General features: G+C 46.3%; 2 protein-coding genes across 4 annotated transcripts; one reads left to right on the top strand and one right to left on the bottom strand.

The window, feature by feature from the left end:
• Window positions 1-35,265: 35,265 nt before the first annotated feature.
• Window positions 35,266-176,495, bottom strand: ImpL2 (Ecdysone-inducible gene L2). Of its 3 annotated transcripts, none has more exons than XM_075877033.1 (8): window positions 176,385-176,495; window positions 44,566-44,736; window positions 42,010-42,046; window positions 41,762-41,925; window positions 39,093-39,333; window positions 38,394-38,557; window positions 37,692-37,814; window positions 35,266-37,197 (listed from the first exon to the last, which is right to left on the bottom strand). In XM_075877033.1, exons 2-8 carry the CDS (start codon window positions 44,674-44,676, stop codon window positions 37,183-37,185), a joined length of 855 nt encoding a protein of 284 aa, XP_075733148.1. In that variant the 5' UTR covers window positions 44,677-44,736; window positions 176,385-176,495; the 3' UTR covers window positions 35,266-37,182. The 3 variants fall into 3 exon arrangements, with proteins under 3 accessions (XP_075733148.1, XP_037282835.2, XP_075733147.1); XM_037426938.2 differs by lacking the exon at window positions 176,385-176,495 and adding an exon at window positions 65,378-65,618; XM_075877032.1 differs by lacking the exon at window positions 176,385-176,495 and adding an exon at window positions 49,999-50,259.
• Window positions 62,207-184,573, top strand: LOC142775574 (uncharacterized). Its single transcript, XM_075877035.1, has 3 exons — window positions 62,207-62,492; window positions 79,093-79,310; window positions 181,313-184,573. Exon 3 carries the CDS (start codon window positions 181,345-181,347, stop codon window positions 181,762-181,764), a length of 420 nt encoding a protein of 139 aa, XP_075733150.1. The 5' UTR covers window positions 62,207-62,492; window positions 79,093-79,310; window positions 181,313-181,344; the 3' UTR covers window positions 181,765-184,573.
• Window positions 184,574-275,338: the final 90,765 nt, after the last annotated feature.

Below are 275,338 nucleotides of genomic sequence, written 5' to 3'. Positions count from 1 at the left end.
CATTTCATGGTGTGGGAGCGATCGTGATAAGGTCGCGGATTTCACGGGGAATTAGAGTCAACTCTGGGGGGTCCCTGGCCCTTGAGGAGAAGAAGCCGAGCTCGCGCAGAATATGGCGGCCCGCCTTGATGGTAGTGAGTCGGGTCAATTGCACGCGTTCCCGAGCTTCGGCGATCTCTTCGTGCGTGTTATGTACGCCAAGCTCGAGGAAATTGTACGTTGGAGTGCTGATATGGAGGCCAAGGGCTCGTTTGACCATCTTGCGAATAAGCGCATTGAGTTGATCGCGCTCAGCACGTAGCCACTTTTGTATAGCGGCAACGTAAGTAAAACGGCACCAAAACAAACGCGTGTACGAGACGCAGCAAGTTGTCTTCTTCGAGGCCATGGTGCCTGTTGGCTACTCTACGTACGAGTCGAATGGCATTCTCAGTCTTAGTCCTGAGCTTGTGTACTGTTTGGGTGTTGGTTCCGCGGGACTCGATGATCATGCCGAGGACCTTGATGGTGTCTACCCTGGGTACAGTACGACCATCTCTGGTGTGGAGGGTGATATTGCGTTCCGCCGGAGGTTTCCACCCTTTGGGCTTGGCACCCCGTCGTTTGGGCAAATATATCGACAGCTCCGACTTCACAGGTGAGCACCTGAGACCGGTGTGGTCGAGGTAAGACTCAGTGGTGTCGATAGCTTCTTGCAGGGCGGACTCAGTGAAGCCATCCGACCCTGTGGAGCACCATATGGTTACATCATCCGCATAGATAGTGTGACTTAGCCCGTCTATTTTTGAAAGTCGTTCGGAAAGCCCGATCATCACGAGGTTGAAGAGCGTGGGTAAGAGGACGGATCCCTGAGGAGTGCCCCGCTGTCCGAGCTCCACCGCTTCCGACACGAGGTCTCCTACGCGGAGGACGGCTCTGTGTCGGTGAGAAAAGAGCGTATAAAGTAGTAAAATCGATGACCTAGGCCGAGAGCTGCGATCGCTTTCAAGATTGACGAGTGCGTTATTGTATCGAAGGCCTTTTCTAAATCGAGACCGAATATTGCACGTGTGTCCCGAGTGTTTCCGCCATCTAGAATTTGATGCTTTTTGCCTCGTTATCTTCGAGGTATCGACCAACCCTGTTGAGGACGACGTGCTCAGCCACTTTGCCCACGCACGACGTGAGAGATATGGGGCGTAGGTTATCTAGGCTCGGCGCCTTTCCTGGTTGGGGTATGAGAACCGCGTGAGCTAGTTTCCAAGCATCGGGTATCTCACCCTTTTTCCATATCTCGTTGATAGTGTCAGTGAGGTAAGTGACGGAGGAATCGTCCAGGTTGCGTAGGAGCTTGTTCGTGATGCCATCGAGACCAGGGGCTGAGCGGCCATTGAGCTCATGGAGAGCTCGGCGCACATCTTCAATAGAGAAGTTGGCGTCTAAGTTAGTGTTGTCGCTGCCAGTGTAATCAAGGTGAGGGATCACAGGGCCCGTGGGAAGCGGGAGATATTTTTCCACGAGGTTCTTGACAACATCTTCCGGTGACACTGTCCGTTTAGCCGGATGAAGTATCTTCACGATCGAATGACGCTGATTTGTGCGGGTGTTGGTTTCATTGAGGAGGTGTTTGAGTAAGTTCCATGTTTTGCCATTTTGAACCTGACCATCAATCGAATTGCAAACTTCGTCCCACTGCTGTTTTGAAAGGATGCGGCAGGGATCCATCATGTTCTTGTTCAGCTGAGATATGCGTTTGCGTAACCTCCGATTAAAACGCTGGCCCTTCCACCGGGCCAATAGAGACTGTTTGGCCTCTAGTAGGTGGGCGAGACGACTGTCCATCTTTTCGGTTGGAAAGTCTGTGCTGATAGTTTTGCTTGCCTTGTTTACATCAGCTTTGAGCTGGGCCGTCCACGTCTCGAGGCTCGGTGGGGTATCGGGAGGAGGTCGTTCTGCGCGGGTCTTACGAAGGAGGTCCTAGTCGACCCACGTGTACGACTTGGTCCTCCGGCTTACTGTAGGGAGGTGTACAGCCAGTATGAAGTGGTCGCTACCGAGATCTACCACGAGGTTGGACCAGCGGGCGTCAGAGATATTCTTGACGAAGCATAGATCCGGCGTAGTATCTCTTTGCGTGGACGTACCAGTGCGAGTGGGAAAGGCCTTGTCCGTAATGAGAATAAGGCCCATGTCATTCGCATTTTTCCAAAGCTCGTTACCTTTGGGTGTGTCGTACGTGTAGCCCCAGGCGCTATGCGCAGCGTTAAAATCACCTGCAATCACTAGCGGGTTAGGCCCCGCGAGACGGACAGCTTTCTGGAACAAGCGTGTGAATCTTTGTCTATGGTGGCTGGGACTACTGTATACATTGAGCATGTATACGCTTTGTTGTGATATGTTGCCAGGGAGAATTTCGACCATGACGTGCTCAATTTCGGGCACATTAAGACTGTGAGCTGTGCAGGTAATCTTGTTAGTGACCAGGGTGGCGATACCGCGTCCTCCCGAGGGGCCGGGCAACCACTGGTATCCGGAAAACGTGGCGGTTGGTACTACAGTCTCTTGTAATAGCATGATGTGAGGTTTGGCTTCGTGGCTACGGAGGTATTGCTGCAGGAAAGCTTTCTTGTGGGTGAAGCTCCTGCAGTTCCATTGCCAGATTCGCAACTCGTCAATTGGCCTGGTCATCTTGAAGCATTTAGGAGTCGGCCTGAGCACCCGGCGGGTGCATAAGGGCCGCGTGATGCGGTGGACTGGGCACGGCTGTACGTTGCGACAACGGCTTACCCGTGGCGACGGCAGGGGCGACGACGTGATCAAGATATTGCTCCACTTGGCCCGAACGATTACCGTGTACCGCGAGAGTAGACTGAACGAGAGCCATGCTTTCGCCAAGTAAGCGAAGGCTTTCCTTAATCGCCGATAGCGTGCTCTTCATGTCGTCTAACTCTACCTTTAAAGCTGGCTGGTCATGGGCGACCGCGCGTTTCTTGGGTGCGCTCTCGCCGTCGTCGTTACCGGCGCCTACGGGTTGCGGCTGCAACGGAGTGACTGCATTGTCGTCGTTGTCGGTTGTGGGCGTAGCAGCGCGTGTGTTTCTGTCAGTTTTTAGTTCGGCAATTGCGACTGTGAGTTTGCGTATTGTTTCTTTCATCATCGCATTTTCGTGCTTTAAGATCGCTATCTCAGATGTGGTGTGTGTATCATGCTCTGGTAGTGAACCCGACCCTACCTGTGATGTAGTGTTTTCTTTTCTCCGGACGGCGTCCGCCCAAGTGAGAGGTCCCCGCTTATTCTTGTTGGCGTTGCCTGGTGATGGTGGTGCCAATGGGCTAAGCGATCGTTGACGCGAGACCCCGGTGAGACTGGGGTGAAGCCTGGAACCGGCATGAGGCCCGGAACCAGAGTGGGAGCCGGAGCGTGACCCGGGCCGGGAACCTGAACGGGAACCGTGACGTGAATCAGAACGAGACCTGGAGTGGCCTCGCGATATAGATCTGGTTGGGGTCTCACTTCGCGCGCTGCGGGAATGGGTCCGAGGGTGGCTCCGGGACCTCGATACACGCATGGTGTGGTTCCTGGGACGACTCCGGGATCGGGACCGGGATCGGCTGCCATCGGATCGACCATCTGTAGAAAGCTTCGAGGCCTGGTCGTCGTCAGCGGTTGCGTTGAACTCGTTCATTGTTTTGTAACTGTTGTGTCGCGTCGAGTGTGCTCGCTCTCATCGTCGTCGGCGCACCACGTATGGAATGTGGTAGCGTTCTTTACATTCCCTGTTGGCAGTGAGGTGGGCTCCTCCGCAAAGCTTGCATGTTGGTGTGCAGCGGTGTTCTTTTTCGGGGTTCGGCACGCTGCAGCCTCTGCACATAACGTCTCCAGGGTTCGGGCACACGTCCGCTCGATGGCCGAGCCGACCGCAGGCGTAGCAAATATCTATCTGTCTACGGTATAGTGTACATTGAAGTAGCACCGATCCGTATCGCACAAAATTGGGCACACGATGTCCATCGAAGGCCACGATCACTGCAGTGGTACTTCCGATGCGCTTGGCAGCCAAAGCTAGTGGATTGCGGTCTTTGACAATCTTCGCATCAATGTCCGCCGAACCGTCTTGCACGGGAATCCCTCGAATGATGCCTTTGCATGTAGAATGTAGTGCCGCATCGTAGGCACTAACTTCATAGGTCTTGTCAGCGATGCGGATCTCTTTAACGCGCACGTAGCGATTAGCATTTTCTCTCTTCGGCGTGCTTGCTACTAAAATATTCTGTTTAATGTTGGGGCAGAGCGTGTCTGCTTGCTGTTCCGATGGGCTGATACCTGCCGAAGTCGAAATGGCTTCAGCAATTGTCGTTGGGCCAACCCTAGCAATGTTAAGACCCCCTCTGGGCCTAATGATAATGCGGATGTCGTTCCTTGGTAGGTGAGGCATTCGGCCTGCTCGAATAATCTTGTTCTTCACATTTTCTCTGTTGCGGGGCTTGTGCTCGTTGCGTTTCAAAGCGCTATGTGAAGGCACACGTTTGGCGCCTTCATTTTTTTGCTCGGCGACACGAGGCGGTCTGCCAGCCTTGGTCTGGCGCGATTTCTTCAGGGTCAATGTCTTCCCCTGTCACTTGGTACTCCATCGCTCAGCGAGACAGTGCGGCTACGGGGCGCACTTAGAGCAAAGACGCGCCACGTTAGAGCAAAGAAGACACTCGTCATATATATATATATATATATATATATATATATATATATATATATATATATATATATATATATATATATATATATATATATATATATATATATATGTGTGTGTGTGTGTGTGTGTGTGTGTGTGTGTGTGTGTGTGTGCATTTGTTAATGACACAAAGGCACTTTTGCTGTTTAGATCTGTATTTGCGGATGTTCAGCTACATGGCAGCATCAGAGAGTAAGACTGCATTGTCGCCGTGCCGACCAGAGCAGCCAAGCTTGACAGACTGCATCACGGAAACCCGGTTTCAAGTTCTGACGAGACCAAGTCTACTGTACACAAGTTCTCTTCACACAAACTAAATGCCACTGAAGTCTCTGCTCTGAGATTATGACTGAACTTCTAACAGGGTTCCACGCATAGGTCGGCGAACTCACTCATGAGTCGACACCCTCGGACTCACTCAGACTTAGATGGAGCCACGAGTCTGAGCAAGTCCATGTGAGTAATACTGCCGTGAATCTCAGTTCGAGTGAGTTCACTTTCTTCAGTCTCAGTCTGAGTCAGTCAAAACCGAAATATATACTCCTTGAATGAGAGTGAGTTCCGCTTTATTTTGCCGAGCTAAAGTCGTATGTAGTCATATTTAGCATTAGTATTAGCCTTACCAAGATTACAGTTTATAATCACGTCTACTTACAGTTGTGGTGTAGCCAAATGGGGGGGGGGGGGAGTTAGGAGTTCAACCCCCTCCCAAATTATTCACTTTTCGGGCGCACCCCCCTCCCCCGCTACTTACCGACTTTTTTTTCTACGCTTCGCGCTGACATGATTTGGAAACTAAGCGGTGCTACTATCACAATGTCATTACTTGGTGCTTTCACAGTGAACATTCTCTGCGAACGAAAAAAAAAAAAAACTTGTGGTGTTTGGCAAGTATATGGCACTCTGCGATACGTTTGGGCAGTAATGTCGGCCGCGAGCGTTTTAAGTTGCTTCGGTATTATGCTGCAGCAGAGGTCAGACTTGGACCCGCCGGAACAGATCTCCCCGGAGTTGATCACTGCGATAACTTGAAGGCAGTTTCGCTTTAATGGTAAAAGCCAGATACAGTTCCAAGGCCTGATAGGTCACGTTCAAGCATATGACAGTGTGACTATTCATACGTGTGATAAGATATATACTCAAGCCAGAGAATAACTTTGCTATTGAACCTTCTCAAGTTCTGCTAACATCTATCTACACACACTCACACACACACACACGCACGACAGAATATTCGGTTTATCTACCAAGCCTTGCTTGTATGCGAGTGTACAATAGACTGATACATATCTTTACTATGCCCTAACGCCCTGTAGTGGTAGTTCAGTGGCTGTGGTACTCGGCTGTTGACCAGCACGTCGTGGGATCGAATCCCGGCTGCGGCGGCTGCATTTTCAATGGCGGCAAAAATGCTGTAGGCCCGTGTGCTCAGATTAGGGTGCACGTCGAAGAATCCCAGGTGGTAGAAATTTTCGGAGCCCTCCACTACGGCGTCACTCATGATCATATGATGGTTTCGGGACGTTAAACTTCAGATATCAATCAATCAAACTTTGCTCTAACGGCTAAAGGCACTCCGAAGTGTTGTGAAATGGCCACACAGACAAACGTGCAGGCCAATCACAACCTTAGAAAGGCTTACTAACATACTCGTCATGTAACTTAAGCTGAAAAGAAAACCAAGGTGGTCATAAACCACAAGCAGTGTAATGATGTATGCAGTGTGGGCAGTTGTAGTCAGTACAAGTTTTATTGTTCAAGCAGTGCGGTAAACAACGCTATGTTTAGGAACATAGTGTTGAAAAATTATATGACTAATAAGAATAAATAAATAAATAAGCAATATATATATATATATATATATATATATATATATATATATATATATATATATATATATATATATATATATATATATATATATATATATATCTGTGTTCTCGTTCCTTTCCATGCAGTGACATGGCTAGACGGGCACACCAGGCGATTTCTGCTAATGCACAACAAAAAATGCACAGAAGGAAAAAACATTGGTGGACATGTTATCATGTAAGGTTAATTCCAATGTACTTAGTAACTATAACTTTTTAGAAGAAATGAAATAAACTCTTACAAGCAATGTTTCATGCAGTAAAGAGACACATGACATATCGGAATAGTGCTGATACTCTTTTTCAATGAACACAAAGATTGACAAACGTATAGAGTAGCGGTCTTGTGGTAATCACACTTTTTGCGCCATTGCTTCAAAACATTTTTGAGTGTGTTCTTCCAATGCGTTAACGAAAAGAAGACCCAGGTACCAAGAACTTGATGACCCCTTAACTTTCGTTTTCAAAAGCGCACAAGTCTTGCAGAGAGCTCTATCCTGATATTTGGAATACACCAGCCAAAAAAACTTTTCTAGCGAGATAGGTTGGAACTTCAGTTTGTGCTTGAGGGAAAGTTGTACGAGTCGCCTGCTTTCAATAACATCATTAGAAAACATCGTGTAGTCTCATCGTCCTGCAACTCCTAGCGTCTTGGCCCGTTAAACACCTAAATACCAATGTCGTTGTCGGGAATCGTGGTTTCTGTGCATACATCATGCTCCAATCGTTTTAAAGGAGTTCCTTCGGCACACGAGTCGTATTCAGGCAGAGCAGAACTACAGCTGGGAACTGTTTCTTCGGCAGCTCTAGCTTTTTCGCCAGTTGTCGAGCGTGTATACTGGAAGCAGCGTCACCTTTCGAAAAATAGTCATCAGGCGTTACTTTACGGTGTTTCGGCGCGCCCATCGAGCCTCATAGATGCGCGCTGATTGACACAGAACATAAACTGCATTCTAATACGTGAAGACAGCGTATTTTAAGAGGATGATTTAGGCTTACTAGGAAGCGATGCACTCAACAAAGTTTGGTCATTGACATTGTATGCGAGAAAGGAGATTTTTAGCGGTGATACATGTAGGCTAGTAAAGATCCGCCTTAAACAAACCAGCGCTCGTTTCTTCCCTGGTGAAAAACATTGGCGTGTATACGTTTTCTCCACTTTGCTTCAGGTGCCAGTAAGGTCGCGCTCACCCAATATCTTACTCTGCGGGCGAATCGTCTCGCGTTTCTGATTGCACCCCTACGAAAGGCTGGTAGTTTGTGTTGCGTTGTGATGTCATACCACAAACGTAAATGAACGCGAAGGAGTTCATGACAGTAGTGAAATTCCAGCAACTTGCACAAGAATTCTCAAAACAGACAACCGACAGGTATGAAAGGTGCACAGTACAGCGTAAGTATAAACTCGTGTTGTATGCGCTGGTAGTTCTAGTCGGAGCTCACGCGTTCTGAGAAATTGATTGCGGTGCACTATGCTCTGAAGACTGAAGAAGACTGGAGCTCATACCGACATAGTGAACCGATAACTCGAGATTTTGTATGGCACGAGGCCGCTCCTGTTCACGCTGGTGTAAGTGCTACAAACATGAATGCACGTGATAGTTAGAAGAGTGCACATTGCATATTAATTCTGCGTGGTGGACAGTTCTGAGTCTGTTGACGTAAACGGAAATGGCGGCTGCGCGCTTGCAAACAACGGAAGGCACCTTGCCGCAAGACGGCCCTGCCGCGGTGTTCTAGTGGCTATGGTACTCGGCTGCTGACCCGCAGGTCGCGGGATTGAATTCCGGCTGCGGCGGCTGCATTTCCGATGGAGGCGGAAATGTTGTAGGCCCGTGTGCTCAGATTTGGGTGCACGTTAAATCACCCCAGGTGGTCTAAATTTCCGGAGCCCTCCACTACGGCGTCTCTCATAATCATATTGTAGCGATGCTGAAGCACGCAGGTTAAAAAAACAAGCGTATTTATTAGGGCGAACTTGTGTCCACGATTCTAAAGACTATGGTCGTCAAGTCCGAGTAGCCGAGTGGCACAGATCCAACTATTTTCCTCTTCCTCGTTGCCGGAGCGCACGAACGCGTGGCGCATGCCAGCCGGGTCTTGCTGGTGCTGGTGCCGCGATGACTGTGGCGGGCTACTTGAACGTGGCAAGCCTGTCGCAGCATTACCCCCCTCATCAGACGCATCGTCCCGATGCTTAAGACAGTGAAAAGATACATGCGCACTCTCACTCGTTTTTCGACGATCTGTCATGATAGGGTTTCATGCGGACTACGTGTACCACTTCCGTGGGATTGTGGCGTCTTGAACTCACGTGTCCAGTGGTTCTGACTTCATAAGTGACGTTGCTGATATGATTGAGTACTTCATAAGGGCCGAAGTATCGGCAAAGAAGCTTTTCGGAGAGTCCGCGGCGGCGCACTGGTATCCATATCCACACTTTGTCACCGGGATGATAAAGTGCGTCACTGCGTAGCTTGTTGTACTGACTAGAATCGACGTGCTGTTGGTGGCGTATTTGGTATCTTGCCATTTGCCGTGCTTCTTCGGCTCTTTGCAAGAATTAATCTAAGTCAGGTTGATAGCTGCTTTCGTCCTGTAGTGGTAACATGGCATCCAGCGGGGTGGTCACTGTTCGGCCGAATACTAGATCGAAAGGGGCAACGTGGGTTGTTTCTTGAACGGCTGTATTATATGCGAATGTTACGTAGGGTAATATTTCATCCCACTGTTTACGTTTAACATCGACATACATTGATAGCATGTCGGTCGGAGTTCGGTTGAGGCGTTCGGTTAAGCCATTACTGAGGGTGATACGCCGTTGTTCTTCTGTGATCGGTATTTGTCATGCGCATCAGGCATTGCATTAGGTCTGCAGTTAATGCGGTGCCCCGATCTGTAATAACGACGATGGGCGCACCATGCCTGAGCACTATGTTGTTCACAAAGAACTTGGCGACTTCGGCAGCTGTCGCACTGTACAGAGAGTCAGTCTCAGCATAACGGGTCAGATAGTCTGTGGCTACGACAATCCATTTATTTCCTGCACACGATGTCGGGAAAGGTCCTAGGAAGTCCATGCCGACTTGTTGGAATGGGGCATCTGGAGGGTCTATTGGCTGGAGAAGGCCGGCTGGTTTTACGGGTGGAGTTTTGTGCCATTGACATTGCCGACAAGTTTTCACGTAGCGCTGCACTGATGCGAGCAACTTAGGCCAATAGTATTTCAGGCGAATCCTGGCGAATGTTCGGCTCACACCCATGTGTCCAGATGTTGGCTCGTCGTGGCATGCGTGCAGAATTTCCTCTCGCATGGCTGTGGGCACGACTAGTAAAAACGTTTCACCATTAGGTTCGAAGTTCTTCCTGTAAAGGACACTTCCTCGAAGGCAGAACGCGGAGAGCCCTCGGGAGAATATGCGAGGGACTTGAACGTCGAGACCCTGCAGGTGTTGTATAAGCGCCAGCAAATCCGGGTCATCTCGTTGTAGTTGAGCTATTTCGGATGCGTTAACAACGCCTAGAAACGGGAAGTCTTCCTCTTCAGGTACACTTGGATCGACGGGAGAGCGTGACAGGCAGTCGGAATCACTGTGTTTCCTTCCAGATTTGTACACGACCGTAATGTCATACTCCTGCAGCCTGAGGCTCCATCTTGCTAGTCGACCTGACGGGTCCTTGAGATTTGCCAGCCAGCATAAAGCATGGTGGTCACTCACAGCTCTGAACGGTCTACCATAAAGGTAGGGTCGAAACTTGTTTATTGCCCAGATGACTGCGAGGCACTCTTTTTCAGTTGCACAGTAGTTAGCCTCAGCTTTTGATAGTTTGCGGCCGGCATAGGCTAACACTTTCTCTTGACCATTTCGCCACTGGACAAGGATGGCGCCGAGGCCGACATTGCTGGCATCGGTATGGACTTCAGTGTCGGCTGTCTCATCAAAATGGGCAAGTATCGGTGAACCCTGTAGTCGTTTTCTTAATTCGTCAAAAGCTTTCTGTTGTTCGCTTCCCATGTGAAGGGCACGTCATCTTTTGTCAGTTTTGTAAGAGGATCCGCAATCTTTGAGAAATTTTCAACAAATCGCCTATAGTAGGCACATAAAGCCGAAAATCGACGCACTGACTTCTTGTATCTGGGTGTAGGGAACCTCTGAACAGCGGCTGTCTTTTCGGGATCAGGACGAACACCACCGGAACTAATGACATGTCCAAGGAATCGCAGCTTTTCGAAGCCGAAGTGGCATTTTTTGGGTTTGATTGTCAATTTTGCTGACCGGATGGCTTCCAATACTGTGCGTAGTAGCTCTAGATGTTTGTCAAACGTTGCAGAGAATACCAACACGTCATCCAAATACACTAGGCATGACTGCCATTTCAATCCGGCAAGGACAATGTCCATCATTCGCTGGAACGTCGCTGGTGCGGAACAGAGGCCGAATGGAAGCGCTTTGAATTCGTAAAGGCCATCTGGTGTTACGAATGCCGTTTTTTCACGGTCCCGCTCGTCGACCTCTATTTGCCAATATCCGCTTTTCAGATCTAAGGAGGAGAAAAACTTTGCGGATCGCAACCGATCTAGTGTATCGTCGATACGTGGCAAGGGGTAGACATCTCGTTTAGGTACACTGTTCAGTTTTCTGTAGTCGACACAAAATCTAAGTGTGTTGTCTTTCTTCTTAACGAGCACTACGGGGGACGCCCATGGACTATTTGAAGGCTGGATGACATCATCCGAAAGCATCTCCTCCACTTGCATCTTGATAATTTCCCGTTCTTTCTGTGACACCCGATATGGATGCTGGCATATAGGCCTCGTGTCGTCCTGCGTTATATTTCTGTGTTTTGTGATTGACGTGCGCTGGACCTTCGAGGCACTTGAAAAGCAATCAGAGAATTTCTTTACCAAGGCGTAAATCTGTTTCTTTTGACTGTCCGGAAGGCTCTGATTGACGGTCACGGATGTGTCGATGTTGCAGGCCGCTGGTTGAGTGGTTTATGTCGTTAAGCTGCATAGTTCAGTCGCCATACAGAAGTCGTGTAAATAGGCAATAGCCGTGCCTTGAGCGATGTGTTGAAGTTCATTGGAGAAATTTGTGAGTGGGACATCTGCACGGCCTTTCGTCAAGTGAACAAGACCCCTGGCTACGCAGACACCTTTGTTCAAAAACAGCCCTACATTTGTATCCGCTATGCCTTCGCGGTTGTACAATGCGTCATTTTGTACGAGCACCATTATACTGCAGCGTGGCGGCACAGTTACGTCATCATGAACAACGCGTAGAGCAGTTAGGCGTCGTTCCTCAGATTCCTCCACAGATATAGCTCGTTCAGTCGAAAACTACACGCTGGACCTACGCAGGTTAATTACGGCGCCATTAGCTCGCAAAAAATCCATTCCCATAATGAGTTCCCTTGAACATTCTGGCAGCACAATGAAATCGGCGACGTAAATAAAGCCCCGTATTTCAAGTCTTGCCGTGCATCTGCCAAGGGGCGTAATAATGTGACCGCTTGCCGTGCGTATCTGCGATCCACTCCACAGTGTCACAACTTTGTTTAGCTTTTTCACCATCTTGTGACTTATCACTGAATAATTAGCACCGGTGTCAACTAAGGCATTCAGCTCCCATCCTTCCATTCTCAACCGCAAATCTGAAGTAACGTTTTCGTTGCTGCACCCATCTACCGGAAATACACCGTAATCACCCTCAAACCATATTGGAGGATCTTCGTAACTGACGTTATCAGTGGCCTCACCTCCACAGGTCGCTTGCTTCAGTTTTCCGGGAGTGGACTTGGAGAGCGATGACCAGGCTGCCTTGAAGGTCCACGTGGGCTGCATTACCGGTAGCACATAGGCGATGGTGACCATGACCGGTGTTGGCGTAGAGTTGGCGACTCCTGGCGCGTGGACAAGTACTCCTCAATCTCCGCTGGTCGATCGCCGTTTCGGGGGCACGGTGCATACGACGGGAAGCCTCTTAATCCAGCCTGTCGGTAAGGACAGAATCTGTACAAATGACCCGCTTCCCCACAATAAAAACACAGAGGCCTGCGCTCATGATCAAGCCAAACGTCCCTTCTCCTGGGCCTACGCTTTACATAATGATGTGTGCTACGTGCTCCTGGGGGCAGATAGGTAGCTGTTGGTTCTCGTGGAAGAGGTGCGCTGCGTGCCGCAGGTGGGAGAGGAGTCGTCGCCATCGCAACTGCTGCATTGCTGTGTACCGTGGGTTGTCTGATAACCTCAGAGTATGTTCGGATAGGTCGAACCGGCTGCAGCTCACGCTCTAGCTCTTGTATCACCTGCCTCAGTTCGTCACGAACAACGTCCGTAAACGGATAGTGCAGTTGGAGTCTGGGGCATTTGCAGTTTGCTCAGTTCTTCTCTAATAACTGATCTAATGAGCTCTCGCAGGGCTTCAACGTCGTTTCGCACGCCTCCGGAAAATACCTGTGCAGATGCGCAGTTAAGATTCCGGTTGTACTGCCAAACACGCTGTTTCAGTGTTTTTTTTTATTACTGTCGCTTCCGAGTAAAACTCAGCAACTTTGCTTGGAGGGTTGCGGACGAGAACGGCGAAAAGCTCTTGCTTCGCTCCGCGCATTAGATGGCGCACCTTCTTATCCTCAGCCATGTTCTAATCTGCACGCTTGAACAGACGGACCATGTCCTCAATGTACATAGCAGCACTCTCGTTCGTGAGCTGGTTCCTCGATTGAAGAGCAGCTTCCGCCTTTTCTTTCCTGTCTATGTTCGCGAACGTAGCCACCGCTTGTCGTCGAAATACCTCCCAGGTAGACAACGAGGTTTCATGGTTCTCAAACCATGTCTTTGCGAAGTCTTCCAGGGTGAAGTATACGCGACGGAGCTTGTCTCTTTCGTCCCATCTATTCAAGCTCGCCACCCTCTCGAACAGGTCCAACCAATCTTCAACATCCTCGTACGAGTCACCGTGGAATACTGGCGGCTGGTGCGGTTGGCCAATGAACACTTGTGCCGGTGTTACCTGGCTAGTCATAGTGGTGGCATCCATCGTTTGAATTCCTCTTAGTGTGAAGTGAAGAGGACCAAACTCAGGTGAGTCACCTCGAAGACGGCGACTTGCCCTCTGGTGTACAGGAGCCACTTCCACGCGGTTGATACGCTGGTCGTCGGGGCTACGCTGTCTTGAGCTCGTGGGGCTTCGATTAATAACCAGCACCTCCACCAGAAATGTAGTGATGCTGAAGCACACAGGTTAAAAAAACAAGCGTATTTATTAGGGCAAACTTGTGCCCACAATTCTAAAGACTATGGTCGTCAAGTCCGAGTAGCCGAGTGGCACAAATCCAACTATCTTCCTCTTCCTCGCTGCCGGAGCGCACGAACGCGTGACGCATGCCAGCCGGGTCTTGCTGGTGCTGGTGCCGCGATGACTGTGGCGGGCTACTTGAACGTGGCGAACCTGTTGCAGCAATATGGTGGTTTTGGGACGTTAAACCCCACATATTAATCAATTGCTGAAAGACTATTGTTTAAAAGAGCATATAGCAACAAAATCTACGAAAAAACAAACAAAGTACGTGTTTTTGTGCGTCTTTAAGTTTTCTAGCGCATATACGCCACGAACAAGTTATTTCTATGTGAGCAGACATAGTTGTCCCAGGCGCATTTTATATGTAGATCAAGTGAACATTTAGCTTCAGTCCAGTCAATCATCGTGCTTCTCTTCTTCTAATATTTAACACACTCCGGTGCCTGAGGTGGCGATCGTTAAAGGGTTCAGTTTTTGTACAGGCCTGAACAGCTGATAGCCATTCGGTATTATTAGTTCACATGACCAAACTATACAATTTCTTTAAGAAGTGATGCCTGGCAGTGAATATCTCTAATGTACCCACGTTCTAAGTACATGTTGGTCGTTCACAAGTACTTTTACCGATTCCAGGTCACTCAGTCTGTGACAATCCGTGTTTCCTCCTGCGCCTGCTCTTCCATGGGTGCTCCTGATGCTTCTGCCGCGCTCGTGTTTCTGAACGCGTCGCCTTCGGTGAACTTGTGCTTTCGATGATTGGTTCCCATTGGCACAAAGATCCCTTATGCCGACTCTTCCACGAAGTTAGTTCTCCTGCAGTCCCTTTTTAAGGGTTTTCTCGGTTTTCTCGTCTTCGCCTCGTTCACCCTATAGAAGCACCAGCATTCTCACTCTGTCGTGGTCTGGGTGGTCTCATTCGGGGCTGTGATGCTGTCTCGGCATTCCTCGCTGTCATCTTAGAGTCGCTGAGCAAGACGGAAGTGGTAGGCGTTACAATGGGCCTCCTGTTACGCCTTCCTTTAGGCGTGTTGCGAACACTGGACTCGGGTTGCGCACCCTTCTCGTGGTCTTCTACCTTCAGTCGCAGATGGTTGAACAGTTGCTGTAGCTCCGTCTCTGATGAATGAGTCTCGTTGGACCTTTCTGATGAGCTCTGACGTTTGTAGTGTTCCACCACGATATTATTGGGGTTTCACCTTGGTCATAATCTGAAGCAGCATCGCAGTATCTGAAAGGTCCGATCGTCCGAGAGCCATAAGACCTATCACGTTTATGGTCACGGAATCTAAGAGATTTCTCATGGTGGTCGCGTCAGTGGAAGATCGTACGGGCTTGAGCATTCTGAGGTTCTCCAAGTACTTCTGCTCAATGATATGCGTACCACTGAAGCGTTTGATCAGGATTTTGATGGCACCTGCATATGAACAGTCTGTCACATAAATTGCCTCGATCGTTTCGGCCGCTGGTCTATCTAAAAGAGATTTCAGGTAGTGAAATCTTTCGTCGTTTGTCAGGCCAGCATTTGTATGGACACGGTATGCTTGAAGACGTCCCAGAACGACTGCAACTGCAGCACTGTTCTGTTAAAGTGAAGCAAGTGAAGCTTTGGTAGTCTATAGAAGTATCACCGATGGAACGACTTCCTGAAGTAGTACCTGGAGTCACGTGATCGTTGGGCATCGGTAGGCCTCGATCCATCGTCGTTTCAGGATGAAGTTGCTCGATGTGATACAAAAGAAGGGACAGCGTTGCTGCTGCGTTGTCTTCATACTCCAAGACCGATATGTAGTTCTCAGCTGCTTGCTCGTCCGTTAGGGGTCCTTCCAGTTGTTCGTTGAGCACGCGTAGTTCATTGTTGCAGTTCTTCAGTAGGTCGCACAGAACTCGAAGCTCTGGGACGCTAAACTGGCTCAATTATATTAGTTGGCTTGCCTATTTACGGAGACGCGTATGCAAAGCTCGTTGGGTTGCTCGTTTTCCCTTGATACGATGCATCTTCGTTGGTTTGGAAGTTCTTTTCGTTCTCGGGTCGGTTGTCAGCAATGACTGCGCGGATGAAGCTGCTTGATCAGCTCAAGAGAAAGACCTGCGTACGCCCATACCCCTCTTGAGAATGGACGCTGCAAAGGAACTACAATCACTTGCTCGCCGTATAACTGTCGCATAATGGAATAGGCCGGGTCTCTCCAACGCGCGCCTGTATTCGATCGACCCAAACTTGCAACTTCATTTGCCATCCGGGCTCGCACGGTGCAATGACACTTTGCTGTGTCACATGAGGTTGGGTGTGGCATTTACGAATGCGTATTCTTGTCTCCTTAAAATGGCGAGCACTTCGGCATGCAACATTTGCGCCTGCCAGGAGACGCTTGAGCACATTCTATGCCACTGCCCAGCATACCAGTCTGTACGACGTATTATGGAAGCCAAGCTCGGTCAGCTAGATTCACGGCCGCTTACAGAAAAAAAGATCCTGGGACCTTCGCCGACGGTTTTGTATTCACGCAAAGCCACGACAGGCCTCTTGTGCTTCTTAAAGACCACCGGACTTCACGAGAGCTGAAAGAACACCGTGAGACCATGCTGTGTAGTCTGGAGCTGGCTATTAGTCTATTCATCCATCTCTTTCTTACTCCTCTTCTTTTCTTTCTCTTTCCTTTCTATTATTCTCCCTTTACCCCACCCTAAGTGTAGGGTAGTCAACCGAGCCAAGCTTGGTTAAACTCTCTTTTTTCCTCTCTCTTTCTCTCTCTCTCTCTACAATGATTATCTTGCCCTCACAGATTGCACGATAAAACCTCTGCGATTGGAGTCTGTCATTGCTATCTAAAGTCACAGCACAATTGTAATCTCTACCAAGGTTGCAAGAAAGTCTGCCAAAAAATAACGCGTGCGAAATTGTGTTGCCAACATGAAGCATAATTTACAAAAAATTACTCATTTCGCATCGCAAGCATGCTTGAATTCGCGCACCAATGTAAAAAAAATGTTGACTAAAAGCTATCACAGCGTCAAGGCTGCTTGACATATAGAGCTTAGCATAAAAAACATTCTCATAAGCATGCAGTCACATACATCGACAGTAAGAAAGTATTCACTCAGCAAAGTAAGCAAAGCCAAAATGTAATTATAACTGTACAAAAACATGCTGCGTATACCTCTCATTCCTCGTTGTACGCGGAGCCGTCTTTTGCTTGTGAAAGAAACTTCGCCCCAACGAGGACTAGATTAACGATTAACGAAGTCTTGTCCGATTGGGTGGGCCATCGCAATGATGTCTTTTCGAAGAATACTTCATTCAATGATATGACAAGAGACCGCTGCTTCGAACGGTCACTGTAACTGTCGTTTACTGTGTTTTACTGCGTTTACTTCTCGTTTACTTACTGTCTTCACAAGCATACGCATGAAGAGGGGGGAGATCTTCTGACTTTGATATACATGTGCACAATCTGTTCAAACTCCCACCGATAGTCTAGTCACAGAGCAAAGCTGATGCCCCCCCCCCCCCTGCCCCCGTCGGGATGGTGTGAACCCCTCCCGAAAAAAATTTCTGGCTGCGTCTCTGACTCGCAGGTGCTCCAAAGCAGTGTCGTTCATATGACATTTCAATGTTTTTCGATCAGAGGCGTCCGTTATGTAGAGAGGGGGGGTGGTGGCTTCACCTCCTGCCCACCAACTTTTCAAGTAATCTTCATAAATATATCTAATGCTCTCATCTATACCAAAAATATTCCTTACTGTTTTGCAAGCACTCAAAACTCGTTTTCGAAGATGCCACGTCAAACGGCGCCAAGAAGAGCATTGATTACATGAGATATTGGTGTAAATGAGCACCGACACTGTTGTCAAAGAAGCTAGTTCTAGTCTAACTCGCTCTAAATCACTCAGACTCAGACCGAGCCATGAGTCTGAGTGAGTCCGGGTTTTGGAAAGTTTGAGTCCGAGTGTTCAAGAGAATTGTCATAAGCGTGAGTTTGAGCGAGTCCAGCTCAGGAAAATTTTGGTTAGTCCGAGTGAGTTAAAAGCTCAAAATAAAATAATGACTGAGTCTGACATTAGTTTTTCCGACCTATGGCTCCACGACAAAGGAAAAATGAATGATGTGTGGTGTGAAAAACATGGTGATGCCAGTTGAACTCTGCAGACGGCATGAGGCTCGCACTCGAGCCCTTGGTGTCCTCTCAAGACTTCAGCCTCGAGCGTCATTCTCATCACTCTCGTGGTAGAAAACGTTGCGATGAATCGCCTGCGCAACAATTCCAAAATGGTGGTGCTTCCTGTAGACAAGGTAATGCTACAGTGCTACTTGATAACGTTGACTACCACAACGAAATGATGGCTCTAGTTTCATACATCAGGCCTTGGGAAAGACTCTACATCGAAACTACAACAGGACTTTCAAAAGTTACTTTCCAACGTATTCCGTTGCGTTCCGCCTCAGCACAAGGCCTACTTCCTACAGTGCCATAATCGTTTTGGGCTAGCTTTGTACAGATTCTAAGCCAGAGGTTCCGATGCGCCCCATCGTAGATCACACTCACTCACACTCATAGGCGTGCGCAGGGTTATCCTTCAGGGGTGGTTTCGTCGCAGCGCCCCCCTCCATAGTATGTCATTGTATGGGGTTGACTTCGCGCACCTTCTGAGGCACTCCTGGGGCGCCTCCTGTGGCACCATTTGAGGTACCTTCTGATGTTCTGCCTCGAGAACACGTACTTCTCGTTGTAGGGTTGATTTTACAAGTAAGTATACTGTTATGCCACAGGCATGGTTCTTGTTCGGGAGCGCTTCTTCCCACGATAACGAGCACAGTTTCGGCGAATTCTCCATACTACAAGCGCCACCTTCCACGCATACAGCGGTGAGCCACCGTGCAGTTTTGGGGAAAGCACCGCCTCCTCAGCTGAGCCCCCATGCAGTTCCGGGAAAGCTTCGCCTTCTCTGCCAAGCACTGAAGAACAGGTCTAGGAGAAGAGACCAAAACAATATTTTAAGGCCATGCCGGCCCCATGTTTTGAGAAATTTGCCCCAGCCGACTTCGTCGAGCCGGCCAGCTTTGTACAAACTATAACCTTGTATAGTAAACGTTCCTGACTGTTGCTGTTTTCACGACGATTGCCTCTCTATTCTGCCTCTGGGCGAAGGCTTCAGCGAAGTCTGTTCGACTGCTCGCCGCTCTTGGCTACCGCTACTATCGCAACACATGTGCACAGCGAATTACTAACATTGAACAGTGGTGATAGTGATGGGATGCCATCGAACCCGAATTCGTAACAGTGGTTGGCAGCTTCGGGATACGCTACCCCTGTCCTCAATGTTTGATGCTCTGGGACCCGCTACCCCGATCTGAACAGCTGAAAGTTGGATCGTATCCCTGGAAGTCCGAGGACGACTACCCTGATATTAGCATTTGAATACGCTGAAGTACGCTACCCTGGTCCTCAACGTTTTGCTGCTCTTGGACCCACTACCCCGATATCAATGGCTGAAAAGTGGGATCGGATCTCTGGAAGTCTGAGGACGACCACCCTGATATCAGCGTTTCGATACCCTGGAATACGCTACACCTGTCCTCAATGGTTCACTGCTGTGGAACCCGCCAACCCGATCTCACCGGCTTGGAGCTGGAGCGCATTCCTGCAGGCCCGAGGACACCCACGACAACTGTTCGATGGCAGCCACGAGTTGGACTATCGTCGGCTGCTTTTCTTGGGTAAGTGCCCAACGTTTACCGTTAATTTCACCAGACCTCTCTAGCACAGGCAGATGTTCAAAGAGTGTTTTTTGGTTTTGTTGGTTATAATTTAATATTCACGTACTTGGAACCATGAGATTAGTTTTAGATTACGGTGAATATCAGTAGATCATCACGAGGGACGAGATCAGGATGGAGATGTACCTTGTGCAGGATCTCCTTGAAATATGTGGAGCCACGGGCATTTTCACCGGCTCCGCTAAAACAAGGGAAGCGATTCTGGAGGTGATGCGGAGAGAAACTGTGACGGCCGAAGAAGCTGACGAGTTTTAGAAACTCATTTGGGAGGAAAAGCGGGAGGCCGAAGAAAGTCGCGAAGAGGGAAATGCAGAGAAAAGTCGTGAAGAGCTCGAAGCTCAAAGACACGAACAGTGGGAGGCCGAGGAGAATCGCAAAAGGAGAGAGCATGCACTCAAAATGAGAGAGCTTGATTGTAAAATTCAAGCACTTAAGTAGCAGCAAGGGAAACGCCAGCTCCACAACTTTCAGACAGGCGAGAACATCGCGCATTTTCTTGATGATTTCGAAGTTGACTACTGTAATGTTGGTGTTACCCGCGACCTTTAAGTAGAGAAGCTTGTCACCTTGTTGCCGTGCAAGATCGCGCATATTCTGCATTAATTATCTGCCGAGAAAGCAGAAGACTTTAGTCATGCTAGATATGCTTTGATAAGATATTTTTTATCTCAATCCTGCGGGAAGTCGGAGCGATAGTGACAGCACTGCAGTGCGTCGCAAGGCGCTAGAGGTTGATGCCCGCTCAAAAGAGAGAGATGATGAGGCGCACCGTGAGGCGCTGGAGGACGACGTGCGCCATAAAGCGATGGAGGCCCGTCGCGTAGCGCTTCAGAATGAGGCTCGCCGAAAAGCGTTAGAGGAAAATGAGAGGTGAAAAGCGCAAGACGTTGAAGCACATCGTAGTGAGCATGAGGTCGACTACGGAAGCCTGGGGACAAGGGCTATCCTGGAAAGGAAGAGACCCTTACAAACTGAAGAGAAACCTTCAGGCGACATGGTTAGCTTTAAATGCATCGGGACTCCGGTTCCGTCACAGGCAGAGACACTGCAGCTATAGCAACGGGCCCAAAGAAAAGCTAAGTAACCAATCTGGAGCTTTGTCTCCACAAAGTGAAGGTGGCGTACTTGCGAGTATGAATGCCAGTGCTATGAGTACGGTGATCAGTTCTGTTGGGAAGAGTAGCCGTCGAAAATATAAGGCGAAGTCGAACAACGCTAAGCGCGCAAAAGTGGCTAAACGCTATGGCTCTCGAGGTGTCATACTCAGCGTCAGGGCTGAAGCCGGAACAAAGCTCAATAAGAGAAGGTTGAGGTTCAGGCCACTGCTGAGATTTAGATCAAACGCGATACGCGTCGCAAAGAAAGGAACTTCAAAAAAAAAATTCCCACCCCGAAATCTTCGCTTGATCTCATCTACTTCAGAGCAGATACGTAACAACGAGCCCAAATATAAGTTAGTTCAGCCGCATGGAGTTTTGGCCGAGCCTTTCGAAGGCAGCGCATTTGTGAGTAAGTGCATCGAAGCTTGCGGCATTCCTAGCCATTCCAATAGAAAAAAGGCGTCGGCGTAAACGTAACGCGGTAAAGACGACTGGCGCCAAACGTGCTAAAACCGCTGTTAAGTGCCGTGACGTCATAAGTCGAGACGCTGGCTAGGCCTAGGATCGCGAAAAGGCCTAAGAAATGTTTTAAGCTCAGACTGTCACTGAGATCGAGATTAGGCGGGAAGCGCGTCAGGAAAAACCGAATTTTAAGGAAATTCAGGCGCCAGATTAATCACCTGGTCTAATCTTTTTCACTGCAGCGTAGATGCAAGGAAGTGGGGAAATGTCGTGAGCCCTTGAGCTATAACACATGCTGTTGTTTCCCACCGTGGCGAAAAGGTCGCTGGTTTACCGGCAGAGGTAAATGATGCAGGGCAGATGGCCCTTTCTTCGTGTTCAACAGCCGCGGGTCAAAAGTCGCTGCTGAGTTCGGCGAACAGGTTGGTTCGTCGTCTCTTTGTCGCTGCTGAGTTCGGCGAACAGGTTGGTTCGTCGTCTCTTTGTCACTGCTAAGTTCGGCAAACAGGTTGGTTCGTCGTGCCTTTGTCCAGACCGCGACACTAAAATGCTGTGGTGTGTGCGACTCCCCGGAGTTCGTCTGAGAAAGTGCTGTCTTGCCACAACCGGGAGTGTTTTTTGTGTTTAGTTTTGGGAATAACTTTTTTAATTCTGTTTCCAGCCGATGAGCAAATAATGCGTCTTAATTTTTATAACTTTTACTTTCCTTGTAATCAGAGAAGCAGACATTGATATGTTTGTTTAACTTTGTTTTCATAACATTTTGAAAGTTTAATTTTCGCAGATAATGCTGAGTAAAAGCCCCTGTTTAAAATACCTTCTCTATTTGGCCTTATGTGTTGGTAAGCGCGTCAGTGTAGACCAACTTTGTTTTGTGTAACGCACGCAAGTTTGATTTTCAGTCTTATTTTCTTGTTTCTTCAAGCGTGTTTTCTCTTGTCTTGATGATCATTGGCTGCGCACATTAAATTGAGAGTTTGTCGCAGGGCTAACTTTGTTATGTTTAACAGTCTGACGCTTGCAAGCGATGCCAATGCGCGTGATTCAGAAGTGCTTCGTATTCTAAATTTTAGTTCTGAGGGAAAAATCAAGTTAACCTCTGCAGCTTCGATCATCCACAATCTGCCTTAGTCACATTTGAGAATCACTCGCAAAAAAAAAACTATTCTGCTTGGTCTAGCAGCGTCATGCACTGTAAAGGCGTGTTGGCATTGTGTATTCCTCATAAGATACGTTGCTCGTGATGCTATTTTTACTAGATCAGCTCTATGTTGAGGAAATATTTTCGTTTCTGCTGGTCTGGTCATTTGATCAGCATTTAGAGGGCGCTTGCTTGGGCCAGAGTGGTTTGGCTTTGTGCTCGACTCCGTCGTTCCAGTGAACCTCTGCAAGGCTGTGAAAGTCTCGACGGGCGGAGAGAGTGGAACGACTACAGTCCTCAACGGTCAACTAGCATCCCTCCTTCCGAGCGCGAGACAGACGTGTAATTTTCCGTGCGATGCCGCACGCGGCATCGCATGGTGCGGCATGCCGCATGCGACGTTTTGGGACACACGGGGGCGAAGAAGCTATCAGCGGCAGGCTCCACCCACCTGTGGCGCCTCGGCATGCAGGGTCGAACGACTTAGTATTCTCGTAATGAGGCTCAAAACAAACAACATTACACAGCCACGTGTTGTCCCCCCCCCCCCAAATAATTAATAAATCGCATTCGTGAACGACAAGCACGTCGTAACCACGGCAACAGCTGATTATTCACGACTCCGACAGGTAGGCCTAGCATGGCGGGCGCCGGTCGTCGCCTACGCCGTTCACACGCGAGCTCATCGTCGAGCGCTTGTTTTTGACAACACTATCAAGCATTGCGCTCGTATGTAATGCGTTAGCATACATTATTACTTTATCGATGCCATCGATGTGAAGAGCAAAGGTGGAAGCGAAGCGAGCCAGCGCAGACACGCCGGTAGCTGTGTTTACCTGCGAAATGACCTTGCATCGCTGCTCACGATCTCAGATCTCCCTAGCGGTTTCAAAACGGGCGTTGTCGTGCAGAAAAAGGCACACTTCAAGTACCACTTTATTAAATGCGGAATAATATCACATCACCAGGGAAACAAACGTACTCGATGTTTGTCACGCCACCGCAGTCAGCGATGTCAGCAATCCATGCTCGCACCGCTCCATCCATAACTCGCCTGGAGCCTTAGAACACAAGTGATGGGAGCGGCGACAGGGAGATGGTGCCACTAGCATCGTGACGCCACTGGTATGCTCGCGCTGTGATTGACTGCTGCAATGCGGCGGTGCGACGCTGCGACAAAAATATCTGGCCGGTTTGATGCTCGCCGCACCGGGTATGCGGCGGTGCGACGCGAGGATACGTCACAAAACGTCACGAAACGTCACCACTCCGGCAGTCGCATCGTCGCACCGCACGCCGAATCGCAGAGAAAATCGCACGTCTGTCTCGCGCTTTAGACGACTCAAATTTCCATATGCATTGCCTGGCAGCATGGGTGCTGTTATGCCACAGGCACGCTCCTCGTTCGGGAGGGCTTCTTCCCAGTATAACGAGCGCAGTTCTGGCGAACTCTACCCCCTCCCAGTGCCACTTTCTAAGCAGAGAGTGGTGAGCCACCATGTAGTTCCGGGGAAAGCGTCGTCTCCTCCACCGAGCCGCCATGCAGTTCCGGGGAAAGCTTCGCCTTCTCTGCCGAGCACCAAGGAACAGGTTTCGTGGAAGAGACCAAAACTGTTATTTTAAGGCCGCGCCGGCCCCATGTTTACAGGATTTTGCCTCAGCCGACTTCGTCGAGCTGGCCCGCTTTCTACAAACTATAACCTGCTACAGTAAACCTTCTTACCTGTTGCTGCTTTCACAACTATTGCCTCCCTATTCCGCCTCTGCGCGGAGGCTTCAGCGAAGTCTCTTTGACTGCTCGTCGCTCTTGGCTACCGTTACCATCGCAACACAAAGCTAATTCCTAACAGGGGTGGCAGCGGTGGGATGCCATCGAACCCGAATTCGTAACAGCCCACAACGCAGCAACTTGTGCTGCCATCTCGATAACGGCAGAAAATTTGACGATGGAGTATCTTGAACAACGCGTACGCTGTTTGTTTTGTCCTGCATCCAAGGCCTTTTTACATTATGTGGAAGACTGCTCCAGCGTAATAAGAAGAAGGCGTTGAGTGAATTCATTAAGCACCTGAATGACACGAATGCAGTAATCAATGTTATTATAGAGAAAGAGCTGCTCAGTCTACTTTTTTTCTGTCGACATCCCTGTAAAGCGAGAAGGAGCAGACGTGTAGTTCAGCGTCTGCAGACATAGCACCCACATGGGTTGCTATATGCATTTTAATTTGATGAACCGGGTTTCCCTCAAAACGTCTGGGGTCGTCTCGTTGACGAATCGTGCGAAGAAGGTTTGCGAAAAATCAGAGGACTTCTCTGCCGACGTGCATGTGCATTGGGATCTCTTCCAAAATGGCTACCCTGACTCTTCCGTGCACTATCTGAAACGTCTATAGCATGTTCGCCACGCCCTGAGAACTCACGCCCAAAAACACGTGCTTCTGGGCCTTATGTTCCTGGTATCAGCGTGCACTTTGCGCATGTTTTACAACCCTACAATGTACAGGTGACACAAGTACCATCAAACAAGTTGGTGCATTCCGTCGTGAAGGTAAAAGAGAAGCTGCCAAAATAAACACTTAGCGGCGTTGTCTACATATAGCACCCCTTGCGCAGACTATAGCGGCAGTTACATCGCCAAGACTGGTAATTTACGCAAAAAAAAAGATCTCGTCCAACGCGCTGGCCAAACACGCGAAAATATCTGGACACAAAATTAATTGGGATGACGCAAGAATAACAAAAAAAAAATAGAATTGGTCATCTCGGCTTGATCTCGAATTTATCGAAATCCAGACAATTGCGCATACACTCAATCGAAATGATGGAAACGTTCCAGTTTTCACACGTTTAACCATGTTGCTATATGTCACATTCTAATACGTACACAAATCGGCGAAATAAGTCGGGGCGCGCGGCTGAAGACCCCAATGTGATAGAACTGCATCGCCGCGCCATCTGATGGGGTTAGTGCAAATGCGCGTCTTTTCATTTTCACATGCATATCTTGTTTCCCGCTTGCAGCGGACCAAGTGATTACATGTAGCGTTTCACGCTAGATGTCGCCTTCTTTCTTCAATTCGTGACGCGCTCAATTCGACTGGGGCATGGCCGCGGGCCACTTGTGCCCCCGCTCCGACCGCTTGTGCCCCCCCAATCTCCGACGACTGCACAGCTTTGGCTGACTGGGGTTCGCCCTACGCCATCTCCTGACGCCGACAAGAGCTCTCGTTGAGTGGTGCCCCGTCCTCGGACATTCACGACCGTGTCCATCTTTCCCATCTTCTCACTTCCGTATGTGGCTGTCCCTGTGCTTTTATCTTTTTTAATCCCTCCTTACCTCCATCTCTCATGAGCTAGTGTTGAGGCGTCCTCCTCCTGAGAGACAGTTACGGGGCTCACTTTTATCTTCTCTTCATTTAAGAATCACCTCCCCCACCCCTCCCCCGGCCGGTGGGGAAATGTGCACGGCTCGCTTCACAGACAACGCAAAACAGCGTTTAACGCTGCTTTTCGTTGTCTCAATTTTGCTTACTCACTCACTTTGATAACCTTACTTTGCTAACTTTGCTAACTTTGCTAGCGTTTAACGCAAATCCTTCATTCGCAAAAATTATTGTGTCGGTGTCTACGTAATCATCGTTGGTAGAAAGTGAAAAATATGCATTGTCGGCAAGCGAAAAGACAGGGTAGATGTAAATAAATCAACCACTAATGAAAAATATCAGTTTTAGTGGGGATCGAACCAACACGTTTTGCATAGCTTAATGTTACGCGCACCAGCGTTATTTTCTTGGGCACGTGTAAAGAATAGACGTAATAATGCGATTGCACCGGTTCCCCCCTGAGACAAGAGATGCTATCTTTTTAATCAGGGTATAGAGAGCAGCAAACCTTACACCACCACAGTGCCCCCGCTAAATTGAGCGCGTCGCAGATCGACGAAGGAAAGCGATGCCTTGTGTGGAACGCTGGATGTGAAAAATCAAAGGACGCGCATGCGCACTCACACAGTCAGGTGGCGCGGCGATGCAGTTTTATTGTATTGTGGTCGTCGCTCACACGTCCCAATTTATTTTGTAGACGGTTGCACATAACCTGGCTGCTCACGCGCTGATTTTTTATTTGGGGACAAGGCTCCCCTACGGGAGCCAAAACTTGTTGCTTTTGTTTGCTTTTGATCGCGGTCAGCGCCTTGTTTTATTTGTATTCAGGTCAGGACGATTTCCGACCAATTATAAATTTCGGTAACATTACCTCATATTCAAATGTGGGCGTTTCCTTTATATTCCGCTGAGTGAAAGCATTGGCGAGAGAGACAACTCTCTGTCAGTTGGAGCTAAACCCGTAGGCACCGTTATGACGATTGCCTCCTACAAAATGGGCCATAAGCAGTGGCGTAGGCAGGTGGTGCACACCAAGCCCGTGCGAGAAATAACCGTTTCCAGAATCCCCCCCCCCCCCACCCCCCTACGGAATCAAGGAGAGGACCCCATCCCGAAAAAAAACTTTTGCCTACGCCCTTGGCCACAAGGCACCGGCTGTCATTCTATATTCGTGGACCGGTCGACCTGACGTGTATCCGTATGCTTGTAATGAGTCCCTGGTGGAAAGAGTCACTGCTAAACGTGGTGGCGAATATGAACATCCGGTGACGCCGCAGAAGCACGTTTAAAGCAGCGTGGAAAAAATTCTCCCAGCTACCAGCGACCGCACATCGAATTCTTTCTTTAGTTAAAACCAGGTAATTATCAGCTATTTAAATTTCCTGCCTTTCTGCATCACATTTTTCTCCGTCTCTCCTCTCTTTTCCCTTCCCTTCAGATACAATTAAAACGTCTCCCTTAAACTCAACTATCTCACCTTTTTAGGGCTTGTCGGTACTTCAATAGCTACGGCCAAGTTTCATTTCTTTCCTTTTAATTATTAAAATTATATCGTAAACGAAGCACACGTTGTTAACGTCATAACAAGAAATAATTAGTGATCATGGGGAGAAGAAATAGGAGACCAAAAAAAAGGGCCATTTTGTAATAAACAAATAGCATGGGTCATCTCGTCCTGTTCACCTTGTTTTTTGTGCTTGTTTTTTTTTCTCCACTTACGTCGACGGCGCGAATATCTGTTTCAATTTTTGTCATTTGTGCATGAAGCCTTATTTGCTACGGCCGGCAGAACATGACGTGCAACGGAAAAACCTCGTGTTGCCGACACAATGCATGGCTTTGTGTATGGACGATGTAAAGAGCAGATTAATTTCTATCGAGCGTTCAACTGAGAAATGTGAGACACAGATTGGCATGGCGGGGCGTGCTAAAACAAAGGAGGTGCTGACGGTTCGTTTTTTTTTTTTTTTTGCAGCGAGACATCAAGACAAATCACGAAACTTGGGTGAGGCATTACGAAACACACAGCGCCTTCATTACGAATAGGACACAGAAAGGGAACCGTATGTGTGCAACATTGTTGTGTGTTCTATTTATGTGTCTTCGTCGTAGACTTGCGTGGTCTGCATGCTTCATAATACGTCAAATTTATAGAGTACTGTAACATGCCACACCCCCGCGTGTCTCCGTGTTCCTTCAAGTTCGGCTGCAAAGGTGACGGCAAGAATTGCGAGTGCCCCGCCGTGGTGGTCTAGTGGCTAAGGTACTCGATCGTCTGCTGACCCGCAGGTCACGGTATCAAATCCCGGCTGCGGCGACTTCATTTCCGATGGAGGCTGAAATGCTGTAGGCCCGTGTGCTCAGATTTGGGTGCACGTTAAAGAACACCAGGTAGTCGAAACTTCCGGAGCCCTCCACTACGGCGTCTCTCATAATGATATGGTGGTTTTGGGACGTTAAACCCCATATATCAATCAAGGACTGCGCGTACTCGAGCTTGTTCGAAAAAAGAGAGCGCAGGAAACATGTTCTTTAACAATATGGTGTAATCATCGACTTATCGGTCTTCCAGCACCAAATAACAGCGCTTAGCGACGAGATCAGCAAGAGTAGTGCGCATATACCTATAGCTCCCTCAAACTGCAAGATCCATGCGCTAGGCTTTTCCCGCAGGCATGGCACCCACATTGGCGCGATAAACTTTGGAAGCTTCCTTGCTTTTCGTTTGCACCATGTTAAGATTGCACAAGTTTAGCCTCGCCAAGGACTGTGTTGGATGTTCTGGTGGGAAAAGCTATACGGCGGCCAAGAGTAGCGCTTCGAGTGAACTTCGTTCGCAAGCACTGCTGCTGAGTCAGCGCTCGTGTGCTACTGCTAAAGAATCAGTCAAATCATCCCTCCGGCAAAATAAGTCGGGGCACGTGTGTGGTTACCACAGTAAAACCAATGTTACTTTATATGCTACCTTCAGGCAGCAGAGTTGCGGCAAGGTACGACATCTTGGGCTCTGTCGCTATGCTGAAAAGCCATTTTCTATATACGTTGTAGCCGCCCTCGCAGGACGTATCGAAAATGTTTGGTGTGTTTTTTTTTCGCTTTCTGCTTTTTGTAATGTTTGTAAAATGATTGATCGGCTAATATTTACAGGCCGGGATTTCACGTCGACGTCGATAGTTCTAGTATGTAATTACTGCTCCAGATAGTATACGGTTCCGCCGCGATGGTCTAGGGGCTAAGGTACTCGGCTGCAAACCCGCAGGTCGCGAGATCGAATCCCGGCTGCGGCGGCTGCATTTCCGATGGAGGCTGAAATGCTGTAGGCCCGTGTGCTCAGATTTGAGTGCGCATTAAAGAACCCCAGGTGGTCGAAATTTCCGGGGCCCTCCACTACGGCGTCTCTCATAATCATATGGTGGTTTTGGTACGTTGAACCCCACATATCATCACCATCACCCGGATAGGACGTCTGACAAACGCTACAACACGTGCAGTATCTTTCAATTTTCGGTCTTCGCCCTTTCATTCATACTAGCCAGAATATTCTGGTATCTCTCCGACTCGACGCGTTTAGCTGGCTTGCGCTAAGTGTGAAAGGGGTCAAATTGTAGTCGAGAGTGTTTAACCCAATGGGGATCGATAGCGATAAACATGAGTACTTGGCGTGAATGTACCCGCAATCACTGTTCGAAAATCTGAAGGATGTGAATGTGCGATTCAAGTGTGCTGTCGCGTCCAACATTCCTCGAGCTTAAGACATCCAACACAAATTCAATTGAGTAGCTAAGCCAAGCAATCACACGCGCACTTAATTTTTTCCCTTTTTCCTATTCTCTGTGTTTTTAATGTTAGTAAAAGTAAATTTATAGGCTCATGTTTACGAGCCACGATGTTACGCTGGTGCCAGTGCAACTGCAGCACCGATTATTTTATTGGAATGATTCTAGTAAAGCTGCCTGGTGGCATTTAAACCGCCATAAACCTATACAGATTGGTATACGTGTAAAGCAGCCGACACTACCCATTAACTAAGGCCACATTTATTTCTCATTTATTTTACCTATAACTTTACATGTGCGTACATAAAGTTGTGCATATGTCGCACTACCCTTTTTTATGCCTAAGGTTATTTTTGTTTGTCTTATTAAGTACACTACAATTTATTTCTATGGCAACACCAGCATTACCCAGCGATTGCAGAGCAATTGCACGCTGGGGATATGAAATAATTTCATGTGTCCAAGGAAACTGCAGTCGCTTTTTGTCACGCGCCACAATTACGACTTCTCACAATGCATGATCCAGTGGAGTCGGTAACGTGTAGAAAATTTTTGATTGATTGATTGATTGATATGTGGGGTTTAACATCCCATAATCACCATATGATTATGAGAGACGCCGTAGTGAGGGGCTCCGGATATTTCGACCACCTGGGGTTCTTAACATGCACCCAAATCTGAGCACACGGGCCTACAACATTTCCGCTTCAATTGGAAATGCAGCCGCCGCATCCGGGATTTGAGCCCGCGACCTGCGGGTCAACAGCCGAGTACCTTAGCCACTAGACCACCGCGGCGGGGCGTAGAAAACTTTGCTCGCGCCACCATCTCACCATTTTCACCGGGGCTATCACAGATCAGCGCACAAGAATCCGTCATATAGTGAAAGAACTACTGATGCGTGTTACCACATTTGTGCGATTGAATGTGTGTTAAAGTGAATGCAGGTCAAGGCACACCAGGTGATCGAAATTATACGGAGCCCCCCACAAGCGTGGCTCCTTGAGCCGCTTTGAGATGTTGAAACCTACAACAATGCAACTATTTGTTCTGCGCCAAATAATGCACCTGATCTTACACGTATCTCGAGAAGCAGCATCGAAGAAGCAACAGCAAGAATAATAATAGTGCCGATGTCGTTACGCTTGGACGGCTGCAACCTGCAGTGCTGGAATTGCCTGCGAATGGTTGGCTTCTCCGGAGAGCATAGGAGCCACTTCTGACGATGTTATAACGCTCGGCGAATAGTGTAGCTGGAATCCCTGGAGGCAGAGTGTACGGCGCCCAGAAAACAGTGGCATATTAAGTATAATTCTAGATAACAAGAAAGTCCCTGGATAAAGTCCCTTTGCCCTCTGACGTAAACCGTCTGGTGTCGAGATCTCGCATGCTCGGCGCACGCGTCCTTTCACGCCGGCAGTCCAGTCGTTTAACTTGCTTGGAGTGTACTTGCTGATTACACGTAGCGTTTTGTGGTAGGGGGTGCTTTCTTTCTTTTTTCAATCGTTCACGCGATTTATTCGATAAGGACTCGGTTGACGTGAATATAATAATAATAATTGTTGGTGTTTAACACCCAAAAACCACCATACGAGTATGAGAGATTGGAGGGCTCCGGAAATTTCGACCACCGGGGGTTGTTTGACGTGCGGCCAATTATGAGCACACGAACAGCATTTTCGCCTGCATAGAAAATGAAGCCGCCGCAGCCGGAATTAGAACCCACGCCCTTGGGGTTAGCAGTAGAGTGTCAAAACCACTTGACCCCCGCACGGGGTGGTTGGTGTGAAGCGTAAGGTGTTCGCTTAACCCGATTAATCATAACTGTTTTATTTTATTCACAAAGCGTTGCCACATACCGCATTAGTTGCATTTTGTGTACATACATTCTTTGAGGTGAAAACGGGCTGGGTACCGAATGACGGCACCGAAATTGAGGAGGCGTGTAACTGAAAAGAAAAGTTTTTCAGATTACTCTAAAAAAAATTAGATGGCCTGGTTGCTGAAATCCGAATTTCAGGCACCTCATCCGACGGTAATAAAGCTGAAGGCTGAAGTTGAAAGCCTTAAATTCAGCGTAGCTGGTGGTAGCCCTGGTGACCACCCGTCACGGTAGTCTATTCGTTATGGTGCTCGACCACTGAACCACAGGTCATGGGTTCAAATTCCAGCCGTGGCTTGAGGCCCGCGTGCTTAGATTTAGGTGCATGTTGAAGAAGCCAAGGGGGTCAAAATTTTCGAAACTCTCCATTAGGCGTCTCTAGCCCTGGATAGTGCTACGTAGACCAACTTCAGTATACATGACGCTTAAGTATGCAGATACCGTGGGTAAGTGAGTACAAGTACCTTGGAGTATGGGTTAATAAGGAAGATAGATGTATGGAGGCACAGGAAAAAACATCGGAAGCAAAGGGAAAGAGGAATGCTGCAATAAAGAAGCACTGAGCGTTATGAAGATACAATAGGTACTAAGTACTTCGAGGTCTCTGGAAAAACTTAATGGTTCTGGGGATTACATTTGCGAACTAAATGGTATGCATGAAGTCAGAGGTGCAATCAGAAATGAATGTATATCAAAGGACTATGGGATGCCTCACGTTGGGCGCTCACGGGAAGACGACAAATGAGGCTGTAAAAGGGAGGGGAAAAATGTGATTTGAAGAAAGGCTAAGGAAAATGAAGGAGAGTAGATGGGCAGGGAAGACGCTCAGGTATTCGTATAAGACGAGCGTGGACACAAAGTGGAGGAAAAGAACTTGGAGGCTCACCAGTAAATATGCGACTGGCAGTGTGGGCGACAAAGTAACAAGGAGAATGAAAGGCGCCCTGAACATTCTTTGAGTAACCATGAAATTAAGTGACTAGGAAAGCGTATTGCCCCACAAATTCAACGCCGCAAAAATTTTAGGAATTCGTCTAGTACGAGCGAAGTTGCTAAATTGTCACACGCTGCAATCGCATTCTTTCTTCTCTCATCCAGATTAAAGTGCTGGAAGGTGCGCACGGAGGTAAAGGAGGGGCAAACAAAAAACGTCACGCGCGCCTCATGACCTTGAGCATTTTTTTTTTCTTTTCTTCGAATACGTGGCTTTTTCAGTGCGATCGTCCACGCACGCGTCGACAAGGGACGGCCTCCCGTGGCGATCTCGGTGATGACCAAGCGCGCCATGTTCAAATCAGCCAATGGCTGATAGATGGACTAACTACGAGTAATTTTTGGGCTTATGTGATTTGTTGAGAGAAGGGAAAGCAAGTCTTAGCTGATTTTGATAATTTATTGTGAATTCCAGGCCGCGTGCTGCGCTATAATATTTGTCTCGCGTGTTGTCGGGAGCCTCTACTACCGATCAGCAGCGTTTTCTGACCATTCTCAAAACGTGTTGCAGGGCCCCTTCAAGTGAGAAGTCAGGGAGGCGGCGGAGAGGATTTAATGGATGACAGCAATGGAAAAGAAGCCGGCTCTCAGTAACTACACCGACAAGGCAAAGACGAAATAAAGAGGGAGAGGTTTTCATGATAATTCAAGAAGAAGCACTTTACTGTTCGAAGCGAGATCTGGTTGCCCCAGAACGCGTAATTATAAACCGACACTCAATAAAAAAGAAGAACATTGTGCATGCTGTGGTGGTCCTAACGAAACGATGGAACATGTTCTGATTGAATGTGGTGATATCCACCCAGCAATACGTGTGGGTACGAGCCTACTTGAGGCCTTGAGTTTTAGGGACAACCATGGAAAGCTGAACATGTCCGCGATAGAAGCAAGTAAGTGGTGGTAAGAGTATTGGTAACAGAAAAGTACAGATTACGGGCAGAAATTGTGGGAAGAAATGAGGTCGTTCTGCGTGAAGGGGCAGATAGATGGACCAAAAATGTATATATTTCTTTGTTGTAATAATATCAATTTAACCGAAGTAGATAAGGCTTTAGGCCAACATAGAAAGAAAGTATTCTTTTCATTTTTTTCTTCCGAGCCTGGTGGCACACAAGTCAGCACCCCCATTATATAGGGGACATTAATATAGATATTCTATTGTCAAGCAGAATGCTTGGGTTCGATTCCTGCTGCTTTCTTGATATTTATTCCTTGCATTCGTCTGGTCTACGCTGCCGATGTCAGTTTTGCTTAACGCTCTTGCATTTAGATTATGAATGTCTGTTCTAGCAGTTTCTGGGTACAAAATGTCAATAACCTGTGGCTTATACCCGCATACCGCGGCCCGTGCATTATGGGTATGTGTGACGCGTGCCTAGAGGAAAGGGTTTGACGACGTACGTGACTGGGTTTTCACGTTATTTATTGTCATGATTAACCAGACCTATTCGTCAAACCTTCTTACCCTCTCATACTATTTACTTTTGGTCTACTATATGTTTAGGTGACCATGAGAGCCCCCAAACGTCGTTACGCAACTGTCAGTAACTGGTTATATAAAACATATATATGCGACTTTTCAACATACATACCTGTACGTATCACATTTGTACATATGTTTAACGTCATTTCGTAGCGTTTCTCTCAACATAAAGTTTAAACCACCATCACCTGCCCTCCGCATGCTCCGCATGACATCGGTTCTCGTGGTACATGGGATATGTTCAATTTTTTAGTTGTCTAAGTAACTAACACAAGTTAAGTTCTACCCTGAACTTTTTATTTACAGGCACCGTAGACCGAATGTGCCTATCTGTATGTGATTTATATGTAAATGCGATTTATTGAATCTCATAAAATGAAAATTGATCATGAGTCCCCCATACTTCCGCGTGTTTCATTAGGATATCTTAGCTTTGGCGTGTAAATGGACATAAGTTATTGATTGTAAGTTAATTTTTACTCGTATATAGTGTCAAAATAAAACTAATTGCACCAAGTTGACTCTTAATTCATAATTGATTGTACTTCAGCCGCAAGCATGGGTTGTGTAAGGAACTACAAACAGTTTCCGGATATGAACTAGAGAAACCTCTTGACACGCAAAAAAAAAAAAAACATACCTAACAGAAGTTCACCATGCATGCTACCATGAGAATCTGATCTGGCCGCATGTTTTCATAGCCCGTTGACTATGTGTTCATACCTTCTGAAATTAGTTTATTTTGGGTCCAGGCAGCGATGAAAACGATCGCGATGCCATCTATCGCTCAGACACGTGTCTCACCAATGTGTAATTCTTTGTCTTTGCGCATGCTGATAAATTTTGTATTTTTTCTCTCAAGGTGAATACGACCTGAAAAATACACCTGATGGTTCCTCAGTTTCTAAGTGATTCTGAGAAGCTATTTCGACACGTCCACTTTTTTTCTTCAGGGGAACACACGCATAAGCAGAGAGAGAGAGAGAAAGAATGTAGGAAAGGTAGGGAGATTAACTAGACTATGCGTCCAGTTTGCTACCCTACACATAGAGAGGGGGAGGGGGGAGTAAAAGAGAGAGAAGGATAGACACATGTCACATCACACACACAATGCCGAGTTTCACAGGCGGTCCCTCAATGAAGTTGCTGAGAAGTATCTCAGGAGGGCTCGTGTGGCTTTCTGTGCTGATGTGCTGCGCGACCAGGCTCCTAAGACCTTTGCTTCATTAAATGGCCGGTCATCGAGTCTATTCAAGGCACGCAAAAGCAGGCATACCGAGAAGTTCCGGCATGAAGCCGCGCTTCGCTGCGCGCCATTCGCGGTGAAATGCAGCGAGCACCTTCTGGATATGAAAAGAAATCACAAAATGGCCACCAGTGCACACGTACGAGATACAAACTTTTAATAAACGCAACTGGACGAAACAACATTGATGCTCTCTTGATATACATCTATACGTATGTACACCAGTTTCTTCGAATCAAGCCCAAACTAGACTCTTTCCGAAATTTCACAGTCAGCCGCCGGGCTGGCGTATACATGAATAGAGCCGATAAAACCGCAACTTGAAAGACATCGGTCACACAAGAGTGACGGTAAAAGCGCGTTATACACGTATCCTGAAGAGGTAACAACTGCAACGACCCTGTACGAGAGCTGTCGCGAAACAAAAATAATATCGACAGGCTCTCCAAAAGCAACCTCTGAAGCATCCGTTCAGCCCGAAATTCCACACATTTCTTCACACACGACGTATCACACACCAGGCCAGAGACGTAGCCGCTTTGGAAATGGGGGAGACGTGTGGGAGAAAAGTCCCAGGGAACGCGGCCGAGGCTGACGCCGCGCGAGTTTTAAAACACAACAAGACGCAAAAAACGCGCGCATAATACTGTAACGCAGGTGGTGTGGTTCACATGAGATGACTTAGCGTATTGGACGAAACACCGCCATCGCAGCTCACGAAATCTCCGCTTGCAGTTCGCTGCCTCGAAGGTGCGAAATAGCAAGACGCTCTATAGCTGCCCTTAACGCAACTCTAAAACGGTCACGTGATTAGGCCACTGAGAGACCAACTGCGGCACGCAGGACCGTGCCGAGACGCGTATTTAAGCTTACTCGTAGGCAGAGAAGAACCGAATGGGCGTGACTTTTAAGTCCGGCCGATTAAGTTCGTAATATTCAAGCAGCAATTTTCTCTCGTCATCGGTTGCCTCATATCAGTGGGGAGCGAATGGGCTGCTACTTCGTGGTGCTCCGATAGTTTTACTACTGCTACTTCTGCCAAGGCAGCCACTGACGCGTTTGCAAACCGATCTACAGGCTGAAAACTGAGGTTAACCTTCAATGCAGCCTTATTTTTAACAGCAAAAATTTTCAAGCACCGCAGGGTTGGAAGTCAGGCCCAGCAATCATGCGCTAAACTTCAGCATGCTGGGCCCACTCTTTCCTCCCTACATTTTTTTTGTTTGTTTTGTTGAAGTTTTTTGACTTTTAAAGAAAAAAAAATCTCTTCGAATGCATGTATTTATCGTCACCGATACGCACGCCCGAGATGGCCAGATGGTGCTCTGCGTCAACAAGTAAGCGTCAACACGCTTTCGGGACATTAATAAACCTAGCGAACAAACGAACAAAAAAAAAGAACAAACGAACAAAAATGAAACATGACAAGTGCTCATTTCATTCTCTTCATGACACGCGCCACTAAGTAATCGACGACAAAATGAACTAATGTGAAATGGAACGCGAGTATAAAAGCTTAGCTTCGGCCGCTTAGTCCTGACAGGTTCCAAGTCCCCCATAATCCGAGCGCTCCCTGGCTACGCTACAGCATGAAAGACCGATCCGAGCGCATGGATTTCTGAGGTTTCTTTCTTTTTTTCCCCTCCTCTTCTCTTTGCGCAAGTGAGGAGTAGAGGCCAATTTCTTTTTGCCGGTTTCAACAATATGGGACCGAGAGGCCACTTGGGTCACAACCTAAGTCAAGCTAACGCGACAGATGACCTCGTTGCGTTGACGGCACTGTGGCAATGCCCATCGGTGCATGATTTCGGAAAGGGTCTATAGTGCAAAGCAGGCGCGAAGCAAAGCGGGCCAGCTGATGAAACGAGGTGTCGTGGGTGGGGTCGACAATAAATAGAGGGGTGTGGGTCAGTGGGGCCTGGCAGCAAGCCTTGGCGGGGTGGGCCCGGACACCAGTGGAATGTTCGACGACGCTATGTACAGCAATCCAGCCAGGTTGGAGGATGAGCTCGCATCACAACGCGGGAAGCAGCGACAACTGCGCGGTGAACACACTCCTACACCTTGTCCGGCTGCGAGAGAAAAGAGCACAGCATTTGTGAACTCTTGGGAAGAAAAGCCATACATAAAAATTCGCACAAGAACAACGTAACGCCCGAGTATAGATAAACACTTCTACTGAAAGAATTTTAAAAAATTTATACCGTGATAGCGGAGTTGTACCATTTCGTACAATAAACGTTTACTCCTCCTAACCATGATGAGGTTTTCTCTATCTCCAAGGAATCTCAAAAGTGTTTTCATTAATGTTAACGTCCTGCATTTATTTGTGCTGCCAACCTTTGTTCAATTTTTCGATGAGGATCCTTTTACACAGCTTGTCAGTTCTAAATTGTTTTGCTTGTTCACGTATGGTTGGTCCATCTGTAGAGGCTTAGAGCTACATGTTTCGCACAGTTTATCAGAATTTTTTAGACGGTTTTGCTAATTCAAGAATCAAGTCAGGCTTTTGCTGCTCGTTGCGCTGTTATATCTACTATAGGAGAGAATGGCAGAGCAAGATTACCAGTGTAGGATAAAGGAATGTCGATGTCCGGTCCACGCCATGCGAGTTCTCCGCAGTACAAGTGTAGCCTCCCATGTCATTCCAGGCAATATTCCGAATCTCGAGATCACCGTTTTCAAGAACCTGCAAAGAGTATGAATGGTCATTTAAATGTTGATACTGACTACTTGCAAGTCACAACAATTGATTTCTCAGCGCGTAAGCATGCAGAACTGTTGCTTAAGTATCTGCTGGGAAAACATCCCGCTCTTTCCTGATGGGTTCCAAGCATGCAGTTTTACAATCAGACAGTGGGTGCCACACATGCCACAGTCTTTGTCAATGTCAGGATTTCCATTCGCCCATCGTTAGGCCAGCCCCTACAACATAAATTACCAGAAAGAAAAAAATATGGCACTGGAAATACTCGACAGTGTTTATTACGTTAATGTAACGCCAGTTTACTACTCATGGAGACAAAGAAGTAGCAAGGTGCAACTAATGCTTGCAGCACCCACAAGAACTTGCAACGTCACTTAGGCAATCAAGAGAAATGCAGCATATGCATTCAATAAAGAATCGTGTTGCCAACTCATCTTGACGCGGCACCAAGTAGTTCACGAGATACATTTCATGAATAGAGATGTTCGATGAAGAGGATTACAGGCATTTATATATGTCATGTGATCAGAGACCATTCGGATACCCGCTGAGTGGTCGCACCTTGTATTTGTCGCTGTTTTGCAGTTCAGTGTCGTCGGGGCCGAACCAGGACACACTGGGTTTTGGAGAGCCGATCGGTCGGCAGAAGAGCTGCACAGTGCTGCCCATCAGCTCCAGGCGGGTGTGCGTCCACATGGTGATACGGGCAGGGACACCAGGCGCCACTGCACGAGAAAAAAAAAGAAACAGCTGTCAATGCAGTCGTGTAGCATGAAGTCCAACATTACAGCAAGCATCACTTTTCTTCACTGATTTACAGTCTGCAGTTTAATAAGATGGCCCGCATTGTTAAAGTGATTGGGGGCGGTTATACGAACAACAGAGCTGCTTCATACCGCGCACTCCTTCAGCAAGGCATCAAGGGTAGCTTAGAAGCGGCATTTCTTACATCATAGCGAATGGAACGCAACATTTGCCATAGTGCCACGCTCGCATGGCATGCTAGTCAAAAGCACTTGCATCACAAGAGATCGGAATAAAGGTGTATTAAAACTTGCTGGACTGCTCGGTAATACGTCATCTTGAAAATGAGGCTCAGCTCGGCACTCCCTCATTCCCGCACGCATTCACAGACGCAAGTTTACGGAGTGATGCCGGGAGTACTTGGGTGTATGAGTGCTCATTCCCAAGGGAAAGAGAACCAAGATGGACACTAAAGCGATCACTCCTGGGGGCGACCGTTCTAGGTCGTATACTCACCGAAGGACTTCTTGACGAGGCACAGTGGGCTGGAGTGAGCCGATCCGATCTTGGTGACCTTGACCTTGGTGCTCTTGCTGATGCGGTGATAGGGGTTCTGGGCGACGCAGGTGTACTCGGCCTCGTCGTACTGCGACGAGGCGCAATCAATGAACAGCCGCGATCTTGTGAAGCTGAGGCCAAGCATGGGCGCCCCCTCTGGGTTCACCTCCTGTTCGGTGCGTTCGCTTCCCGTCAAGTCCTGCGCAATCGAATGACAGGACGAGGTGAAAAAAATTGGTGAAACGGGTTAGGAGCACTGGAATGGGCCAAAATTATGTGCCGTCCGCGAAATGGCTAACCTAAAGTCGTTTGTATCGTGTCGCGACTGTCTGCCACGAAGTCTGCGCGGTCTCGGAAAAAGATATATGCAGCGGTTTATTTGATGTCGTGAGAGCTGGCGGTATGCATGCGTCAAGCGCACTTCTAGAAATTTACACGAAAATTGGCGCACTTGAGCCAATTTACACAAAAGCTGCAGGCTAAGTTCAGATAACTATTTGCGAATGGCAGAGGCACACTGCTGGTCCTCAATTAAGCTCAGATGAAACCAAACGTAGCTGTCACTGTCGAGCAATATTTGGTGGAAACGTGAGCCTGCCGTCACGGGCAACTCCCCAACAAAGGCACATATAGTGCGCAGAGAGGTTTTTTTAGGCACATAGCTTCTTCCACAATAAGAGCGAAGAAATGTCTATGCGAGGGGCGCATCCCATTGATATAGGCAAATTATTCCATTGTATGGAAAGATTAAGCTAAACAGAAAAGGGCACATCTCTTATTGAAATAAGGGGGCGTCTCTTCAAGCAGCCCGATATCAGCATTACTTCAGGCATACTTTTTGCATTTTTGCACAGGAAATGTAGAAAAAAATCATAAAGCTGTCACAAAAAAATTAAGGCAGCGCCCCGCTATTGTTTCTTTTGAAGCAGTCTTCAAATTCAGTCCGCAAGTAATAAAGCCTCACCATTTCAGGATTAGCCTATGTATAGTTTTCGCAGGTATACGTTCCACTCGGCCTAAAAGATGCCCCAGTATTTATAAAAGCGCACAGCCACTGTCTGATTGATAGAGAAAAGCATAATAAAAGACCGACAATGAAATTAAACGCAAAGACAATATGACGCATCGAACACACTCCCCTGTGCGTTGAAAAAAAAAAACGCGCACCGAAACGTTGGAAAATGAGTGCGTTGAGCAAGACCCCCTGTGCCCTGTGTGTCTACAAAGAATGGAAAAATACCGAAGTCGTGTTCCGCAGGAAATTGACACCATGAGGTCTGCTTTCATTTCTTCCTCTTTGTGCGCTCGGGCCACCGAAGCTATATTTTCTGTTACTCGCAGGGATCGACGGGAGAGTCGTATGTTCTCGCTTTACACCAGAAGCAGAATTCTGCTCTTCATTAAAATCCATCGGGGTCACCGTTTTGTTGGCGCTACGGCAAAAGCTCATTTATTTTTCGTAAATCAGTCGAAGGCATGGCACGCCACTTAAACTAGCGAACAACGAAGGCCCATTTCGATTGAGCAGCTGGTGCACGTTAAGAGCCCCAGGTGGTCGAAATTTCTGGAGCCCTCCGCTACGGCGTCCCTCATAATCATATGGTGGTTTTGGAACGTTAAACCACACATATCAATCGATCAATCAATCAATTAAGCATCTGGTAAACGCTCGTTCTCTGTGCGATGCAGTTCCTTGGTGCGGGCAGCGGAAGACATCGGCCACCTGCCGCTGGGAGTAGGCGCGAACCAGCGGCGGCTGCTACTTTTGAAAGAAACCCGGGGAAAATGACTCGGCTCTATTTCTTCCGGGTGACACGCGAGCGCAGTCGCATTAGCGCTTCGCAATCATCGCGCGAGGCTTTCGGTTTCCCTGCGAGGGCGCATGCATCGCGATAAAAGTAATGCGACGACGTGCTTCCCCGGCGCCCTGGAGACCGTGCTGTCCAAGGATGCCGAGGAGAAGCTGCACCGCCGTGCCTGGGGCCACGTATACACGCCAGATTAACCCAGAAAACGAACAGTGCGCCGGCGAGGGGCATGGCCGCGCATGCCTTCACGATAGCGCTGCAGCTGGAAACCGCTATCGCGACGCCTCTGCAATCCCGGGGTTGAATGAACACCCGTCGCTGCAGTCCGGCAGCGGCCGCGCCAGCCAATCTTGGAGGCGACGCACTCGAGGCCGCCGTGTGTGAATGTGAAGACGTGCAGAAATTGCGCAAGCTGATGGCGAGACTGTTCACAGCCGGCTGTTCTTTCATACCGTCCGATGAGCGTAACCGGGAAAGGCGTGATCTCTTAGTTCCAGCACCTTCCTCTTGTTTCTTTGGTTTCGCGGTCACGTAGCATTCTATGAATGTTCTCCGAGCGAGAAGAAATTACATTAATGAAGGATTTATCAAGCATAGCAGTATAATGTAGGAAAGATCTGTAGAGAGCCAAATTCATATTAAAAGAATCAAATGAATCTAACAATACTTCATCAGTTTTCTTTTTTTTTACTTCCGCATTTAATGATCCAATAGCCACGATTTCTCAAGGAAAATCTTGTCGTACTATATAGGTGAAGTGTATGCGAGAATATGGGGCGTGACAATATACGTCGTTCCGGTAAATAGTGGAGCGCTTACCTGTCCGATGCGGAGACCGTTCTTGAGCCAGTGGATGGTGGGCGGGGGATTGCCCCCAGCCTCGCATTCGATCACCAGAGACTCGGACTGGGCGACCGTCATCACGTCAGGAGGGGTGTTGCGAAGCTTCAGGTGCGACTTGCGTAGCAGGTGGCTGCCAGGACCTGCGCCGGAGCAAGTGCCCGTCAGGCAACGGCCGCCCGAAAACCAACCGGTCGGCAATCAGAAAGGGATGTTCCGACACTCACCTACTCGGTTGCCTCTCTGTGACTTGGACACGAACAGCTGCGCAAAAGAGCAGACATTGCGGTACTGTTTAGTTACCCGAACATGAAACAGTCAATGCACATGGTCGTTTATTTTTATTGAACGCTTCAGAAAGGAGACCTTCACGGGCTCTTGAACGTTTTTCTTGATTTTGTATATAAGCGACAATAACATACGCACCCTTGAAAACTGTCAAATGTGCATTGTTCACAATTTGAGGAGCCTTTCAAAAGCCTTCTATAAATTCTTGGAAAGTGCTATGGCAATGACTGAGCCCACGTGACCTCTAATGAGCGGCTTGGAATGTTCAGGTTGCCTTGGAAGCTCTGAGGCCACATAATGGTTCAAGTGCTGAAGAGAACAAGCACTTAGGGAGCGTTGCGGGTGCAGTAGTCCAGCTCTCTTGAAAGTGATAGCAATACATCTGTACTCAGCGTTCGTAGAAGAGCTGCAGGAGCCTCACTTTTTCTCCCACGTTTATCTCTCACTACGCTATAGTGGATCTTGAGTGGTACTACAAGCCAACAATTGAAAGCTGCGATCTAACTTTCATTCACATCTCCCGGATACGTGAACAGCATACTGGTTCGTCACATATCTTTTATTTTGTTTTATTAAATTTCGCATTGAGTAACATGCTCGCCCTGATGGTCCTGAGTTTCCTCGAAACTTTTCAAATTACAAGGTGAATGCCCACACTTCTTATATACTTTTGTGTGCTGTGCATGCATACAGAATCTTGATTGCGTATTTTCCTGCAACGTCACGAGCCTTCCCTGATGTTGTTTTATCAATAACATGCAAAGCGAGAATCGTGGCGCTTTGATTTGATTCAGTCCTGATGAGCACATATTCACGCGTACTCTAAAGAAGGCGGGCAATGGAAACGCCCTTTTACGTAGTGTGTGACGCAGTTTCAATGATAAGTATGCCGCGACAAACACTGATGCTGCACGTCACAGCTGATGCTTGTCAGGAAAACCACGTCATATCGATAGCTGCCGTGATGTTTGGGCTTTTAAGCCGCGCTTTTCGTGGAGCTTCCGCCCACATATAGTGGGGCCGCATTTCCCGCTCCCTCCACGCGCGCTGCGTTCAATGTTGCCTACACTGAGTGTTACATTAGTTCATGCGTGCTATTGTTCTTCTTTCATTTGTTTCATCTCCCCTTTTTCCCGTTATTCAGAGCAGGGAGAAGAAGTGAATGCTTTTTTCAAGGGTAAAAGGGAGCTGCAGTAAAGCAAGACCGGCTCTACATGGGTCACACAAATGAACGTCCGTAAGGGTACGATAGCATCAGTTAACTCCATGATGTTAATTTTTTCACGTTGGTTATGTCAGATTTATTGACGTGTGAGCTGAAAAAGCCATGATATGGCAAATTACCCTTTCATTCATATAAAACCCGTATTGTCTTTAAACGTGGACCCACACACACGCGCACACACACACACACACACACACACACACGCACACGCACACGCACACGCACACACACACACACACACACACACACACACACACACACACACACACACATAGTTCACTTAACTGTAAGTTCACTAAAACGAATATTCACAATACGGAACATCACAGGAACGCAGCACATGCCAAAGCAAAAGGGAGAAGCTTACTTTGAAAACAGAAATGCTTTCATTTTGAAATGCAAGGAGAGACTATTTCATTGGGCCAGACAGGGTAATGCTTTGGTTTCGCAAGTCATACCGCAACGGCATCGCCCACTGCCACGAAACAGTCCGTGCAAAGCTCCTTCCCGGCGGGACTGCACGAAGTTCATCTTTAGAGCTTCGACATTTGTTTCGTTATCGGTTCACGATAAAATTCCATGGTCATTCGCAATGTCTATAGTTACCTTCAGCTACTGTCCGGAAGCTGCATGATTTCGAGCTTCTCTGACAGAGGCAACCACTTCTGTTTTGTGGAACTCATACAAAAATGGGAACTGCGCTCATGTTACACGTAACGCAAATGACCGAACCATAGCGATAAGACAGACACACAAAAAAAAAAGGTGGGGAGAGAGGCGACTGCCGGGCACGTGGCTTGTTTTTGTCTCCTGCATAGAAGTTTTGCCTAAGCATGCTGCCTGCACGTGCGACGTTTGCGCAGCCGATGTTAGACAGGCTATATCGGGGCGGTACGCATCTGCTATACCAATGCTTCGGAATGCAAAAGTTCGTTGAATTGTTCTCATAGTTAGCCTGGGTCTGCGGAGTAAGTTTGCCCAAGTGGAATATTCACTATTCGAAAATTTGTTTGTCTGAAATATTTTTTGCTTAAAATGCATAGTAATACCGCAGGGTATTTTCTAAAAGTGTGTAATTTGAAATGTCCATTAAATTGATGTTCAAAAAACTGAAAGTTCACGTTATCACTGCTGGGATCGCCAGCAGTCGGGCCTGCAACTTCGTGATGCTGTCTATCGATGGCAGCGTTTTCCGCCCACACCTTCGTATCGTTACACTGCCCTGATGCGAAAATAAACAGCGTTTTCACTGTGGAAGCACCACACTCACCCCGACGGCGTTACGCTGCCGGGCCCCTTGGCCGACCAGTGACCTGCCCAGGACGACAGGCAGCAGCAGCAGCACCAGGACGCTGATGAGGCTCGCAGTTCGCGGGCGCATTCCGTTTGCCGGGATCCGCACGAGTGGCGTCTGGACGCTCAACACACAGAGGCACGCTTCCTGCGTTGTGAGAGAGAATTATTTCAGCGCTTGTCGTGATTGTGCTACAGTGGAACAGAGAATTCTATAAAGGTCTGTCTACACAGTGCGGACCTTCAGGCGTATGTCGGGCTGTTGTAGTGTGTGTGTCGTTCGTGTTTTTTCTCTCTCCTGAAAACCCTCCACGTAGTTTGAAGACATGGAACAATTGAATTGTGACCCCGTTCATCAGCAACAACTACGCCATCTCATGCTACGGGTGTGCACGCGCGGATGCTTCCACGAGGTATGGAGATGCGACATGGTTGCTGCCCTCCGGAAGCTAGAGGGCCTCGTGGTTCCTTAGTTTATATTACGTTTTGCTTAGAACTGTTCATAAAATAAAAGCTGAGTGCCGTGCATGCAGACGGGTCATAAAAAACACAGTTATCTTTTGTATTCTGCTTTCATTTGTGACCATGAACCCACTCGCCGACCAAGACAATTCATTAACAGAACCATCTGCATGGGAAACACAAACTTCGTGGCACTGTGAAAAATCTTGTTTTGTGTCTGAGACTCGTACACATTAGGCAGTATCAGTTCTCTTCTCATTCGACCCACAATATCTCTTTTGCTTCGACGGACCATCCGTCAATGCTACTCGGCCGGAGATTTGGGATCAAGAGCGTGCGCTTGCGATATTTCTCTCTGCAGCGGTATCTCTTTTTATGCGGCATAATCAACAGAAGGAGTCTGTCGTTTACCATATGCACAGCCCCGCCGCGGTGGTCTAATGGCTAAGGTACTCGGCTGTTGACCCGCAGGACGCGGGTTCAAATCCCGGCTGTGGCGGCTGCATTTCCGATGGAGGCGGAAATGTTGTATGCCCGTGTGCTCAGATATGGGTGCACGTTAAAGAACCCCAGGTGGTCAAAATTTCCGGAGCCCTCCCCCACGGCGTCTCTCGTAATCATATGGTGGTTTTGGGACGTTAAACCCCACATGTCAATTACCTTATGCACAACATATTTCATTATGCAGTTGTGATCATTTAAATTTATCGAGACTGTATCGACATGTGTGTGTGTGCGTGTGTGTTTGCGTGTGTGCGCGTTCGTGTGTTTAAAATACACAGAACATGCAATGCCTGGCATCTACCTTAACTCCTGGAGGAGATGATATTCAGTGCGTCGGAATCACTAGAGCGTTTCCACCGTCTCATCCGGTGATGTGCAGTTGATTTTTTTATTTTTTTTTGCCAAAAAAAGAGGAGGCCCAAAACGTTAGAGGGAACAAACGGATGTATCTTTCTCATCCACTGAAAGGTGGCCAACACCGCTACACGTCTCATCCGCAACACTGACGGATACACCATTACCGCGTCGATCCGTAACAAGATGCGCTATGCGACGCACACCTGTGGTGGTCGGCACTCTCTTCCCGAAGCCGCATCCAACGCAAGATTCGCATGCTGCCACGCGTAGCGTCCGGTAAACTCAAGAGTCCCACTTGACTCCGCAACAGGTAAGGCTGTCATCTTCTCGAAGCCTTTTGAATTTCGGCGCGTTCCTTGGGTTTCGAGCGTATTGTCGCGGCAGGGTGTGCGCACTCGTGACTGTACCATGAGCTCCGAAGACAATAGAACCGGTTGTTGCTGTTTTCGGCCGCAATGTGAGCAGCGTCGAGATATCGTGACATCGGCTTAAGCCGACACGCATCTCGCAATGCTTCCTTGTCATCGACCGCTACTGCGAGCACGCTTTACTCACAGATCCTTGAGGCCTACGCAGAATGCATTTTCGTCCATTTCAAAATGCTCATGATACAGAGTGCTCGAGCCAAGTTCTGTTTAATATTATTTTCTAGCTGGTACTCGCCCCGAACATTCGGATGATCGACGTTGTCATGAAAAAGCATGGGAAGTGGGTGTATACTATAGTTTGAAGTGTTAACGCAACATATATCAATAATTTTCGGTTACACTCGCGTTACGTGCGCACATCACTCACGGATTCAAAGCAGACATCAAATTTTCTAGTATGACGACAGGTATATATGTGCCATCATTGGAGGTAACCACGTGACGTCGTGACGAATATGGTCTCTACAGATAATGCTGGCTCTTATCTACGCGTACGAGTCGAAAATCACACCGACATGCGCCGAACAGAATAAGCTAAAAACGAAACTATGTGCGTTGCTTGGCCCTCAGTCACCCTGTTTTAATCCGTGCGTACTGTACATGCGCACACACATCGAGCACATTAGTCGGCCGCGACGCCATTCCCAGGTGGGTGCAGCACGCAGACTAATTAACCACGCAGATGAAACAGCGCCGACGCTGTTTACCCGAACGTGAAAAACCCGTCGAGGTATGCTTTGCGGCGGCAGCCCGATACTGTACACTTTCGAAAATAGGTCAGTAGATAAAAAGTGGCCACTGCACAGTCGGGCTGATGATCCCCGCCACTCGTAATTACCGACACAAAGCGCGGCCAATGAGCCTCGGTGGCTCAAAGCACGGTAAAAAAGAAAACTTGGCAATTTCACTGAAAAGTTCGCTATGGTCGGCGGGCGCAGACGCAACGTCGATTGACGCAGTCTGATCACACGGGGCGAGTAGTCAGTTTGAAGGTTTCGCATGAGCAATATTCTACAGAGAAATTGATGACAATAATCGCGACACTTAATGCCAACTCATTTACATAATTTCACGTGCTTTCGAGCCAACTAAAAAGTAATTATGCTGCTGTCGACTAGCCAATGAATAAAAATTTGCTACTGCAATTTACGGGAACGTGGTCAATTTCCAGTCCTCAATCCAATGAAGAGTTGTATATCGCAGCCGTCTTTTTTCTTGAGAGCAAAAATAACACGCCGTTGTATGTCTTCGTATAAATTCCACCTACTCGCAAAATATACTAGCTCAGAATAAATAACTGTTTTGAAATAACGGATAAATGTTCTTATCCCGGCTGCGGCGGATGCATTTCCGATGGAGGCGGAAATGTTGTAGGCCCGTGTGCTCAGATTTGGGCGCACGTTAAAGAACCCCAGGCGGTCAAAATTTCCGGAGACCTCCACCACGGCGTCTCTCATAATCTTATGGTGGTTTTGGGACGTTAAACCCCACAAATCAATCAATAAATGTTCTTATTTGAGCGTCTAAACAGACTTTTCATCACAATGTCACTCCCTGCGTTAAACGACCTTCACACGATCAGAAGCACTGCGTGGGCTTCAGTGACCGCAGAAGCTGTTATCTCTCGGGATGGGCAGCAAGCACTGACCATATCTTTAGTTACAGCGGGTATATGCGCGTTATATAAGAGTAGCCACAGGATTTCTGCCATGATATCTTTGAGAAGCACGGTATGTCTTGGAATCAAAATCACGCTCCGCTACACGGACATCTGTACTGGATCATTTCATATTTCATTTCGTTTTTCATCCTTAGTTTTTAGTTTTTCGTCTCATTTTCATGCTCCTCCGAATAACTCTTACGCGGTTCCTACGAAATTTCACTCAATAGAGGCTCGTTATACAATTTTGTTATGTGTACATTTCGTTTCGTTACGTTTGGTTTTATTAATAATATATAGAGTTCATTGGACTATGCCCTTCAGGTATGCCCTGCACGTCACACACGTTCTTCAACTGCACAAAAAAAAAAAAGAGGAAAGCAGTGACACACTCGCGAACGACTCGTCTGTACGCACAGTGCGGACGGAACTGATGATTTGGCTGACGTACAGTGGTGACATCAGTTCTTTTTACACGCACGCTCTAAGTAGTAGTATTCGTGCGATAAACAAATTAGTTGAATTGATTTTAATAAAGAGAAACAAAGAAGGAGAAGAAAATCTGAAAATCACAAATAAAGCTTGTGGCACAGTCCAGTGTGTTCATACAAATTTTGAAAAAACCGACACTGTATCAAAATTTAAAGCGAAACATGGCTCTGGAGGGGAGGGCTACTGCAATAAAAGGCACAAAAGTTAGCACACGCATACATCAATGCTACAGAGCAGTTATTCAACAGCGGTGATTGTCTTGAGCTTCAGTTCCCTCATCGAAGTGCTTTCATCGCGTCAAAACAGCCTCGCTTGTCATGTACATTTATTAAATTGCTCCCGACAACCATAACTTCTGAATAATGCAGCTCTTAACGTGTATAATTGGGGCACTTGGAAAGAGCCATCCTTCCTCCAAAAGCAACAATTAAAAACGTAATAAGAAAGTCACATGATGAACATGAAGCGAGCGTGATCGCAGTTTCTGCTTATCCACTGATGAAGCGCAGTCACATAACCCATGGGTGTCAACGGCATCACCATTGCACTCAGCGCCAGTTCAGTTTTGCTGTATTTGGAGAAATTCGTGGAAATTTACGGTAAATTTTCACAGCTTCAACTTGTTGCGTGTCTTGAATCCGAATGAAGAGCTGAACTCTTCTGGGGGCACTATTCATGTCCTTCATCACTATGCGCATGATCTTTTGGCTTGAAAGGTTTAAAATACGACTCACGGCAATTTGCCAAGTGCGTCCAATCTCGAACGCTCAATCTTCTGAGCATTTTCAAATAGACCAAAACGATGCAAGTGCCAAGGTTCGAATCTATGACCTACATCTCGTAAGCTGAGTGTGCTAACCATTGTGCTCTTAACCACCTCACTAAACCCTTACGACTGCATGTGGTTCATATACCTCGACCATTTCTACTGGTGATGGAGGAGTGAGCACTGTGGCGGCGTTCTTACACCACCGTGGCGCTGATTGAGGCAGTGCAACTGTGGTAAAAGCATGGGCGAATTGGTGATTTACTCTTGGTTACAGCGCAAAGGACACAGAAAGGGATAAGAGCTTTTTATCCCGTTCTCGCGTATGTGTTCTGTGCTCATTGCACTGTAATAAAGAGTGCAGGAACATTAAATCGAAATAGGGGTGCCTACTACAGAGGAAATGGGAGTGACTTGATGTACAGGGGGATGTGCGTAAGTATCCTACCTATTGCTCGTTTTCCCGTGTATATAGTTAATCACTTCAACAAGCAAAGAGAAGATAGCGATTGCAAAAACAGCAGCGAAATCAGAAACGGCAACGATGAGCAAGCGGGATAACCCTTACGCATAGTTAGACGACTGCTGTGGAGTTTCGCGCCATTTTTTTTTTGTCGTCGACCTTACTCACTGTCTTGTCTAATTACCACTTCGAGCCGTTTACAGGTGAACATATGATAATGGCAAACAGCGTGGTGTTGCATGCAGTACTGCACGCTACGCTGAGTGCTCGCGGCTTACCTGTAGATGCAGTTCAGAACTCGGATCGGATGGACCGTTCACCAGAGGGGATAAGCACCGAGTGCGAGACAGCAGCACAGGACTCGCGGCGCGTATACTTGGAGCGGCAGCGAATCGACTGGCCCGCACGACTGATAACAGAGACCTTTCAGTGGTCGCTCGGATAAAATGTCTTGAGATTGGCTTGTGATACGCACTCTATATAGTCACTTGTGTGCTATAGACGAAACTTATCCGTGGTAGCCCCTCGCTGCTACTCGGCTTGTTTAATTTTTTTCTTCTTTTCTTACTTTCTCTCTTACATTTTTTTTTGCGGCAGCAATAACGATAATTGATACACGCGGCACCCTGACATGTACGGCTTTTTTTTTTTTCTGTACACTTACAAGTCCCCTGCTCGTCAAACTGCAAACTAATTACGAATACTTATTTTTTTTTCAGTGCAATAGTTCACGACAAACGTGAATCAAGGCTTACGTTTTGTGTGTATCTTGAAATCATCCATGCTCCCCAAGCAACAACGGGCGTTGCCATGGCACATCTTCAACGTATTTGACTGAATATACGACAGAGCCCTTAATTGTTCTATTCATCGTCGGACATTGTTTTGTTGTGGTACGCCATGTAATGACGTGCTTTTGTAGCACCTTTTCTGCTGCTCCCATAGCTCTCAAGTTAAGACCGTCTGAGGTGCAACCAATGTGTGAGGCCATGCTTTGTAAAGCCCAGCTGAAGCACTTAGTTGATTATTTAACGAATCGTGCATGCTTCGGTGTGGGATCGTTACGCCATGTAGACCCAATGAATGATGCCGCTTTTCTTGCTCAAGTTGAAGGACATCTTCAGACGCGAAAGAGCGCGATGAAAGGGAACGTTGAGCCACCTGCGTTGCCGCAGTGTCAACGAGCCTTTCATTCGCCTATAGACGTCCACCGTCGCAGAGGTCACTGCGTCACAGACCGAGGTTCACCATGACGCAGCAGCGCTTATCGGGACTCCTGAGGGGCGGCGGCGTGTTCGTAGATAGGCGGCGTGTTCCCGTCTGCTACGGCACAGAAGCACGCGATAAAGACCGTCGTCGTAAGGGTTGACAACGCGAGGAAAGGTTTCTGGCCCCGTGGTGCGCGTGTGAGACAGAGAGAAGCCCTCTGGGAGCCAGCGTAATAGAATTGGTATATCTGTACGCGCTGTTTGTAAACGCGGTAACGCGGGCGATCGAAAGGTGGCGCCCGCATGGCGGAAGGCTCGCCAGCTGTTTTCTGCCAGAAAAAAAGTGAACGCTCTTGGTTGAGTGTGCCACCGATTATACGCAGAGCTCAATGAGGCCTCTTCGTGACCGATGCACTCAGTTAAGCCAGAAGCTCGAGTACACTTGTTCCCACTCAAGTACGTGTAATGCGAAAAGTGTCTATGACATGTTCAGTACACATGTACTGAACCATGAACCACAATGGAAAGAAGACCGAGTGAGGTGGAAGGGATGTTTGGTATTATGCAGCAGGGAGCGCGTCAACTACAAAGAACCGTCCTGTACACAATGGTGTAGAAACGGGTGTATGAAGGCGGTGGGCCCGTGTTTATTCCGTCCCGTTCCGCCGCCCTTCGGAGTCGAAAACTGCTGTCCGTGCACGTGACGGTCGAAACTGCGCAGATTATAACGGAGCTGCTCCTTGCGACATGCCCCCGGACAACAATGAAATGCGTGCACGAGATAGCAGGATGAACACGAAGCTGCCGCTGCGCCCAAGAAATTGGAGCTCTCGCATAGAACCGAGAGGGCGCCGTTTCTAATAGGCGGAGATCGCTGTACGTGCCGACGCCCACCAAGACCGAAGTGAGCGTCTTTTTGCGACGTTGGATGGCTTCCAGAGCATACGGCTGCTTCTTGTTGCCGATAGAAGTGCTGGCTCGTACTCACACATTTTTTTCTTTATCAATGTACTAACAGCCTCCGCTCGATTCCAGTGCATGAATGACGAGCAAACATCGCATGTAAAGGTGTCACCGAATAAACGGGCCACTTTTTACGAAGATGTCTCAAAAATATTGTTAGGTGATGAGATCATGCAGTGTTTTACGTAGTTCTATCATGTATGCTCCGTCTCCCAAATTATGGGAATCATGCGAACGAGAGAGCTAGCAATCAAGCCATTATTCTTCCCCTGCGGTTTCACGTAGGCGTCTATAGGTAGCCTTTCCTAACGCTGAGTAGCAGGCTAGAACATGGATTCGGGCCGACCACTCAGCTTTTCTGTATCAATAAACATTTCTCTCTCTCGCCCTCTCTCTCTCTCTACGTGGGTTACGCAAACTATGCTCACTAATTGTCAGGGCGCAATAAGTAGATGCCGACAAAGGTGCATCTTCATACTCTATCCCAAAGAACTTTGTTGGCGAAGGGCGTAGCTGCTTAGCGTTAATGCGTACACCATTCCGCTCTCCCCACTTTCCCATTTGGACAAAGTATGCAAGCATGGCTGCAGGAGAAACACGTGCGACGTCGAACGCACTCATCGAGAGATTACCGTCAGCAACGCTCCGCTCCTCGCTGGTCCACATCTCGAAATAGTGGCTGCGTGCCGCTGGGGAAACGCCGGCCTTGACACGCTTCCAATGCTCCGGACTGCCCCAAGGTCCTCGCCAGTGAGACATGGCTTTCGCCGTCAGTCAGTGCTGATCGATTGGCTGCTGCCGCTTTCGCGCCAAGACAGTTCTCCACCGAGCAGGTGCGCGTAGTACAGTCCACGTGAGAGCGGGCAATCGTGTTGCTCAGTGGGCCACCGGTACGTCTCAGGGTTACTGCGTTGAATTCTCGAGCGGTGTCACTTCCTTATTCCTCGACGGTGCCGGGTTGTTGTCCTCCTCGGCTCGCGAAAGCGGCTACCCATCAAAAAGAATGAGACAGCCGCAATCTTCAGAAGCTGCACACGCCGCTCTGATTATCATTATTCCTTTTTCTCTTCTTTTACAACAACGCCAAGTGCAACGGGCTGTGTTGAAACGAACCCGACGGCGCGTGTCTTGTATGGTTCTTCCCTCGTGAATTGTCCCTTTTGGCACCATTTTTCTAGCTTACAAGCCATGTCACTGTTTGTTTCTTATTGTAGACAACGTCACGCAATGCAAAGCCAATGGAGGGGTCAAGGAAAATCGCGTGTTTTAATGTGGATGACAACTAGCTTGCGTGAAAAAAAAAAGCTGGAACTTAGGGACAGAATCCCAGTGATAAGAGAACTGAGAAGGTATGCAGCAATGGAGTAGCCTGAAGTTGGGGGATGGGGAAAGGATTAATTTTCCTCCTGCCCCACGCACATATAAAATTATACATACACGCGCACATGCAACAACAACACACAAACAAAAACACACTAGCTCGCTCGCTCACTCACTCTAACTTATGTAAAATATGGTTGGACTCCTCGTTTCTGCCTCTGCCCTTACACGCAAGCCTATTCATGCTACATATGGGCCCGGGGCCCTCGGTTCCTCCTCTTGCTTTCTATGAGAAAGTGAGATAACGGGCGGAAAAGTTTACGAGTCTCCTTGCGTGTCGCAGATAAGGTGCAGCAGGAGAGGTCGATTCCGGAAAAGGAAAAGATAGCAGGTAACACGAGAAAGAAGGGGGATGACTCCGGAGTCCCTGACTTGCAAGGAATTTCGAGGCAGAAGTGGGCACAGGGTTTTCCGAAGCAGCATGATCCTTGAACACATTCGGCGAAAAGAGTGAATTCTAACAATGTTATTGCATCACTCACAAGGAACGAATGACGATTATCCTCATAATTACCGATGGTGCACCCGAATAGTAGACACCCATTAGTGACCAACGCTCGTCCTGAGGCTGAACAGGTTTGCATGGCCTTTGGTTGAGAGACTGAGTGGAATAAGCCGTGTAAAAATAAGCGGTAAAACAACAACAACAAAAATCAATTCTTTCGCAAACGATTCAGCACTCTCTTCACGTTTTTAAAACGCCAGGTAAGTTCACACTTCGCATATTTTTGCTGAGAGGGGAATTTGGTTATCAATTTTTGCTGTCACCGCAGCATGGGTAATCTGTCAGCACTTATTTCTTTTTCAAGCACCACACTGATCTTTTCAAGCGGTATTATTTCACGTTTGTGAGCTAAAAAAGCTCAAAAAATGCAAATATTCGGCCGTCAAAATGCTTCAACGTGGTAGCAAGGGAACCGCGTCAAATATTTCATAACACTTTTTGCGTTCACTTTCGCCCCAAGAATTCTAGAAGCTTATGCACATTTGTGGCTCACACATAAGGGCTGCATTGATTTTCGTGCAGTTATTTGCAGGCATCGGTTCTCGATAGCGAGCAAGAGCTCCTCTGGTGGTAATGCTGGCTGGTTATAAGATTACCGCACGTAATGCATGAATGAGCCGCGCCCATTTACGTCAAGGAGGGGCTGATGCCAAAATGCTAGGTTAGAATAGCGCTCAGTTCAGCCAGAGACAAGAGCGAGGCCATTTGGAAGACTGCTCTCTAAACAGACCGCCAAGGCCATCGAGGCATCGGGTGTCAGAAGCTCCAGATGTTTCGCATACCGTGCTCCATTACTCATCTAACCATGCCGTCAGAAATGTACCGGTGGACCTTGAATACCTCGCACGTGCGAGGCGCCCGAAAGGCATTTTGCACAAGAAGGTGGCCACAAATCACGGCCGCCATCTCTTCCGCATGGCAACGACGAGACCCGTACTATGCCCCATATATATCGCTTTACAACGAAAGCGTGGCGGAGATTCGCTGCTCACGGCTCAGACTGGTTGCGAATCGGGTGTCTTTGCGGGCGGCACTTTTTACAATGCGCTGACTGTTAAAAAGTGAACCGCGTTCTTTCAGGAGGAGTATACAGAATACTTGTTTAACGCTCTTGCGTCACCTCACCCACGCTTTCAATCTATGCAGTTTTTTTTCTACAACCTTGAAATCAAACTGCATTTTGGAAAGCATAGTAAGGTGTTCCGTATCTTACTGATCGACCTAAAAATAAAAAATAAAAATTCGTCAGCAACGTTAACGCGGAGAAGCTCTGGCAGCAATGCCAAGCTGGTATCAAGAGATCTCACTTTCGCAAGGAATTACCCTAACTCATGTAACCAATGGTGATAAGGAGACACGAATGTCAGTATCTTGCAGCAGCATGCCTGCAACTTGACCGCATTCCTTGGGGCTGTTGAAATTCCAAGATAACGTTATAACGTCTGACGAAAGCCCACATGCCTTCACTTCCTTGATATCTCTCATCGACTCTTGGTATCACACGAGGCACTGAGTAACGGACGAAACAACCTTATCTCTTCCCCATTGTCCGGTCGATTCATTTAGCGTATAATAGTGATGCTAAATTTTTATCATAAATGTGTAACGATAGCAGCGTATACTATTAAACGTGGTACGTATTGGGTGTATAGTCTTATTTCGCCAAGTAACTTTGATTTGATTGATTTGTGGGGTTTAACGTCCCAAAACCACTATTTGATTATGAGAGACGCCGTAGTGGAGGGCTTCGGAAATTTTGACCACCTGGGGTTCTTTAACGTGCACCCAAATCTGAGTACACGGGCCTACACCATTTCCGCCTCCATCGGAAATGCAGCCGCCACAGCCGGGATTTGATCCCGCGACCTGCGGGTCCGCAGCCGAGTACCTTAGCCACTAGACCACCGTGGCGGGGCGCCAAGTAACCTTGCTGACTAAAATTTCCTCATCTAATTGAAATGCCTGCTCCCAGGTTATCCTGTCTGTCGTCTGTCGTCCCTATAAGTCATGTAACACGCGTGGATGCTCTGTCTCTAAGAAAGAATTTGATTGATATGTTGGTTGTAACGTCCCAAAACCATCATATTGTCGCGAGAGCAAGGTTTCCAGCTCCAGTATCTTCTCAGGAAATTTGTGCAAAACCAACTCCTTTGCTTCTTTTTTTCTTTCTTTGTACTCTTCTACCTTTGGGTTTGTTTCTCTGGCCATTACAGAGCTTCGGCTTTTGACTTTAATGGAATGTGGGATAAATCGTGTTTTCCAGCCTGGGACAGGCGCCTACACGCTGCATTTACGGCTTACAAACGGAGCAGTCAAGGTCGCCCCCGTTCGGGATTAGAAGGGGAAAGCTTACTCGGAAAAGCGTCTAGCAAGAGGCAGGTCCGGCGCCACCGTCTGAGTCCAAGCAATTGTTAACAGGCACGCATGTCATTGAGAATGACATGGGGACGCGACCATTTAGCCTGACCGAGACATAGTGGCGGCAGGTAAACGACCATATTCTCTCGCGCTGTTGTTAGGATGTCGGGGCGCCTCGCTGTCGCATGTACACCTGGTAAGCAATGGTGTACCCATCGCTCTTAAGGACGCTTCTAGGAAGCAACAGTTAATGAAAGAACTTACGGGGCCCGAGCGTGGGAACGGCCGCCGATGGTAGTCGGCCGAAGGAGGCAGCACGGCCTGGTATGGGAGAGAGTGTCACGTGCGGAGGACTTTTCCGTTTGCGTGTTTCATTTTGGTAAGGAGGTTTTTACAAATGTAGTGCCTTTTATGAAAGTGTTTTTGTGATTGGTTGTGATGCTGCGAGTCCCAACATGTGATTGGTTTTTGTAAAGACTCTTTGTTCGACCAAGGGTTAAAAAGAGGATGTTTGAACTTGAAAAGTGAGCGGAGCGGAGTCGGGGTAAACAGCGGATCTCACCACGGGAGACCAGGCCATGCCGGCCGAGGGGTATGTCACCATTTTCTACGTTTTGTCTTTGTGACCCAGTGCATTTTGTAAATTGAAGTTGTGTTAGCTAAATAAACCCCCAATGAGTGCTCCCGGAAATCATCGTGCTGACGTCTCATCGATTGCCTCTGCGGAGTTTCACCCACACTTATTCGTCTCCCTGGTCGTCCGATGCGCCTAACTTTGAACAACCCCGACGTTTCGCTACAATATGATTATGAGAGACGAAGTAATGGAGGGCTCCGGAAATTTCAACCACCTGGGGTTCTTTAACGTGCACCCAAATCTGAGCACATGGGCCTACAGCCTTTTTGCTTCTATCTAAAATGCAGCTGCCACCGCTGGGACTTGATATACACTCAACAGCTTGTTTTTGCAAGTAGTTCATGGCGTCTGATCGTTTTACAGTTCTCATTCAACTCGCTGCTGTGACGCTGTAGGTATAGAGTTATACTGCAGAGCACGAGGTCGGGGGCGTGCTTTCCGGCTGGGCATGTGTTTCCCGTTGCTCATACCACGCTGTACAGTTCCTGAACGACATTGAACCCCGCAATGTGATGCCACTTCAGTCTTGACGTCACTCTCGCTTCAACGTCTAGGTCCCATCTATTCCTAGAGAATGAAAGAAAGTCCGCAAGCAAGTAAAATAAAGTTGTATATCTCTCCCCCTCTCATCAAGCAAGTAAAATAGTGAAGCATTACATGCGTTCGCTTCAGTATCTTTCATCTCCGCACAACGTGGCCTTATATACTGCTGGTACGCCTATAGCTGCGCCGGGCTGGCATCACCATGAAGGGTACAAGCGAACAGGTCTAGCACCTTCAGCAGCTGTTGCGAAACAACTACAGGCATGCGGCTATCGTGGTTCCGCACGTACTCTGGACTGGAAAGGGCGACTCATTCAAGCCGGACTCACTATAAGATTGCGGATGCTCTACAGGGGCTTTTGATATCGGCAAACCGGCTTGAGCATCCCCCGTGCAAGAGAGCGTACACGGTGAAATCAAGGTCGAAGGCATAATACTTTACATAGGCTAGATGTGATGCACGCTGAGATAGAATATACTAAAAGCGGCGTGGTAACACTGCCGTCGGCGCCACGGCGTGATAAGCCTTCGCAATAAAGAAACCCAGAAAAGGCCTCCGGGCCGGAATGTGAGAGATACCGACAGTGCGGTGACGAAACTTCCGATAGGTAAGCGATATGCGAAGGATGTGGCACGCCTCCTAATCTCTTTCCGTCGCCTATAGATAGCAACTCCTGAACACCACAGGTGCCGGCTTCTATGCATATGGCGCAAAAACGACACTTTTCTTTCTTGGTTGCGCTGCAGTAGTCATTTCATGAGAAGTCATTGGGTAACGAGTACCACCCAACGCATAGTAAAGCTCTCTATAGCAGGTGGTATGCGCGAAACCCATTCACTTGCCTGCAAAATTCACCAGCGAGACCCTGGTATTCCCTTAACTTCTGAGAGGATAGCAAGTGAACTGAATGGAGACACATTCTTAAAAAAAAAAGGTAGTAGTACTTGCCAACTTTGGGGTAGTAATGGTTTGTCACATATATTACAACCCTGGTAGTAAGTGCAGTTAGTAACGGGAAGGGTAATAACATTTACTACCTTTGCCGTTACTAACAGCTTTAGTAACTGATACTACCCTAGCCATTAATACCCTTAGGTAGCAAACTTTGGAGGTTTTAGAAAAAGAGAAGTAGTACGTGGTACTACCGTGCTTACTTTGCCACATTGTTTCCCCGTCGTTATTATAGGTTAATTAATGTCTCATTATTACACACTTCAGGCATATGTCGTAAACGCGAAGAGTACATAGCCGTAACAAGTACACTACACTTCTTTACTAAGTAAACGACTCACGCAGTATATATAGCCCCTACTTTAAGATGCATGTCTGGCACAGGTGAGCACTTGCTGGGTAACTTTGATCCACCTGTCATGTCAGTTTGCTGACACCGTTTGCTGATGACAGTTTGCCTACAACAACGCGTCCAGCACTTGCTTATGGTCCGTTAACTTGTACTTCTCCGTTTTTATAATAAGAGAATGACGCTTACATAACTGTTGCGTAATTTAAAATAAATGTTGTTTTATGTGTAGATAGGTGATGCGCCATTTTTGTGGTTAAATATAATACGTCGAGAGGATTTCTGTCATAAATTTTTAGAACATGTATTACTTATTATTTTAGATTAGATGGTTCATGACCGGGTAGCAAAGTGGTAGTATCGGTGGGATTGATTGATATGTGGGGTTTAACGTCCCAAAACCACCTTATGATTATGAGAGACGCCGTAGTAGAGGGCTCCGGAAATTTCGACCACCTGGGGTTCTTTAACGTGCACCCAAATCTGAGCACACGGGCCTACAACATTTCCGCCTCCATCGCAAATGCAGCCGCCGCAGCCGGGATTCGAACCTGCGACCTGCGGGTCAGCAGTTGAGTACCTTAGCCACTAGACCACCACGGCGGGGCCCAGTATCGGTGGGAGAAAGTTAGCGACGGCTGCAGTTACTACCCGTTTAATTCCAGTTACTAACGGTTGCAAAAGGTTAGTAACAGTTCAAGAAAGGTAGTATGCGTTCTAGTTACTACCTATTTGCTTGCAGTTACTACCTGTTTACTAACTTTTTTAAGACTGCATGTATTTGGATAATACGCATGTCTGTATATATAGTTCAACGTTATGGTTAAATATTACAATTTCTCTTGCGAAACTTCTAAGTTGCCGTTTTTTTTCTGAACGGACACGAGCAAGCACATTATTCCGCACACGCAGAATCACTGAGAATATCTGTGGTTATAACATAGTATTTCGTTAAAAGGAAAATTTTTTGTTCAAGTTAGACAGCCATTTGAATCCTGAGCGATGACGTTCAGGCAAATGCAGGCATAAGCTTTCAATTTTGTACATTCCGCTCCTGTAGACACTGGCGCTCCTGTAGTTGCATCTATATATATATATATATATATATATATATATATATATATATATATATATATATATATATATATATATATATATATATATATATATATATATATATATATATATATATATATATATATATATATATATTTGAAGGGGGTTGCAGGGGCCCGATGTGCCACCCCGTGGCTAAGCCATTGTTTCCCATTCGTAGCAGGTACTCGGCTGCTGACCCGCAGGTCGCGGGATCGCATTTCGGCTGTGGCGGCTGTATTTCCGATGGAGGCGGAAATTTCGTAGGCCCGTGTGCTCAGATTTGGGTGCACGTTAAAGAACTCCTAAGTAACCTGCGCTTCGCCGATGACATTGCATTGCTGAGTAACTCAGGGGACGAATTGCAACTCATGATTACGGAGTTAGACAAGGAGAGCAAAAGGTGGGTCTTAAAATTAATCTGCAGAAAACGAAAGTAATGTACAACAACCTGGGAAAGGAGCAGCTCTTCGAGATAGGTAATAGTGCACTTGAAGTTGTAAAAGACTATGTCTACTTAGGGCAGGTAATAACCGCTGAGCCTAACCACGAGATTGAAGTAACTAGAAGAATAAGAATGGGGTGGAGCACATTCGGCAAGCACTCTCAAATTATGACAGGTAGATTGCCACTATCCCTCAAGAGCAAGGTATATAACAGCTGTATCTTGCCGGTACTTAGCTACGGAGCAGAAACCTGGAGACTTACAAAGAGGGTTCAGCTTAAATTGAGGACGACACAGCGAGCAATGGAAAGAAAAATGGTAGGTGTAACCTTAAGAGACAAGAAGACAGCAGAGTGGATTAGGGGACAAACGGGGGTTAAGGATATTATAGTTGAAATAAAGAAGAGGAAATGGACATGGGCCGGGCATGTAGCGCGTAGACAGGATAACGGCTGGTCATTAAGGGTAACTAACTGGATTCCCAGAGAAGGGAAGCGGGTTAGGGGGAGCCAGAAGGTTAGGTGGGCAGATGAGATTAAGAAGTTTGCGGGTATAAATTGGCAGCAGCAAGCACAGGACCGGGTTAACTGGCGGAACATGGGATAGGCCTTTGTCCTGCAGTGGACGTAGTCAGGCTGATGATGATGATGATAAAGAACCCCAGGTGGTCGAAATTTCCGGAGCCCTCCACTACGGCGTCTCTCATAATTATATGGTGGTTTTGAGACGTTAAACCTCACATATCTATCTATCTATCTATCTATCTATCTATCTATCTATCTATCTATCTATCTATCTATCTATCTATCTATCTATCTATCTATCTATCTATCTATCTGTCTATCTATCTATCTATCTATCTATCTATCTATCTATCTATCTATCTATCTTATAGCAGCCAGGATGAATAAGTAACACAGCACACGTCGCTCAACCTAGACACTTCGCGCGCTGCGACCGTTTCTTTGCGACGTTGGAGTGCATGATGCAAAATTTCATCATCTTCGACCCCGTTGCGCGGCCGCTCCCTTTGTTGGGGTCGGAAGAAGCAACGGAGAAAATGAGGCGAAGTTAGGGGAGGAGGCTCGGTCCGGTGAGTGCATTTCCGCGAGGAAAGGTTCCAGTCACCGTGCAGCGTGCGGCTGCAGGGGGGCGCGGTAGAGGCGAGGGAAACGTTCGGCGATAATCGTCAGAGAAACTTGTGCGGGCAAAAACTCAGGTAATGGCGAGCTTCGGCGCAAAATAGAAAGAAGTAAATGACGATGAATTGCGTCAGCCGATTGCAACTGCGGCCCTGTGGGGCAAGGGTCACTCAGTTTCTTGTGTAAAGCCCTAGTGGACGCCGTTTATATCATCACCTCATGGATCTAACGGCTGCCGTGAAGAGAAAACAATCATGAAATTTGTCTGTGCACTGCAAAGAGTGCAGCTGTGCTCCAGGATATTCGCACGTAAACGTTGCACTGCAGTAGCTCTCTCAGGCCAGACCATGACTCGGGTGACAACTGTCTAGCAACGTCGTCTGTTGAACTGAAATGCATTAAAAAGTGATTACTTTGATACTCACGCGTGCTTCTTTATATAAATTTTTGTTGCGTGTGACCTAGCGGTCAACATAGTTTTGCAGTGTGAATAAAATTTTGCCGCGATAACCTGTTTTGGTCCGGGTCTTTCTCTTTGAATTCGTTCTTTAGCGTGACTTTCACAATTTTACACTAGGGGTATTTTTTTTACTTGATCGACAATACTTTTGGCAAATGCATCGCTAATGTGTTAGTACTATCCCCCGTTGTCCCCCTCTCCCACCCCAAGAGTTCCAGCAATGGTGGCAATGCACACGGCTCGTACGATAACATCGCTTGAACTTTAGAGATTACACAAAAATATAGCAATCTGGGATTAGCGAGTCAAAGTATTGCAGGGCCTCTTTAATAAAAAAGTGTGGCTTTCATTTTTGCTCTCGACACTAAAAAAGCGTGTGAATCCAGGAGGCAGGGCAGTCAGAGCAACGAGTGGGCTCTTTCCGAAACCAGGGCCGAGTTCGAGCAACACATCCTGGTAAAGGTTCGAATACAGCTTGGCTCGTGTTCTTAAGCGGCTCGGTTCTTATATCAGTGGCACGACGTGTCCTGACATGTCATAGCGTTACAGAGATCGTGTCCTGACCTTCAGTGATGCAAGGAAGCATGTCTTTGGTGGGCCTGACGTTGAGCGGGAGTGACGTAGTGAGAAAGGAGGAGTGGAAAGGTATGACGTTACAAGCATGTCACACCAGGGATAAGGCCGGTTGTGCAGGTGTACGACAGACCCGTCTGACTGTGCAATGCTGTCCGCCAGGTATGGAAATCATTCGAATGAGATAATGTCAATGGGTGATGATCGGAAGACTGAACATAGTAATGTGTTTGTGTTAGAGTCGTTAAGACGAAATCATGAGAATCTGTGAGCGTTTCCCGGTATTTAACCCATGATGAACTGAAATTTCAATGCCTTGAAATTCTGTTTCCAAAGGAGACAGTAACTACAACCCACGTGGTGCGACCGAAATTCAGCTCCGCATAGATGACGTCTGAAACATTGCGACTCTGACGTATTTTCGACTTCGGTAATTTAATCTCTTGGTGCCAGCTATTCAAAGGAAACCGTCGTTAGTGATGATGACGACTTTAACAGAAATCTTTTTTGGACCAAACTTTGTTTGTTCTTTAGCTGACTATTTATCCATCGATTTCTTACTCTCCTTTTTCTCTCTTTCTTCTGTATTATTCCGCCTTTCTCCCACTACAAGTGTAGGGTAGCGAAACGAGCCAAGCTTGGTTAGCCACCCTGCCTCTTCGAACAGTGCAGCGCCTTCAGCAAGCTGATTCTATATGACAGTACGCTGTAAAATAAAGCTAAATAAAGTGAAATTCACTTTGTAGGAGGTTCATTTCAACAAAAGCTCAATGTATCTTGCTGCCTCTTATCCCCTAGTCATCACAAATTGCGAAAACAAGTGATATACACAATAGTGCTCATTGCGCGCCAAATGCTTATTATAATTTGTTGCCTCACATAAACTGACGTATTCACGGAGTCACACGCTGCGTGGTCAGTTAGAGAAGTTTCGTAGATTTATCTGCCTAGTGATACTGAATGCACTGTTCACATAAATGCTAAAGTGGCTGTTTTATTCTGTGATATTCTGGCTTCTCTATCGTTATATGTTGGGAGGAACACATGCTGCGATATCAGTGCTCATTGTGATTTCGCCCCTGCACGTCCTCTAACCTACAAAGATTAACTTGAACGTGCTAGGAGTCGGGGCAAATGTGACAACAAGGTTGCCTTCCGCATATTCTGCTGGTTCGGTAAGCTTACCAGCGGCGTGACGATTTCGCCTAAAGAAACTGTATGGCGGCTTTTTTTTTTTACGATGCATTACGGTGTAACGTCTAAGCTTACTTAAGCAATCACCACTTGCACGGTTACTTTCACAGGCACCCATAAGAGTGCATTCGTGGGGGCACTCTAACCGTTTGAGGAAGGCGCCAAGGATGTCCCATACATTCAACAGTTCTTACACCCTGGACCGGGGAAAGTCGATGGAAATTTTATACCGAATTTTAATCTTACCTGTGCGAACCGGCTGTATATCTGGTTAAGCTTCCCCCACACTATAAATGCCGCATTTCGAGCAAAGCCTTATTCTATTATGTTTCGCAAACCAGGACGGCCATCGTATCGAACAAAATAGTTTTTGACACTCTACACCTCGTTGCCACAGGTGGTTAAAAAAAACAGATTTGTCTCAATTTCGCATAGTGTACAGCTAAACCAACATTGCTACCCTGCACAACATCTGGCATAAAAAAAACAAAAAAAACGTTCGGCTTCACATCATCTTTTTCTTGGAGTTTTTTGTCATTATTAACTTTATTACACATTATCCTGAATAGCACGCTTTTTTTTAGTGGTTCAGAACGTCAGGTGCTTTACACCAGCGTTTATTCAAGAAATCATTGATCTGAAGGAAGCGTATAGCTATATTACAATACAGCTGCCTGCGATAAATTAAGTGGTACGTGCTATCTCGGTTGTAAGAACTACGTCAGGTACAGTTTTCATGGAAGTCCTAGTAACGTTTACGCAGGTAATATACCACAAGTCATTGTTTTTCATTCACAATTCTGTTCTTATCACTCTACCCCAACAGAATGCCAACATTGTGAATGTAAATCAGGATTTAAAACACCGATGAATGGTGGCCACAACGCGGCAGATTGCAAATCAAATCAAAACCACTTTATTGCAGGGCATTTCTTGCAGAGACACTGACTAAAGGCTGGAACAGCTTGACGAGGCCTGTGCTCCGGTTCTATTCATACAACGTTTACAAAAATATGTACGATTAAGTGCACATTACATTGAAATTCGGGTTGTGCTCAATATGCAGCTAAAAAGCAGAAATAAACATGGCGTCGATTGCATCTGGTTAAAGTTATGAGATGCATTGGATATGTATATAATTAACACAGAATAAACATTATCCATGCTTATTTAATAAACAAATGGTTCACACAGTATACACCCGCTAGGTAAAGTAACCAGGACTTTGTATAGCGTTATAGATTCGTATCGAATAGCAATGCTTCAGTGCAATGGACGTACATAAACAATAAAATGCGGAAATGCCAGTAGTAAAGCAAAAATTAATGTAACGACAGCCTACAACACGCATGCTGTTATCACGTTTTATACATTCTTTCGAGCTTACATTGCTTATCTGTTCAATTTATTGTCTTTCTGTATGCTCAAAATCTGTATAGCTTCATTTGATAATAATATTTGCCCGTAATTTGTCCTAATATTTGGAGTCCGATATCGTGACTGGCCATGTTGGCAAAATAAATACAGAGTGGTGTTGAATTGAGACGAATCATGCCTCAGAGTCTGTGTGAGTGAGGCACTGGACGTCTCATTCATCGCGTGACAGCATCGCTTGAATGCCACTGAAAGACTGGACGGTTGCGGGTGGGCAGAATGAACGGGAAAGAAAAAAATAAAGACGGTCAACCTCAAAGCTGTGTCACTATGTGAACGAACGCTCGAAGGATCAGCGAACGCAACTCAGGGAAGAGGGGGGGAGCAGCGCCTGAGCTGCACTCGGAGTCCACGAGCTTCGCTATCTGACCACGACGACAACGCTCCTGACGACTAGGCAGCGGATGCTGACAACTCACCAGTGAAGCAAAGTCAAAGCACGTTCGACGAGGAAACGAAGCTCCAGTGGCAGGTGGCGACGGAAGTGTGATTCCAAAATCAGCCTTTACGAGGAAGAGCAGTCCGCGTGTGGGATGAGGACAGGGCTCAGGCACAATGCACAGGAACGCTGAGGAGCTCGGCGAAGGGACAAAGAATCAATGAGTCTCTACTCACCCGCAGCTCCGTATATGTGCTGCGCGAGTGCAAGTGCGTGCGGAACGGGCCCGCTCTTGTCATTCTTCCCCGCAGCTGAGAGAAAGAATAGAGGAGGAGGACACTTACCCTCCCCTCGCTCAACCGGCTTCTCTCTCTCCCTACAGCGCGCCCCTGTGGTTACGTGAAGAACTCCTCGTGCGACATCCAAGTATACAGTGGCCGTCAAAAGTTCCCAGCCCACTATGCCACGTATTCCTATGGCAGTGTGGCCTGGGAATTTTCGAAGGCCCCTCACGTGTCAGCCGAAGAGAGCTTAATCTTAACGGTCGATTCACATGCGGGGTTCAATGTCCCAAAACCACCATATGATTATGAGAGACGCCGTAGTAGAGGGCTCCGGAAATTTCGACCACCTGGGGTTTTTTAACGTGCACCCAAATCTGAGCACACGGGCCTACAATATTTTCGCCTCCATCGAAAATGCAGCCGCCAAAGCCGGGATTCGAACCCGCCACCTGCGGATCAGCAGCCGAGTACCTTAGCCACGAGACCACCGCGACAGGGCATTTTTGACAGCCGAGTGAGCCTGGCTGGATAACGTCTGGTGGTGCAAACGACGGCAGGGGCTGCTGATTATTAAATGCGAAGAATTTTTAGCGAACTTCGGAGACTAGGCGTATCTATCTATCTATCTATCTATCTATCTATCTATCTATCTATCTATCTATCTATCTATCTATCTATCTATCTATCTATCTATCTATCTATCTATCTATCTATCTATCTATCTATCTATCTATCTATCTATCTATCTATCTATCTATCTATCTACGACTTTTACCTCTCCCGGCCGTGTTGTTCGATAATGGTATCGATACCAAAATTGGTATGTCATAACATAACTGCATGACGAGCATAAGTCACTGGTCATAACATGGAAATCATGACATGAATGTCATGAATGCAATGATATACATTTCCTGGTATTGCTGCTCTAGCGGTGATTTCGTTCACGTGACATGCCGCAGAACTGGTATAGTTCGAAAAGACTGCATGGCGAACACGAGTGGCAGACCCTAACGTGGAAATCATGACATGCAAGTCATGTAAGTCATGACTACATGCCACGCTCATGGTGCGCTCGCGGTAGTTTCGCCAGCTTCACATATACCAAATTTGGTATTACGGGACGTGAATAGATGACGAATGCATATGACTGGTGCAAACATGATAATCATGACATAAAAGTGAAGCATCATAAAATTTGCGTCCGCCCCGTAACGTTGTGCTGATTTTAAAGTGACATATCAACCTTCCTCATTTGTGCTTTGCATATCATCGATTCTCCCAATACGTATAGGATCTGCCCCCCCCCCCCCCCCAATTTTTCCAGTTAATTTTTTTCCAGCAGCTGGTCGTGTTTCACCCTAAGCATTTGAGCACTGAAATTGTTATTGAGCACTGGAATCATCGTGCGCACTGCCGCGCGAGCGGTTTTGTGACGTGGTATTTTTTTGTATTTCGCGGGCATTTGTAATTAGCAGAAAAACTAATGCTCTACACATATAAAGTTCAAAGCTATGTAATCAGACGTTTTGCAAACTAATCTACATCTTTCTCATTTAAAAATTTCATTCATCTTCGTTTTTTTTCAAACGTTAGTTCATTAAACAGGTCAAATAAAGAATACTTCAGAACACAAAAAAATAGTCTAGCTCCAGGCAACTGTCAGCAACACGCATTTGGTCGTGTCGTAATTGCACGTGTCGGCATATTTTTAAACTCTGTCTAAAGTTATTGGGGCAACCCATATACGCGCGAAATGTGAAATGAATAACGCCGTCAGCGTAGGTATCACTGGACGGGTGTGCCTCAACCCCTAGAAGATGAGCGGCATGCGAGTTGTTGGGTACCGATACATGTGGTGAAAACATGCTATCGTGAGGAATGTGCCGGAACACTCAATTCATAGTTAGTCAACGATGAACTGCTCATACAGCGCTATGGCTTTTAATACCATCGCTGTTTGAATGGGCCGTGAACAAAAGACTGCAGAGAAGTGTTACAGCTATAGAGTTTTAAAATTTTTACAGATACGTCACGAGATGAAAAAAAGAAAAAGTAAACACATTTTAAACTTTTTTTAAAGACGAAAATATGGAACAAAAATTCACGTGCGAGATACCTTGCTCTGATGATTTGCGGTTTCTTATAAAATGCTTAAATGTCTCTGCGGAGAATGTTTGCTGGCAGTATATTCCGCATCGAGTGAGACCACAGTGGAATTTTGCGTCGGTGCAATGAAATATTGTACAATCAGGAATAATGATGTCGTACCTATGCTCGGCGAAAAAAAAAACTAAAGTAACTTGGGCACATTACATGAGCAATAGTTTCCAGCTGCAAGAAGGCTCAGTGTCCTGGCTATGTCATGATGCATCGGTCTGTGAACAGCTCATTCGCACTGCCAGCAGAGCTAGATTGATTCGGACGACCTTCACCCGTAGAGAAACTAGGAATATTGCAGTTATTCCATGCATACGTTCTGCTCAGTCTGAAAGGAAGTTGAGAAGCGATACGAGGTGAAGGGTGTATTTTCCGCAGCATATGCTTGGTAACATTTTTTCCCCGTAGATATCAAAAGGTAGCAAGGGTCTGCAGCGGGCAGAGAAAAGTATACTAGAGGCATGCCAATTGTTCTTTCAATTGTTGTGCAAGAGTTGCTACTCGAATTCCTCTTGTGGTCACATGTACACATTAGTCAGACTGGTTGACGTATCAACACGAATCGCAGAGAGCATCAAAATTTATTCATTGAAGCCATCACAACGCACCTCGCATTTTCAGTTATCCAAATGCAGTGCCATCTTTCAAGGCCTAGTAATCTTGCTCAGTCAGCCTAACAAGACCACGCGAAAAATATCGGAGGCTTATCAAGGACACCGCACCTTGTTTAAGCCGATTAACTTTCGCTATAGCTACAACACAAGAAACTTAACACGAAACTTAATTTTATTGATGAACTGTATAAACACGTGCTTCGGTTGCTAGTTTCTTTGTACCTCTTTGTGACATGTGCGATGCAGCCCCACTTTCTTATAAATGTTTGTCAACACGTTCGATAACCCCTTTAGTACTGAGTGAGAGTTTCCGGTGTATGCATATTTATTTCTTGGTCCTACCTCTTTCTTTTTGCCCTGAAGGCTTTATTCCAACGCGCAGTTGCAGTTCCAATGAATGTTTGTAGACTCATATGCTGCGAACGGCACGCAGTAGTCAAGTCAATGTAGTTTATTTTACGAAATATCACTTATTTCTAAAGCTCTCTTTAAATATGCCAGAACCCTACAATTTACTCGTAAACAACGTCAAAGGACACAATGATTCCGAATGCAGTCGTCAATTGATGGACAGTTCTTGCACCTTTTAGGCAACCAAGCTATACTGTTTTTATTTATGCCGAAGGCATACTGACAATAAGGGATAATAATTAACGGACTTTTCGGAGCCGCTCAGCTAATGGAACAGGGGAGCAAGTGCAAATCGTAGACAGGTCATCACACCCAAACACTAAAGTTTGTGAGTGAATCACGCAGTAATATATCACACCTTGCCGAGTTCACTTGATCTGAGAAGCGCTGGCACGGTGCAAACGGAAAGTTGAAGCGTCAGGCCCGCTCGCTCGTCGCGGTGGCTGTTGCGGCGTACCAACTTTTCCCATAAGCGCTTGCGCACCCGTTGGCGGCGCTAGTGTGCTTGCAAAAGGTTTATTTGTAGAAAATAGGACCTCCTTTGCAGGAGCACCAGCTCACGTTTTAATTGAAAAAGTGAGAGGCCTTAAACACGTCTTGAATACACGCCGCATTAACACAAGCCTCTCATGTTCCTGTTGTGGACAGTCGTGCAGCAGGAAACGAAAGAGCCCTTTATTGCATGATGCCGGTGTATTTGTAAAGAGGCAGGGCAGGCTTGCGCATGCGTAGTCACTGCAATGCTTGATGACGTTGCACCTGGGCACATCTTCCTTCCTTTGAAAAAAAAATAAACAGAACACAAAATGTTTAAACGAAGGCACATTGAAGAAACAATTCAAAGTTCAATTTGCACTACATCCGCGGAACAGTTTCTGTTGGGCGCTCTGGGAGAGGATAGCGTTGTGGCGATCTTCGCAGTCTTGTGCTTCGACGCAGCGCTTCTCGAGGTGCTTGCTGCTCGGTGGTGCACGGCTGCTGGCTGGAACGCGCGGTCGCTGTAGCGCTTTCTGGCTGCTGTGAGAAAACCTGCCCATTTGTTGACCTGAGGTGTTCTCTCGTGCGTCGTAGATGCTGGCCGTTCTCAGTCGCAACAATATAAGAGCGTGCTGTACTTGCCAGGCCCATGACGACTGCTGGTGCCCAGGTCTTGTTGTATCGTAAACCGATACTGTGGACCCACTGTGCCCTTCCGGTAGATTCCGCGTTGAGCTGTTGTAGAAGACGCGTTGTTTTCGCCGTATTTCGCCGAGTCGCTTTCGGCCAACTTCGGTTGGCACGGTTTGGAGTTCTAGGTGGCAGTATTGATTGATATGTGGGGTTTAACGTCCCAAAACCACCATATGATTATGAGAGACGCCGTAGTGGAGGGCTCCGGAAATTTTGACCACCTGGGGTTCTTTAACGTGCACCCAAATCTGAGCACACGGGCCTACAACATTTCCGCCTCCATCGGAAATGCAGCCGCCGCAGCCGGGATTTGAACCCGCGACCTTCGGGTCAGCAGCCGAGTACCTTAGCCACTAGACCACCGCGGCGGGGCTAGGTGGCAGTATAGTACGGGCAGCTTGGTCCTCGTCTGTCGACCCACGGGCCATTGGACAGGTGACTTTAGGCGGTCATCCCTTGGCATGTTTCTCCATTCAAGCAGGCCGCTGTAGAACTCCAGTGTTCCAATCCAGCACTTCTTCAGTAGTTTCTTTGCTTCTTGGACGGCCCTTTCAGCCATGCCGTTACCGCGAGGGTAATGCGGACTGGAAGTGACGTGGGTGATGCCCAGCTGCGTTGAAAAAATACGGAAGCACGCGCTATTGAATGGGGGACCATTATCGCTGCATATCTTTGCTGGTATGCCGTGTGTGGCGAAGATTTGCATGCACACGTTTGTCACTGCTTCTGCCGTAGTTCGATGCATCTGCTTGATCTTGAAAAAAAAAGAATAGAAATCTAAAACAACGAGGTACTCATCGCCTTCGTGGTAGAAAAGGTCGATTCCGACTACTTGCCACGGCAAAGTAGGTATATCGGGACTAAGCATTGGTAGTTTGGCGTTCCTGCTCTTGTATTTGTGACAATGTTGACACGCCTTCACTAGAGCTGCAATATCCGCCGACATGCCCGGCCAGTACATAACCGCTTTGGCTCTTGCCTTCATCTTTTCTTCACCCCCGTGTGCCGCGTGAAGCAAACGAAGTACTTCTTGCCTTTTTGCCGGCGGAATGACCAACTTCTTGCTTCTTAGGAGAAGGCCATCTTCGACGTGAAGTTCGTCGCGATAGTTCCAATACGCTCGTGCGGTTTCAGACACTTCAAGCTTGTTCTCAGGCCATTCTGTGCTTGAATATCTGCACAGTGCGGTCATTGTTGCATCCTTGAGTACTTATTCCCGGATTTCCTGCAGTTGCCGATCAGACTGGAAGAGAAGAGAGCGTGCACATGAAAATCCAGTGATTCTTTTTTCAGCTCCTTCTGGTTAGGAAAACGCGAGAGTGCATCCGCTAGGAACAGTTCTTTTCTTGGTTTGTAAATCACTTTTATAGGAAACCTCTGAAGGGAGAGTCTCGTACGCTGCAATCGTAACGGGCACTCACATAGTGGTTTCCTAAATATTGACTAGAGGGCGGTGATCGGATTCGACGATTACCTCTGGCTGCCCTAGGATGTAGTCTTCAAACCTTGCGCACCCGGCCGTAAACAATGGCTAGCAGCTCTTTCTCGATTTGGGCGTATTTCTTTTGTGCTTCGGTAAGCGAACGCGACGAGTAGACGATTGGGTGTCCATTTTGCAAAATAACTGCCCCTACCCCTTTCTGGCTTGCTTCCACGAACAACGTCAAGGGAACACCTTTCGCGAAATAGGCGAGAACAGGTGCTTTTGTTAGGCAAGCGCGAAGCGTATGGAAGCTTTCTTGGGCCTCTTGTGTCCAGACCCAGGCCGTGTTCTTCAATAGCTCCCGAAGGGGTGCAGATAGTGAAGACATGTTGGGGATGAAACGCGCCACAAAGTTCATCATCCCGAGAAAAACCTACAGTTCCTTACAGTTTTGTGGTGGTGGCACTTGCGAGATGTCGTCTACTCTACCGGGATCCAGGCAAAGTCCTTCTTGCGGGAGGATATGACCCATGTATCGAACTTGCGGCTGAAAAAATGTCACTTTTTATTCAGCTTTAGGTTGTGCTCTCTGCAGCTTGCGAACAAAGCTGCTAGATTTTTGTCATGCTTTTCTCGACAGTTTCCCCATACGAGAATGTCATCCATTACAACGGAGACACCACTCAGGCCTTCAACTACCTGGTGCATTGCCCGCTGAAAGACTTCTGGAGCCGAGGCAATCCCGAAGGGCATGCGCAGAAATTTGTAGCGGCCGTAGGGAGTGCTCATGGTACATAATAATGAACTTTCTTCGTCTAGCCTAGTTTGCCAAAATCCTGAAGATGCATCTAGCGTTAAAAAGTACTTTGCCCCATGCAGGCGCGGAACTACATCTTCTAATGTCGGCATATGATAGTGCTCCCTCTGTATGGCCTTTTTTAGGTCCGGAGGATCTAAACAAATGCACACTTTATCATTCCTAACTACTACGACCATGTGACTTACCCAGGCAGTAGGTTCAGTTACCTTTGCAATGACGAGGTCACGCTCCATTTTATCGAGCTCTTGTTTCACGCGTTCTTGAAGAGCAACCGCAACTCGCCGAGCTGGCTTGATGCTGCCTCGTGCACCTGGCTTGAGCTCGATGTGGTACAAAACACCCTTCAGCTCCCCGAAGCCTTGGAACACATCTTCAAAACCGGCACTTGGGTCCTGGCTTGGCTGGGCATCGACCGCGCGTACGCGGGATACTAGTCTTAGCGCTCTGCAACACTGCCACTCACTGTTACCGGCACGAACTTGGGTACGATGAAAAATTCCACTTGACAAGTCTGAGCCATGTACGAAGTCGGTAACGTGATTTTACTCAACGCCGTTTGCTTGTGGCCGAAAAAAGCGCGCAAGGTAATCGAGCATGGCTGCGCCGACATGTACGAAGTCGGTAACGTGATTTTACTCAACGCCGTTTGCTTGTGGCCGAAAAAAGCGCGCAAGGTTGTCGAGCATGGCTGCGCTGACTGCGTAGTTAGTTTCCGAAACGTCGCCTCAGGCATGACACAGCAGTTAGCTCCCGTGTCAATTTTGCATTAAACCGCTGAACCTGCGATAACAATTTCCGCCGACCAACGGTCCTCATTGGAGATAGCATACGATTCTAGGGCTTGTAGAAAATACTCGTCTTCAACTCCCAAAACGACCTGCTTTACTTCGCGTGTGGTCAATCTAGGCGCTCGCTTTGGCTGACGGCACACACGAGCGAAATGATTGCTTCTGCCGCAAATGTTGCAGCGTTTGCCCTGCGCCGCACATTTCCCATATTGATGTTTATCAAGACCGCAGCACGTGCAAGGCGTTGTATTTTCTGTGACTGCGGCAATTGTGAGGTTGTCCGTTCGGGCTCCGATTTCTAGTAGCTGTTCTTTTGCTTGTTTCCTTGCGCGGCACATTTACTTTTGAAAACAAGGGGTATTCTGAGAGAAGCTTCTTCTGGAAATCCTTATCTTTGACGCCGAGAATTATCCTGCTTCGAATCAGCCGTTCCTCAAGCTCACCGAACTCGCATCTCCCCGAGAGGATTCGCAGCTCCGTGAGCCAGTCATTGAACGACTCTCCCTCTTGTTGGTCCCTGGAGCCAAATCGTAATTCGTTAAAGGTGAGGTTCCCAGACGGCTTGAAATTCACCTCGAAGTTTGCTGAAATAATTCCGAGGTCTTTTTTTATCGTCTTCGCTGTCAAACTTAAAAGTATAGAATGTTCTTCTCGCGTCTTCGCCTATTGTCATCAAAAGGGTTGCGGCTTGAACATCCTTAGGCTGCTGGCTTAGTCCCGTCGCCGTAGCAAAAAGACAAAACTCACGTTTCCATGTGGTCCAATTGTAAAACATGTCCCCACACAAGTCTAGTGGCCTCGGTGGCTGCAGCAGCGTTGACGCCATTCTCGCGACGGGCGTTTGCGACGGGTCAGTGGGTTCATTCATTGCCGCCTGACGGTGGTATCAAACGAACCACTTCTGACACCATGTGGACAGTCGTGCAGCAGGAAACGAATAAGCCATTTAATGCATGATGCCGGTGCATTGGTACAGAGGCAGGGGGCAGGCTTGCGCATGCGTATTCACTGCAATGCTGGATGACGTTGCACCTGGTCACACCTGTGAACATGAGACGCTTGTGTTTGTGCGGTGTGTATTCGAGACGTTTTTAAGGCCTCTCACTTTTTTTAAGTAAAACGTGAGCTGGTGCTCTTGCACAAAAGGTCCTATTCTCTTATTCTCTACCAAATTAAAATACTGCTTTGCATGCAAATCGTAGACAGCCCATTGCACCAAAACAGGGCCAGCAGCTGGAAGAAAAATTAACTGAAAAATCTAAACGGCAACGACGAACGGAATGATTTTGAAATACCTATCCGCGCACTTCACTAGCCATTTTTTTTTGAAGCTGTGATGCCAACTAACACATATTTCTCAACTTTGTCACAAAACTGACAGGCGCTACAGCAGAATACAGGAGGCACTAGCCATTTTTTTCAAGCTGTGATGCCAACTAACACACATTTCTCAATTTTGTCACAAAACTTACAGGCGCTACAGCAGAAGACAGGAGGCAAGCTTCAGTTATTAACGTACACGTAAATTTCAAAACATGGGTGTTTAAGCTTGTTGCCCGCATTCAAAATACGGCTACATTGGCTATGAATTTATTTTGATAAAGTATAGTAAGGCCACATATAACAAACTATTTTAATTTTTTGCACATTCATGTCGACGGAACATGTATGTTGAACCTCACAGCCTCGAGGCATGTCTGTGTACTGATCGTTTCATAAGAACGAAGTTTTACCGCGACATCAGATGAAGACCGAGGTGGTAAATCCTGAATCAGCTTATCGAAATCGAAAGTGCCTTCATAACAGAATATTCTCACTGGCGAAAGCCTTCGATCTCATTTAAGCAGATCCTGGCCTATAGCGATGTTGTGGTAGAAAGTTCACGCGTACGCGCTTCTCGGTCACGATCGAACTTAATCGATATCGAATTTGAGCGGGACCATCGTCAATATCGATTGTGTTCTAAACCATCTGTGTGACAGTTTTTTTTTCTTTCTTTCGGACTGATTTTTAATAACACTATGCGGGTCAGCATGCACGCAGCGTCTATAGCTCTGCAGTAATTGAGAGGCTTTGGACACTCTACGGCACGTCATGCTTTGGAATAATCTTGCTTAAAAGCCGCACGTAATCTAAGATGCATTGGTCTGCTTTAAAAACTGACTCCATTGCCTAATTAAACTCATACCATTCAACGTTACGAGATATCACAAAACAGCCATCGAGGAATTAGAAGCAACCGTTGAGCAGCACAAAAGTATTGGTTCCTGCAGTTTTTTCAGGAAAAAAAAAGGGGGGAGGGGGGGGTAGCATAATAGGTTTCATCTCAATATTCACATGCGTAGGTAACTTTAAAGTAGTTCTGTGTTTGATACAGTTCAAAACGAAGAAGAAAAAAACCTGGTCAAATGTACCGTGTTGCAAAAACTCTAACCTTCAAAACGATGTTATTGAACCTTCTCGCGTAGTTTCGCTAGCTCAAAGGCCGTCCGAAAAAGTAGTCGCGGGAAAGTAGAGGTACAGTCCAGTCTCACACTTAGGGGAAATCTCGGAATGCGTGCCATCGTGGGGCGGCCAGCGCTGCAGCCGCGTGGGCAGAGACCCTTGAGGGCATAGTGTCGAACCACGTCGTCTGCTACAACGGCACGGGACCGCAGCAGTGTCCGCACCACATGCCATGCGGTACGACATTTGTGAAACAGAGTGTACGTCCCGAAATTCAGATTGAGCGGCTGCAGCGCTAATGTATCTGCCATCGTACGCTGCTGAGTGCCACAAACGTGGTGCATCGCGCCATGCGCCACGGTGTGTCGGCAGCCCCGAAGGATATGCTCGCACAGCGGCGCCTCGGTCGGCCAAACATGGCGGCTCCATATACGAGTGCTGGAAATTGCGGTCTTAGCGAGGTCTCCACAGCATACTGGAACCAGCCTTCGGAAGAGATTTGGTGGAAGACTGCCTGCAGACGCGCGAGACATCTGGACACATGCGAGTATGATGTGCGCTACGTAGGATAGCCTTGCAGACAAGCTCAGAGCCGACAAGACGCTACTACGTGCAGAAAGCGGTGCTGGCTGCATGGGTTTAGCATGACTGCCACCTGGGTGATTGCTGCTGCGTATCTGCTCTACACGCTAATTTATATAATAGGTAGTACTTGTTTTTTTTCTTTTGAGGAGCGACTGGATCTAGCAAACATTTGTTGTCCTGCCCAATCTTCCGGAATGGTGAAGTGAGCCTGGTGAGCGACCGATGGCACCGCTGCGAACTACGCCTGCATAACGTTAGAGCGGGGATTCACACGCTTTCGTGGCCCGGTGCCGCATAGAAACCACCGTCGAGGTAAAAGTCGGCAAAGAAGCAGTTCAGTTGATCATGTTGTGCGTGGTGGCCAGCATCGCTGTTCGTTGCCGTGGGTTTTCGCTTTTAACGATGATTTTAAAAGCACGGCGGTTTCTCGTTTAGGCCTGCGGCTGCTTGTCTCTGTGGTGAGTGCTGCGCAATAGTGAAGCACTCTGTGCGTCTGTACGATCGTCCGACCGTGAAAAGGGCGCTAATTTTCACAACTATCCTAAGGGCCCGAAGCTGAGGTAGAAGTGGATAGTCAAGCTCGGAATGGGGAAGCGCCCCACGCCTTCATCGACCGTGTGCAGCAACTGCCAGCAAGCACTTCACTGACAATCGCGACTTCTGCTATGGCCGCCGTACGAGCCACTCTTCTGTAAGCTTGTAACCGTGTTTGAATGCCTCGCCTGTACTTCAACCATATATTGAACGCAGGCTATACAAAACATAGGCGACTGACACCAGGTTCGGTGCCGTCCCAAACATCATCGCGAAGTCAGGGAGCCGATGACGCTGCCATCGAATCGCCTCGGGTAAGCGCGCCTTGTGAACGCAGCTTAGTGGCGCAGGATATCTGAGACTTTGGCTCTATTTGGTTGGTGTACGTACTGTAAGCTCCACTGTTAGGGGGAACACGTGAGATCGCAGCCGGCGGGCAGCACGGCGCCAGCTGGCGGCGAGATTTCTGAATGCAGTGCATGCTCATAAAATCGTAAAGGTTGCGCACATCCAGTTTTCATTGTGTGCTACTTCCCCTCCTGTGGGCATGAAAGTGTTGGAAAGCACTTTCGTATTTTCGCTGTGCAATTTATCTAGCTGTCACTCTGCATGCTGCTCGTAGAATTTCCAGCAAGTGCGACAAATGTACGGTTTCATTTATTGCCTCTGTTTTTCGCAGATGTTCACAGTTAAGCCTGTCATATTTTTCACATACCGCTCACTGCAACTGACTGCTTTTGATAATAGATAAGGCGATTGAAACCCGATGTAGCGAACATGGTAAGATCCCCCTTCGGCCATGAAATATCGGCTTATTAAGGAAGCAGAAGGCCCAGTTGGTATCAGTTTATTCACAGTGCGAAAACGAAAGGCGTGAAGGGCCATGGCTCCCTGGCGCTGGTCGACTGCATGGGCGGAGAAGTAGCAGACGACGCCGGGCACGCATTACTTTGATGAACAAATGCGCATGCGCCACACTTCTATATCTTCCCAGCAGTTAGCGATCCGCAGACCACCGGCGACGCACTCCCGCGTGCCCTCCAACAGTGGACCATACTGTACATATAAATGTAGTTTACTGATCGAGACAAGCGCGTGCCTAACGCACTTCTTATCAGCAATCCATAAGCAAAACCTGCTGTCAATGTTTAGTGCCGATTCTCTACATGTTTTCACCTTATACAGTGCACACACTTTGCGCGGTGCTCCTTAAGATTTTTGTTATGCCACGTACGCGAACAGTAACCCCACCCAACTTGTCTTTGCCATGTTATTCTCTCTGGCCCTGTGCGTGGTATGTATGTAATTAGCGATAACTATTTGTTGCCTTCTCATACCCAAGCGATGGCCCTACCCTGCGCATGTGGTGTTAATATGATCCGTGATATCCCTCTCACTGAACCAACATTACGGGGACGAACTGCAGTCAATTGCATCGACCAGGGGGTGCAACAAGGCGGCACTTTTCCCCTCCCTCAGCCACACCAGCATCTGTCCCTCAAAACCCCCCTTACTGCGATACAACACGGGCTTGCGCCCTCAACACGAAACCCTGCGGACTCCCATGACAGCGATGCGAGCACGATTATGTAAAATTTGATTATTTGATGATGCACCTGTAGCATATATGAACGGTCGATCAACTGCTGAAGCAGCAGTTTAAACAGCTGCCCTACAGTAATTATCTCATGTGTTCATTGCGAATGTCAGAGTGGCAGAAATCGGCGATTACCACAGATTTGCTCACGTTCGACGTCACTAGCATTGCACTGCAGAAAATAATATTCTAAGGAAAAAGGAGGCGTGCCCCTCTCTTCAGAATTGTTGTGAAAGACACGCGCAGACGAAGCACACCGGCACAGCGAAGTACTTCACAATTGCGCAGCACTGGATTGCCGAAGAGAAAATAATATATTCGCCTGTAGCACACTGTGTCCAAAGAAACTAAATGACCATGAATCATCACGAACTCGATCGCCACGGAGACGTTGAGTCGCGGTTTCGCAAGTCCACTTGTTTTCAGGACCAGAGCCGTGACGTTGATGCGATCTCTGTTGACGGCCTCGACTGCACATTCAACAACGTGGCCTGCGTCGTACCCCACCGCACCGTCCATAAGACACTGCGACCTTTCTACATACTTGTAGATGCTGGAGAAAGGCACCCTTATTGAAGTATCAAAACAAACATCCGAACTAATTATTTTTTTCGTATGGCGGGAACTACAGCTGGCTAGTGCGAACACTCACACAAAATCACTCTCTTACCAGCAATGCTGTCAGCCATTTTCGTGCTCGTCGGCCATCTGAAAAATCTCTTTCTTGAACCTGTCGATGGGGCCGCAACTACAAGTTCATAATTAAACTCAAAAACATTCGTTGCAGGCGTTAGTTGACCCTCGCGAGCAGTGGCGTACCAACTTTTTCGAGAGTTGTGAGGCAAACCTACCTCATTCCCCAGATAATATATATATATATATATTGTAAGCACATTCCAAGCATTTGATCGTTCTCACTTGCAGATACCCATCATCATCGTCCTCTCTCTTGGTGTGGTTCTGAGCCGAGCCAGACATCGCAGAATAAACGCTTCTGCTCGCCCTGCCTGCTCGCCGTACCTAGTCTGCCTGCGTCTTTCAGAGTGGTGGAAGTGCCGGGGTAAGATCCCGACGTCCTCCTACGTTCATTTCCCACCTGGAGCTCCGATCTGGTCGCCGATTGCACCCAGCCACCCACACAGGTATGCAGACATCGGACCTAACGCCTAGCCCTAACGCTACAGCCCCTACGCCGGCGGCTGCCCGCTCTTCATCTACTGTCACCAGCCCTCAGCGCGAACCGCCCGTGTTCGCGCTGAGGGCTGAGGGCTGAGGGCTCTTTCAATATATATATATATATATATATATATATATATATATATATATATTATCTGAGGAGTGAGGTAGGTTTGCCTCACAACTCTCGAAAAAGTTGGTACGCCACTGCTCGCGAGGGTCCACTAACGCCTGCAACGAATGTTTTTGAGTTTAATTATGAACTTGTAGTTGCGGCGCCCTTAGTCAAATTCCCGCCTCAGATACCACGCTCATCTTGCTATCACGCCTCCTTCTCTGATTTTGCTTTGACGGTTAACATCTACAGATACCACAATAGTTCATTTAGTAAACATATCATGAATGTTAGTCGTCGGAATGGAGATGTACCAAATTTCAACAAAGATACATCCACGTTTAACGGGGCTATGCCTGCCTAACCTCAAAAGGCAAACTCCGCAATCCCTCCTTTATCAATACAGAGCAAACATTTGATTACCCCTGTAAACGCGCGTTTTACTCTCGTGTAGTATGCCCATTCCCATGATGGATAGAACAACCATAATTTTTCAACGAATGATTGCTGTTATATTTTTTCACAATAAATATTACACTTTCTTGCATATATTCAGAATTGTGTGTATTATAATTTCCCTTGTTTGCTAATAGTCAGAACACTGTTTCTGATGTGTGAAATTAATATTGTTACATCTTATTTTATATTACTACATTTAGCTTTTTTCAACTTCTCAACTCTTTGTTTAAAATTGTATAATTTGTCCTGTTAGAGGCGTACTAGATTGTTTACACTTATTGTACGTATTTGTATTTCTTAGGGGGCCCCCAGGCACCTGCATAAACACGCCAATACCAATGTTGCAAACAAACTTCCCTTTGAAAGAACAAAATGTGGGTGATTAAAACGTTAACCTATCCCTCGTTGCTTCCTTTTCAAATGATCGTTAGCTGTATATGATTGGTGTAAACAGTCTGTAATGCACATAGCACCAGCTTGTTACGCGAGACAACAAATGACACGAAAATGATCCATCGCGTAATGACCACTTATGCATGACCACGTAAGAAAATAGGAGAATAAATTATTTTTCATGCGGCATATTGTTTGCAATTCATTCTATGGCATTTAAAATTTTGTGTGCCACAAAATCACTTACATGTTACATGACGTTACGTGCTGGAGAGCGTCTCCTTCTAAATGTAATTCAAGTATAGGCTAGCTGACAATCACATAAGCAGCGGCTACTTATAGCAGCTGGTGAGATGGATTATAAGTATAACAATATATTTTCGCTTGCAGCATAACGATGTTTAGTTGTATGTGCGCTTATACATCTCTGTTAGCTCGTACTTGTTGAGAGAAAGAAGAATAGAGAGAAATAAGCAGCGCTGCACGTGTGTGCTTTTTGGTGCACGAGATGTAATTTGAGCTGTAAAGGACAATCCAAGTTAGTGGAAGCTAACTAGCCCGACTCTTAACTAAGCCTCCATAGTGCTAAAAACCATGGTTTTTCACCTTCTCTCTGGTCCGATGGGGTCAAGTTGCGAGGCAAGCTTCAAAGCTGAGCTTCTTACTGACTTCGAGTTCACTGCTTTATTCGTGGCAACTTTATAAGCAGCTGCTATGGCTCCAAGTTACCCTAAGCAAGGCTGATCAGGTTTATCAGAGACTAAAGCGGAAACAATTTTTGGCGTTTCAGTACGGAAAAACTTAAACATCAAAACCATTCGTCAACTCATCGGCTCGCAACAGCTTCGACAGAGCAGCGGTGATGATATAACCTTTTCGAGAAAAATTGTGTTTCAGAAGCAGCAAATGCTTCGTCCGGTCTTTAAATAGTTTGCTCGTTCCCATCTGTAACTGCATCTAGAAGTCACAGCAGAATAAATAAAAACATGAACAAACGATGTGTTATTGTAAGGCCCCTGTTCAGAACTTGCGTCCTCTGCAATTACCAAGACGCGAAAGTGTCTCAACCACTCACTCAATTACCAAGACTTGCCTCCTCTGCACAAGACGCGAAAGCATCGCATAGGCGAACCGCACCGCAAATACCCTACAATGAAAGTCATCATAGCGGAAATATTGGCAAAATTTCACTGTGTTGTAGCTATAGCCTCGTAACATCTTCATTCTCCCGCAAGAACAAAATTGAGTGATTGCTGTTGTGACGAAAAACTACATCTTACTCGTTGGTTTCCCCAGCGTGCAGCCAAGAGTGACCCCTGTCGAAAGTGGGGGGCTCAGCCCCCCCCCCCCCCCGCCACTTTTTTCAGTGGAAAAAATCGCGCCCCCCTTGCCCCCCCCCCCCCCCCCCCCCCCCGCGGCTGATACGCCTATGCTCGCGAGGCTGTTCGATAAAGTTCCTGCCTGAAGCTGACAGTCAGCCTACATGAGCAGCAACTGCTGCAACCCGGTTGAGAGCGGAGTCCCCGCTCTGACGTCACACGTGAAAGGGTGCCACTCGAAGATGTCGAGGACAATAGCAGGTGAGCCTGTTCTCGCGCAGTCACGTGCTATAGAGAAAGAAGAGAAAATGCACGCATAATATCATTTGGGAGTTATCTGCATCATACGAAAGCGTTGCCTCTCATTGGAACTCTATTTCCGGGCGGAATCGGTCTTTTATCTTCTCTATAAAACTCGTCAGCGTCATGAATGTGCGCTGTTGTCGTATATAGTGGCGCCTCCCTGCCGACGAAGTCAGCTGAGCGCTTGAGGAACGATAGTGAGCCTGATTTATTTTCTTTTTTGAGGAGGGAAGCTTCTTACTGCACTCCGCCGCTGCCGTAGCTCCCTACGCCGGGCAAGCGCACTCAGCTAAACAACAGGTGCGTGCTTCCGGCGTGCGGGAGCCCAGCGGCAGGTGGCTCGCGCTCCGCCACGCGCGCCGCACGGGCGCGTTCACACTAGAGAAGTGAAGTGACAACCAAAACGCCAGAGCGGCCGGAAAACCACAGCCACGCGCGTAAGAGATGTTCACATTCGTTCTGCCTAATTCCACCACCGCTGCCATCGCTAATTCGAGAACTCAATTTTCACTGCTTACTGAGAACTCAAGTTCGTACCGAATTTTAGATGACACGAGTGAACGCACCGGCAACAACGGCGGCGGATTCAATCAGCTGTACAGAAAAGCGAGACACGTCGGGGTACGCCGAACCGCTGCTGCTGTACCGCCTAATTGCAGAGTTCTCGGCGATCATAATCCTAACCAGGCTTTCGATGAACGCATCCTCGTGGAGGCCGTGAAACCTCGTCGTGCTGCACAGATAGTTTGCGATTTGAGCCGATGCGAGCCACCGCTGACACCTTCACCGCCATGTTGAAACTGCGGCCAGCTGGTTATGTCACGTGGTTTGATCTAGCACAGCGAAAGCCGTGAAGCGGAAACCAAATGCGGTTTCGCGGGGCGGGAAAATCGGTCTCGTATCGATTTTTTTCGTTCCGGCCGCGCGACATGGTTTTCCGGAGCTTAGACGGCGAAACGAGCCAGCTTCCAGAGAGTTTTGCCACTTTCGCTCTCTTCGAGGCTAATTGTGAACGCGCCCTTAGTCGTTTCCGCCAGCAAGCTCAGCCAATATTTTCCCCATCTACTCTCCACCCTACCTCCTTCATGAACGCCAGCAGCGAGATCAGGAACGTAGTCGTTGGCGTCCCGATTCTACGGAGCTTCACTCATCGGTTCCTTTCGTACACGGGACAACTGTTAGTTATTTAAGGCTTGACGTGCTCGTCGATGGTCGTTTGTCGTGACAGGTTCATTGGGGCGATTCCGTGACTCAGTCTCGCGGATTCCTGAGGTGAGTCGAGCGTAGGCAACGAGGCATATTCGCGGCACATTTCGTGTGCTATGCTGTGTTGTTTGCTCTTCTGTAAACGCAAATGGAATTTTTTTCGAAGAGCTCGTTTTTTTGTTAGACACATCCAAATTAATCCAGCAGACGAACAGGCCTGAGAAAGCATTGTAAACATTAATTGTTGTCTTTTACAGTAATGCAGTCATTCTGATAAAATTTTAAACAAGTTCATGTGGGCGACAAATCACCCTTTCCGTTGGTGGGATCCGAACCAATTAACCAAAAAGGTGGTTTTTGGTCCATTTTATTTCATTTAAATTTCAATCATCATTATCACGCTTGAGCTAAGGACAACAATTAATATTCCATATGCTTTCCCAGGCCTATAGCTCACTGCTGGATTAATTCTGTCGTTTCTATTTCTGATTTCTTTTCTCATTGATTCGGTCGTTCTGAGCACACCAGCGAGCTCGAGCCACGATGTCTTTTAACGGCTAAACCAATAGTAATGATAAATCGCCAACTGGCGTACTCTAAGAACTTACTGTACCGCGCATTTCGTACAAACAGTGGTATCGTGCACGTTGTCACGCCCCGCCCACGCCACATGTTTTCAGTTAGGTTAATCCGCAGTGTGTGTCTTCTGCGTATAATCCTATAAGGTATTCGTGATCTTCTATGGAATAGAACCAAATGCTTTTTTAATAATTCGCGATTACATGCATAATCCTCTCGAACCAAAACCACACTTTGGAACACCTTGCATGTGAGTCAGGCGAAAGCTTCCTTCGTTCTTGCCTTGGACGAACCAGTGCTGTGGAGTCGCTGTCTTCAACGGCACTGCTTTCAACACTACAGATTGGTACGTTAAAATCTATTTGGGTCGACGAGCTTGCCCCGCCGCGGTGGTCTAGTGGCTAAGGTACTCGGCTGCTGACCTGCAGGTCGCGGGATCAAACCCCGGCTGCGGCGGCTGCATTTCCGATGGAGGCGGAAATGTTGTAGGCCCGTGTGCTCAGATTTGGGTGCACGTTAAAGAACCCCAGGTGGTCAAAATTTCCGGAGCCCTCCACTACGGCGTCTCTCATAATCATAGCGTAGTTTTGGGACGTTAAACCCCAAAAATCAATCATGGGTCGACGAGCTTAGTGCCTTTATGCTGTCAGTTATACTGCAGTATAAAAATCGCTTAAATCTTGTCCCTATCCAGTGTCACTGCCACCCGTCAGAGGCAAAAAAATGTATCTTGTTTATAAGAGGCATACAACGAGGCATAACATTTTGTACATTCGAGAAATTATAGAGAATTCGATAAGGACGCTCCAGATATGTTCGAATCAGTTCATTCCGAGAAAACCCGTGCCACACAGGCCAATTCATTTGAACCGGCCACGTGGGGCACACATTCCGGTCAAGGCCTAAGTGCAGGAATAGAGTCTGCTACATACGACTTCTTTATTTTCTCTTTCCGCACTGTACGCGTGCTTGGGAGCCTTTGAAATACTGCCTTATCCGCATCAACGAAGTTAGAAGCGGCCATCAGAGACTCCTTAGAAGATCGTCTAGCCTAAATGTCGGGCTGCGGGGTGCGCAAATGGTTCCAGGGAAGAGCTCCCTGTCGTGGCTTGCATGGTTCGAGGAAAGTAAAATTTATTCGAGTGCGCGACGGATCACGCACTCAGGAGCGCATAATACTTAACGAAAGTTGCGATTGCGAGCAGAGAGTGAGAAAAAGAAATACAGGCAGCTAAAGTACCCTGCATTTGTTGGTGCTCGGAGGCAGAAATAAAAGCGTAGAAAGTGTAGGTGCGACGCGTTATATCAAAGCTGTGGCAATTCGACATCGGGGCTGCTTGGGCGACAAGCTGCTTCATGGCGCTTTTTTTTTTAATCTCTTGCCACATGTATGACCGAGGAAAAACAAGTAAAAACGGTCACACAGGTTCCCATGGGCAAACTTCTGGAAGCTTGCAATTGCTATTTTCAAAAGCAGTCCACAGAGACTAGAAACGTTAGTATTATTGCATGCATTTTCATGGCGGTAAGATTTCCTAAGGACATGTGACATTCAAGGCTGTTTACGACACGCTTGCCGTTTCATACTCATGTTTCGTGCAGCCGTCCAGTGCAGGCAGGCTACGCATTCAGCACTCGTGCAGACTTACTTTTTTTATCAGAGCTCATTCAACCAGCTATTTATAATTCGTCTATGATGGCACTAATGTGACTAAAGTGCTAAGAAGTATTGCGACTGCAAAATTTAAGTTTATATTCGGGTTTCGAGCCTTGCGTTCTGCTGCAACGGCTGTCACCACTGATGTCTCTGATATACTGAGAGTTTGTTACAACTGAACCGCGAATAATTATAAAAAACTAAATTAGCACAGCTTGCTCTGAATCGCGCAAGGCTCAGGATATGCGAAAGACACGCATGGCTGGAACTGGCTTGGCCAGGCATTTACCCTCTCACTTCTCTCTTTCTCACCCTTGGCTATACTGCACTGCAAATAGCTATGCTTGCTGTCTCTATTTATTTATTTATTTATTTATTTATTTATTTATTTATTTATTTATTTATTTATTTATTTATTTATTTATTTATTGCCCTTTCTATATTTCTCGCTTCCTCTTTCTATATACTTTTCCCTGTCTTTGTTTCTCTCTCTCGTTCATCTCTCTCTTTCTATGCTATCTCCGCTCCTCTTCACCCTCACATCTCTCCTCCTCCCAAACAATTTAGTTTTCCCCTCTCTATACTATACTCTGCTGTACAAGGTTGTGCTATGCTCTGCTACGCTGCCTGGGTATCCAAGTGGTGAGGACGCTCGTTTTGAGATCATGGGAGCACGAGTCAGACTCTCACCTCGCCCCCAAATTTTATTTTGCCAATATTTTCTCTTTCTCTCTCCTAGTAGTAGTTCACTCACCCATCAGAGTTATTGCATCCCCCACCGGACAAATAGGCGCACGTTCTCTGGGAGCGAAGTGGAAGAGGGTGAAGATAGCACGCCCTACTTATTTTAAAATAATTTTCTATCTACGACACACGACAAACGTCAGCAATAACAGCTTTGTTGTAATATCCCTTTCGATCGTACAATTGATAGTATCCTTCCGATAGCATGACGGTTTCGGGCACCTGAAACACTCTTTTCCAACAAGGGGCTCATAGTTTGCTGGCACATAAAGTGACGTGCACCAGAGACAAAAGAAACCACCATCACACATAAGCCGTTAACTGAAGCTATCCAGTACACATACCTGCTCCGTCAGTAACAGCAAAACTCCTTTCCTCAGCTGCTAAGCGAATAAATTTGTACAGGAAGAGCAGACATGGCGTGCCTTTGTTTCCCCCTTGCTAGGAAGCGCAGCCACTATTACAAAGAACACACAACACAAGAACACACAACACAAGCGCTTGTGTTGTGTATTCTTTGTAATACTGGCTGCGCTTCCTAGCAAGATGGATCCTTACCAACTGGCCCGATACAATTGTTTATTGTGTTTCCCCATTTTACATGACTGGCAGACACGCGATTACGTTGGACGTCTGTTCAGTTAGAACGTTTACGACCACTGATGCATTACTTTTTGACGCATTCATGAGGCATCAATATAATATAAACGTGAAATACTTCCGTCGGTTTGGCGTAACGTTTAAGGTTAGAGCCTGAATGTGTAAAGACACCCATTTATGTATTCTTGACAACGCATGCGAGTAACTTCAGTTATCTGATAAAGCAGTCGTTGCGAAAATACTTAACTCTGCGTTGTTTACTCAGCCAGTTGTGGCAAATATTTTGGTAATGATGCCGCGCCAACAGCTATGAAAACTATTGAGCACACTGTTTTTTTTTTTTAGTATAAGTATACCTTTCCTACATTCCTTCTCTCTCTCTCTCTCTCTTTAGTAAAAGTACGCGTTTGTTACACTATCAATAGTTTCAGAAAACTATTGATACTATCGATATCACTTTTACCGGCATGTTTTCTTCACCAGTAGTATACAGCGTCATTAATATTTGGTGGACTCGTCCCACTGCTATATTCAGGGGCGCAAGTTCGATAAGCGGCCACTGCGGTTCCCTTTCAATGAGGGAGAAGTGCGAAGGACACATATGCTCTTATATTTAGGCGCACATTCAAAAATACCCTAGGTGGTCGAAATTAACTTCACATACAGCATGCCTGGGGTGTGAAACCCCGGCAATTACTGATATTCGACGTAAATACTTTACTCTGTGTATACAGTCTATTGATTCAAGACATCGATTCAAGAGTGGCGTTATTTGTTTGCTCTTCTTCGAGCCAAATTCTCAAATTATGCCTCTGGGTTATTTATGTTCATTCGCCGTATCACAAGAGCGTGGCACAGTCACAACCCGCTTTCTAACGGCAGTTCGGGAAAGGGCAACTGATGTTCTAGATTTCCCACCACCAACGCGAGCTCCTCGTGCCTTGACGCACGTATACGGATCCGCTATAGCGCTACCCTTGCGCGTGAATCATCGTGCGAGCAAGATCCCGAAAAAAAAAAAAACCAACAACAACGCAATTGCACGCGCAAACGAAATCACGCGTCCAATTCAGGGGGATGCTTGTGAAGTTGTGATCCCCGGTAGATGAGGTGGCTTCATCGCGTTCCTGTCAGATTAGATTCCATAGCTCTCTCTTGAATTTATTGATTGATATTTAGGCTTTAACGTCCGAAAACCACCATATGATTAGAAGAGAAGCCCCGCCGCAGTGGTCTTGTGGCTTAGGTACGCGGCTGCTGATGCGCAGGTCACCGGATCGAATCCCGGCTGCGGTGGCTGCATTCTCAATGGAGGCGAAAATGCTGTAGGCCCGTGTGCTCATATTTAAGTGCACGGTAAAGAACCTAGCTCTGGTGGTCAATCAATGAATTATGAGAGACACCGTAGTGGAGGGCTCCGGAAATTTCGACCACCTGGGATTTTTAACGAGCTCCCAAATATGAACACGCGGGCATACAGCATTTTAGCCTCCATTGAAAATACAGCCGCCACAGCCGGGATTCGATCCCGTGACCTGCGGGTCAGCAGCCGAGTACCTCAGTCACTAGACCACCGCGGCGGGGCAATTAGATTCCTGTTAGGTTGTGTTCCTGTTAGAGAGCAGGCGATAACTCAAAAAATCGGAGCACTGTCATGTCTTTTTAACCTTTTGTCTTTGTGCTGATGCGCTTGAGGCATGCATCCTATCCGACGCGGCGATGCAGTAGTACGGTACTCGACTGCTGAGCCGAAGGCCGTGGGTTCGAATCCGGCCGCGGCGGCAGGTGAGATGTAAGAGGCTGAATGCCAGAATTTCCTTGGAAGCTATATGTTAGAGGGCCTTGTACTGCGCGACGTCAGTGGACGTTAAAGGGCACCAGATGGTCGAGATATAGAGCCCTTCACAATACGGCGTATCTCAAGATCCTATCGGGGTTTTGAAACGTTAAATCCCAGTTATTATTATAGAAACCTGATTGATTGATATGTGGGGTTTAACGTCCTAAAACTACCATATGATTATGAGAGACGCCGTAGTGGAGGGCTCCGGAAATTTCGACCGCCTGGGGTTCTTTAACGTGCTCCCGAATCTGAGCACACGGGCCTACAACATTTTCGCCTCCATCGAAAATTATTATAGAAACCTCTTCACTATGAAAACGCCCTTGTGGTGCAATCTCCAGCTTGCGCGGGTGCTAATTGAAGCCGTAGTTACGTGTTTATGGGTGGTAATTAAAGCTGTGTGAGGTAGTTGTCGGGCTATAACCAAGCTTTAGGGCACCAGATTTCCCTCTTGAAGGCTTCATTTCATTACCTTATAGCTCAAGCTTCCCATAAAACTTTCTAGCTCAAGACCATATATGCTAATATTCTCAATACTACGTTTATATTAGTTTTGTTCACGATTTATTAGCAGTCGTTTCAGTTCCATTCTGTTCGGTTATACAAGATTGTTGTGAAGAGGCGAAGTACCTTGAATACCCCAATCCTAGATGTTATAAATAAACCATAAAATTGATTATTTGGAAATAAAGGACTAAACGCTGGGCGATTTTTTGAGCCACAACTGCAAAAACTGCGCGAAAAAGAGGCAAGAAACAGAGAAAGCACACACGCAAGCGCTGACTAGCAACTGAAAGTGTATTGAAAGAAACAAATATAAATAGCAGAAAAGATTAACATAAGCGGTTGGTAGTTAGATAGTCTATCTCTAGTTGGTGCAATGTGACCGAAGGTTAAAATTGCACCAACTAGAGATAGATTGACTGGGTGGTAACACTATTTTTTGTCTAGGAATAAGTTGGGCCAAGTCTGCGCAGCGGTGAATAGAAAAATCGAAGGCAAAAAAACACAAAAAAACGTGGAGTGAATGTGAGGTTAACCACCGGGAAACGTTAGTCGAACGTGGAAAGGGTGCGGTGTAGCTCATCCCCTTGTCATGTGGTAAGTGCTATGAATCACAGGGCATCGCTGAAGGCCCACCCTTCGTCGAAACTGTGCCTACAATGCAGAGATTTCAAGTGTCACCCATTACTTCGCGGATAAAAGGTGTTGTCTCGGCACAGAGATAGAACAGCGAGAGAAGTGGCTGAGGCTTTTTGTGTTCACAAATATGGCGACACGTGTGTCGCGAGACCTTCAGTCACATTGCACCAACTAGAGATAGGTTATTTAGCTGCCAAGCTCTAATCTTTTATGTGACTTTTTTGCTATTCATATCTGTGTTTCCTTCAACAAACGTTCAGTTGTTGGTCTGCGCTTGTGTGTGCCTTCTGTGTTTTTTGCCTATTTTCCCCGCAAGTTTTGTGGAAAATAAAGAAATCTATAAGAAAATGGCAATGAGTATATTACAGATAAGACCACCACAAGCGAGAGCCTATTTGACGCGTGTTACGACTGTTCCAGTGAGTCACGAACAGGTACGAAAAAAAATTGTGAAAAATTCAACCATTTCCGCTCTGCGCACACCAATTAAAACAGCGACAGTGGGGCTGTTCATTTCGTCAGACTAATGCATTTCTACATTTTGCAAGTCTTACAGAAGTGGTGTATCCCTGTTCTTGATTAAACACTATCTGTTAAGCTTTGAGGAGGTAGTATAGTTTTGTTGCATCTTGAACGTACCACTCACATACACAGGTTTACAAAGAAACGTACGCTTAAGCTGCCCCAACATTTTATATCACTGCTATGTTTTAAACACTCTTTGTGGAGCTTCGAGGTTGTAGTATAGCCACCACTTTTTGTACACGCACGCCACTTGTCGGGCTAACTATTGGCCTTCTTTCTAGTGGAAGTTGTGTGCAGTGCGACTTACCCAATTTATGTGGCACACTGTTTACCTCAAGGCGATATTCTTTTTCCTTCTTATTCTTCATCCCCCCCCCCCTTTTTTCAGTACTTAGCATTCGCCTCCAAGTTCTGATATTCAAGGCAGCGTCAGCAACATGTGAAGTTAATGAGTGCCGGTGTCCAATCAAACTGGATAGGCAACGGGCAGTGCGGAAACGCACCTGCAAGACAACTCGGTTGAAAGGAATAATCAGTGGTAGAGACAACACGTTTTCCTCAAAGAACAAACACAGTATGGTGATTTCAAACACGTATCGCCATGGTTGCTATAGTATATATAGCGGGCGGCTCGAGATTGTTATCTTAAACGCATGTTATCTCTAAACAGTAACGACACCACCGCCGCTGCGGATAGATTCAAAGATGATCCTTTTGATTGCAAGGCACGGCTGTTGGGCCATGGTTGATTAGTAACATTGCCAAAGGAGAAATAAAAGAAGATGCCCCGCGAGATATCGCACAAAAGCCCCGCCGCGGTGGTCTAGTGGATAAGGTACTCGGCTGCTGACCTGAAGGTTACGGGATCGAATCGCGGCTGCGGCGGCTGCATTTTACATGGAGCCTAAAATTCTGTATGCCCGTGTGCTCAGATTTGTGTGCCCGTTAAAGAACCCCAGGTGGTCAAAATTTATGGAGCCCTCCACTACAGCGTCTCTCATAATCATGCGGTGGTTTTGGGATGTTAAACCCCAGATATCAATGAAATCAGATTTCGCGGAAACGCCGTTCACCAGCAGGCGTATCGCAAGTTCTCTACGTGACTTCAAGTGAAAGTGACAGCCCTGCTAACACGGCCTGTATGATAGCTCAGGCACTTGCGTATACGTTCTGCTTGCGTTACGTTTCCTCGAGCACATTCCCAACCCCACCTCCTGACATCGCAGAAGGAAGAAAAAAGACGCTGAAGATACAAAAAAAAATGCGTGACGTCAGTTCAGATTATAAATTATAAATGAACGAAAAATCTAAGGGCTACATCCTGCGGCATAAATTATTTTCAGACTTTTCATATAAAAATACAAAAAAATCTGTTCAGACTGGGCTGTATATACTATTACAGGGACCTCAACAAGGTTGTACCTGTCCTTAACTTTTTTTTTCAATTCATTGCCTCCTTCACATTCTTTTTTTTTTCGTCTCTCTTGCTGTCACAATGCGCAGGCAAGCGACGGTGCCGGAGAGGCTGCAATGAGTCGCCAAGAAAAACTTAACTACATGGGACTCCGCTAAATGATCGCCCACACGAAACTGCACCCAGTAGAAGGCAACACGTAAAAAGACCACTCGCCGTTACAAAAAAAAAAAAAATAAAGAAAAAGAAAGCCTGACAACACATATACGCAATGCAAGCTTCGCTCACGTGCTGCTGTTGCCCAGTCCTGTTTCGACAATTTCTCTTTGGGTGTTCGGTAAGAGCCGCCATCAGTGTTGCTTCGACCTTGGTTGTTTTGCAGCACTATAAAAAATAAAGGAGACAATATCGAGGCCTTCACCTGGCGACAATTTATTCAGAAAACCATCCGGCACGTCAAACAATAAAACAAAAAAAGAGAGAGAAACCACTACAGGAAAGAAGTGCAGAAGTAGAAGGCGAAATTAACGAGCGTGGTTAAATCCCAGAGCCCCACGGTCGCAGTGCGCCTGCTGCAAACGTAGCCTTAGCCGTGACGACAGCGAATTGATTGTATGCGCTGTGTGCAGAATGAGAACGAACTTCATCTGGTTTCACAGCGCCCAGATTCACTCAATTAACGTCATTAACTAAATTTTCCTCAATTTCGCGCAACCACAGCGGCAGTCATTGTCGGCTCGTCCTCGAAGCTTATGCAACCTAGTGTCCCATCTTGACTTTGTACATTGTATCATCATCCTTGTCGTCATCATTATCATCATCATCTTGATCCCCAGCTACATGAGCAGCCTGTTTTGTGTCCAATGCAGGACGAAGGCCCCTCCCAATGACCGCCTACTCAACCTGTCCGGCGTGAGCTATGCATCTTGTATGTTCTATAAGTAAATTTCCCACATACCGGGAAAGAGTGCAGGAACTCCTTTTGTGTGAATATTCGTATCGCGTATCTTGTTCGTGTTCACCCATTAGCTGTGGCGCACACCCACTGTGAGAGATTGAACAAGTGTTGAGTTGTTTATAAAATAGTATGAAGTCTTAGAATAAAGAAGGTTAGCACAAATTAGGGTGATCTTATATAAACAAATATATATATATATATATATATATATATATATATATATATATATATATATATATATATATATATATATATATATATATATATATATATATATACTTGTTTTTTAAGTAAAAGGTAATAAAGATAAAGCAATACTTCACTTTTAAACGAATATAATTGTGTTGACACATTGGGATAATACTGATTGGTTAGTCAATCGATTCGTTTACGAGCGCTTGACATTTTTCCTTATAAGTGCGGAAAAACGCGCAGCGTAATCACGCTTGGTTTGCATGCTGGAGTGCTGCAGGTACGCATGCTCTGTTTCATCTGGTGGGCTCGTTAAAGTTGTGACAAGATGACAGGGCCATCGGTGAGAGAGAAGCTGCCGCTGAAAGTCGCCTCAAGGCGCCTGTCCGAAAGTGTGGGGTGGGGTGGGGTGGGGGGTTCTTGTGGATCATAGCGTTTCTAACAATATTTACTACAGGGAACCTTCGCGCTGCAATCGTCCAGCCACCACGGTAATCGAGGGTAGTACCCGGATTTGCCTAACCTTCCTGCTTGCGGCTTCGAGCGCACTTGTGACTGTTTGTTGTTTAGCTTTGGAGTTGGTTTCGGACAAAAATACTGATTGCTGTGAACTTCGTGAGCCGACTTGAATTACTGAGCCTGAAAAGGTGGAGGTGGTGAAGTGTGAACTGCTGAACGTTTACGGAGCTTCTTGAAACAAAGCGGACGCAAAGCCACATGGATCCAACCGAAGTCGAAAGAACGAAGTTTAGACAAATCCGTGCATTACACATAATTCCCATGCTGGCTGAAGGGCAATGCGTTGCAGGAAGGAAGGAAGCAACAAAAGGGAGAAGGCAGGGAGGTTAACCAAGAAGACATCCGGTTGGCTACCCTACGCTGGGGATTAGGGAAGGGGACTAGAATTGTGAAAAAGCGAGGGAAGAGAAGGAAAAGGAAAAGGGAGAGACAGACAGTAAATTCACTGCAGCATGTAGATACCGCAAATCAGAGGCGTTCACACAAACCCGTCGTCCTCAAGGAACACAAGAGGGCTTTCACTGCAGCTGCCATAAACACTAGCGCCTAAATTCCCTCTCGTGTATTTAGAAAAAACTCTATAGGTTGCGGCTGGCAAAACTTCGGAGCCTATCTCGGAGGCCCCGTTCTGAGAGCAGCACAAGTTTCATTTTCTATATGCGTCGGCACCGGCAGGCTGATCTCAATGATTACGATAGCGATGCTTATGCGTGCCACTGACGAATAAAGCAAAATAAATCATTAAATCATAGATTAAGACGCAATAGTGGTCCGATTGTTTGTCTCGGCATATATATATATATATATATATATATATATATATATATATATATATATATATATATATATATATATATATATATATATATATATATATATATATATATATATATATATATATATATATATATATATATTCACGTGACGTGGACAAGTCAAAGATGGCACGTGTTTACAGTGGAGCTTCTGCTGAGTGCATAGAGGTTGACCCATACCATCTAACTTTAGCACGAGCGCATAAAAATATGCCCACGAGCTCCAAGACAACACGACCAAATGCGGGTTGCTGAACATTACATAGACTCTGTCACTCTCTTTTTGTTCAGAATATTTAGTTAACCTTGCTTAATTACTTGTTTAAACACCCTTTCCGCCGGTGATATCCAAACTCACACTCGACAGTTGTGGGTTAGGATCCAAACAACAAAAACGGATATTTTCCATCCGACTTGCTTTCTTTAAATTTTAGTGTAATTAATTACAATAAAGTTTAAAAACAAACACACAAGTAATGTTTCCTGTGCTTTTCTTGGCCGTATCGCTATTTAATTAGCCGCATATTTTTGTATTTCACGGGTATCTGCAGTAAGCAAGGTGGGCGTCAGGCATGCAAACATGGATATATTGACTTTGAGTGTATAAAGCTTTTTTTAAATACTTATTGTTAACTCGAGTAGAAGCTAGACCATGAGGTTACATGCAAGTTGCAGATTATAATCTCAGGTGAGTCGCTTGTTGCAAGGTTGTTTTAACGAACGAGTATCCAGGGGATTAACAACAGCACTTTAAAGCAACCCCGCCACTGAGTACATCCGTCTACCTTATAAGCAAAAGTTACTTAAAGCAGATGAGTCCACTCTGAACTAAATCGACCAACAAACGAAATAATTTTAGCGTGCCATTTTTTTTTGTTTTGAAATAGATCTCCGTGACAATGCATGGTAGATGAAATCGCTAAACACTGGCGATACGTTTAGTTTCAAGCGATCAACTGTTCAATATGTGTACAAGGCTGGGGAACGAACGTGTTTTAGAGGAGCAGTGACATCAAATTTTATACTTGAGATATGGCGTCTATTGGATTGCTTATTATGCATGAGGTTTTCAGCGTGAATGAATGGCGGCCGTTACGTAGAAGTATTTTCTATTTCAAGCGCAAGCAGCACCCGAAGGCTCTATACAGCACGTTCGATCAGTAGCACTATGCGACATCGACAGTCTTTTGACGTGTTTAGCGAGCTCCTAGGCCACGCCTCAGGCGCTGAGTGACGATGAGATCAGCGAGAAACGACGACGCCGAACATTTTAGCGTTGTCACTGCAGTGCCTACACTTGTTTTGTTTTGCTTGGTTCGTGCAACTCGTTCTTGTGAATCATACGTTTTCGTTGCGCCACTTCAGGTGATTTGTCGTGGCAGTGTTCCCACGCAGGCATCGTTCATATGCGCAATTGTGACATGTCTTATCAGCCTGTGGGGCCCAGCTGTGCGTCTCCAGTTGCCTCTTCTCAAGATGATCGAACCGAAAATGATTCGCTATGTAGCGAACCACAGTGATTTCATGTTGTTTTTATCGTCGCTTGTGGACGCTGATGACGGTGGCGATGGCGATGGGCTCAGCGAAGACATGCTTACACGTGCATGCCGACGAATGTTACCTTAAACTCGCGTCCCCATTTCGTGTGGCCAGGCACGGGATCAGATTGGGCGTGATCGCGAGAGGTCACCGCGGCACCAGCGCTGAAAAAAACCCCAGTGGTCGAAATTTCTGGAGTCCTCCAGTACGGCATCTTTCATAATCACATCGTGGTTTTGAGACGTTCAACCCCAGATATTGCATTATCATTACGAATTGTTCCACATCGAGCGACATTTTGAAAGTGATAATCCACCTGCTTCATTTTCCTGTTCTGGCCCACTGCCATTTTGCGGCAGAAAAAAAAGATCAGCAGATGATATGCGAAGCTCGAATGAGAAAGGTTTATGTGTCACTTTAAAATCGGCGCAACGTTACGAGGTGGGCGTAAATTTTGCATGTCATGATTATCATGGCTGCGCCTGGCATATGTGTCCGTCATGCATTCACGTCCCGTAACACCAAATTTGGTATATGTGAAGCTAGCGAAATGGCCGAGAGCACACTATGAGCCTAGCATGTAGTCATGTTTTACGTATTATTCACGTCATGATTATCATGTTGTGACGTGTAATTTACCTTCGTCGTCCATTCACGTCACGTAATACCAAATTCGGTATATGTGGAATGAGTGAAACGTCCACGAGCTCATCGTGAGAGGGGTATGTAGTCATGTTTTGAAGACGCCAGTCTTTCTTGGGGACCTTCGACGCAAAAATTTTGGTCTGTCTGTCTGTACATTTGTCTGTTTGTCCACCCTTAACGGTACTTTAAACAACATCAAAACGATACTCTGAACGGTGGACCCCATCCGCAGCGCCCACCAATACTGCTCAAGATTTAGTGTAAATACTTATGTGATTGTCAATTAAAAAGCAATTATTGCTCATATATGAGGCACCACAACAACACGTCAACATTCTGCATGTGTGCCTTTATACTAGAACAGACATACATAAGTAATTCTAAGGACCATAGCGTTTGTCACGCTGCGCTGATAATGCAACGTTTGCACGAAACGGCAATTGTTTCCAATGACGAGACGGTGGTGGCACCTGCACGTCGCCTTGCGTTCTACACCTTATCGCATTTTTCTTTCCTCCGTGCCTTATCGCCTCGAAGACGGGCGCGCACGCCAAACACATCGTTTTCCAAGATAACTGCCAGATAGCACTCGTGTTTCACGTGTGACGTGACTCGATGCGCTCGTTCGCCTTCGCTGCGCGCTCGACGTACTCTGACGCAGTGCCTCCAGGATACCATTCACCGATTTTCTCGCGCAGAACATCAAATAAACGTTTTGTTCACTATCTCCAGACGCAAGACTATCGTCTTTCGACGACATTTGCAGTGTAACTTGCAAATACGGGGCCAATTTTTTTACATGACACGTATGCCATGATTTTCATATTGCACCAGTCATATACATCCGTCATCCATTCACGTCACGTAATACCAAATGTGGTATATATGATGTTAGCGAAACCACCACGAGCGCACCATAATCATGGGGTGTAGTCATGGCCTACATGACATGCATGCCATGACTTCCACGTTAGGGCCTGTCACTTATGTTTGGCATGCAGTGATGTCATACCATGCCAGTTTTGCAATATGGCTTGAGAAAGAAACCATGGCAAGAGCAGCAAGACCATAATATGTGAATCATGGCATTCATGACGTACATGTTATGATTTTAATGTTATTACCGGTGCCTTATGCTCTTCATGCAGTCTTGTTACGCCATACCGATTTTGGTATAGATCCCATAATTGAAACGGCCAGGACAGCTAAATGTCGTAGACAGACAGACAGACAGACAGACAGATAGATAGATAGATAGATAGATAGATAGATAGATAGATAGATAGATAGATAGATAGATAGATAGATAGATAGATAGATAGATAGATAGATAGATAGATAGATAGATAGATAGATAGATAGATAGATAGATAGATACGGCGAAAGTCACCGAAGTTCGCTAAGAAACGCTTCGCATATCAAAGGCTGTGGGGAGAGGAGGGGGAGACTTTGATTGATTGATATGTGGGGTTTAACGTCCCAAAACCACCATATGATTATGAGAGACGCCGTAGTGGAGGGCTCCGGAAATTTAGACCACCTGGGGTTCTTTAACGTGCACCCAAATCTGAGCACACGGGCCTACAACATTTCCGCCTCCATCGGAAATGCAGCCGCTGCAGCCGGGATTCGATCCCGCGACCTGCGGGTCAGCAGCCGAGTACCTTATAGCCACTAGACCACCACGGCGGGGCGAGGGGGAGACTTTGCGGGATGATCCGCGACAACCAGGCACTTATATAATCACCTAGGTTTTTCCCTCTTTTTTTTTCTTCGTCTTTTCCTTGTCAGTTTCTTTCTCTTTTTGCGAGGGACGCCACCTTTCGAGTACAGCGACGTTCAGCGCGCAGCAGCCGTTGAATAGCCTCGAAAACCCGCCCCGGCGTGACGACGCGCCCGACGGCAAGAACGCGTAAAAATTACCGACGTCCGTGTAGAGCGAGGAATCACGTCGCCGAACATATTAGCGGTCGCAGCGCTTGGGCAAGCTTCGCTATTTCTCGACTTTCCCTCTCGACGCAGCTGCAGTAAATGCCATCGAAGAAATAGTTTCAGGCCTGCTGACTGCCCCCGTGATGTGATGCGCCTTGACCGAGCGAGTGTGCATGGGAGGCTCTCAAGCCACTGCCACCGTCTTCTTCCGTGAAAACATGAAACGCCGCCGGCGAGTTTTACATGTGCAATAGCTGATGTTTGCCTTTTGAGTCGGAATGGGCAGTCGGTTTGAGGGATGTATTATTACTCCTAATTTTTCGTATGATTTATCCGTAAGTGATTTATTATTCCGCTTGAAAATAAACAATGGTATGGAATCGGTGCGACCGATCTATAAGAACAAAGTTCGATGGAAGTTATGAAAGCAAACGAGGCAGATTTTATTTACTCTTTACTCTTTGTTTACACACACACACACACACACACACACACACACACACACGCACATACTGTCCAAAAGATGCACAAAAACTGTTTCTGTTGATTTGATATACTGTCGTTTTCTCTGCTGATCAAGAGAGCGCTTTTTTTTTTTTTTTGGCCCGTGTACTTGGTTGTCGTTTTTAAGTATCCTGGCTTAAAATTAAGCTCACACACGTGAATACCATACTACAAGGAAGCGATTCATCAGAGGCTTTCTGCTCACCATGCCCGTTATAGACTGCTGAGATTGCGGGAGCATGCATGCGCTCGTCTACTCGGCACGAGATGAGCATGGAGAAACATACTTGAGCGGACACTCCCGTAAGGCCCAGCTACTGCGCTGCTTTTGGTGCCACGAGTGGTTGGTAAGACCCGGTAATGTCTTCCGCATGAATAAAAGAAAAAAATTTCGTCCAGACGCTGGGATTTGCACCCGTACCCTCATGCTCCGATAGCGAGTGTCTTTACCACTAGGCTACACACACATGCTTCCACGATGGGAGTATATGTATAGCACATCTAAATCACCCGAATGTGCCTCTGTGCAAATGCAGAAATACAACACTTTCTAGTCATAATTTGCTGTTTTCTGTTGTCAGGCACGAAATGTCCTAAGCGGGACAGGATGTAAAGCGGATATAGAAAACTGCACAAATGAATAAAACTTCTTCTTTGCAAAAAAAAAAAAATTGATGCCAAACTTTGATATTCAATGTCCTCCTGAAGAAGCTATTACATGTCTTTAAAAAATGAGTAAAAGCGAGGATGGATACGCCATCTAGCGGTTGGTCAGACTCTTTCTTTGTGGGCCGCAAAGAGGTTCCAGTGACAATCTTTATGTAGTCTATTTCTCTATGCTGCCACTGTTCGACGGGGCAGCCAACGCGCATATGCGCAATCAGTTTTCATCCGATGCAACCATCGGATGAAAACTGATGGTTGCATCGCGTGGTTCTCGGCGTTTCGCTTTCCTTCTATCACGTTTTTATTCGCTTCGGAAAGTCACAGCAGTTGCTGTAGGTATAGTCGCTGTGCTGCTGTATGGTGGCGCAGGAACTGTCATACCAGTGAAGGCATCTATTTTGGCAAGTTTTACGGCGATGACAGGTAGATTATTTTTGCCAGCGTGCTCATACTTGTTATTTTTGTCGGTAATTTCACTTTCAGACCTTGTTAGTGCTGTCAGGGTCGTGTATTTGTGCGCTACGTTCACTTGCACTGATCCTGCACGTGTTCAAATGCTTGCGCTTCTCTCGACTTTCACTCCACCATCATTCACTTGCGAAAAACCCAACCTCCTTGGGTCCTCAGCTTGACCGCACCATGTCTTAATACAATAAAAAGTGTGGGTGTTGAAACCGTGCTCGGCGAAAGCAGGAGCTGTAATTCAAAGCTGTTACTCATGCACCTCATGGTGATTTTTACGACTGTTTAGTAATAATAGTTCCTACTAACGAGACACGCTTTTCTGTTCATTTTGCCTCTGAAAGAAGGCGTGCCATTTGCGAACTCGCGATAATGCTTCTATCACAATAGATTTCTTTTTGCATTGAAACGTGATTGCTGGTTTGCTGTCAATAAATGTTGTTCCTGTACACACTCGTGAATTGTTTTTACTGGTGCCAGCTGCCAATGAATGCCTTTCGGTTCCATGTAACTGTGGGACGCACCGGTACTTTGCTCTGAAGGACGCTTTGGTGTGCTGCTGGGCGTATCGATGCGCTTAAAAAATTGGGCGAAAGATAACGAGACACCCACAGATAACGAGCCCAAATCCCGGTGTCTTTCGTCCACTTCTGCTTAAAAAAAGGGATAGCCATAAAATAAAGAATCAGCCGAGGCAACCACATAGGCGAATACGTACCCGGTACGGAATAAAAAAGGCAACAATTTTTTTTGCTACCTAAAAAACAATTTTTTTTTCGCTTCTTGTTTACTCAGCGCCATCTCTTGGTTGCCCTCGGCAGTTTTGTGCGCCACCGCTGCTTATCTTGCGTACACTCTTAAAAAAAAGTTAATAAAAAGGTAGCAACTGCAGGCAAATAGGTAGTAACTGCAGCTGTTACTACCTTTCTTTGTCCGTTACTACCCTTCTGCTACTTGTTTACTACCTACGTTAGTAAATAGTTACTACCTGCAACCGTTACTAACCTTTTGCGACCTCTTTACTACCTACGTTAGTAAACAGTTAGTAACTGAAGTAAAAGAGGTAGTAACTGCAGCCGTTACTACCTTTCTTGCCCCGTTACTAACTCTTTGCTACCCGGCTTTTCTGATAATTTCTGAGATTCTGATAATTTCTGATTCTCATAATTTATGAGAGAAATCGTCTCGACGTATAATAATTACACGGAAAAATAACGCAGAAGGTATCCATAGATAAAAAAATACATTTTGTTTTAAATTACGCAACCGAGATATGTAAACGTCATTCTGATATTGTCGAAATGAATAAGTACAAGTTAACGAACCATAAGCAAGTGCTACACGTGTCGTAATAGACAATCACAACAAACTTATTAAATTACAGCACATATTAACAAGACCGCCAGATCAAAATAACCAGACGATCACAATTAGCCTCGAGGACAGTCACAGTTAATTCACTGCGGCGTGTCTCCAAATATTATCATTGATTTGGCGCGTCGAACCCCTAAAATGATTATTACCTTTTAAATGCAGACATATTAGTCGTGTGAAGCATTCAAATGCACTGAGAATGAGTTCGGTTCATTGCTCCGGCCAGTGTACATACTGCCTTGTTATGGCCATTTTATAATAAATAAACATGAGATATAAATTTTTATAAACAAGGCTGTTTAAAGGTCTTGTGCTACGTCACCAAACACACGTAACCAGGTAGTATAATATATGGTAATAAGGGCTGCAGCGTGAGCACGAATGTGCTAGAACAAACAGACGAAAGTATAATATAGTTTTATAGATTTACATTTGTTAAAATTCATCGTGAGATGCAAATGCTCTCCTGTGCCAGACATGCCCCCGCAAAGTAGGGGCTATGTATACCCCATGCTTACTTCTTTCAACATGTATACGTAAAAAATAGTGAACTTCTTTGGTCTCTGCATTTTTCGCATTCATGCCACACCCCGTTTCTTGCCCGAATTTATCTAGTTGTAAGACATTGATTAGCCAACATTAGCAGTGGAGAAATAATATGCCAAAATGAATGAACTACGTAGCATCGGTTACTGCTTTTTTTTCTTGAAACCTTTAAATGTTACTACCAATGGGTGGTAACGGCTAGGGTAGTAACAGTTACTAACTGCTGGTAGTAACAGCAGAGGTAGTAACTGTTACCACCCTCGCCGTTACTAACTGCGCTTACTACCAGAGTTGTAACATATGTGACAAACCATTACTACCCCAAAGTTAGCAAGTTGATTGATTGATATGTGGGGTTTAACGTCCCGAAACCACCATATGATTATGAGAGACGCCGTAGTGGAGGGCTCCGGAAATTTCGACCACCTGGGGTTCTTTAACGTGCACCCAAATCTGAGCACATGGGCCTACAACATTTCCGCCTCCATCGGAAATGCAGCCGCCGCAGCCGGGATTCGAACCCGTGACCTGCGGGTCAGCAGCCGAGTACCTTAGCCACTAGACCACCGCGGCGGGGCCCAAAGTTAGCAAGTACTACCACCTTTTTTCTAAGAGTGTACTGTTGTCAAGGCTACAGTTTTCCTTCTCTAAGTTGGTTCTTTATTCCATGGGTACACCATATAGCGGTTTGTCAGACCCTCTCTTGCTGGGCCGCAAAAAGGCTCCAGTGACCACTCTTTATATAGCATATATCTCTATGAGATGAGGGTCACACACAGTGACGTCAGAGACCATGCCCGGAGTAGTGAGCAGGCCTGAACTATTTTTATAGGTGGCACTGGCTGCAGTACGTGCTTTTGCTACAATCGCTTTTCTCCTTTCCAAGTGAACGACATCGTGACAAGTGTGCTCGGCGCGAAGGGCTAGGTTAGTGCTCCGGAAGTAAGCGCGGTGCGAATCGGAAAGGGATGATGCTATGTCTGTTCCTGACGCGTCGCGTTAGGAGACCCGTGGAAGAGTCGGTGTTCACGCATGCAGAATGAGTACGATGACTTGTGTCATGTCACCACCTGTACAGCGTGGTCTCTTTTATGGGCTATGTTCCGTGAAATAAAGGGGAATCCTCTGATTTCATTTATTTGTATGCATACCAATTTATTATAGACGCGCAACCATGACCAGTTATCTTCGATTTGTGGGGTTTCCCAACACCACCATATTATTATGAGAGACGCCGTAGTGAAGCGCTTCGGAAATTCCGATCGCCTGGGGTTCTTTATCGTGCACCCAAATCTGAGCACAGCGCCTACAACATTTCCGCCTCCATCAGAAATGCAGCCGCCACAGCCGAGATTTGATCCCGCGACCTGCGGGTCAGCAGCCGAGTACCTTAGCCAGCGGCAGGGCACCACTTATGTTTACCGCTAGATAAACTTATTTTTTATTCACTGGCCGGGTCTGTACTACAGTGATGGTAATGAACGAAAGAAGGCGAATGAGTTGAGAAGCCCATTTTTGTTAGATACACCAAATGTAATGATTGATTGATATGTGGGGTTTAACGTCCCGAAACCACCATATGATTATGAGAGACGCCGTAGTGGAGGGCTCCAGAAATTTCGACCACCTGGGGTTCTTTCACGTGCACTCAAATCTGAGCACACGGGCCTACAACATTTCCGTCTCCATCGGAAATGCAGCCGCCGCAGCCGGGATTCGATTCCGTGACCTGCGGGTTAGCAGCCGAGTACCTTAGCCACTACAACACCGTGGCGGGGCAATACACCAAATGTAGCAAACAGACAATGAAGCCGAGGTAAGCATAGGAGAACTTGTCGTATTTTTTATTGCCACTTAGTAATTATGAGGTAAAAAAATTAAACGCGAATGAAAGCAACGAGCGGCCTCCGGCGCGCACAAACCCCCAACTTTCACTATCGTAACTTCGCTTATTACGACAAAGAACCAAACAATAATTTCAGTAACCGCGATCCTTGATTTGCTGCGCATGGATGGCGGAATCGCTTCACATGAGCTTTCGCGACACCCGCATCTCGTGCAATATTTCGTCCGGGTTCTCAGGGCGCACCGAATCCTCGCAAGCTCCACCACCTACGGGATTCTGTCACTTTGGGCAGGTGCGTGGGCTATTGTTTCCTGATCGACGGCAGGAAGGCCCGTAGTCTCGATCCAAGGCGGCCACTGACCCGGCATTGTCGGCATCGCGCCCACTCGCAAGGAGAGAGGGGAAAAAAAAAAAGCTGCTGCGCGCCAAAATTCTTCCTCGCTCGTCTTCGACTGCAGCGCACTCGGGCGTTATCGCCTCGATTGGCCATTTATTTTACCCAGTGTGCGCCAGTGTTACCGCTCACCGGGAAGTCTCACTTTATCCACGTCCGTGAGGGATTCGAGCGCTTCCTCAGCACAAAACTCGCAAGTGCATGGCAACCATGCCTTGTGTCAGAGAAAGGCCCGCAAAGCAACGTCATTCGGCGTAACTATATGGGGGCAGCACACATCATCTGTTACACGTGGGTGGTGTCTTTTTTTTTTTTTTTTGAAGGCTTTCAACTGGAACTGAAGGCTCACCCTTTTAGATAAAAGTAGCTGATCTATTATATTAAAATTCAGAATGCTATCTATGTCCATCTTACACCTACACCCTGTAGAGCCTGTGTTGTGGCGTCGCCGTTTATTTATTTATTTTTTGCTGACAGTTCTCATATGTATGCATCAAATGTGTTCACGCGTAACTCACAGACATCTTTCACTGAGTTGTCATTTTTCAGGGCATTTAGCTCAATTCACCGATTAATCGATAAATCCCAGCATCAAACGTTTTTCCAAACCTGCTTCGTCCCTGTGTACCGGATAACATGTTCAGACGTGCCGATATGGAGACGGTGCTAGCAGCAAGTATCGAACGTCTCGATCTACTGATTAATTAGAAAAAAATACTTAAATAGTTTGTGACGGCACTTTTCGGAGTTAACTCTCTTGTGTGATCCCTACAGCGACTGCGCACCTATGTCCGCGGTACAGCAAGCGACTGCAGTGTTTCCCAACAGCGGCCCTCCTCAGATGGCGCCTAGCGTTCAAGAGAACGAAGGTTGTTTTTGCTTAATGTTGAGACTTTGGTCATTGGAGCTTCGAGGCACCTTCAACAGCATATACTTAGCGAATAATTATTCGTGGAGCTCGAACGCAGCAACGTGCCACAATCATGCGCATAATGAGGGCGCAAATATTCGCTGGCCGAAAGGTCCGCTTTCGCACACAACCGCGCACAACGGGATTCCGCGCTGCGACTGGAACAGCGAAGACCGTAAGTAAAATTTATGCCGCAAAGCAACTTGCGCTGAGGGGTTCCGGATGCGCACGATGAACGTGTTTGTCTGCAGATGCGGCTGAAGGAAGTGTGCTGTATGTGTGCCTTGTCTTTCATTTACTTTGCATTACCGCCTTCCAGCTAAAATGGGATCCACGTGAATTCGTGCGCTTCAAGAGCGTCGTCGCGTCAGGAGCGGCAAGAGGGAGCAAAGTAAGCTACCCAACTGCGCGCACTAACAAACACGTCAATGAAGTTTCCATTTTACTCGATCTCTAGGGGTCCTTTAGCTTATCAAGATCGTGCGTACAAAATGCTCTCTTTGTTGTACTCCCTATTTCTTCATTTTTTTTTCGGCTCTCAAGGCTATCTTTTTGCGGAACGCGGCCTCCGAAGGCCGCAAAGCACGTGCACCACTCGTGACACGGTGCCCCTAGATTATCACGCGACCTCTATGAGCCTTCGCTGTCCTCTGGCCGTTTGGCTGCCGCTCTGTCACGGAAGCGCTTCATCGCTCGAGAGGACGGCCCTAAGCGACGTGCGAAGCAACGCTGAGTGACTGCAGCCTGTCGCATAGCGGAAGCAGTCTTCCGATAGCGGCCAAGGAATCTATAGCGTCGGATTTCCTACGAGCAAGACCGCTCCACTCGGCAATTCCACTTGATGAGCGTTGCCGGCATCACAATCTGCGGAAGCCTTACTCTCTTGTTACTCGAGACCACTGTTCTTTAGAATATTACTATAGCTTAGGGACGTATATATAATATGTGCCAAGCGTTTCTGAAACATTGAGCGTTTTTATCAATTGGTGCCCGTCTAGGCGTAACGCGATACAAACATTGAATTATGCAATATTCCAGAAAAAGGTTACCTAATTTAATTTGCGGCTTAATCGCCTTTCCACTGTGCACTAGTCACTGTGCAACCACTTGTGAAACCTGAACTATGTGTGCGGTGTGTGTGTGTTATCTGCGATGTGCCACTCTCTCTTTTTTCTCCCTAATTCCCCTCTCCCCTGCGTAGAATAGCGACCTGGACTTAGTCTAGTTAACCTCCCCATTTTTCCGATATTTTTTCTTCTACTATTTTAACTCGCTTTTAATTCATGCGGCATATACTTTTTGCCTCCTTGATATCTGTCAATGGAGTCTTGAGTGGAACGCTTAGCAATGTACAGCTGGCCGGATCATTGAAGGTCCGGAGATCATTGCTGATTTAATAAAGTCGCCGACAACTGCCAACAGCTTCTAAAAGCTGCAAGAAGAAGGAAATGGGCTTTAATTTGAATAATTCAAAAGGCTCTTTCTGAGTGCGTGTGTGTCGCAACAGAATGTCAGGAAGAAACTTGTACTGGTATGTGCTTTGGCTGGTTTGCGTTAATCTAAAGAAAAGAAAAAAAAAACTTTAGAACTGCCGAAAGCCTGTTCTTTGGCTTTTACTCTCACTCGTTCGATAGAGATGCGTTTAAGTGAACCATGCAAGTTATTGATTAAATTTGTACCTCTTTAACAATGACGCATTTCGAGAAAAACTTACGTAATATCCCTGGACATTCGTTTTTTTTTTTATTGTGCGGGGGAAAAAATTAAAAGAAACACCAAGATATATTGATCTGAGTGAAAGAATTTCAGGTATTTCCTGGCCTGACATCATAAGACCTTGAATTGCAGCCCGTTTCTGACGTCGAGCGCGCGTCCGTCTTCGTTGACGTTCTCCTATATCGCCAGACCCGCGCAGCATTCTTATCGCTCAGTGTCGCCTCGCCATTGCCTCTTCCGGTGGAGCCCGACCGCACCGTATCTTATCAGCAGCTGGAGGTGTGGCATCCAGTCTTCTGAACTCTCTTAACGCTTATCTATTACTCGCACGCGATCATACGAAGAGCGGACTGATAGCGTCTCGATGTCGAAGGAAAGTTCCACCGAGAAAGTCTGGTGTGGCGAGATGCTGCTGCCTGGGCACTAGTAAATTTTATAATATTAAGAAAACATCAAAATAAGACCAAGCTCGTATAGCAGTAGCTGAGTGTGTTCTGCTGCCGAGTACAATGATGAGCATTTGATTTAAGGCTGTGGTGCCATGGCGACATTCTGACGGGAAAGACGCAAATGTGGCCGTGTCTACCAATCCAGAGTGGTCGAAGTTAAACCCCCAGCCTTCCGATTTCGGCGCCTCCATAATAGTTCGTTAATTGCTTTGGCACGTTAACTATCGGCCATAACAGGCGTATTTTACCTGACGATTTCGTGCGATACTGAAATCTGATATTAAAGTTCATCCAATATAAATATCAGATTGCGTTTTCAGTAATACTACGTCAAAGTAAAAGACTTCTACATTTTTAGGCAAACGTGCATGTGTTGCCGATTTTTACCGACGTCCTACAATGATTTTCTTATGCACGCAAATACAAATATTGTTGCCATGGGGTGCGCTGCCGTTGCTGCTTCAGCGTAACAATAGGCTTGGGATCATGTAGCGTTCATCTTAGACGGGTGCGCTCATATTTGGGTGCACGTTAAAGAACCGTGGGTGGTCGAAATTTCTGGAGCCCTCCACTACAGCGTCTCTCATAATCAAATGGTAGTTTTTCGGACGTCAAACACCACAAATAAATCATCTTACAAGGAAACATGTAGAGGCTAAAAAAGCACGTTCGGTTGTGTTCGTATAGGAGGGAGGGGTTTTGCAGATACCCGAAATTGTCACTTCGCGCCCGCGTACTTCAGGGATACGGCAAACCGTCGCACTAGTGCGAAAAGTGCATGCATTTGTAAATGTTACGCTTGGTATGTAACCAGTGAGTAAGCTCAAGACACTTAATTGAGGTTCAAGACACGCTGGATCAACGTATTATTAGCGGTGCCGCAAGCACGTCTCCATCTATGCACACGTGCTGAAAATTGCGCAGCCTGATCGGTTGGCTGCGACGAAGAAAGTTCAGCTACTATTTTTTTGTCTTTTTTTCTGGTGATATCCCACTCTTGCTTGCGTTGCACATGGTCGGAATTTTGCGTGACTGAAATGTTCGCGTCCAAACTAAGCCTACACCGGTTGCACCGTAATGAATGGCCCAACGAAGCAACTGAATTTTGCGAAACCCTGTTGCATGTATAATATAGGCTGTGCAAGTAGTGTCCGTCTAGAAAGGGAGATGTACGGTATTCATGGCGGCAAACAGCGATCAAGGTCGCTCAAACGAGTGACCTCGCCGTCGAGATTGTACGATGCCAGGTGTAAGTCACACTTGAAACGGTGCCCCAGGCAACGTCCCGGCGGGTGGGCCAACCAGGGATATAGCTGAAAGTAGCATCCTGCAAAGTGATTCGTCGAAATAATGGGGTGCTGGATACAGAGGTGTTGTTTAAGAGACAGAAGATACGAGACGGCCCTCTCTCCCTTCGGCTGCAGAGGCCATCTTACTGTTCTTTCCGGTGCGGAGTGCACCCACCGTAATATCTTTCGTCTTCACCTTGAGGTTCACGTTGCGCTGAATGTCGAGAACGTCACCTCTGTGACTCTGTCACTGCTGCCGGCACACTGAGCGGTCATCATAACGCCTTCATAAGGTCTTCTTCTATCGCTTAATCCTCATAATTAATTACTCCAACGTTTCATTGTTGGTCAGCCCTGTGGCCTGCGGGCCTTCGACTCAATTGCAGAATCGTTCCCGTTGCGCTAATGCTGCTCTCATTCTCGTGCAATGTGAGCCTTTGGATAATTATGTAATACAGCGTTGAAGGATATCACGAGACGGGCTCGCAGAGTGGAGAAAACACTCGTCAAGTGGAACCGGACGGACTCCTCAAATTGTCGACAAAACGCAGCCAACGGTTGCAAAGAATTCTCACATCCATTCATGGGGTTGTATTCTATAATGTTTCGCCGTATGCATAATTACTGAAGCGGATATTTTTGTCACGAGTTATCGGCAGACAAGGTGCCCTCACGACAATTTCTTACGGACGACCACGCAAACCATCCGCCAACATCACGATTTGTAGTGTTAAAGGTGGTGCAGCAAACATGAACCGATGTTACTGAAAAAAAAAACACTAGGCAACGCGGTGGGTTCCGAATAAAGCATTTATTACGTAAAGAGTGATTTGCTCTCGAGTGAAAGTGCTGCCTTTTGGGCTGATGAATGAGGCACGCAAATGACCACAGATAATATAGTGCACTTCCGCTGCGTTCATTATTCATATAATCAGGATAATAAGAAAGCTGAAGTGAAATGAACAGTGAACATTTTCATCTTGTTTTCCTTTCAGTGCGATGAGCAAAGCCAACATTTCTCTTTTTGTACTCAGATCAACCAGTACGAATCGAGAACGTTTTTCTTTTTCCACCGTACAAAAATAAAACGCAGTTTGCCTTTTTTTTTTTCAAGTAAAAAGTTCGGCATGATAACACTTGTGCTGCAGTATGACATGCCACTTAAGAACACAGGGCTGGGGGGCGGTAAATTTTTAAAATGATGCTCATAGGCTGAGCTCCATTGCTCGACGTAAATATGGCTAATGAATTGGATATATTAAATTTTCAAAGCCGAAATGTTGTTTTAGTGGGCAGGAAAGAGTGTTCTGTGCGGTTGTCTTCTGCTCTATTTTATTTTTATTTGTTGCAATTCTTGTGCTCTACTGGGTCATTTACTTGGTTACGTGGTGGTCAGTTTAGATTGTATGTATATGGAGTGGACATGCACCTATGGACAGGAACACTGATAGTTACGAGTAGAACTATGCCTCATTTGCTGCGATGTTTTCACTCCACGAAGCGAGCTTGTGCCGTATAGGCTCGGTACTTATTTTCGCGTCGAAAATGGGCTGCAGATGTGAACTAGACATGCTCTATATCTGGCTCCAAGTATAGGAGCAGAAAATTTGTTGCATTCCGGTGCGAGTGGAGCCAATTTGCGCTCACAGTTTCGCGACTCCTGGGCACCCCGCATACCGGCAGTCTATAAGAGAGCACCGGCTTCAATGCAGGACGCCCGCATGACATTTTCATTTTGCCAGCATCCACCGGCCTTCGTATATCGAGACTAAGAAGCTCCTTGGTCGTCGCGTGACTGTCGAAACGTTGGCGCCGATGAAATCCTTCACGCTCACTCTTCCTGCTCCATCATTAGCCGCAAGTGTCCCATCAAAAAACAAGACAAAGGACATCTTCTATTTCGTGGAACATTCCGCGGTGCCTTGCCGAAGCCTTTGATCGAGAGTTCCATTGATCGAGCTAGCGACCCGCCTAACACGTGCCTTATTTCGCCTCCCCTGCCTTGTCCGCTCCAGCTGCGTTTTTTTTTCCGCACTGCAATGACACTGTCCTCCGAGGGAAACTACCTTTATTAATCCGTCGTCTTCGGGGCCGAGCCGGAGCTAAATGAGGCAATAAGCGAAGCGGCGATAGCATTCCACATCGACGGGGCCAGGTATAAACCTTTAGGACAATCGTGGAAGTTGTAGTTTCTTAGTGCTCGGTCGAGCCTATATGGAATCACTCATTTAGCGAGCGTGACATTGTGGCATCGGCACGGTGTAATTATTAGCCACAGGAAAAGAAGCGCCTTGAAGGAGAAAAAAAATAGTGTACAGCATATGACGTGTCAGCAACGCTGTGTTCACGATACCAGCGGTATCCGTCACACGTGTGCGTAATGTGCGAGGCGCAATGGTGCCTGCAGCTGGCATTGCCCAGCCTCGACGAGTTTTCCTCGCTTCCCTATTTTATGCTTTATTTTTACCGGACTCTTAGGGTTCGCGTGCTCGCGTGCCCCTCGCTGTAAACCAGTACCACGTGGGGACATTTGTTTTGTCGCTATGCCTAAGGCAGCCTCAATCTGGCAATCACGCATTTCCTCCTGAACCAAAGTAGATTCCGTTCGCAAATGTTAGTGAAGCCACCCTGCGCCGTACGGTCTCTGATTCACTGCCCGCCGCATCCTTTCAAGCTGATCAGTAGATTCTAATCGCGTCTACGCGTGACTGGGGAACGACCGTCGTGCTGAAACTCTCCTTCGCACGAGCTCTGCATGATCGACTGCAGACACTGCACGGCAGCACTATGGACGTCGACGAATGCCAGTGCATCGACCAGGGGTTTGTGGCATGATGAAAGCTTTCTGCCGGCCTCAAAGAGGGTGCTTTTTCCCAGTCAGTGATCACTGCAAACGGCATTCGTGTGAATGTTGATTGAAATGTGGGGTTTAACGTCCCAAAACCACCATATGATTATGAAAGACGCCGTAGTGAAGGGCTCCGGAAATTTCGACCACCTGGGGTTCTTTAACGTGCACCCAAATCTGAGCACACGGGCCTACAACATTTCCGCCTCCTTCGGAAATGCAGCCGCTGCAGCCGCGATTCGATCCCGCGACCTGCGGGTCAGTAGCCGAGTACTTTAGCCACTAGACCACCGCGGCGGGGCATTCGTGTGAATGTCATCCTCCAGCATACGACGCATATACATAGACAAACATCAAACTTCATGGTGGTCACTCTGGCCAAAAGCGGCGGTGCTACACTGCTTCACGGCGACCTTATGATGGCAACACATCCCTCACTGCTTCAAGGAAACACGCGTACTAGCTACGCGTACTACAGTATCTTTTCTAGTGAATTATACGTCTACGTGTATTTGCGACTGCGCTTGTGGCTTTCTTATCCGTCTTTATCGCGTCACGTGCACATGATCGGGCAGGATGTGGCATGAATCGAATGCAAGAAGTGCATACGGCGTCGACGCGATGGCAACGTTGTCACGCTCCGTGTTCATGAGCATGTGACGCAGTGAAGACATACGTACAGCAGCGGGGAGACGCGATAAAAGGTGTGCGATAACGTGCCCAGCGTGCGTCATGGTTCTCGCTTGTTTCGTGTGCCTCTCAGCTTGGCTATTGCTAGGTACGAACGCCATCATTACTTTGTAAAGTGCGCATTACATTCGTCATTAAAGCCTTAAACTGACACGATTTCCAATAATAAAAAACGGCTCTGTTTCGAACCTCTCACCTTGCGAGTATAGGCCGACCTAATGCCCTGGATGACCCTCCCTCTCACGCGTTCATTCTGTCCTAACTTCCTCCTGTCTCGCTCAATTTCACATTGTTATCTTCAAAGTGTCCGCAATGTCGGAGTTTTGCTGATCGCACTCCTACTTTGACGTTTCCTGTCAACTGACGAGTTGCACGCTCCTGTTTTGCGAACCAATCGGCTACTTCTACGTGATTGTTACGTTGAGCGCATACGTCGTGGGTGGTTGGAATGCATGAAAATTAAACGCGGAAAGTTTGTAACCGCTAAAGATTGATTGATTTGTGGGGTTTAATGTCCCAAAACCACCATATGATTATGAGAGACGCCGTAGTGGAGGGCTTCGGAAATTTTGACCTCCTGGGGTTCTTTAACGTGCGCCCAAATCTGAGCACACGGGCCTACAACATTTCTGCATCCATCGGAAATGCAGCCGCCGCAGTCGGGATCCGAACCAACTGCTAAAAAATAGACTTGCGCTGCTTTAAGGCTGTACCCTATTTCATTGGCGTTTTGGAGTAGTAATTAAAATTCTGATAAACAGATATGTAGGTCTTCAGTCGGGAGTCAGATATGCATAGTGGTAATTTTATCTACGGCTAGCCTAATAACGTAGAAAGTAGATGAAAAAGTAAGGAGTGAATTATTTTTGATTCAGGAAATCGGCGAAAGGCAGGAAACTTTGCACAAAGTAATGACGTGTTTGTATAACTCACCGCATAGCTTCAGCTTAGATTGATAGACCCCGAAGATTCTCGGCACCAGACACGTGCGTTGTAAGTCCACGCGAGTCGTTTCTTTTTTTTTTTTGTAAGTGCTCTACAGCAGTCCTCATAATCATACACTCCAAGTTAACTACACCATAAAGTTTTTGTATATGCTTCAGATGGGTGCAGACCCGTGCTTAGATCGACCATTCATTTTCTTTAAAGCTATGCGGTAAAGTCCCTCTTCTCTCTGGCAGGAGCCAAACTTGTCACGATAGTACCCGTGTGTCTGTTTCGTGTGTCGGTACGGCACCACACAATTCGATCGGCTAAACCTGTCGAATAGAGAAGTGTAACCCTGACAGGCTTCTCAGTGGTTTGGTAGAACATTTGAGTTAGACGCAAGGAAAAGATAGGCACAGTTTTACTGACGTTAGAAGCAACTACAGATGGGCGTTGTCTTAGTTCCACAGCACATTTGAGCGGACAAAGCCTGACACTCACTTGTGCCAAGTGAATGGGTTGTACCGAACTCCGAGAAGGAGCTTCGTGGACGTCCATTAATACGCGTGTGACACGACAGCTGCAATGACACAGCCAGCGATATCTGAAAAAGATGGCCGCCCTAGAGTACCCTTGAATAGCGTTCCCGCAGAGAGACCTCCCGCAGTGATCTCTGCCAAAGGGCCAGGAAGATACCGGTCTGTCTGAGACTGCGCGGCGGCATTCCGAAGCCATGCGTCGTTAATGCCGGAGGCTCCCAGTTCAACATTTGTTCTATCCAACGAGGGCGGCAGGAGAGAAGCGGCAAGTGGCTTCGCGGAATATCGTGGCCAGAGCGTTAGCAACAGCGTGCCAAGACACTGAAATCCCTACTACGCCCGTCTTCGTTGCAGCATTTACTTTCGCGGTTACACAAAGGCTCGCAAGAGCCACTACGAAGTAATTTCCGGAGCAACGCTGCTTCTTCACGCTGGCTGGAGAGAAAGAGCCAGCATGTTTTTTTTTTCTTACTTTATCGCCACCATTCCTCCACGACACTGTGCCATTGGGAAGCATGCAAGGACTCATCTCCGGAAATGACGCATTTGTTCAGTGTTCTGTGTACGATTTTCCACGGCTTTGCGGCTTTTATGTAAGGATGTGTCGACAGTCGATTAGTGCGAGAGCGCTCCAAGCTCGGCAAACCAGTGAGGACCAGATTTTTCGGAGAAACGATGAAACAAAAAAAGGAAGAGTTAGTAGCGGTGTGAGTATCTCAAATTCCAAATGTGTATCGATTGGTCATTGACATTTAATTAGAGAATCGGCTATTAAGAAGTTGTAAAATATTTGTTCCTTTCAAAGTATATTAGGGGCAAAAGTACTTATTCAAGACTCGAGCGAGACTTAATGATTCATGTTGGTACTGTTTCATAAGAGAAGTAAAGTGTTGGATTGAGCTACTTTGTAATAATTCATGGGCTACTTTAAATAACTCATGCGAGATAGCTGCCAGTATTTTGTCCCCACGTAAAAGGCCGTCTTAGCATTCCCTATAATATATATGGTGAGAAGTGAAGTTACGTTTTTTATGTGTTTCTGTGAGGTCGCAGTTTCGATCCCTGCCGCGATGGTCGCATTTCAGTGGAGGCCCGTGCACTCTGTGATGTGCGTACACGTTAAAGAATACCAGACCGTCAAAATTTCTGAGCCCTTTAATACGACGTCTGTCATAATCATATCGTGGTTTTGGGACTTAAAACACTTGATATTATTATATACTAGGTCTCTGTCATAATCATATCGTGGTTTTGGGACGTAAAACAGTTGATATTATTATATACTAGGTCTCTCAGTGTTACTATATACTAGGTTTCTCATATATACTAGGTCTTTCAGTCTCTGCTCAATGGCTATACCCGACACGTAGGCAAGGGGAAAGGGCAGCCCCCCCCCCCCCCACCTTTAAATTCATCCAGTCGGCCAATAACGCCATAGTATAGAGGTACGAGTACAAGTAGCGGCTTACGCATGTAAACAAATGAAAAGCAAACACTATTTATGGAACTATAACCAAGGACAGGCACCAAAGAACCTTTGTTCTGAATGCACGGAAACGCTCGCCGAGAAATTCAGCGTCCGGCCCATCAACCAGCACCACAATAGAAACACCACTCACTCTCATATGTCTGAGACGTTAGTGAAACCATTGCCCGGGCAGAAAAGACATACAAGTGACTCACAAGCCTACGACCCCATGCTTTCTATATATTGCCAAAGACCGTCCACAGAGAGATACACCCAAGACACTGTATACACGTAGAGCTTGGAAAGAGATCTCTAGTTAGGAATGCGACGGCTTCGATGACCCATTAACCCATTCGACCCCACTTGCGCTTATGCGAACCACACGACCCTTTGTCCGCTGCCTTGGTCTTCCGGTAGGTACCCGCGTAGTGGAAGGAGTAAACAGCGTAAACATTTTGTACGGTTGAGACACCCACCTGTTAAAAAAAGTGTTTCCGCGGCTCTCCAGTTATTCGTCTATTCCACGCTGGCGGAAGCGCCATATATAGTCGGCGAACTTTTTTATCACTCTCGGGAAAGTAAGAAGACGACCACCGTTGTTACTTACGTCGTTGTACGTGTGGTGCCACGTTGTTCGCGTTTCCGTTTTCGTTACAAAGCAGTACCACTTATCGTATATGTGGGGGCTGAAATTTCTAGGGATGTTAATAACTGCTCTGAGGTGGGGCGCTCAATGCCTACATAAACTCGCCCACAATACGGTTTCACTCATTTACCGCAAGGTCCTATGAGAAAGAGCGATAGAAGCAACAGATCGCCGCCGAGCATTGGGATAGGTGAGCCGCTCCTACATTGTGCGAGTTAATGGGTCGCTTTTTGTTCTCAAGCTTTCGCTCTGCCGTATCGGCACTTGTTGGGTGCACTCGATCATGTTGACACTGGTGAACGCGAAAGTTTTCGTAGCCGGAGCATGTGTTGGTTCGGTTCGACAGCCGTGAAAATGTACTTCACTTTAACGTTCTGTATTTGTTATTTACAGAAAACCCACTGCGGCAATCGTTGTCTTCAGAAAGAACAATCAGTGATTCAGACGTCGTATTTCTAATAAAATCAAATAGAATGTTCACCACGAGCTCCACCTTATATCAGGGCATTGCTATAGGCTCTTCTGCGCGAAACTCCTATCATATTCAACGGCTCGACGATTCACTCCACCTAGACAGCAGAGCTGGCGGTTCGTTCTCCTTCGCAGTAGCACGTGATCACATGTCTCCTCGGCGGCCTTCTTCAAAACTTGTCACTGCTCCCATGGCGTCATCTATTGGTACTTTTTCTAAGTCCGACTGATCGCACTACATCATCAAACACGTCTCCTCGGGTCGAGTGAAGCACGCTGCCGCTTGAGCAACTAACTTTACTAACTGACGCCTCATATACTGACATACTGCCCTCCGTGCCTCCGCCGACGCACGCTTGGGCTCGGGCCGGGAAGCCAGGGAAGCTTCTCCATGATTCGTGTATGCGTAGCACAGCGAAAGCTGTGGGGAAATGGCAGGGTTAGCACTTGTGACAACTTTTCGCCAAGTTTGCCAATCTTAGAGGCCCTTGGTAACCTAAGGCAAACAATGGCGACATGGCGAAATCGCGACAATATTGCGATTAGGTATCGATTGTGTTCTATACTAAGTGTCTCCTATGCTCAGTGTATTTTATACTCTGTGTCTTCAAAACGAGTGGGTGACAATATATTTTCTATTTTTTCGTAGTTTTAAACCCACCAGTAGAAGGAGCATCTTACGCACAATGCAGCAAGTATGTCCTGTTCCCGAATTCACCTTGATCCTGGAGGCACTCGCGTACTGGTGCGTCCGCCAGAAACCTGCCAGCAAAAATTAGGTCAGCGGACTGCTTCACGTTCCGCGAAGTGGTGGTGTATGTTTTTGAGCTGCTTTGCGAGTTTCCAAGCTTCTTTAAAGTTTCGCTTATGGATCAGATAATGACATTTCGGGCGCGTGTTCCGACAACAGCTCAAACTGTCCTGAATAGCTTGTCGACTTTTCACTGCGGTAGTACTCCCTCTCTAATTCCGCATGCAGAGTTCAAGTTTGTTAACATACTTTTCGGGCCGGACAAGAAGTCGGCTTCATTGGGCAGCCTTCAGAAATTGCCCTGAGGCGAAATGTGTGGCGTATACGCATGACCACACATAAGTGCGTGTTGCGGGCGTTACGATGGTTACGCAGTACATTCAAATTTATTTCCATTGCTTCGTAATTAAGTTTTTCGATTATCGGACACAGGATTTCACTGCATTGGCATTCTATAAATGTGCAGGAAAACTACGCATGCCTTCCGTTTTTTGTTCTAGTGACTGCTCGACCATGTGTCCGCTACAACCGAAACCATCAGAAACTTTTTTTACGAGGCGCTAGCATTCAGGGAAGCTGCTGGTGCATGCATGCTCTTTCTGAGGGCTCCCACGTTTAAGCGAGTGATGATACTGGCATTGAAAAACGGTAATATCATTTAGGCGTTATGGATGGTACTGTAATTCGGGATGCTATACATGATTGGAAATTTTTAATAATATGCATGCCACCGATAGGTAGGGTGGCGACATTTTTGCGAAATTTGAAGAATAATGGCGACTTTTGGCGACTTTTGGCAACTTTTCGCTCGTCATTTGGCGAATTCACTGCAAAGTCCGTGGCAATCCTGGGGAAGGGACACATCCATCTCACAGATTTGTCTGCGGAATAAGACGGCACCACTTCGATTTCTCTCCCGATCTTGCACGTAGTTGGAACTCGGGGATTAATTAGGAGGATCCCACCGCTGTCTCCAGTTTGTTGGGACCGGTTCCGGCCGGCCTCAACTGGTAGATGGACATCGTCACCAGACCCATTCTTTGTAGTGAGCGGATGTGCTCCTGCAGGACAGACAAAGGTTTATTTACATCTCATGGAGATAGAAAAGAAGAAGAGGAAGAAGAGAGTCGTCGGTCAGCCCTGAGGCACCCGGTGTCCACAGCTTCCGCCAATCGAATGGCTTGATGACCCCAGGGCGAGGATGATAGTCCGACAGGGTGAAAGGGTAAGGAAGAAGGTCGTTGACCTTGAGGGGTGCAGAAGCTCATCCAGAACAACTTCCCAGTGGCTTTGTACAACGTGCATTGCTCATCGTACTCCCTGAACTTTTGTTTGAGTGATGCCTCAGCTGTCCAGGACATTCGATGGGCCTTTGGCACAAATATTTAAGTGTGCACTTTCTTTCGAGAGCCATCCAAAGGCCTGCAGTCCTGAAAAAAAAAAACATCTGGAAGCACCTACGATGTCATTCGGCCGGCTGCGCCGGTATTGTGAAACAAGGTGTGTGAAACGTCACGATTCAGTTGCGTTGTTTGGAGAAGCGCTTTCCGAGATATTTCGTTCACTTGAAGAGTTCTTTGAAACCTTCCGTGAAAAAACAACAGCGTCTACCGCTCATCGCCTCCATTAGTTAATCTGTTCACCCAACTTTCTTATGTGCCTCGCTGTTAGTGAGACATTCCTTGGCCTCACACACCACTCGTCTGCGAATCTGCATAGCCAGTATATTGACATGAGCCTCGCCTTGGAGCAGTACTTGATACTAACTAAGCTGAATGAAATGGAAACTAACGCGGAGGCAGAATTTCACTAAATAGTTTCTCTACGCCAAGACAGAGCGGTGGAGTTCCGAGGGAAGTGCGTGATTCCACGGGTGGTAAGTGCACAGAGATACCGGCGAAACTACGATTGTAGTTGTGCGGAAGAGCTACAGACGAGCCTTGTTCATTCCGTACTAGATGAACTGAAAGCTTGCCTCATACGGCCCTTTGCAAACCATCGCAAAACAGTACAATGTTTGCAATTTGTGTTGCGAAAGCACGCCTCCAAAGACAGATTTGAATCTGTGCAGCCAGATTTCGATTTTTACCTGAGAGATATGACAACAGCTGACATCCTTACACTAAATGAAAAATCTGCAGAACTAAATGCAAGAGGACAGGTTTCCCCGCTTTGCGACGGATTCTTTAGCTGCATGTGACCAAACGTTCTTCCCGAGCATTCACACACTCCTCAATATATTGGAAACGCTCCCAGTGAGTATAGCTGCTGCAAAACGTAGCTTCTCGACAACGAAAAGAGTGAAAGCGTATTTGGAAGAACCCGACGGCAGAGAAGCGGCTTGATAGTCATGCCCTAATTTCTATTCATTGGATGCAAGTCAGTGTCGATGAAGTTATAGTTGTGTTTACGGAGAAACAAAGACGCGTGAAAATTGAATCGTGAACCACCCCTCATTATCTTCGGCGAGGCTACTTGTTCGTGTTTTGTTTTCTTTTGCACTGACCTTTACTATTTGGGTAAGCCACTAGAAATGTCCTTTTTTTTAAATTGCTTGCTAAAATGAATGTTAACGCTCTGCCTCTTTAGTGTATGGACAGCATCCTTGTTTTAGTTCTTTGTTGTCCAATAAAATTGTTTTCCCCAATGTGTGTTTTGTTGTGTTTTTTTTTTTTGCACCATAAAATTGCTTTCGCTCTTCTTGTCAAGACAGAGTGTGAGAAGTTCGGCAGACAAAGTATCCGAATTTTTTGAATAGATAAAAGCGGCTCTTTGACTAGCCTGTGTAACGCTGGCCCTCCGTGCGAACGCGCCACAGATGTTGGCGCGATGCCAAGTAAGTCACGCCGTTGCTGCGCGTTCACCTCACGCTCTCCTCGCAGAGCGAGCTGACGTCACTTTTTGTCTCGCCAGCCGTGCGCTCACCGCGGCGCCCGCAGCCGGTCGCCTCGTCCATTCACCCGCACCACCTGCCGCGACCACTGCGCCGACTCGTCGGTTCACGCGCAATAAACCTGACGCGCACATAACACACGCGTTGGAACATGCCAGAATGTGTCACCTACAAGACCTACGCCAGCCATCGCTTCGAACGAATCTCCCAGCGCTCATTGCAGCACCCGCGTTAGCGCCGTTCAACCTGTGATGCCACCCGTGCGCAACACTGCTGCTTCGCATTCCATCAGGGGTTCCCTGCAAGAAGATGGTTCGATTTCTTTATCTGGAGACTTTCTGTTTTTGTTTTTTGCCACACAGCGTGGGTGGACTACCGGTTCCCTTGCGTCCCCGCCCTTTTTTATTTCTTTTTGTCACTCGTTTTCCTGTTACTGACTCTGTATGGGCTTTCTTATTATTTGGCATATTATTTTAGAGATTATTTGGTAGGAAAAAATTCTTTCTGGTGCACACGCACTGCAGTGGCGAAGTTTGCTTTCCATCGCTGATTAACTCGCCTCTTGTGTTGCATTCCACTTTGTTCTCATTTTCTTCTAATAATTAGGCACCTTCTATAGTCACTGGCAACTTTCTATTTGCCATGAAAAGACTTTCTTTCAAATATTCTGGCCTTGCCCCCTCCCCGAAAAAATATCCTGGCTACGTAGCTATGCTATATACGTATACACTCCGTTTGGGTTCTATACAGGGCGCTCTGAAAGGCGCGCGCAGTGCTACTTGTGGTGCGACGGGCGCGCAACGTTGATCAGACATCAGCTCCTTTGACAGCTATGATGGCAAAAATTCTCGTGGCTGGCACGTTGATTCTTTGAGCAAGATTTTAAGATATTGTAGTGAGACATTCTTTTACAATGCCACTAATAATAAATGGGAAAATCTGCACGAAAGCGGCCGCGAAAGCGTCGTAAGTATAGGGTGTCCCACATCACTTGATCCAAGAATTTGAAAATGAAAGAAACTTCAGTGCCGAATTAAACCAAACACGTACTACTCGCACTAGCCTGTAAGCACTCAGGCAATTTTTATATCTCCCCATACTAATTAATTATTAAGTTTTAATTACCTATTTTTAAAATTATGGACAGGAAACCCAAAGTGTGAACCCTAAGATGTAAAGCACTTTCAGAAACCACCGACAAAATTATTCGCTGTACGATATGTCTAGCGCTGTTATTTTTTCGGTGTTGTGAAGAAAGCCTATAGTAGCACTATAGCAGTGCGCTCGCGGTCCGTAACACGGCTTCTTTTCACGTTTCGTGGGCTTTCTTTACAACGTGCAAAAAATACCAGCGCGAAACGTATGATTCAGGAAACACTTTAGTCGGTAGTTTATGAACGTGCTCTACATCTCAGTGTTCATATTTTGGGTTTCCAGCCCATAATTAAAAGAACAGGTAATTAAGAATTAATAATTATTACTTTGGCGATAAATAAAAATAGCCTGAGTAGCTACAGGCTAGTGCGAGTAGCATGCGTTTGGTTCAATTCGCCTCCTAAGTGCCTTTCACATTCAAATTCTTGGCTCAAGTTATGTGGGACACCCTGTATACAGACGGCAAATGTGCGCGTCAAGTGTGTGCAATCCACTATGCTTTATTCATAACTGTAGTGGTAAGATGCATCATTTTTTCACACTTGAAATATTATTGTGCGTGCCCACTTACTTGCAAATCACTCAGAGCATTTTTATATATATGAATGGCTCTGCGGTAATTCGCCATGGAGATCATGGTGAGTGGCCGGCGGCGTTTAATGCGGCTTCGCGCCACGGTGATTTTCAGCCGCTGAGTCTTGCGAATTGATTTGCTTGAAAGTGTCGTGGGGTCATCCTCGGATCATTTTTTTTACCACACCACTTTGAGGCGTGGGCGAGAAAGAGAACGCGCTACGATGAGAGGACGGCGCGCAGCCCCGTTTCGTGTATCGCTTCACCTTGTGGCGATCACTTCAGCCACCGTGACGTCACTTTCATCCACTACAGCCTCTTGGCTTATGTTGCTTTCCGAAACGCACATCCATCGCTATACAGCACGGCGAAGCTTTGTTTTTCACCGGTAGTCTTCGCCGTGCATCATTTTTTCTTAACACGCAGATTGTTTACCAATCAAAGAAAATGACTTCTGGATCAGCCACTCCGAATGATGAAATTCAGTGGATCACTTCCGGGGGTTCTTTCCTTTGTGGCTACAGCACTAGGTTTTAGCCAATGGAGCATGTGCGATGACGAATGCGATTTACTACGCGAGGTGAAACGAATTGAATGCTATAAGGTTATCTAAATCAAGCTTATTCTTTAAGAAAATCGGTGTTTGTTCGTGAAGTAAGCTAATTACTTTATTTGAAAATGATCTATTGCTAAGCATTTTGAGATTATTCACAAAGTCTTATATATAACAAGGCACCGCCAATTTCATGGCCGATCCCCCGTGGTGAGTTGCGCCAGTTTAATAAGGGTCAACCAATCAATCAGTCTTGGCTTGATCGTGGCGCATTCGCATAGCACGCTGCTGGGCGGCTAGATGTGTTTACGGTAATGTGCTACGTAACTCAGTTCGCCCTCGCCCCGTCGCGGTGGTCTAGTGGCTAAGGTACTCGGCTGCTTACCCGCAGGTCGTGGGATCGAATCCCGGATGCGGCGGCTGCATTTCCGATGGAGGCGGAAATGTTGTAGGCCCGTGTGCTCAGATTTGGGTGCATGTTAAAGAACCCCAGGTGACCGATATTTCTGGAGCCCTCCACTATGGTGTCTCTCATAATCATATAGTGGTTTCGGACGTTCAACCCCACATATCAATCAACTCAGTTCGCCCCTCAAGTGATGGTCCTATCATCCCCAGTTGCAGCTGTGGATGAGCATCTCGGAAGGCCAAGACATGTCCGAAGTGCTTGGGCTGGCACACTGTGCAGTGCACGGATGCTCGTCTTGCACGTCTTCGCGCAACGACGATCACGAGTGACGAAAAAATCGCCTGCCGCGGGCTGCCTGCATTCATTGCCTTTCCTTTCAGCACCGATTCTGGGTCGCGATGGGAGTGCCGCCCCTTTCGCGTTTCCTGGCGGGGAGCTGCAAGGCGCGGCGTCGTAATTCAATCGCAACCTCGCGCGTTAGTGTCGTCAGCGGCCCACTTGCAATCCGGAGAACATGCATCTCGGCACGTATACAACTGACATCACGTGCGGACGCTCGTGAGCCGGCATTACAGAACGGTTCTTTATACGGAGTATACCCCGCGCCAGCGGAGGCAGGTGACCTCCCGGGGTGGAACAATCTAGCTTAGCGACCAAGGCGCCCACCGCAAGCGCGCTAGACGGAAAAAGCAAACATGTAAAGAGGTGGGACGAGACGCTCTCGTTCAAGTCGAAGATCAGCCGGTATGGGGCCGCAGCGTCGTACTGTTATGCGGCCTAGCTGAGAGTCGCGACGCATAGCGCGCACCGGGCCTCCTGCGGGTTCAATCAGGTCAAATGTGGTTATTCAAACAACGGGCTTTAAAAAACACAATGCATCGCGCACTGTAGTATCATTTATGTTGGGATTACTCAAGATAATATTCCCAAAGCAAAAGTACAAGGCACGACATGCAAAAATGAGCTTTGCCAAGGACACTGTGGCTCTGCCATTTTTGAGTGTTTAGCCACAAAAAATTGCACTCTACACCGGATGTGCATCCCTAAATGCCGGAAAAAGTAGGAACATGCATATAAAAAAACTACGCGGTGGCTTTCTTCATTCGTGGCAAAAAGCAACAGGGTACTTAATGTTTTGATCAGTGTATCCATCAGTCGATCAATAAATGCCCTCCGTACATTTCCCCCATGAATATATAGCGGGTTGTTTATAACCCGCAATATAATATAACTCGGGGTTTACCAATCGCTGGTTAAATCAGTTATCATTCCACGAGATGGCCTTTATAGGGCGTATTTCGATGTGACCCAAGCGTTCATGTGCGAAGATGAATAAAGAGGTAGGATGTTGCTTTAAAGGATCATACAGGATGTTTTCTTGCAAAAACTATGTTTTGCGCATCAAAGAAAGAAATCAACTAAAACACCCACCCGATGCCCCCAGATGCCATTTAAGACGGAAGATAGTCTGATTTAGCGATGATTTCGCAAAATAATTTCTTTGCGTAAGTATACACTTACACAACTGCAAACTGCGTTGATAAAGTGGCTTCTGCTGTTGCTGATCAGGATATATGGCTGAGCCCTTTTTGGGCGGCTTTAAACCACCCACTCGTTATGCAGTTGACATTGCGTGCGTTTGCATACGCTTCTGAAGGTGAACATATTTGACAGAGATCCTCGACCAACCTGGCACCTGTAGAGGATTGTTGTCCGATGAAGTTTCTAGCACTGGCGAGGCTGTGGAGTAGAATAACTTGACTTCCGCGCAAGGTGTCTGGGCCCAATCTACCTTTTTCGTAGTGCAATGGCACACGCGCCATTCTCCTGCTGGGAAAGTTGTGAAACACTGCAGTATAAGGTTCTCTACACGCCTTTGGTCACGCAGACTTTTGTTCTGATGCGGCCAGTTGTCTCTGATCACACCGTGAAATTTCGCCCCTTACCAAACCAACAAAGGAAGCACTGGAAACGGAAAAAGGCGGATTCCGGCTCAAACACTGGTTTGATTTTTATAATTGTGCGCGAGGTCACGTGAGCTTTCATACCGCGCGCTGCATATATATATATATATATATATATATATATATATATATATATATATATATATATATATATATATATATATATATATATATATATATATATATATATATATATATTTTAATATGGCATTGCTTCTTTACAAGTGAAATACTATAGGAACAAAAATCACATTTCATATTGCAAGGCATATTCATTCGTACAATACATAGCATGTCTCGCGTAGTCAGTGCACCGTTCCATGAGCTCCAGTGTATATATTTTTATTGTAAATGCAGACAAACAAACATATATTCACCATGGTCAGTCAGATAGGGGCTATGGCATTCTGTTGTGTTCTAGAGAGCGGCGGTAACATATATAGCATTAGCGTGGTTGCTATATAGCACGCTCATCTTGTGCTGATGATCGCAGCAATTACACTCCATCAATTTTCACAAGTTCCGCGGGGGAAGCTCATCCTGAATACCTTGGTAGCCATGCTCAGCTGATCTTGTATGGTTATTTATGCAATCCCTCTCGTACACCACTGCCTTCGTAATCCCCTTTCAAGGAAATCTCAGCGTTGTCTTGGTGACGTAAATGGACTTTTCCGGTAGATGAAGTGTATTCTCCTGCTATACAGAACGCGTGATGCGGAGGAATACAGGAACGCAGCATGATGTTGAATCCGCCAAGCACGCGAAAATTTGTTGATAAAATGATAACAAGAACATCGCAAAACTTCATACAATTGTGATCAACCTTTTTCACGAAAAAATATTTTGAAGAAAAAATAGAGAGAAGGTGGGCTTAATGCGCCTTCATCCCATCACCAACGATAGGAGCGTCTCCACCTCGGCATGGAAAAACTGAGACGTTGACAGAGAACATGTTACAACTAGAACGCACTATTTCGTAATCACACATCGTTGAAAGCATTAAAAATAAAGGCTTCTGTACATGCTAGCTGTACCGCGCCTGCACTAGTCCACCTTCCGCATCGCCTTTGGAGCCCCGCCGTGGTGGTCTAGTGGCTAAGGTACTCGGCTGCTGACCCGCAGGTCGCGGGTTCAAATCCCGGCTGCGGCGGCTGCGTTTCCGCTGGAGGCGGAAATGTTGTAGGCCCGTGTGCTCAGATTTGGGTGCACGTTAAAGAACCCCAGGTGGTCGAAATTTCCTGAGCCCTCCACTACGGCGTCTCTCATAATCACAATGGTCGTTTTGAGACGTTAAACTTCACAAATCAATCATCAATCGCATCGCCTTTGGAAGCTGTGTCCTCCTTCCTAATCCGTAGGCAGCATGCATGTGCGTTTTGTCTCTCGCAGCAATGTGCTGTACAGTGGCGTCGAAGCCCATAAATACGTACGGCAACAAAATGTGTCGGCAATGCGAGTATTAAGTGCTAACACATTTTTTTTATTTTGATCTTAATGACAAACGCTGTGCAAGGAAAAAACATATAGCCACCTAATATCTGTACTAAATAATGGTATCTAAAACGTTTTCGCAAAAGAGAATGTTGGCAGTTGTACAAAGCTTTAAGTATTAAAAAAGATACTAAAAATTGAATGCCTTTGCAAAAGCAAGTAGAAAAGTGTTCGTGAATAGTGAATAAAAATTTGCTTCATTCAGAGCATGAGTACGAGTTCCACATAACCGCTTCCATATGACACCGCATCGAGGTAGCCGAGTTCAACGCAACTCAAGTTCGGCCAGTCTTGCTTGGCTGACAAAGCGAACGATGGCGGTTTGTGAGTGGCAGCGCCTGTCGTTGCTGAGTCTTCCGCGTCAGCATTCCTCACAGCCGAGTTAAACGAGACCATGTCCTCGGCTGCATCAGTTTTCGTTGGCGATACCGGGGCCGCATGCTATCTTTTAAAAAGCGCGTCTCAACCGTTCAAGAGCAGAGTTCAAGAGTCAGGTTATCAACGGAAATTCTATGCCCAGTCTTCGTGTACAAAAAAAGAAAGAAAGAAAGGAACAAAGAAAGAAAGAAAGAAAGAAAGAAGGAAAGAAAAAAAGAAAGAAAGAAAGAGAAAAAGAAAGAAAGAAAGCAAGCAAGCCTAATGCCGCAGAGACAGTTTCTAACTGTCAAATGACCGAGGTCACAGGTTCGATGTCCTGTCTCGTCACAGCGTATAGTCTTCCTGCAGCGTAGACGCGCGCCTTTAATAATATTAAAGGTTAATGGCATTGAAAGAACGTGTGCCATTGCTTCATGTGCCCATGAAATATTCTTTCAGGTCATGCATTCTGTATGCCATTGTAGTAAAATAAAGAAATGTAGGGGTTACACAAATATATTCTTTCTCCTGCAAATCCAGATCGTAACAAGATGAGTCGATCTACTGATTTGGGTCCTAAAGAAGCTGTGCACAAGGCATCTACAAAAGAGAATTCAGGTTACCTTTATAGAAACTATCATGTCGTTCTTGATGTGAATCAATATTTCGAACACACACACACACACACACATATATATATATATATATATATATATATATATATATATATATATATATATATATATATATATATATATATATATATATATATATATATATATATATATATATATATATATATATATATATATAGCTGAATCCTATAGAAAAGAACACTGGTTCTCGTAATCAGGTGACCAACGAGGTGAAGGAATTGAAGGTTGAAGGATTGAAGGATGAAGGATTGAAGGACTCGAGTGGTGACGTCACAGCATTCTGGGTTTAACAACAGGAGGTACGCAACGCCAATCGTGAAGTACAGTGTCTGACCACTACCTGAATCTTTCATGTGGCTCTCGGGTGTCTCAAAAGCACATATATAAAACGGCGCCTCATTTTCAACGGTTCTTTGGGTTCTTTTATATTTGAGATGCCGCAATTTTTTATCAATGAGCATGTGTCACTGTGATATGCAAGTTATGTATTTGGTTATGGCGTCACACTTCTTGTTCGAAGCCCTCTTCTCGCCATTCTTCTCTTATGAAATGTTAGGCATCGCTTCGGTCCTTGTGAGTTCCCTGCGTCTCCCACCGTGCACCGCTGTCTCCATTCGGCTGTCTGCGCTTGGCTGCTGACGTAAAAAAATGGTCCATTTTGGTTTAGACGAAATGCTGGAGGCGTGTGTACTTCGAGATGTCAGTGCACGTTGAAGAACCCCAGGTCATCAAAATTAAACCGGAGCCATCTTTTATGGCGTCCCTGATAGGATGGACGTCGGCAGAGAGCATGAAAAAGAAGCAGTTGCCCCCCCCCCTTTCCCCTCCACAAGCCAACCCCATCAGCATTCCCGCTCCTCCCAAACCGTGTTGCACCCCCCCCCCCCCCCATTAACAAAATCCCATCGGCTCCTATGTCTCGTAAAATAAGTCACTTAGTGGCGTTAAACCCCATAGTTGGGTTCTGTATGGTTCTTCCACTCGCCTCGTTTGTTGCGCGATAGTTGCTGCTGGTGCCAAAGAAGCCGAAGACGAGAAATTTTATCTGCTGGCACCTTGAGAAAATGACCACTCCAACATTATCTTAAGAGAGACGATTATTCGTTTCTCTTTTTTCTCCTCTGACTGTCGCTGCACCTCTGGTTTTATTCCCTGTCTATCCATTCAAACACTATTAATCGAAGTGCAGGAACGACTCTCTCCTTTACTCCTGGTAGGGTGACCTATAATCTAGGTCACTCTACTCCCGGTTGGCTGCCGTTGAAAAGAGCTGGCCCGAAATCCTCCTCGCCACCTCTTCTCGCCACCTCGTTGGTTCGCCGCCGCGGCTCTGCTGGCTCCCTTTCATCCCGGTTCCCGGAATGTTCGGACTCAGGCGCTGTTGAGTCGTGGGGAAGCACCTCCGAGTACGTACTTTCAATGCTGGGCTAACGGGCCATCAATACAATTCGCCCGTGCGTCCTTGCCGCTGTTGTCGCTGCCTTTGGTTGTCACCACGAAGGCCGTTACTGTAGCTTGGCTCGGCCACTGTGCAGCCACTGTCTCCTGTAAGGCATCATAATTGAACCCTTCGGGAGACGTGAGTCTTAGAGTTCTTTGTGTCCAGCAGACAGTCGTCGTTCCCGCCTCCGTAGGCACCGCTTCCGTCTTGCCGTGGAAACGGCGGCCGCGGAGCGGGTAGCAACATTAAGGTATTCGGCGAACGTTCGATGTTCGACCCAGACACCTATAAACTAACCACTATTACGGTGTACATACTTGTTAATGATGTTGTGTGAAAGCATAAACATTAAGTGTGTAGTAAAATTTGGGACCTATGCAGGTTCTAAACATTGCATCGCATTGCAGTTTGTGCAAGATTCCAGCAGGAATACTTGCGTGCAACGTTTAAATAGCCACTTTGAAATGTTTTTGCTTCCCGCGTATTTAAACCACGTGCAGTTAATCTACGTAAAACTTGTTTTTTTTTTAATTTTCTTTTGGTCCGTCTTGCATCGGCCCAAACCATGTAGTGAAAAATATTGATGCCTTCTCAGCACCTTACGATTCTATATTGGTGAACATCATACCAGCATTTAGACTTTCGACCTTCTGTTTATCAGGATTCAGTTATATGTTACACTTAGTCCACAGGTCAGTGGTTTTGATATCTTTATTCTTCCCAGAAAGAAACAGAAAACGGAGGGTACAAGTACCGAGACTGGTAGCGCTATTTCAGGGAAGGTCGGCGGGATCCCTTGAAATACCACAGCCTCCACCGCGCGCTTCCACAGGTCGACTAACATTGTGGAGCTCACTGAGACTCCCTCATGAATATGTATTTTGCACTTTGGACTCATGCGCACTAAGACTGACCAAAATTATCTTGAGCTGGACTGACTCGAACTCACATTCAGGAAAATTTTCCGGAACCATAATCACTCGGGCTCACGGCTTGATTTGAGCCTGAGTGAGTTAGAGTGAGCCTATAGAATCAGCTTGTTTAACCATGGTGTAAATGCTTTTTAAAACCAATATCTCATGTAATCGGTGTTCTCCTTGGTGCTTTTTAATAGAGTAAATTGGTGCACCAGCGATGAGTGGTTGTAAACGAGCAAGAAAATTTTTTTTAAGAGATAACATCATAACATATATCTATCTAACAAGAGCTTCCCTGGGTGAGTTGGCAAGGGGGACTTCAAGGTACCTCCTTGCGTAATTCACGCCTCTCCTCAATTAATATTGAAGCGGTGCATGAACGATACTTTTTTGGAATACCTGTGAGTAGATGTGAGTATAAACGTCCGTTCAGGTAAGTGAAATAGTAATGCAGAAGTTGAGTAGAGAGAATCATAGGTCGGTAAACATAAGTGAGCTCACTCAAACCCACTCAAGAAACCTATATTGCGATTTGGACTCACTCGGACTCAAACTTTACCTGAGCCAGACTCACTCACAAAAGTTTTCTTCAACAGGACTCAGTGGGATTCAAACTTACTAAAATATTACTCACCCGGACCCACTCAGACCGACTGATGGTTCGATCTGAGTCTGAGTGAGTTCGAGTGAGTCGACTCATTAGTGAGTTCACTGACCTACGTCTTAGTCTGTGCAAGATGACGCATGAACGCAGCAGTTTTTTTTTTTTTCTTCTCCTGATTGCTAGTGCAAAACCACTGGTTATACACGCCAGAGCGCACAAAAACACCACTGCGTTGGTTAAAGAAGCGGCGTGGTTGAGGATGCTTCCTCTTCAATGCCCGCCGCGCCAACCCTCTCCACTCCTCTCGTGGGACTAAAGCGACAATTGTGCTTCAGACACGCGTTCCGCTTGACCGCACAAAGGGGACCATTCAAGTCACGGCTGACAAGGCCGGACAAATGGATTCGCCTGCTTGAGGAAGCGGCTTGGAATAGAGCCAAGCAGCCAAGTGCCCGCTGAATTGCGTAAGCGGGCTTTCCACGCAGCATCTGAGATCGCAAAGAACGTAGTTCGCGGTCTTTGGCCTCGGTCCAGTCAGGACGATCTCGAGCGCACTGCTGCGGGATATTTGGTGTGAAATTCTTGACTTTTTTTTAGTACAAACGACTTTTTTATAACCGTACAGTGCTTTTATTTTCACTGAATTAATTAAGGATCAGGTTTGCACAACGGCCTAAAAAAGTTTGACTATTCTGGCATACTCAATAACTTCCTAATCTTGTTTGCTTTAGCGTTTAAAAAATTATTCACTAGCAAATATTTCATACTGTAACACCAGGTTACGGCTCAAAGTAAAAATTTTGCCGCGTATTTCATAAACGATTGCGAGTAACACCAATACATGCATCGTTTGGCCAACACGTTTGACACGAAACAAGGTCGAGCCGGCTGGGAATCGATAATCATTCTGCCCCAGGGCCGTATGCAGAAATTATTTTCGGGGGGAGGGCACCCCCTTAAAAGGGTCATTTTCCGCTCTCTATGCCATGGTGAAAAAAATTTCGAGAGGAAAGGGGGGACGGAGGGCATGGGCTAAGTGTGCTACCCCTTGGCTACGCCCCTGTTCTGCCCGAATGAATTAATCATTTTTTGTTCATACACAAAGCTACATTTTCTAAGGAAGTATAATCTCTCGGCCAAGGTTGTCTTTCACACTTGCTGGAGGACCGTGTATTGTGCGAGTTCAGTGCACGCCAAAGAACACAAGATGATCAAAACTTTCGGAGCCCTCATTTGCGGCCCACTTCATAATCATGTTTTTTTTTTTTTCGTGTAAAACCTCAGATGTTATATTTTATATTCAGTTAATAAAACCTTTCAGTGTTGTAATGAAATATTTACAGATAAGCGTCAGACCTCACGCTTACACTCCTTGGAGAGGTATATAGTTTCCGTTAAAATCAAGCTTTTTTTTTTTTTGAGACGCTGAATTTTTTTTTAAATCAGGCGATTGGCAGTACTCGAAGCGCCACTATCATATTCTTATGAACCGAAAGATTGCTTGTCGAAAATGAAGAAAAGAAAAAGCTCACTCTTGTGCATGGCTCCGGTTTTTACTTTCTGTATTTATTGTATTTTTCAGGAGTCACAAACTACATAGTTTGAGGACTTAATTATACACGCGAAGGCCGTACAGCAGCGGCATGCCGTACACTTTATCTAAAATATACAACTCGGATTCACTACCACAAACTCTTCGGTACGGATGAAGCAAGTATAGGTTGCGATTTGTAAAGCAGCAGGTTAGTTGGCCAGTTTGATTTTAAAAAAAGTCAAGGTACACTAAAGCTGTTCAGCTTTGATGGGGTTTCGGAGATCGCGTGTCTCCCGCCGCAGGCTCGAAGAGCAAATGCTAAAAGCGGCAAGACGGGCCCACTTTGTCCGTAACTCTCCTCGTTGCGGGTCGGTTCGCACTTTGTGACCGTCTCCCCTAACTCGAATCGCTTCTCCTGGCGATGGAGTGGGCACATACCCTTTCCACCGGATTCTTGCCGCATGAAAGTCCCAGTGCAAGTCACAATGCCCGTCTCGAGCCTCGAATTTCGGAAAACAGTGAGTTCAGTGCTCGCACCCGACGACACGCATCGCGGAGCGTGCCGAGTAACGTCGAGCAAGAAGATCCCGCACCGACTGGCAGCCACGTAGCGCTGGATTCGGTGGGCGCGGTTGTTCAACCTTCGAAGCAAGGGGAAACAAAGCCACTCTATTAAAGGACCCAGTGTAGAGAGACCGGCACGCTGCGGCAGTGTTCAGCCGGTTAGCCTGCATTCGGCTCCCGGGAGCCCTCGACTCCATGAACCAGTTTCCCGCGGTGTCCAAGCCGAGAAGAAGCTCGAGAGCGAACGCGCCTCAGCTGCTCCGGGTGCGTGCATCGCGCTCGGCGCCGAGAAGCGCGTCAGACACTCCCGCATGCCGGAAGCGAGCGCGGCCGGACTTTTCACTTTCACGGAAGCGTGAGGGCGGAGCGTTTCAAAGAGAAAGCGAAGCGTTTCTCGAGCGCCTTTAAACACAGGGCTGCGCAGCGGGAGCGCCTCTAGCCAAGCAGCAACGAGGAGCGGTGAATCCTCCTTCGGGGAATCGCCCCGCACATGGTCTCGCACATTTCACCGTTCGCCCGAGGACACCGGCGGGCGGCCAAGGCCACGGCGCTTTCTTCGGGCTCATTACTTTGTTTTTGTGCCGTTCATTATTTTCGCATTAAGGCGGTGCGCCTTTCACGCTCCTAAGAGCAAGCCGGCATTACGCCTAAAAACTGAGATGGTTTGTGAGGCACCGCAAAAGATTACCCACGCGCCTATTTGCATCAGGATCATCTTGGGCAAGCGTTCACTTTGTGCAGCCCAGATTACCACAACTACCCTGAAGGTGTTGACGGGTCGTATAAGATAATAATAATAATAATGAAACGGCAGATCCCACATACAGTGGGAGTCGATTATATGCGAAGCACGAATGATGAAGGTTATATGTCGCTTTGAAATCAGCACAGCGTTAACGAGGTGGGCGTAAATTATGCCTACATCACTTCCATGTCATTATTATCAAGTTTGCGCCTGAAATTTGTGTTCGTCGTCTATTCACGTCACGTAATACCAAATCTGGTATATGTGAAGCTAGCAAAATGGCCGCGAGACTGCCATGAGCGTAGCATGTAATCATGTTCGGCATGACACGCATGCCATAATAATCATAATTGGACGTGTCATTTACCTTCGTCGTCTATTCACGTGACGTGATAACAAATTTCGTATATGCAGAGCTAATTCATATGGAGTATTTGACGTCCCAAAACCACATATATGAGACACGCTGCAGGGAAGAGCTCCTGAAATTTCGACCACCTTGGGTTCTTTGACTTCCAATGAAATCCGAGCACACGGGCATGCAGCAATTTCGCCTCCACCGAAAATGCAGCCGCCGCAGCCGGAATTTGATCCCACAACCTGCGGGTCCGCAGCCGAGTACCTTAACCCCTAGACCACCACGGTGGGGCTATACGTAGAGCTAGCGAAACTTCCCTGAAGTTGCTATGAGCGTAGCCTGTAGTCATGGTTTACGTGACACGCATGTCATCATTATCATGCTTGAATGCGTCATTTACCTTCGTCATCCACTCAACTCCCGTAATACCGAATTTGGTATATGTGAAGCTAGCGAAACGGCCGCGAGCGCATCATGAGGGTGGTATGTTGTCATGTTTTTACATGACAGGCATGTCATGATTATCATGTTTGCACCAGTCGTATACCTTCGTTATTCATTAGCGTCACGTAACACCGAATTTGGTATATGTGAAGCTAGCGGAACGACCGCGAGCGCACTAGAGCGTTATAGTCATGGCTTGCATGACATGCATGTCATGATTTCCTTGCTAGGGTCCGTCACTTATGTTCCTTGCTAGGGTCCGTCACTTGTAGTCCTTTCATACCGTACCAATTCTGCAGCATGTCACGTGAACGAAACCACCGCAAGAGCAACAAGACCCCGAAATGTAAACCATGTCATTCATGACATACATATCATGATTTTCATGTTATGACTAGTCAGTTATGCTCGTCATACAGTCATGTTATGGCATACTAATTCTGGTATAAATACCATTATCCTAACGGCCAGCAGAGGTGAATGTCGTAGGTGGCTAGATAGATAGATAGATAGATAGATAGATAGATAGATAGATAGATAGATAGATAGATAGATAGATAGATAGATAGATAGATAGATAGATAGATAGATAGATAGATAGATAGATAGATAGATAGATAGATAGATAGATAGATAGATAGATAGATAGATAGATAGATAGATAGATAGATAGATAGATAGATACGGTCAGAGTCGCCGAAGTTCGCTAAGAAATGCTTTGCTTTATAATAAAGATTCACTGAAGTTTGTTTCAAATGTTGGATTCCCTATCGCAACTTGCTGCTCCATATCCCGCCCTTCTATTTTCGCCCCGTTCAACATTTTCGGAGTGCGTGCTATTCGGCACTGCGCTGAATTTCCTAGAATCTCCTCTTGTGTTTCTTCCTTCACCGATATATCCGTATTTCGGCCTTCTTACAAGCTTCCTGTTTTTTCTTGTTTTTTACAACATGCAGTCGAAAAACTAGCAGAACGACTTCACTATACATTAACATGTAAAATAATATAAAAGCTCTCTTCTTACTATCAATAATTAATCTGGCGTAATATAGCCAATATAAAGATAACTTTTCTATCATACTTTATATAGGGAAAACCATGACATCTATATAAAATTAAGAGAGAGAGAGAAAAAAAACACACAGAATAAAGAAATTCAGAGAAAAAAAACTGTGTAGCGATAAATTACGTCTGGAATGAGACCGAAAAGCGCAAGTGAGAAGCAAGTTTGACAAAAATGTGTTTTGATGTGCGCAGTCGTTGTCAAACTGTACGTGCCTCCTTTACTAGAAGCACTGATTAGGGCTGGTAAAATTAATATGATAGACGTGCATCTTCGGCATCTTGTCTCGGGAAAATGTTTAGTTTTTACAACGACGAATAATGATAATAATAAACTGATCACTTTCTTTTTGACGAGTTCTCTGCAGCCTTGCTTTAGTCGCATTTTCATGTCCAGCGAACATCGCGAGGGAACAAGTGTACTCAGGCTTGTTATAAGTTGTAAAAAAACAATCTCTCTGGTGCTTATACAGCACGTCAAGTTCGATACTGTAGGCTATTCCGAATCGCGTTCGGCGCTGGAGATACCTTGAAAGATGGCGCTATCCTGAAAGATTCCGCATGCACTCTCTATATAGGATCAGCATGTAAAAGACGAATGATTTACATAACACGGATTGAATATTAGACGGCACACGTACTACTCGGATGGCGTGCGGAAGGATTTAGTCGTGACGTCTTACTGTGCTGTTTTCTTACGGCATTGATTTATGGCTTCTAATCTCTTTCGCTATTTTGCTATGCCGGGATACGTCGTGAGACCCCAAGAGTTCTCTCGCTCTATTCAATATTTTATGCTGCAGTGCCTACCATATTCGATAAGCCGATTCAGCCGTATTATCATGAAATGGTAAATCTAGCTTGCACTCCTTACTCCAATGCAGTTTTGTGGAACAGATCCTTCGCATTTGCAGAATACATTGTCCCCATCGTAAGGACATGCCCTGTTGTACGGGTTCGGCGTAATGTTTTCCGACTTTGCGCGATGAAGTTATCTCTAACGGTAAATTATTTACTCTTTTATTTAATAATGCTCTATCAAGACGAGCGGGGTAGCGCAGGCAGCAGTGTTCTACAACATCGTTATGGGGGTATGACACGCCCGATTCCCCCCTCTCAAATGCTGCTTGTTTCCTAAAAGGTCCGTGTGCTGTGTTGTGAATTGAATGCCACGTACATTTTCCTTCCCGGGCGAGTGCGTCGCACCGCCAAGGTCGCCAGCCTTATCCAGGACCCGGCACGTGGAATAACTCAGCACTGACTTTCGGCACTAGCCGACTGTGCTACGGTCGATTCACCTCTGTTATAACACCATGCCCTGTTATGAAAACAACAGAACCCGGGAGAGAAGTCACGCGATATTCCCTCGCGGCATCGGCAGCTCCGCAGAAACACAACACGCGCGCGCTTTTCAAATTTGCCCAGCGTTTTACGCGCTATGATCTCAAGCGAGCTGTCAGGCTAGAGCTTATTCGAACAGAGTGGTGAGGATTGAAATAAAACAAAGTGTTCGTAAAAAAGCAACCATCGGGTCCAGACAACGTTGCGAGAACAAATGAAAATGAATAGACTCTCAATTATTGCACGCTGACTGGCTTTATATATGCTTTATAGGCAAATCTTTGAAGCAGAGCGTGCACTATATATAGACGCACCAACACACCTGGCTCACTTGTTATTTTCTTTCTCCCTTCCCCCCCTTTTTTTTCCAGTGGAGATTTAGCTGTAGGAGGAGTTCCCACATGGAACAATTCAGACAACTCGTTAAATTTCCTATGCTCTCCTTCCCTCATTTCGCAAGAGTTATTTCGTGCATTATAGTCATAAATTTCTAACTGCGCATCTGTGCCTAACATATTATTCAATAGTATGTGCGATCCATTTCTTACTCAGCAGTTCATTCAGCTGCACTGGCGATATTATAATATCTCTTGCTTCTTAAAGTTAGCGTTGCTTCATAAATAACTAACGCAGCGATGTCATTTTAATGAATATATAGCAGGGCGCAAAAACAGCAGCGGTCAAGTCGCCTGCTGCCATGCAAGCCACGGGAGGCGGACAGCTGCGGCGCGACCTCCAGACAATCTCATACCCGGAAAATGTGATCGAGCCATCGCGAACTGAGAGCACCCTGGTGTGTGCTCACGTTTGCATTACGGCACAAACCGCTTGAAAGAACTGACGATTAGCCGACCACAATGAACGCGTTCGAACATGCCGCAGCGTCACTAGCTAGTCCACCATCGGAAAAAGGCGGGAGTTCAAGACCATGCGGAACTCGGTCAACTTCCGCATTGACTAATCGCCTGTCCTTGATCCTGCGACGGGTACTGTCGTAGTTGACACACCCCCTATTCCCGGGCCATCTTATCAGTCCCCTCTCCCGTTTGGCTGCCCTTCCCTGACTGTCCCGCCGAAGAAGAATGCTGTTCTTCGATGCCCTTTAACAGGCTGTGCGACCTTGCTCCGCCCATCTAGAAGTTGTCCCAGTCGGAAGCCTGACTCTCTCTCCTCAGGTTTGTACTGTGCGCGACAGAAACGAACCGGCGAGCCAACGTGACCCGAGTCACGCAGCTGGCGCCCCTCGCGTGGCATTACGCACGTGCTGCGCTCACGTACGCTTTCCCTGCGAAACAACGAGCGGACCTCGTTGGTGCGCCAATGAATCCTCCTCGCGGCTGCCGAAAGCGGGCGGCCCACCAGCCTCGTGCACTGCACGCGTGCAGATGCCGTGTCAAGCCGCGCGGCTCATCCCTTCCACAAGTGCTCGCCGAGATACGGGGCAAGTGTGCGACCAGCACACGCTACCAGCCGGTGCAGCGCGAAACGAAACCTGCTCAAACCTCGGCCGCTCTTCCCGTGTTACCCAACAGACATCAGCCGCACACAGTTCCGAGGTCGGCAGTGAGGCCAAAAGGAACCTACAGCCGTGTGCAGCTGACTTTTCTTCGTCTTGCTGTTCTTCGCACAGCGTTCTTCTCCTTCATAGAGTTTTCATTTTAATATAATTTGAATACATCCATAAATCACTACCATTACTGTCCCCACGTGGGAGCGGCCCGTGGTGTCAACCGAAGAGGTGGTACTTCTCCGTATGGTTAAATAAAGTTCTTCGTACCGTATTACCTTCTTCGTATATTTCTTGTATTTTCATTTTCTGTTGACCTCATACTGCTGGGCACAACAAAATGACAAAGGAGTCCATTGGAACTACGGAAACAGCACTCCTCGAGTTGGACGCATTACAACGACTCGGAAAAGCATCGTAGCTGGGTATAGCAATCACATTAAAGACTTCGGTTGCACGACTAACTAATATGCGAATCGCATGCGCATTCACTTACCGGCAGTTAGGGAAGCGCTTTCTCATTACTAAAGATGAGTGACTATTTGTTCTAGAGGGGTGCTCGCCCCGCCACGGTGGTCTAGTGGCTAAGGTACTCGGCTGCTGACCCGCAGGTCGCGGGATCAAATCCCGGCTGTGGCGGCTGCATTTACGATGGAGGCGGAAATGTTGTAGGCCCGTGTACTCAGATTTGGGTGCACGTTAAAGAACCCCAGGTGGTCGAAATTTCCGGAGCCCTCCACTACGGCGTCTCTCATAATCATATGGTGGTTTTGGGACGTTAAATCCCCCAAATCAATCAATCTAGAGGGGTGCTCTGGTCCAAATAATAAAAGAAGGTCAAGTCTGTTTTCGTGTTCATATGTGACATTTTGTTGTTGTGTATGTATGAACTATAATGTGGACACACTATTATCTCATAAATGTGTCATTAGAATCATGACAGCATGAGTCAATGACTCACTTTACAGTTCTTGAATGAGAGATAAACTGTGTTGACAACTGCATACTTATGTTAGAATAAAAACTGGTTTAAGGCACATGAATGTGCCCACTGAATCTAGAGTTTATTATTCCCTACGCTGCTTGCGTGTGCTAGGGTTATAGTCTACTTTGGGCCTTTAGTAAGACGTATAGCCCATACCGCGCTGCCACACCTGCTTTATACGTGTGTAGGCGCTGGCGAGCACCACACAGAAGTACTTTGCCGACTCCCAAGTTACTTGAAGAGCCCCCAGGAAAAAAAAATAGTCATGTGTATTAAAGCCTTCCGAAGAAGTCGCAAAGCAATACTCGTAGAACAAATTTGTCGGACCTAGCATGAGGCCCCCGTGTCTTTCATTGAATCGTTTAGCAACGCTTTCCGCACGAATATCACACATAATATTAACGAGTTGATGGCAAGTGCGTCACACATATTGATGCAGCAGCAGCACTCGCAAGCGCATGATGTAAGCCAGGACCGCAGGGCGTACCGACATCGCGCCGACTTGTTGCGTGTACCGAAAGTGTGATTAGGCGTGCAGTGCGGCGAAGTCGACGAACGTCCAAAGAGGAGAGCGAGGCCTCTTTCGCGTTCCTCTCGTACGGCTTCCTCTCGCAGCGATCACGTCACCGGGAGGGAATCCACCGTGTCATGGCCAATACTCCGACTGGGAGCGCCGGTGCGCTGATCCGGAAGAAGGAACGGCGAGGCAGGAAAAAGATCTGTCGCCGAATGAATGAATGAATGAATGAACAACTTTATTTATCCCTTGTTAAAGGGAAGGGGGCAACAGGAAAGGGTGTGGTGGGGATGAACTACTTGAAGTAGTCCTCCTCTACCCTCTCAGCCCACTCCAGGATGGCCTCCTGGATAGCGGGCCTCGAGCTGCGCAAGGCAGCCTCCCACTGCTCCTCACTAGAAATTAGGCGTTTCAGGAATGGGGGAAGAGGGTGCTTAGGGCAGCGCCACATGATGTGGTTCAAGTCTGCTGTGGAGGAGGCACAAAATTTACATGAGGGGGAAGGATAACAGGATGGATGAATGCGGTGTAGGAGGTAAGGCGAAAGAAAGGTGCGAGTCTGCAGCTGTCGCCACAGAATTTCGCACCTGCGTGAAGATTTGCGCGTGAGTGGCGGGAAGGTTAATCGCTCTAAACGGTAGTGTGTGCAAATATCGTGGAATGAAATAAGGCGATCCCGCGCTGTAAATGGCGCCTCATTCGTAGCGAATTGCGACACATCGGATGCGTGTGCCCGGACTGTGAATCCTCGGGCACTCGCATGAGCCGCCTCGTTTCCGGCAAGGCCCGCATGCGCGGGAGTCCAGATTAGTGCTACAAGTCGATCAAGGGGATGATGCAAAAGTAGGGAAAGGGCTGGCTTAGAAACCCTGCCCGCTCCGAAATTATATATAGCTGTTTTGGAGTCACTGATTATAACGGATGAACTAGGTATTGTCAGGGCCAGGGCTATGGCCGCCTCTTCCGCTTCCTCCGAAGAAGAAGCAAGAACGGAGGCGGCCGCAGCGACCTGGCCGTGAGAGTTGATTACCGATATTGCATAATGATGCCTGTTTCCGTAATCGGCGGCGTCAACATAGAGCACATCATTGGAGGAGGAGAATTGTTTTTTGAGGGCCCTCGCGCGCTGCATCCTGCGCTGTTTCTGGTGCTCAGGGTGCATGTTTTTTGGAAGTGGTGGAATGTATAGGTTCTCGTGTATGTGGTGTGGAATGGTGTACTTGACCTTAGTGATGGATGCCGGAGTGACAGAAAGGGTTTGTAGAATGTGTCGGCCTGTCACGGTGTTAGAAAGTCTGTTATACTGAGATGCAATATGGGCTTCTCCTAGTTCAGCAAGGGTGTTGAAGGTGCCAGTACGCATAAGCCTTTCAGTGGAGGTCCGTATAGGCACCCCTAAAGCGAACTTATACGCTTTGCGTAAAAGGATGTCTATCTGGTCGGATTCTGATTTAAGAAAGTGTAGGTAAGGCGTTGTAAAAGTTATTTTACTGATAACGAAGGCTTGGACCAAGCGGAGGAGTTCGGCCTCCTTTAGTCCGCCATGTTTATTACTGACCCGACCCAAAAGTCGCAAGGTATGATCAACGGTGGTGTGAAGTGTCTTTAGTGTGTATGTGTTGAGCCGATTGCTTTGAATGTGTAAACCGAGCACGCGGATCCTATCCACTCGAGTAACTGGTACGTCATCTAGAATTACCTGTATATTGGATATGTGTTTTTCGCCCCCTCTGTGAGATGGTAGGAGAAGTAGCTGAGATTTCTGTGGGGAACATGAAAGATTCATAGACCCTGTAAGTGCCACAACCGTATTTGCCGCAGCTTGCAGGGTGTCTTGAATCTCTCCATCGGAGCCGCCAGTCATCCAAAGAGTGATGTCGTCGGCGTAGAGTGAAAACTTGAGGTCAGGGATAGATCTCAATGCTTGCGCCAACGGCATCATAGAGACATTAAAAAGAAACGGTGACAGCACAGACCCTTGGGGCGTGCCGTAACTTCCCAAAGCGTAAGACTGAGATTGATCTGCGCCTATGTGTATGGTTGCGGTACGGTTGGCTAAAAAAGTAGCTATATAGTTATATGTCTTTGCGCCAACCCCTATGAGATTAAGCTCGCGGAGGATGGCGGAATGAGCAACGTTGTTGAAAGCTCCATGGATGTCCAGACTCAAGATTGCTTGCGTATCTAGGCTGCTGTTGGGTGTAATGATATCATGCTTCAGTCGAAGCATGACATCTTGACATGACAGAGATTTTCGAAAACCCACCATTTCTGGTGGATAAACATTGTTGTCTTCCATGTATTTATTCAGACGGTTGAGTATAACGTGTTCAAGCGTTTTACCAAGACAAGAAGTTAGTGAAATAGGCCTGAGATTGGAAGTGTTCACTGGTTTGTTTTGCTTTGGAATGAAAATTACCCTGGCATCCTTCCAGGAACTTGGAAGGGTGCCAGTGTCAAAGCAGTGATTGAAATAATCTGTGATTGCCGTGACGGAGTTGTCGTCCAGATTGCGAAGTACTTTGTTGTTAATGTGGTCTGGGCCTGGTGCTGACGTTGTGCGCAGAGTGGCCATAGCATGCCGAACCTCTGCTTCCGTGATAGCGGCGCTCAATAACTCGTTGGGCTTTCCAGTGTACTTTGGTGTGTTATACTTCTGAGCAGGAGGCAGATGTTTATCGCGGAGGTCGTCGAAGAGTCCGTTTAGATCGTTTTTGTGAGCATATACAAGTTTCTTTATGCTCTGGTTTTGATGTGTGCGTGATGTGGTAGGGTCTAAGAGGTGGCGCAGTAGTTGCCATGTGCGTTTGCTGTCAAGGTTTCCTTGCATGCTGTCACACACCTGGCCCCATTGCTGGCAGGCCAGTTGTGTGGCGTACTCCTGGATCTGCAGGTCAAGCTTGGCTATTCGGAGTTTTAGCTTTCGGTTGTGCCGTCCTTTTTTCCATCTCTTCAAGAGAGACTGTTTGGCTTCCCACATATGTAAAAGCTTGGCATCAACCGTGGTGAGGGGGGTTTCGGGGGGCAGAGTTGTAGTATGCACCCCAGCATCTGAGTGAAGTTGCTTCACCCATTCTGAGATGTCTTGGATGTTTCTGGGAGCTGATATCTGGCGGGCCTCTCGAAATTTGTCCCAATTGGTGTGACTGATTGGCTTAGGTGCGAAGGGTTTGTGCTTGAAATGTACTGTAGTAGTAATGATGTAGTGATCACTACCGAGATTAACTTGCAAGTTGCTCCATGTAACGTGCTGAATTCTGCGTGTAAGGGTAAGATCGGGAGAGGTATCTCTCGATACGCTGTTTCCTAGCCTGGTTGGTGCATCGACGTCATTATGTAGCGTGAGTCTGTGGTCTTGTATGTGTATCCACAGGGCTCTGCCCTTAGGAGTAGAAACAGTGTGACCCCACAACGGGTTGGGTGCATTGAAATCCACCGAGTCGCCGGGTGAGCGTCTCTGGTTGTCAAGGACGCCGCTCGTCCGGGGTCGTGCCCCCGGTGCTCCACAAGACCGCAGTACTGACGCGTCTCTCAGAAGCGACTCGCAGCCGGGGGTTCTTTCCAGAAGGACGCGGAGACGAATCGTGGTCGATTGGAGCGAGGTCGCTGATGCACCATCGCGTCCTGTACGGCCTGAACGTCGGTGTTGCTAACCAGACGTCAGCAGTTATGCCAAGACCGCGAGAAAAAAGAACTCAGCGAAATTACAACCATCATTTCTACCAGCCGTATGTTGAATAAATATAAAAGGCTGGCTTCTAGCGAAGGATGTAAGCGCAGTGAACATGGTGCGATCGGCGGGGCATTCATCATCGAGTCGTCATGAAACCTACTGGCTCCGGATAGCCTAATTTCCAGATTAGACTGTCCACGCCTGGTTTTCTGAGCGCTGGTTGGCACTTTCAATTGACGCTTGAAAGGCAGCCCTATAATTTCTAGAGTCGCTAAGCCTCCACCGAGGTTTACACATTTCACACCCGAAGAAGCATGATGTGATTATTTTAACAGCTCGCATGAAAGTTTACCGACAGTTTCATAGCAAGGGGCCGGCACTCGTCTCTTATGCTATGTTTTATTATATCATGAGGCACGAAAACCAGGAAAGCTACATATTCTTACTGGAATATTTATGACGAATAAATCTCGATTAAATTGCAACTTAGTTGAAATTAAGAAAAAAGGTTAGGTCGGACACACATTATTTGAGCATAAAGCCGATATGTGAGTTTTAACACCACGACAAAATAAACGCAATGGAACTCCAAGAAAATTTGCATGGTGTGCAAAGAGCAAATAACTAGGCAACAGGGAGCCCTTCCATTTAACGGTGACATCGACAATCGAACATGCTTAGAATATTTTTTACCACGTTTTTCGTTATTATTCTACCGTAACGGCAAAATTTCAGTACAAATTATGCACTGTGCGTTCGTATGAAGGCACATTATCCACAAAAACGGCTACAACTCAAAAAAAAAAAAAAAAGATCACCGTTGTGGTGCCTGTGACTTAAGCTGGGACAAAGTATGTGGTTCGTTGTCGGTAAAGGTATACATACGATGTTGCAGGAAACAATGTGTGAGGTTGAGTTGTGCTCTGGGTATACTATAGCTCAGCGACACCTGATTCGAAGGCATGCAGTCAAATCAGTGCGTTTGTTAAGATTGAAGCCAGCACTAACACGTTACATTTTCTGCAGCATCCGAGTTTCGAGATTTTGTTGGCGTAAATTGATTACCTTGGGTGAGACTTTCCACATCAAACCATCAATAATATTAGGCGAAATATTAGCGCAACGCATTCACAAGTGCGCCTGAATTTTTCATCTGTGTAGCCTGTGCGCATAATTTTGTTTGAAGCGCTGAAATAACATATTCATGTCAACAAATAAAAAAGAACAGTGCTACGTCGAGAAAAAAAAAAGAACTCACGCTGTGCCAGCACCAGCAACGTTGGCAATAATTACGAGATGGTGCCGTTGTGAAGTAGGATGGAGACACCGTATCTCAGAGTCTCACATAACTCATCAACCCATCATCATCCGTACGTCTGTGCCATCACTGCCTCCCTCCCAGGGTTTGGTGAGAGGGAAGATTTGTTTTGGGCAGACGACCATACCCTTGCAAGGGAGTCACCGCTCGGCGCCAGGCGCCAAACAGACGTGTCCTGCCTCCCGGCGTACAAGCCAGAGAGACTCGTCAGAGGGGCGACCCTTCGGCGCGGTAACTTTCGTCACCACACACTAAGAAGACGTACCCTGGCAAGGCGGTCTATCGCTCGGTGCATGCAGAGTGCGATGCGGTCATGGCCCGTCTGCTGGCCGCCTCGGTCCAGGGAGACTCGACAGACGGGCTACCATTCGGCGTGGTAACTTTCGTCACCACATACAAAATTAAGTGAACGCACCCTCGCAAGGTAGGCCAGTGTTGCGGAGTTGCCACTGCGGGATTGGAATGAATCTGGCATCACTCCCCATTTTCGCGACACCGGAAGGGAATGACGACAAAGCTTCGAGGAATGGAATGGGAATGGAATTAAGCACATTTTCCACGGAATGAAATGGTATTACATCTTTTTTCTGAAAATACAGCGAATTTTCATCAAAGCGTTGTTTTTCAAACTTCAAACATTAGTAAGTCAGATCCTCGAATGTAAATATAAAGCAGTAATATAAAGAGGCTTGGCCCTTGCAAGCAAGGCACATTTATACGCAATGCACCTATAATTCTGTCCTTATATAGGCAGTGTTTCTCCGAAGTTTTTCTCTATTCTTCGCATATAACCATGGCTCTATGACACGCTATCCGTCTTGTGGAACTATTATATGGTGGTGGCATATGAACCCTACACATTGTGATTTTTTCTTTCTTGGTGGCACCTCAGCCACCAGCTGTCTCCCCATCCTTCACTTGTTTTACTTCTACCACCGTCGACGACTCGGCCGCATATTCGGAAAAGTGTTTTTTTAAGTTGTGATGCATACTGACGCTGGTCCGTTGATTCTTTATTGTAAGCACTCGTATACCAGCTTGCGCGCAGATCGCCACACTTTGCCCCCCCCCCCCCCTTTTGCAATGCTTACCCCCCCCTGCCGAAAGATGTGGGTGTTTTTAGCCTGAAACACTATGGCAAAGGTCTGTATCCGTGCAGCGCACATTCGTACACGATGAACTGTGTGCGCGATGAACTGTTCTACAATATGAACCGTACAGAGAGGTAGAATAGGCTTTTGAAAGAATTGGTTCGGGTAGCCAGCCAAAGCAGGCGATTCTACGTAAGCAAGGCGGCGCCTCCCCGAATTTCTACGCGACGATTCGCTAAGTCGTCATTTTAGCATTACCGCACTTAAGCGCAAACATTATTAAAATAAAATTTGTTTAAACATGTACTCTTAGAAAAAAGGCCTGCTCATTCACTAACTAAATATTAACCATTTACTTGTCAGAAAAAGCACTAAGCTCCTAGTAAGGGGAGGTAGTAAAATGTTGATTAGTGAAACTTTCTAGTTTGCAAAGTAGTTCGTGAATAATGTTAACTCGCATTATTATTACATTACTGAATTAATAGTTACTGAGTGTTTATATGTGCATGTACATTGCGACATCAAGATAATACAATTACAGCTTTACATGGGCAATAAGTGAAATGCGATTATCCACGTAGATTATTTAGGGGCTGTATTCGAGCTGCGCCAGAAGTGGACGTACCCTGACACTGTCGCACGGCTGGGAGCCGGTCACGTCCCCATAGGACGGATGGGCTATCACTCGGCGCAAGGTGCTTTGCGGTCATGACCCGTCTCCTGACCACTAAAGACCAGTGAGACTCCGTCTGTCTTTTGAGGACCATGAGACTACTGTTTGGTGCAAAGGCCATGGCCACTGCACACAAACCCAACGTATTCTAGTGAATCAGCAAGGCTAAAATCCGGCTTAATCCTCCCCGGAGGAGAGAGCCACCTTCCGTTTCAACGAGGAGAGTCGCCGGGCGCGGAAAAGCAGCCAACAATGACAGGATCACTCGAGCGCATGCAAAGCTCAGGCGAACAACCATGTGGACTACACACAGGGGCGACCAAGCTCATTAGGCCGAGTCGTGGAACTTTCAAGAACACCGTCGTTCAAATTTGATAGTTAACTGGCCTCCTGAGTCGCTGAAAATTACTGCCGCATGTTGCCACATTTCATAAAACTTCTTTGCACCTAAACGATGCCACTCTTGGTGTAGAGCGAACCAGACTACTTTTGCGAGTACTTCGTGAAGCCCTGGGTCGCTTCCCACCAAAGACGGCACCGCACCGTGCCACACACACTTAGTAGGAGCACTCGACAAGCAGAAGCACGTACTGCTTCACTGTTAGTCGAGGCAGGCTGTGCAGCAAACAAACGGTGTCGAAAGGAACACTGGGATATTCAAACAAGCTAGCTATCACTCGATGAAGGGCGGCCGCTAACGCGCACTCGGTATTTCAACCAGAAATTGTAATTAATCGATTTTTTTCGAGAAACCGCAACTGATGGGACTTGCAGTTCGTCCCTACGCAGTCACTTCCTCCTCCCATAAAGGGGTAATGTTTACTCTTTCACATTTTGTTCCTAAAAACTGCTGAGGGCTAAACAGTTTGCCCCTGACAGTTACTACCGAAAGGACGAATTGTTCATCCTTTGTAATAAAAAATTTGTCGTCGCCCCCCCCCCCCCCAAGGAGGAACGACAAACCCCTTTTCACCTTTTGAAGTTTAGAGTGCAAGTAGTGATTTATCTGCAGGAGGAGTTTCCGCATGGAAACATGCAGACAACACGATGAATCTGCTATGTTCTCTTTCGCTGATCTCGAAAAAGTTATTTTGCACATTGTAGTCGTAAATTCCGAACTGCGCATCTGTGCCTTACATTTTATTCGGTAACTTCGAAAAAGTATGTGCGACCCATTTATTACTTAACAGTTCATGCAGCCACAGGAAAAAGTGTCCCTTCCAGGACCAGCCTGGTTGGGGCTTAACAGGTATATAACGACGAATTCGACTTGCTGCACTCAGTAGCTCCGGCCTCCGAATCTGCCCATCAAGCGAAGCCACACTAACGGCCTCGCCTCCGTTGCTGCGGCCCGTTTCAAGAGTGGAGCTCCTTTTGGAGTGCCCCCTGCCCTCGAGTGGTGACGAAGACGGCGGGAAATAGAAGCAAACAAAAAGGAAGTCGACTGCGGCGGCCGGGGAAGCCCAAGGAATCCCCGCGCTGCGACGAACGCCAGACTCGCCGGCGCCGATGCAGGGGCCGACGGCCCGTGGCGAGAGCGTCCAAACATTCTCACCCGCGCACCAGCGAACATCCCTCGACGGGCCCCTCGAACACGTGGGCTGCGCGCACTCCGAACTGGCTCTGCCTCACGCTCTCACAATTTCAACGACGAAGGCGAGAGAATCCGCCTGTTTCTTGGCCACGTAACTGTACTGGCACGCTCTTCGTCGTCAGTTTTTAAGCCACCGCATCGTGCACTGGGCAGTATTTTTTTTTCTTTGCAGCTGACGTCCTGGTTGCTTTTCTAAATTCAGTAAATTGGTCCTCCCTCTCCCCCCCCCCCCCCCTGTTCACGCTTGTTCTTGCCTTCAACTTTCTTCGACAGTAAAAAAAAAAACTAAAAAAAACCTCAGAACTTTCAAGATTTCTGGCAACGACCACTTTCTTTAACATTTTTTTTTTATTTCTAAACCGAAGAAAGGTGAGATCGAGGAACAAGGTGACTGCATAATCAGTTCAGTTGCAGCGGCTCAGCTGTACTAAAGCCTGAGCCCTTGGCATCCATATCGACGAATGTGTAACTTTCCCGACGTGAGGCAGGTAGTTCTTGTCGCTCGAATTATAGATGACGATGCATAGGCGGATTTCTAGGAACGTTAAAAAAAAGAGAGAGATTACGGAGAAATATCAGCAGCCTCGTCAAAAAAAGCCGGAGTTTGGTTAGAGGATGCATTTCACTTTCAGAATGAAGAAAAAAAAAGTGAGCCAGCCCAGTGCCACCCTATTGGCGCGTGCGGGGACCGGGTGCGAGAAATTCCTTATCTTTCCGCCTGTTATCGTGGTCTTTTTTATCCTCCCAGATAGCATCTCGCAAGAAACCGTGCACCCACTCGCCCCCGAGATAAGCGCGGTCCCACAATCCTTTGTCGGAGTGTCCGGCTGCACTCTACAGGCCAGTGCCTTGGCCTCTCAGGACGTCCTGAACATGTCTTGCATGGCACCGCCGACACTGCTTCCTGGAACTCTTGTAATGCCTATCTCAGAATCTTCTTTTGCAGGTTTTGCAAGCAGTTCTGTAGGCGGTGATGAAATAACTCCGAGAAAAGGATGAGAAGGAGAGCACAAAAAGAAGCGACGCCTTAAGAAAGGACAGGCCATTTGTCACCTCGCCACGTCTTTCGTAATACTAAGGAAGAAGCACAGCTTCGAGACACTGAAAAAAGAAGAAAGAAAGAAAGCAAATTCATAACGAACGTCCCAGCGGATGATAATGAGAAAGGGTCTGCCGTACGAACAACGTTGTGCAAGTGCTGACCGTGAACCCTGGCCAATTTATGACTTTCTCCTGCCTATCTGATGCGATTTGTTTTCGCGTGTCTCCGTGAACTGATTAAAAAAAAAAGGCAACTGGTGTCTGTCCCCTGAGAGAATGATAAAGTCACGTGACACCACATCGAGGCGAAAGTGATGGCGCGGAGGGGCCGTCTGCTCGCGCAGTGGGGAAGGCAAAGACCAGTTCCTGGTGGCTTCCAGTGGAAAACTTTCAGTGGACTTCCGAGGCGCACCCACATCGCTCTTCTACTCGCACGAGAATCGCATCTCCGTATTCGAACTTGATTCAGACCGTACACGGTCGATGCTAACCAGACGGCAGCTACAATTAAGTACCAAGTGATCTCGGACGGAGCAGACAGGGTTAACAAACCACAAGAGAAATGTGTGACAAGTGTCTCCTGCCGTTATTCAGCCAAACTATTACATGTGTTTAAACAAGGTAGGCGCCGTCAATATATGTCGATTTATTGTAGTATGCGTTGCGACGCGTTGGCTCCGCCCAGCCAAAAGCGTGCTACCACCCTCCACAATCACGTGACAACTGCCGATGACATTTACGAAATGTCATCGCCATTGCGGTAGTTTACGGCACACGAGTACATTAATTTTAATTTGTGGCATTGTTGTTGCGGCAGTCTACATCGCACGTGTACATGTTATTGCAATCGCGTTGTATCGTTACAATAAAGGGTCTACAAAAATGAATCACAAAAAATTTTTAAACAGTACAATTCAAATGACCACTCATGCCGAGGTAACACGCTCCTATCACACATCCTGCATTACGTTTTAGATACACCATTTCTTTCTGCGTCAGTGCCAAAGAAGCCACACTGACGTTGTCATTTTGCAGACGGATAATCTCGGACGCCTCAATTATTTCGCGCGTCATCTGATTATTGTGCCTATAGCGACCATCTTAGTTTTACGGAAATCTGGCTGGCATCCGTAATCTCAATAATGCAAGCCTAGGTGGTCTTGCACCTATTTATGCATTGTTGACGTGCTCGCGCAGTCTTTCATTTAGGCACCTGCCCGTCTTGCCTACGCGCGAAATGATTGGAGCATCAAACACAAAAAAAGCACTGAACGTGCCCATTTTACGGAGTGCTAATGCGCTGAAAAACCAAAAACCTTACTCATTTTTTTTCGTGTTATTAAAAATAATATATGAAATTTTGTACGCCTAAAGGGCGACATTACTCACCAGTGATAACTAAGCACTTGATGATAAATGATAACATGTGGAGAAAAGCGAGGCATCAGCCATATTTACTATGCACACCAATGAATTCTTTTCGCAGTTCTGAGAATTCCATACACAGCGGGACAGTGACTGCGGATTGTGCTTCTTCGTCCTGTCATGCGAGCTGCCGGTTAAACCTGGTGCATATTAATGTCCAAAGTGGGCGATAAGAGGAAGTCGATGTACGATGCAGTTCTTTCTTTTTGTTCCTTCAACGCAAAAGAACAAAACAATGCCAATAAGTATGAATCAATTCATGCACCTTTATAGACTCATATATTTTTTAAAAAAAGAAAAAAAAGTCGGAATGAACAGTCCGCATCGGATGCACCCCTTTTTGTGGGCACACTTTTCAAGCCCTGAAAGCTTCCGAGAATTCTCAAAGCCCACGGGTTTATAGGTGGCGTGCCGTGCAATTCAAGATGGCTGCGGGAGGGCTTCTTTATTCTATGGGGTGATTAACCCGTGAACTCGCATAGGAAAAGGTAGGACGCACCTACTTGCGCCTGGTGCCACTTTCACCGGATGAACTGTTGATCGTCGAGTGAATGTGTATCGGACCAACGTACTGTTCGAGACGATAGGAAAGCGCGCAATGCCAAGGGTGGTGGTGTCAGCTGATCGATCGTGCCTCAACGACGCCTTGCGTAATTCTGTGCGTGGTATACAGAAAACTGCGTGAGCTCGAGTGGACGTATGAACAAAACGGCACTCCGAGATAATTTGTGCCGAGCCTGCCTGACGCATTTGCCGCATTAGTGGGCCACTGTCGAGTAGCGCACCGTCGCGACTGTGCGGAACCAAATGTTTAATGTATATAGCGATGGTTTGCAAACACGCCGTCATCATTACTTGCGCTGTGAGCCCCATGGAGTTGCTTCTTCAATGGAACGCCACCATATAACTTTTCATTAAGTATAGCGCTTGTGCCACAGCCATGATCAAATTCTCACAGTTCGCAATTCCCTGCACTCGGACGTTGCAGGTTCCATCACAGCTCGACCGCAACAAGGATATCGAAACGATACAAGCGTACGCTTTTCGCAACGTCGAAATTGTGAAAACTTGTTGAACAACGTCGTTCAGACGGTACCGGTGAAGGGCAGGAGAAGTTAGCACAGAGGTGTCGAATGTAGTCGTAACTGCTCGTTTCATTGTTCTAACCATTTCGCTTCGCTGGTTAAGCTCGAGCATGTTGCTGGCATGCGGTGCTGCGTAGTATTCACTGTAAGAAGGCTGAATGCATTGCACATGAAAAACTATGTTTTTCTTGGAGCTTGCTGAAGAATATTATACAATAAATGCAATCAAAGTGACTTTCGAGCACGAAAAGCCCTGCCGCGGTGGTCTAGTGGCTAAGGTACTCGGCTGCTGACCCGCAGGTCGCGGGATCGAATCCCTGCTGCGGCGGCTGCATTTCCGATGGAGGCGGAAATGTTGTAGGCCCGTGTGCTCAGATTTGGGGGCACGTTAAAAAAAACTCAGGTGGTATAAATTTCCGGAGCTCTCCACTACGGCGTCTTTCATAATCATATGGTAGTTTAGGGACGTTAAACCCCACATATCAATCAATCAAGCACGAAAAAAAAAAACATTCACGCACGAAGGGGCGCGTGAAGTGCAACTCGCTGCTCGTTCATCGTCGCTGTCACCCTCGGTCCGTGCTTCGCCCAGGGAAAAAATTGGTTCCAAATCTGCATGTTACACCGCAAATGTAGTCGAAAGACGATCGTCTTGCGTCTGGAGAGAGTGAACAAAATGTTTATTTGATGTTCGGCGCAAGAAAATTGGTGAATGGTAGTCTGGAGGCACTGCGTTAGAGTGCCTCGAGCATGTAGCGGAGGCGAATGAGCACATCGAGGCACGTTAGACACAAGCGTCATCTGTCAGCTATCTTCGAAAACGAAGGCGTGCAGCCAGCGGAGAAAGATGCGCGCCAGTCTCGGAGGTGATAAGGTGTAGAACGCAAAGTGACGGGCAGGTGCTACCACCGTGACGTCATAGCAAAGCATTGGAAACACCTTTTTGAGCATCGCGCGGCACTGTCAGTGCAGCGCGATAAACGCTACATTCCTTAGAGTTACTTGTGTGTGCCTCTTTTAGTATAAAGGCCGACATACAAAACTTCGAAGTGTTGTTATGGCGCCTCAGATATGCGCAATATTTGCTTTTTTATTGACAATCGCACAACTATGAATGCTAATCCTTGAGCAATATTGGTGGACGCTGCGAATGGGGTTAGCCGTTAGGTGCCGCTTGAGGTATAGTTAGAGCAGACAAACAGACAAATGTACAGGGAGACAGACTGACCAAAATTTTTCCGTCGAAGGTCCCCAAGAAAGACTATCGTGTTTAAAACCCTCTACGTCAGTACGGTTTCTTTGAACATCACTGCTGAATGTAGTCTGAGGAATTCTCCCCGGGACGACTTTGATAACACCAACAACACGTCACTTCCCACGCACAACACGCGAACGGCGTCACTCAACACGTTTATCTGGGGGTGCGGAGATCATTTCACTCTTACACCCGGCAAAAAGCAAATCGCTTGCAGTGTGCTGTCATCTATCAAAGAATGTAAAAATCAAGCGGCGCAGTGTTGGCTAAGGTTTGGAAGAGCTAATCCCGAGCCTGCGGTATACTTTTCGCATACGACGAATGTTATGGGATTCATGCACTACAAAAACACTGACGAACGCCACGTACGTAAAACTATATATAGGTGAGCATCAACTGCAAAGATTAGAAGTTAACATCCAACTGGCCAACGTGGCTGCAGAAAATTTCGTGAAGCTGATATGTGTATGCTGCGGGCATTTTAATTAAACGCGCGAGTTGCCACGTATCTTCACAAAAACATCGCGTCCCGCAAGAACGAATCAGATTTATCGCGTCACGAGCGGTCCGGTATATTCAGTGATGTACAAAACATACAAAGTGGTTTGTGTTCCTTTCTTGCTGACGCATTAGCACTGCTGTTAGCACCGCCGAACACGGCAGCATTGAGAGTGTCTGCCTATACTGATCATCCATGAGCGGACGCTCCTGAATTCCGCTAGGTGGCGAGATTGTCTATGTACATTGCGAATACTATGAAATTGATATCAAGTTGTTTTGACAAAATATGCCAGTGACGATTCGCTAATTCTGTTGGCTTGCAAAAATTAGTTGCGTTTTGATCACATTCGTCGTTCATCACCTCTTAACCGCACAACTGGCTCTGATTAAGCTCAAAATGTTTGTGTAAAGAATTGACACTTTTTTTATCATTTTACATCGTAAAAGTAAGCTAAGTTCAGCGTTTAAGTGCTTTTGCTCCAGCGCATTCTCGTTCACGAACAACTTCAGCGTCGTGACGAAGTTGGCATACCACGAAATCGTGCCTTTAAAAACAAAGTGAACATGGCACAGTACGCTTGGCGTTTGTGTTGCGTCCTCGGGTGGAATGGACTTTCTACAATTACGAAGACACGCTCAAAATGAAACAATTCGCTCGGGGGCTCTGCTTCAATCGTAAAAGCACCATTCATTGGGCAATATCGCCTTGCTTGCGCGCATTTTCTTTTGCATTTACTCTTCCAAACAAGTGACACCTCCTGTGAGTCGAACGGATTAATATAACTTCCTGGAATTTATTCTCAAAATTGAAAACACCCGACCACGCAGTAAGGGTAGCGCCTGCTCCAACCCCTCTTTCTTTTCTTTTCGCTTCATTTTTTTGTTGAAGAAGCTTTTTTCTTTTCGCATGTAAGCGCAACGTGGCCGCACTACCATGCAAATATATGTGAATCAATGTGTAGCGTGAGAAGCAATATTAAGAGAATGTTGCGTTTTTAAAGCTCGTTGGACAAAGTCGCAAACGTCATCTCGTTTATCTGGCGTAGAGCTTGCGCTAAAACCAATTATGACTGATTGGTCCCAACTCACCCAACAGGCCACTTTGTTGAGATCGTATATACGCGTTCGACATAGTCATCTATTGCGTAGAACTGGAAGCCGTGCTTACGTACATCCAGACGGGAATTTTCTATTTAACTTGTATTGTTTGATGTCTGCAAGCAAAGTCCGGAAATTTTTTCTTGGCAGAAAATAGAAACAGGCAACCAAAATGTGTGTCCCTTATGTGGAGGTCGAAATACAGCGCGGAATAATACGCTTCGAGCAGTGAACACCAACGGCCCAGCTGCAGGGCTGAAACCCGTCGTTCGCAGCGCGAAACAGCTGTTTCTTTTTTTCACCACCCGCGAAGACGTGGAAAATTTGTCAGGGAAAGCACCGAACTTTCTGAAACAACAGATATCGAAAGAAATCTGTCGAGAAAACAAGAAACGTTGTGTGGAGACTAGAGCAAAAAAAAGTAAGACGTCTCATCATATATGAGAAGTTTTCCAATAGCGTAATGTACCCTCTGCTCATCAGAATCCATTTCCTTTATTGATTTGTTTGTGTAACGCTATTTTATTACTCGCGCGCGCGTGTGTGTGTGTGTGTGTGTGTGTGTGTGTGTGTGTGTGTGTGTGTGTGTGTGTGTGTGTGTGTGTGTGTGTGTGTGTGTGTGTGTGTGTGTGTGTGTGTGTGTGTGTGTGTGTGTGTGTGTGTGTGTGTGTGTGTGTGTGTGTGTGTCATCAGAGGGCAACAGGTTGTGCAGAAAGCAACATGGGTGGTCCTTGCTGTTGCTTCGTCTCTTTCCAAAGTTTCTCTTCTTTTGCTTTATTTCTGTTGTTTCCATTATATAACGAACCGGTCTATATAAACACGATTAACAGGCATCTGGCGTAGAGCACGAAATTAAGCTGCGCTACTATAACGCTGCAGGACCGCATGAGTTTAATAAGTTTTGATACTCGAAAAGCAGCAATATCATCACCACCATCGAGATTTTTCCTCCTTCGTTTTAATAATAATAATAATAATAATAATAATAATAATAATAATAATAATAATAATAATAATAATAATAATAATAATAATATTATTATTATTATTATTATTATTATTATTATTATTATTATTATTATTATTATTATTATTATTATTATTATTATTATTATTATTATTATTATTATTATTATTATTATTATTATTATTATTATTATTATTATTATTATTATTAACGTCATCATGAAAGAGAAGAAAGCACAGCAGGTGCCGTATTCAGAAGACGAGCTCAATAAGGGTTGCTAAAAAATATTCAAGGCAGGAACTGAATTTTCGTCAACTGGAGAAAAGCCCGCTCCCTCTCAGCTTCGTTCTGCGGAAATACTTTTTAGAAAACATGGAGGCCACGCGATGAAAACTCATTAAACTTGCTCGCATAGAGATTCCTAAATATACATTATATAAAGGGAACTCTGGTGGTAGTGTCTATGAGAGCTGCAGCGCAGGGTACTTCAGCAAGCATGAGAATGATGTGTAGTGCACGGATAGGCCTAATCTTCGTACTTTACGTTCGTTCTGGCTTTGCGTGGGACGCTGCTTTGTCACGAAGCAACAATTGACAAATGCTCAGCACTTACTCTTCACCACCTTAATTTTTTAGGCTTACCACTTTAAATCGGGTCACGAAGTGAACAACGGTTTGCTTATTATTTTGAAACAAAAGCAAAACGCAGCAATAAACAAATCCACAAGCGTGTTCGCCGCCCACAAGCACGAAGAGTACGCAAATCCATGTTATACTCATAGTTTCCATGGCCGCTGAACGATCGCAGCGCCAGTGTCCCCAAGCTCTAGTTAATTTTAGCAAAGTCTATGCTGGCTCACATTATATATATATATATATATATATATATATATATATATATATATATATATATATATATATATATATATATATAATGTATGTTTGTTTTTTGCTTCCCATGTCTTTTTTCAATATTCGGGGTCACACTCGTGCGTTCGAATTCCCGAAAGAAAGAGCCGCACTTTCCATGGTGGGGGACGCGGGGGTTGGGGCCGCTATTGATAAACGAGCCATGTTGTCAAAAAAGTGAACGTGCACTACTGTTTGGAAGTAGGGCGAATAGAAAACGGAGAAAGGGGTGGTAGCGTCAGACGCAAGGGCGGCCCGCCTTTCATTCTCTCGTTATCAGAGCCAAACTCGGGCAAAGTGGTTTGCGACCAGGTGCGTCAGTTTCAGGGGACGCTATGGTGGCCGTCCTCTAATCAATGTAAACTTGTCGGCCGTTCAGCTTTCAGCCCGAGTGAGCATATTGCGGTTGCGTTTCAGGTAGTGGGTCCTCGTAATAACCTTTGGCGGCGTCAATGAATTGAGGGACGACAAACACGAACACCGGAACTCGTGCGCACAGACCGAAGGTGAGCTTGGTTCGTTAGGAGTTACTTATTATTACCTAGAATTCAAGGACAAGTTTATCTATTTTCGACACTAAAGTATTTCACTCGTCGCACCTAGCCCATATTATTTATAATATAGAATGACATAATGTGCGTGCCTGCAGCCGATCCACCAGAGCTCCTACATACCAGAGAACAATTGAACGACTGCATTGTTGATTGGCTTTCCAGACAATTGAGACGCTTCAATTTCCCTGAAAATGCGTCGAAGCGTTAGTCGTGTTCTCCTGTGCTACACGGCCCCACACTACAAAAGCTAAATATTCTGAAATGGGAATGCTTATAGAAGGAACAGGAAGGAAAAACTTGACTGTGCTGTCAGTATCACGTTCAATGGACTTTATTTCTACTTCAGCCTCAGAGAGTGCTGATTAAAAAAAAAAGACCGCTTCCTAGTCAACGATTTGTTTCATTCTAAAAGGAGCTCTGAACACAGGCGTAGTAAGAAAATTTTTTTTTGGGGGGGGGGGGGGGGCACATGCGTGGGCTTTCAGTGACGTGTCTATCAGCGCTAGTTTGAGCACATTGTGTACAACTATATCAAACTCCTCAGGCTCTCCCCTCTCCCCATGCATGTGCTTGTGAAGAGTGAAAGTAAAAGTAATCGCAGGAAAATAAGCAACATGCAGACTGACTGTTTGGAGCAATGGCCTCTCGCCGCACTGTTGAATGGACTATAGTCTTCGAAAACACATCATTGGGATGACCCGCCCGATCGGAGAAGACGTTGGTAATCGTTAATCTCTCTCAAAGGGGCCCTGAAACATTTTTTGAGTAACCATGGATTTAATTCACCGGAAAAGCGTATTACCACACAAATTGAACGCCGCAAAAATTTTAAGAATCCGTCCTGTATGAGCGGAGTTACAAATATTTGTCACACGCTGCAATCGCATTCTCTCTTTTATCGTCCCGATGAACGCGCTGGAAGCTAAGCAGGGAGGTATGGGAGGGGCAAACAAAAAAATGTAAGTCGCGCCTCGGGACCTTGACCATTTTTTTTTCTTTTTTTTTCTTCGAAAGAGTGGATTTTTCATTGCAATCGCGCGCACACGCGTGGACAAGTGACGGCCTCTCGCGGCGACCTCTGTACCAACCGAGCGTGCCATGTTTAAATCAGCCAATGGCTGATAGATTGGCTTACTGGGCTTATTTTCCGTGATATGTCGAGAGAAGAGAAAGATATTTTTTTGCTGACTTTGATAATTTATTGTGAATTCCAGGCCGCGTGCTGTGCTATAATATTTGGCTCACGTGTGGTCGGGAGCCTCTACTACCGATCGGCAGCGTTTTCTGGCCATGCTCAAAAAAATTGCCCGCAGCTTTCCTCGGGGGAACACTGAGGAGGATGCGGAGCATATAATTGGTTAACGGGGTGTTAAAGTGCGACTTACTTGGGTCGATGGCTAAATTGGTTAACGTGGTTGTGAAATGGGGTGTTAAATTGCGACTTGCTTGGGTCGCTGGCTAAATTGGTTAACGTGGTTGTAGGAGGGGTGTTAAATGAGTGAACACGTACGACACGTATGCGAAAGGGCGGCGTTTATTTATTGCGACGAACTTTGAGCACGATGGCTTTTTGGTCGGTAAAGTGAAGAGTGAGTGGATCGGGTTGCAGCGGTCGTAGGTCGAAATTTGCAAAGACGTGGTCGATTCAGGTTCGCCAGTTAAGTTGTTATCGAACCAAAGACGATCACACACCTTGCAGGTGTGGCCGAAGCTTCGGTCGAGGAAGTCGCGCTTGAAGCGAGCGTTGGGCGTGGCATACTGCTTGGCGCGCCACGCCGCTACCTCGGTGCGCTCGCGGGCAGCATCGGGATCGGCCTCTCGTCGCCGACGCTTGCACTCGGCTTCCCGTTTTCGAAAGTCCGGGTCCTCTTGTCGACGCTTACGTTTCAAAGCGGCCGAATCTGGTGCTGCTGCTCGACGCTGACGTCTCTCAGCGGCTTCACGTTCTCTAAGTTGAGCATCTTCCGCTCGACGCCGACGTTTACGTTCGGCGTCGCGAGCTCTTCTCCGCGCTGCCTTGTCTTCGGACGACGACTTGGTTGCGGTTCCGCCAACACTTTGGCCGGCGCTGGTCGAAGGGACGTCGATCATTGCGACCTCGGACGTCGACGCGCCGTACAAACCAACCGACGAGCGGCAACTGAGCGAGCGAGCACCGACCTTGAGTATATATACAGCGCGATGGCGCATGCACTGTTAGCTGTCGAATGTTCGAGAAGGGGGAGAAGCGCAACGGCGCATGCGCTCGCGTCAGCTGCCGATGTTCTCGAAGCGCGACGGCGCATGCGCGCGCGTCAGCTGCCGATGTTCTCGAAGCGTGACGGCGCATGCGCGCTACATTATACAGCTAGCGAATGTTCGTGAAGAGGAGAAGCGCACGCGGTGTGTAGAGGAGGAAGGGTGCACAGATGGTGGAGGAGTGAAGCGCGCGCGGTGTGTAGAGGAGGAAGAGATGCACAGATGGTGGAAGAAGGAGGAGGAAGCTTGCGGACGGCGCCGCACTACAAGCCTCGAGTATTAGATGCTCCGCATCTAAAAGTGTTGCGGGGCCCCTTTAAGCATATATGGCGCCGTCCTCGTCGGTGCGATGTACATTTCACCAGTCAAGGACGGCTCCGCTTACGCAGCATGTTCTTGCACATTCCTAAGGACGTTTTGGTTTTGCTTACTTTAATGAGCAAATAATTTCTTACTGTCGATGTTTGTGAGGCCTGACGCAGTACTAGCTTTTAGTCAACATTTTCTTTTTCGCTTTACTGTGCGCACCCAAGCAGTGCATGCAATACGCATTGAGTGATTTTTTTGTCAAGTTATGCTGCACATTCGCAACACAATTTCGCACTGGTTGTTATTCGGGCAGACTTTCTCGCAACCTTGGTTGCCATTGCAGTTACAGTGCGACTTTTGATAGCAATGAATTATTCCACTCATAGACATTTCATCGTACAATCTGCAGGGACAAGGTAATCATAGTTGAGAATGTTCAGTTGGTCTCAATCAAAATTCACCTGTGACCAGACTCTACCTACTCACATAGAAATAGATTGTTCGCTGCGTATATGCACAAGATAACTCTAAATATATACGCGCAAAAACGCGCATTGTTCTCGTTTTTTGTTCTTGTAGACTTCGTCGCTCTGCTCCCTGAAACGACAGCATTGCGGCAAGGTGTCTTCTCTTGTTTGCAAGCGTGCAACCATCATTTCTCTTTACGTGAACAAATTCAAAACTGCACAGAATATTTCACCACGCAGCATAGATATACCGTGTATTCACTGTTCTAACCGGTACGTGCATTCATGTTTGCAGAACTTACGCCAGCGCGAACAAGAGCAGCCTCGTACCACGCAAAATATCGAGTGATTGGTTCACTAGTGATAAAGTGCATTCATGTTTGCAGCACTTACGCCAGCGCGAACAGGAGCAGCCTCGTACCACGCAAAATATCGAGTGATTGGTTCACTAGTGATAAAGGAATGAACTCTGGTCTTGTTCAGAGCGTAGTGCACCATAACCAATTTCTCGGAACCTATGAACTCCGGCAAGAACTGCCAGCGCATGCAACACGAGTTTACACGTACGCTGTGCACCATCCGTGCCTGTCAGTTGTCTGTTTTGGGCATTCTGAAGGGAGTGACTGGACCTTCACTGCTGGCATCACCATGTTCACGTTCATTCACGTTTGGGATATGGCGTCACAACGCAACAGAACTATACCAACCTTATGTAGGGGTGCCATCACAAACGCGAGATGCTCCGCGCGCAGAGAAAGGTACTGGGCAAGAGCGACTTTGCCGGCACCTGAAGGCAAGCGGAGGAAATGTAAACCCGCGAATATTTCTGCCAGGGGAGAAACGAGCGCTGGTGTTTGAGGCGAAACATTACCAGCTGGCATGTATCGTGGCTGAAATTCTCGTTTATCGCTTTCAGTGTCACTGCCCGAACTTTGCTGAGCGCATTGCTTGCTCGCAATGCGAAGTCACCCCCTTGAACTACACTGCGTATACACGTATTGGTGGGTATAGTTCGTGTTCTGTGTCAATCAACGCCCTTCTATGAGACTCGATGGCCACGCGGAAACACCGTAGGGTAACACTTGATGATTATTTCTCGAAAGGTGACGCTTGTCCCAGTGCACACTCACCAACTGGCAAAAAAGCGGCAACAGCCAAAGAAATGGTTCGCAGCTGTATATAGTTCTGCACTGCCTGATTACGACTAGTGCGCCGAAAAAAACTCCCGAAAACCGACCGGAGCATGATGCATCCACGGAAACCGAAATTCCTGACAATGACATTGAACTTCACGTGTTTAACGGGCCAAGACGCCAGGAGTGGCAGGACGGTGAGACTAGACGACGTTTGCTAATGATGCCACAGGAACCCAGCGATAATTATAGCTTTCCCTCAGTCAGTAAGCACTAGCTTTAGTGCCAACCTCTCTGGCTAGAAACGTTTGCCTGGCTGGTGTAATCTAAATATCATGAGGCAGCCCTCTGCAAGGAATATGAGCTTCTTTGAAAATAAAGTTGGGGCAAGAGGACTCACCAAGTTTTTGGTACTCCTCTTTCTGTTCACGCGTGGCAAGAACGCACTCGAAAATCTAAGAAGTCAAAACGAGTGTGACGACTGCTGCTCTACACACTAGTAAATCTTCGTGTCAATTGAAAAAAGACAACACTATTCAAGTATGCCATATGTGTCTCTTTGGTGCTTGAAACGTTGCTCGCACAGAGTTTATTTTATTTCTTGTAAAAATTCATGGTTACTATGCATATTGTTCTTATTTTACATGATAACATGTGTACCCATGCCATGTATGATGAAAAGAAACACGGGTGCACATGTTATAAAGTTGAGTAAGAAATATATATATATTGAACCTACAACCTACGAGTAAGCATCGAACACGTTATTCGAAGGTCATAGGTTCGATTCCTGCTCACAAGTTATTTTTTTTCACCCTCTTTTCTTTCTTCTTATTTACATAACATTGGTTTCAATACTTCCTCTATACATTCGTTGGCAGTACTGTCTGTTAGATCTCATATATATATATATATATATATATATATACATATATATATATATATATATATATATATATATATATATATATATATATATATATATATATATATATATGTGTGTGTGTGTGTATGTGTGTGTGTGTGTGTGTGTGTGTGTGTGTTTAGAAGTTAGCAGAACGTGTGAAGGTTCAAATGAAATGTTATTTTCTGGCTTTAGTATATCTTAGCACACGTACGAAGAGTCGCACTGTAATATGCTTGAACGTGGCTTATCATACCTTGAAACTGCGCCTGGCTTGTACCATAAAAATGAATCTCTGCCAAGTGAAAATTATTGCATTATTGCAGTGATCGGCTCCGGCGAGATTTGTTCCGGCGGGTACACGTATGACCACCGCTGCAGCATTATTACTATCGCTGAGCCAACTTAAAACGCGTGCGGTCGAGATTCCTGCGCAAAATCTCAGAGTACCAAAGCCTTGACAAACACCGTGACACGTTTTTCCGTGTGCTGATATCATTCACTGTAAAAGCACCCAGGAATGGCATTGGGTTAGTAGTACCGCTTAGTTTCTATCATGTCAGCGCGAAGCGATGAAAAACAAAAGGCGAACAAGTGGCGGGGGAGGGGGGGGGGAAGGCGTGGGTCGCACGAAATATTTCTAGTTGGAGGCAGAATTTGAATCCCACCTGGCAACTCCCCTGGCTCTGAACTACTTTGCCGGGTCATCATCGAATGACCTCAGAATGTGAGGCAGTATCTCATAGTTTACTGCCTCTCCAAATAGGTTGCCGCAAACGTTTTTCGAATCCCTGCAGAACTAAGGGCGCTAACAAAATTTTGTCGCATGCTTTAAGTGTTTTCTCGTGCCCCGCCGCGGTGGTCTAGTGGCTAAGGTACTCGGCTGCTGACCCGCAGGTCGCGGGTTTGAATCCCGGCTGCGGCGGCTGCATTTCCGATGGAGGCGGAAATGTCGTAGGCCCGTGTGCTCAGATTTGGGTGCACGTTAAAGAACCCCAGATGGTCTAAATTTCCGGAGCCCTCCACTACGGCGTCTCTCATAATCATATAGTGGTTTTGGGACGTTAAACCCAACATATCAAGTGTTTTCTCGTTCCTCTATTGACGAAGAGCGCGCTGACAGCTACACAGGGAGGGATGACAAGGAGGAACAACGCTGCGTGAGCGTGCGTGATGGCATGCCGCTATCTCCCGTTGTGATTCAATAGCCCCCTTCACTGTTCACAAACACAGGCCCTTGATGACATGACGATAGTTAAAGCGCAAGAACAGAACGACGACAAAGGGACAAGAAGGACACGAAGGCTCTTTGTCGTCGTTCTGTTCTCGCGATAAAACTATCGGCATGTCATGCCAACTAGCCCAAGCTGCCCCACCCTTTATAGTATATTCGGTTTCGTCCACCTATGTACCTTAATAGCATCGGTGGGCAAGAAAAGCTTTAGAAAATAGACTGCTAATTTTCTACGCTTTCCTTCTCTTATCTGACAAAATATATTCAAATTAAGCTATTTAAATTGCAGCGTTAAAAAAAACTGCTTGCAAGAAATACAAAAGACAAAGAGTGCGCATGGTGTCTGATGCTTCTTTTTTCTTTGAGTGCGAAGTTTTTTTTTTTTTTTGAATAATGTAGTAAATTATACACAACGTTACCGATACCATTTCTACGTTATTATCGACGCTGTTGCTGTGTATGCGGCGCTGAATTGCCAGGGGCACCTAATCCGTTGTTGCGCGTTTGTGTATATAGGGAACGTCAGTTGGTGGCCGATGCGTGACTTTCGGGAGATAAACGGCATATAGGGGTGCACTTGCACGGCCAACACGATAATGTAATGAAAAAAGTGAGGCGGAATAGATCACATCATCAGTCTGTTTCCATGGGCGCTGACTTTAATATTTAGAAAAGTAATAGCGGGTTTGTCAGCATATATGTAAAAAAAGGACGATAATTTGGAAGTGACTATTGCAGAAAGAAAAAGGGCAGTGCCGTATAACTATCTCTCGCGATGATGTCACCTCAACAACGCTGCTGGGAATAGGGAAAGGTAACGCATAAATTGTTCTTGTATGTCTACGGTATCTGGAGGCATCCACGTGCATGCGTATGGCTGCAGCAGCCCCGAATTGAAACTTCTAAGCAGCCCAAGAATATTTGTAGCACCTTGCTGACGTGCCACTTAAGTGGAGCAAGGAGAAATCCTTGTATTTACTTTGTGACACTGTAGCCGACTGGCCTTGAACGTATAACGCTCATAGTGTAGCATCCGCCTGCGTTTGTGATTGGAGGGCAACACTCCCGTTGCCTTCACCTCCCATCCGACCGGCCGGAAAGAAAGGATTCGCGACCCGCTTAGTGGAAGATTTGCAAATGTGCATCCCGACATGTTTCGGTATGCAGCACTATAGCGCGTTGGTGAGCAGGATAAATGTCGACTGACCGGAATAGGATTATGCTATGGTGTACGGAGAACGCGTCGCGTATGAAGTCTTGCCACGCTGTATCAACTTCTAAATAGAAACAGCTCCCCCCTCCCCTCCTCCGCAACGACTTCGCCATTATATTTGCTTGTTTCAGGACAGGAGATACGCGGATGAACCTTCTTTCTGTTTTGTTTTAGGGCAGTCGAAACTGCTCGAAATGTGACAATCTTCTCTGCAGATCGCTGGACGGGATTCCGCAATAAACTTACGGAGAAAAATTCTCCAATAAAGACGTCCGTACCATGGCTTTAGGGAACGTGCACATGACCTTTTACACCCCTGAAGCCGGTCGTCAGCATAAAATTGCATGATAAAGGAATCCGAGTCGCAATCATTCGGCCGAAGATTCCATATAGGAAAATAAATGCTTGTTTACTTCAAGCATGTTTTTATTTTTGTACACGTATTCGTAATGTGTTGATTCTCTATATTCTTTCCTCCTATGTTCCTTTCCTCGGCTTGAGTTCATTACCCCAATGTTCCTTTTCTCGGTTAGAGTAGGCTAGAGTTATTGTATATGCTACCTAAATAGCATATACGGTGACTCTAGAGTCTAGACTATAGGCAGGCGTAGCGCCCTTGTAGGCGACTGTTGTTAGCTCGCTGCCTCCCCATTTCACTCTGTGTCTTTTGCGAATACAGACACAACAACAACAACAACAACAACAACAACAACAACAATAATAATAATAATAATAATAATAATAATAATAATAATAATAATAATAATAATAATAATAATAATAACCAATCATTTATTTAACGTGTCCGGGAACAGCCATGAGCTCTTAGTGCAGGTACACGCAAAAGCAAAACAATACACATAAACAATAAAAACAATGAAACAGTAACTAAAGCAATGAAACAATACAAATAAACAATACAGGCACTTTTCTGAAAAATCAAATAAAGAGTGAAAACACGCAGAAAAAAAGAAATCAGCGAAAGATGTAAAAAATAAAAAGACAAGACGAGAATTACACAAAGGAAGTGAAAAATAAAGAGAAATATACACAACTATATATGTAGAAACCTTCCTGAAACACCGAAAGGGAAGGATCTGTACATTGTGAAAAACTATGTTAACACAGTGCAGATCCGAGACAAAAACAAGGACAGAGGAGGGCGAAAAACATTAAGATCATGAAAGTTATCATTATGTAGACTTTGTGTTGTGTGAACAGTAGAGTGTTGAAAGAAGTTGGCAGGTATGTGAAATGTTCCCTCTGGCTAACTTACGCGGAATCCGTAAATTTACACAACTGACAAGTATAGAGCAAGATAGCATACCGTGAACTAGTTTTAAAAAATAATATGTCAGTGCGATTTTGTCGGCAGTGAAGTGATGGCAATAACAATAATCTGGCAGTGTTTGAACGAGAAGCAGAGTCATTCGTAGCTAAACAATGATTGTGAATGCTTATGATTTTTTTGGACTCGCTCAGTGACGTCCCTGCCAGATTCAGCAACGCCATTTCAGATCACAGATGCATATTCAAGTTGACGAAGACCTATAGCGGTGTACCATTTGTGGAAGGCTGTAGGAGAACTGGATTCTGCAGGGAGAGATTCTAGAAATACAGCCGAGAGAACGAAGGCCGCGCATGGCTGCACGTTTAGTGTGAGCAGAAAGATTCAAGATGCTATCAATAAGAACACCAAGACCACTGAATTCATCAACCTTACATAAGCACATGGTATTGAAAGTGTATGAAAATGACAAGATGGATGTTTTGCGAAATATACTTATCAATTTGCTCTTTGAGGTATTCAAACAAAGGTAATGATTATCACACCATTCGGAAAAAGCCATCGACTGTCGTTAACTTAATGAATTCCTGTAAATATCTTAATGTCTTCAGCGTACAAGAGAAAAGAAGAATAACGAACTGCAAGAGAAACATAGTTGACGTAAATAAAAAATAAGAGTTCGCCTTATACCGACCCTTGAGGGACTCCCCTAATTGCTTTGTACAAGGAAGACGTTTGGCCATTTACGGCAACATAACATGGTCCATTAAGGAGATAGTTGTGCAGGAGATTCACAACATCAAACTTTGCAAGTTTATGCAAAAACATTGAGTGGCTGACTTTACGTCACGAGCCTTGCTCAGTTCACAGTTGACTACGTCAACCTGTCCTCTCTGAGAAATAGGTGAAGAGATTTGCGTCATGAAACTAGCAAGATTAGTGGTAGTTGTGGGCCAGAAAGAAAGCTGTGTTCATTAGGAATGAATAAATCATTCACGCTAACATACTGCATGCTATGAAGAGCCAGCTCAAAAATTTTTCATGTGGCACACAGTAGAGAAATCGGGTGATAATTAGAAACATTGGTTTTGCAGCTCGACTTAGATACTGGAAAAGCACGTGCAGTTTTCCAAATGCTCGGAAACGTGGAAGCGTTCAGACATTTGTTAAATACTGTATTCACTATTGAGTCAAATGTACTACCATAAGCCTTTAGTATGGTGGAAGGGATGCCATCTGGGCGACATGATAAGGACGGTTTTAAGCGCTCAATTGCAGTCAATTGCAGGGACATTGAAGTCATCCAGAAAAACAATCCTGTACCCACTATGAGAAGAAATGACACGTTCAATGGAAGACATTACATCACGAAACAAGGCAGGGGAAATGCCGGGTGCAAAACAGAAACACCCAATCATCCATTTTTCTCGGCGCTCCAGGCTGATTTTTAACCAGACAGACTCTTCAAAAGATTTCAGGTCTTTCCGTCTAAAGAATTTCAGTGAACTGTAAATGGTAACCAACACACCACTATCTTTCTGTTTTTGTACTGAAATTTCTGTCCCGGCGGAAGGCGGGAAGGCCGGGGGAAAAAAAGTCAGCTGAGGGAATTTCAGGGCCCGGCCAGGTTTCAGAAATTGTGATTATAGGAAAAGACGAAAGAGCATTAGCGAAAAACTTGTTTGTCTTGGTACGTAGGCCACGAGCATTTTGGTAGAGAAGGTCCACGTTACACAGCACTTTCTCGACACTATATAGACACTATCTCAGAGGGATGAAGCTTGTCGCCGTGCAGCACCCCACAAAAAGGCTTGAAAAGGCATCCCTGAGGCCACATCGAAGGGTCATTCAGGCGCGGTAATGTTTCCTCGTCAACTTCGACGTAAAAAGAAGAATAAGTCTGAAATTTCGTTTGAAGGCGCCGGCAAGAGATGAAAGACAGGGTAATTGAAGTAATGTGTTTTTTGATGTCAGCAGCAGTGGTGTCCGGGCTAAGCTTCAAAACGAAAGTGGCTTTAGGCCACTGCTGCTGATGTGGCCGTTGAGCAACAGAAAGAGCCGAAGTGGTCCTTGCCCCCAACGAGGCATGTTTCTTCTTTCAGTCACCTTCAGGTGGAACAAGAGCTGCAGAAGAGGCTGTCGCAGGAGGCACGCTGCATCGCTCGGACGTGTCTTGAGCTCGCGGTGAATTCGAGGGAGAAAGAATATTGGATAAAGATTAATAATAATAATAATAATAATAATAAAAACTCCCAAGCATTTCCCCGAGGGTGAACATGGTTAAGTGCGAATACACGGGGTGATGCTATGAGGGGTATTTATTAATTCGCACTATTATATTTATTATTCACACTATGGTGCCTTTATGGTGTAATGGTTCCTGGGAATCGCAATTTGATCACACGGGGGAGTTTACGTTAACTGACTGGCGAATGCCAACGGATTTTAACTTTACTCCCCCTCACGACCCGCTCTCGACAGGAGACTGAGAGAGAAGGCGGGCGCGCAGCGGCAGCGAGCGAGGAGAGCGGAGGAGCGAGTGAAGGGGGAGGGGGCATAAGGCGCGTTACTGACACCGATATCAGCGTCGCGTCCGTGGCTTATTCGGTAGAGCGTCGCGCTGCGGCCCGCCAAGTCCTCTTTCTCTTAAAGATATAGAGAAGACTGCGGACGCCGCCGACGGCGGTGGATGGTTTGGGGTCGCTTATAAAGTGTATTCACACTTAATATATTTACCGTGCCCTCGAACAACCATGAGGTCTTAGTGCAGGCGCGCGCAAAAATAAACCATACAAATAAGCAATACATAACAATAAAACAATACAAATAAACGATACAATACAGACACTCTTCCGAAAAATCAAATAGAGTGAAAATACACAGAAAAAAATCAGTACAAAATGGAAAGAATAAAATTACACAACGAAAATCATAGAAAGGATGTCAAAAAAATGGAGATATACACAACTATGTAGAAACCTTCCCGAAAGATAGAAAGGAAAGACTCTGTATATTGTGAAAAACTATGTTAACACAGTGCAGAGCTGAGATAAAATAATGATAGTGGACGGTGCAAAACATCAAGATCATGAAAGTTTCACATTATATATAGACTTTGTATTCTGTGAACATTAGGTCGTGTGCATGTTGACAGAAGTTGGCAGTTGCATGGAATGGTCGGTGATTGTCTCTAGTTAACTTACGCGGAATCCGAAAATTTACTCAACTGACAAGTAAAAGGCAAGATAGCATACCGTGGACTAGTTTTAAAAAATAATGTGTCAGTGCATGCGACTTTGTCGGCAGTGAAGGGATGGCAATGATAAAAATCTGACAGTGCTATATAGAAAGAGATCGAGAAATATTTCTAGCGAAGCGATGATTGTAATTGCTTATGGCCCCACCGCGGTGGTCTAGTGGCGAAGGTACTCGACTGCTGACTCGCAGGTCGCAGGATCAAATCCCGGCTGCGGCGGCTGCATTTTCGATGGAGGCGAAAATGCTGTAGGCCCGTGTGCTCAGATTTTAGTGCACGATAAAAAACCCTAGGTGGTCGAAATTTCTAGAGTCCTTCACTACGGCGTCTCAGGCTCATAATCATATGGTGGTTTCGGGACGTTAAACCCCACACATCATCATGCAATTGCTTAGGAATTTTTAGGGGCGAAGCTCCTTATAGCGGCACCTGTTCGTCCCTCGTAGTCGTAGTAGTAGTGTGTAACCAGTCTTACATTTTGACCTCCAAGTTGGTGCCGGTGGGAGATTTCTTCTGTGCGTTGTTGAACAATAAAAATTCGCAGCGTGCGCGTTAACTAAAAGCCGAATTCTCCTGTCTCTCATTCCCCCTTAGCAGCCATTCGCATGTACATTCAGCACTATCTCAAAAGAAAGGGTTGCTACGTTATACTCGCTGGGCGTAACCTCCTTGGTTTTAGAAAGGTTTAGCAAGCGTTGGGCCGCAGTGCCATGAATACAATGAACTAGTATATACTATGAACTCGAGGTTGTTAAAGGTGGGAAGTAGACATGAAGCGCAAGCTATAAGAAAGTGTGCGTGTGCCTCCTCTCGTTTAGTCCTTGGAATGTCTGCTGGATGGTGGTGCTTCTATATGAGTAATATATAATTAAAAGATACGAGATGGTGGTGCTTGGAGTGTTGAATAGGTGAACGAACAGACACACAGAGAGATGCATGGATGGACGCACGGATGGCTGCATGGACGGATGGGCGCATGGACGGGCGCACAGATGGACGTGCGGACGCATGAACAGACGCACGCAGGGACGGGCGGATGGACGCACGGGCGGCCACACAGACGCACGCATGGACGGATGGAAGCAAGAACGAATGGACGGACGGATGCTTCGCCCCACTCTCTATCATTCACTCTGTGGATATGCTGCCATTTTTTTTCTGGACTCGCTAAATGACGTCACTGCCGGATTTAGCAATGCCATTCCAGATCACAGATACACATTCAAGTTGAGGAAGACTTATAGTAGTGTGCAATTTGTGGAAGGCTGTAGGAGAACTGAATTCTCGAGAGATTCTAGAAATGCAGCCGAGAGAACGAAGACCATGCATGGCAACACGTTTAGTGTGAGCAGAAAAACTTAGCATGCTATCAAAACGAACACCAAAATCACTGAATTCATATACCTTACATAAGGACATGGTATTGACAGAGTACGATAATGACACGATAGATGTTTTGCGAGATATACTCATGACTTTGGTCTGTGAGGTATTCAGGCAAAGGTTATTGTTATCACACCATTCGGAAAAAGCCATTGACAGTCATTAACTGAACGAATTTTCCTAAATATCTTAATGGCATCCGCATACAAGAGAACACTAAAATAACGAATTGCTTGATAAGCATCGTTAACATAAATTAAAAGTAGGAGTAGGCCTAATACCGACCCTTGAGGGACTCCCCTAGTCGCTTTGTACAAGGAAGATGTTTGGCCATTTACGGCAACATAACACGATCGATTCCGCAGATAGCTAAGGGGGACGAGTCGACGTCTCAGATAGATGAGTCGACATCAAAGTTTGCAAGTTTAAACACAAACACTGAGTGGCTGACTAAGTTAAAAGCCTTGCTCAGGTCACAAAAAAAGTACACCAGCCTGTCCTCTGTGAGAAATAGGGGAAGAGATTTGCGTCATGAAAGTAGCAATATTTATGGTAGTTGAGCGGCCAGGTAAAAAGCCGTGTTGATTAGGAATCAATGAATTATTAACTCTAACATATATGTTAGAGTTAACAATTCATTGATATGCAATATCTTGTGAAGAGCCAGCTCAAAGATCTTCGATGTGGCACACAATAAAAAAATCGGCCAATAATAATAATAATAATAATAATAATAATAATAATAATAATAATAATTTTATATTTTTAGTATTGTAATGTTATTACCATTATTATCAAACGGCTATTTCACTGTCGATTAGCGCTGTTTAGGAACATCACCACAAACTTTTAGTGAGCAAGCCAAGATACGTAGACATATTTAGTGCCCACTTGTCAAAAGTGGCTGTTGTAGAAACTTCCGGGTAGCATCCGCGGCACCAACGCCTTGCTGTTTCGATAAAAAATAGCCTGAAGTATTACCTTATTTGAACACTCAAGAGCATAGGCGCACGTAATAGGAGGGAGCGACCACCCCTTCCAATCATGCTAAAGGGAGGCGCCGATTCTGCCCTATGCCTTCACTCCGCCGGACCTTTCGCGCCTTTTTACAGTGCGAATGCTTTTGGACGATAATGGTGTAACCGTATCTACCAAAATGCTAGCTGGGTGTGCTGCGCATCGCTTCTAAATACGAGATCGTGGGTCCGACTGCCGGCCTCAGTGGACATATGTGGAGAAAATCAAATAAAATAAATAAACCTCTCGAGTATTCCGATTCGGGTGGACCTTAAGGAATCTTGGCCGCGCGAACAAGATTGACCTGGTGTATGCCGCTGTGGACATTTTAGGTTGCCCTAAATTGCTCGGATGTGATTGGTGCACCGAGTGTGCACTAGCAATTTGCGGAGTGTGCACCGTCCTCCTGCACCAAATGTGAAGGAGGCGAGAGGTAGATGTAACGAAACCGACGCGAATACTCCGGTAGTCAACCATTATGGCTGGAAAGCCACATGCACAAGAGTTTCGTGTACACCAACACCGTCCGCTTGTTTAGAGAGCGGCGCACTAATTCGCGTTCATATAATTCCGTAACAATACTTTCAGTAAAATTTTAAACTGCGCGAAGACGGGATGAAATATAAGCAGCACAGACGCTCATACACACGCAGCGCACATGCGCTCCGTGTGAGTATCCGTACTTCTGCTTTTGCCCTGTCGTCTTTGCGCAACTTAGAAATTTCCTGAATTCACGAACCGACCAACCCCTACCACAACACAAGCCTTGCCTCACAATGTTTCCACGCCATCGCTGATAGACAGTGACTCGGTGGCACATGACAACAAGGCTCTCGAATCGCTAAAAATGCGCAGTGTATACTTAAATCACAGCGATTCTCGTCGCGGCTGTGATAAACTGCGCGAGGGTCAGCGAGAGGTTCGTTTTGCGCGATTGTTTTGACATTGCAGCTTTGCGATTGCAGCTAAAGTGTTGGTCAGTGGGTGGCTTCACCGACTTTGGTTGATTTTTGATGAAAACCGCAAATAGCCACCGCCTCATGCGCTGCAAGCCGCTAAAATGCGACCGCTGTATAAGAAATAAAACACATTGGAATGAAACGCTTCTCGGTGGACAACTTAGAATCATGCTGTCAGAGAAGAAACGTCTGTCATCGTAAACTTTCCTAAGGCACTTACTTCTATACGGTTGCGAAGTATATTACAGATCTGTAAGGCATTATATTGCCTTATAGAGACCTGTAATAGAATACGTATACGTGCGGTGCTTCTATACATAGCTGCGCACTTTCGCTATGCCGTAGCCAATGTTGATGTTTTTGTTGTTGTTGTTGTTGATGTTGATGATGATGATGATAAATTATCGCTCGGCACTTTTTGCTGGGTTGGCAGCTTTCAACCATCCTCTTGGTGAGTGCTATGGCGCCTGGTGCAATTCTCTGCTTTGTCAAACAATATTAGGAGGCTGCAACTGTTTTAGGGACCCTGCAATACTCTTTCAGTAGGCTAAAATATACCGCCGATTGTTTGTCGAAACTTCTGGCAACAGGTGATCCAAACTTTATCGCACCACACTTGTCGTGGAATTCACAATTAACTCTCAAAGACCGCGAAAAAACCTTCCCTCTTCTCTCGACAAATGATGCCATAAACCCAAGTGACGGCGCTTTACACTCAAAGTCCGCGGCCATTGGCTTATTTCAGCATCGTGAGGCGCATAGTTATCGCGGCTGCTGTGGGATTTCGCCTCGTGCCCACGCGCCCACTCGGGATCCCTCTGAGAATAAGTCGCGTGTTTTAAGAAAAAAAAAAATGAGAAGATCATGACGCTCACTAACTGACGAACTCGTCTTCTTGACCCTTTGTAGTCCTCCCCGCCGCATAACTTTCAGCCCGCTCGCTGATACGAAAGGCGAGCGGAAGCAGTTAAAGCGTGCGGCAAACCCTCTGCTCGTACTCCACGAATTATAAAAAGAAGAAAAAAAAATGGCCACAGTCGATTCGTGAGGTGATAAACCCTTTTAATAAAGTCATGGAGTCAATACTCGGAAAAGTGTTGCAGGGACTTTATAACGTTACCCCTCACCCGGCATGACAGGGTCTTTTTCCGAAGCAGTTTCAAGCATTTGACTGGTACTGTGAGGAATACTTGACTGCCACCGCAGAATATTCAGGTTTCACGCTGGCTTGAGCAAATGATTTGCATCCTCTTTGCATCCACCGGGATTTTTCCGCTTACTGACAACGCCGATTTCTCGCTCGCAACCAACGCCAACGATACCGACACCACATATTACGTGGCGTGGGCCCCTTTAACAATATCGCACGAAAACAAATGGTAAAACACAGGGCTTGGTGAATTTGCATGCTCGGAGAAGGCTATCTGCGACTTATGAAGAGGATTACTGTTTCGCGTAACACCACCGAAGGCCTGCCTTATCATCTCCTACGCCCCTCAAGTAATTCTTCTTGTCTCCTTTATTTGCATTATGTGGTTGGAAGAACCATAAAACACCACGGACTGAACCACTGGCTTTTTCAACCTCTCCAACTAGCCCCACCGCCGTGGTCTAGTGGCTAAGGTACTCGGCTGCTGACCCGCAGGCCGCGGAATCGAATCCCGGCTGCGGCGGCTGCATTTGCGATGGAGGCGGAAATGTTGTAGGCCCGTGTGCTCAGATTTGGGTGCACGTTAAAGAACTCCAGGTGGTCGAAATTTCCGGAGCCCTCCCCTACGGCGTCTCTCATAATCATATGGTGAGTTTGGGACGTTAGAACCCACATATCAATGAATGAACCTCTCCAACTACGCTTTCGTTGCGCTCGCAAGGAGGGCGTCTAGAAATCCAGCTGCAAGCAGTCAATATGGCTGGCAAAGCAGCTGCTGGAAATTCGGTGTGGAGACGGCCATTAGTAGGTATTATTGAAAACAGCAGCAGGCGATGCCTCTTTTTTACAAGCTTCAAATGAGATAAGCCAAAAGGCAGGATTTCTTTTCTCGAGTGGGGCTGATAAGCTCAACGCACATGGTTTTCTTGGACACTAATATTGCAATCTAGATATTGCAATTTTTCGTCATTTGGTTGTTCTACACTGAAAGCGGGTGCACCAAAACATGCATGCAGCTTATCTATAGTACAGAGCTAGCAACATCTGCTGGCTGCGCACCACCAGATGAAACTCTAGAACTGCCAAATAAGGGAAAATTGCAATATCTGGATCTGAATATTAAATGTCAAGAAAACAATGTGCGCCGGCCTTATCAACCACGCTCGAAGAAGCCCGTCGTTTTGTGTTTTGACTCATCTCGTTTGAAGCTTGTAAAAAGAGAAACCACCAGCTGCTGCCTAAAATTGTCGTTATTAAAGTCATGCCCTCACCATATGTCCAACAACAGCTTTTCCAACCATATTGACTGCTTGAAGATGGCCGGATTTCAAGACACATTGCGTTCAGGCCTAATTGAAAAGGTTTGAAGAAGCAAGCAGCTGAGCCTACGGTGTTGGAAGATTCTTCCCACTCCCATGTGCCAAATATAGAGAACAGCGAGAGGTCTTAGACGCGTTGGAAGTGATGAGACAGGGATAAGACATCGTTAGAATGCCTTCGGTGGAGTTAATCGAAAAAAAATAATCATTCTCTAGAATCACAGGTAACTGTCTTCGCTTGTGTATCTTCTCCAAGTTTGGTGTGTTAACAAAAAAAAAAACGCGTGGTAGGCGTCGTCAGTAAGCGAAACACCCCGATGGATGTAGGTGATAGTGATCGAGCCGGAACCGAACCCGAGTATCCTGCTTGGCAGTCAAGTATTTCACCGCAGAACTACGCTATTTCATGAAACTGGTTCGGAAAAAAACTGCGTAATGACTGGGTGGTTGAAAGTCACCAATGATCCATTACAAAAGGATCAGGTGTAATTTTTCTTTATCCAGATCATCAACAATGTGTGCAGCTGTGCAGCTGCGCGCAGAGCCTGACAAACGCATAGTGGTATTTAACAACTGTAACTGCGTTAAGCACTTTATTATACAACGGTCAATGTACGCGCCCGGGCTTCCATTGATTCCCTGACAGCGTGGTTGTGGCATACGCTCAGAAGCGACATGAAGGCGATGCGAGTAGGGGGGCATTTCTAATCTCTTCTATATGCACCATTTCTGAAAGAGATTAAACCTCAGTGCTCGAAATACGTGTCGATACTGATATCCGGAAATATTAAAATTTGAATGCCGACTATCAAGCCTGAGAATTTTTGCTGCAAAGTAATATTTGAACACACGGTGGCCACATGGGGGGCCTCCCGAGAAATATGGGATTAAGGCAGTCCTCTACGCACCAGGCCTCTTGTGAAAGATACGCGGGCCACATGTTTGAAACACCTGTTGTACAGCATGCTATAGTAGAACAAAAATTTTTTTCTTTTATATTTTTTGTCTTTTTTTTCGCATTCTATTTAGCGACCATACAACCAAAATAAGCATCCTGTACATACCAGCAAAGCATACAATATATCCTGAAACCCGCCCAGAGTTTGAATGTTTCGCAAATGCGTGACGCCGCATAACACAGGAAAGAGCAGCATGCGCATGTTCACGTGCGAAGCGTTTCCGCGAACTAAGCGCGAAAATGACGAGTGATGCTATAGCCTTCATGAAATTGCGGAAAGTACATTGGATATGTTGTCGTTTTCTGCAAAGCAAAGAAAAAAATTTTCGCTCAGATCTCGGCATCCTTGTAATCGTAAGATTAATATAACACGAAGCCCTCTTCAAAGAAGTGCATTATCGCTGAATGCCGGAGAAATTCAATGCCTAATAATGAACACTACGCTTTCGGTTCAATACCACCCCGTGTTTTTATGTTTTAAATTACTAATGAGACATTTGTCAGCCGCTACCTGCCTAAGCCATTATGTAATTCTATACGCATCACGTGACCGTTACAACATCACGATGTACACGATTCCGCGCGTAATGAAGGTCGCTTTGCCAGAAAGGCACTGAACTAGTGAAACGTGCTTCACGGCAAATTCATTTCTTAAATCCTGTAGTAATGTTTTGACGTTATCAAACTGAAGAAAAAGGGATGCCGACAAAAAGTTGACATGTGGTAAGCCAACATGTCCGCGTTCCTTTTTCGCTACATTGAGTTAAACGGTGTAAAATTACGCCATTCATGCGTCGTTATAACACTCTGTTCTAATACCAAGAGAGCTACTTATAATGGTTAAAATTTCAATACTAGGTGTTTCTTTCATTCCTATTTTGTTGTCTCAAAGTATTAGAAAATGTATATTCATGGCCATCAATATAGCCATCACGGTTATATATGTGAGACATGATAAGGTGGGACATAGTGATGAATTATTTATTAAAGGTGCGTATTTAATGTTAATAGTGAGAGAAAATAACATAGGTGGCATATAGGCATATTTTTGGCTAAAGCAGCAGGTTGCTTGCGAGTTTAAAGCAGCAGGTTGCTTGCGAACACTTTGAAGGAAGGCGGAAACAAAGACATGGTACGCATGCTTATTTTGAAGTGTAAGCTTTTTTTTGAATATTGCAAACAGGAACCACTACCCTAACAACGCATTATTTTAAGTTGGCACTGTCATCCATCCTTGCAACTCCGAAGAGTGTGATTGGAAGCTTTACAAAAGCACTTGCAAAGAACGAACGCTCACCGACCGCCAACGAGATGACTAGGAACCTGAGAAAGATTAAACCAGTCACTAATGTGCACTTTGCTGATGGTGATGGTCAACGATTATGTCGCAGGCTGTGGCAACTGTCATGCAAGGAGAGCAATGTCATCTCTGGTTGAAGCTGAATTGCTGTAATGTGAATGTCACACGTTCTCTCGAGCTGTCCACCCACAAGCAAGCGATCACAAGCTCACTCGCGAGAGAAGGAAAGCAACACAAATTGCCCGGCACATGAAGGTCGTACCTTTCGGGTGACAGTGACGGGCCGCGTCGGCTCGTCGGCCAAGGGGTCGAGTCGTGGGGTCGAAGGGAAAAGTACACGAGGTGTCGGACGAGGCGTCTGGGTCCGGGTCGGTGTCAGGCTGCTGTGGCCTGACGAGCGGACCCGGGCCCCTTCTTATAGAGGCCCGGCGGTCCCTATCCGCTGCGTAGGGGCTGACGGCTGGTTTCGCTTCCCCGCTTCCCCACTTTCTCGCCCCATCGCCCGAGCGACGGCGCACGCGCAGAGCAGCGCCGGAGGCTAGCGCGCGGGCCGCAGCAGACCGTTCTTTTCTACGCGCGCTTTTGCGATGGCAAGTCGCGAACATTCGCTGTTTCGTACTCCGAACTGAGCGCGAACGGTAGAACGTCCGCACAAGGGATGCCCCTGAATGGATCAATGCGAGAGAGTCGAGCTCGCACGGCGCGAGAAACGACTTCGCTGTGCTTGGGTGGACGAACTTTTACTTCCATTTGCCGACGTACGGAGCGTGAATGAAAAGTTGTCGCAGACAGTGAGTGATCATCATCGTACAGCTTTTACCACAAAAAAGGACAGCGCACGAAAATCGGTAGCACTCAAGCAACCCTCTTCAACGTTTTTTTTTGTTTTTTAAATATAGTAATAAATACAGAAATACTTTTAATGAGTAATATTAACAAACTAAAATTGCGTCCGCGATGCACGCTTATAGAAACAGCTTGACCAGAGAAGAGAATATAAAATAATTAATCGCGCAGACATTTTCAGATAATGTAACCACCACCAAAAATTGGCCGATCCACCGTACAGTGGGAATCGATGATATGTGTAGCACAAATGAGGAAGGTTGATATGCCACTTTAAAATCACAAAGCGTTACGAGGCGGACGTAAATTATGCCGTACATGACTTCCATGTCATGATTATCATGCTTGTGCCTGGCATTTTGTTTGTCGTTCATTCACGTCACGTAATACCGAATTTGGTATATGTGAAGCTAACGAAACGGCCGCGAGTGCGCCATGAGTGTAGCATGTAGTCATGTTTTACATGACACGCAAGTCATGATTATCATGTTTGAACGTGCCATTTACTTTAGACGTCCATTCACGCCACAGAATACTAAATTCGTTATATGTGAAGCTAGCGAAACGACCGCGAGCGCATCGTGAGCGTTGTATGTAGTCATGTTCTTACATGATGCGCACGTCATGGTTATCATGTTTGTGCCTGTCTTTAACATTCGTCATCCATTCACGTCCCGTAATACCAAATTAGGTGTGTGAAGGCAGCGAAACGACCACAAGGGGCATCATGAGCGTTGCATGGAGTCATGTTCTTTTTTTTTATTGAAATAGAAAATAAACGAAGGAGCTGTAACCGTAACTTGGCGACGGCTACCCTTTTCCGATTGATTGTTAGAAATAAAGAGTAAGAAAACAAAATAGCATATATACATGTATACACTCCTACATAGGTGATGGCGATGGGCAGAACAAATACGTAGCCACCACGCCCACTTTTAACTATAGTCCTCTCAGTAGTGGTCACAAATCTTTGTTTCTTCGGAAAAGCGTTGCACCACCTTCATTGCTCTGCCATTTATTTTAGATGGCCAAGGGCCTAGTATATTATCCAACGCAAACGGCCACTCGGGATCCACCGTAAGGAGTTCCTGTTCGAGTCGCCTTCGGTGTGCGTCGTGTTTCGGACAGTCGAGCAAAAGTTGATAGGTATCCTCGTCGTCGTGGCTGCATGAACATGCTGACAATGTTGCACGCTGAATACGAAGTAGGAAGTGCTTTGTGTAAGTAGTTCCGAATGTTAGGCGATATATGAGAGTATCGGTACACCTTGGGAGATGACTGTCTAATTGGCATTAAAGATTGGGATCGACAGCATATAGGATCAATTCCTTTATTTCGTCTGTGAATCAGGTAGATAAGCATAATTCACGTTTCGTTGTTCTTTATATTCTATTTACATTATATTGCGATACAGGAAGGAGGCGGGTTTGCGTAGAATCATGAGTGGTTTTCGCCAACTCACCCGCCATTTCATTTCCCTTGATTCCGCAGTGACTGGGAACTCACTGAAATACCACTCGATGATTTGAATTCGTAGCTTCTAAAAGCTCTTTTAATATAGCGTATACTATACGCACATCCATGTATATCGAAGTGGAATTTTCCACACATGCGATTGCCACCAGAGAGTCCTCAACTACCACCAATTTTCTTGGTATCGTTGACAGTTTAATAGAGCTTATGGCTAGCAAAATTGCTATGAGCTCCAACGTTGTTGAAAAGGAAAGGTGGCCCAACCGACATGCGTATTCTTCGTGCAATTCAGAAATTATAAATGCTGATGTCACTGTCTCTTTGGCGACGAAGCCGCCAGTGTACACGTGAGTGTACATGACACGCATGTCACAATTCTCATGTTTGCACCAGTGATATACCTTCATCATCCATTCAGGTCACGAAATACTGAATTTGGTGCATGTGAAGCTAGCGAAACAACCGCGAGCACACAGTGAGCGTGGCACGTAGTCATGTTCTTACATAACGCGCATGTGATAACTTTACGTGAGGGCCTGCTACTTATGTTCGCCATGCAGTCATGTCATACCGTACCAGTTTTGCGATATGTCAGGTGAACGGAACCACCGCAGGAACAGCAAGATCATGAAATGTAAATCATGACATTCTCGACATGTCATGATTTTCATGCTATGACTAGTCAGTTATTCTTGTCATACAGTCATGTGATACCGTACCAAGTTGGTATGAACCCCATTATCCAAACGGCCAGGAGAGCTAAAAGCCGTAAGTGGACAGACAGACAGACAGACAGACAGACAGACAGACAGACAGACAGACAGACAGACAGGCAGGCAGATAGATAGATAGATAGATAGATAGATAGATAGATAGATAGATAGATAGATAGATAGATAGATAGATAGATAGATAGATAGATAGATAGATAGATAGATAGAATGATAGAATGATAGAATGATAGATAGATAGATAGATAGATAGATAGATAGATAGATAGATAGATAGATAGATAGATAGATAGATAGATAGATAGATAGATAGATAGATAGATAGATAGATAGATAGATAGATAGATAGATAGATAGATAGATAGATAGATAGATAGATAGATAGATAGATAGTATCGCGCTAGCTGCGGCCAGCTGGCTAGAGAAAAAGAGGACGAGCGCCGGTGGCTCGTGGAGCGAGGCGCCTAGAATGTTCGTAGGCTTCTGGCAGGCTGGACGCCACGGCCGCCAATCCACTTCGGCAGCTCGCTTCCTGTACGTCTCTTCCTTTCATTAAACCAGCCACGACGGCACGTCTACGTCAGACGCTGTCACGTCGTTACAAATAGATAGATAGATAGATAGATAGATAGATAGATAGATAGATAGATAGATAGATAGATAGATAGATAGATAGATAGATAGATAGATAGATAGATAGATAGATAGATAGATAGATAGATAGATAGATAGATAGATAGATAGATAGATAGATAGATAGATAGATAGATAGATAGATAGATAGATAGATAGATAGATAGATAGATAGATACGGTCAAACTGGCTGAAGATCACTAAGAAATGCTTTGCATTTAAAAAGCACTTCCTAATTGATGATAAAATCACCGACGCCAAATAGAAACCTCTCAAAACACGACTTATTTCTTCCCTTGCAAGTTCCATTAGAGAAAAGGAAAGAAATGAGCATTTACCAGTGCGTTGTCTCCCCATACACGAGGTGTGTGTGTGTGTGTGTGTGTGTGTGTGTGTGTGTGTGTGTGTGTGTGTGTGTGTGTGTGTGTGTGTGTGTGTGTGTGTGTGTGTGTGTGTGTGTGTGTGTGTGTGTGTGTGTGTGTGTGTGTGTGTGTGTGTGTGTGTGTGTGTGTGTGTGTGTGTGTGTGTGTGTGTGTGTGTGTGTGTGTGTGTGTGTGTGTGTGTGTGTGTGTGTGTGTGTGTGTGTGTGTGTGTTATAATGGCTCTGCGAAAGGTACAGATTTTCGAGGTATCTTCCTTATGGTCCAAAGAGGACCCAGCACCGAAGAGGAGGGTGCGGTTCAGACTATGGAGAAATAGAGCCTGGCGTAAACAGAGACGGCCGTCAGTGATAGATAAAAAGGGATACCATTCAGAGCTTGTATGTACACACACACGCCACCTGCCTTCTTGCCGTTATCTTTGTGACAGCTTCTTCTATCGAATGACGGCTGATGAGATCTAGTACGGGTGGACTCACGCAGCCAGTTTACACTGGTTTACATTACTCTCACTCTACTTTACAAGTCCACCCATTTGTTTGCGCACATGCGTGTATGTTTGAAAAATTGTGTGTGTGTGTGACCACTCTTGTAGTGAGCTCACTATGTGCCTATGTTAGGCAAAATTAGAAGGAAATTAAGTGCATCCGCTAGTGCTCAAAAGTACATTCTACTACCCCCGTCCTCTGTTATTCTCATGAAAGAAAGGGAAGTAGCAGCAGGGGTAATTGCTTCTTCAATACAAGCCGGCTGTTGCACCAATTGGGGTACTCATTTATGTTGACTTGAAGAGGGTTTATCCCGTAGAAAAGTACAGTACAGGAGAAACAATACAAAAGGCGGAAGCCTGTTTTCGCGCAGGGTACCACGCCGTGGCGCCCAGCCTCATACATAAGAAAGGAAGAACAAGAGAGAAGGCAGAGAGGTTAACCAGACACATAGCCGGTTTGCTACCCTACACTGGGAGAATGAGAAAAGGGAGTATAAAAATGAGAAAGAGAGGAAAGAGAATGAAAGGAGAGGAAAAAAAAGAAAATTGTCAGTACATGGGCTGGCGCATTTACCACGGTGGTACTGTGGAAAATGCTGTATGGAACCACAGCGGCTGCTTGTGTCATCCCATCCAGGGCCGTCAGCAGACAGTGCCGACTAGTTCCCGATGACCTCCACGACCATGGAGGTGGCGGGGCTTCACCTGATGGTGGACCTGCTGGCCGAGGACATCCTTGCACAGCTGACTGCAGTCCTGTGCGACAGCAAGGTGGCACAGCAGACAATGGCCCACCATCACCATGCAGGGCTCACAGGGAGCCTCCTGGCAACCAATTTACGGGCCCTTGAGGCATCAGGGACGTCTGTCTCCTTCCACTGGCTGCCCTCTCACGTGGGCATAGCTGGCCACGAGGAGACGTACACGCTGGCCAAGGCAGCACACCATCCGGACACCCCCCATCGCCTAGGCCGTGGCGGCCAAGGACTTCCGGCAGGCTCGCATCAAGAAGCTTGTCGCCTCGGTCCACCAGGAACAAAGGGTGGCCAATGGGCGGGGACCAAAGCTTCACCCAGAGGCAGGCCTTAGCAGGAGGGAATGAGCTGCCCTGCTGCAACTGCAGACAGACTGCGTGTGGACCATGGCCAAGAGTCACTGCGCCTCCTCAGCCTGCAACCGCTGCGGCAACCCCGAGACCCTCGAGCACCTCTTTTGTGCCTGTATTGTCTTGGCACAGGAACACTCGAGGATAACCACGGCCTATCGGAGACAGAGCTTTGCTGCCACACCACGGAGCATCTACTCTTCCCATCTTTTCCCTATCTACCTGTGCTCCGGAGCCTGGCGAAGTTCCTGGACGAGACAGAAATCGTGACCTACCACTGAGAACGGGACTCTTGCCAACACTATCCTTGCTACTGGACTTCTGTCTGTGCTGAAGACGCTTGCGCCACTTCGTCGGACCTTTTTCCCTTCTATCCACTTTTCTCCTATTCCTCTTTCCCGCAGGCGTGGTGCCGTGCTCCCTACTGAGCTGCAGAAATTAGGCGTCTTCTTCTAATCACCACCACCACCACCCCTATGCCAAAGTCAAAGGAATTCACGTAGGCTTATATTCCTGAGAAAGCGCAAGAGGGCTTTGACTGTCTTGTGAGCCGACAAAATACGAGGATGGTGCTCCAGCAGCATCTGCACAGAGAGTGGCCGATAGTCCAATTGTCGCAATGCATCAGAAAGTTTTTCTCTCAGAGGCAGATCGAGGGCAACGGCATAGCAGATGGTCGATGTCTTCTTCCGTGCCGCAGATCTCGCATTCCGCACTGTCAGACACTTCAATGAGGGTTGTTTATGCTTTTTCTAAGGCAACCCCCAACCAAAGCCAACAAAGAAGGGAAACTTAACGTCAGCGAAATTCGGATAAAGATTGAAGTTCCAGTTGAGGGTGTATTTGGTGGAGTCTTGTATGTCTTATGCTTAGGGTGTTCCACACCTGCAGGTACAGACTACATGCCAGGTGACAAAGTTGCCTTGCAGCGTCTGTCCTTGACAGAGAAGTTGGAAAGGTGCGCTCTTTTTGGTGGTATGTGTGAGCCACGTTGTCTGCGGAATCATTGCCACTGATCCCACAATGACCAAGTAGCCACTAAAAATTAAACTCGTGGCCTGTTTCTGTGACGTGGTGATGAAGCTTGACAATCGCGAACGTGATCTGTTTGTGGCAACTTCTTTGCAGAACTGACTGCATGCACTGTAGAGCCGGTTTCAAGTCAGAAAACACAGCTCATTCGCTCAGTCTCTGGGATGCGATGTACTCTAGGGTACCGACAAGAGTCGCAAGTTCTGCCGCCGCAGAAGTAGTAACATGTGGCAGCTTGATTTGCAGGGTTATTGCTTGAGCTGGTTACACCACCGCACCGCGAGAACTGAACTCTTCTGTTGAACCATCCGTGCATATGTGCACGTGATTACTGTAAATTTCGTGTGACAGGAGCAGACTCAATCAGTGCTGGTGAAGGCAAATTTGATTTCTTCTGCAGTCATGAAATTGTCAGACGTACTTGTGGAAGGGTCAGGCAGCACGGAGGATACACCGGCTCCTGTGTAGGCGTATGACCTGGCGTTAACGATGCACGTTGCGCACAGACAATTGCACTAAATGTACGGGACTTCTCAGTAGCGAGCTTTGCCGAGTGGTGAGAAGGGCTCCTGGAATATTGTCTGAGGTATGTACGTATCGTTTCAATGGTGATGTGCGTCATGATCGGGTAATGCTGTGCAATGGCAATGGTTTCAGCCGTTACCAATCATTCATGTGTAAGGTTAACATCATCTAGAACCTTCAGGAGCAGTCGAGTCAATTCTTTTTCCCGATTGAATATCCAGTGCCCATGCGGAAGCAACATTTAGTTCGCCCTGGCGTCGAAGACCCTGTAGTGCTCCGCTACGTTCTTACCAGGAGATGATAGGTTCGTACAAAACTTTTATCGCAATTCAATATTCTTCGATTTACCAGTCTGTACTCGTATGTATGTATGTATGTATGTATGTATGTATGTATGTATGTATGTATGTATGTATGTATGTATGTATGTATGTATGTATGTATGTATGTATGTATGTACGTACGTACGTATGTATGTATGTATGTATGTATGTATGTATGTATGTATGTATGTATGTATGTATGTATGTATGTATGTATGTATGTATGTGAACTCTCGACCTAGAACTGTGGTGGTGACATGGGGAAGTGTATTCCACAACTGGGCACTCCACGGAAAGAACACATTTAGGGTACGATATATTAGCAGGCTCGCTATTGCCTCAACAGGATCGCGCGACTCGTTACTTTTCTGCTTTTCACAAAACCAGCCACAGCGTTCCACCGCCCACTAGGTTGTGGTTGCCCTCTTCTATTTTCTTTTTGCATGTGCGCGTTCTTTACTTTCTGACGCTAGAGTGCCTCCATTCCCTCCGAGGGTGCGCGCATCGAGGCACCCAACCTGATGCCTTTCACCCACATGGTTCTTTTTATCACTCCTCTCTCTGGAAGCAACGCACACTAAAGACTACGTGCTAATAATGAACGTGGGCTGAATTGAGATCGCAGAAACTTCGCCGCGTCTGCATTATTTCAAGCAAAGACAAGTTCCAGAGAATACCCTCACGGAAATGGCTAGTATAGTTCTATTGCGCAACACAAATTGTTTCGGTGGAATCTCAGTTTTTGCGTTCTGAAATCCCACGAAAAAATTAATGTGAGTTACGAAACATCAAGAATGCTTAGCTCACTTCCCGAGTCTATATTTGTACTATTGTAAAAGCGTGAATTAGTTAATTACCTGCGTGAAAACCTTCCTGAAGTGTCCAAACCACCTGTACAGTTTGTACCTGTATATAAAGCCCGAAAAGAGTGGTTGAGTGCAAGGTTTCAATATATATATATATATATATATATATATATATATATATATATATATATATATATATATATATATATATATATATATATATATATACCTTTTGGACAGAACCATTCTTTATTCTTTTCTTGCTTCTATTTTTAGAAACTGCAATTACGCCTTTCACAGATACTGCCCGAGAGGCGTCTTCTCCGACTGCGTCTAACCCACCAGATTACAGAAAGTAATTACGTAAATTGCAGGACGTTTGAAAAGTCGCGATACGAGAATTGCGACGGTTCTTATCATTACCCGAGAATCAGCCGGCTCGAGCGAGGAGATGCGAGGTTGCATATGCTTCCTCACCGTCCTTTCCTGCCATTGCTAAGCAATGGTGGCGTGGTTTGTCGCCGTTCTTTATTTTTATTTCTTGTAAAGGGCCGAATCGTAGTCGAAGATCTGCATGTTGTATAGCGCAATAATAATAATAATAATAATAATAATAATTGTATGGGGGGGAGGGGTTTAAGTCCCAAAACCACGATGTGATTATGAGAGACGCAGTGAGGGAGAGCTCGGAAAATTTTAACATTTTGGTGTTCTTTAACGTGCACTGACGTCACACAGTATACACAGGCCTCTACCATTTCGCTTCCCTCAAAATGCGACCGCCACGGCCGGGATCGAACCCGCGATCTTTGGGTCAGCAGCCGAGAACCGTAAGACGGACTCATGTTATATACCGTGTACTTAGTTTTAGCTGCACGTAAAGGAACTCCAGGTGGTCGAAATTTTCGGAGGCTTCCACTATGTCGTCCCGCATAATCACATCATGATTTGCAATACTAAGAAAGTATGTTTTATACAGCGTGGGTGCAGAATTTTCTGCTGCTTGAAGTTATGGTTGCATAACAGGCTATTGCAATTCAACTAAACCTACATGCGGAGTACACTACACATGCGATACCGAAACTACCAAAGTTTGAAAGAATGAGTAGCTTGGGGTCGAGACAGACAGACAAAGAAGATTAATGAAGTCTTGGGTGGCTCACCGGGACGGACCTGCTGGAGGCCTCGGCTCACTGATGGCTGCTGTCAAGCTGACAGAAAACGAAATACCAACGCCGAAGCATTGAAGAGCTCGCCTCGCAAAAAATTCTGGTGTCGGTGCTGGCGTCAGTGTCACTGGAGGTGAGCGAAAAATAATTATCTGGTCTGTGACAGAAAAGTCAATAAACATGCACATGAAAGAAACAATAAAAATTTTGGTTCAAAGTGAGCATCAAACCTAAAGGTTTCAATAATATTGCATAATAATAGTAAATGTAATAATGCGCAGCAGAATCTTAGAATCGCACATGGCGTCCAAACAAGTGCATGGCGCAGTACTGGGTGGTTTTAAGCTGTAGGCCAATTGCAAAGTGCGCAAATGCGTAACTGCACTTGCCATGTTTACGGATGAGTATACAATACTTCACCAATTAGCAAAAGGAAGAACTATGGCGTAGTGGACACTTATATTCGGTTTCGTATACATTAGGTGTAACACCATGAAAGCTAGCGAGGATTCTTGCACTAGACTCGCTCGCACCGAGAAATAGTTCTATGATTTTACTAGCTGTAATGTGTTTTTCTTTACGTTTTTAGAGTGAGTAATAAATTTAGATTCTTTGCATCTGAAAGCTAAACAAACCTCATTATTTACACGGTTGCCAAAAGGTTATCCAGGATCACTGAGTATATGTATTTTCGTAATGTGGCTTCCGTTATTGGTTCCGGCAACGCGTTCAGCTGCAGCCCATCTCGGAGGCCTCGTTTAGAAAAACGAGAAGCAAGTGCTAGAAGAGCGGATTTATACAATTTGGTGACCGAACTTCTTGCATAGCTGCCACAGCGTTAGACCTGATTTATGAAACGGAGTACAGCAATAGTGCACCCATCAGTCATTCGAGTGTAGCGACGAGAGAAAGGACGTGAAACGACATCGAAGGCGGCCGACGGTGCCGATCCCGCCACTTAATTCCGGGCATCAAGCGAAGCCGCGGCGGCTGCCAGCGTCTGACGCGCCAGGCGCGTGAGCTTGTTCTATTCTCGCGCACCTGGAGCTAGAATCAGCTGCGCGAGAGGAGCGGCGCGATGGTCAGGAAATGATGACGATGACGATGGTACTACACTAGGATAGTTTGAAACGGCCAATGTTACGTGCACAAGCATTCCTCTACTTGCGGCATGGTTGAAGCAAATGCGCACGCAATCCAATTACGCTGTCGCGTTCTATTCTTGAAGGCGAAGTTCAGGCTTCCTCCAAGTCTTTGTTTTTTTTTTTACTACCCACATGTTCCTCAAGTGCAGCGTCAATGGTACTTTACGCATATTTGTGGGCGTTTCGCACAGATTTGTGGGTGTTACCAAGGGAAGATGGGAGGTGGGGAGATGTCAGGGGACTGACAATTGTTCGTAGCTGATTGCATTTCACTGACTTTACCTACTTTTACTTAGTGGTGATTTATTCAGTCGTTTTTAAGGCGCAGAAAAGGCAGAACATGCTGTTTCAACTGCAGAGATGCTTCGGAGAATCCCCGTTAGTCGCGACTAAACTATTATCATCATTATGAGCCGGCATGCGAGAGATAGGGAGAGAAAGGAAGACAGAAAACGAATGAAGAGAAATAAATAAGGAAAGAAAATTGGACCAAGCCAAAAAATACATAAGACGTAGAGATAAGAAAGAGGGGGAAAATGGACCCCGTATCTGCATATTACATTGCAAATGTCGTCGAAAGACGATAGCCTTGCGTCTGGAAAGTGTGAACAAAACGTTTATTTGATGTTCTGCACAAGAAAATCAATGAATGGTATTTTGGAGGCGCTGCGTTTAGAGTGCATCGAGCGTGCAGTGGAGGCGAACGAGCGCATCAAGTCACGTCACAAGTGAGACATGAAAGCTATCTGGCAGTTATCTTGAAAAATGAAGCGCGTGGCATGCACGCCCGTCTCGGAGGCGATAAGGTGTAGAACGCAAGGCGACGGGTAGGAGCCACCACCATGTCGTCTTAGCAAAGCGTTGGAAACGCTTGCCTTTTCGTGCAAGCGTTGCATCGTCAGCGCAGCGTGGTAGGCACTACGGTTCTTAGAATTACTCATGTTTGTTTTTTCTAGTAAAAATACACACACACACAGAATATTGACGTGCTGCTATGGTGCATCAGATATGTGCAATAATTGTTTTAATTGACAATCGCACAAGTATGAACGCTGAATGTTGAGCAACATTGGTGGGCGCTGCGGATGGCGTCGGCCGGGTGTCGTTTGGTGCTGTTTGGGGTACCGTTAAAGGCGGACAAACAGACAAACATACAGACAGAAAAACCAAAATGTTTGCGTCGAAGGTCCCCAAGAAAGGCAATAGTCTTTATAAGAAAGGAAGGCCACCCAGCTCCGCAATTCCTTGGCTTCACTATAAATAGTAAGAAGCTGTGTCTTCATTTGTACTCCTGCATGGGTTATCCTTCCTTATGCTCAACTGACTGTCCACGCAAGTTTGCAAAATTCTTCGTCTGTGCTTTCACCCCGCATTAAATTAAGTCACCTCTTTCTTGAGAAGGTGGCGACGAAGACAGCCGTATCAAAAGATCAGCTGCATTCATTGCACACGTGTGTGTGTGTGTGTGTGTGTGTGTGTGTGTGTGTGTGTGTGTGTGTGTGTGTGTGTGTGTGTGTGTGTGTGTGTGTGTGTGTGTGTGTGTGTGTGTGTGTGTGTGTGTGTGTGTAAGATAGTAAGATAGAAATAGCAGTGTGACAGTTTTTTGTTGTTGTCGTAATAGATGCACAAGCCCAGTCCGACAACACGCTTCCATCGAACGTTGAATCGCGCCGATACCATCACCGCCTAAACATATAGTAAAGAATTGCAAGTTACAGATTGGTTAAATGCACAGCAGAAAAATGAACGTTCTCATTTTATTAATTTCTGTTGTCTTTTTGGGCGGCAGCTTCACAATGTACAGGTTGAACCTATAAGCCCCAACCGCCCCATCACTGGGAGGTATAGTCCGTCACCATGAGTAATGATTTTTTTTTAAATTAAACAATACCGTAGCTCTTCCGTTTTTTTTTCGTTTTTTATTTCTGCGAGTCTAGTATGAATGCTTACACAAACTACACTAGCCTCCATATTTAGCCCATTATGCCTGGAAAGATGCGGCTCCGGAGCTCACACAATAGGACAATAAAGCACGTATTGTGCCCAAATACACAAATGCAGATAAACATGTAAGAAAGTCTCATTTGCTTCCCTGCACTCTCGTGGTCACCCTATGAATGGAGGCGGGTAAAGTGACATCGCTGGCGGGCGCCTCAGTGCTTCATTTACAAAAAATAACTAAAAAATAAGTAGACACGGTAAAGATAGCGAGTGCGGAAGGTTAGACGGAGTGGGACATCTCAATTTATCTATTTTCCGCACATGAGCGCTACAGCACAGATACTGTCGAAATTCCAAAATAAATGTGAAATACATAGTTTCTTCGGACGTATACCTTGACCCAATTCATCCCCGTTTGTATGATTTTTTTTATTTATTACACTTTTCAGCCCGTTAATACAGTATACTTGCTAAAATGGTTATGTGGTTGGCTTATCACCTGTGGTTGGCTTATTAGTGGTTGGCTTATCAATACTTTCGTTTTTAATTGATCGCGCTGCGCTCTGTTAGAGATCCTCATTTACGTTTTTTAATGCAAGCGACGGCTAAAAGAAATATATATGAGTGGCTGGAGAAACAAGCTCACGGACGATTTTTTTTTTACATTTCCCCCATTTTTACAAGTATCGTGAAGCCTTCTTTTCCGTTATGATCGACAAGCTGATTTTTAGTTTCAATTATTATTCAGTGCACACATTTCACACAAAAATTTCGTCTTGTTAAACGGTCACTGTTTTTTATGGCTTGCTAGCAGTAGACTGTATCAGCTACTTTTCGGGTGCTGTCTTTTTTTTTATTTTAGAGTGTTTGAAACTACCACTGCGGGGGGAACTATCGATGATAATGTGTCTTCAGTCCCCTCTTAATAATTACTTTGAAACATTTACTACTTTGCATGGCGGCAAACAACGTTTTTTTGATTTTCTTAAAACATGACCCCAGATAACCCGGGTACATATCGTTTTTTTTTCTCCTTCGAATATTAAGGCCTCCAAATGAGATTTGTTATGCGTAGTCGGGAGTGACGGTGTTTTAAATAATTAAAATGGGGAAGTTGATTATAGAAAGATGTTAAGACGTACTCGTCATTCAGACTTCACCGACTTTGACTCAGCAGGAGGTTTCGTGAACAAGGAAAGGTGCAAGAATGTGCCCTCAATTTTCCACCCCAGTTTGTCAAGTTCCTTCCTGAATTTTGGCATATATCATCTAGTCGGCCATGGTTACTAGTTTATCAGTAAAGGACAAATACACAGAATTCTCAGAAAACGAAGGAAAAGAACGAGGAAAAAAACCAACCACAGAAATGAAGGTTGGTTTGACGTAAAGAGATTCCCGTTGTATAGCAAATCCACCATTAGCACACCGAGATCGGCCGACATTTTAATGATCGTGGCTACTTCACTTACCTGCTGGAATATACACGAAAACCGCGAAAGTGTTTTTTATTGTAACTTTCGCATCCATGTAACAAAAAACTTCACAAACACTTGTTTGGTCCCATAGCCTAACTGGCTAGTAGAGGGACCAATTGTGTGACATACCTACATACTTGCGCAAGCGGTTACACAGCGACAAAGGACATCAAACTGGATACACTGTTTAAAAATAGAAAAAACAAAAAACACATGATTGAATTATACAAACAAAGTGCAGAACATAGCTACTTATAGCACAGAATAATATTAGCACTAGAATAATACTAATCGTAATAATATTAATAATACTAAATGACTATACAGTCGTATTACTTAGAAAGTTCGCATGAAGTGCATGCTTCATGGCCAATGAAAAATTGATAGCCTCTTTCACATCAGTCGGTATCGCATTCCATATGAGAGCACCGTGAAATTCTATGAGCCTTCGACTGTAGGCATTTCTGGCTACCGGTAAATTAAAACAGTGATTCACTGCAGCTCTTGTACAGCGCGCGGGTAACGTAAAGGTGCTTAATGAGAATGGGTCATCACGTTTTATTATTCCATGCACTATATCAGCAACACTAGACACGTGAACAGAGTCCAGTGGAAGTACACGCGTCATTTGAAACAGTTGTTTTGCAGTATCCGTCCTGTTTGAGTATGTAACAATCCGTACTGCCCTCTTTTGCAGGCGGCTAATACATTTCAAATGAGTTTTATATGTACTGCCCCACGATGCTATACAGTAGCTCAAGTGACTGTGCACGAATGCAAAATATAGGATGCGTAAAATTGATGCGCCAAAACATTCACGGGCTTTTAGTAGCGTGTGACACCCATATGCTAGCTTGGAGCATGTCTTTTTTATATGCGATTTCCAGTTCATGTCCGAGTCAAACATGACGCCTAAGTACTTAAACGAGGCTACTGGCTGTAGCAGTGCCGTATCTAAAACCAAGTTGAAACCTGCAAAGTCGAGTTCTTTTTTCCTAGAGTGAAAGACCATGTATTTAGTTTTCTCTGTGTTGATATTTAGGTGGTTTTGTTTAAACCATACCTCAAAAACATGCAAAACAACGTGCACGCATGATTAGGCAGTTGATAACAAAGGGTAGAGAATATGACCCACCTTCCCCAAAGATACGCGACCGGAAACGTGACCAACCTTCCCTAAAAGTACGTTTTCATACTGCTATAGCTTAGTCCAAGCCCACTCCACTTCTGTGTGCTCCTTAATCAGTTTTGTCAGCCATAGAGATACAGAAAACGCGGCCGAACTGTCAACACTATTTGTTTACCAACTGTACAAAAATGTACCATCTGTAAAGTACCACCTCTTTCAAGTGTTGGAAAATAAAAAAAAAAGTTGCGAAATGTGTTTCACACTTGCATCGGCAGCTATACACAAACTTACTACAGTATATTGATTTATGGAAGTCAGAGTGGAATAGCTTTACCTTATAGCGTGATTGCAACCTATAGCAAGTTTCGATAAAATTCGCCTGTCTAAAGACAGCCCAAGTGCCAGTGAGCGAAGTGACGTTCATGAAGGCACACATACTGAATAACATACTGTAATAGACGTTTTAGCAGGAATTCAAGAAGTTGAAGTTCGAGGCCACTATTCTGCAGCAGTTTTATTCGGCGTCATTCCTCTTCCATGCCCTCTGCATTTCGCCAGAGGTCAGAACGATAGTGTTTACAGAGCCCACGCTGTCAATGGGATCAGCCGGCTGTCAGCGATGGCTATAGGACACGCCTAGGACTTCCCGTAATAATAGCAGCGAAGCCTTGTAAATAAGGATATTGCAGTTTAGAAAGATCATTACTTTGCCACTCTTTCTTCACTGAATAATTTTCGCTCATTACTGTCCCTATAAAAATATGAGCTTTAACGACACAAAAGCGGTAATTGCGTTTGGTGAGATACGTCCAGAATGAAGTGATGAAACTTGTATGAAGGCGGATGGCAGCAGAATCTTGCCGGGAAAAACGGCAAACGAGATATCCGAAGTGCACCAGCGGACTGGTTATTCTTTGCATGTGCACGGCATGTGATACTTGTGCGTTTCTTTCTTAAAGAATGATAAGACTTGAACCACGATTTCGCCTACCGAATAATCGCTATTTATTACCACTGAATAATTTACTACCACTCACCAATTTACTACCACTCATCAACTTACTCCACTCACCAATTTATTGGCGCAGATAATCATAATAAACGTTTTATTCTCTCTCTCTTCCCCCGAGCTTAACGTTGCCCTGAAGATAAAGAAGAGCCTGTGTGAAGTCCGTGCACGTTAAAGAACACCAGATGGTCGAAATTTCTGGAATCCTAGAGCTCCACTACGGCGTCTCTTTCAATGATTGTGAAAAAAAATTACAGCTTTGCCGCGAAGGCGAAGCAATGATCGCGATAGCAACAAACTGAATGGACACACACAGAATGGCAAGCAGATGAAAATGTGCCCCGCGTTTCTCACGCACAAAGAACGCACGAAACGTACTCACAGGTACAGATTAACGTGAATAAGCATCTCACCTGTTACTTCGCTGTGTCTGTAAAGCGGGCCCTTTTCGCAAACGGAGGCTGTGCAACGATTGCAGTGACCCTTTTGCGCCCGGTAGCTACAACAGAATCGTTCCGACGAAATTCAAAGGCTAGCCAAGACGTACGATTCTCGCCACCGCAAGATAAGGGCGCGTGATCGAGCGTACACTCTTTTATTCTCTACGTGGGCCAAAGTAAGATAGCGCTCACTACGCTATCTTGCTGATGATTTTGAAAACACAATAGTTCCCCACCCGAGATGCCCACCAACAATGGTAAGTGGTAGATATAAATAGCTTGCCCTTTGAAGTGTGGCAGCTTGGGCTAGTTGGTATGGCATGACGATAGTTATAGCACGAGAACAAAACGACGACACAGAGACGTGTCTTTCGTGTCCTTCTTGTCTCTGTGTCGTCGTTTTGTTCTCGCGCTATAACTATCGCCTTGCCCTTTGAACGTTCAAGGAGGTACCTCTCGGTGGCTCAGTGGTTAACGCCTTGCATACACGATGCGGAGATCCCACGTTCGATTCTGCGTGCCGGAATCTTTTGCTGAGATTTTTTTCCTTCTTGCGTTTTCATATATATAAATACGTATACATATACGGTGCATGACATCGATGCCGACATTTACGCCGACACCGGCGGCGAAATCCAGCCGAGAGTGTCCATATAATTGCTATCGCAATAAAACGCGCGCTACAGTTGGAGGAGACATGAAACGAAATATACACTACAAGTGCAGTACCTACATGTGCAGTAACTATAGCGCAGTTTTTTTTAATCATGAAAAAAATCCCATCATATTCATGGAGTGAATAATCTCTGGGGAGGAGCTTCGGATGGTTTTGATGCGATAGCAATTATATGGACACTCTCGGCGAGATTTCACCGCCAGCGTCGATGTCATGCACCGTATATGTATGTATAAGCGTCTATATATATGAAAACGGAAGAAAGAAAAAAAATTCTGAGAAAAGATTACGGTGCGCGGAATCGAACGTGGGACCTCCACGTCGTAATGCGAGCCATTAACCACTGAGCCGCTGAAAGGCACCTTTCACAACGTTTAAACGGCAAGCTATTTATATCTACCACTTACCGCTGTTGGCGGGCGTATCGGGGGGAGGGGGGCTATCATGTTTGCAGCATTATCAGCAAGAAGCCGCAGTAAGCGCGCGGCAGCTCATCTTTAACGCGTACTTTGGCCCGCAAAAAGGATGGGAGTGGACGATCTCTCATGCGCCCTTATCTCGAAGTGGGAAGGAGGGGAGGACCGTACGTTTTGGTTGGTTTGGGCTTTATCTGAAACGACTCTCTTGTAGTTACAAGGCGCACAAAGGTCACTGCAATCATTGCAGTCTCCGTTTGCGAAAAGCGCACGCTTTTCAGACACAGCGAAGTACCAATTCAGACTTTTATTTGCGTTCATCTGTACCTGTGAGTGCGTTTCGTGCGTCATTTGTGCGTGAAAAACGCGGGGCACGTTTCGATCTGCTTGCCACTCTGCGCGTGACCTTCCAATTTGTTGCTATCGCGTTCATTGCTTCACCTTTGTGGCAAAGCTGTGACTCTTTATTGGTAAACCGGGAATCATCTGTCCATCCGTTGGTCCGTCCGCACCTGCTGAGTCAGTCATCCATCTAGGTGGTGACGTACGAGCTAGGAGGGACAGACCGACGGCTTTAGGAGCTTCGCCCCTAAGATTAACTAGTCCAATACCTCGCTTTAGCCTCACATAACCATATGGTGGTTTCGGGTTGTTAAACCCCAGATATTATCATTATTAGCTAAGGAAGAGGTGAAAATTGAGACTTTCGAACGCCTAGAACGAAAGAAACAAGTAAGAACCGAAAACGACACGCTGAAGTAAAGCGATCCGCTGGCGCGAATGAAGTGACTTGCCGCTGTCCCCGACAAGGTATACTGTCACGACGCGCCTTCGTTAAAATTTAGTCGCTGATATTCACGTAGCGTTCCACTCTGACAACATAGCGCCCGCCTTTAGCTGTCGGCACTGCGCGGGGGCTTGAACTTCGGTTATGCATACCTCAAACTACGTGACACCTTTTGGATTTTGAAGGTGTAGGTGAGCCATAAGTTTTACACTCGGCAAGGTTCTGTTTGTCGCTACATAAGCTGTTGCCAGACTGCTGCAAGATTTGGCGAAAAAATTTGCTCCTGTAGCGATGACTTCTCCGTGAGGGCTCTGTGTCGTCCATGATGCATTTTACGAGTGCGTGAGCGACGTTGGCCGTTTTACTTAACGGAACGCGTTGCAGAAGTCGGGACGCCTTCACTTGCTATGTGCGCAGCTGGGCAAATAAGAGATCGTGTGTCAGAGTTAAGGAAACGACGCATCATCCACCATGCATTTCGCGAGTGCGTGTGCGACGTTGGCCGTTTTAACTAACGGAATGAACCGCGCGTTCCAGAAGTCGGGGCACGTTCTCTTGCTGTGTGCACATTTGTGATATCAAGAGATCGTTTCTCGATCAGTATTAGGGACGACGCGTATGAATGCCTAAGGGGAAGTGAATTTGTGAGCCGTGTCACCGAACGAAGAACGGAATATCTCTGTAGCTCTGAGTACCTAGTCGACTGAACAGGGAAACTATTTGAATAGAGTCCGAACTATATGTCTTGTGCTCACACAGCTTGGGGAAACGTAGCGTCCCCGTCGACGAGGCACGATCAGCTGTGCAGATAGTCTATTTCTGAGATATGATCGTTGGACATGATCAGAAAAGGGAAGCGCACCGCCTGCTGCGACTCTATTCAGTTTCCCCAGAAAACGCGTCGTTGTGCGCATTCGACGTGGTACACGCCGCTACGGAGATATTCTGTGCTTCGGCGACACGAGTGCGACGTATGTTGAAACGCAGCTCACAAATTTGCTTCCCCTCAAGCATTCATACGCGTCGTTCCTAATACTGAGACACGATCTCTTAAATACACAGCAAAGGAACGCGCCCCTATATTCTGCAACACGTGGTTCATTCCGTTAATTAAAACAGACAATGTCGCACACGTGAAACAGTTGATATCACACGCACTCGCAATATTCACGGCAGACGACATGCACCACGAACAACATAAAGTCCTCACGGAGAAGTCACAACTACAGGGGCAAATTTCTCTGCCAAATTTGGTGGCAATCTGGCTACAACCATCCCAAAATCTGGCAACTGAGATATGCAACGCCAAGCAGAACCTTGATTGATTGATTTATATGTGGGGTTTAACGTCCCAAAACCACCATATGCTTATGAGAGACGCCGTAGTGGAGGGCTCAGGAAACTTCGACCACCTGGGGTTCTTTAACGTGCAACCAAATCTGAGCACAAGGACCTACAACATTTCCGCCTCCATCGGAAATGCAGCCACCGCAGCCGGGATTTGATCCCGTGACCTGCGGGTCAGCAGCCGAGAACCTTAGCCACTGAACCACCATGGCGGGGCCAAACTGAACCTTGCCTTACGCCCTACAACCTTCCGCATAGACAGCTGCACGCATGTTTAATAAAAAGGTTAAGAAGTTTTTCGATTAGTCAATTCAGTGTAACTTTAGCAGTGGCTTGACATTTTCACCTTGAAGTAGACTTCATTTGAACATAGCTGGTGTCTTATTCCATCGCGTTTTTTTTATTTAAAAAAACATACTGAATAGAAATGTCTTATTATGCTAGACATAATGGACAGCCGGAGGCTCGCTTGATCCATCGTATATACACGTCGCCTATCAGTGGCTAATATTGGGCCCTTGCGTCGCGATGCCCGAGTCTGACGTCGGGATTGTATATACCGACACTCTGTAGAACATCATAAGAACAGGATGAAGTACCTACCATCACGATGAAGCATGTTATACTACACGGTTTGAAGTCACGAGGCAGCGATTTAAAAATGGGCCCATGATAAATTAGCCCATCACGTCCGTTTATCATTGATAGCGTACCAAGATAAGGGGTGCGTGTTATTGCCCCATTGCGGTGCAGGCATCAGAGAAAATCAAGCATACTGCGCTACGGTTGTTTTGAGAGGAACGAACAACGCAGAAATGGCGACGGATTCTTAATGAATACAGCAAGCGTTTCGACGGCCACGTTTTCAGATTGATACATCGCGATACGCAACATTCAAGCGCATCGGTGGCCTCCGATTTTCTTATTATTACAATTACTGAGCGTAGTGCTCGTGAGCTTTCTCAATCAACCAATTTTGAGCACGGGATCACTATAGCCGATACACTCGGTGACAACATTCAAGACCGAATGTGTGATTGCGCAGCTGGCCCTTAACGCCTCGGCGCCGTAAACATCACCGCGCAAGTCGACAGCCCGCAGCGATCTTTGTGCTCAGTTTGTGCGCATTTGGAAGCGCTCCAAGATCGATTGTCTGCAGCTCCCATTACAATCACGGGACGCCTTCATGTATAGTTCAACAACACTCACCGAGACGGGAAGTCTTCGATAACACGTATTCGCAACAACTACACGGGAAAACTTTCGAAGAAGTTGGATAACTGGCAATGAAATGTATAACTTATGCAGTGTAGCTACCAAAATATTTCTCTGGCTATGAAAGATACTCTAATTGAAGAGTCCGAACGCTTTTGTCCGTTCGCAGCACTTTCTCTGCCATTCACAGCATGGCGAACTTGTTATTTCACGTGCCAATCGGAATGTGTCGGGCACCGAGGGAAATCAATATCATCACCATGGTGTAAAAATAATCAGGTGTTGACACTGAGTGCCCAGAGAATGTTTGGTTTTGCGGGCAGTGGTGGATTCAGCGGGGGGACGATCGCCTCTCTTCCCCCACCAAAGCCTCTAAGCACCTCTTTTGCTCTCTTCAGTGCTTGCCATCCACCTGCTATCACCAGTTTGGACAGATGAGGGGGACCACTGTGAGCGCACAATAACAGTATTTATGCCATTACAGGGTTTTTGTGCTATAGTAAAAACAAAAAGTAATGACCACGCCCACATTCAAGTTGCTAATTCAAGTGACCGCCCCCCCCCCCCCTAAAATGAGTGGCTGGATCCACTTCTGCTTGTAGGCGCGCTGTGCTGCGAGTCGTCAGATGACACCGCGGCCAACGTACCCAGCGAATCGGTGCTGGCGCACTGAAATTCCTCTGCCACCCCAACGTTTTCGTTCCAAGCGGTGTGACTTTAAGGGCGAAGGGAGTTTGTTATTTTAGATTAAAAGATAAATCTTTACTAGGTTTAGGGATACATTAACACGATAAATTTTTGTGGAGGGTGTGAACATCGTCAAAACTGATGGATCGGGGAGTACTCAAAGCTAAGTTCCGCTCGCACGCTTTAGTATATTTGTCTGTTCACGAAATTCCTCGATGCAAAAAAAACTAATAAAAAAAACGTTTGCCAGTGTCATATTCCATCATATATATATTTCCCTGAGGGGAAGAAAGCAAGGAACTGCCACCTGCTTAGATGTAAGTACATGCTAAACAGCGCTGGATAGTCAAAATTAGTCAGGAGCCCTCTAATATGGGGTGCTTCGTAATCAAGTCATGGTTTTGGTGCATAAACCCCTCACAATAATTATTACCGCTCTATTAAAAGAGAATGGTTACTCCACCAAAAACGTATTTCATTTAGAGAGGAAATTGTTGAAGCGTAGTAGCGCTTATTCGATGTGAACGCCATATAATAAAAAAATACTTGAAACGCACGAGTATTCCATATCAAGCACACAAGAGCAACGTACTTGTTCCGGAAATATATAAAAATATTTTAACCACGTAAGTATTTCATATACAGTACACTAAAGTGATGCGGTTGTTGATGGCTCGATGTTACGATTCAAATTCACGTATTTATGTGATTGATATGTGGGGTTTAACGTCCCAAAACCACCATTTGATTATAAGAGACACCGTAGAGGAGGGCTCCGGAAATTTCGACTACCTGGGGTTCTTTACGTATTTATGCGAGTGCCGACGGCAGCTTCATCACTGTCAGACAGCACATGCTCCGCACAAGCCTCGATAGCCAGAACGGCAGTTCGGTACAAAACAAATTTTATTTATCTTTTTTGGTAGGAAGCACAGCAACTTATACACGGAACACACGACACAAGTTGCTGCACTTCCTACCAAGATGGATTCATACCAACTAGCCTGATATAATTATTTATAGAGTTACGTTCTACTTTTTTCAAGAACTGCTCAGCAATTCGACGTCACCTTCATCAGTAGAAAAGCAATAAACACACGCGACCAAAAAAAAAAACTGACAGCATATCCACGGAGCCAACGATGTTGAGTGGGGCAAAGGGTCCATCGGTCCGTTTGTGTGTCCATCCGTCCACTATACGATATCGTCAACTCTACGAAAACCACTAATGCCATCTATAGTTATATTTTGAAGGACATATACACACAATGCCATCTAGTAAGCAATTAAAACTAACTAGAAGTGGCTACATATCACTACTACCACAGAGGGAACAAACTACACACTAAGGAGCTTCGCCCCTAAAAAACCTGGCTTCAAAACAGCGTCGTCACACATGCCAACAAAAAGACCCAGAATCACAGCATGCGCGTTTCTGGCGAGCGTGCTGCCGAGACAGCTGACTCCGCCCGTCGTAGCGCCACGTAAGAAGGCATCGGAGAAGCTGCGAGATAACTGATAACGGCCCGAACACTATCTGGACGAGTTGTGGGGAGACGGAGAGAGTGTAAGCACCTGTATATTCTTAAACCGTAATTACCACTGCCCTGTCTGACGTAAGAGCATGCAGCCAAACGAACGGTGAGCGAAAACTGTGGATTTAGTGGGCCAGCAACTAAAACCAACGGGCGAACTGCCCGCGACAATGTTCCAACATGGAATGTCCATTCCAGCTAGAATGACGGCACTACTTAAGCACAGCAATGCTGATGACACAATCGGTGCGTGGCGGTTGGGAGTTTGACATTGACGCTGCAGATACCGGTGGCTTTGTTCGTTTGCCTGATTTGCAACCCATGGCTGCTTCATCAGTTCGGTCGTGCCGGTGGGGCTAGTATTCACCGTCATGGATGCCTCAGCACGGAAGTCTGCGTTGGTAATCAAGTCGTCCGAGTCCGTAGCATGCACTATATGGTTCCTGTGACGCACTCACTCGCACACATAACGAATAGTCACGACCAAATACTTCTAACACCGTGGTCACGATACTCACACGATAGGACACAGGGCCTGTGCGAGCAAGCACGGTAGCAACGAACCACCTCGGACTGCGGTGGAAGTTGCGAACACGCACGAGGTCAGCTTCACGGAACGTGCTCTCGCGACGCCTGTGCCGACTGGCTTCCTGGAATTGAGTTTGTCACCTAAGGCCTCACGAGGTCCAGCCTTGCTCTGAGGAGCCTCCTGAACATTAAAACATAGGATGCCTCTGCCGTAGTTGCTTGCGGAGTGTTGCGGTACACCATCAGGAGAAAGTCTGCTAGATCTGACGGCGACGTGGAACGGCTGGACTTGCGAAGTGCACCCTTGGTTATCTGGACGACTTGTTCTGCCAGACCATTGCTGTTCGGATGGCAAGGGGCTGTTCGCACGCGCAGGGTTCCTATTCGCTGCAGCTACTCCAGGAAGTCTGCAGAAGTAAACCGAGTACCATTGTCGGACGCCGAAGTTTTGGTGAATCTGAATCTGCAAAACAGTTCATGTAAGCATGAAATGGTTGCTTCAGTGCTGGTTGTGCGCATCAGAAACACTTCTGGCCATTTTTAATGAGCATAGACCACTACTAGGTACATCACTCCACTTATTGAACCGGCAAAGCCTATGCAGTCTCTGCTAAGGGCGTAACAATGCAAGGTGCTTTAGGTGGCGAATCGTGGTTGGATCCGCACGCCGAACACGAAATGGTGAAGCGCTCAATGTTTTTATCGATGGTAGGTCACCAAACATAGCTCTTTGCTACTTTTTTGGTGCGCACAACACCTGGATGACCTTGGTTCAGCTGGTCTATTGAAGGAGCGAAATGTTTCAGGAATGAGTGTAAGTGGCCAAGTATATAGCATCCTTGGTGTAAAGACAGTTCCAGTCATCTGTGGAAAAAAAGGTTTGATCTCGTCAGGGACAGTGCATGGCTAGCCTAAGAGAATTCACTATGTCACTTTACGCAGGGTAGCATCACGTGAAATTTCGTGAGCTATGTCATGACTATTGACCGGCATAGTGTCAAAGCGCAGTTGATAAAATTGTTCTTCCTGATCTTCAACAGTCTGTTGTGAGACTGGCAGACTTAATAAACATTCGGCGTGCATGTTCTGCGTAGAAGGTTGGAACTTCACCCCTAGTTCACACTGAAGCCTCCACTTTTTACAGCGGCCGGAATTCCCCTGCCGCCGTAACGCAACGTCGTTCACACTGGACGCGCCTCGCGCCGCCGAATATGCCATCTACCACGGGGCTAGCGCGGGATGGATGCGCTGTCACCCGGTTGTTGTCACGGTTCGCAAATGCTGCTAGGCTATCCGGTGGTCTAGTCTTTGATTATTCTCGTACGCAGGAAGCGAGAAGAAGCAGTACTGTTTACTTTGCTGGCAAGTCGCTGTCTTGTAATGCATGAAGAGCAGAAAAAAACACCAACGCCAGCGGCGTTGGTTGGTTCGTCTTGCTTTGCAAGACCGTGACACGCTTAGTCACGCCAACGACAACCTCGGTCACCTCTTCCACGAAATAGGGACGTGAAGTAGGCACTGCAGAGATGGTTAAACTCCCGCTGGTTACAACATTCAGTTACGTGCACTTGCGACATGATAAGTGAGTAGGGCTGGGCCGCCATTTTTCGAAATTTCTTGACTATAGTGCTCCTATTGGTCCGCGGCAACTGATTCGGCTGTAGACGCCGCAAAAATTGGTTCGAGAGTGATCGCCGCGGAGCCCTTTCGGCGTGGGTCCTTTCGGCGGATCTCGGCGATGCCGAATCGGATTCGGCGCACTTTCGGTGACCGGGATGCTCAGTGTGAACGCGCCCTTAATGAAAAGGAATAGGCGGACAAACAAACTGCCCATCGTTGTAGTCTTGCGGCGGCAATTGGCGGTATGCTCACTTTAGGACCAAAAATTGTAGCCATTGGCTTATGGTCACTGAGCAAAACAAAATGTCTTGCATACAAGTAGTAATGAAACTTTTTCACGCCGAATACAAGCGCTAACGCTTCCTTTTTTAGCTATCTATAACCCTAAGCTTGACTCAGGGAGCGCAAGGCATAGGCTTCGTGCACTCTGCATGATTTGGCCGTTCGGGAAGACGCTAGACAAAAACCATAGTGCCCCAAGATGTGAGCAGACGAAATCAGATGCTTAGTGTGCTGAAAGGCGTGATTGTAATCTTCATTCCAGTCACAGGCTAACCCCTATATTCAGAAAACGCTGCTTGACTTGAACTTGAGTTGTAACTGCCTTCAGTGCCGTGTTTTTGATACGCGCCTACGAGTTTGTGCTTCCTTGGCACCGCCTAAAGACTGTGCGTTCGAAACGCGTTTGTGCTGCATTGAAGTCGGTGGCAGGTCAAGTTCAAGTCAAGCAGCGCTTTCGAATACGGAGGAAGTGTTTTTGCAGGAGCCTGTTTAAGGAAGAGAGAACAGCGGACAAGTTTGGAACGAACTTTCCATAGTAATTGATAAGTCCAAGCAGTGACCGAAGGTGATGGTTAACGGCTGGCGCCGGTGTCTTGACTATCGCGGTCAGTTTTTCGTCCGTTGAATAAATGCCATGCCTGTTGATTATATGGCCCAAGCACGTCAGCTCACCGCGAAAAAAAATAGCTCGTCAGTGGCTTTACGTGCCAGCGACGAGCTAAACCCTTTCCGACAGCCTTTTAAAACCACATCAAAAATTTTGCAGATGCTCTTCTGTTGAGCGGCCCGTAATTGAGATGTCGTTGATATAGCAAAACGCTAAACTCGGACTCTTCAAAAGGTCATCCATGGTCTTCTGGAAGGTGCAGAAGCGATCCAGAAAGGAATACGATTTACGGTGCGAAAGTCTCCAGCTGTGTGTGTTGAGGGGGAGGTACTGTTTTGACACCTGCTGGTAAACCCTGTAGAGATCAATTTTGGAAAATTGTTGTCCCCCACCTAGGGATGAAAACAGTTCATCGGACTTAAGCAACAGGTAATGTTCTACGTCGAGTATGGGTTGGAGTGTTAGCTTGTAATCACCGCATACTCTTATTGGCCTGTCACGCTTCAAGACTAGCACTGCCAGGTTGGCGTACTCACTATTTGTTGCGGGTACCAACACGCCCATCTGTACCTTTCTCGACAGCTCATCATCCACTGGTGCTTTCAGAAAAAATGGCACATTGCGAGGTTCGAAAATTTTGGGTGTTTTGCCTTTTTTGATAATGAGAGTTCTTTTCTCGCCCCGGATGGTTCTTAGTTTGTGAAAACATCCTTACATTTTGGCAAGCAAACTTTGCAACTCAGGGAGATTTTCCGCGCTTAAGAATGGTTCAGACGACAACTGCTTTAGCCCGCACACTTCCTTCCAGTCCACGCGAATTTGCTGAAGCCAGTTGCGCCTAAAAAACGCTGAACTACTTTCAGGAAGCACATAGAGCGGTAATCCTTGGCACTGATCAATGTGCTCAATTTGCAAAAAAGTAACACCGCATGACTTCACAGGTTCCCCAGTATAGGCCCTCCGTTTCAGGCTAGTCTGTAGCGGCACTGACGAGACAAATGAACGTTAATAAACCAGATATATTACTGAGACGACAGCTCCCATGTCGAGCTCCATTTTCAAAGGACTCCCTTCTACAAATACGCTAAGCATAATAGACTCCTGTTTCTACCTTCCTGGCCACTACACTTCAGAGGGGGGGGGGGGGGGGGGGTTCCAACGGCTGCAACACCCGAACGTGCGAGGCTGTTCACTTCCCCTTATGCTGCTGCTTCCGACGCAGGCACACTTGCTGAATATGCCCTTTCTTGTTACAGAAAACAACACATCGCGTTAATGTGTGGACACGCACTGGCTGTGTGGACTAAGTTACAGCGGAAGCATTTCGTAGTTTCCTTGGTCGGCATCTGATGAACTTCAACTCGCTACCGGGCTTCGAATTAGTAGCTGTGCAGCGTTAACAAGCGCAGCTTCCAATTCTGTAGCGCGATCAACAGCTCGTTGAAACGTGAGTTGCTTGTCCTCCGAAAACAAGTGTCAATGTGTACTCGCAATATAAACCGCAAACAAATCCCGTCTCCGAGTCGATGAAACGCACCGAACTTGCACGTTTGGGCTAGCGCTCATACGTAACTCTGCCATGTAATGCGGTATTGTTTCATGTTTTTTCTGCGTTCGACGATGAAACTTTGCTTGCTCGCCTATGACTGACCGTTCAGAGGCGAAATGCTTGCGGAGCTGCTCCGCAAAAGCTTTCCAGAGAATGTGAATACGGCGTTGTTAGGGCGGTAGGCGACTTTAAACTCGAATAAGTCTGCGAACCTTCTGTGCTGATGAACGAGTGTATACCTTCCGTTCATCGGGGTCATTATTGGCCCGAAAGTAAGCCTGCACACGCTCCTCGTAGCTAATCCAATCGCTTGTCGAGTTATCAAATGGCTCTACTTGCCCCAGCTGAAAACTTGCCTTTACCTTGGCCCCGTCGCCTTGGCCATGTCATCCTCAGCGGCTGCTTCAAGACTGCGTAAGCGGGTTCCAGTTGCTACTTGGCTGGACCTTCTTCCATGCTGGTAGGTCCCATCCTTGTCGCCACTCTATGACGTATCTGAAGTAAGAGCAACCAAACGAACGGTGAGCGGGAATTGTGGCTTTATTGTGCCAGCAACTAAAACCAACGGACGAACTGCCCGCGACATGTTCTAACAAGCGAAGCACGCGGCAGCTACAATCTTTATTCTATGGCTACAAATTTCGGAGCATTTTAAGCACAGCAATGCAGTCGACACAATTGGTGCGTCGTGCGTGGCCATGGCGCGAGATTGCGGCCAAGCCTTATCGAGCAGCCGCGCGACATATCAACCACCTCGTGTTTGACAGCGAAACTTGTGTTTGACAGCAAAGTGGTCACTGAACACCTCGCAAGGAGCAAGCGGTAACGTTAAATTTACTGTATAGGCTTTGATGGGTAATATGTGCACATACTTTGTCCTGAAGGATCCCGTTGATATCGAAGGATAGCCATGTGAATCAATATCACCAATAAGTAACCAACCTTTAACAATTACAAACTTATCAAGCTATACAGATCTGCTGACTACTCAAGTGTCACCCCATTATACGTGGCTATATTTATTCAGCACCTCCGGAACAAGATATTCCCAATTTTTAATTCTAACGCATTCCGTCAGTGCGCGTGAAATTCTTGTGGGACGTTAGATTGCATGATTTCATTTAACTTATTCCCTTAGCTCATTTCTCTTCCTGCAATTGCCAAGGAAAAAAAAAGGACCAACGCGCGTTTTTCGAAATCCGTCACCAAACCAAAATTCTCTTTTATATCTGCACTACCTACCGAAGGAGCTGTTTTGGGAGTAGCGTAGCGACGAGAAACACAACAGCTTGCCGGCCAAGACTTGAATGACACCAAACAGGAGCAAGATACAGGATTTTTCTGATAGGGGATTATCAGCTTATGACAGGTTATATATTATAAAATAACCAGAGGAATCGAAAATCAAATCTCCTCCCCCTCTGGATCCACCCGTGAGTCGTTGCGGCAACTGCATGCATGCGACTCCGTGTACATATTTCTGTGCGCAATAATAAGCCGTTATCCCACCAAGAATTCAATTTACCGAAGACCCACCCCCTGATTTTTTTTTCTCGACAAAGCAATGCATTATTCAAGAGCGCAAAAAAAAAACGAAGCGTCAGCAGCTTTTTGACGATGTAACGGCGGTTATCTGAGGTAAAGGGATCCTACAGCACAATATAAAGCGTCCGTGTACACCCTCGTGATTTTTAACCATTTGGCAACAAAAGCGTGCGATGAAAATTCTTATCAGATATTTAGATATTATCGGTCAGGTCAACAAACTTTGGTTGCTCTTTGAAAGCGCATAATGTCAGCACACGTCCTCCCCTGAGAGCTGAAAAATTCCGTCTGTTTTTAAAGCGCAGCCGCCCCTCACCAACCGGCCAAGGTAAATGTAAATGGTAGCGGGTGCTTTAGCTGCTCATGGGGCTCACCCCTGTATTCAGAAACGCTCATCGACTCGAATTCCATCCTTCACTCGAGTTATTTGAGCACTACACCACTGCTCGACTGAAATTGACGCTGCGCTTCTCAAGAATCGCAGCAGAATATTGCCGATATGCAGTGACATGTTCGGCCAAGAGACGGCGCTCCCATCGACTTTTTCGAGTCGAGGAGAGCGCTTGAGTGAAGGAGCGTTTGTGAATACGGGGGTCAGGCACCATCGGTGTGAGGAGGGAACAGCTCTAGCAGAACAAAAAAATCAGGCGGATGTGACGCAATAGCTGGTAAACAAGTGACGTCACTTTGTGCGCACAAGCGCGAAATTTGATCTCAAATTATTTTTCATAGGCCCCTGATCGCTAACGACTCGCGTTAAGGCGATTGCCGGCGAGTCATCCACGAGTACGCTTCAAGTCAACGCCAGCTAATCAAATGCGGACTCATTACTGGATAGTGATGTTTAAGTGTATTACCGTTCATTTGATTTTGCCTCGATTTTACAAGAAAACGTATTCTTCGAACTTTTATTCGCCATTTCTGGCATCTTTCACAAATGAATTAAGGCAACCAACAGCGTAGCAGCGTATACAAGTGATATCTGCAGCATGGATTATTTGTTTCGCCCATACGCAGGTTCTTTAGCATGCACAACGCTGGTGATTTTGTTTTAACAGGAAGAAATGAGGCTTATTAGTCACGCCAACATGTTGACATTTTAGTTTTATTCAACGGTCAAAATGACACAAATTTATTACACTGCACAAAACGAAATCGCTCTGCCGACACATTCAACGTTTCATGATCATGCTCATTTCGTATTGTGACTTAGCAAATCTACAAAACAAATGCTTATCAGTCCAAGATGGCGGCGCCCTTGAGTCAAAAAGAAAATCGCGCTTCTCGGCTGCACGCTGTTGTTGCCGCTTGCGCAGTTGTGAACACAGAAAAGGAAGTATGATCGGTTGATTGTGCACGATATCCATGCCAGACAAGAAAGAACGGATGAGCGGCTGCATGGCAAAGCAGTGCAGGAGACAAGTCGCATTTTATATTTCGCGTATTTGGACTAATCGATGCCCCGCCACGGTGGTCTAGTGGCTAAGGTACTCGGCTGCTGACCCGCAAGCCGCGGGATCTAATCCCGGCTGCGGCGGCTGCATTTCCGATGGAGGCGGCAATGTTGTAGGCCCGTGTGCTCAGATTTGGGTGCACGTTAAAGAACCCCAGGTGGTAGAAATTTCCGGAGCCCTCCACTGCGGCGTCTCTCATAATCATATGGTGGTTTTGGGACGTTAAACCCCATATATCAATCAATTGGACTAATCGAGAGCTTCTACAGTGCCGTCCACTCTGGGTACGAGCACGGCGCAGCATGGCCGCGCTCCGCTGGGCGCCAGCGCACACGGTGCGGCCGCTTCTAGAAGCTTGTCGGCGCAAGCGCACAGGCAATGCCTGATCTCTTGTGACACGCTGGCGAGGCGTGCTTGCTTTGCCGTGAAGCACGCCTGACGATGAGCACGCCAGCGGCGATTGAGCGCGTTGCGGGAAAGAGCACGTCGCTCACTGCAGCGTCGGGACTTACAACGGGATGTGCGTCGTTTACTGCAGATGTATTCGTAAATAAACAGTATCAAATATGTGGCGCACGGGCCGGATGTGACTTGTGGACGTGTCGGCACGCAGCTTCTTCAAGAATAAAATGTTTGTGACGTTGCAAAATAATTGGCGTTGCCCCAACATCAAGCCACGCTCAGAATTTGCATCAGGAAGTATTGTAATTGTAGGTGATTTAGTTATTTATTTTATATTGAAATGTGCTTTTTATTCCTTTCTCTTCCTGCCTTTCAGTCTTCAATCCCCTTCTCCACGCAAACCAGTAAGTCAGCGATTTGTTTACGGTTGCTAAATTCTCTACTTTTCAATTTTTAAAAAGCTTTCTCTCTCGCGGGTTCACGCGCCCGAGCGCTGAACACGGGTTATGGCCATATAGGCGTATCTCCCGGGAGGATGGGGGGCAAGGGCTCCACTAAGAAAGGTAAGAGGCCTGAGCCCCCCCCCCCCCCCCCAACTTTCGGCAGTGGGCATTGTAGGCTTCCCACTGAGATTCGAACTGATTCCCTATTCAGGCTTCACAGAAAGTGAAGCCCAAACAGGGTCAAGCCGCTTCAGCCACCATGATCGGTAGTCTGCAATGTGTAATTGTTTTAGGAGTTCAGTGTGGCTCCATCAAAGTGGTGGAGAGGTAGGATGCCCGTTAAGGCCCAAATCCGAATCACCACTGTAGATATTGAGTTTTAATAATTTAGTGCAACTTCTTAAGCTGCATTCCTTTCCTTTGTTTCTTAAAGCTAGCTTTAAGCCACTATACAGGCTGCTACAAAAAACTTACCGTAGGTGTGAAGTAAAATTTATAAATTTGACATCGAGTTTATTTGAAGCGCCGCCGCATGAGATTCAATGAAAGAGAAAAGTATGGATTCCGTCATTTCTCGAATTCGCAAAGCTCTCGGAATTGTACTTTTGCTCACCCTTTCCTCGGTAATTTCCTTCAACCTTCTACTCTACAATGAAACGCAAGCAAAAACAGGTATAAAAACAGGAAAAAGGAGGAAGCAAGTGATATAGAGAGAGAAAGGAAGAAAGCTGTTAAGTGATTGTCGTGATATAACCTTGTTGTCATTATTTCATAAATACGTGTACCCGCTTGACCATCATGTATTGGATCGGCATACACCAACACACACATTTCGTAGAATACATAATAACCTAAGTTTCACGCGACTTTACGGTTGTACTGATGCCTTCAACTATTCCGCACTTCCGCGAGCCATACGCCTATGAAAGAGCTTACCTGATAATATAGTGGCGGAAACAAACTCGGCAAAATTCAGGCAATCTCTCAACGCGCATATCTCCCGCAGACCACGTTCTGCCTAATATATCGCACCTAATAATCAGTGCTTTTGTTCGGGTGTTTGCGCAGTGTCATGTGCAATGGGTTACAAGTTGTAGTCTTCCTCCCCCCCCCCTTTTTTTTCTCCGCAAAGTATTCATTGAATCACTTGTATTACTGTTGGTATTTTATTATACCTTATAATATACAACACAACTTGTATTACACTTGATATTGTTACCCTTTCTGCTTGTTCTTGTATTATTTACCCTTTGTAGAATTTTGATCGTATTTGTTTCACATTGTTCTTTTCTTGCATATCACATTTTGCTTCTTCATGTGAATTTGGGTTTACACCTTCCGTGTATAGAAATTTTTTGTAAAGCCCCCCTTACTCAATGCCCATGTGGTCATGTAAAATATTTCAAATAAATAAATAAATGAATAAATAAATAAATAAATGGTAAGAGCAAGACTAAAAAATAAGAAGAAAATAATACAAATAAATACAGAAAAAAACGAGAAAACAGAAAAAATAGGACTAAGAAACAAAAAAGGCTCTCCAGAACCGCACCTCCTTCAGACTTGGTACCATTACAGCAAAGAAGCCTTGTTTTTCATAATAACTCTGCATAAAAGGCACAATCTTGGTCGTTTGCGACTTCGTTCACAATGTCAACACGACTCAAGACCCCTGTATGCCAATTCGAAATGCACTCTGGTCCAATACTTTTTTACGTACCGACAACGCGATTCTGAGTAGTGACCATGGCCTTCTTGAAGTCCACACCGATTTCGGCAGTCGGCGAATGTCGTTTTCCTGCCTTTGCGTCGTACATTTGCAGTGTTTCATGCTCTGCGTCCTCCGAGAAATTCATTGGTCCAGCTGTGGCCGAATTTCACCCAATCAAAGAGTTTTGGTGCCATTAATTACGCTGGCCGAAACACGTCCGAACTATTCAGTTTTTCGAATTAACGGCTGTCGAATTAACTGACTTTTACTTTATTCGTGAGCTATACGATCAAGCTCGGCGCATGGCTTATTCTTAAGAATTATCCGAAATACTTACCTTTGACAACTACAATATTCGTTCAGAAAGCGCAAATATAAAATAATAGAGAAGTCGTTTTTTGTGCTCAATTTACAATGCTGAAATCGGACTCCAGTTTGCACATGAAAGGCATGATCAGTTCAAAAAGAGCTTAAATCTGGTAGGCCTCGAGGACGCATTTTGAGAAATTTTCTTTTTATAATTTGCATTTGTGGGATCTAAGCATTAATAATAGCGCTAAGTTTGCATTTCATGTAGATTATACCATCTTATATATGTGTAGAAATTAAATACCAACTTGACAACAAGAGCTGATGCGAACCAAATTTGTATAATTTGTGTAAATGAAAACCACCTAAAATAACATGCAAAAACTTATGCGGTGCTGTTCTGTCTTAAATTGGCCTTTTTAGTGCAAAATACTACATAGATGGCAAAGAAACACACATAGTGCCGAAACTTTCAAATTTTGAGCACAATAATAACGTTGTCACATATGCGTTCGAAATTATGTGGTCTACCAGATTCCTCTGTTATGCGGTGATATTTATATCAGAAGAACAGTAAGGTGCGCGAAAGTCACATTAAGAAAGAGGTACAGAAAATAGCAACGTAATGACTAATTAACAAACCTGGCAGCCTACTCCACATAGCATCAGTACAAGCTACAGTTTCGTAATTTTTCCGGTAACGCAGTTATAGAAATTCATTGCTCAACTTTTTGAATGATGTTCTTATAAACAAAACAACTTCTTGTGAAGCCCCACCGTGGTGGTCAAGTGGCTAAGGTACTCGGCTACTGACCCGCAGGTCACGGAATGGAATCACGGCTGCGGCGGCTGCATTTTCGATGGACGCGAAAATGCTGCAGGCCCGTGTGCTCAGATATCGGTGCACGTTAAAGAACCTCAGTTGGTCGAAATTTTCGGAGCCCTCCACTATACGCCGTCTCTACTAATCATATATATGATGGTTTTGGGACGTTGAACCCCACATATCATCAATCAATCGATTAACTTCTTGTGAACGACAAATCTACAAATATTTTACTCTGCTTGTACGGTGGAGTGAGGGCAAAGATCCCTAGTCTTATATATATATATATATATATATATATATATATATATATATATATATATATATATATATATATATATATATATATATATATATATATATATATATATATATATATATATATATATATATATATATATATATATATATATATATATATATATATATATATATATATAGTATACCTAAGGGCTCATTTTTCTGTGTTTTGACACAATATTAATGAGATCTAACAGACAGTAATGCCAAGGAATGCATAGGGGAAGTTATGAGAACAAATGGACTGTAAATAAAAAGAAAGAAAAGTGGGTGAAAAAATAACCAGCCGTGAGCAGGAATCGAACCTACGACCTTCGAATAACGCGTTCGATGCTCGTGCGAGAGCATCGAACGCGTTATATATATATATATATATATATATATATATATATATATATATATATATATATATATATATATATATATATATATATATATATATATATATATAACTGACACTCCCACGTTTAAATTGACATACATACCCAATAAAGTGGCTGGGGGGATAGCTGTCGGGGTAGCTCAGTGGTAGAGCATCGAGCGTTTTATTCGAAGGTCGCAGGTTCGGATCGTGCCCACGGCAAGTTATCTTTTCGCCCAGTTTTCTTTCTTCTCATTTACATTACAATTGGCCTAATAATTTCCCCTATACCTTCCTTGGCATTATTGTCTCTTAGATCTCATATATACATATATATATATATATATATATATATATATGTGTGTGTGTGTGTGTGTGTGTGTGTGTGTGTGTGTGTGTGTGTGTGTGTGTGTGTGTGTGTGTGTGTGTGTGTGTGTAAATAAACCACCTAGCCCCCCCCCCTCTCGCGAAGCAGTTCGTATGTCACTGGTTACAGCAGCGTGTAAATACTTTTAAGTAAAATTTAAGTAAACGGCGCCGTACCACGGATCATATCGGACAAATGTTAAGGAGTGTGCGTATGGGCTATGCGCAGCCAAGTGAAAGTGACGTATTTCCAGCTGTGATTCAGGTGGATTCACCTTCCGCAGTGTTAGTGTTATCCGCTCTTGTTTTTATTTTTCATTTCTTATGAACGCCTTTCACGGATAATTGCCTAAAGTCATGAGTAGCCTCAAAAAGTCAACAGGTGCCCATGCAGCAAAGCAGACGGTGCTCGCAGTTCAGTGTGCTTTGTGAGCTAGCGCATCGTGTCGGCAAATCTCGTTACCTTTCGAGATTATTTGACGTTACCATATCGCACACACAGCGCTCGAGTCATAGTGTAAATGATTGCAAGGGTGTACTTAGTGTAACGCATACGTGATTCAGAAAGTATAATTACCGTGAGGATTGCGGGCAATGCAGTCACCGTGAGTGACGAGGTTCTCAATGATGTACCTGTAGCGCACGTCCCTGAACTGAATATGCTTTTCTCACTCGAGCCACCTGCAGGCGTTCATCATCACCTGGGCTGGACGGCAGTACATACGCTACTTTACGCCATCTCGGAGTAAGCGGCCGATGCCATGTTACTGAAATGCTACAACCACTCATGATGGCATCACTCATGAAACCTGGAAGTTCAGCCACTTGGTACCACTCCTCAAACCTGGAAAGTACTGGCATCGTACTGACCCTTTGCACTGTCCAGCTGCGTGTGGAAAGTAATGTAACTCGAGGGGCACCTACATTGATATATCCAGAGTCTGTAGCTGGTTTTCGACGAGATTACCCTTCTTTATAGATAATGTCCTCGACCTTTTGACCTCTGTACAACAACAGAAATACCTCAAGCGCATATAAGTTGCTGTTTTCCTCGACCTGAAAGGGGCCTACGGCAACGTTACGCATGATTTAATTCTCGATGCCTTCGGAAATACTAAGTGTAGAAATGTTTCGATGGCTTCGGAAGGCAGGAAGGGCGAAGCAAACAGAAAGAGAGAAGGCAGGGTGGTTAACCAGGAAGAATTAGGGTTAGGGTATGGTGTAATAGGGAGGGAGAATAGGAGGATGAAGGAGAAGAGAAGAGAAAAAAAATGGAGAAAGAGAAAGTTAATTCACTGCAGTGTGTAGAACTCCACCGCAAATCAGAGGCGTTCACACATACCCGTCCACCTCAAAAAGCACAAGAGGAATTTGACTGCCTTTGGAGTGGCCTATTGAAGAGATAGGTGTAATCATATGAGAGAGGAAGGGAGTAGAGTGGGTCAGGGAACAAACGGCGGTTATGGATACCATACTTGAAATCAAGAACATGAAATGGACATGGGCTGGGCACGTAGCACGTGACCAGGATAACCGCTGGTGAGTAGAGGTAACTGTCTGGATTCCTAGAGAGGGCAAACGCGTGAGAGGGAGACAAAATTAAGTGGGCACATTAAGTGTGCAGGTAACGCGGCAGCAGAAGGCACATTCTCAGAACGTGTGAGAGGTCTTTGCCTTGCCGTGGGCGTAGTTATTATTATTATTATTATTATTATTATTATTAGTAGTAGTAGTAGTAGTAGTAGTAGTAGTAGTAGTAGTAGTATTGTTGAGAAAAACCTCATTCGTGAATACCGTGACGGCCGCATTATTGACCATTACACGTCTCGTGGCGTTCTGCGGGGTGTGGTTCTCAGCCCTGCTCTGTTTAACCTTGCGATCATTGAAATTATCCTGGTTCTACCTTTACCAGTCAACCCTAATGTATATGCTACTGACATACGCCTCTGGGCTTCACCAGTGACACAATTCCAGGTACATGCACGGCTCCAAAAGGCAGCAGGAGTAACGTAGAAGTACCTCCGGCTCGAGGCCTCAGAATTTCTACCGAGAAGTGTGCCTTAGTCTCTTTTACCTGCAAGCCCATGACCCGGTATCCCGTGTCAATCGACAACGTTAGAATGCCGCACACGAGAAATCACGACAGAGATCTTTCGTGGAGTGCTCACATCTCGCACTTGACCAAGAGGCTCACCTCTACAACACCCGTCATTGATTTCTCGCCGGTATAACGTGGAGCACATTCGTATCAGCCGTGCTTCAACTATACTGAGCTTGGGGTATCAGTTATATAACACACCTGTGCTCCCAGAAGCCGGGAAGGCTAAGATCTGGGTCCCGCAAAGCATTCAAGGCCAAGTCCTTCTCATATGCTTGGGGCGGTGTGCTCACGTGGTAGCAGCGATTGCCACGGCCAAAGACCAGCCGATTACTAATTATAGATAGCTGTCGACACACTATAGTAAACTGGCGCATTTTCGTTTTATATCCAGAGCACCTGATCCCCACCAGGCTAATTTGCCACTATAAAGAGACCGAAGGCAACGATCTCCAAAGTTGTTGCAGCTAACCAGCATTTCACCTCGCGCAAGTTCTCACCCGCAATTATACCGGTATTATGCGGGGATTACTGGAGTTATGCGTGCAGAGACCCCTGTGCATGTTAAAGTGGCGGGGATATCTAAAAAGGCTGTCATGTCTTCTGCAGCCTTCGAGCACGCATAACTCGATCATTTGCATGTTTTGTATACTAACCGAATTCATGTTTGCACGGCCGGTTTGGTCTCGAGACGGGTGCCTTTGTAATACCATCTACATCAGTCACCGTGAAGTTCACAACCTCAAACGTCACGATATCTGCGGGTTCTGAGCTTGCCACTCTTCTAGCCGCAACCAAATTTTTATGCAATATGCTTTGATTCTAACGCGGCTCTTCAATATGTACGGAGTATATGACGTGGAAGCTACAATCAGTTACCGTCTCAAATCAACTAAATTTGCCAACGCGCCACTAATAAAGGACACGACATAGACTTACAATGGCTACCTATTTCTTGTGGAATCAGTAAACACCTCAACGATGACGCTGCCCAATTTGCCCACGATGGAGCACTCACACTGCTCATACCCCTGTCAAGAGTCGATGCTGCGGGAGAACTTCCTCGCATCGCACATAATGTCGCGCTTACACACTGGCATTCTTTACTCGTCACCCCCACGACCTTCAATCCTTGCGCTAGTGACAACTACCATCCAAGGTTTCATGATGGGGCACGACAATGCTGTTTTTGCTATGCGTTAGTGTAGCGTCTACCAACTCATTCAGTTATCGCATTGGCATGGCTGGGTCATCAACGTGCGATAACTGCAACCATAGTTTACTAGTGTAGAAGCTTTACCAAGTATGTCTGGGTTTATGATGGTGAATTTCACAACGCGGGAACATAGGACGAAAGATGAGACAGGGTAAAAAGAGCGCTGCTTCCAACTTATGTTTATTTTGCAAAATGTCAAAATATATACGTCCAGATAAGTATGAAGACCAGCCTAATCAATGCATAGACAGTCAAATGGTAACACGTGTTTTTTTCTTCCCTGTCCTATTTTTTTCCTATGCTCACACACTGGGAACTTCGCCATCATACAAGTTGCAACTGTGTAGAGAGACTATTGACCATCTCTTGTGCCCCTGTCCCTAAAATGAACAAGATCGCCGCTCTCTCTCTCTCTCTCTCTCCTTTGCAACACAGACTTGCCTTCAAGGCATAATATTTTGGGTGTATATTTGTATTAAGTGTGTGCCGTTAGGCCGGTGTTGCAGTGAAGTGTGTCTTGTGGAATGTGTTGTCATGCATCCAGCTGTCATAACTGTATGTATCATTGTGACGAAGGTCAGTCGGTAGGAGGTGATGGAACCTCCAGTGTGCGTGGGACATATTAACCCAGAAATGAGCGCCCGCCGCGCGCATTGGCCGCCACTGGCGATGTGTGTGCTCCAGTGCTACCGAATGGGGTCTCTGTTTCACGCCATGGACCGGCGCCCGCGTAGGCGCGGGGGCCAGACCGGGAATCGAAGACGTTCGGTCGACCCTGGGAGTGCTTCTCTTCAATGGAAAACGAAGCCCTCCGGGGAACTCGAACCAGCCCATTGTTCATCGGGTCGTGACGATGGACGACGCCCAATCTGCCGCCGTGGTGGCGTCGGCACGAGGTGATGCGCACGTAGCAGCTAATCAAGAGCCCACTGTCTCGAGGGGCTGCCGGCCCAGTAATGGGCTGCCAAAAAGACTTTCCCGAGAAACCAGGCGTCGCACGGCCTCGGAGGCGAAGCAGCCTCCCACACACCAACCGCCACATCCTCGCTTGCGTACCTGCGTGTTGCCAAGACAGGACACATTTACTATATTATAGCACGAACTTGGCTCACTGTTTCGCAAACGCTGCTTGCTAGGCAAACAAGGTCGTTAAGTGCTACGGGCGTGCGAGCAGTTCAAGTGATGACTGCCAGTTGGGCGTGTTGGTAATGGTTCATGATGAGACAAGCGCAAAAAAAAAAAAAACGCACGCGCCCGGTTGTGGGCGCGTGCATATTTTGTAATATCATGTTTTTGATGATGACAGGGGAAGTTGGGAGTGACGTACATGCGTGTGATGTATTTATTAGTGTTCGCTTCGAAATAAAAATTTCAGTTGCTATAGTAAGCGCTTGTCTGTGTCCTCTCTGAGTGTGTGCATTTTTTGCGCTTGTCTCATCATGAACCAGTTCAAGTGATATGACGGCGAAATAAGATGTACTACACATGGAGCCAGCCGACTGGTCAGATAGCAGTGCTCTCACCTTGATTCGACAAGAAGCTGTTGCACTATTTGTTGTGTAGATAGCAGCACTCCCCTTAATTGCTTCACGGAGTAGCAGTTACTTGTTGTTTATATCAAGAAATAAATAGGTACATAAATAAATGGATGACTTCACTAAGTGATTTTCATTCGATGGTCAATCACTGGTTGTGTGGTCGCCGCATCTGCAATTATTGTATATATCGTCTAATTCAGCTACCCTTCTACAAACTCTTGCGCTTAATGTGGCTTGTGTGCACCAGTATGAATAAATATATGCCATCTGTTTCCTCTCGAGTATATATTACAGTGAAAGCTGCTACGAGATCTAAATTCGGGACACGTGTGGCGCCGTATAGGTGTCCGCCGCCACCGCTGCCGGTGTCCATAACCACTATCGCAAAATAAGGGTTAAAAAAATTTTGTACCAAGGACACAGTGGGGCTCGAACTCAGGTTCAATATATAGATGCCGACCCAGTATTCTACAACTGAGCCACGGCGGTGCTTGGGACTCGTTCGCAAACTTGCCTTAGGCTGGCTTGGTGTCAGAAAAGAAATCACGTTGATATGAGTACTACAGCATTTTGGAGCAGCAAAAGAACAACGAGGCGTCACACAATGCGAATAGCGTAACTAGTGGGTCGTCCGATACTCCAACCCATTACTAAAGCTTGTTTTCGATCACCTATTAACTGTGACGCATACCCACTTAAGGCCTAATTCCTCATCGTTGTCAGCCACTGCATGAACAGTTGGCACAAAATTACTTGCAAGTGTTTAGCGGATACAACGCTTCTCAGAAGAATGACGAGAAATAGCATAGCGAGCGCTGCATGGTTCGCTATGCTATGCTACCCAGGAATTATTATTATTAATGCCGTAGTTGGTACCCAGCTAGTATTCTTGCAGCAGTTACCCAATGAGTGTTGGAAAAGGCTTTGAAAGGCCACTCGCCTGGCTTTCGCTGTGACTGTGCTGCGCCTTCCACGCAGACCATGGCGTTTTTACTTGCTTTGCGTGACCACCTTCAACAAATGTTCTCCTTCAATAACCACGCAATCAACTTGAATACTTTTGCAGTGCAGTTTCGCGATACTTGTAAACTATTCAAATGAAATCCTCCTTGCCTCCGTTCACCGGCCAAGCTCACTCTAATAGTTTTGCGAACGAATGGAAGTGCTCACAGCACACGTGAGGCGTCTTGCTCGCGCCCCTGCCCACCATTTGGCCTCACTGCCAAAAGACCAACCTCGAGCCTCATCTTGTCTGACAGTCCTGTCCTACACGCCTACCAACAGCATACACAGCTCCAGGCAGGGTTCTAACTTCCCCGTGGTGTATGACTCATCCGCAGGTTCGACTCACGGTTCCAGGCTCATGGTCTAATACCCGGCTCTCGTCTCCAGCACTAAAGCCACTTTCTGTTCTTTTGTGGCACGTGACGTACAGCGTCTGTAACCATCTATAAACCGCTGTCTCAACCACTGTATATGGGTCTGCAGGGTCGGTGCTCTTCCCTGCAACAACACCACCGCATAGATTTGGCTGTCTCACCAGACGACATCGACAGATGCGGAACTTGCTGCTCTGCGTAGCGCACTTAGAGAATTCACCATCATGAAGCCAAGAACTAGATAGTCTTCACGGACTGCAAGGCAGCACTTCTGTGTTTGGTATTTGCCTTGCGCCAGGGACCTTATTAACAACAAGTGCTAAAAATTAGAGAGCTGCTCCACCACCTCTTCGTCCAAGGACATGAAATCACGTTTCATCGACTTCTTATAGTCACTACGGCATATTGGGCAACGAACATGCCGACGTAGCCGCTTGATCTGCAGACGAAGACGGTGTACAAGAATCAATACCGTTCTCAAATACTTATGCGGCGAATACGAGAGATTGCTCACGAAGATGTGAAGTCCGTGTGGAACACAGCAAGTTTATGGCACACGCGACTGCACAGGCCAGACCCGTCTCGTCGACTTCGGCCTCTTCCCAGAATTTCTCGACTCGGGCCAATGGTGCTTCACCGACTGTGGCTTGGTGTCCTTTTCACCAAATCATTCGCCTTCCAAATCGACATGCAAGAAAGTGAGGGCTGCTTGCGATCATTGCATTAACGCTGAAACGATAGAGCGCGTGTTTTGTCGCACCCTCACTACAGCGTGCACAGACTACCCCTAGCTGCTGCGTTAGCTTGCCTTGCCGACAGACCTTTGTCAGAACAGTCAGTGCACGAATGCCGACACGAGCTGTCTTCGCACAGAAAATCAGTCAAGGCCTTATTAAAATTTTTGCGTGGTAGTGCCCTATCGAATAGGCCCCCACTCTTTTTCGTTTTTTTTTCCGCCCGTCTACTTTTTTTTTCTCTACTTTCCTTCTCATCTTTCTTTCCCCCTCCCCTTAGTGCACGAGAGCAAAACCAGATGTTGCAATACTGCTTGATCTCCCTGCCTTTTATTTTTATTCCCTCTCTCTGTAGCAAACGAACCATATGGAATATCATGGTACAACGATCAGGAGAGCCCCGCCGCGGTGGTCTAGTGGCTAAGGTACTCGGCTGCTGACCCGCCGGGCGCGGGTTCGAATCCCGGCTGCGGCGGCTGCATTTCCGATGGAGGCGGAAATGTTGTAGGCCCGTGTGCTCAGATTTGGGTGCACGTTAAAGAACCCCAGGTGGTCTAAATTTCCGGAGCCCTCCACTACGGCGTCTCTCATAATCATAGAGTGGTTTTGGGACGTTAAACCCCACAAATCAATCATCAATCATCAACGATCAGGAGACAAGTATGAATGCTAAATGTCGAATCCAAAAGCACATTAAACGCACAAAGAAAAAAAATAAGCACAAATCGCTGTAGCATAAAAATTAAGCTTTAAAATACATTATTTTACAACTATATATATATATATATATATATATATGTGTGTGTGTGTGTGTGTGTGTGTGTGTGTGTGTGTGTGTGTGTGTGTGTGTGTGTGTGTGTGTGTGTGTGTGTGTGTGTGTGTGTGTGTGTGTGTGTGTGTGTGTTTTCAGGAAGGCAGTCCCAGCTCCACGAAAAGACAGAGAATTGTGGACATTCAAGCATGTGGGACATTCATGCGCATTCTAAATTTCGTGACGCTGCAGGCTGTAGACACTGGATTTTATTGTATTTCTCATCGCCAAGTGAGCATTGCATTTTTTACTCCTACGTTTCCAGGAACGAAGGCATATGTAATTGGCAAACGGGGGCATCAGGAGAACGCCTGATATTGGAAGCGATGTACCAAAGTATAGTTAGCGGGTTAGAACCTCGGCGAGTACGAAGTGGTGTCTTGAATGGTAAATAATGACACATTGTCTGCAATTCGTATATGCGCAAACTCGGAGGAGAACCAGCAGGAAAAAGGCCAGCGTCTGCATGCGTGCGGAGCGCACGTCTGGAAACGGAAGCCAGCTGGGAAGAACGAAGACCCGCGTGGTCCGCTGCCGGCAGATATCAATTTCCGGAGAGCTAGCGTCCAACTAGCGCGCCTTATAATCAGTGCTCAGGGTTCGCACCCCGAGGCCAATAAACGGCGGCGGAAATTGACGTCATCCTTAAAATAAGAGTAACGGTTTTTTTTTTTTCGCCCCCGTTTTGGTACCGCTAGACGCCACCACGAAACAAACACGTCGAACGGAGAGATCCATGGCGAACGTGCTAGCAAGCAGGACTTCCCGAATCGTCGCGGAAGGGTTGAGCGAGAATAAAAGGACGATAGGGGGGCAGGTTCCAGAGAATATAGCGCGACTCAATTGAGAAAACGTCGCGACGGAAGGAAGGCTCTGCAAAATCCCATAAACGCAGTGCAGAGCGTCTGAAAGGGATTCGGCTGCTTTTTCCGTTTCCAGGCGCCGACCCGAGCCAGTCAGCGGGCTTCGACCTTGGTCACTGCCACGCCGTTGCATCTGCAGTTCTTGTGGCACTTCATAGCCTTCACCGCTCTATTCTGATGGTACACTGTTGCACTTCTCCAGAGGGCCTTGACACGCACCGAAAGAAGTAACTGACACGGTAACTGAGACACCCCAAGAAAGGTAAACCGACTCCGTAGTTTCCACATCTGGCAGCTTTCTTGGCCCGCAACTTCATATTCGATAGCTGCCACGAAGTGTAGTATATAAGTGTCTGAAGTGTCCCATCAAGAAGCTAAACAGCGCCGCTGGTCACTCGCACAATGTCCCAGCTTTTGTCTTAATTGACAGTGACCTAAATAGACCTTCGATAACGTCTGTTGTTGGGCTAGTTGGTGCATACCTGAGACAAATTCGTAAGCGCAAAAAAAAACACGAAGAAGTCACATGGACAAGCGCACACTCGTAACTAGCATCTATTGACCCGATGCTTAGCTTCCAAACTCTTACGCGCTCGTGTACTTAAAAAGCTCCGCATCGCATCGGAAATCAGGGGGAGTTGAACGCAATAGCGATATCTTTCCCTAGTGCATTCTTCAAGCGCTTAGTACATGCAATCTTTTTGAACTTGCTGTGCAACAACTACGTGGCCTTAAAGGAATAGGCCCAGTAAAGTGCATTTTGTAGTAGGTGACCACCTTTAAACCATGAAGTCATTATGGTAATCACATGTTCGGACGCCAGATGGCAATGTAAGCTAGCACTACACGCATTATTACTGTAATATGTCATGTTTCATTGTGAAGCATGTATAGAAGACACGCGTGTTTGTAAAACATGAAAGTCACTTTCACGGCATTTCCAAGCAGAGCAGGTTATTTCCACTCTATTCACTGTGGTAAAACACCCGCTCGCCACGCAAATGACCCCTGTTCGATCCCCGCTCAGACCCAGAATTTTCATTATTTATTTTATTTGCATCTTTCTCAATTTTTTCAGTCAGCCACAAGATGAACACTGTAATTTCCGTGAAGTGAGAGCCCTTTAACGCAATTGCGTTAATAAAAGTCAGTTGCGAGTGTGCGCTTGTCTACGTCCCTTATTCGTTCTTTGTCGTCATTCTTACTTTTGCGCCGACGAAACCGTCCCAGGTTAAACAAACTTCTTATTTTTTCCTTCTTTCTTTTTTTAGTAAGGGAGGGCGGGGGGGTGGGGGCTTGATGGAAGATTTTTCCTACAGCGTAAACATCAGGACTGCAAATTGTCAAAAAAGAAGAAAAATCTACGAATATCCCCGAAGTGAATGCTGATGATCGGGCGAAGCTGTGTGCATCAGATCACGCATCGTGGCCTTCCATATTTGTTCTGGTTAAGAGCCTTTTATTTTGTTCTTGATAACCTTTTGTTCTGTCATGTACTTTGATTGATTACTTCGTTGATTGATTGATATTTTGGGTTTAACGTCCCCAAACCACTATATGATTATGAGAGACGCCATAGTGGAGGGCTCAGAAAAGTTCGACCACCTGGGTTTCTTTAATGTACACCGAAATCTGAGCACACGGGCCTACAGCATTTTTGCTTCCATCGAAAATGCAGCTGCCTGAGCCGGGATTCTATCTCGCGACCTGCGGGTCAGCGGCCGAGGACCTTAGCCCCTAGACCACCACGGCGGGGTCATATGCTCTGATTGATGGATGATGATGATGATGATGATGATGATGATTCCTACAAGAATGGCGCAGCCCACCACGGGGGATCAGCCACGAGGTGTGCGGCAGTAGAATTTTTTAAAGGAAATGAAGAAACAACAAAAAGAGAAAGAGAGAGGAGAAGAGTAGGGCAAAAATATGCGGAAAAGATAATCTACAGGAAAACAAAAGTCTTCGTGATAATCTTGGTGTCGTTTAACGCAATGCTTCTTGAAGTTAACCATATGAACTGATTATTTGATATAGGTAAGGTGAATGAATAAATGAAAAATGTTGTTTTAGATGTACTGATAGTATTAGCATGGCATTCTCTTTGACTCTTTTAAATAATTAAATATAGCATCGTATATGCTGTAGCAAAAAGGCTATAGACCCATGTGCTCAGATTTGGATGCACGTTAAAGAACCCCAGGTGGTCGAAATTTCCGGAGCCCTCCAATACAGCGTCTCTCATAATCATATGGTGGTTTTCGGGCGTTAAACCCACATATAAATCAATCATAGCATTGTATATGACCCTGTTGCAGTGCCCTAGTGATTGATGGGTGGTTAAGTGTTGTTGATTTTTCGGTGGTGTCATTGCCTTTTATTTTGTTTGTTATGCAACAGATGTGTCGGTTTATATATCTGCTGTAGACACCGGCAGGCGGTTTATGCACGGAGAGGCAAGGTACTTCATCCCTAAGATTAAGTCTCACGTTCCAGGCCAGGATGTTTGAAGTGCGGGCCCACCAAAAACCAAAGCGAAGTATACAGAAGAGGTGTTGGGGGTTGATGGGAATGTGACCTCTGACGTATCTTTTGGTTTAGGCAAAATAACTGCTGATGAAGAATTTCTTGAGTATAATGGCGTGGTGCGGTAGCAAGCTTGGATAACAAGGAACAAGGAAGAGCGACGTGCACTGTTTCGTGCCCATTACTCAGGTTTTTGCACGCCGCCATAAATTGCGACCATTGACAGCCAGTGTATCGTTCTTTCCGGGAAGGAAACAGCTGTAAAAAAAGAAGCTTTCACAATTTCTGCCAATCCGCCAGTCGCCTACGCCCGGGACCACGTTCCGTGTTTCTAGTATGTCACCTTGGTGACCTTGACTCGAAGACGAAAAGTCTTCGGGTGTGTCGACGCTTAGAGTGCCTCAGCACAGTGACGCGCTTCTACGAAACCTTTTTTGATACACCAGTCGTTTCCCATCGCGGCTGAAGCGTAGCCTACAAAATACAAATATAGCTGTTTGATTGGGACGTGCTGGGCATGCTTCATTTGCCTAAAATGTAGTTTACGAAGCTTAATCTAGGACCCTTAAAGCATCTGAGCCAGCTACAAGGTGCACTTGCGGCATCTCACTACTCCCTTTTTAGTGTGTGCGTGTGTGTGTGATATTCGAGGTAGTTCACTTGGAGATCATATCAGTGTGAGCAACGTTACCAAAATGCTAATATTTAATTTTTATGTATCTACGACATAAGCTTGCTTTCCTCCGCGGATGCTATCGCTCTATGGCAGCAATGTTTCGTTGGTGCCATGACACCAATGCACTTGCCGCTTTAAATGGTGTCCTTATGAGAAACAGTTCGATAGCAGAATACAGGGCCAGCAACCAAAGTTAACATACCAAAACCACGATACATTCCACGATGGTGACGGAAGGGCCTTCCACCCCTGAAGGCTATACAGCTCCTTAGCAGAGTACAGGATTAGCAACCAAAGTTAACATACCAAAACCACGATACGTTCCACGATGGTGACGGAAGGGCCTTCCACCCCTGAAGGCTATACAGCTCCTTAGCAGAGTACAGGATCAGCAACCAAAGTTAACATACCAAAACCACGATACGTTCCACGATGGTGACGGAAGGGCCTTCCACCCCTGAAGGCTATACAGCTCCTTAGCAGAGTACAGGATCAGCAACCAAAGTTAACATACCAAAACCACGATACGTTCCACGATGGTGACGGAAGGGCCTTCCACCCCTGAAGGCTATACAGCTCCTTAGCAGAGTACAGGATCAGCAACCAAAGTTAACATACCAAAACCACGATACGTTCCACGATGGTGACGGAAGGGCCTTCCACCCCTGAAGGCTATACAGCTCCTTAGCAGAGTACAGGATCAGCAACCAAAGTTAACATACCAAAACCACGATACGTTCCACGATGGTGACGGAAGGGCCTTCCACCCCTGAAGGCTATACAGCTCCTTAGCAGAGTACAGGATCAGCAACCAAAGTTAACATACCAAAACCACGATACGTTCCACGATGGTGACGGAAGGGCCTTCCACCCCTGAAGGCTATACGCCTCTCGAGAAATGGTCAGTGATGCACATGCTGTCGGTGCGCTTCGATCTGTACAGAATGTGTTCATCTGGCCTATTTTAGGGTGAATTCATGACAGCATCTAATGCTTCAAGAAAAAAAAAAAAGGCGTAAGGCGAAGACACCAACAGTGGAGCATATTGTCGTAACTGCACTTTATTAATTATTGCCGTCACAAAGGCTTTCTTTTGTTTTCTTTATCTTTCCTTGTTTTTTATTTTGTACTGCGTCTCCTCTTCTTTCTACCTCGCTTCCTGGTGCTATCCTTCACGTGTCTTTTCTTCACTAACTTACCAAGAAAAGTCCTACAATAACAAAATACTGCACGAACGCCTTCTGAGGCAGCCAGGACTGCTTATTTTCAGCGAAAAGCATCATCAGCTTTTCATGTCAGCATTGATTCATAAGATATGATTGAAGTTCGCACGACACGCTGCTCTTCAGTCTTACTGGATAGCATGCCAGCTGCTCTCACATTTAGTATTATTGTTAGGGTTTATCCATCCAAAACTAGCATATGAATATGAGCAACGCCGTAGGGGAGGGCTCCAGCAATTTTGACCACCTAGCGTTCTTCAACGTGCACTTTAATCTAAGCACACGGGCCTCAAGCATTTCCGCCTCCATCGAAAATGCAGCCGCCGCAGCTGGGATTTGAACCCGCGACCTGCGGGTTAGCAGTCGAGTGCCGTAGCCATTAGACCACCGTGGCAGGTGAGGTGATTTTATACGATAAGTATTTGTTGGTTCTGTGCCTTAGCGAACAGCACGTACTTATTCTTGCACTCTATAGCAATGTCTTCGCATATTCTAGCAAAGAAAATGATATACCACAGATCTTACGATGTGATTTACCCCCTGGTTTTCGTTAAAGTGCGTCTAAATCGAAGTACATGAACATTTTTCTGCACTTAGCCCCCATCGAAGTGGGGCCCCGCAGCTGATGTTAGACCCATGACCTCGAGATGAGTAGCTCAATGCCAGTCACTAGGCTACCGCGGCGAGTAAAATAGATACAATAAATAAACAACGATGATAAAAAGTGGACGGATCGCATGCCTGTGTCGGAATCTGATATAAGCGATGTCTTCGTTGATATTAAATAAAATGTGTTCCATTATGCCGTTCTCAACCACCATGTGGCTCAACACTCATCGTCAATGTGCGCTCAATTTTTACACCCTGGGCTATTTGCTTGTTAGTTCCTTGTTTCCCGAATAAAGACGGCTGTTTATGTGGACAACTTGTTTACTTCTATGGAGTCAACTTCATTTATGGTTGACTCTACTTTTCACTCAGTGCAAGCACTGGCTCTATTTCATTTCTTTCCCCATTGTGAGGCTCGGATTTATGTGGCACATATTTTGCCCCGCATAGCTGTTAAGTTTAATTTCTATTTTCGCCTTGTTCACTTTTTTTTTCTGGTTTCTTATACAGCTTGCGTATTAGGAGCCTAGCCACTCGATGGCACATACCGTTCTGCAAGAGAAGGAAAAAAAAGGAAAGGGAGGGCGGGATTCACCAGGGCGGGTGTAGGCCACAAGTTTCGGATATACATTTGCATATGTCATGCACATCCAGTTCGTTGCCCAACGCTGCTGAAGGGGATTGTAGGATGAAAGTAACGAAAAGAATTAAATAGGATGGACCTGCGATCAGTCTGAAATACGTGATGCTACCCATTGTACCTACACTCGATCACTCAAGACCAGTCGATTTCAATAGCAGTAGCAACGCGCGTGTCCCTCAGCGGATTAAACTTGTACGCACACCACTGGCATAGTCATGAGGGCCTGGAGGAGGGGTGGGGGCATCGTGTTTTTCATTTTTTTTAATTTTGCATGCGTAAACACAAACGCATATTTGAACATACAAGAAGTATCGGTTAACCCCCTGTTGAAAACTGTAGAAGAAGAGAAGTGGTAATATCGTCAGTAAGATCAAATCAGTATTCGAATAAAGATGAGCTGAGCGAGGGGCTTCGCCACGGGGATGGTGGTTCGTTCTTTTCGTAACACCCCCCCCCCCCCCCTGAAAAAAAATTTATGGCTGTGCTACTCGCGCACGGGGCCACGGTATACTTAAATCGTTTGCTCTGAACTAGGCGTACTACTTAGTGTAATGAAATTCGAAGAACATCACGTTCAATTTTTGTGCATACAGTGCGGTAACTAAGAGACAACATACCAGGTGTTCAAAGTTAAGTTTTATGATTTTTTTTAATTAGGCACTCGAAGGCACGTGAGAACCACTTGTGCACATAAGTTAAGCGGTTAAGGGGACAGAAGGTTAAATGATACTTATCACTGTCAGAAGCTCATTTAACTAAAATTTAATAATTAACTTTTACTGGCTGCAGTAAGTTGGCATGTTTATATTGAAAAAAATGCAGGTAGGCAGTAGTGTTTGTACACAGTTTCAGTGGGAAGATTTTTTTCTAGCACGCCTGTGCTCAAAGATATCCGGCTCTAAAACTTAATTGTCTTTCGCATGATTACCAGTTAACCTTGCCAACTCAGCCGTCGAAATAAAAAAATCGAAGGACCCTTGCAACCCAGTGTCGTAACACGCAGCTGGAGAGCCTCTAACGATAGTGGCAGATACCATGCCGAAATAATAGTGCCAGTGTAGAATCTGGATGCCAGTGCGCCTGCGTTATAATGTGTAGAGAAGCGTGCGTGGTAGTTGCCTGGGCTACGCGAATAGCGTGACTGCTGATGTCCAAGTATTGACACTTTTATTGAAATCAGGAGCTATAACTCAACCAATAATAATGCTGCTACATCAACTTGTTTCAGTCATGCACAAATCTCATCGAAACTCTGTACTTCTCAAGACGTCAGTGCCCCAAAAAGTGTTGAAAATGGCTGCTTTCGGCAGCAACGCCAAGCATGAACCACTCTCGCATCGACTCGATGACTCGGTACGCTACTTCTGCAGGAATAGTCGCACAGGCAGATGTTATTCTGTCCTTCATGCAATTAACATCGCTGGGCTCTGTTACGTAAACTCAATCTTTAACGTAGCCCTGAGGAAAAACATCGAGCGGCTAAACGTCAGGAGATCTTGGTGGCCAAAAAATTGCTCCTGCGCACCCAATTCACTGTTGTAGAAAACGTCTGTCAAACCAGTTTTTAGCCCTGGTATAAAAATGTGGTGGTGCTCTGTCGTGCTGAAACCATACTTGAGGCAGGTCATTCAGGAAAATACTGCCGACAACGTCATCAACGACAACACCTAGCTAATATTTCTTCTGTGTACATATTTCCGTTCAAGTTGTCCTATAAAAGCGGGGTCCGATGATCCTGTCCCCGAGTATGCCGCACCACACATTCACGCTCCAGAAAACTTGATGCTTGTGCTGCCTCAGCCAGTGTGAGTTTTCTTGCGCCCAAAAAGGGGCATTGTGAAGATTAATACTTCCATTTCGGCAAAACAGAGCTTCATCAGTCGAAACTATTTTGTGCCAAAAATCATTTTTTGATCAGTTTTGATGAGGCCCCAATCGCAGAAGTCCACCTCATTTAGGTCCTGATGAAGGTAAACGTAATATGGGTGGAAATAGTGTTTTTTTGTAAAATATTTGTGACTGTTCCGACGGTGCGACCCCACTTATCGGCAATCTGTCGAATGCAGAGCTCTGGCATCGAGGTTACGCACGCGACAACGTCGATTTGAAAGTCTTCATTGACGATTGCCTTCGTGGTCCGTCTTGGAAGGTGGACAGAGCCTGTTGTTCCAAATTGTTGGAAGGGGACGATGTGGGTAGTGATACGCGTAAGGCTACATTGCTAACGAAGCGTTGTCATTCATTTCAGCCACTGCAAGCACCACGTCTAGTTTTTCTTTGATAGAATACCTCATGCCAGAAGCAGCCGCATTAGCTCGAAAGGACTCCACGTGGATTTCCTTGGTAGACCTTCAATGCAGAGATGCTGTGCTACCGGAGACACGCTGTAAAGGAAGGTCAAGCTAACGCGTTCACAAGAAGGTGTCTCCATGTGATTTAAGGTCACCAAAAAAAAATGTCGCGAAAAATGGTTTCCTCTCATCGCATTCATCAGGATCATGCGTAACGCTGACACATTTCGATTTCGCCCGCCGAGAAGGCAAGAGTAATTGTTATCATGTATGCTTATGCCTCCACCTTTTTCACACACTAAACACCACACGCAACAGATGCGTCAATTTAGGGAGGAGCTTTGCGCGAACCCTCACCCTCTTGCATGGGTAATCATGCGAAAGACAATTAAACCTTGAAGCCGGATATCTCGGAGCACAAGCGGGCTAGAACAAATCGTTCAACTGAAGCTGTTTACAAACAGCACTGTCTGCAATTTTTAAATATAAGCATGTCAACTTACACAACAAGTAAAAAGTTAATTGTTTAATTTTAGTTAATTAGGCTCCTTACAGCGATAGTTATCAACTAACTTTCTGCCCACCTGGCCGCTTAACTTATTTGCACAAGTAGTTCTCACGTGCTTTTGAGCACCTAATTAAAAAAATGATAAAGCTTAACTTTGAACACCCGGTATACTGTGCGAATGTATCGGGTAACCCTTTTATAGTCGTGGAAAATTAAGCTCTGTGAACGCTCTTTTGTGTGAATATTTATGTGCATCACTGCGACTGAGTATGTGGATAGTTGTACATAAGTTCATTATTCTAATTTTGCTATTTCTCACAATATTACGACAGCAATTTCTGCTGTTCTGCTTCTGCAGAACAGCAGCTGACGTCATCATGAGGGCCGCTGATTCTTTTGAGGCTTGGTAGATCGGGAGGACAACACCAGCTGTACGTCCGGCAGTGGTGACCAATCCATCAGTGCGAATGTGTGCTCTTTGACCATAATCTTCGTTCAGTAATAATAATGTTATCTGTTGTAGGACCACTGCTGGACGACGGCTCTTGTTCATCCTTCAGGGAATCACAAGGCATGCTTTTGGCTGTCGTAGGCTCCACGGAGATGACAGTGGTTTTGCTACTGCTTCAAAGCCCATCAGTTGGCAGCCTTGATGAAAAGTAACGAGCTTTGGAATATGCAATTTATGGTCTCATTAGCGCAAAAAAAACGCGACATAATCACCTGAGATCCACATAAATGTGAACGTGGCATCGATTTTGATTTACAGGGTGCGTCCCAGTTAACTACAGCCACAGTTTAAAGATATGACGGCATGCTCCATTACAATGCATGTTGCTCGCCAATGCAAGGAGTAAGTCACACTATTTATTGTGTTATGCTTAATTAGGCAAGATTGATTGATTTGTGTGGTTTAACGTCCTAAAACCACCATATGAATATGAGAGACGCCGTAGTGGAGGGCTCCGGAAATTGTGACCACCTGGGGTTCTTTAACGTGCCCCCAAATCTGAGTACACGGGCCTACAACGTTTCCGCCTCCATCGGAAATGCAGCCGCCACAGCCGGGATTTGATACCGCGACCTGCGGGTCAGCAGCCGAGTACCTTAGCCACTAGACCACCGTGGTGGGGCAAAATCTACACAGGATCAACCGCCACCATAGTGCTCCATAAAGAAAGCAACAGCATAACAATCAAGAAGGATGTAAGGCAGGGAGATACAATCTCGCCAATGCCATTTACCGCATGCTTACAAGGGGTTTTCAGAGCCATAGAGTGGGAAGAGTTAGGAATAAGAGGTAATGGAGAGCACCTTAGTAACCTGTGCTTTGCCGATGACATTGCATTGCTGAGTAATTCAGGGGACGAATTGCAACTCACGATTACGGAGTTGGACAAGGAGAGCTGAAAGATAGGTCTCGAAATGAATTTACAGAAAAAGAAAGTAATGTACAACAACCTCGGAAGAGAACAGCGTTTCGAGTTAAGTAGCAGTGCACTTGTAGTTATAAAAGACTACGTCTACTTACGACAGGTGATAACCGTGGAGCCGAACCACGTGATTGAAGTAAGTAGAAGGATAAGAATGGGGTGGAGCACATTTTGCAAGCACTCTCAAATTATGACAGGTAGATTGCCACTATCCCTCAAGAGAAAGGTGTATAACAGCTGCATCTTGCCGGTACTTACCTGCGGAGCAGAAACCTGGAGGCTTACAAAGAGGGTTCAGCTTAAATTGAGGACGACGCAGCGAGCGATGGAAAGGAAAATGGTAGGTGTAACCTAAAGGGACAAGAAGAGAGCAGATTGGATCAGGGAAGAAATCGGGGTTAAGGTTTTCATAGTTGAAATCAAGAAGAGGAAATGGACATGGGCCGGGCATGTAGCAGCATGATAACCACTGCTCATTAAGGGTAACTGACTGGATTTCTAGCGAAGGCAAGTGGGTTAGGGGGAGACAAAGTTAGGTGGGCAGAGGAGATTAGGGAGTTTGCGCGTATAAGGTGGCCACAGTAAGCACAGGACCAAGTTGACTGACGGAACATGGGAGAGGTTAAAATAAATAAATACATTTCCCAGCATTTGCCTTCACTCCTGAAATCTAATTCGTAAAAAATCTGGAAAGTACTAAGTCCTGATCGCGACGATAACTTCATTTCATTGCACGATGAAAATAACACTATTTTTGCAGACAATCGTTGTCCTCGTGTCTTTAATTCATTATTTGCATCCATGTTTACTAGCGAACATGACCGTCTTCCAGAAATTGTCGAACACAATTACTCATTCACGTCACCAAGCGATATCGCAATTGAAGGTATATCAAAAATTATTGAAAACCTGAAGATGTCATAATCTTCTGCTATTTATGATATCAATTCTAAAATATTAAAGAACACTGTTTATGTCTCTGGCACTATCCTGTTTCCCATTTTTCGGCAGTCGCTCACTTGCCTTCTGACTGGAAGAAATCGAAGGTAGTGCCAGTCCATGAAGTGGTAGTAAAAGTTTACCTGGAAATTATCGCCCCATTTCCTCGACGTGCATATGTTGCAAGATGATTGATTGATTCATATGTAGGGTTTAACGTCCCAAAACCACCATATTATTATGAGAAACGCCGTAGTGGAGGGTTCCGGAAATTTCGACCACCTGGGGTTCTTTAACGTGCACCCAAATCTGAGTACATGTGCCTACAACATTTCCGCCTCCATCGGAAATGCAGCCGCCGCAGCCGGGATTTGAACCCGCGACCTGCGGGTCAGCAGCCGAGTACCTTAGCCCCTAGACCACCGCGGCGGGTCATGTTGCAAGATGCTTGAGAATATTATAGCTTCTAATATTTATGGGCATCTTGAATCTAACAATTTCTTTTTCTCTAACCAGCACGCGTTCCGATAGAGTCGTTCTTGCGAGACTTTTACAATCTGTACTTTTATTTACAGTGTGGAAGTGATTCTCTCACAGAACGCTTATGCCCATGTCTCCGTATCTTCAATTTGTTTTCCTGGAAATCCTGAGAGCTGCCGCTCCCTCCTTTGCGGTAATGCTTCAGGACACACCTGAGAATGTTCCAGGCGTGCAACCGTCGCGCCGGGCTTCGTCGTCCAGGAAGCGTAGCAACGCGTCGAGCGACACGGACAGCGAGGCAACTGATTTGTACTCGGATAGCTTTGAGTCATCGAATGATGACTTCATGGTCGTCATGAATCGAACTACAAAACGAAGACTGCTGCGGACGGTATCGTCGGCAAGTGTTTCCACCGTTAAAACTGCACCACAGCGGTGGCCGCACACCATGCTGTTCATGCCCGAAGACCCTGTATCCAACTTGCGACTCCTCAACGGGCAAGTTCTTTCTGTGCTTCTCGAGGAAACCGCGCCGAATGAGATCAAAGACGTGAGGATCAATGCACGGAAGAATGTCCTTGCTGTAGACGTTATGCACCGTGGCGCACTGCAAAGCCTTCGGCACATAACAGAAATCGGCAACGTGAAAGTTCGGCCAATGGTTGCTACAGGTTGTAATGGCACTGTAGGCGTCATTTATGATGTGGATATTTCCATCCCAGCTAATGACCTGCCAATACTCATAAAGCCAGCTACAGAAGGCACCCGTATCACGTACATTACCAGACTCGGCAACTCACGCTGCTTGAGGCTTGTGTTCGAGGGAGACAGCCTTCCATCGTATGTCAAAGTTGGTCATGTTCGCCACTCAGCGCGTCCATACGTACCGAAGCCACTGCAATGCTACAAGTGCTTGAAGATGGGACACGTAAAAGGTGTCTGTGAGAACAATGTTGTGTGTCCGCGGTGTGCTGAATTTCACTCAAAAGACGCCTGCGGTGCCACCGTGTTACGATGTCCAAACTGCCACGGTGCTCATGAGGCCTCATCCAAAGATTGCCCGCGGGTGTGAAACGAGCATGCGGTACTCAGGCATATGGTGCGGGACAATTCAACGCACAAGGAAGCTGCCGCTACACAACGCCGACGACGGCGTCGTGGGTGAAGACCATCACGAAAAAACTACTCTACCGATATAGAGATGTCATCCTCTATAAAAGAGGCTGACCCACAAACACCGAGCTCACTGAAGACGGATACTGCCAAACAAAAGAAAGGACAGCAGTCGCACCTTCCGAACAATGGATCTCACTTTCACGAAGTCAACCTACTTCGGAGCTGCATCAAATCCCGCCGCCCTCGACGACCCCTCAAACCAGTGATGCGATGAATGAAGATCAAGTGATAAGCTTGCTGCAATCGCTGATGAGTACCATACGTGTACTACTGAGTAATATGAAGACTTCGGCTGCGCAGACCACACTGCATGTGCTGGACACCCTGAGTCCGGTGCTTGCACCTCTAAAGTAAAACCATGGCCAGTGAGGCACTGTCGTTTCGAGCGAGAGTCAAGAATGCCTCTGTCTTTCAGTGGAACGCCAGAGGACTGAAGTCGCGCATGTCTGACTTTAGACAGTTTGTATTTGTGAACCACTTCCCAATTATCGTGATAGGTGAACCCAACCTGTCTGCTTCAATCAAGCTGTCAGGATATGAGTACTTTATGTCCTCCACTCACAGAGACTGCAGCAAAGTTATTGTATCCATGCGCCATGACCTCACTTACGTTCACCACAGAGTCTCGCCTGATGAAGGGAATCAATATGTGGGCCTTACTGTCAAAAAGGATAAGGTTGCTTTCACGATTATCGGAGCTTACTTATCTCCATCAAGCCGCCTTGACTGCGAGCGCTTACGCGGTATTCTGACATCGACTCCAAGGCCATGGGTGATCACTGGTGACTTCAATGCCCACCATTTTCTAAGGGGAAGCTCCAGGGTCAACTTTAGAGGAAGAAAATTGGTGTCCTTAGCCTCGGAGTACAAACTCTGCGTTTGTAACAATGGAAGCCCTACATATTTACGCGGATCAGCCTATAGCAGCTGCCTGGACCTTACATTGGTTTCTCGCTCACTTACCAGGAAAGTGCACTGGTTTTCGGATCCCTGGACGCGGCGCAGCGACCATATACCAACTTAGCTGTGTATAGAAGGTTTCACCAGCTCCAAGTCCTCAAGAGGCCTCAAATACACCAATTGGCCGAAATTCAAAATGTTGATGGAAGACTGCTGTACCGACGGCTCATCATATAACCTAGGGGACTCGATAAAGGATGTCCTGCAGAATACCACGCATGCACTGTCGACTAGTCACAAGCGCACCGATTTCGACATTGATCTTAAGAATCTTCGCGCAACCGCCGTCGTGCAGAACGAAGGTACCGACGAACAAAGTGCATGGATGATTTGAGGCTGGCTGCACGCATTCAAAAGAAAATGCAGCGGCACATGGATAAACTGGCTAGGCGACGTTGGACATCCCTTTGCAAGTATTTGGATCCACGAAAGCCCCTATCACTGATATGGCGAACTGCCCGGGGTCTTAGCACAACCTTGGGTCAGCGACACCCGTTTACATCTCTGGCACTTCACCTTCAATGCAGAGAGATTAACGTCGCAGAATTTTTCTGTAGAAGAATTGCCGGCGATTCCAATTTCACAGTATCAAGAATGGGAACATTTGACCCACCGCCCTCACGTGATCCCCGTATGGAATGCCAGTTTTCTATGGATGAGCTAGAGGCGGCACTGGCACTGTGCAGACGTTCTTCAGCACCCGGACCTGACGGCATTACCTATCGTGCCCTTTGTAATCTTGGAGACGAAGCTCGGAAGGCACTCTTACGCCTATACAACGACTCCTGGCAGAGTGGTATGGTTCCCCAGACATGGAAATCAAGTCGCCTCATTCCACATCTCAAGGCTGGTAAATCTCCTTTGGATATTGCCTCATACCGTCCTATCACACTTGCCAGTTGTGTGGGAAAAACGATGGAACGAATGATTCTAACACGAATACAGTGGTATTTAGAGCACTACGAAATCTATCTCGTATCTATAACCGGATTCAGGCGCGGCCATTCGTCAATCGACAACGTTGTTGATCTGGTGACATATGTTCAACACCAGAAAGCCTGTAAGAGACTGTGCGCCGCCCTGTTTCTAGATGCTAAGGGGCTTACGACAATGTCACCCATGAAGCCATCCTTAGTGCTTTGGAAGCAGTAGGTCTTGGTGGCAAGATATATATGTGAGTGTACAGCTACTTACAGCTGAGATTCTTTTACGTGATGACAGCGAATGGCCCAACACCTGATTATTACAGCAGCCGAGGAGTTCCTCAGGGAGGTGTGCTAAGCCCTACACTTTTCAACCTAACTCTCATTGGTCTAGTCGAGCAGCTACCTAGCACTGTAGAACTTTCTGTCTACGCTGATGAAATCTGCATTTGGACATCAGGTGTGACAAGGCCTCAGCTTCGCGCCCGCCTTCAGAAGGCTGCTACAACGAAGTCATGCTACCTTCGTAAACAAGGCCTCGAGGTGTCTCACAAGAGTGGAAGCTTGGGCTAGTTGGTGCGTATTCATATTTGCAAGGTGTTTCAGCGCGCGAACAAAGAAAAAAAGGACAGGGTAGACAGAAAGAGCGCAGCGCTCTTTCTGTCTACCCTGTCCTTTTTTCCTTTGTTCGCGCGCTGAAACACCTTGCAAATATGAACTCGAGGTGTCCTACGGAAAATGTGCAGTGGTAGCGTTCACGCGGAAACCAATGTCTGCTTACAGCATATTGATTAATGAAGAATACACATCGTTCAGCAGAAGCCACAGGTTCTTGGGAGTCATAATAGACAAAAACATGTCATGGACTCCACGCGTGAACTATGTGAAGAAGCGGCTGATCGCAACATGCCACATGTTCAAATTCTTTGCAGGAAAGAATTGGGGAGTGCCCATACCATCCATGCTATACCTGTACAGAGTGCTGTTTAGCGGATTCTTACGGTACAGCTTACCTGCAATATCTAACCCCGGCAAGACCAACCTGCGCACAATTCAGAGCATTCAAGCCCAAGCACTTAAGATATGCCTTGGATTACCCCGCAGTGCTTCAACGGCTGAAACCATTGTCATCGCTGAAGATCACTTGATAAACACGAATATTATTACCGAGACAATGCGCATGCACCTCAGGCATTATGCCAGGACCCCTTCTCACCACCTGGCGAGCCTAGCTGCTGAAAGGCCCCGCACGACATACGGCATTACTGCCTACAAGCATCGTTCATCGTTTACTGAGACGTACGCACCTGCATCAAAGCCACTGCTTCCTCCTTGGAGCTTGATGCGGCCGCGAGAACACTTAATGATTCCAGGAATGAGGAGAAAATCGGACTTACCGACACATACCATGAAACAACTGAGTCTATTCCTACTGGAGCAAAACTACAGTAACCACGTGCACATTTACACTGATGGCTCTACTACGCCGTCTAGTTCAGGTGGAGCAGTGTTTATACCATCACAAGAGGTAACTCACTGTTTTAAGACTTCACATGTGACAACGTTAACGACGACAGAACTCGAGGCTCTGCGCAATGCACTGGAACTCATCAATTCAGAAGAAAGACCAGGTAAATGGGCTGTGTTTTCTGACTCAAAATCAGCGTTACAGTGCCTGATATCAGTTCTCCGACGCGGGTGCCAGGACCAGTTGACCTACCAAACCATGAAACTTCACCACCTTTTAATACAAAAAAGCCACGACATCGTCTTTCAGTGGTTACCTGGGCATTGTGGTATAGGTGGCAATGATTCTGCAGATAATGCTGCTCGCACGTCACATAAAGAAGCGAACAGCGTTCCGATTCCGCTTTCAAGAGCGGATGCGGCGAGGCAGATTCGTCAACTGGCCCGCAGTCTCACACTGACTGATTGGAACACACCAAGCATACGACGTACAAGACTGCACGAGCTCGACCCTTCACTACAACTCCGGCCTCCACCTGGCCTACATCGACGTGCAGCTTCGCTTCTCTATCGCCTTTGGCTGGGAGTTGCTTTCACGAAAGCTTATACCACGTTAATCGGAATCACTGACAGTGCGGCGTGCGATGTTTGCGGCACCGACGAAAATATCGAACACCTGCTGTGCCATTGTCCTCGATTTGCCTCAAATAGACAAGTACTTGCCAACGCAATGCGGCGTCTGGATGATCGGCCTCTTTCTGTGCAGGTGCTATTACAGCAACGTCCACATGCCTCGACAGCCCACAAGGCGGTGAAAGCCCTGCTGTGTTTCCTGGGAAAGACAGGCTTGTGTGAACGCCTCTGACATGCGGCAGAGTTCTACACGCTGCAGTGAAATGACTGTCGGTCTCTCCCCCACCTTTTTTTCTTTTCCCTATCTTCCCTCTTTCTCGTCTTTCTTGTCCCCTTCCCTAATCCCCCATTGTAGGGTAGCCAACCTGATGTCTTTCTGGTTAACCTCTCTGCCTTCTTCCTTTTGTTGCCTCCTCCGCCTCCTATTTTGTCAGTGTTCTTTTTTTTTGCACTATTGTTAGGTTGTAGTTACAGTAAAAATATGTTTTTGTATTTCACCACCCCTTCACATATTGTAACTCAGTTTTCTAGTATGTATTGTGCTTACATGTTTATAAGTTGAATTCAATTTTTTATGATAATCAATACTTGCACACACACACAGATATATATATATATATATATATATATATATATATATATATATATATATATATATATATATATATATATATATATATATATATATATATAGGCAACTATTGATTATTTCGTCTTATCTGTGCCGCCCCCTTTACAGAATACCCTTCGAGGGCTCTGTAAGGTACTGTAAATAAAAAATAAAATAATAAATAACTTTTCCTATACTTTCCTTGCCATTTTTGTCAGATCTCATTAATATTGTGTAAAACGAGCTCTTTAGTATACTTATTTCCTCAATTCATTAACAAGGGTCTCGTACTGGTAGACTTGGTGCCTTTAGGTTGTATGCGAGGAATTATGGGTCAGCTGCCAGCTCATAATAAGTTCACGCCAGCTCGCGATATATATATATATATATATATATATATATATATATATATATATATATATATATATATATATATATATATATATATATATATATATTATCGCCCGAAACAATGTAAGAATGGGATCAGAAAATATCATGCGAAAACTTTTCACTAGTCCTAGACAGTAAGCTCCACAAATATGTTTACCAACAATGTGTGCGCTTCTTCTGGATGCGAGTGCACTTCTCGCTGAGAAGCCTTTACAAAAGCTGTGCAGAAGCCGCATTGGTTTTGAGAAATTCAGATGTATGATGCAGTTTTGTTAGACCTTCCACAGTATATGAGACAACGCTGAGGAATGACTAAAGTATAGACAATGATAACAGTGGCGCTTCGCTTCTTTCACATGCGGTCGGCGGGAGCTGTTTGCGCTTGCGGCGTTATACCGCGACCCGGGGAAGCAAGCTGCAGCTTATCAAAAATAGACCGCTCATACAGCGTTTGGATTGATGTCAAGTATATATCCTCAGTCGGACACCTGGAGCCTGCGTGAAGGTCGTCTGGGGACGATCCTCCTTTGTGCAAAGATTGCTTTGTTGCCTCGTTTTTTTTTTTTTGCATGCTCCGACTAAGACGCTGTACTTTCCGTATTGTGAAGCTACTGACCCCTATTTGACCAACTCGCTTTCAGGTGAAAAGAGGGTCTTTTGAGTTTGTTTTTGTCTCATACTTCGTGACAGCAAACATTGCGAAGCAAGTGGACCAAGGCTAAAGCAGCGCTAAGAACGGCGTCGAAGAAAGTTTGAATAAAAACTATGGCCGAGAAACCAGCAAATGCGAGTGGTATGCTGCTTCCAACCGGCGTGGTGCGACGCCAACTAAAAAAAAAAGAGCGGATTTACCAGCCGCACCACTCGGAAATTAGGCCTATATCACCCGTCATTGTGAGTGGCTGACCCGGGTCTTACTACTATAACAGTCAGTCTCGGTAACGCCAGATACCATCTGGGATGATGACATACTTTGTCTACCCTCCGGCAAATTCAGCGAATATGTTGCCGATATGTTTGTGAATAGCATTCTAGTTCCCTCATTCGTATTCAACGCTTGCTAAACACGACGAGCCTCCTTTCGCAACGGGAATGCCTTTAATGCCATGTATTCAGTGAGCGAAGAAAATGCAAACATTACTTAGCAGGATGTTCTACTACACTCCTACGCGACTGAGCCGGCCAACTGATGTACCAGGAGAAAGCGTTCAAGTTGAATGAAGAAAAAAGCTATAGCAAGTGTACATTCGCACTCAAAACTTTTCGCTCGTCGCGGGTCATATATATTTAAGAAAACCTGCATTTGCGCGCCCTTTTATGCACTCACTCATCCTCGCTTGCGCTCACGTGTAATTGCGCACACGACAGTAAGATGAGAAGGAGAGAAGGCGTGACGCATAGCAGCTAAGTGGTCAGGTTAGTTTTTGCATACGGAATGCAAACGCTGCCCAGGCCGACGTTACTGCTCAGTCGGCTGGAACAGGTACCAACCCCGGGATATTGATGGCTTTGTTGGGCATGCTGTATACCGATGACAGCTAGCCACCGCCGCTTCTCATCTTAATTAAATCCGCGCATGAATAGCGCTAATATCACGTGCACAGAGAACGCTGATTAACGCGGAGAGCTCGAGCCGAATTTAAAGTTACCGTTGATTTGCGATTCAAATCGAGCTGCCGTCCGCCTTTTGCGCTCTTTTTCCTCGCTCGGCGGGTCGTGTTGAAATTGAATTGTGCCACTCCAAGCGCACATGACAGGCATTGAACGCACTTGCGAGTAGGCGCCACGCAGAGCGGGTATACTTGACATGTACATTTATCGCGCTATGCATGCACGCTCGTACATGGCAATAAAGAGAACCTCATTCGAGCTTCGTCAGAGCGACAAGGAAAGTGCGCGTTGCTTGAAAAAAGCCGAGCATAAATTTTCGCTTTTCCTGATGACAGTTCCGCATTATTGATTCGCACACTGCAGCAGTGGAATTGCCGACCCTTTGGATGCGCGCTCACCTTCTTCACTGCTGTTTGCTGCTCTAGGTACTATTTCAGGACTACATTGCGCCTGTAAAACAACCACGGGTACAGACACCGATGACAGCCGCAGCGCAATGCAGTTAATGGAAAATGGATCGCTGCTCTTGCCGCTGTGAAACACAGACAAAGCGCCAAAGTAAACGAACACGCCGGCACGTCGCGCAGTGAGACATTTAGCCGGGGAAGTTTCGCGGCTTACAGAAGATTGCACTCTCGACAAACGCCTTTGTGCAAGCACCGACCAACTTTCCACGACGCCCTGCGGCACAGCAACAGCGAGCTTTATTCTCGAGCGAGCTATGCGCATCGAGAGATATCTCGTACAACTCGCACGTTTTTGCTTATCTTTTTGTAGTAATCCACGTTTCGTTCCGTCATTCATTTGCTTACTTGTGGATCTTCTGGACTTGAATCACTATATAGGAGACGTAAGAAAATGGAAAATTTATAACCAATAAAAGTGCCAATGTGTAAATACTGACATAGACAATTATTCGAAATATCATTTATGACATTACACAACGCTGATTCCAATTACGCACAATGATTATGCCTTTCATATATATATATATATATATATATATATATATATATATATATATATATATATATATATATATATATATATATATATCGGGTGTTTTGATGAATATGCTTGCTCGCTACCCTCACAAATTTTCACAAACTTTCTTTTTCTCTGCCGACGGGCAAAGTGAGGCGGTTATGTCAAATTACACATTCAGAGAACTCATCACAACTTTGAGACTCCGCAAAAGCAAGTTCCAGCAGTTATTGTGGCGCGAAGAAATTCAACCGAATTCAACGGCGCAACCGAAACCGAAGCTCCGATGAGCGCAACAAGCAGACGACGAGCATGGCGTCATTTTTCTTGGCAACAATCACTGAAGTCTAGTTCTTCCGTGTTCGTTAAGGCATATATACGCGCCATGCGTGCTATAATTTGCAAGCGCAGCCCGCCCAACCGCATCAGGAAGTCGGTTGACGCTTGATATAACAATACTGATTGTTGGCCTAGTTGGTACTTGCTTACTGACATTCTTTGGCTGCAAATAACACACACACACACACACAAAGTAAAAAAAAAACACTCAACGACAAGCAAAAGCGGTTGATGAATGAATGAGTGAGACGCTCGCTCATTCCGGGCGTCTCAGACGGGCGTGGCCGTAGCGCTCACCCGCGTTTCAGTTTCGCCGCTATGTTTCGGTCTAATTAACCGATTCGCAAATATTGCTAGAGCCCGCTATTTCGATATCTAAAAGCTGTAATAGATTCTTCGCATGAAGGATTTAGTTCTCCCATTTGACCTAACCATCTGAAGTAACTAAGCAAAAAGTTAATTATTTAACTTTCTGAAATAGTGTACGCGAAATTAACGCCATATCATGGCTTCAAATGATAACTTGACAAAATGGCGTTACAAAATGAGCAGCGTTTTTGGAAGCTTTTACGTATATCGATATGCTCACATTTTATGAAGCTAGACCAACCGCATTTTCTTCAACTCTTCTTACTGGAGAGTTGCAGCGTCATACACTCCGTAACACCCAGAAAAAAAAAAACTTTTGTCAGGATGTGTCGTAATGGAGTCATGCAAAGATGGGACCGACCAACTTCATTTATTTTCATTTATTCGTTTTTCGGAGTATTTATTTATTTATTTGTAAAACCCTCAAGGTACATTTGTACATTATAGAGGGGAGGGGCGGAAATACAGATGAACAACAAAATAACTACAGGATTATGTAAACACATTAAGAATACAAAACCATTGTCTGCGGTCAGGACAAAAAGAGGTGGTTAGCCTTGTGACGTGGTCCTGCTTTTATTCTAAAAGTGCATTCATACTAATTGTCGGAAAGGGAGCGAACTTTCATTTTGAAATTTCTAGAGTTGGTGCACGATCGCGCCAGCTCAATTATTACAACCCGCTCATTACATAATGCGGTCATTTGGATGCCTATCGTTTGCATTCTATTGTTTGTGCGTGTTATTTCCACAACTATATGTGTGTTTTACGAAGGTTACCAATGTCCATGAGACAACGGTCACTACCTTCGGTGGGCATGTCGAGCACATCGCAGTGTACGGGAAGGTACTGAATTGATTTATTAAACAAAGGCTGCTTTGTTAGCGTGTTTCTGAATACTCTTAAAAATATACAGGAGCTTAAGAGGACAATGTCGCAGTTCAATGACAGCCCAATGACAGCTCAATGAGTGCGCCACAAGTCCATTGAGCCATGAACTACGTAACAAGGCAGTTGGATCTTGCGAAGTGGCATAAGCTATCGGCCCATATCGCAAACTAGCCATCAGTGGCGTGACCCAGGAATCCTTTGCCAAAAGGAAAAGGTCCGAACAACAAAAGCAGCACACGGGCGAAATCATTGCATCGAGATGACGAGGGGGGGGGGGGAGGCTACACCTGTATAGGTACTTGACCACACTCCGATTTCGTGAACGGCTGTTTCTATCACTGCCGGTTGTGTGTGGCTGCCGGCCGTTCGCAATCGTGTGCACCACTCGGTGGAGAAACCCTCGTGACCTCGCGCATCAATTCGAATCGCCTCAGCTATCTAGCTGCTGACAGCTAGCTATCGTGGCACGTGTCTTCGACGATGAACCACACGGGCGGCACCTTTGTTGACATCTCGAAGCATCCAGCGCGGTAGCAAACACCACGCTTGGACTGCGTTCGAGTGCTGCCAAGCAAACACGAGCCAACATGCATCGTACGAGACGGCACTATCCGTTTATTGCTTGACTTGCGCAAGATGGTATTCTGAGGGCCACCGGGAAAAACGTACGTGTGGGTATACAATACATAAGGTGTGACGTGAAGTTGAAAGTGACTAGACAGTACTAAACATTAAAAAGCACACACTGTCCTCTGCTGATCCACAGTGAGTGAGTGAGTGAGTGAGTGAGTGAGTGAGTGAGTGAGTGAGTGAGTGAGTGAGTGTGAACGAGCGGAGTTCGCCTTTTGACTTACTGTGCATACCTGCCATGTATGTCAGTAAATGGTCGAAAAGGATATTCTCATGTTCACAGCGTCGACGAACACACACACAACACACACACACACACACACACACACACACACACATATATATATATATATATATATATATATATATATATATATATATATATATATATTCGAAGGTCGTAGGTTTGATTCCTGCTCACAGTTGGTAATTTTTTCATCCACTTTTCTTTCTTCTTATTTACATTCCATTGGTTTTAATAACTTCCCCTGTACATTCCTTGGCATTACTGTCTGTTATATCTCATTAATATTGTGTTAAAACACGGAAAAACGAGCCCTTAGGTATACACTTCTTTCCCTTATTTCATTGAACGAGGGTCTCGTACTGGCAGACTTGGTGTGTTTAGGTTGTATAAGAGGGACAATTAATCAGCTGCCCGCTCATAATAAGTTCACGTGCTACGTGACGCCAAACATGCGCATAAGAGTGTTTCCACACTCGTTGTTTGGCTTATAGATGGCGCTGACTGTCGCTCCTACCTCTAAATTCACAGATAAACCCAAAAAAGTGGATGGTGGGAGGGCCGCTGTGATACCTCAGTGGTTAGAGCATCGAACGCGTAATTCGAAGGTCGTAGGTTCGATTCCTGCTCACAGTTGGTAATTTTTTCATCCACTTTTCTTTCTTCTTATTTTCATTCCATTGGTTTTAATAACTTCCCCTGTACATTCCTTGGCATTACTGTCTGTTATATCTCATTAATATATATATATATATATATATATATATATATATATATATATATATATATATATATATATATATATATATAACGTACAAGCTATGCGTCAGAGAGCGACGAAAGTGCTAGTGCAACGTCTACGAACAGCCTCCTTAAATGACAATAATATAACAATTCCATGCTTTCTCTTTCTCTGCTAACACTTTTTTTCTCACTTTTCTCCAGCCTTACCCGTATACGCCAATGAAGGATAGAAACTACGATATCTTTTTTCAACCGGACATAACCTCGCCGCCTTCCGCATGTGATAACTCGAGCTACCTATCTATTTGCGCTGCTTATGCTCTTCTCTGCTTATGACCAAGTAGCTGTCATACGCTCTTTTTGGCACTGTTGTATGTAGGACATTCGAATACTAATTTGTGTGTGCTCGAAAACCATTAAGGCCAATTTTCTTCGGAATGATGACAGCATAAGATATGTTTATTAAGTACTTCTCTGCCAGAGTTAAGGGGAGGAGGTGACAGCACCTCCCCCCCCCCTGTTACTTTGCGCCGCTGATGAATTGTATTGAAAGTATTGAAATGGTGTATGAACGACACTACTTTGGAACACGCGACGAGAGTAGAAATGTGAGTCAACGTTAGGCTGATAGTACTACTCAAGATGAGTAGAGAGGATCATAGGTCAGTAAACCTAAGTGTAACTCACTCAAGGACTCACTCGAACTCACACTAACCGAAATTCTCCTGGGCCAAATTCACTCCTACTCACACTCACGAATATTTTCTTCAACTGGACTCACTAAAACTCAGACTCACCAAAATACTATTTTGATGAGTCTGAGTTTTAGGGTGAGTAAGTTAGGGTGAGTAACTTTAGGTGAGTAAGTTACTCACCCTGGCTCACTCAGACTCAAACTCATGCCTTGATCTGAGTATGAGTAAGTCGACCTATGCGCGGTTTTCGTTCATACCCGAGCTGCAGGAAAGAGTACTTTTGTCCGTCCTTCACGGTGTTATGAATTTGCTCTGTCGCGATGGTAGCGGTGGCGAAGAGCGGCGAGTCATCGAGCGGACTTCGCTGAAGCCTTAGCCCGAAGGTGAAACAGGGAGGCAATCCGTTTGGAAAACAGCAACAAAAGTAGCGTTTACTGTAGCAGGTTGTCGTTTGTACAGGGCCGGCCAGCACTACAACGTCGGCTGGGGCAAAATCCTCCTAACATGGGGCCGGCTCGGCCTTAAATAGCGTCTTTGGTCCATTCTCTCAGACCAGTTCTCGGGCTCGGAGGGGGAGACGTAGCCATACCCGGAACTGCAAAGTGGTTCGGCGGAGGAAACGACGTTATCCCCGGACTGCACGGTTCTCCTGCACAGAAGGCGGCGCTGGGAGGGGGGGGGGAGACAGTTCGTCGAAACAGGGCTCGATCTTGTGAGACGTGCTCCCGAACGAGGAACATGTCTGTATCACAACAGCACCCCCGCCGCCAGACAATGCATCCGGAGTTTTGAGCCGTCAGCGCGGCTCGGAAGGAGGGATGCTGGTTGACCGTCGATACTGTAGCCACTCCGTGGTGATCTTCAGAGCCTTGCAGGGAATCACTGGAACGACGGAGTTGAACGCAAAGCCAAACCACTTTCGTGGAAGCAAGCACCCTCTGAACGTCTCTCATAGCGCCAGACCAAGGCAGTAAAGAGATCTATTGAGTCTCTACTATTGTACCTTTTAAAAAGCACGAGAAACGTATCCCTTAGAGACCTCAAAACACTGGCCCTCACGAATGCTGTGATTATACTGCGCAGTCCCGATGCCAAGAAAGGCCACGCGAAACCATCCCCAATGCCATACGAGCGGGTCGGAACCCGCTGAAGCAGCCCAAAACCAATTCTGTGCAATTTTTTTTGAACAATTTTACCAGAATGGTAGAGGCTGGGCTTCCTGGTAACATATCAGAGTACATTTCAAACAAAATTACATCTGTTAGTGCAATGCGACATTGTTGACACAGTTTAAATCAAAACGAAATAATAGACGCCAAAATTATGCAAAACACGTCAAACCAGAAGGATGTGCCTCAACTTGTATGAGGGAGCTGGGCTGCACTTCAATAAGCTCTGCTGAGACCATCTGCATTTGTGTGCAGCTTCCCTTTCTTACAGCGCACACTAAAGTTATGGTGCTGAAGCGTCAAGCTCCACCTAAGTAAACGACCGCTTTTAGACGACATGTTGTGCAACCAAGTCAAGGGGCAGTGATCAGTTTCTACTATGAAGCTCGACCCTGAGACGTAACATGCTAGCTTACCAATTGCCCAAACAAGGCAGGCGCACTCTTTTTCTGAAGTGCTGTAAGCTTCCTCTCTGACACTGAGCTTTCTGCTGAGATACAAAACTGGCCGCTCGTGCCCTTCGGCGTCCTTTTGGCACAAAACTGCTCCTAGGCCGCGGTCACTGGCATCACACTGAATAATAAAACTCTGAGAAAAGTCTGGTGCCGCTAGCACGGGTCGTTTTGCGAGAGCGCTCTTGAGGCTCTTGAAACAATTCTCTTTTCTTGTGTCCCACGAAATGACGGTGGGCTCGGTTTTGCGGAGAGAGTCCGTTAGCGGACTAGCGAGGTTTGAGTAACCTTTGACGTAGTGTTGATAATATCCCGCCAGTCCCAAAAACGCCCTCAATTCCGACTTTGTGGTGGGACGACGATACTCTAAAACGGCCGCAACTTTCAGCTCGGACGGGCTACGCTGGCCACGACCCACGATGTGGCCGAGATAACTTACGCTTGCGCACCCTAAGTGGCATTTCTGCGCTCTCACGGTGAGGCCTGCATCACGTAGTCGAGCCAGAACGGTCCTCAAGTGAGTCACATGCTCGACCCACGTATCAGAAAATATCGCCACATCATCGAGATACGGCAGGGCGAAATCTCCTAAACCCCGCAACACCCAATCTATGAGGTTTTAGAAGCAGTAGGGAGCATTCTTTAAGCCGAAAGCAAGCATTAAAGGGCGAAATGTTCCCAATGGGGAAATGAATGCGGCATAACGAGAGGCTCGCTCCGTCAACGGGACCTGCCAGTATCCCCGTACCAGATCTAAGAGGGAGATATATGTGGATTTTGCCACGGTTTCTACTCTCTCCTCGATATTAGGTATCGGATACGTCTGATCTAAAGTGATCTTATTTAGCCGGCGGTAGTCCACGCATGGCCTAGGGTCTTTTCCCGGAACCTCGACTAGTATGAGTGGGGAGGTGTAATCGCTTTCACCTGGAATGATGACCCCCAAGTCACACATGCGGCGGATCTCGGCTTCCATGATCTCTCTTTGCCTCGGCGATACGCGGTAAGCCTTGCTAGAGATCGGTTCTTCACTTGATAACTGAATATCATGCTCTACCAAAGAGGTTTTTCCTGGTTTGTCGCAAAACACGTCTCCGTAGTCTCTAACTACTTTCGTGAGATCATCACGCTGACTCTCCGTGAGACTTTGCTCTTCGGCAATAAGCTGTACGAGCCTGTTAGCTGGCGCGTCGCTTTCACGTGGAAAACTTAAGAGGTCGGTCTCCACTTCGTTCGCCGCATTCAGTGTCATGTTAACCACGGCATGGCGCTGGATGTAAGGCTTCATTAAATTACTGTGGTAAACCTTACCTTTCTTTCGGCCCAGTTTTACCTCGTAGTTTGTATCTGAAAGCTTGGACATTACTTTAGCTGGCCCTTCCCACTGCATGTCCATTTTGTTCTTTTTACACTGTCGTAGCAGCATTACCTGGTCGCCGATGTTGAACGTGCGCTTCCGGGACAACTTATCGTAGTAAGTCTTCACTAAACTCTGAGCCGCCTTCATGTTTTCCTCAACTAGCTCTCTGGTTTTATATAGTCTTTCCAACAGATCTAAAACGTAGCTGACTACGCGTGGGTCTTCTTCATATCCTTCCCACGAGTCTCTCAATAGCCGAAATGGAGATCTTAAGTTTCTTCCATAGACAAGCTCGGCGGGACTGAATCCCGTTGTCTCGTGGGGAGCGGACCGTATGGCGAACAGTGCCGCGGGTATGCATGCCTCCCAATCTTTGTTATGTTCAAAGCAAAGAGCTCTCCGAACTCGCTTGAGTACAGCGTGCATCCTCTCCGCGGGGTTAGACTGTGGATGTCCTATGGAGCTGTGGATTGTTTTTATTCCACAGCGTTCAAAAAACGCTGTTGTGAGACAACTGGTAAATACGCTCCCATTGTCACTCTGAATCTCGGCTGGAAAGCCAACGCGAGCAAAAATGGACAAAAGTGCGTCCACAATGCAGGGAGAGGTGAGCTCTTTTAGCGGAACCGCTTCGGGAAATTTCGTTCCCACGCACAAAACAGTTAAAATGTAGCGGCAACCGGAACGGGACTCTGGAAGGGGGCCAACAATATCAATTACGAGCCTCCGGCTCGTAATTGCTCGTACTATTCGAGGAGCTAGAGGGTGTTAAATGGGATATAATAGGGCTCAGTGAGGTTAGGAGGACAGATGAGGCCTATACGGTGCTACAGAATGGGCACGTCCTTTGCTACAGGGGCTTGGCAGACAGAAGAGAACTGGGAGTGGGGTTCCTAATTCACAGAAACATAGCTGGCAACATAGACGAATACTATAGCATTAATGAAAGGGTGGTAGGTATCGTAATTAAACTGAATAAAAGATACAAGATGAAGGTAGTACAGGCTTACGCGCCTACATTCAGCCATGATGACGCCTCAGTTGAAAGCTTCTATGAAGACGTGGAATCGGCAATGAGTAAGGTAAAAACACAGTATACTATAGTGATGGGCGACTTTAATGCAAAGGTAGGGAAGAAGCAGGCTGGAGACCAGGCAGTAGGAGATTATGGCATCGGCACTTGAAACGCCAGAGGAGAGCTACTAGTAGAATTCGCAGAACGCAATAATTTACGGATTTTGAATACCTTCTACCGAAAACGAGAAAACCGCAAGTGGACATGGAGGAGCCCTAATGGCGAAAATAAGAACGAAATAGACTTTATAATGAGTGCACACCCTGGAATCGTGCAAGATGTGGAAGTGATTGGCAAGGTACGATGCAGTGACCATAGAATGGTACGGTCTCGAATTCGCCTAGACTTGAAGAAGGAACGGCAGAAACTGATACGCAAGAAGCCAATAAATCAGCTAGCACTGAGAGGGAAAGTACAGGAATTCAGAGTGTCGCTGCAGAACAGGTACTCGGCTCTTAGTGAGGAAACCAACCTTAGCGTAGATACAATGAATGATAATCTGACGAGTATCATTACGGAGTGTGCAGTGGAAGTTGGAGGCAGGGTAGTTAGACAGGACAGTGGAAAGCTTTCCCAGGAAACGAAGAACCTAATTAAGAAGCGTCAAATCATGAAAGTGTCAAGTACAACAGACCAAATAGAACTGGCAGAGCTTTCGAAGTTGATTAATAGACGTAAAGTATGCGATGTAAGAAGGTATAACATGGAGAGAATTGAACACGCTCTGAAAAACGGAGGAAGTGTCAAAGCATTGAAGAGGAAACTTGGGATAGGCAAAAGTCGGATGTATGCACTAAGGGACAAATAAGGCAAAATAACTACCAACATGGATAGGATAGTTAAAATAGCGGAGGAGTTTTACAGAGATTTGTACAGTAGCCGAGACAACCACGACCTTAATACTATAAGAACTAGCAGTAACCCAGATTACACCCCACCAGTAATGATAGAAGAAGTCAGAAAAGCTTTGGAGAGCATGCAAAGGGGCAAGGCTGCTGGTGAGGATCAGGTAACATCAGATCTGCTGAAAGATGGAGGACAGATTGTGTTAGAAAAACTAGCCACCCTGTTTACGAGGTGTCTCCTGACGGGAAGGGTACCAGAGTCTTGGAAGAACGCTAACATCATCTTAATACATAAGAAAGGAGATGACAAGGACTTGAAGAATTACAGGCCGATAAGCTTGCTCTCTGTAGTATATAAGCTATTTACAAAGGTACTTGCTAACAGAGTAAAGAAAACATTAGAATTCAATCAACCAAAGGAACAAGCAGGATTTCGAACAGGCTACTCAACAATTGACCACATTCATACTATCAATCAGGTAATAGAGAAATGCTCAGAGTATAACCAACCCCTATACATAGCCTTCATAGATTACGAGAAGGCGTTTGATTCAGTAGAAATATCAGCCGTCATGCAAACACTGCGGAATCAGGGCGTAGATGAAGTATATATAAACATTCTGGAAGAAATCTACAGGGGATCAACTGCTACCATAGTGCTTCATAAAGAAAGCAACAGAATACCAATCAAGAAGGGTGTAAGGCAGGGGGACACAATTTCCCCAATGCTATTTACCGCGTGCTTACAGGAGGTTTTCAGAAGCCTAGAATGGGGACAGTTAGGGATAAGAGTCAATGGAGAATACCTTAGTAACCTGCGCTTCGCCGATGACATTGCATTGCTGAGTAACTCGGGGGACGAATTGCAACTCATGATTACGGAGTTAGACAAGGAGAGCAGAAAGGTGGGTCTTAAAATTAATCTGCAGAAAACGAAAGTAATGTACAACAACCTCGGCAAGGAGCAGCGCTTCGAGATGGGTAATAGTGCACTTGAAGTTGTGAAAGACTATGTCTACTTAGGGCAGGTAATAACCGCAGAGCCGAACCACGAGATTGAAGTAACTAGAAGAATAAGAATGGGGTGGAGCACATTCGGCAAGCACTCTCAAATTATGACAGGTAGTTTGCCACTATCCCTCAAGAGGAAGGTATATAACAGCTGTATCTTGCCGGTACTTAGCTACGGAGCAGAAACCTGGAGACTTACAAAGAGGGTTCAGCTTAAATTGAGGACGACGCAGCGAGCAATGGAAAGAAAAATGGTAGGTGTAACCTTAAGAGACAAGAAGAGAGCAGAGTGGATTAGGGAACAAACGGGGGTTAAGGATATCATAGCTGAAATCAAGAAGAAGAAATGGACATGGGCAGGGCATGTAGCGCGTAGACAGGATAACCGCTGGTCATTAAGGGTAACTGACTGGATTCCCAGAGAAGGGAAGCGGGTTAGGGGGAGACAGAAGGTTAGGTGGGCAGATTAGATTAAGAAGTTTGCGGGTATAAATTGGCAGCAGCAAGCACAGGACCGGGTTAACTGGCGGAACATGGGAGAGGCCTTTGTCCTGCAGTGGACGTAGTCAGTCTGATGATGATGACACGTGTCGCACGATCGCACGAAGTTTTCTACATCTTTCCAGCATCCAGGCCAATAGAAATCCTGTGCGAGCCTCGCCTTTGTTTTCTTGATGCCAAGGTGGCCCGCCCAGGCATTTCCGTGCGCCAGTTCTAAAAACTGTCGTCGGTACTTCTCTGGCACTAGAAGCTGGTCGAACGTTCTACCCTCAGCGTCCCGATACTTTCGATACATGAGCCCTGCCTTCGTGTAGAATGAGATGTTCTTTCGGGCTACTCCTTCTTTCCCGTTATGCTGCAGATTCTTAATGGTATCATCACTTGCCTGCGCAGTGACGAGTGTGTTTCTGTCTACTTTACTGAGCTCTTCCCAACAAGTGGATGTTGGACCAAGCAGGGACGACTGAACGCTCTCCTGAAGCGCCCTGCTTTCATCCACCTCCACAGGCTCGTCGCGTTCGGCAGCCAATACCGTATCCGGAGCCATACTGTCTTCGATGTCCTGTGATACACTAGTCGCCTCTTGGCCCGAGTCTCCCTGGGGAGTTGTCTCACGCTCGACCGCCTCCTCGTTCGAAACCGAGACCTCAAGTCTCCCCGCGAGAGCGCGGGACCGCGATCGCGTGAGTGCCATGCACGCGGGGGGAGATGAAAATGACTGGCCCTTTTCTTTAAGGAGCTGCTCTGATTTGTTGGAAAAAAGATACGGAAAATCTTGGGGCAAATTAGGGCTCACGGCCGCCTCAGTGCGCAATTTTCCAAAACTTCCCTCTAGAACAACCGCAGTAATTGGCAAACAGGCACTTTGCTCTTGTGCAACCTGTCTGATCCAGGCGCATTCGCCAGTATAGTCGCCAGGGGAGATGCAAGATGGGTGTGCTATGTCCATCGTCGCAGCTGAATCACGGAGTGCCCGGCATTTCTTTCCGTTGACCACAATTTCGCGCATGTAAGGCTCGAGTAACTTGAAGTTCTCGTCCGACTCGCGAATGCCAGCGAAAACAAACTTTTGCTTACAGCTAGATGAGATATGACCCTCCTTTTTACAATTGTAGCATACAATTGGTCGTTTTGATTCAAAAGCTCGAGCGGTGTCGACGCGTTCCCTCGCACTTGCTGTCGACTCAGGTGCCTCTCCTGGCTTTCTCCTTTCCCTCTCATTGTTAGTCGCTCCCTGACTGAATTCGTCACGCGGCGGAGCCATCTTTTGTGCTGCATTTTGAGCAGCAAGCCGCCTTGAGGAGTCTCTCTTCTTTTTTGTATCCTCGCGATCCAACTGAAAATTCCTTCGCGTATAATACTCATCAGCTAGCTCAGCAGCTTTGTCAATGTCTGTTCCCTTCATTCTGTCCTGAAGCCAGAGTCTGGCATCTTCAGGCAACACACGATAGAATTGCTCGAGGACCGCACAATCAATCACCCTGTCGTGGTTACCGTAAGCATCCGCACTTCTAAGCCATTCTTTTAAATTAGACTTAAGCTGGTACACGAACTCTGTGCATGATTCACTGCCCCTTTTTGCTTGCCGAAATCGCTGCCAAAATGCCTCGGCAGACAAGCGGTACTTACGAAGGAGGGCCGCTTTGACCTTAGCGTAGTCGTCAGAGTCTTCTTTAGACAACCGTGCGATTACTTCCGCGGCCTCTCCCGGAATGACTGACAGAAGCTTCTGGGACCAGACACCCTCATTTATCCCAATTTTCTCGCACGTGCGCTCAAAGTTCACTAAAAAAAGCGCGATGTCTCCACCCGTCCTAAACGGCAGAATCAAATCTTGGATTTTCTGTCTTGGCATTTCGTCTGCCAGGGATAGCGAACTAGACTGCGCCGATGTTATGCGAAGTTGATCAAGTTCCAGCTCTTTCATTCTAAGAGCATGTTGACACTCTTCTTGCCTTTTACGCTCCTCAGCCTCCTCGCGTTCGCGTTTTTGACGCTCCTCAGCCTCCCGCTGTTTTTCTTTAATTGTCTCCATAGCCTCTTCTACCTCCTCTTCAGTTATTCCTTCCACTCTCATGACATCAAGAATATTTCCTTTACGGCTCGTCCTAGCAACAGAAACACCCAGCTGCTCACAAACATCGAGAAGGTCCCTCACTCTGAGCTTCTCCATTGTGTACCGCAACTCGTGCACGTTCCTTTCTGAAATAGCTTTGTCTCAGAAGCTATATTCTTCGACGTGAAGCAAGTCGAGAACCAGCCAAGCACTAGCCACCTAAAGATCTAAAAGAACATACTTGGCTACTCTGTGCTAACAGGGTCTGACGACAAAAGACGAACGTCAGGCACTCACCCAACTAGAGCGGGTGACTTCGGCCATCTGGTCGTTGCCGTCGAGTGGTGTCGTGGGTGTCCTCGGGCCTGCCAAGATCCGCTCCAACTTTCCAGCCGTAGAAGTCGGCGTAGCGGGTCCCAGGGCAGCAAAACGATGTCAAGGTGGTCGTCCTCGGGCTTCCAGGGATCCGATCCAGCTTTTCAGCCGTTGAGATTGGGGTAGCGGGCCCCAGGGCAGCAAAATGTTGAGGACAGGGGTAGCGTATACCCGCGTATCCAAACGCTGATATCAGGTCGGTCGTGCTCGAGCTTCCAGGGGTCTGATCCGGCGTGCCAAACGTAGGATATCGTATCCCGTAGCTGCCAACCACTGTTATGAATTTGCTCTGTCGCGATGGTAGCGGTGGCGAAGAGCGGCGAGTCGTCGAGCGGACTTCGCTAAAGCCTTAGCCCGAAGGTGAAACAGGGAGGCAATCCGTTTGGAAAACAGCAACAAAAGTAGCGTTTACTGTAGCAGGTTGTCGTTTGTACAGGGCCGGCCAGCACGACAACGTCGGCTGGGGCAAAATCCTCCTAACATGGGGCCGGCTCGGCCTTAAATAGCGTCTTTGGTCCATTCTCTCAGACCAGTTCTCGGGCTCGGAGGGGGAGACGTAGCCATACCCGGAACTGCAAAGTGGTTCGGCGGAGGAAACGACGTTATCCCCGGACTGCACGGTTCTCCTGCACAGAAGGCGGCGCTGGGAGGGGGGGGGGGGGAGACAGTTAGTCGAAACAGGGCTCGATCTTGTGAGACGTGCTCCTGAACGAGAAACATGTCTGTGGCACAACAACGGGCGAACAGAAGTCGATGTGGTGCGAAAGTATTAGACGAAAATCGCGGCGAACCTGTCAGCACGACCAGTGGCGACATCCCTATTATTCGGTTCTAGGAAGTGGATATTTTGACATGAATGAACGCGAAGCTGCCCCCGCTGCCTTTAAATGCGGATCGTATCCAGGACATAGCTGACGACATTAGCTATACTGCGTTTAGATCTCGGAAAAGAGGCCAGAAGAGAACTCATAACATGCTTCAACGCCTCACGGTATGCATAGCGGTACTGCTCACCGACACTGGAACACAGTTGTCGCCAGATGCCGCAGATAAGAACGAGAAGATCCGATCGCACTCGACGGCACATGCTTTGCCCTATTATTCTGGCAAGCTGATTCGAGAAAGTGATGGAAAAGATGGCTCTTGCACGTCTGGAACGGTATTTGGACGCTTTGGACGAACGCAGGGGCTCAACGTGAGAAATAGCTGTTAAGACATTTTTTTTTAAAACGTGAATCATTTCTTAGCGAACTTCGGCGACTTCGAGCACATTATCTATCTATCTATCTATCTATCTATCTATCTATCTATCTATCTATCTATCTATCTATCTATCTATCTATCTATCTATCTATCTCGCCGCCTACAACTTCTAGCTCTCCTGGCAGTTTCCGTAATGGTATCTATAGCCAAATTGGTATGCCTTAACATGACTGTATGACGAGCATAACTCGCAAGTCATAACATGAAAATCATGACATGAATGTCACAATTTACATTTCATGATCTTGCTGCTCTTCGGTGGTTTCGTTCACATGACATATTGCAAAACTGGTATGGTATGGCATGACTGCATGGCGAACAAAGTGACAGACCCTAACGTGGAAATCACAACATGTTAGTCATAACTACACGCCACGCTCATGGTGCGCTCGCAGTCGTTTCACTAGCTTCATATATATCAAATTTGGCATTATGGGACGTGAAAGGATAACGAAGGTAAATGACGCGTTCAAACATGATAATTATGACATGGAACTCATGTATGGTATAATTTACGTCCGCCTCGTAACGTTGTGCTCATCTTAAAGTGACATGTCAACCTTCCTCATTCGGGCTTCACATATCATCGATTCCCACTGTACGTGGGATCTGGCAATTTTTTTCCCTCTATGCAAGTTAATCGACGGTTGACTCACGCATGCGCGACTACGACTACAAATATGCCGGGGCTCTCCCGCCGGCATTCTCCTTTGAAAGGAACTGAGTTAGCGCCTTGGAAAAACGCATATAAAAAAGGCCCCAAAAAGCTTGAGGCCGCTTCTCAGCAGTGGTGCCAAGCTTCAAGGAACAGTGGAGCTGGGAGGCCTTGTTTTCGTTTTACAGTGAAAGATGTCATGAGATCACAACTCAGGTCACGCACAGTTGTCCGCCGCCGCCGCCGGTGGCCGTAACAACACCGTGCGAAATTAGAAAAAGAACCTAGCACCAATGACACAATCGGGCGAGTGGGCCGTCCAATGCTCCAACCCATTACAAAAGCTTGTTCTTGTTCCCTTATCAACTGTGGCGCATACGTGCACTTCAGCCATAAATAGCCATCGTCGTCAGCCACTGCACGAACAATTGGCACGAAATTCCTTACAAGCGTTTAGGGGATACCACGCTTCTCAGAAGATGACAAAAAATAGCATAGAGAACGCCGGCCTACTACGCCAAAAATTTAACTAATAATTTTTTGTGGGTCTCAAGCAAGTGTGCTTGCAGTAGTTACCCAATAAGCGTTTTGAAGACGCTCTGAAAGGGCGCTCTTCTATAGCTGTCGCTGTGACTGTGCTGCGCCTACCGCGCAGGCCTGGCGTGTTTTTTTAAAGACGATAGTCTTTCTTGGGGACCTTCGACGCGAAAATTTTGGTCTGTCTGTCTGTCTGTCTGTCTGTCTGTCTGTCTATCTGTCTGCCTGTCTGCATGTTTGTCTGTTTGTCCACTCTTAACAGCATCGGGTATTTGAAACGGCCAACCCCATCCGCAGCGCCCCTCTATGTTGCTCAATATTCAGCGTTCGTACTTGTGCAATTGTCAATTAAAAAGCAATTATTGCGCGCGTCTGGGGCACCATAACAACACGTATATATTCTGCATGTGCGCCTTTTACTAGAAAAGGCATACATAAGTAATTTTAAGGCCCGTAGCGCTTATCACGCTGCGCTGACAATCCAACGCTTGCACGGAAAGGCGAGTGTTTCCAACGTTTTGCTAAAACGAGACGGTGGTGGCACCTACCCGTCACCTTGCGTTCTACACCTTATCACCTCTGAGGCGGGCGCGCACACCCGTCTAAGAGCAACGCGCTTTGTTTTTGAAAAAAAAAACTGCCAGATGGCGGTCATGTCTCACGTGTGACGTGACTTGCGCTCGTTCGCCTCCGCTGCACGCTCGGGGCGCTCTAGAGCATCGCCTCCAGATTACCATTCACCAATTTTCTTGAGCAGAACATCAAATAAACGTTTTGTTCACTCTCTCCACATGCAAGACTATCATCTTCCGACGACATTTGCAGATTAAATGCAGATACGAGGCCAATTTTTTTACATCTTGTCTCCCTTTATCTTTTTTCCTCTCTTTTTTATGCTTTTATAACTGTTTCCTTCTATTTATTTCTTTTCCCGCTTTTTATATTTTCCCCCTTTCTCTCTCTTTCTCGCTCCATCTTTCTTTCTAGCTTTTATCTCTATTTTCTTTTTTCTCGTCCTTTGTTGCTCTACATTTCTCTCTTTTTCTCTTGGTATTTAGATGAGAGCAGCTCTTTAACTAGCCTGTATAACGCTGTCTCTCCGTTCGCACCACACTCCCCTGGCGGCAGGTGTTGGGTAGGTGCCAAGTAGGTCACGCCTTCCCTCACAGTGCGCGCACGTTGACGTCAATCTATCCCTAGTCTGTCGACGCTCGCCGCGTGTTACACCCACAAAACTGTCCCTCACCTTCCCCTCTCTCGCCTCGCAAGGCCGTCTGCTAGTAAAACACCAATTGCTCGCTCTGCGCAACCGTTCACTCGTGTGAATCGCGCGTTTGGAATTGAGTCAAGGGCATCTTTACCGAGTTTTTGCTTGATGAGCGCCAGCGTAAACTCTGCCACCAGTGTAAGCGTTAGCACCCGCTGCTTCGCATGTACACATGGTTCTCTTTAGCGGGAGATGGTCCATTTTCTTTGTTTTTTCTATCTCTTTTTGCGCATGTTTCTTTCTATTCATTTCCCTCTGCCTATTTTTTCTAATCTTTCTATATTTTTGCCTTTATTTCCTTTAATTGTCACTACTACTGTTTTCATTGTTTTCTTTCTTTTTTTTTTTGCGCCGCCGCAATGGTCAATAGTGGCTAAGGTACTCGGCTGCTAACCAGCAGGACCCGCGATTGAATCCCGGCTGCGGCGTTCTCGATGTAGGCGTAAATGCTGTATACGCCCGTGTCATAGAGAATCATACTCACAAAAAGAGCAAACACTCCCGTAGGGCCCTGCAGCCCAGCTGCTGCGCTGCTTTCAGCGCCACGAGTGGTTGGTCAGACCCGGTATTGTCTTCCACATGAATAAAATAATAAAACTTTTTTCGTCCAGACGCCGGGACTTGAACCCATACCCTCATACTCCGAAAGCCACTTTACCACTAGGCTTCACACCCATGCGTACATCATGCGTACAGTACATCTAGACCACATGAGTGTGCCTCTTTGTGCAAAACAAATGCAGAAAGACAACACTTTCTAGTCATACTTCACTGTTTTCTGTTGTAAGGCAATAAATGTCCTAAGCGGAACATGATGTAGAGTGGATATAATAAAGTTGCACAATTTATTCAAACTTCTTTGCAAAATATTGATGTCAAACTTGGATATTTATTGTCCTCCTGAAATTTCATGTCAGCGCTCATTTGACAAAGGAGTAAAACCATAGAGTTACTGTATATGCTACCTTTAGGCAGCAGAGTTGTGCCAAGGTACGCCATCTCGGGTTCAAAAGTCTTGCGGGAAAGCCACTAACCACCCGCGTAGGAGCAGCGCTCACGCTTCGTAGTACTAGCGTTGCTCTATTTATTTTTTTCGCTTTCTTTCCTCTCTATTTTTTATGAAAATACGAGAAAAACTCAGTTGCTCTGGTCACGCCAGGACGCCTTGATTTTCTGTTTACGTTTTTGGTATGCATTAATGAAAAAAAAAACGTGTCAGCTCGTTGAACCAGTGGTACATATGTATATTTATAGGCCACACATTAGCTTCGGCTTCTTTTGAGCTGTTTTTCCCATTTACACGTATAAAATTATTTCTCACTCTTCGTCGCTATCGAGGTAGTTAGGGATAGACTATTTTCGTTGCGTTGGGCTCATTCATTAATTGTTTGAGTTAACCAGCTGATGCTTTGTAGTCCTCAACTTAATCCAGCTGGATAGCAATCGAGAGTGGCCGTGCGACGCCCACGTTACGTGTGGCTCTCGTATTACGCTCGTATTACAATCGCGACTCACTACAATTAATGTGAATCGTTGTTCAACAACCCTGCCGTGTCTAACATTTTTTTTCACTTAAGATTTCAAAGGTGCACTCAATTCACGAACTAGCAGCAACGCCTTGCCGATTAAAATAGCTATAGTTTGAATTCTCCCTTTATTTTTAGCGTTTTAACCACCAGACCAATTTGGACGCATGCAGCTCACACACGCTTTCCAACTCTGCATGCATAACGTATTCATTACTGCATCTACGGTTAATACAAATAGAGCAAGTTTTGCGGTACCGTGGACAGATTAAAAAAAAAAAGGCAAGCGCATGGGCGTCAGCAGAGAAGTGGAAAAGGGGCCCTTGCCCCCCTCAAGCCACAACAGCACTTGCCCTCACCCAAGCTAGATCAGTGCTCTCGCTCTCCTTAAACCGCGATGCAATAATAGTTTCACCCCTCCCCCCCCCACCCCCCAAGAGAAAATCCTGCAGACTACAATGGCCAAGCGTTTATTCCTTCCGACTGTACACCAATATTTCTATAGCAACACCCGCTGCACCAGCGTCTAATCGCATGGGCTCTACGTAGTACAATTCAACACAGAATACATTTTATGCCGCATTTCTCATGACGAACAGACAGCATGGCTACATCACCCAAGAAGCGCGGCGAGAATGATAACACCTGTTGTCAACCCCACTTGATCTCCCCAGAATCTGCGTAGCGTTGGCTTTTCCGCAGTGAAAATGAACCACTTATCAGCACGTGATGGCACTCGGCGAATAGGGACGCTGAACTCCTGTAGGCGGAGCAAGCGGCGCCCAAAAAACAGTGGCGCAACTCTGCTACCTAAAGGTAGCGAGCATGGGTACGCCATCTAGCGGTTGGCTAGACCCTTTCTTGCTGGGCAGCGAAAAGACCCAAGCGGCCGTTCTTGTGCTCAGATTTGGGAGCGCGTTCAACAACTCCAGGTGGTCGAAATTTTCGCAGCACTCCACTACGGCGTCTCTCATAATCATATGGTAGTTTCGGGACGTTAAACCCCACATATCATTTCTTCCTTTCTTTCTTTCAATCTCTCTGTTTCTTAATTCTTCTCTCTTTGTATTCGTCCTCTGGCATATCTGAGTTATTGCATCCTACACCTGGCATATTGGCACACCTTTTTTGACAGCCAAACAGAGAATGAAGAAGAGGGCGAAGAAATCTCATGACAATGATGATAGTCTTAAATGCGAAGCATCTCTTAGCGAGCTTCGGCGACTTCGAGCGTATCTATCTATCTATCTATCTATCTATCTATCTATCTATCTATCTATCTATCTATCTATCTATCTATCTCTATCTATCTATCTATCTATCTATCTATCTATTAGTGGTATTAGTGGTATGACCAAATTCATATGGCATAACATGACTGTATGACGAGCATAAGCGACTAATCATAACATGAAAATCATGACATGTGTGTCATGAATGTCATGATTTACATTTCATTGTGTTGCTGCTCTTGCGGTGGTTTCGTTCACATGCAATATTGCAAAACTGGTATGGAATAACATGACTGCATGGTGATTAAGTAACAGACCCTGACGTAGAAATCATGACAGCATGTCGTGTAAGTCATGACTACACGCCAAGCTCATGCTGCGCTCGCGGGCGTTTCGCTAGCATCACATATACCAAATTTGGTATTAGCGGACGTGAATGTATGACGAGGTATATGACTAGTGCAAACATGATAATCATGGGCTGCGTGTCAGGTCAAACATGACTACATGCTACGCTCATAGCGCGCTCGCGGCCGTTTCGCTAGCTCCAAATATACTAAATTTGGTATCACGTGACGTGAATGGATGATGAAGGTAAATGACACGTCCTAACATGATAATCATGACATGGAACTCATGTACGGTATAATTTACGTCCGCGTCGTAACGTTGTGCTGATTTTAAAGCAACGTATCAACCTTCCTCATTCGTGCTTCGCATATCATCGATCCCCACTGTACGTGAGACCAGCCTTTTTTTTTAGACGACAGACGGAGTTTTTTCTCCCAACAAAAATTGATTTCGTTTTTACTCGCCATAGTGGGGCTTCCCAATTCGTGTGGCACATACCTGTAAATCAAGTTGTTTTTTTTATTTGCTCACCGGAAAATGAAGTATTTGCCAGACAGCTTCACTGTTTAAGCTTCAAGAGCTTAAATAGCTCAGCAAGTAACCAGATACACCGAGGCCGCCTTCTCCGAAATAATTGCTCGGAAGGGAATTTCGTTCTCGTGTATTTTAGCTGAAGAAAAAAAAGAACTAGTCCAAAGTAAGCGATTTAGTTATCTTGACATTACAAGCTATCCTCTATATAAAGATTATGTCTTAACAAAAGGCCGATAGCACGTTGCCTAACTACCGATGTGTCAAGTTTTACACAGTACAGACGGGCCGCTGTATTAACTAGACATTTTCGGAACATAAAACATCGCTAACCCGAGGCTCCTATAGTGTATCTTTACATTGTCAGAGAGTGTGAGTGCACACGAAATTTTGATGAATGCGCAGTTTTTTCTTTTTTTTTTTTTTGTAGTGTGAGCATAGGAACGAAAAAACGCGTGTAGTAGATTGAGACATTGTTCAACAGAGTGCGTCGGCGGGCTAGTTGGTGTGAATCCATGGTGCGTATACTTTCAGCGCAAAATGAACCTCCCCCCCCCCCCCAAAAAAAAAAAAACAAGACGGAACAAAGCGCTGTATAGCCTTGTACTTTTTGTATATTGCGGTGCCGTTTCACGTACAAAAAAAAAGGCGCTATGAATTTAGCCATGACATATCGGTAATATTGGTGGTGCATGCGTGAATGAAATATCGATCAACTTGCAGAAAGAAATCAAATGCTTTACCAGTTGTCTTTCACCTATAGACCCCCAAGTTTGACAGGTTCGCCTATTACATGCGCTACATTGGTCGGCGAACTCACTCATGAGTCGAGTCGCTCAGACTCAGATCGAGGCGTGAGTCTCAGCGAGTTCAGGTGAGCAATATTTTCGCGAGTCTGAGTTCGAGTGAGTCTGGTTGAATGAAATTTCCGTGAGTACGAATTCGAGTGAACTCGGCGCAGGAAAATTTTGATGGCCCTGTGTCCGAGGGAGTCCAAAAGTGCGAAATATATTCCTTGGGTGAGTCTGAGTGAGTACACTTTATTTTGCCAACCTAAAGTCTTATCTAGTTATCTTCAGCATTATTATCAGCCTTACCTGGATTCAAGTTTGTACTCACGTCTTCTCACACGTATGCTAACTAAAGCAGCGTCGTTGATACACTATTTGAATATTTAATAATTAGAGACGTGAATTACGTGGGGGGGGGGGGGCTGCCTTGACCTCCCCTCCACCGACTCTTTCTGGGAATTTCTTGATCACTATATTTTATGCTGTCAATTCTTCTAAGAAAAACGACCTCGGAAACACTCGGTACTTGTTTTATGTCAAACAGCACCAAGAAGAGCACCGATTACATGTGATATTGGTGTTAAACAGCTGTAGTTGATTCCAGGCTGGCGGACTGATGAGTCAACTCACTCGGACTCTGATCGAGCCGTAAGGCTAAGTGAGTCCGGGTGAGTAATGTTTTGGTAAGTGTGAATGAGTCCGGCTGACTAAAATTTTCGCGAGTGTGAGTCCGGCTTGGCAAAACTTTCATGTGTCTGAGTGAGCCCAAAGCTCAAAATATATTTCAGGAGTGAGTTTAAGTGAGCTCCACACGATTTGCCGACCCATGCGAGGGCATGTGCGTGCAGATAAGTTTCTGGGCCTCGTTTCATTTCCGCCGTTGTGCGCCTTTACAGTCGATAGTCGGCGTTCGTGATACCTTCACTTTTTTCTGGTGTCCGTGTTTGCACGCGCCGTCCTTTAGAATAAACATTTACCAATTAGCTCAGCACTCGTTTATTCTGCTGCTTTAGTTTAGAAATATCTTTGAAGTGCCTTGTTACGGGACGCAGCACTGCGACAGAGATGCTATTGTCGGAGTACTCTAAGACAGCGAAGTCACTCGTACTCTCTTCTTCCCCCCCCCCCCCCCCCCATCTTCCTCTCACGCTCTTCCGAAAAAAATTCGCGGCTACGCTACTGATGTTTAGTGTCAGTAATGTGCACGTTCTCGAACATATGAGTTACAGTCCGGGTAACCATTCAACGAACGTCGCCGATAATTTAACCAGCTCGCACGAATAGCCGTCGACGCTACACAGCCGAGTCCAGACCGCGTTTCTAGGCGCTGATGCACACTGCGTGCCTAAAAGGGCTATAGCCCTGTGGCGCCACTCACGCCGTCAGATTTCCGAGCAATTTTTTGAGCAGTATAATGCTACTTTTGGAGAAGTTTGAAGTACCTAATTATGCATTTAGGAGCACTTTCAGCACTATGAGGGGCAAGAAGAAGCCTGGCTATGTTCATGAAGAAAAGAAAAAAAAAACGCCAGGCCTGCGCGGAAGGCACAGTCACGCCGCTCGATCTCCCTCTCTGGTGCGGCCTGCCGATTCGGCTCATGAACAAAAGAGCAAGCGTGAAGGGGAAAGTTCACTGACAGGCCACGACGGCAGGTGGGAGCGCTGCACATCGGCTTTGCAAAACACGCAAGGTTGTGAGAGGTTGTGCAAGGTCGGTTGGTGCAGAAACAGCGCGCAACGAGAGATAAGTTTCTCTTCATTTCTTTGTATTTATAAACACCATTATTAAATTTTTTTCTTTCCTAATCAATAATTAGCATTGCGAGTACTTTAGGTGTGGGACACGGGCAACGTTGTAGTGACGTTCACCACGTGAACGGGGTAGGCGGCTGTTTTGAAGAAGTTCGGTGCGCCCGGTTAGCTGTTAAACTAAGACCCGAACACGAAGTGGACCTCGTGAGAAGCTACTAGTGAAATCGAACACGTGTGTGTGTGTGTGGTGTAGGCAGCAGCTTCAAACAGTTGCTGAGTTGGAGAGTTAGCGGAGGCGGCTGGAAAGCGGGATTAGGGTTGAACTTAGGGCTGTCGGGCGCTCTGTCCGTTGGTCGGGCGGGCGATGGCTAAGAAGGCTAGGAAAACCACGAGCGAGAGTGAGCTGGTGCAGTGCGAAGAATGCAAGCGCTGGTGCTACTTAGATAAGACAGCACGAGTTTGGCCGACGCGCAGAAGGCGAGTTTCGTGTGCAGGCTGTGCGAGGCACTAAAGGCGGCCGTGCAGCGCATGGAGGCTAGCATCAAGGGGCTTCAGGAGGAGCTTAGGGCGGAACGGGAGCAGAGGATAGAACTCCAAAAACAGCTCGGAGCGTCGCGTGAGTGGGAGGAGGCTACCGCCAGCCTATTAGAGCAAATGAAGGACGACCTTCTAAAAAAACGGGAAGGGTGGACCGAGCTAGAGCAGCGGGTCCACCCTTCCCGTTTAATGCTAATGGCGCCTTGCCCCGGCCCCGAGCGGTGTGAGACGGAAGGCGTGGGTAGCGGAGAAGGCGACAGGCGGGAAGGAACAGGCGAGAAGGGAGGTCAGGGGGCCGCAGTGTCTGGCCACAGCACGGAGGCTCCGAGAACATACAGCTCGGTGGCGCAGCAGTTTTCAAGCAGAGCAGAAACACAGGACAGACGGCAGAGCAAGAAACAGGTGAAGCAAACAGGGGCGCCATCACAAACAGGAAGCCAGCGATTGGAGCGTAGAAGGGTTCTAGTGGTGGGGGACTGTAACGTGGCCAGGGTTAGGGATGGCGTCTTCAAGACAGTGAAGGAAGATGGGAGAGTCAGGGTGGAGGCACAGTCGGGGAAGAGCATGGTGGATGCACTGGCCAAAGCTCAGGAGGTTGTAGAAAACAGCATGGAGGGCGAAAATCTAGTCATTATTCATGCTGGGTTCAATGATGTGTTGAAGGCCAAGGATCAGAACCTTCAGAGAAAGTTGAAGGATGGGATGCGTAAGCTCCGAGAAGCCTCTGAGAGTGTGCATGTGACCATATGCACAGTCCCAGAGGTCTGGGGGCAGCCTCGTGGGATTGAAAAGAGGGTAGTGGAGGCCCATTGTGTGATCAAGGGTTTGAGCCGGCAACTCGGATACAGCGTAATGAAAGTTAACCAAGACGTGTACGAGCTCGGCGCTCGCCCCTTTGCACAGGATGGCATTCACTACAATGGTGCGACGGGCAGGAGGGTCGGTAACAGAATGGGTCGCCAAGCCATGGCTTTTTTAGGGGGACCCAGAGCCCTGAGGCCCACAGTGTAGCCAAAGACGGACCTAAAGGGGCAACAAATATTCAAGCCACACGAAGTCTGTGGGAGAAGAAATCGACGTAAGCACAAGGGCCGAGCTAAGTCAGATGTAGGCTATATTAACATGCAGGGTGGCAGAAATAGGTTAAAGTGGGAAGAGATAGAAGAGCAGTTGAGGCCGGAGGAGCTGATGGTATATAGGGTTGTGGAGACACATCTTCGGGACATGGAGCAACCACCCTGCAATCTGGACTACGTATGAGAATATTTCAATAGAACAAAAGGCAGCAAAAAGAGGGGTGGAATCGGTGCATTTATACATAAGAGCATGGGTTGGCAAAGAGTCAAGCAGGGATGCATGGAGCATTTATGGTTAAGAGGGAAAGTAGCTGGGCAGATGACACTCCTTGGTTTGGTGTACTTGTGGACAGGAGCAAAAGCCAGAGAGGAAAACCAGGCAATAGTGGAGTGTATATCAAAGGACATTGAGGAATTAGGAAGAGAGTGCGAGATAATTATACTAGGATACATGAGTGCATACATAGAAGATATAGATAGGTATACTGACTCAACAGGCAAAATGATCATGGATAAGTGTGAAAGGCATGATTTGATCATTTGCAACAGTACCGAGAAGTGTGAAGGGCAAATAACATGGGAGGTAGGAAGGCTGCAGTCAACAATAGATTACGCACTGATGTCACATAGGATGTATGATAAGCTCAGGAGAATGCACATAGAAGAAAGTGGCTCCAGAAGTCTAGATAGTGATCACAAACGTATCAAGGTAAGTTTTGGAAGAGCAGCGAATGTGGGAAGGAGACAAGATGAGCAACTACACGAAAATTTTCATTCAGAAAGGTTAATAGAAATTGCTACTAAACAAATTGAGAAAGTAATCACTGAGGATAATAAAACTGAGTGGACATACACAAATCTAATTAGACTGTTTGGGCTAGAGCTTGCTAAGGCACGTGACAAGTCACCCCGGAAAAGAAGACACAAGCCCGAGAGTTGGTGGGATGAGGAAGTTAAGAGAGCTATAGCAAAACATCAGGAAGCCTCTAGGGAACACAGACATGCTAAGCAACGGGGTGAGCCGACATATGATGTTGAAAGAAAATGGGAAATCTTTCTAAGCTGTAGAAGGGATGCATCCCTTCTGAGCAATGAAAAGATTAGAAAGGGGCTCAGTGGCTGGCAGAAGTACATAGAAAAGATAGAAAGGCAGCTGCGAAATTTTGGAACCATCTAAACTCCCTAAAAAAATTAGACAAGCCTAGAACAGAGGTTTATAACTACAGCTCAGGGTGCTAGGCTAGAAGGGGACGAAACTATTGAATACATAAGAACAAGGGTGACAGAAAAATTTCAACAAAGAAGTGCCTTATGCACTACAATAGACAAGGATGGATCAAGTGGCGCAATGGCTCCATTTTCAACACGAGAGTGGAAGGGAAGGGCTGAGAAGAGGGTTACTAGTAGTACATCCACAGGCCCAGATGGCATTCTGATTATGCTGATAACGACATTAAGTCCGAAGTCTAAGCAGGCATTGAGAGAGGCAGTGAGCGCAATAATAATCGACGGTGAAGTTCCCGATGGATGGAAACTTAGCAGGATGAGCATGATCTATAAAGGAAAGAGGGACAAAGCTGACATAAACAACTACCGTCCTATAACAGTGACATCAGTGGTCTACAAGCTGGCGATGCAGATTATAAAGGAAAGACTGCAGGCGTGGATAGAGGATGAGGGGGTGCTGGGGAAACTGCAGAATGGGTTTCGGAAACACAGGAGGTTGGAAGACAATGTGTTCTCACTGACGCAGTGCATCGAAATAGCAGAAAAGGAACACAGGCCCCTGTGGCTAGCATTTTTAATATCAAGAGAGCATACAATAGCGTGGTTCAAGAGGACTTGTGGGGAATACTAGACACACTGGGTGTGGAAGATGGAGTCACAAATCTTTTAAAGGAAATCTATAAAAGTAACAAGGTAGTTATAAAGTGGGAAAAAGAGGTGTCCAAGCTCACAGAGGTGAAACGGGGACTTAGGCAGGGGTGTCCACTGTCACCCTTGTTATTCATGATGCACCTACAAGGATTAGAGGCCAAATTAGAGGGAAGTGGACTTGGCTTCAACCTTTCTTTAGTCAAACAAGAAAAACTCATTGATCAGGCACTACCAGCAATAATGTACACAGATGATATAGTGCTAATGGCCGACAACAAGGAAGATTTGCAGAGATTGATGGACATTTGCGGTAATGAGGGAGACAGGTTAGATTTTAGTTTCAGTAAGGAAAAATCAGCAGTCATAATTTTTAATGATAACGAAGGTAGTGAGTTTAGAATACAGGAGGTCACGCTAGAGATAACAGATAAATACAAATATCTGGGCATATGGATAAGCAATGGGACCGAGTACCTAAGGGAACACGAAATATATGTGACAACTAAAGGTAACAGGAATGCAGCAGCGATGAAAAACAGGGCACTGTGGAATTACAATAGGTATGACGTTGTGAGAGGAATATGGAAAGGGGTCATGGTTCCTGGGCTGACGTTCGGCAATGCAGTCTTGTGCTTAAGATCAGAAGCTCAAGCAAGATTAGAAATTAAGCAACGTGGAATAGGTAGGCTTGCTTTAGGAGCTCAGGGGAATACACCAAATCAGGGAGTACAAGGTGATATGGGATGGACATCATTTGAGGGCAGGGAAGCTAGCAGCAAGATAAAATTTGAGATGCGATTGAGAGAAATGGGGGAGGAGCGTTGGGCTAGGAAGGTTTTCAGCTACTTGTACATAAAGAATGTCGATACAAAATGGAGGATTTGATTGATTTGTGGGGTTTAACGTCCCAAAACCACTATTTCATTATGAGAGACGCCGTAGTGAAGGGCTCCGGAAATTTTGACTCCCTGGGGTTCTTTAACGTGCACCCAAATCTGAGTACACAGGCCTACAACATTTCCGCCTCCATCGGAAATGCAGCCGCCACAGCCGGGATTTGATCCCGCGACCTGCGGGTCAGCAGCCGAGTACCTTAGCCACTAGACCACCGTGGCGGGGCTACAAAATGGAGGAAGCGAACCAGGAAATTGACTGGTAAATACTTAGAAAACAGCAGGTGACTATCGGTTAACAAGAAAGTGAAGGAAAAGGAGACTGACATGTGGAGAATTGGCATGATTAAGAAGTCCGCACTAGAGATCTATCGAACTTTTAAACAGGACATTGCCAAGGAAAGGATGTATGATAATACTTGGGGTAATTCTCTACTGTTTCAGGCCAGGACGGGAGTATTGCGAACCAAGACATATCGGGCCAAATACGAAGGGGTAGACATAGTATGCAGTGCGTGTGGAGAAGAAGAAACTGCCGAACACTTGATAATGTTATGTAAAGGGCTTCACCCTATAGTTCAGGATGATGGCGCAGACTTTTTCAAAGCACTGGGGTTTAGGGACAGAGAGGGTAAAATAGACTTTAAGCGGGTAGAATTAACTAGGAGGTCATCTGATTGGTGGCTAAAGTCAAGGCACGAGTGAAAATTAAACCCTTCGCTGCAAAGTACGAATCCTCAACTTCACTATTTAAAGGAAAAAAAAAAAGATAAATATAATAGTTAGTTCACTAAGTATTACGGCTAGGTGGCATCAGCCGCCGCCCGATCTAAAGGGTACAGCCTCATCCATCCATCCATTGATCCATGCACCTGCATGTGGAATCGCGCGAAGGTGGAATCCTGCTAATCCTCCCTACTTTGCGACAGTTGTATCCTGCCGTCGTGCGGTCAGCATGCGATGCTTTTTTTTCTCTGGACTTCATTTAGGTCTGTGGATGAATTTCAGTGCATACGATGCCTAAAAATTGTTGTGTGCCGCTTTGTAAGTCAAATGCTTCACGAAACCCGGAACTGTGATACCACGAGCTGCCGTCCAAGGAAAACCTCCGGAATGCCTGGCTGCGGAACATTTCCCGAGAAGGGAGTGACAAGGGCAGCCATAGGGAGCCCAGCTCCAGGACTGTCGTGTGTTCGCTTCAATTCACAGCAGACGACTGCAAGGTAGGCATGAAACTTAAGTTGCTGCTGCCAACAGCCGTGCCAACTCAGTTTCCGTCCTACACGACCTACATGTTGCCTTCTAATAGGAAGGAGCGCAAAAGCCTTCTTCGTCTGCCACGTGGTGCGCACACGGAAGCGAGAATTTTAGGGAAACCGGCGTTAGTGACAGAAGAAAAAAAAAAGGAAACGACATCTTGTAAAAGAACCTGATGCTGAAGGCACAGCCACTAAATACCAGTCACACGACCGCTCCATTTCCCCGTGCAAGGCACAAGAAAACGTACCTTCGGGCGAGTCTATGGGTGGTCAGGAACACCTTGAAAGCGGATTAAAACATGAAGAATGCCAGACGACGTTCGACCTGGCTGAATATATAGCAGAGACGAAACGAAACGCACATCGCCTGGAAGTGAAAGTGCAGACTGAACGAGCGCTTGCAAGAACTTTAGAAAAACTGCGACGAATTCCGAGAAAAAGTTGAGGAATATGAAAAGAACCGTGCTGTGCAAGCTCTAAAGGCCCTTGCGACAGCCGCACATGAATGAGATAGGACTGCGAAATTTGTCATGGAACAAATTACCAACTTCGATATGACTCGTCCAACGTGGCAGCAGCCCACGATGCGGGAATGTTTGCTGTGGAAGGCGATATCTTGCAAAAGCTACGATCATGTACGGGAGAGGAAGCTGCTGAAGCTCCCGTGTCGAAGCACCCTAGAAAAGTTTGTCGGATCTTACACAGGAGAGACGGCTGTAACCAGCCTGATAAGGGAACGGCTCCAAGTAGAAAGACAAGGCTTGCCGTCAGAAAAAGAGCCCTACTGCAGCCTTATCATTGATGAAATGTCAATACAGCAGAAAGTCATCTGTAATCGTCAAGTTGATAGAATTTTCAGGCTCGTTGATATCGACTGCATACCTCAAGCTGGCGGTGCCACTGAAATAGCCAACAGGCTCCTTTGTTTTGTTTTGCGTGGGCTTTCCACGGCTTGCCCGATTCCGGTCGGGTATTTTTTTACCAGGCACCTGAAATATGACCGGCTCCGCAGCCTGACGTTCAACGTGCTGAAAGCTGTTGAGGACGCAGGGTTTTTTGTTGTTCATATTGTGACGGACAACCATCAGACAAACACCGCCATGTTTCGAGGAATGTCTGATAACAACACTCTGCAGCATGTTGTGCCGCATCCAGTATGGGAAAAGGACCTCTTATTCCTTTTATATGACCCTAACCACCTCATCAAAAACCTAATAACAAATCTGCTAGAAAAGAGATGTTTGACCAAACCGAGAAAATTAGAGGAGGCGTTTTTCTAAAGGCTCTCTATGAGACTCGGCAAAATTTGCTCGTCAAACCAGCGCGACTGCTAAGCCGATCTCACGCTGAGCCCAACAATTTAGAGAAAATGAAAGTGTCTCGCGCCACCATAGTATTTTCACCTGCCGTAATTAGCAGCCTCGAGTTCCTTCAGAAGAATCTGAAAGCTCACGAGAGCACTTCTGAATTCAGGGGCTGCGGATCGGCAACCACATTCATGAAAATTGTTGGGATGTGGTATGACCTACATGACATATCTGGCTGGAAATCTAGGCAAATGCCGTTTGTCACAAGTGAAGACGATCGACTCACATGGCTTGAGGTAGACTTCATTGGCTATCTCAAGGACATCAAGCCGGAAAGCGCGAAGTGTCGAGCAAAGTCCCTCACTAAGAAGACGTATGAAGCAACCATCATGACGACAAGATCAACGGTTGCTGTAGTGGAGTACCTCCTGAATGACGTCGGGCAGGTATACTAACTTTTAAAGAAAGATGAATTGTTCAACTTTGATAACTAATGGCTCATTATGTTTTGGAAGTAGGTTTTTCTATATAATGGTTTATTACTATGTTCAGCTTCAAGTACACGTTGACGCGGGCTCTCAACAGTGATCCAGTTGAGTCGCTATTCAGCTGCTTCCGCCAATTCAATGGTGGCAACGACCGAGTTGACGCCAGAACAGCAGTCTTCACAGCAGAGAAATTGCTAAAGGTTCGTTTAGCGTCATGCGTCTTGTTAGTGCAGAACGTAAAATTTTCTTTATATGTGCAGGTTGGCATTTTAAAGGCAGCCAGAAGCAGGAATGCGCCCTCTAATTCGGAGCAGAACCACATGAAAGTACCCGCGCAGGTAGCTCACTATGGCTGAAGAGCGCTTTGAGAGAAACCCCCGCGTCGCCGATAGCTAGCGCCATAGCAGACGCGGCGGGTTGAAAGGGAACTAGCGCTCTCACAGGCAGAGAGGAGCGTTCGGCGGGCCGCACCAGAGGGGGAGATGGAGCGGCCGTGGCACAGCACAGTCGCAGCGAAAGCTAGAAGAGCGGCCTTTCAGAGCCTTTTCAAAACACTTATTGGGTAACTGCTGCAAACACACTTGCTTGATGCCCACTAGGGCATTATTAAATTTTTGGGGGTAGTAGGCCGACATTCGCTATGCAATTTTTCGTCATTCTTCTGAGAAGCGTGGTGTCCGCTAAAGACTTGCAAGCAATTTCGTGCTAATTGTTCAGGCAGTGGCTGACGACGATGGGGAATTATGGCTGAAGTGGGTATGCGCTACAGTTAATAGGTGAACAAGAACAAAATGTTTTAATGGGTTGGAGCACTGGACGACCCACTCATTACGCTATTTGCATTGTGCGACGACTGGTTGTTCTTTCGCTGTTTCGAAACACTTTACAAGTCGTATTAACGCGATTGCTTCACCAACATCAAACCTGCCTAAGGCAAGTTTGCCAACAAGTCCCAAGCACCGGCGTAGCTCAGTGGTAGAATACTGGACTGGCACCCAGCGGACACGGGTTCGAGCCCCACTGTGTCATTGGTACTAAGTTTTTCTTCTAATTTCGTGCGATGTGGTTACGGACACCGGCGGCGGCGGCAGACAACTATGCTACGCTTGACCCGAGTTGTGATCTCATAACTTATTTCGCTGTAAAAAGGCCGCAAGTGGTGCCGTATGTGCACAAAGTGTCGCGCAAATTTAAAACAAAAAATGTGGTACATATGTACAATGTACCTTTAGGTTGTTTCTGCGCCGCGTAAACTGGCTCGGCTATGCCAAGGCATTTCGGCACAACCCGAGAAATCAACATGCGGAAAAAAGCTCGTTCGGCCCCACGTTTCATGCGCCGTACGCGTCTTGTACGAAATCCCACTCACCTGTGTCAAATTTATATCGGCCAGACTGACCGCTGCGCCAACGATCGAGCACGGAAACACGAGAAACCAATAACTTCACTTTCAATTTACCTATGCATTGCAGGACCTGTAAGCCAGTGCCGACTAGAATTCGAAATCTAGGCAGAAGTGGGAATGCCCTGGCGAGAGATCTGATGGAAGCTTATCACATTAATACATATTTGGTAATTGTATCAGTGACACTTCAGTTGTGCTGCGCATCAGTAAAGAAACAAAAAGCCACCCGCATCGTCCCACCGGGGAAACGAGTAAATGCGTCGCAGAGTGGTATCGCGTGAGTGTTGCGTAATTGGGCATGATTTGGGAATGCTTGATTTTTATTTCATCTTAACTATTCTTACTTGTTGAATGAAGGAGTAGCATTCAATGAGTGGTGGGATGCTGATGTTGGCTTGTGCCCCACTACATGATTGATGGTATACTGTTGCTATCATCGGACCTGCTCGAGTCAAGCAAAGCGTCAAGTCAAGAGAAAGCCAAGTTAAGACACCTTTGACTGAATGAACGCGCGATCCAGTGCCTACATAAACGGAATGGCCAGTGAACGGTTGTGCAGCGCGAGATGTCTGTTTTTTTTTTTTTTTTTACTCGCTACCTGCGTCAGCCTGCCAGGCGAGAGGGGTGAGGGGAGCGACAGTTGGCACGAGCATTCGGCACGAGACGCGAGCATGCGCATGCAGGGGTGTGGACGGCTCGGCCGACGCCGGATTCGAGACCCTATGCGACTAAGAAATGTTTCACATTTAAAACCGATTTTAGAAGCATGATTATGATGCACACATGTATGTATTGCTGTTTTGATCCTGATTAAAGCGTTGTTGACTGGCACGTGCAATGCGCCCACACGCGCCACTCGGCTGTTCATATATTAGGGAGACTTTTTGAAATAAGGCTTAGTTGCACCTAGCGCTTTTCCTGTGCTCGTCTTTGTCTTGTTTGATTTAGGGCTATCCATTTCTGAAAGGAACTTTACATGTATGAAATATTAGGATAACACCTTGTTCATGAGCCTTGTGCTATAAGCAGCTCTCTCTTTCTTGGAAACTACTTCAGCCTTTTCAAACAGATTGCCTAGAAATGTTTAGAAACGTCAGCATATGCCACAATATTTCGTCCTGATCAAAACGCAGCAGAGGAGCTATACTTTTACATTTGTTCAACAGAACTTTCTCCTTTGAAGACGGCAGTGACACATCATTGTTGGACGTCGTACGCACTTTCTCCTTTGAAGACGGCAGCGACACATCATTGTTGGACGTCGTACGCGAGCCACAAAAAGGCGGAGATCACGAGTGCCGTCTTCAGGTCACACATTGCGTGGATCTACCCGTCCAACGCCTCTCACATACTGGGTACATTAGGGCTCAACAAACTGTTGCTTGCGAAAACCCGACTGGGTGCGTGTATAGGCGCGCACAAGGTGGGGGGGGGGGAATGGCTCAATTTTCTTAGAGGGGGGGTCGCAAAGTCGCCCCCATAAACTGACATAGTCTGAAGGGGGGCACTGCGACGAACCTTCACCCATTCTCACCTGAAGAGAAAGCCGGCGCGAAAATTTTTTATAAATTTAGGCCGTAAACGACACTTTCCCGCCAATCTTTACAATTTCTAAATTTTGACCGCACCCAGGGGAAAAACCACCGCACTTGGTTAACATTTATTCCCGTCAAACGAGTAAAAATACTGTCTTATAAGTGTTGAGGGAAAAATCGCAAACATTACAAACTGCACAAAACACCTGTATTTTAGGAATTGATACATGTTTCATAGCTTCACCGAGGTTTGTTTTCTGCGTAATTGCATTTCACAGCAATGGAAGCGGGCTTCAGTCTTTGGGAGCAGAAATGAGGTTTTGGGGGTACTTTGGAGCAGCAAACGGGGAGTTTTGGAGCAGCTCTGGAGCACCAAAAGGAAAGGTGTGTTTTGGAGCATCGAAATTTAGTTTGGGAGCAGATTTCTACGGTTAAATATCCCCGTTATTAAAACTGTTGCTGTCTAGTAAACACAAAAGTTTTCAGTGGTTTTCACTAAACATTCCACGCTGATGAAACAACCAAACTTACCCCATCCACCCACCCACTCACCCACCCACACACACACATACACACACACACACAGATATATATATATATATATATATATATTTATATATACTAAAAAAATCAAAGCTGAAAGCACAGGAATTCAAAGACAAAACTGAAAAAATAAGTGGTACTTTGGATACCTATACCTCAGATAAATGAAAAACTTTAATGTTAAAATGCAGCAATGTTCAAAATGTGATTAAAACACGGAATCCAACATGCACAGCAACTCAAGACCAGAGATGAGCTAATAACAGCTGTCTTCATACTAAACCCAATAAGACCCTATAAATATAAATGTAAAAGAAAAAACATGTTTCGGTCATGGAAGAGCAACAGCCTACAAACGCGAGAAAATTTAGATGCACTCGCGGCGCCATTGCTAGGCGATGAAGCAAAAACTTTCAATTACGATAGGAATTATATGGACACTCGACAGGTTTTTCGCCGTCGCCGCCATGTTCCGCGTAAACTACAAGTTGGCGAAATTTCCTGTGCATTGTACGTTCTACCCACGCGTAAATTCACACGAAATGGGGCGACAAGCACTGCTCAAACAGATTGAACGAGGCGGCCAATCTCCATCGCTGTTAATCTCCGTCGCTGTAACACCGCGTGTTAGACCTGCCGTCGAATGTTCTAGCAGAGAGGAAACATGCCGCTCGTCTTGAACGAGCATGAAAAGACGGGGGAGAAATGGGAGTAAGTGTCACTCGAGCAGCAGCTATGATCTTGGATTCCAAGGACGTGGTTGCAATAGCTGGCGCGCGCGCTACCTCGGCAAGCATCGGCACACTGCTCGTAAACAGTTCTACGTGATGCTCTGGTGGTAGGTGTTCTCTGGTGCGCTCTCAACGGGAAGAAAATGTGCGATAAGAGCAATTCTCCCTGGAGCGGCCGTTGGCCGTACTTAATCTCTTACACCAGCATTTTGTAGAGTTTTGCTATGGTTGATTCAAAAGGGTCAGTTGTCAGCCTTTGTATTGTCACGGGATCGTGAGGTTGACAAATGCAGCAGTCACTGTTTTCATGATTGCACGTTTTATTTGGGCGAACGCGTGCCCGGAAAACAAAACATCACTCTAAAAGCAATACACGCTGCAGACTGACAGAAGCGAACATAGAGTGTCAGCCGACGATAGCCTGAAGCAGTGAAGTGTGTCAGCATTTATACATATGCCATCGAAGCTTCCAGCGTTATCGCTAAAGGCCGCGTAAGTTCCAGTACACTCTAATGTATGCGTTGTGCGCGTAATCTCATCAGAAGGTTCCCATTAGAACCT

The sequence above is a fragment of the Rhipicephalus microplus genome, chromosome X, assembly GCF_043290135.1.
Source record: "Rhipicephalus microplus isolate Deutch F79 chromosome X, USDA_Rmic, whole genome shotgun sequence".
NCBI lineage: Eukaryota > Metazoa > Arthropoda > Arachnida > Ixodida > Ixodidae > Rhipicephalus > Rhipicephalus microplus.
The sequence above is the reverse complement of the archived record's forward strand: the minus strand, read 5'-3'. Positions and strand labels throughout refer to the sequence as shown.

Coding starts and splice junctions, on each gene's coding strand:
- ImpL2 (XM_075877033.1), bottom strand. CDS start 44,676: ATGCGCCCGCGAACTGCGAGCCTCATCAGCGTCCTGGTGCTGCTGCTG. Junction 39,334..41,761: donor ACGGTCTCCGCATCGGACAG/GTAAGCGCTCCA, acceptor TCGATTGCGCAG/GACTTGACGGGAAGCGAACG. Junction 38,558..39,092: donor CCTCGTCAAGAAGTCCTTCG/GTGAGTATACGA, acceptor TTTCTCGTGCAG/TGGCGCCTGGTGTCCCTGCC.
- LOC142775574 (XM_075877035.1), top strand. CDS start 181,345: ATGACCTCCACGACCATGGAGGTGGCGGGGCTTCACCTGATGGTGGAC.